The sequence below is a fragment of the Epargyreus clarus genome, unplaced genomic scaffold (genome assembly GCF_041222505.1).
Source record: "Epargyreus clarus isolate Ecla_fem2 unplaced genomic scaffold, WU_Ecla_fem_2.2 ptg000015l, whole genome shotgun sequence".
Taxonomy (NCBI): domain Eukaryota; kingdom Metazoa; phylum Arthropoda; class Insecta; order Lepidoptera; family Hesperiidae; genus Epargyreus; species Epargyreus clarus.
In genome coordinates, this window is record NW_027332223.1 from 13,235,436 (window position 1) to 13,500,376 (window position 264,941).

The following is a 264,941-nucleotide window of genomic DNA, read 5'->3' on the forward strand; positions in this document are numbered from 1 at the left end:
ATCAGTGGTAGACACTGGACAGTAGAGGTTTAATGTTTTGTAGTTCGGCTCCAGAGGGTCGTGTGACATTTGCTTCGCGTGTCTCCCTTTGCAAGGATGTTTTAAGGGAGGCACACTTTTCCGAGGCGTTCAAACTTAGTCTTCACGGGAAGCAATGCATCTGTTGCCATCCTCGAGTATAAAACTAATCTTTGCTGGGATTACTTAATACGGATGTCTATGGGCGGCATTAGCCACTTAGAATCAGGCGGACTGCATGCTTGTTTGCGAATTAATATTATAAAAAAAACGCCACGTGTAGACAAACAGGTAAATACTTAAAATGTACATATATGTCAATAATGTGCAATCATAAATCATTGTCCATGAATGCATAATAATGAATCTAAGTTGAAAACAAACAGTTCACGTGATCTCAAATAGGTTCTACGTAGCAAAATGAAACATTGTATTATAAAATGTTTTTATAGACGTTTCGTTCACATGATTATGTATAATACATTGACCAACCGTGTCATAGAACAAAAAATATTGCTGCTTACGTCGCGCCGAACCGGCCAGAATACGTATCGTTATTAAATTATTATGACGTTTTATTTTGTTTCGATTTGTACAGGATGTGACTAAGATCCGCAATGTGCGAAATGCATATGTAGTAGAAATAATTATCAACTACATTATTTGCAATTAATACTAACATTTTCGTTTTAATCCTATCTACGTTAGCAAGATTGTTTATTTTTAATTTTATTACATAATTTAATAGCCCCATTATGCATTATAATAAACGATTATTAGATGATTGTGAGAACAATGAATCACTTAAGTGATTTTAATGTAACAGCTTCAACCTTATTTAAGGCTTCTATGGCGTCGGTGTCGCCATCTAACGTGAAATACCCGAACTACGTCTTGAATCAATAACCTTTAGTTAACTGCCAGCTAACTAGTGGACTTGGCAGAGGAAAATCACATAACGACATTTCGAGACCTGAATAAAATTCTCATTGAAAGGTTTCATAATCGTAATAATCCCACATAAGGAATAGTGTAATTATAGCAATATAATTACTAGTACAATTAGATTCAATGTGGGACAGAAATACTATTTTTCTAAAGTTAACATCACTTTAATTGCAGTGCTAGTTTTCCATGTTACTGTCTTCATCAATAGATGGCGTAGTGTATCTTGGTGAAACAGTATAAGGCTGTGTCGCTGTTGATTATCGTGAAATTGAACTTGTAGAGTAATCGTTTCTTTGAACTTTTGAACACATAAACTGTAAATTACGATTACGTAAATTTATTGTCCAGTAAGTGTTTGTTATCGTATATTATTGTGAGTGAGAGGTTGTGTTGAGTGCGGCGGCGCGCACGGTCGGTAAAGCAGGCGCCTCGGTCCGGTGGGCGAGCGGGCGACACGCAAGCGCTACAGGTAGGTTAACATTCACGCTCCGTCGCATTTGGTGGTCCTGTGGCCTGTGCGCACTCGACGCGGCCCTACCGCACACACCGATACCGTACGCGAACGACGAAATGCCCGAGGATCTGTGACCGGTGACCGTGTGAGTGATCCAACCGAGTGTCTGTTTGCACCAAGTGATTGTGATATGACGAGGAAGAGCGCAGGCGCCTGATAGTGCCACAGCAGCGGACCTTAACGGTAAATTTGCCTCTGATGTTTACTCTCCGTCAGGTGACTGAAGCCACATCCTAAGAGAATTAGGGCTCGATCCCGTGTTGTACAGTATCAAGCGCATTGTTCCACATTCGTTCGCTATAACGCGAGTTGTCTTCCACGTAGCCCCTTGCGGTGTTTACTCGTGAATTATGACACCGATAGGTGATGCGCTAGTGAGACAGGCAACGAACACCTCATAAGTCAATACGTTGGTACAGTTTTCAAAGAAAGTCATGTGAGTTTTGTGAAGTTACATTCTTGACTTGGCCCGAATTTACCGTTGGAGAAGAAAGTTAGTTAAGAGAACATACATATCTATGTGTTAAATGGAATTGTTAACGTTAATTTACTCAAGATTCTTATTGGAAGAGTAAAATGTCATAACCTGTTTTGCTGAATAACAGTAAGTAATATAAAAAGAGCTGCTATAATTGATTTTCTTGGAATTCTCCAATGTCTTGCCTCAGTTCTTTACATAAATAAGAAAAAGATTAACGTAGGTAAGGTAGGGTACCTTCATAATTAATTTTCAATCATCGTTGTCGGAGTTCTGATGACACTTCTTCGACGTGTGATCAATCATGATAATGAATTCTTGTCATCGCCGCCGATCGCTCATCTAGCTAGAACAATGATATCCCAATTTCCCAATTCCCATAGAAAGTTGTAAACAACGCAGGTCCCAGGCGTCATTGCTTATTCATATTGAAGATTTACGTGTTGAGCATCAATAAGAATTACACTGATATCGTAATTCGAATAAATCATGAAGCATTGCTTTTTGCTCTTAGGTGTATAAGTAGTTGAGTCTGGATTTCGTAGTTATATTCGACTTGTTTTCGCAATCGTGTAATATTTAGGTTGAATCAAATAATTTGGGGCTACTAAGATTGTTTTGTAATTTCAAATTATAACTAACGAATTAGGCTCCATATTTGTCACATAACAACCCACTCCATTTTCCTTCATACAGATCAGAAATTCTTTGGTTACTTCGTAACTTTTTACCTAAAAACAACAGCAAACAAAACTAAATACACACAGTCATTGCAACACTTTTAACCGACTTAACGTCTATGTTTTAAAAGTTAAAATTATGCTATCATGTATAATATAGCTGCAAAATGGAACGCATTAAGCAAACATCCCTGTCAATGCTCTGCCCTACTGTTTCGGTCTGATGAATATTGAGTATCATCTCGATTACATGTTGCCATCTGGTTATTCGCAACGATATTTTTTAAATAGTGCCACGACGTCCATGAAAGTCGTTTTTAAGTTGTTACTTATATCAATAAATTTCCTCAACGAAAGAATTAATTCTTGTTATTTGATAAAGATTATTCATATTTTTACACGTATGAAACTTATAGAAAGTAAATTAAATGAGACTGCAAAAAATATTGATCGAAAGCAACCTAAGATAAGTATGCACTCGTGTTCAATGTAGATAAATAGGCAAAAAGGTAGACCTGCCGCGATGGCAAGCATATAGGTTTTTGTCATGTAATTGATATTTGCATATTAAGTAAATTTATTGTATCTTTGCTTGCAAACTGATTTTCACCAAAGATTATAAGTATTAGGTACATATAAACTTCCGTCCAAGAAGTAAGTATCGTATTCTGTATAAATGCTATTTATGGGGTAAAAATAACCTATTACTGAACTTTAATGTAATGTATTTTTCCTCATATATTTTTGGATAACCATCCTACGATTGCTTCAGTAAAACGACAGACAAGTTTCACAAAACGTTTTAATAGTTTAGTATCGTGCAAATAACAATTGACTTGCAACACGACAGTTACAGACAGTCTCTTTTTTATTTATTTCTAGAAATTCTTTAAATCGGACACTTTGTTTGGAATGGCTATATTTTCTGCATAAAATTTAAAAAATCCCCGCACGACCATCGTCACGATCTTTCGTCACGGCGTTGATTTTAGTCCCATACAAAAGACATCAACGAGGACGACACGATAATCGTGAACCCAGCCAAATATGTGCACTTTTATATTTTTTTTGTATTATTTATTGCATGCAGTCGTGATGACAAGTGGAAAGTGCAGTTCGTGCAAAGTCGTTGCTAATTCCAAAAGTCTTGCTTGAAGTTGTGCTACTGACATAAGTAGGTATATTAGAGCCATTCTTTTAAATAAATGTGCGTCGTAAAAAAAAGATTAACCCAAAAGCGAGGTGGCGTCAGAATTTTACCATCTTTTAAAAAAGAAACCATGCTTTAGCCGTACCATAATGGTGTGACTTGCGGAAGGTTCGAATGCAGACCAGGCAAACATTTAAACATTTTATTTAGGTTTTGCTGTTGGTCGGAGTATTTATAAGATTGTGTGTCTGTCGCAACTATATCAGGGAGCCAAGTATTTTTACATTATGAGTACCTAAAGTGAACGTTGCTTACTGTTTATTTTTGCCCGTTATCAATAATTAATCTATCCAATGTTTAACATTCAAAATACGGATATTACACACAAAAAGTGGAGTTGGCTGATTGGCGAATTAAGGTATCGACCTTAATTCGCAAATCAGCCAAGTCCACTTTTTGTCAAAATGTTTGTTTATTTATTTTGATTTCGTTCAACGCCATTTACTATCAAAATAAAAAAAACATTTTGACATTAAGTGGAGTTGGCTGATTTGCGAATTAAGGTATCGACATATTCTTTACTCTAAATATTGCGAAATTTCATCATTGGTATGTAAAAAGTGGATTGTTAAAAAATTATGTAAGTAAATATTGCTATACCAATAATATATGTACTTTTTCCTATATCATTCTCGTGTGAAAGATCTTAACCACAACCGCGACAATTAAGAAAGCCTGTAGTCGGCTTTTAATACGGTTAGTACTTAGGTCTACCTGTTCCGATCCGATCGGTATCAACTGCAAGTTCATTTATCAAGTTACACTAAGGTTAATGCGATATGCGGTTGTAACAGCCTAGACTTTGCATTCTGCGGGTTGTAATTTATTGACCTTTATACTGATACCGGCTTGCGAGCTTGGTTTGTACAGTTAAATGAATAATGTACAACATTACTTATAGTAATAAGTTCCGAGACACAATTTTGAAAACAATTAGTTTTGGTATATTCGTGTCCTGGTACTATGTCTACACGTGTCTTTCCCGCGAATATTAGTTTTCACAAAGTAATTGCAACAAAGAAAACCTATTTGAAACTCAAGAGTGTCACCTCAAATTCGTTGTGATTGCGATCATAGATACGTTTTTCTTCTCAGATCTAAGTTAGAAGGCCCCGAAAAAGCCTGCAATAGTATCCTTTTTAAACGGCTAATTAGAATACTTAATAGAGTAATTAAGTATTTGGCAAAAATGGGCGACCATCAAAAGGTTGCAGTTTAAAATAACAATACAAGCATTATGGTGTGAGGAATATGATATCGAAAATGTTTTAAAATCCTATATTTCACTGAATTTGTCGGCAATTCATTACACACTTTATTTTCTTAAACGTTTTTGTGCATTTTACGAGGTAAATAAAGTATGATTGGCATACTTTGACCTATGCTTGGCACAGAGTTCAGCTCAAGGATATTTTAAACTTGATTATGCTAAAGGAAAAGGTAATGATGATAATATTATTTATTGATTACCTTGAGTATTCAGTATTCAATAACCTATCACTCTGTTATTGTTACTAGGTACTAAACAAGCCAGCTATTACCAGATAGGTTACAAGTTATTTATGTAACTAATGGGCAATGGCTTATATCGACCATTTTACTTCACTGACTTCACAGTTATTTATTATTAAGCTGTAAGTTTTTATACTAAGACCATGATAATGTTATGTGGTCATTACCTATAAAGCCAGCTAGAGGTACTAATACAAATAGGGCAGCACTAATTTGTTCGTTACATAAAAAATAGTAAAGGATAAGTGTAATTAAAAAGTTACTAGTACACATTTAGAAAAAAAGTACAAGTAATACCTCATGATATAAACTGTTGATATTATAAGAAGTATTTAATAAAACTTGTTGAACTTCAAAAAACTTTCTCGTATAAGTGGAACTGTCAGCCTAAACTAGAGTCAACACGAAGTTAATGCTATGGGGCCTTAAAACCAGTTATCATTGCACCTGTCGGTTGAGTAAAATATACTTTTTCCTTTTATTATTTGTCTGATACGGAGAATGATTCAGAAGTAAGAATAATTATTTTTTTACAAGGATTATAAAGGTGAATATGGACTTTCCTGAGCCGTTCTGCCCGCGCGCAATTCTGGGTATGCTTTTTGTTTTACTACCAATACCTCAATTATTTTCGCAGTGAATATAAGTGAACTTGTCATTATTGAGTTATCTATTTGTTCTTTAGTAAAATTCTTCTGCTATTTTCGTATACCACACTCACAAGATGTTAGCTATGTTTCGCGATTCATGTTATGAGATTTGAATTGTCATACACATTTCCTTATTTCATTTTTAAGATGTATTTCAGATCTTAAGATTTGATGATATGTTAATAGTATTTATATTTACACAAAAAGTAAGATATTTAAAACATTAACCACGTAACACAACATTTAACATACATTTAAATCGAATATTAAATAATCCAAACTTACGAGTACCTATCCATTCTATTAAATGCAATTGAACATTGTCAAAGACGCTTTTTATCATCACTATGTATTCATAATTCAAACATTACTAAGAATTATTGAATGAATGGAAGTCAATGAGAATCATGGAATTCTTCGGTTCAATTTTATGGTATTCAACTTTCACTGGAAGAGGGTCGCATCCGCACGCGAGGTCAGATATGCATTAATCGTAGCTTCGACGTCGTTCGATACCTACGTGACTTGAAAGTGACAAGTTCACGAACAGCTGTTCAGACTTCAGATTGATAAGAAACAACCTTTGTATGTCATATTTTTTTAAGATTGTTAGAATGGGTTGTATAATCTTTAGCGCTATATTTGGTAATTTTTTCAACATACTAAAATGGCAGATGACATGTAACATAGCCATTAGTGGCATATAACATGGTAACTAATATAAGTGTTAACTGGGTTTCCGTATAATGCATTGTGGACTGGAGACATGTATGACCAACCCTAAAAAGAATAGCAATTCTGACTGAAAATAAATACATATACTAGTTGTTAGGTACAGTTTTCTAGTTAAGTTATGTAGGTAGGCGAAGTCTCTTTCCATTTGTATAAAACATTAATGACATAACTATAATTAAGCATTGCTTCACACGGCAGAGATAGTGGTGGTTTTATGGACAAGGTTAGCTAAGTAAGCTTGCCTTTATGCAATGTTTGTAATAATAGTTAGGTTTAATTTTATTTGCTTTTTAAAACCTAGTCGTGTCTTGAACTGAAGGGCTTCAAAGTAGTAGTTATATCTGAAAGTACGCGTATATTTAACGATGCTTTTAAAATTTCAATTATTCATCACGAACCTTCAAACGAAGACATTCACTTTCGTTTAGTATTTGTGGTTTGTAGCAGGTTTTTATTTCCTATAGGCGTGTGTTCGCCGCAATCTCACCTGATGGTCAGATGATGTCTGAGTCTGGATGTACCATACTGACTAGAACCATCTTTTTGCTAATATTCTAGATTGCATTTATTTTGTCCATTGTAAAAATTTACAAATTATTAGCAAATACCTACCTATATATAAGATTCGCGATTTTATTGTCAAATTAAATCAAAAAGCTTAAAGCTGCATATTCTAATGAAGTTTAGTGTAAATCTTAATTTTTTACTTTTGAGGTTCACCTTCTCAATTTATGAACTCCGCCCAAAAAATCTGCTAGATCGCTAGATGAAGCAAAGATGACTAATACAACATTTGATTTCACTTCCTAAATGCCTTTGTCAACGAACAATAACAAACAAAAAAAGTTACAAAAACGAAACCGAATTTTATATTCAGTGGACTAACAATTCCTGGCAGGTAGGTGACATTTAAAATGCACAGTGCAAGTTAAACATTTTAACGTTTTCGTAAACTTGATATGCTCATATTTGCTTTATCTCTGGCGTCATTTTTCACGTGTCTATGCAGTAACGGGCACTTACATTTAAAACTCATGAATATTATTTTGAAGAGGAAAAGAGTTTTTGCTCCTTATTTAACAGACTTAAAAAATGGAGTTTCTTAAGAAACTAAGGAGACTAAGGAACTCTTCCATTTTTTTCGATTGTATTTTCTTTATTTGGCTATACGATAAATTTCTGCCACTATTGCTAAAGAAAAATATCAGCAAAGTGCATATCAGACCAATGAAAGATTGCATAATGAAGACTAGCACAATGAAGAATTCCGTAAATGACATGAACTTTCATTTTGTCAGTAGCTAAAGAAGTAACTTTTTTAGCATTATCCTGAAGACATTTTCAGACAAAGTGTTTTTAAGTTATGCGTACTTCAAAAATGTTCCTTCCGCAGTTGATAACCGTTTTGGAGACCAATCTAAAGTACTCTTCACGCTTATATCCACATTTTTCATACTCAATTCCATTTACCATCCATGAGCCATATGTTTGGAGTGTCAACCCTTATTTTTTTAACTTTCCTACAAAAGTGTATAGCGTTTTATAACAAACGGATTGAGGAACAAACAGATAAGACAGAAATGTAAGGCTAGCTTTTTTTGCTGTTCAGATACAGCATTAGAAGAGTATATCTATAAGTATTGACTTAAATAACAAACTATTTAAAACAGTTAGTTTGTTGCTTCGCTCAAACAAAAAATGCATGAGTAAGGTTTGTCAGGGTGTACATAGATAAGGGTTCCTTTGTTTTGTTGTCTGACTGAATGTCGTATTACATATTCAGTAATATGACCGCGGTGTTCACGATGAAGCCCCATAAGCGTAAGTAGCGTAGGATCAATACGCAATCATTATATTCACACTTAATAGAAGAGTTCTATTTATATTGTAAGGGGTAATATAATTTTATTCGTTTGCTATTTTAGTTTGTTTTTTCAAAAATATACAAATTGTTATAATAATTATGCACCTAGTTTACGATATTCATTTTTAAGCTATGTTATTCATTTATAAGCTAAATTGTATTATTTAAGGAGATTATGCATTTTACATCGTTATTCAAGGAATATTCTGAATACCTTAAGCAATATAATTATTCTGAGTATTCATTGCTCATTTCCTTTATTCTAGAACCCCAAAATACAAATTACAATGTAGCCAGTGAGTCTTTATAAAGATAGTTTTATGTCTCAGTCTCGTGTCATGTTAAACAAGATAAGGCTGATTCATGTAAAAGAATACAATATGTTATCTGGCGTCATCAATTTCTGAGGCTCTGTTGACACAACCTAGCCGTACACATTTGCGGCATAAACGAGTTTTTTACATAGTATTGTAGAGTATAGCAAGCAATTATTTTTTTTACATGATTGCGAAATTTTGTTAATAATTAAAAACTTGTAACATTTATCATAATTTTTCATTTACCATATTTTGAAGTGGTACCCATGTGTTAAATTTACCTTTATTTCGATCAAAAGATTTTCATGTTTGTTTGCCTACCACCACATCCTTGAAAACAAAGCATCTTAAATAACTGTTCACTTAGCAATTTTATTGTAAAAAAAACTGCTTACTAAGCAATTACTCATTTTTCTTTTAGAAAATATATTTTACTAATGGCAGCTGAGCTGACCCTGTTTCATCACTAATCACTAGTTTCAAAGATTTCATACGAGTAGCATGCGACATGCGTACACGTGGCAATCAAGTTGCGTATGATGAACTTTCTATACATATAAATATTATTATTATGATGATTTTCTTGTACTTGGCTTTCAAGCCCCTACTTATGTTGATCAATAAGCTATTTAGGTTTACAATTTTTATGGTTACATTGGTCTGACGTCAGAGGCATCTTTTAGTTAATACAAATAAGACAGCTTGCCTTTTTGAGGCAGTTAAAAGATGCGTTGCTGCTCTTAAAGATTGTATTAAAAATCTTACTACTATTCCACACCTTTCAAACCAAAAAAGCAGTTTGACTTCGCGGTTAAAAGGTAAAGAAAAGTACCTATTTCGGTGGTGTCACTGAAGTTGATGCACAAAGAGTTCTACCACTACCAAGCGGATAACTTTCAGTAATAGAATTGATGTACAATTACAGTACTTTCTGCTATATGCCTATTTGTCGGGCGAAGCTAAAAACGTGTGTAAACACATAACAACTTTTACTTAGCGTACTATTGTTAAGAAGAAATTATGTACGGTGCATGTATATGGCTGTATTATCTTCGCAATGTGTAAACATAGTATTCACTTAACACTTGGACGTGTTGACTATTTACAAGATAATGTATTTACCAATTTGTAGTCAGGTCTAAGCTAGGTATACAACTATACAACCTACGAAAGAATACAAAAGATTTTCAGATTGTTTTAGATCTATTTTACGTAAAATATTTGTACATATCTATGAAAAATATTGTTAATTAAAATAAGCACACAACTCACAAACACAAATGTTTATCACACTTAAGCTTATGTTTGTGTTTCTAAACAAGTTTTGTAAGGAAAAATGCATTTGAAAAATAAATATTTTATCGTCAATGGTCGCTGTATTGTAAATTAATCATCTAAAGTTATAATATGTACAGTAGGTACTTACAACTAAAATAGTCCTTAGAATCCTGGATTTTTATGTAGTACTTTGTAGAAAGTCTAATACGAAATATGTATTTAAAAAATAAGAACCGGTCCACAAGTCGATACCCATAATAATATATCACACATAGTAAGTACCAATAACATTTACAGCTTGTTCGGAAAGTGCAAATTTTACTTTGTTATGTTTAACTTTCATTTGCAATCTTGTGTTACTTGCTCTTTGTTTTCACACTGAATCAATATTCAAGATGAAACCCCAGATCAGTAAACTTAGAAAGCTTTGTTATGTATCTTTATCCGAAATTAGAAAGTAGATTACTTAATAATGCGAAACGCAACAGTTTTAAAATGTATAACTAAGTAAACAACACACGTAATACTCGTACATCCTAAGTAGATACAAATAAATTTTGATTGGACTAAAAATTATTCTGTCTCGTACTGTGATCCAATCATCATATATACGATTATTAGTTTCTTTGGCAGTAACTTAGTAACTTATATTTCAATTTTTTAAGTGTAGAAACTGATGAAGTGGGCGTATATTACGTAGCCCATTCTATAGGTGTTATTTACTTCATATGAAGCAACAGTTGAAACAGCAATAATTTGTTTTTTTCTTTCCTAAACGCAGGATTAGATATGTGTGTTGTACATCGATATGTGTTCAAAATGTCAATCACTTATACATTGTAACTGTGTAATTATTTATTTTAAGAAATAAAATTAAAGGCCAAAAACTAGTCAGCTTTTACCTATTATTAATATGACCAATAAAAACGATATTCTTATCGATTGGACAATATATCTATGATATGACCAAAGAGTGACATTGCATGAAACTTTTTGTTGACAAGTCATACATCACTCGCTTGGGCAATCCCATTTCCTGCAAGCTGGCATGCAGGAAGTATCCATCCTCGTCCATCGATTACATGTGTTGTAAATGTTGTAATGGACTTTTCCCGCAATGTTGTTATGTTGCAATGGTAGTATCACTCATGAGTTGCCAATCATATAATTGCAACGATCTTGATTACGAAACTTACTAGAAAATGTAGAAAAGCGTTTAGTATTACGGCAAGTTCTAGGAACGCTCAATTATCTATTATATGGAGCGGCATGAATTTTAATTGAATTTGCGATTAAGTTCAACACGAATTGTTCAAACGTTCTTTGTATAACATGTGTGTAGGTAATTTTAAGCTTAAGTTAGCAGTTTTTGTATTCATTTAAAATGCTCGTGACCGATCATGTCTCTATGGTTACGTAATCAATCGCATACCCGTAACTCTGTAAAGAATTGCAGAAAATACAATCATTTATTTTCTTACCTTGTAGGTGAGTGAATGATCTTACGTAAAATACCTATAAATACGATTGACGTCAGCAATTCGAATAGAATAGAAAATTTTAATGCGACATAAATTCCTTTTAAATACTTAAAGTAGGTGGTAGAGCAGGTGAATATTTTATATTTATAACACAATCAATACTGCTTTGAACAAGAATTTAGCACCTATTTAATGTTATTAAATTAATGTTAGTTATTAATTAAACTTTACCCAGAAATAAATAAAATTATTTTATTTCATTAATTTATTAATCTAGGAACTTGAAAATTTAACTGAAATGTAGAGCTATTCGTGTTTAAAAAATAATTAAGTACAAAAACGAAAACTCCATTTTTTGTTTGAATATCTTGCTTATTTCTATCTGTTTAAGTTAATCTTACAAAAGGATTTCTCAATTTTCACGGAACTTTCAGACTACGGTGTTAAGATAAATACATAACTTTCATTCATGAACTGCAAAAAGTATACGTAGATGGTATTAAGTTATCGAACTATAAATATGCCAAAATAACCGCGTTAGGTGGTGTCAGTGCTGTGACATAGGAAGCAGGTCCTCGCGTCACCGAGCACCCCGGTCACCCGTGACCGGCAGGTGGCGCGCAGGTCACGGCTCCGTGCGTGAGTAAACAGTACTCGCATTATGCTAATTATTGTATACGAAACGATACGACACCGTCCGGGCTTGACACAGCTGTAGGAAACGGACGTACGTTTTGTTGTCGTGTCGTGATATTGAATGGGTATCTATTTCTATACGTGTATCAATAATGACAGCAACTGAAGAATAACGCGGTTTTTATTGATGTAATGATGTATATTAGTGATGTTTGTATGAGGACTGGTAGGACAGGTAGTATTTAAACGGTTAGGTACTATATCATTTTAATATTTATCCCATTAGAATATATCACCTAGTTTGTGTAAGAAGAAGAAGTAGGTATTTAGATAAAATGTTATAATAAAAGTTTTAAAAGTATACTGTTTATAAAATATGTATTTAATAAAAACACTTAGATTTGCTCGATTTTTTTGACATAAATGTACTTTTATATTTTGTACTAGTATAGTTATTCAATAAAACGTTAAGAAGGCTTTATTCAAGTATACCCCTTTTTATGACGAATACATCAACAATTTATAAGGCTTCATTTATGCCTTGGCACACATCAAAAAGATTACCGGCTAGACATTACCATGTCAACCTCAATGCAATCTAACATTTCTAAACGCTAGATAACGAGATAAGTAACGGTGTAACGAAACAATTTCTAATACAAAGTACTTACAAGCTTCTACCTGCGGGTCTCCTTTCCGTTACATAGCGGCTATACGAGTTTGTGCGACAAATATGGACCGCATGTACTTACCTACTGTTTTGTACAAAGATTGTAATGTATAATCATGTCTAGATACCGCCTCACACAACAAATAAGACTCAGAAAATCATTTTTTATATCGCTACCACTTTATGTTGTCGTATAAGTAATTCTATGAAGATGTAAAAGCCAATACTAAATAAAAAAAAGATAAATTCTATGTATAGATTGAATTCTTTCTTTGAAGAAGCATCTGTAGAGTTCTTCGCTGCGTGTTGAAACACATAGAAATTCTGCTGCTGCTGTGCTGTTTTTCTTTAAGAACTGAAACTGTACGAGGATTACTCACTTATGACACAGGACGTCCTGTAATCCTCCTAGGTAAATGACATAGATACGTAATAATATAAAAGTCTTCAATTGTTCTAGTTTTTTTTTATCAAAGTCATGCGTATTACTATTACAAATTGATGTGTAGATATGATCTACACATCAATAGGAGGATTACAGGACGTCCTGTGTCATAAGTGAGTAATCCTCGTACAGTTTCAGTTCTTAAAGAAAAACAGCACAGCAGCAGCAGAATTTCTATGTGTTTCAACACGCAGCGAAGAACTCTACAGATGCTTCTTCAAAGAAAGAATTCAATCTATACATAGAATTTATCTTTTTTTTTATTTAGTATTGGCTTTTACATCTTCATAGAATTACTTATACGACAACATAAAGTGGTAGCGATATAAAAAATGATTTTCTGAGTCTTATTTGTTGTGTGAGGCGGTATCTAGACGCAATAATAGTAATACGCATACGTAAATAATAATAGTAATACGCATACGTAAATAATAATAGTAATACGCATACGTAAATAAATAGTAAGTACCCCACCCAGAGATGAACGACCTTTAGATAAAAGAGTTTCCGGTGCGTTTAGTTTCGTCCTCTATCATAACGTTAGAAATACTTTTAATCAAACGCTCTATGGTAGAGCCGGTGAGGTCTACGGTGCAAGTCTTATTTCACAGATTTCAATGAATGCCCTCTACCTTAATTAGCGATGATAAAATTGTAATCTGTACATAAAGCAGGCTGCTGAACGATTTGATTTTGTAATAAAATGAAACTTAACCTCCGTTGACCCAAGAACGGGGACATAAATTCACCGTGATTCTTTCCTACACGAGCCATATACCATAAGAAGGCATTTAGATGCGTGTGTAAGTCACGATTTATAGTGATTAGGGCAAGCACCAAGAAACTTTTTACTCGTCATGGGTCGTTTATTTAGTGCGTGAATATACGTTATTATGTAAAGTGTGTGCAAGACATGACAATAAAATTGCCTGAATAGCGTTATATTTACACTTTTACTCTACGGCTCATAAACAATATACAAGCCCTTAGGATTTCACTGTTATTTTAGACCAATTATTGTTACCTACTGACATGTGCTTTATTTTTTCACTTATTTATTTAAAATGTTATATCAAAATTTAAATCTTACATATTTGATTTTTTTTATAAGTCTTATATATCTATCAGCGGACAAGATTCGAAAATTTCAAGTAAAATTGAGTTTAATTAGTGCATGGAATGGAATGTAGCTATGGAATGTACTAACTGCTAGCTGAGCACCTGGTCCTGCAAGATCTTTGATAGTAAGCTCAGTATTCGCCGATCGAAATCATTAATCAAATATTTGCCTTGCTTTTGAAACAATTATAGTTGCGACAAAATTCGAATTAGGATCTATCTATAAACAAAAGGGTCTGTACAAGTTGTGCTCTATAACTGTCTGGAAGCAGAACGTTCGTAGTTTTGTTTTAAGAGTTCAGGAATTTGCTGCGCTAGGCTAAAAACCAAAATAAGATTTTACAGCCAAACGCTAAAACGTAATCACATTTTTTTAACTTTTTAACACGCTTTTTATTTATATCATGAACATGTAAGGTTACCTTCCTCGTAAGTGGCAATGCGTCTGTAATTGAATTCAGGTGGAACCACTGTGCCATATGGAGTTGCCACTAATATCTCGTGATGCCGTCCACTTAATCTTATAATCTTATATCTTAATTTAATCTGTTAATGTTATAAAAATATGTTTACGTTAAAAACGATTAACAAACAGATCACTGTCGACGAATCAGAAATATATAAATCGATGTACAGAGGCTTCGTAGACTACCTCAGCTATATTTTTCAGTCCACCAAGAAGCTTTTGTCCAATTTGTTGCGTAGTACTTGTTAACACGACGTAATAAAAGCAATGAAGCAAGGAGCACGTAAAGTGACTTCCATTTGTGCAAAATGCGCTTCAAGCTTGCATTGTTATTCAAACATTGGAATTAGTGGTCGCATTGTTGGGAGCAAGCCTTGTTTGTGCTGTTCCAGAAACCAAACAATTGAACATTAACACCTGCATTCGGTTTTAAGCGAAGTACACTGCTAGGGTTGCTACTTCAAGTTTTGCTTTACAGTAAATTTACTTTTGTGTTTAGAAATTTGTTAAGAGAATAAAAGTAACGTTCAAGTATATTTAGTTTGTTAGTGGTTCGTAATGTGTACATTCGTCTTTTCCAATATAAGTAGTTAATATTAGCTGTTCTAACTACGGTACATATTTTGATTGTTTATTCTTAATTAGACTCAAAACATTAAAAGTTAAAGTTAAAGTCAATAAAAATATAAGCGCATACAGTGTATTGTACATAATAAAAATAGTCTAATACTTTCATTAAATAAATATAGGCAGCCCTAATAAGAAACCCTTTATGAGTTTTGCGTAGGTAGATTCCCTTCCCTTTTGTAAACAGAGCGAAGGGTTAAAACAAACAATACTGGATAAAAAGATAAAAAATACACGAAGTCGTGTCGAAAGGTAAACAATGAAAAAATATTTTTAATACGTTATCCTGTCATACATTGCATTAGACCGGATAATCTTTTTTGAAAACAGTGTTGGATTTTGTTATTTTTTATATTTATGCATCGATAATAATTAAGAAAATATTCAAATAATAACCAAAGTAATATTAGGATATGGACAATAAGAATCGTTGGTGTTGACGTAACGAGTTTCAGTAATATTCAGCATAATATATTAAAAGTGTTAGAAATAAATATCATTCTATGTGCAGCCAGTTACTAAAATAATTCCCTCTAAGGCACTATTAAATAACGAAGTGCATACATAACTTGTCAATGCTAGATTTAAGAATAGTAATTTATTAAAGTGTGACGTAACTTGTCCGTTATCTCATAACGGATTTGAATAAAACGTATTAAAGTTACTTAGAAAAGGTGAAACATTGAAAATGTGAAAGGACTCTACAAATTAACGAATATATTGTATAATACTTGCGTAATTACATATGTGTTTATTATGCGACAACTTCTACCACAACGGTAATAAAATTTTAATTTCATAATGCAATAAATAACATAATATTCAAGTTTCACTGCGATAATTAAATGCGAATTTGACCTTTTTCTTCTTATGTTGGAGTATATTGTCACACTTCAAACATTATAAACTTAATTATACAACGAAGTAATTAGGTAAAGAGTTTATTGATGTTAAGTATACGGGGTGGATAAAGAGAACATTTGTGGACCTTTGACTTATCTAAAATTCCGTAGACAGAACAGTACGCTATCAAGTTTGAATAGTATGATAGATGGATTCTTAAGTATTCTTTGATCTTTAACACCTCTCAATCGCTGTGATATTATGCATAGCCTTTGTCTTAATAAACAACAATACAATCCCTCGGGGCTGTTAACAAAGTTTCAATAAAGTCTTACAAAGAACTCGTTACAGAACAATGAAGAGCATTACAATAGAAGATTGTATCACGAGGAAGCGAAACATTTTTAGGGCGAGGGCGCTATTTCGTCGCTCGATGAAAAATAAATATTTTGAATTGACTTGCCAAAGGCCTTCCCTTAAACCCTTTAAGACGAACAATAGATAACGACCTCATTTTATGTATTCATCGCATTATTTTATATTACCTTTATAATATTTTTGATGCGATAATGGTATAGATCATCATCATCGTCAAACCATTAATGTCCTACTTCTGGTAAGAGTAGGGGTCTCCTTTTCAGGGTGATAAGGGTTTTGAACAAAGTTCACCGTAGTGGCTAAGTACGGAATGGTATACTTCTTAGTTTTCTCGCACCATATTAAAAAGAACTATACATGACGAGATATAAAACTTTACTCAAATTATAAACTGTTGCCTTTCATTTATCGTTGAAAGGAATTTACTGTCAATTAATTATACGAAATAATGATAAATTTGGTAGAGTTTGTAGAGTCATGCGCGGGTGCTTGTTGTATTATTACAAGTTTATTAGAATTTATGTCATATCTTCACACGGATTAAGTCAAATGTATGATTGCCAGTATTTTTTTCTGTATTAGCAGTGCCCAACTGTCCACCGCAATTAATACACACATAAAAAGGTACACAGACACATTAAAAGGTACCACGTAATTGTAAATGAAATTATGTTCACACATAGTCACGTCATATTATTCAGTAGGACTACCATGAGTTTACAAAAGTATTACTCGCTAGCGACTGCGTAAAATAAATGTATGAAAAATTGTACAGCGCCTCTGGTGGTCACTCGTAGAACTAAAATCCGTAGTGACGTAACTCGATACGTAAAAAACCTATCGAAATCAAATCGCTAGTGAATGTCATTATGATCTATTGCCATACAAATTCGGTCCCATGAGTCATGAATTTGACAGACGTTGTCAAGAAATACCGTAACGATAGTAGTTATGTTATTCACTAGCAAAATGACAATAGTTTTCTATTTACCATTTCTATAGTGGCGTTTCTATGCCAACTCATGGTAATGCTACAGGTTATTATGGGGTACTGTGGGGTACACGTTAAGTAAGTAGGTAATTTGTCTGATTATTAAATAATGAAAATAACCTAATCCGCGACAACACGGGCGCACAACATAGTAATCTCTACTTTCTGAGTATATTCTCTATGAAAACAAATTTTAAAGCTTTATATTCTTATATTCGAAGTTATTTTTTAATTTTAAATATACGTAGGTAGATGATAATCACTGTGTAAAAATCCGGAAACTTACTAAGATTCTGAAGGTTATAATTTACTTGTGTAGTGTTGAATTTGTATTAATTTGTATCTATCTACCTACGCGTAAGTAGAGTTAAATCTGTGACGTGTTTTGTACCAAATAAATACAAAACATAATTATTATTAACTATGGAATACAATCGTATATAAATGTATGTACTTAATTATTTATTTATTATAGTAAAGATGTGTTGTATACTTTTTGTGTCTTTATACTTTTCATGACCTGGCATTCCCTTTATATTTACGTCTAATTCCGAACGACCTATTCTTGATTAGTAATGATGAATATTTCGTAATGAACCGTGTGGCATAATAGTTTCTTTAGCAGTCGTACAAGTAGAGAATAGTAGGTTCAATCCCTGTTCTGTAGAGCCCATTTTATACATCGTTGAATATTTATTTAATTAAAATGTGCATGTTCGAGCTCATAAGGGCATCGTTTTGTTGCAGAGCGGGCCGGTGACCACATGTCGGCGTCATCATGGTGATCGTTACCAGAGTGAGTAATGTTGCCTTTACCAATAACCGGAACCTATTTCAAGAATATGTAATTACAACAATATGTATACAAATGAATATGTATTACAAATTACAATAATATTAGTCGAGCATAACTTTATAATATGTAGGTAACTTGTAAACTTAAATATTTTGATAAAAAATATTTTCACAATACACCTATATTCTAATTACTTACATAACTATTTTTTTCTTATTAAATGGAATTTAAAACACATGATTTGGAATACAATTACATTTGAAAAATCAACCTATTTAAAAACGATTCCCAAATTAGTGGTAGAGATATTAAGTATAGTCCTATAATAAATACCTCCCCAACTGAAATAAACTTCAATGTGAAATTATATCGACACTGTACTTTCTAAGCATATTTCAACACGATAAATACGTCACAATAAAGTACACGAAGGGTATCTCGCTTTCAATCTTGTTAAGGCACGTCCTCCAGATCGCGCCGCGCTTCGCGATTGCACAAATAAATAGGCATGTAAGTACTTACAAGTTCAAAGTTCAAGGCTTCTTCGGCTTACCTTGTTCGCCTTATTCAATGAAAAGTATGACGATGCACATATATTTACGAATATAATTACTGCTTACATTGTGCCAGCTGTAATAGAATTCGAAAATTAAAAAAGCAATTTTTCAAATTTTTGATTTAAAACACTTCTAATGGTAAAAAGAAGCTTCTAAGAATGTACTTTGTGAGAAACAAGTCAAAATTTATGTAGTACGTATATTCGATTTGAATTTAGAACAAAATAGTTTATTTTTAATTCCATCCATTTATGCATGTTGTGCCTTCTATTTATTTCTTTTATTAAAAAATATGTTATTTAATTTTGTATCAAAAAGTAAAATTATTTATTTACACTTGTATATATTATGATGTTTCCTTGTTTCATTAATGTAAACAAATTAGCATATGAATTTAAATGTATGTTTATTTGGAGCTTATTAATAAAATCATCGCTCTGAATTGGCTGGCATACCTAGTTAGGTACGGCACATAATCACATTCATTTTTTTTAATTAACTTTTTAAATCGAGCTCAAATTGGAAGGTAAAGTAGAGCGAATTACCACCCAAAGCGGTACATACTAGGCGGGTTCCGATCATTGCGTTTGGCAACACATTCCGTCAGTCTGTCTCAGATCTAGCTCTGTGCCTGAGGGCGTTCACCTTACCCGTATTTACACGTAGCCGTAATACTGTTGGTAGAATTAATATAAATTAATTTTAGAAAGGAAGGATTTTAATTAACAAGACAGGTAGACTATAATCATGTTTTTTTACGTTTTATTAGGAAATGCTTAGCTGTGCCCACGACTTCGTTTTCCTGTGCTCATTTAAAATTTTGCGTAGGTTTACTTAATATTTGATTGGAATTCAAACCAATATTAAATGCATAATCTTTTTTTCGCTATCAAATGGGTAATTTCTGGCCATGTCCATAAAGTGTTTTCGCCATCCGCATATATAGGTAATCAATTTATTTGGCACACAGTATTAAGTCATGTAAATAGATAATTGTAATATCAATTAATATTATAAAAAATATTTTATCGGATCCTAACTATTATTCTTTTAATGAGAGTTTATTATATTATTTATCGCAACATGACGAATTTTAATGTTTTTGCCTTTGTATGTAAACTTGGTTTGGCGGCATTACAAATTGTTAAATGTCAATATCTGCGACCATAAACTAAATAGGAATACAGCCCAAACGAGAGCGAAAGTGACCACACCCGCACAATGGACTCGTTGTCTTAAGGCCGCGTGGGAAGATATCTAGCTGCGATTAGGTTTCACAATAAAACCTGATATTGAAATCGTATAGCATTAAGCCTTCATTGAAAAATTATGGTTACGAAAATATATAAATGGTCTTACAAGGCTGAGTGAGTTAATTAGCCTGTACCTGCCATTATTGTTACGCCAACGAAAAAAAAGTGTCAATGTGATAACGGCGAATTTGGCGGGAAATATAATTATTAAATTTACTAAAAGTCTAAAAGCAGTCGAAGATAAGCAGTAGGTAAGGAGAAATTCTTTATTTACCTGTAATCTGCAGCATCGTTGCTCAAATATGTCAATGGAATTCAAATGTTAGACTCCGTTTTAAAATTCGTACGAGTTCTCGGAATGCCTACCTAGAATCACGTCACTACTCGTATGTCGAAATTTATATACAGTATAAATATTTATGGTCGGTGCAAGTATCAATTTGGATCTGATTCTGATCGGAGCTATTTCTTTAACTTTTTTAATTATTTAAAGTACCTTAGTGTGATTTGCCGATTAGTCACATATAGGTTATACATGATTTGCCGATAAGTCACATATAGCCTATATGTGAAAAATCGGCAAATCACACTAACTAAATAACCCATTTAAGATAATGCGAAACTAACTTTTACGGTGTCACGGGAAATGGTGAGGAATTTGTATGGAGTAACTTTAGGGTAGGTACATCATAGCAATAATTGCTACCATTATAATTTCGTGCATCCGTCTGTCCGGCCGTCGTTAATCTTATGTCATAGGTAAAAAACTGGAGTCTTAGAGAATTGCTAAATTTGAAGGTTAGACATCTTGTTTCTATTACATAAAATGTGTTTTCCCTGTCACATTGTGTCCTAACTTGGTAATTTGTGGCACACGTTTTGCACTGCATCATTTGTGTTTAGCGCACTGTTTTATTTGAACATCGTGCATTATCGCTAGTTACGAACAGTTCCTACCGTGACGACTATGTTAATATAGTATGCAAATAGGAACATACGTGTTATTCACTTTGCTTTACATTATGCAATACATCTGTTGAATTATGTTCTAGATTCCTAGATCTGCGGGAATTTTTCACCAAATAAACTCGTAGTACTTAGCAATGCATGGTATTATACCTATATTAGGAGTGCACTCGGCACTGGCCGGCCCGGGTATCGTTTAAAGATATACTTAAATAGTTAGTGGAAAAAAAGTTAAATTTTTGGAGATCGTATTTTACGAATGTATTTTTCTATTAGATATAGGTACGTTTTACGATTATTAATTTCGTATGGAATGTGTGTACCTAAATAGGGGATGTTTTGTTTTAATATAAAATGTTTACTGCAGAAGCAATATAATACCTATTTCGGCAGGTGCTAATAAAACACTTTCTAGAGTAAAGGTTCATAAGGCTTAAACGTAGTGATTAAACATTCTCTTTGAATATGCTTAGAAAGCTCGCTGATTGTATGGTCGGCACTTTGGTGACAAGCTGGAACGACCGGTAACGAAAGTTTGACGTTAAATTCGATCGAGCATTTGACAACCACACATGCATTTTAATAATCGTCAACCCACTTTTCGGTTACTTAGCATGTAACATAACAATTCAAGATAGGTATATAAAAAATGTAGGTATGTGTAGAATAATAAATATATAAATGAATAGATTAGTTAAAATATATAAAAAAAATCGATTTAAATAAAACACGAACATTTATACAGGGTGTCCCGTAAGTACCACAACAAAATTAGGGAGAACATAGGTTAGGGTCTGACCTCTCAGAGAAAAAAAAATTTAGCAAAAGTTTCACCGTTTTGTGCACTATCAACTGTTTTATATTTTTTTAAAAATTCAGCCCTTTTCATCTTCTTTCGTCGAGAATTATTCACGTTAAGCTTCAAAGAATTCGCTTTGGTCGGCGCAAACTAACGTTACGTCAATGCGTTGGAATCCTTCTCATAAAAGCTGTAAAGTTCTATGCCTATGGACTGAACCAGAGTCATAAAATTACTAAACTAATAGTATCTAAAAGGATTGCAAGAGCTTAAAGTAACCGCAGACGATAAGTTAGTTTTTAACAGCCTTATTAATAGCATGAAAAAGGAGCAGGTTCTGAGGTAATCGTTTGTTGAGTATGTTCACGCAAATTAATTTTATTGATTATTATCATGATATTTTTTTATGAAATAAATAATAATTTTGTGAATGAAAAGCAAGAAAAAATGTTAATAATATTCCCACTTTGTAAGCGGTGATAAGTAAAGAGGTACGATTATTTAAAAAAAACGTGTTTTTTTACGTGGTGGTACTGTAGAGTTTAGTAGCATTGGACATACATATAATTATATTATTTATCTTTCCGCATATCGTTTCAAACCGTGAATCTCATTAACATGCAAGTAGGCGATGTTATGGTGCTAATTGAATACACACACACAAATGGCAAATGGTACAATTGTTTACTTTCACCAAACTACAATATATAACTTTAGACAGCTAAAATATAATATAAATTGTAGGCCACATCTTTATGATCTATTTCTATCATGAATTTGTTTCTTATTGAGTAGAATGATGTTGAGTGGCTACTGGCTCAATTGCATATGACACGACGATCAGATCCTCAGGCAACACACCTGCGATCGGTTTCAGATAGAGCCTGATTGATATGTTATTGTTGTTGTCACAGTTGTCATGCCAAGTACGTTTGCTACTCTAGTTTTACATAAATTTTATTATTAATTACCGCCCCCTGAGGATGATAAACAGACGATTCAATAGGTTTTAGTATTTGTAAAGTGGCCCCAAGTAACAATATAGTATCAAGTATGTTCTGTAGAACTTGCCCTGATTGTTCTTTCTGTACCCCAGGCAATAACAAGTTCAAACAATTCGGCGTTCTTCAGACCTACTTCGTCATTAAAATGATATTAGGAAATCAATTTACATACTTGTAGTGTTAATAAATCACAGTATTGAATGAATGAAGATAATAATAGCGAAATTAAATCAGTGATCGACCTCGGGAAGAAGCGGTCATGTGTCAGTGATAATGCTATCAATAACCAATATTCACGTTTGGAAACGCTATTTCACGTATTTCTATGTATTATTAATAAAAAATACTAAAGGTTAAACATGCAAAAAGTGTTTTGATATGACTTCAGTTAATAATATTTTTGAGGTAAGTTAAAAGTTATTTCAAAAGTCTAAAATTGTTAATAAAGACCTTTGTATCGGCGTTTGCTTAGTGATCTTCTCTGGCAATAGTAAGGTAATAATTATAGGTTCGTTTTATTATAAATAAGAGACGATTCGTATATAATTAATTCTAACAATATCGTCATCATTGTCTATTAATGAGATGTGCTTATTTTTTTAATATCAGTTCCCACAATGACACTCGCATGATAATTATATCTTATTTAATAGCTGCCTAATCTGCTACTCTGCGCAGATAGTAGGTACTTAAGTTATAATAGGAGCTTAAATCAATAAAATATTAGAAAGGTTAAATGCGACATTTATCTTTATAATATGTACAGACATGGCAGTCATGGCACGTACTTTCACGGAGATTGAGATAAGGATACAGCCGAATACTCGCCGGATATTGATGACAAGCTTGAATAATAAAATCTACTTTCTATTATTAAATTTGTAGGTAGTGCTATTGTCTGCGTTAATTCGGTATAGCTCGTAGATATATTTGATCGTTCAATAATTGTCTCTATTACTTTATTGTAAGTGTAACTAAATGAATTGCTTATTGCCTTAATAATAATCAACCTTGTACATGTCAACTCTGATATTAAATTAAGTAAAAATATGAATCTGTATATTTACTTTATATGACGACGATATTTTAGCAAATAAAGGTTTGACGATGAATTTGATATATACTTACTTACATTGCACTTTAGGTAATATGACGTTTTGTTAATCAAAGATTAAGCTACTGTCACTAAAATAATGATAACCTTTAATAATTTTTTATTGCATGCTTTTGTATTAAATACTATTTACTTATTGCAAGACTAGTAATGATTACCCATACTAATTATACTATTACCCATACCTGCACAACAATTTATTTGCATAAGATCCAATTGATAACATTTCAAACCATGATTCCAGGGCGATTACATATGGATCGAGCCGGTGTCCGGGCGGGAGTTCGACGTGGCGATCGGCGCGCGCGTGCTGGCGGCCGAGGGGCGGCGCATCCGCGTGCGCGACGACGACGGCCAGGAGCAATGGCTGCCGCCCGAGCGCCGCATCAAGGCCATGCACGCCACCTCCGTGCACGGCGTCGAGGACATGATCTCCCTCGGCGACCTCCATGAGGCCGGCATCCTGAGGAACCTCCTGATTCGGTACAATGAGAACCTCATCTATGTAAGTGTTTGAAGTTACAGCTTCTTGCTGATAAACCCTTGTATAAACGTATGTCTAAAATTGAGAGTGAAGTTTTACCGTTATACTGTTTATTTATTATACATTAAGGGGCATTTCACGCCAAGCGGACAGGAAAAAAAAGTGAGGTTCTGAATTTTGTTCATATTGGCGTCAATCCTTCGTTCATAACGTTCATAAAGATCATTTTAATACGAATACAGAGGCACATTTTCATGCAACAGCTCATGATAAGAGACCTGTCATGACCTTGGAGCATACCTCAAACGTTTGGCGACTCGTGCTAGATACCTCCAAGTAGATTAATTATCCAATGCGTTTGTACGAATAGGCAAAGTCATCTTTAAAACAAACAGCGATATACTACTTTTTCAAAGATGACATTTAACATGAAATGATTTTTTGCAAATCGGATTTGATTCCGCAATCACCATTTCAAGAACCAAAAACTGGCATGCTTTTGTTCCAACAACCGAAGGCCAGCTTATAAAAATAACTAGTTCTAGTATAGATTCTCATTGTAAAGTATTTAACGTTATAAAATAAGATCTATTATACTATTAGGAGTATTATTTCAATATTCTGCTGACAACAAACCAGTACGTTACCTCACGCTCAGTGCGACATGCATGTACATTAGTTTACCTATCTCCCTAACTACTGGAGATCCCACGATAAAACTTCTAGTGTAGTTTTAATATACTTTTGGCTGTATTTTAGTACAAAAAAATTAAAAAAAAAATGGTCGAAGTTTTTGAAAAAATATTTTGAAAATTTCACTTCCGGTTTTGGACGTGTATTTTTATTTATTTTTCAAAATAGATTTATCTATTAAAAAGTTCAATCAATTTTCTATACAAACCGCTAAATCAAATACTTTATTTATTTATTTTAATGTACGAAATAAATCTTTAAAAAAATCATGATTTCAATTTTCACCATTTTTTAGAAGCTCATAACTCGACAAATAATCACTATATAAAAATAATATTATATGTTCACATTCCTATCCACTAAGACTATAATTGACGCCAATATGAACAAAATTCAGAACCTCACTTTTTTTTTCCTGTCCGCTTGGCGTGAAATGCCCCTTAAGTTTTATCCTCTGAAGCAATAACCGATAGGGAAGGAAAAGTCCTCAATTAACGAGTAGGTACTTCTAGGCAAGCAGAATACAGTCAGAGATCGCCCTTCGACTAGCCGGATCGATGGCCTGAAAAAAACAGTGTTAAAATTTTATTGAGTAGCAAATAGTGTAATTATTACGCTATTTGTATTTATGTTATGTATCTTAGAGAAAGTTGTTACATAAAGGTAAATATCAATCACGATGTATCCACAAAGAGGGTGTTATAGAAAGTAGACCAAAATATTCATTGAAATCATCTTTACTAACTTCCTTATTTGTGTTTGAAGAATACGTATTGAGGATTTGGTCCACATAAATATATTTTCTAAATTATAGCAATAAATACGATATTTACTATGCAAAACTCATTTCGCAGAGTAACGACCTAAACTATCTATGTTAATTTATGTTAAGACCCAAGATTGTTAGCTTCCTCGTATGCTAATAAAAATGTATCTTTGCTTTCAGACTTATACGGGTTCTATACTTGTGGCGGTGAACCCTTACCAAATTCTACCGATCTACACAGCAGACCAAATCAAGTTATACAAAGAACGCAAAATTGGAGAACTGCCGCCCCATATATTCGCGATAGGTGACAATGCGTACGCGCATATGCGTCGGTACGGTCAAGACCAGTGTATAGTGATTAGTGGAGAGTCGGGTGCGGGAAAAACAGAGTCCACAAAACTGATTTTGCAGTATCTTGCGGCTATAAGTGGAAAACATTCATGGATAGAACAGCAGGTTAGTATTCAGTGTAAAAAGAAACCGATAATTGTTCAAGCTTATGATATTATCCGTACATAAGTAATATTCATGAAAATATTTTCTCAAAATATCTTATGTGCATTCCAATTACCAAACGTATTGTTTTCAATTTACAGATCTTAGAAGCAAATCCAATTCTGGAAGCCTTTGGTAATGCAAAAACGGTTAGAAACGATAACTCTTCACGATTTGGCAAATACATCGACATCCACTTTAATAGTGGAGGAGTTATTGAGGGCGCTAAAATAGAACAATATTTATTAGAAAAATCTAGAATAGTTTCGCAGGGGGCAGAGGAGAGGAATTATCACGTATTCTACTGCTTATTGGCTGGCTTATCCAAAGAAGAGAAGAAGAAATTGGAATTAGGAGAACCGTCGGAATACAGATATTTATCTGGGGTATGCTTTATTTCATATTTCTAACAAAGATTTACATATAATGCTATCAGACTTCCCTCCAAAGGCACTAAGGAAAAATATATATAGTATTTTGGATCAAAGTTTTCATATCGCAATACTGTGAAGCGATTGTATATAAAACATACTTTCTATCTAAAAATCAGACTTATCGTACCTATCGTTTTCCAGGGTGGCAGTTTTACATGTGAGGGCAGGGACGACGCTGCCGAATTTGCTGATATCCGATCGGCCATGAAAGTTCTCTTGTTCACTGAACCAGAAATTTGGGAAATACTTAAGTTACTAGCAGCTGTACTACATTGTGGAAATATTAAATATGAAGCAACGGTTGTTGACAATTTAGATGCTACAGAAATTATAGAACAAGCTAACGTGCGAAGAGTGGCCACTTTATTAGGTGTACCAATGCAGTCGCTCATTGATGCGCTCACAAGAAAAACGTTATTTGCTCACGGAGAAACAGTAGTGTCGACTCTTAGTAAAACTCAGTCAGTTGATATAAGGGACGCTTTTGTTAAAGGTATTTACGGCAGACTTTTCGTTACGATCGTCAGGAAGATTAATGCGGCAATATATAAACCAAAGTCAACAATGCGGACAGCCATTGGTGTACTCGACATATTTGGATTTGAGAATTTCGATCAAAATAGCTTTGAACAATTCTGTATTAATTTCGCCAATGAAAATCTACAACAGTTCTTTGTAAGACATATATTCAAATTGGAACAAGAGGAGTACAATCACGAAGGCATAAATTGGCAACATATCGAATTCGTAGATAATCAAGATGCACTGGATCTAATCGCACTCAAACAACTTAATATTATGGCGTTAATAGACGAAGAATCGAAATTCCCCAAAGGCACAGATCAAACTATGTTAGCTAAGCTGCACAAAACTCACGGTCTTCACAGAAACTACCTCAAACCAAAGTCAGATATTAATACTAGTTTCGGTTTAAATCATTTTGCTGGAATCGTGTTTTACGATACACGAGGATTCCTCGAGAAAAATCGAGACACATTCAGTGCCGACTTATTACAATTAATACATGTATCGACGAACAAATTCTTGCAACACATCTTCCAAGACGACATCATTATGGGATCGGAAACACGCAAACGAGCTCCGACGCTCTCAACACAGTTCAAGAAGTCATTAGATTTGCTAATGAGAACGTTAGGAACATGTCAGCCATTCTTCATTCGATGCATTAAACCAAATGAATTCAAGAAACCGATGATGTTCGACCGCGGCCTCTGTTGCAGACAACTCAGATACTCTGGAATGATGGAGACCATAAGAATCCGGAGGGCCGGATATCCAATCAGGCACAGTTTTAAGGAATTCGTCGAAAGATATAGGTTTTTAATATCCGGCGTTCCGCCAGCCCACAAGACCGACTGTCGGGCGGCGACTGCGAAAATATGTGCAACAGTCCTCGGTAAATCAGATTACCAGCTAGGTCATACCAAAGTGTTTTTGAAGGATGCCCACGACTTGTTCTTGGAACAAGAGAGAGATAGAGTGTTGACGAGGAAAATATTAATCCTGCAGCGATCAATACGTGGGTGGGTGTATCGCAGAAGATTTTTGAAGATGAGAGCGGCAGCCGTTCTCATCCAGCGGCACTGGCGAGGGAAGCTGCAGAGAATCCGGTATAACAAGATGAAGGTGGGATACGCGAGGTTGCAAGCTTTGATTCGAGCACGAGTGCTGGCGCATCGCTTCAGGCATTTACGAGGGCACATCGTTTCGTTACAAGTACGTGGTATTAATTTTTTTTAGTAACAGATTTAAGGATATATTATAAAACTGGCAACAGTAATTAAATGTTAATTGCCATCGGATCACGCGTGTGGAACGCCTGCTATTAGTTACAGACCGATTTGTATGCTTGCAATAATAAATCAGGTGAAGAAATAGTACAAAGTAACTTTTTACTATTGAAGGTTTTCCGCTGTTTAACGGCTTGAACCGTGCGTGTATATTTCGAGTTAGAACGAGTAATTTAACGTCGATTCAATATAATATATTTTTTATAATACCAATGAGCCAATGAGCAAGCAGGCCACAATATAGTAACTAGTTATTTTCGCTTATGTATATTCGTAATCAACCTGGGATAGGATTGAAGTCGTCTTCCCTGTGGTCAGGTTATAGATGAATTCTCATGCTCTGAGGATTAAGTTGAAATGCCTCATTTAGGTCCATACATTTAATACGTGCTTTAAACCAGGACATAATTTAATAGCGATTGATGCCGTTTTAGATAGTCCATTGTTTCACCCGTAAATTGAAAACAGCGACGTTAATAACGATGATATCGTCACAACTCTGTTTCCAGGCAGCAGCCCGAGGCTACCTGGTGCGCCGGTCGTACGGGCACAAGATGTGGGCGATCGTGAAGATCCAGAGCCACGTGCGGCGGCTGATCGCGCTGCGGCGCTTCCGGCGCATGCGGCAGGACGCGCGCGCGCACAGCGAGGCGCTGCGCCTGCGCCGCCAGGAGGAGCAGCGCCTGCAGCACCAGGGCAACTCGCGCGCCAAGGAGATCGCCGAGCAGAACTACCGGGTGAGTGCGACACGAGGCGCTGCGTCTGCGCCGCCAGGAGGAGCAGCGCCTGCAGCACCAGGGCAACTCGCGCGCCAAGGAGATCGCCGAGCAGAACTACCGGGTGAGTGCGACACGAGGCGCTGCGTCTGCGCCGCCAGGAGGAGCAGCGCCTGCAGCACCAGGGCAAATCGCGCGCCAAGGAGATCGCCGAGCAGAACTACCGGGTGAGTGCGACACGAGGCGCTGCGTCTGCGCCGCCAGGAGGAGCAGCGCCTGCAGCACCAGGGCAACTCGCGCGCCAAGGAGATCGCCGAGCAGAACTACCGGGTGAGTGCGACACGAGGCGCTGCGTCTGCGCCGCCAGGAGGAGCAGCGCCTGCAGCACCAGGGCAACTCGCGCGCCAAGGAGATCGCCGAGCAGAACTACCGGGTGAGTGCGACACGAGGCGCTGCGTCTGCGCCGCCAGGAGGAGCAGCGCCTGCAGCACCAGGGCAACTCGCGCGCCAAGGAGATCGCCGAGCAGAACTACCGGGTGAGTGCGACACGAGGCGCTGCGTCTGCGCCGCCAGGAGGAGCAGCGCCTGCAGCACCAGGGCAACTCGCGCGCCAAGGAGATCGCCGAGCAGAACTACCGGGTGAGTGCGACACGAGGCGCTGCGTCTGCGCCGCCAGGAGGAGCAGCGCCTGCAGCACCAGGGCAACTCGCGCGCCAAGGAGATCGCCGAGCAGAACTACCGGGTGAGTGCGACACGAGGCGCTGCGTCTGCGCCGCCAGGAGGAGCAGCGCCTGCAGCACCAGGGCAACTCGCGCGCCAAGGAGATCGCCGAGCAGAACTACCGGGTGAGTGCGACACGAGGCGCTGCGTCTGCGCCGCCAGGAGGAGCAGCGCCTGCAGCACCAGGGCAACTCGCGCGCCAAGGAGATCGCCGAGCAGAACTACCGGGTGAGTGCGACACGAGGCGCTGCGTCTGCGCCGCCAGGAGGAGCAGCGCCTGCAGCACCAGGGCAACTCGCGCGCCAAGGAGATCGCCGAGCAGAACTACCGGGTGAGTGCGACACGAGGCGCTGCGTCTGCGCCGCCAGGAGGAGCAGCGCCTGCAGCACCAGGGCAACTCGCGCGCCAAGGAGATCGCCGAGCAGAACTACCGGGTGAGTGCGACACGAGGCGCTGCGTCTGCGCCGCCAGGAGGAGCAGCGCCTGCAGCACCAGGGCAACTCGCGCGCCAAGGAGATCGCCGAGCAGAACTACCGGGTGAGTGCGACACGAGGCGCTGCGTCTGCGCCGCCAGGAGGAGCAGCGCCTGCAGCACCAGGGCAACTCGCGCGCCAAGGAGATCGCCGAGCAGAACTACCGGGTGAGTGCGACACGAGGCGCTGCGTCTGCGCCGCCAGGAGGAGCAGCGCCTGCAGCACCAGGGCAACTCGCGCGCCAAGGAGATCGCCGAGCAGAACTACCGGGTGAGTGCGACACGAGGCGCTGCGTCTGCGCCGCCAGGAGGAGCAGCGCCTGCAGCACCAGGGCAACTCGCGCGCCAAGGAGATCGCCGAGCAGAACTACCGGGTGAGTGCGACACGAGGCGCTGCGTCTGCGCCGCCAGGAGGAGCAGCGCCTGCAGCACCAGGGCAACTCGCGCGCCAAGGAGATCGCCGAGCAGAACTACCGGGTGAGTGCGACACGAGGCGCTGCGTCTGCGCCGCCAGGAGGAGCAGCGCCTGCAGCACCAGGGCAACTCGCGCGCCAAGGAGATCGCCGAGCAGAACTACCGGGTGAGTGCGACACGAGGCGCTGCGTCTGCGCCGCCAGGAGGAGCAGCGCCTGCAGCACCAGGGCAACTCGCGCGCCAAGGAGATCGCCGAGCAGAACTACCGGGTGAGTGCGACACGAGGCGCTGCGTCTGCGCCGCCAGGAGGAGCAGCGCCTGCAGCACCATGGCAACTCGCGCGCCAAGGAGATCGCCGAGCAGAACTACCGGGTGAGTGCGACACGAGGCGCTGCGTCTGCGCCGCCAGGAGGAGCAGCGCCTGCAGCACCAGGGCAACTCGCGCGCCAAGGAGATCGCCGAGCAGAACTACCGGGTGAGTGCGACACGAGGCGCTGCGTCTGCGCCGCCAGGAGGAGCAGCGCCTGCAGCACCAGGGCAACTCGCGCGCCAAGGAGATCGCCGAGCAGAACTACCGGGTGAGTGCGACACGAGGCGCTGCGTCTGCGCCGCCAGGAGGAGCAGCGCCTGCAGCACCAGGGCAACTCGCGCGCCAAGGAGATCGCCGAGCAGAACTACCGGGTGAGTGCGACACGAGGCGCTGCGTCTGCGCCGCCAGGAGGAGCAGCGCCTGCAGCACCAGGGCAACTCGCGCGCCAAGGAGATCGCCGAGCAGAACTACCGGGTGAGTGCGACACGAGGCGCTGCGTCTGCGCCGCCAGGAGGAGCAGCGCCTGCAGCACCAGGGCAACTCGCGCGCCAAGGAGATCGCCGAGCAGAACTACCGGGTGAGTGCGACATGAGGCGCTGCGTCTGCGCCGCCAGGAGGAGCAGCGCCTGCAGCACCAGGGCAACTCGCGCGCCAAGGAGATCGCCGAGCAGAACTACCGGGTGAGTGCGACACGAGGCGACATGAAACTACGAGTGGGCAATGTGGGTTAAGAAGGTCGCCGAGCTGAACTACAGTTTTGAAGAGTTCCTAAAATGTTAATAATTATACAGGGTGATTTTTTCAAATGGGCCATGGTCCATAAAATTTTGCGAAAATTGCTTAGAGGAGTCACGAGGCCGATTTTGATATAAATTAAATCTGCATCATTACTTTTTTAAAAAACTTTTTTCCTAGCCAGTCGAACAAGTTCATTTTTGAAAAACACCACACCCTATGTCCATCGGATCGTGTCGCTTTTAACGGTCAAATTCTCGGAAGAAATCATAAATGATAAACTAAAAGAAAAAGGTCATATCTAAGAAAATACATTTTATATTCATAAATTCTTATTCTAAGCCTTAACTACCTTATTTTTCGTTACTATGTCTGAAAATACGGTAGTGCAGTAGATTAACAACTACGTTCTCGCTATTTTTTTTTAATAACAATTTACAACTGATTACTAAATAAAGCATTCCTTCTTGTTATTTACATTTATTTTCATTTCTTTTCTAAGTTTAATTTGATTTGTAATATCTCTTTGCCAGAATTACTTCCCCGCATTACTTCTCAGGATTTGATCTTTATAGGCGACACTATTCGTTGATGGAATACAGGGCGTTTTATCTTTAATTTAAAATGTATTTATTCGATTCCCGGCTAGGGAAATAGATTTAAAAAATGTAATAATGCAGTTTCAGTTTTTATCAAAACCGGCCTCGTACCTCCTGTCAATATTTTACGCTATTTCTTAGTTTCGAATTTGCCCATGAAGGCCTATTTGAAAAATTCACCCTGTAAGAGTACCTATATTGTCTTTCATTATTCTGTACGAATTACGAACAATTCTTAAATCAATATCTTGGGGTGTAAATATTAACCTGTGTTGAAGAAAAGTGTGTAAATATGGTAAAAAGTGTGCTAACAAATAAAAAATTATGTCCTTTAAAGGACCAAATATCACTAATAATAGACCAAATATCGCAGCCTATCATGTAAGGGCTATCATTAACAAACATGTGTTTAAGCATAACTGATTATTATTAACGTAACTTCTAACTTCATTGAGTTGACGATCCGAATGCATTTTAATTTTTCCATTATCTTCCGCGTAAAACAATAAAATCATTTGTCAACATGAATCTACGTACGTCGACCTACTTGATAATTATCTTACTATGTAATTACCTGCCGCACCGCTAATAAACTCTGGAAAAATCATAGTCGCACGTGTGTTCTAGCTAGTGTACAAAGTTTACTTAGTGCATATTTATACGACCTATTCTATGATATAATGTAAATAGTAAGTATAAACTTTTTATACTTCTTTGTATGTACACTTCATTATTCTTAGTTCTAATTTTAACGATCTCTATCGTACGATGACTTCATACCTGTTTTAGTATGCCTAATATGTATAGATTAATAAACAATAGATATTTGATCATTAAGCATGGGCACTCTAGATATCCTAAAACAGATATACAAAACTAATATTTTCTATAAATATCTATTGTTTTGTATGTACGTAGATGTTAATCATGTAATCCGTTTATCTCAGTAATGGTAATGTTTACATTCTTTGACGTCATGACACGTTTTTATTTGTTATAAATGTACATTTCAGTTTTTGCACATTTTAATGGTTTTTTGATGTATTTATCTGTTTATTTATCACTCGTGTTTTTGCATACCTGTTACCAAGTTATCGGGTATAGTTATTATCTAACACTATAGTAGTCAAAGGTAGCAGAACTATTTTTGATTTCACTATCACAATTGATAGCGTTGTCAATAGTCCATTTGCTACTTATTTTTATTCAATTTTATAGAAAAAGACGGGGACAGACAATTTAGTTAGTTAATTTCTTCTACGCGCGAGATCAAATTACCGTAATATTCGATTTTAACTTTGACTTACAGTACATTTGATATTTTTGGGGTAAAAGTAATAATATTGCTTTCTTTAATGATTTCTGCTACAATTTCGAATCAGCGATTCTATTCAATCATACAGAAGACAAAATATAATATTAAACAACATAGTACGAGGCGTTAAAAAGTATAAGACAGACAGACATTTAAATTTATTTACAAAGTTACAAGTTTCACATCTTGAATTTATTTTGATGTCGTATTTTGATCTGTATAACAAAGTAATACTAGCGTCAATGAAAAATCAACGCAAAAATAATAAAGCATATCGGTAGGTATCACGATACCTATATTGTTATCTGATACATAATTCGAGATATCGGTCGTGATTGAGCAGATAGTGTTGAGATTGCGGTAATTATACAAACATAAAAACGCCGAATATTATCTACTCAGATAATCTATAGGTCGAAACTGTTGGAGATTATTTTAATTTATTGATTTAGGGAAGCACTCCAGTCATGTGTCAGGCCGTTTCTGGTACGTTTGAACTAAATGGTCGTGAGTAAATGCTGCTCAGAATGGTCGTGGGTCACTTTAAATTGTTTGAAGGTAACTAGAAAATTTCTTTTTTTATCGTCATTATAAAAATATATAGGTAAACCGATAGATATTTTGTATAACGATAAAAACCGACGTAATGCTCTTCTTTACATATTTATTAGGATTAATAAACTGTAATAAAAATATTCTCATTTTAAAGCGTAAAATATATACAATAAAAAACCTTTTGCGCACCGATGTTCAAAGCGGAATCGAATTTAATACTTAACTATATTTTTACCGATTATTTTATAGAACGTAATATTTAGAGCATAAGTTTAAAATCGGGTACGTTATTATATCATAAGTGTTAGATTCAATCAAGCAAAAAGGACCGCGTTACGCAACAACAGGTGCATGTTACCTAGAATTGGATAATGCCCAACCCAGTTCCTCCAGTAACTTGAGCCGGCCTGAAATCATACCAACTTCAACACTTGACATAATCGCTCGTGCTACTGACCGAAGCATGCTAAATTAATAAAGTAAAAGTTCTAGTGAAAATGTGGTGTAACTGTGTAAACAGTAATTTTGCCGTCGCTACACGTAACGTTAGTATCTTACCAATGTCCGTAAGAGGTAATAACAAAACTAGTCTAGAATAGTACTTATATCCAGCGTAATGATTAGTATTCCACCTGCTAACTTTCCCTATTTAGCAATGCATGCCCATTGCATGTCAACTTTTCCTTTCGCACGCAAAATTCCAGACACGGTTTTGTTGATTACATACTTGTAATTTTGTCTTTATTATTTATCTTTCAAAGTCACGAATCTTAACTTATTGCACATTTTTATTCAAGTCATAATTACGTCAATTATTATCAGAATTTTGTATCAATCGATTATCGTAATAATGTTATTTTTTTTGTAATGAAACTCTTACAAGATACTATAAAATTATATTGTCCATTAGTAAAGTACTAAAGTTCTAAGCTAGAGTTACTGAATTAAAATAAACATTGTCCTTTGTTTTTTATATAAACAAAAAGATTGACAATTAAAGTACTAATAACAAACAGAAACGTAATAACAAACATATTTTAGATGTCAGTCGACAGCAACTGGTAGGCCGGGCGGTACAAAATGTATTGATTTATTATTGCCTAAAAGATCATTACGAGTAATAAAAAATATTGTGTCGTTACGTATCATTAAACACTGTAATTATAAGTAAAACATTGGTTCACACGAATTGCTACATTAGAAATCTAATAGATTTGCCTATTCATTCACCTATTTTAAAGGTCTCTTTCATTGTTTGTACTAGGAGCGCATGTATGAACTGGAAAGGCGCGACGCAGAACTAGCTCTCGAAGAGAAGCGGCAACTGGAAGCCAAGAGAACTCTGCTGCAAGAGGCGGCGCGGAAGCAAGACGAGCCCGTGGACGACAGTAAACTAGTAGAAGCCATGTTCGACTTCTTACCAGATTCTAGTAGCGAGGCTCCCGCCCCAAAAGACACCTCTGTGTTCAGCGACTTGCCACAGCAACGAGCGGATCAGCAAGAGGTAAGAAATTGCACGTATTATGCTGATAATGGTATTATACGAAGGAATTATGATAAAAAGTACATAAGACTGATCACTAAATATGCATAAAATCCCTTATTATTCGATGATAACTTAATATTTCATGCTATCTTACGAAACTAATTAAAATATTTTCGAATTACAGATGGTTACTCCCATGCAAACAACATCAGAAGATGAAGAAGATCTTTCAGAATTTAAATTCCAAAAGTTTGCTGCAACATACTTCCAGGGCAATGTCACCCATCAGTATTCAAGAAAACCCCTAAAACATCCCCTCTTACCGCTACATACTCAAGGTGATCAATTGGTAAGTATCACAAAAAATCGTGAAGATTCTAGACGAAGATATTCATAACACAATAACCAATTTATTTTATATTTGTTTGTTCTTGAATGGTCTCACGTCATCATTTGCTGATAATATAACAATGCACAAAAAGATAATCATCACAAATAGATAAAATCTTGCGATTTTTTGTTCTGATAATAACAATTACATTTTTAGGCGGCACAAGCATTGTGGATTACTATTCTGCGATTCACTGGGGATCTTCCGGAACCGCGGTATCATACCATGGACAGAGACAACACGTCAGTTATGTCCAAAGTTACTGCAACATTAGGCAGGAACTTCATAAGGTCCAAGGAGTTCCAAGAAGCACAAATGATGGGCGTCGACCCTGATGCTTATCTAAACAAACAAAAGCCAAGGTCGATCAGACATAAGCTCGTCTCTTTGACATTAAAGAGAAAAAACAAACTCGGTGAAGATGTTCGAAGAAAACTTCAGGTAAGGATATTTAAAAATTAACTTAAAATACTTTTGAAGATTATAAGAAAACTTCTTTTATAATAATGAACTAATGCATTATTTTCCAGGACGAAGAATATACAGCAGATAGCTACCAATCGTGGCTAGAGTCGCGGCCAACGTCGAATTTGGAAAAACTCCATTTCATCATCGGTCACGGCATTTTGCGTGCTGAACTAAGAGACGAAATATATTGTCAAATCTGCAAACAATTAACTAACAATCCATCCAAATCGTCCCACGCTCGAGGATGGATTTTACTTTCGTTGTGTGTCGGATGCTTTGCTCCGAGTGAGAAGTTTGTAAATTACCTAAGAGCCTTTATTCGAGAAGGCCCTCCCGGTTATGCACCTTACTGCGAAGATCGCTTGAAGAGGACATTTAATAATGGAACTAGAAATCAACCACCGTCATGGTTAGAGCTTCAAGCGACAAAATCAAAAAAGCCAATTATGTTACCTATTACATTTATGGATGGAAATACAAAAACATTATTAGCGGATTCGGCGACGACAGCGAGAGAACTGTGCAATCAGTTATCAGATAAAATTGGTTTACGGGATCAATTTGGATTTTCTCTGTACATAGCTTTGTTCGATAAAGTCAGTTCCCTCGGTAGTGGAGGAGATCACGTAATGGATGCTATATCGCAATGTGAACAATATGCCAAAGAACAAGGAGCCCAGGAGAGAAATGCACCGTGGAGATTATTCTTTAGAAAAGAAATATTTGCACCTTGGCACGATCCGACTGAAGACCAAGTGGCAACAAACCTCATATACCAGCAAGTGGTAAGGGGTGTGAAATTTGGTGAATATAGGTGTGATAAAGAAGAGGACTTAGCCATGATTGCTGCTCAACAATATTATATCGAGTACGGACAAGATATGAACACGGAACGCCTGTACACGCTGCTGCCCAATTACATACCCGATTATTGCTTGACGGGCGTCGAAAAAGCCGTTGATCGATGGGGCGCACTCGTCGTAACAGCTTACAAAAAGAGTTATTACGTGAAAGAAAAAGTTCCTGCATATCGAGTTAAAGAGGATGTAGTGAGTTACGCGAAATTCAAGTGGCCTCTACTGTTTTCTCGATTTTATGAAGCATATAGAAATTCCGGACCAAACTTGCCCAAAAACGATGTGATTATCGCGGTTAATTGGACTGGTGTCTATGTGGTAGATGATCAAGAACAAGTGCTCTTGGAGTTGTCGTTTCCCGAAATCACTACCGTCTCGAGTCAAAAAACCAATAAAGTGTTCACGCAAACATTCAGTTTGTCAACCGTTCGAGGTGAAGAGTTCACATTCCAGAGTCCAAATGCAGAGGATATTCGAGACCTAGTAGTTTATTTTTTGGAGGGGTTGAAGAAACGGTCCAAGTTTGTCATCGCTCTGCAAGACTATAAAGCTCCAGGCGAAGGCTCGAGCTTTTTAACTTTCCAAAAGGGAGATCTGATTATTTTAGAAGAGGACAGTACTGGTGAATCTGTGTTAAATAACGGTTGGTGTATTGGTCGCTGTGAAAGGACTGTGGAAAGAGGCGATTTCCCAGCCGAAACAGTTTACGTACTACCAGCGTTAACTAAACCGCCGCCCGACATCTTAGCTTTGTTCTGTCAAGAAGGCGCCCAGCATGGCCGGCGACCGCCCACGAATACTTTCAATGGAACAGAGCCAAGAGACAAACCACACAATTTATTAGAATACGCGATGGATCATTTTAGATTACCTCCAAAACGGACAGTTTCAAAAGCACTAACGTTATCGACGGCTAAGAGGGGAGGGGCTGAAGAACTATGGCGACATTCCAGAGAACCCATTAAACAGCCACTGTTGAAGAAACTTCAGGCCAAGGAAGAATTGGCAGAGGAGGCCTGTTTTGCATTCACTGCCATCCTAAAATATATGGGCGATCTTCCTTCAAAACGTCCGCGTATAGGCAACGAATATACAGACCATATTTTCGATGGTCCTTTAAAGCACGAAATATTAAGAGATGAAATATACTGCCAAATAATGAAGCAACTGACTGACAATAGGAATAGAATGTCAGAGGAGAGAGGTTGGGAGTTGATGTGGCTGGCCACGGGACTCTTCGCGTGCAGTCAGGGGCTTCTTAGAGAGTTAACTTTATTCCTTAGGACTAGGAGATATCCAATTGCTCAAGATTCACTCCAAAGACTTCAAAAGACTTTAAGAAACGGCCAACGAAAATATCCACCGCACCAGGTGGAGGTAGAAGCCATTCAGCATAAGACGACGCAAATATTCCACAAGGTTTACTTCCCCGACGACACGGACGAGGCGTTCGAGGTGGACTCGTCGACGCGAGCGAAGGACTTTTGTCAAAATATAGCACAGAGACTGAATCTCAGATCTAGTGAAGGTTTTAGTTTGTTTGTAAAGATAGCTGATAAGGTCATATCTGTGCCAGAAGGGGATTTCTTTTTCGACTTCGTGCGGCACCTTACGGATTGGATCAAGAAAGCGCGGCCCACGCGCGACGGCATCACTCCGCAGTTCACTTATCAGGTCAGTAAATGATAATGCCATTTATTATCGTTGAGTTGCGTATTGATTTAATACGTTATGAAGAATATCTGCGAATTATTCAAATTTTAATAAGATATGCTGGATTATTGTATTCTAAGTAATTTCAATGTAATCTAACAAGTTTATCTAAATCCTGGTTGTTAATTACGTAATTAACAAATAAACGTTGAGTTTTTGAGAGATAATTACGTACGTCACATTTTTTGATTTGTGCTGTAGATTAAAACTTGTTTCACTAAAAACACAAATTGTCATATATTCATTCGGTCATATGGATATTTTTTAAATAATTATCTGACGCAGGCAATTTGTACACTACGTCTAGGTAATTAATATGTCGTAGAGTGTTTTGTCATCTGTTTTGTAGGATGGGTTACTTTTGTTATGATGTTACAAATGACCACAGACGAACACTAAACTTAGCTACGTCTCTAAAATTATAAAAATATATACCGGTGATATACTTATGACATTTAGTTAGATTTACTTAGTTTTAAAAAATGAAAGAAAATGACTGAAGTGACAATATTATCCTTGAACAATATTATTTCTTCGGCCATTTCGCAGAAAATGTTCATATTAAAATACCTATAAGTTTTGCTTAGCAACTTAATTATTGAACGTGTAAGGCATCTAGATTAGATAATAAAATGTCATTATATTATTATTACAAATATATTATTTGAAACATTATTTGCAGTATTGTAATTAGGTTAAAGTTCTAAATAACACCTTCAACTTGCAAACTTTTATAGTGAAAGTTTTTTTATAATTTTAGGGCAAGACTGCATAGTCCTAACAACTTTTTAAAGAACTCCGTAAGGGGTTAAGTTTTCTTAGGATATTTTATTTCACTGTTAAATTAATTCTAATATGCACATCATTTTGAAAAATCGGAATCATAAGTACATGATAGAATTTCATTTTTTATTTATGAATTTGTGTACACAGATACATAAAATAAATTTAACATTAGCACAAAAATAGTACCTTCAAATACTAGGTACTTATGTCAAACTGAAATTTATTCCAGCCATCCCTGTTGGTCGGAATGAGATATAACTACAGAGGCAAATCTAGGATTATTTATACGTTTATTACATGCATCAAACTCGGCAGTGAGACTGTAGTTAATGATGATATTACTTGCATGAAGGTGGTGGAAATTATTTCGAAGGTGGTAGAACTCACCGCCACACCTATTTCTGCCTCATAACAGCAGTGTTAAACACTGTTGTGTACTGGTTTGAAGGGTATGGTATGGGACACATACTTTTCCGAGGCGTTCCAGTTAGTCCTCAAGGGCGCATCTGTGGGCGACCTCAGATAGGAATATCTAATCCTATCTGAGGTTGGTTACAGATGTCTATGGGCGGCAGTCACCTACCATCAGGTGGTTTGCATGCTCGTCTGCTACTCCAATATAATAAAAAAATGAAAACGGTGTACCCGCAGGTGTTCTTCATGAAGAAGCTGTGGACGAACACGGTGCCGGGCAAGGACCGCGCGGCGGACGTGATCTTCCACTTCCACCAGGAGCTGCCGAAGCTGCTGCGCGGCTACCACCGCTGCGGCCGCGAGGAGGCCGCGCGCCTCGCCGCGCTCGCCTACCGCGCGCGCTTCGGCGACAACAAGCAGGAGCTGCAGGCCATACCGTGAGTATACGAGACTTATCTAGTCAAATCAGTCTTTCCAAAAAGAAATTGGCATTAAGGTCAATGATGAAATCGAAATTAATGTTAAAGTTGAAATTGAAAGTGACATAAAAGTCTCAGTCGTATTCGAAAGTATTAGTACAGTCGAAGTTAATATTGAAATTTACATCGAAGTCAAAATTGACGTCGAAGTCACAATTGACAGCGCAGTGAAAGAAGTGAAAGTTGAAATTAATGTCAAAGTGTATTTTGAAATTGAAATTAACATGAAAGTCTAAGTTAAAATCGAATTCGAAATAACCGTCAAAGTCGAAGTTCAAATTGAAATTGACATTAAAGTCGAAGTAAAATCGATGTTCAAGTGAAAGTTGGGGTCGAAATTAAGGCCAAAGTAGAATTCTAAGACGAAGTACCAAAATAACCGAAATAGAACACAAATTGATACCCAAATTGAAATTGAAGTCGAAATTCAAAATTGAAGCTGAGAATAAAACTCCGACTGCAACAAGACAGATTAAGACTAAAGCGGTGATAAACTTAGTCTAAGTTTCATATTTCAATTGTAATGGCAAGGATGCACTGCTATTTAATGGTTCAGAAATAATTTCACATCATAGGAATTTACCATATTAAAAAAGTGACCATACTTAGTTACAAAAAATATTCTTGGAAAATGATAATTTCGTTACTATTTTTAAATTTCAAAAATATCTTTCCACTTGCCGTAGTCTTACCTATTACTATTTTAGCATTTTTTATCATTTTCAAACTATTTTAAAATCACATATCTTCTAATTACACAAATATAAATACCAATTATAAAACAATCAATAATACTATGTATTATCAAACTAACGTTTTTTAATTGGATAAGATATCGGCATCTTCTATGTGTTATGTATTTATAACTAATAATAAATTATCGAACTTATCAAGCATTAGTTTACCAGAGTAATTATTGCAGATACATTTGAAGTAGCTGATGAGCGCATCGAAATTATTGCAAAAAATCCATTTGACGACAAATAGTCATTGTTTCTCGTGAAAATTTGTAATCAACGCCAAATAATGTCGTTCCGTTATTTCTTTCAAAGATTACATCAGTATTAAGCATTGTTGTTACTTATAAAAATAAATGTGGATTAGGTGCCGCAGTCGTACCAAGAGACAGCTAAATATCTACGTATCTAAAGACTCAATTAGAATTTTGAAGAAATATTAGCGTGTACGAACGCAGTGACATGTGATTTATTTTTATTAAGATTACAATAAAATAAATAAAACAATCAATATTGTTGTCGGCAAAGTAGTATATTGCTCTGTATTATTCATAAGTAATAAAAACGATCAGGCTCTATCAATTCTACACCAAGAGTAATGTATGTGGCCATCCAACTTTGAAGATAGAGCATCTATCGTCAGTCAATATTTGATCAACACTGAGTGCGTGGCGTACGATCCTTAGGCAAATGCTCCGCGAGCTGGTGCCGGCGGACCTGGTGAAGCTGCAGAGCGCGGCGGAGTGGAAGCGCGGCGTGGTGGCCGCCTACAACCAGGACGCCGGCGTCACGCCCGAGGACGCCAAGATCACCTTCCTCAAGCTGGTCTACCGCTGGCCCACCTTCGGCTCCGCCTTCTTCGAGGTCAAGCAGACCACCGAGCCCAACTACCCCGAGCTGCTGCTCATCGCCATCAACAAGCACGGTGTTAGCTTGATCCATCCGCAAACTAAGGTAACTTGTTAATACGTTTTATACTTTACTTATATGTTATTAGGTATAGTCCGCGTCAAACTTCAAGTTCGCTCTGAAGTTAATGCGCGCAGGTGTCAGTCAGAGAGCCAATCCGGTCGAACACAACTACAAGCATATGTCCCGTAGCAACGTAAGGGCACACTAACGCAGCTATGTCCCCGCTGGCGAGAGCGGGCAGCGGAGGGTACCGGGGGATCCTTCGCTGTCTTCGTCCCGCTAATATCTACAATTTTCTCTTGTGACGCGACTCGTTTCTATATTCGGAGCGGACTAGCAGTTTGGCGCGGACTCTACCAAAAATTGGCCATAAACTATTCATGAAAATAACTGTAATAAAAGACCCGATTGGTGATTTTCTGAAGGCAATAATAAAATTCAGCAGCTTTTCTAGAATTTAAAATATACATCTGGGTGAAATAATAAATTCGTTTTATACGACCTTTTAAACTACTTAAAATCAAATCTTAATCTTTAAAAATTAAATGCAACCTCACCTCTTGAGTAGATAAAATTTCCTTACAGGTATTTTATCTTATTATTTAAAATAATGAAATGAAATGAAATATATTTATTTTGTATAGGCCAACGCACTTACAAATTGTCAGTTACAATATTTTCTTAAACTACTACCGGATCGGAACGCGATCTCATTATTAATTTATAATTAATAATTGAAGTCATTAATAATTAACAATGCATCGTGATGGCAACCGTTGTGACAATGTAATTTCGAATCACAACACATTGTAAAACTGAGTACTGAAAGCGTCCTTTACCATTCCAGGACATTCTGGTCACGCACCCATTCACACGGATCTCAAACTGGTCTTCCGGCAACACATACTTCCACATGACCATTGGCAACTTAGTCCGAGGGTCCAAGCTACTCTGCGAGACCTCCCTCGGCTACAAGATGGACGACCTGCTGACGTCATACATCTCCCTCATGCTCACCAACATGAACAAGCAGCGGTCGATGCGAGTCAAATGAGTAAGACCTTTTGGGGCGTTGGATTATGAACTGTGAATGTCGGCGATCGGTCTATGCCGCCTATTCTCGATGGTAAATTAAATTATATTTTGTTTATGGTTAAGTAAGTTGCATGACGAGCATGTACATGAATGAACTGGCTAAGTAGCACATAACTATTTATGGGTCAAATCGAGCCTTTAGTGTAGGGACACTATAATTTGCAAATTTAATAGGACTATCTCGAAGGTCTACGATTTAGAAGTTCAAGCAACGTGTACTCAAAGGACACCACAGACAATAAGCAGTAATGAATCATAATAAATGTCTTGTACTTTATTTAACACAGTTTTCAGGCAGAATATATTATCTCGTAAGTAATTAACGACTCCAACTTTGCCATACTATCGTATCAGAAATAAGTCGTCATCGAATGATGTAAGACAGCCAAATTGATGATAAAAAATGCACAACTTTTTACGAAGATTTATAAAATTATTTTTCATTTATCATAGTGAATAGGCAGCATAGATAGAAAATATGCGATTGTGCAGATATCGCGCAAACGTAAATACAATGATCGTTCGTCACATAGAAATAAGATTATTCGATTAGCGGAATCATTCCGTCTATACAGGCGTCATTAATAGGGTTGCCAGCCTTGGAACAGATTCAGGGCATTTATGATCAAGGTGTGGGACTGAGAAAAGTAAGGATTCGAAAGAGTTGATAATATAGGTACATTTATTTTGGATAAAGAAGACTCCATTCATCTCTGCTTCAGAAATTAAATCCAAAAGAAAAACGCAAAATAACACATCAACTTGTGTGATTCAAACGAGAATATAATACACATTTTTTCACAAGAAACTTCTACCCACATTAGAAATATTTATTGAAATAAATAAAAAAATATATAGGAAGTTTTCATGTTCTGCACATTACATAAAATAGAGATTAGTTTTGTCTGCTATTGTCCAGCTATTAAACGTTTAAATACTGTACCATAAATTTCAGCGGGACGGTTGGCAACCCTAGTCATAAGGTGCTTTTATTTACTAGCGCAACGAGTGTCGCAAAGCAAAACTAATCAATGATAATCTAAACTTATCAATGCTTATGAATATTTACGTCATAGCGTCATGTACAATATTTACATCACACTTACTGTTGTTTAACACATGTAATTAAGTGGAACAAAACAGACCAATAAAAAATAATTAAAACGGTTGTCGCACTCTCCGTCCACGAAAATTAAAGAATAAATTTATATCAAATGTGTATTTAATAAATACAATAACTATTTTTGTAAACGTAAGTCAAAAATTCAAATTATTAAGTACAATATTTCGTTGATGATTTTATGAAAGAATAATCTCCTAATTTGAGTTTGTTGTTTTGCATTACGGTTGGAGTATTATAATTTATGTGCATGCGTTATATTAAGAATGAGTCTATAAAATCATAAATTTAATGTGTTTTGCTTCTATTGAAATATAATTAATATAGCTTCGTTTGTATGGGAAGCTTTAGCACATAACTGGTTGCGTGATGGAATTAGAAAGATCTGTTATTGAAACTATTTATATTATATTAAGATACCGTTATTTTATACGTAGATTAAACAGTTTTGAACTAATAGCTACTTATTATTAAGTGCCTTATAACTTATATCCAGACCATTATATTATATCGACGAATAAAATGTATTGATACGCTCAACTACGAGAATTGTAAATCTTTTACTCAATATATTTTTAATGGAATGGTTTTCGAATGGGGAGAGTTTTATTGTATGATAATATTATAATTAATCAATAATATTATTAATTATCTAACTTACGACTTGAGCAGTTTCTATAAGTCGTCGCTAAGATTAAGTTTATATCTATAAAACAACTTATACCTTGTTACATTAAAACTAATAAGTACTAATAAAGTTCGAGTCACAGAGAAGTAAAATTATATTAAATTAGAATTCTATCCGGTAAAATATTAATATTTTCACCGGCTATAGTTTTCTTAACTCCCTTCGTTTTATTAATAGTATGCAGTATCGATATACTATCAATATAGTGGTCATACGATTAACATTTCCATTACCTAGTGTTAAGATAACACGTGCAAGTAGCGTAATAAAAGATGAATATTTTTATATCGTAGATATATTAACAATAAACTTAAAGCTGTTTTTGTATGTATCTGAACACCTGCATAAGTAACTGCAATGTATTTATTTGTACGAGCTAAGTTATGTATAAATTATCGATGTAATGCCATGATTTCGGAGACAATTTTCTTTTGTTTTATCGCTTTAAAGTCAAAAGTGCATTTGTGAGTGGTTGTAAACATGAGTCACAATGATTATGTGTGGTTTTATTTGTAAACCTTTCCCTAACCTACACACATTATTTCATACATTACTTTTGTTTGTTGTCACACATTATTTCATACATTACCATGAATCTTCAAACCCCGAGATTAATGAAAGGTGCTTCGATTTCCTTGTGCTTGTTGAAATTCTGTACCAAGTCCGAACAATAGCACTGGATCTTCCCTCGTCATTTAGACAAACATAGAGCGGACCATTGAACTGCTTTTAAAATATACCGCATTCGAATGTGCTAAAATTATTGTAGATTCGTGATATCTCGCTATAGCTACGGTGACAACGAATTTACGACACACCCATCGTCGTGGTTAAAGAAACACACTATTGAACACATTCGTACCTATATCTCTATATTTTTCTATTAGTAACACGGAGATGTGGAAGATGAGATATAGTTTCGGGGAGCTACAAATAGAATACCTGTGTCGCTTATGGCCTCCTGAAATTATCAGTTATGATATGTTTTCCCCAAATGTTACTATATGAAACTTTGCAATAGTTAAGGCCAGTCGATCTCTCACTAAAATTAAATAAGCTTAAATAATTTGATTCGGATGCAATAACTAAATACCAATACAGTCATTGTCAAATATCATACCTATGAAATAAGTTAATAAGTCAACATTTAATTCAAGTTTTTTTAATAAACCTTTTTATTTCTTCCTCCCAAATTATTACAACAAAGATATTTTACAATAGACGAAGTATTTAAGCTAAACGACATGTTTATAATCCGTTACACAAATGATAATTAATTTTAATGCCTAAGAAGCCAAAATTGTAACGTTAAATTTGACTAAAAATTGCGGCCCACATTCGAACAATTAAGGTAAAAGCGGGCTGTTACAAAAACAGTTAATTAGAACAAACAAAAAATATATATCCGTAATAAAGTCGTGAGAGACTCCCACGGCAGCTCGCTTCATTCTTACATCGCGAGGAATAATGATGCCTCTATTGTAGCGTACAGCAGGAAGTCATTTATCTAACATCAAGAATATGAGTGTTTAGAGCAATTTCGATTCTGATTTCGCGTTTTAAAACGAGCAATTTTGGATGACACGAAATGACCACTACGTCGCCACGAAATGTCAACCAACTCTATGATTAAGCACCATTGAATCGTAGCTTTGTCTAGATGGTTCCACGACATACTAAATTGCACAAATTGCAGACCAAAATCAACAGATCCGAAATAAATTTGTGAAAATATAACTCATTCACAAAGTATTAATAAGCAAATCATAAAATTATCTTGTTTATTAAAAATCTAATTAAACATCAGCTAACTGAACGACATTTTAAGTACTTAATTATAGAATGAATGTATAATAAAAAAGAATAATTTGCAACCTTTCTTTAGCTAGACAATGGTTGCATAGCTGCAGGCAATCAGGGCGTCGTTAAAGAAATTATCATTCTTTTAATTCTAAGAAGAAAATTATATCGGCGCCTTGTAAAACCAAATTATACCCAATAGATACAACAATTGAATTGTAAAATAAATTAATGGATTGTATTATAAAATTAATGGATTTTTTGTATTTTGTATTATAGAGTCATTGCTTATTAAGATCCGCAACACTTATTTAGAAACAACACTGTTGTATAAATAATGGTACCTCGGCAAAATAAATGCATGCAAAAATATGAAGTCATTCAATGAGGTTAGTAGTTAGGAGTACCTTGTCCTACATGATCAAAACGCATACGCAACCTGGGGTCCGGATTTTACTCAGAAGACGGGCAGCAGCATCTGCTACGAAATCACTATGTACTGTATCCAACATGTAAAAGTTCAGCTCAGTGACTTTGGCAAAACCTTCTTATATGACGATTTTTTTTTTCTAACTAAAGATACGTTTGTCTAGTCACTGTATAATTTGCGTCACACATGCCTCCTAAGGCGCAATTACGAATACAACAATGATCTCTTATTCAAGTCTAGAGGAAATAATTTTAATCGCTTCGTAGGATGTTAATCTCGACGGTAAAATCACTTCCACTAGCGGATGGACAAAGTGATCTTTATTATTATAATTAATATAAAAACATCCTTATTCTGAATTGCGCGGAAACTACTAAACGTATATGATTCATTAAAATCAAATGTTCAAACCTTTTAAAATACGAAGGGAAATAATGCGGTGAACAGTCGAATATTAGGACATCCAAGAACTCGATATAAAAAAGGTAAAGGTATAGGCGTCCATCAAGAAGTCCATATGCCTGCTACCATTAGATTAGAATTTATGCAGATTTATTTATTAGATTATTTCTAATTTTTAGATTAGAATTTATGTCACTACTGAATCTCCATCTAAATTAGTAAATTAATATTGCACGACATTGGCAAGTAAGTGAGTTGCAAGACAGTGTTTTTTCCTTCACATTGAAAATTGCATTTGGTATTAAACAACTTCAAATTAGCGTGTTGTGCGATTTTAGATAAAATTAACTAAATCCGCATAGCACCACCCCGAAGACATTATTTTCTCTGAAATTACCTGAATACATCTTGTCAAAAGAAATAGGAAACTTCAGTTTCTACTCTATCCCTTCTCTGGCGGACCAGAAACGAATCCGCATCAAGTGAATGGCACAACATCGTTACTAGAAGAAACAACAAACACCAAATATTACAGTACCGACAGCTCAAACCCAGTTCTCAGTTCCCACGGCCAAAGATGACATGTTGGAAAACACGGGCACCGCTGAACTTTTCTCACACTCTGCATATCTCGGCCCCATATATCAAGTTGGCGCAGAATACAAAAAGCATAGACAATGATTCAATTGTGTGCACATTGCTTTCTCACAGTCCTCGCTTAGATATAATCGGTATATGCTTAATTAGTGCGGGTAAATGACCAGAGCTGCTTCCGGGTATCTGTCACCAAAATTGATGCTTCTACGTGATAGGTATGAAGTCCACCTGGTGCTAAGTGGTCATCAGATGATGGAAGAGTTCTACCTAATATGGACAAAATACGTTTTAGTAATATTGAAGTAATGACCAAAGGACCATTCAGTCTATCCAATGGTAAGAGGGCATTCCCAACCTTATACATTTGTTGTCAACCACAAAAAGGATTGGTGGTTTACCTGATGTCGACGAGAAATATGTTGCTTCATCTGAACATAAAGTTGGAACGCATCGTACTTATAAGCAGCTCTACCTTTACACACACTCCTAATCAGAACACAGTAGCGCTTAACCCTGTTGTTTATAGCTAAGTTGGACCAAAAAGCCTTAGACAACTGTAGCTACAAGGTCTACGAACCAGAAATATACCTACGTGATGTTACCATCATCGCAATTCAATAACTAATTTTAAGGTCTTTCAACATTGTAAAAGTGTTGGGAATTTTCATATCCTGCCGTAATTCCCCTAATTATCGACCAGGATATAGCAGATCCTCCATTTCTATGTTAATTGAACTTTTTGCATTTTATGAATGAATGGTTATTACGTTCAAATGATCACGTCATAGTTTCTTTTAGACGTCACCGATTTGAAGTTAATGGCGACAGTCACGCTAGTGTAGGTACTGATAATAGTTCAGATTGCAAATTTATGCATTGTTTGTTGGTAATTAATATTTATAGGGATTAAAGATGCAATGGTATCACTTTACATCTGGGTAATTATAAAAATATCTAGCTATTGTTATAAATGAACATCGAAATAAAGTGTTCACAGTAAACAGATATGGAACAAATTAGGATGATAGTCCCGATTAATAGCAGTAAACGACACATATTAAGTGGACGCTACTCACTATGAATTGTTAACCATGCTGAAACAGAAATAAGATTATTTTTAACGTTAGACACAGATATTGCCCAAATTCTAGGGACAGGTACAAATTCGAAAATGTTGGTGAGGAAGATGAAAGCTCAGAGAACTTCCCTTAAAAAACTTTGTATATATCATAACTAGGCTGCTTAATTATGCAATATCGAGCACGATTAAGAATTGTGACTTTCAGGCTTCGGAAGGTACGTCAAGGCATCGATCCCGGTTATAAACATTTCTTAGACGTTATTGGAGGTGCTAAAAACATCTGACATGACCTGGATATCGATACACACCCTCCGCCGATTCGCATTGGATCACTATAGGGCATAGGGCCATATGCTTCAGGATTCCCCAATTATGCGGAGACACGTGGCTAACAATAAGATCGTCAAAGCCGTACGGAAAAACACAAATGAACCAAAGATTAAACCTCCGCCATTACTTTACATCGAAAAGCACCATAATAATAGCATATTCATGATTGCCACCTCATCATTATAACGTCACATTGGAAACAGACATTTTATTCGCAATTACACTTTTTCAACAATCAAAGGATGAATGAAACAGGATATGGAAAATCCTAGTCCATATAACATTTAAACTATTATGTCACGTTTTTGCAGTGTTGCATGTTTTATTGCTATTACGATATAATTAGGTCTCTTCTCTCTATGTCGTCAAGCGGCGTCATTTATTGCATAAAAGCAAATTATAGACTATAAATCTACTTACGGCTTGTAATGACGACACATTTGTATCGAGTTCCATTCATTTACTGGGTTTTCACTTCAATTACGTGTGTAGGTATATCATTTGCAGATTTAGTTTGAAATATACAATGCACCATTTCATGACTAAATAATGAGTGGGATGGAAGATGAAAGATTACGGTCTTTGAAAGCAGTTTTGGTTACAAACTTAAATCTTTATATGTTTCTATATATGAGAGGCTAAATATTAAATTTCCTTTTTATGTGACTAAATTTCAAAATGATCATCCTAATTTACTCCTCGAACTGCTTAACTTCCTTGCATTTTTTGAAATATAAAACAAAATTTAAGGATGGTTTCGATATTTGGAAAAAGAAGTGTTCTCAAACTTACATAAGATACATCCGTATATAGAGTGGAACATAGCTACAGAAAAAATAAAATCAATTGGTACATGTTTATGCTATATTAAGAGTTATGAACCAGCGAAGCAAATCTCACACGTCTCAGTAACCATCCATGAAAAAGAAACTCAATGTATGCATAAAAAGCGTACTGATACACTTAAGTTCATTTTCCCATAAAGATAAGGCTCTACATTAGAAAATAGTTAATAGCAGTCGAAGCATTTGCATTTAAATTTTCTAAATCATGTAGCGAATTGTTTGTTCACATGTCATAAATATAACATTTATAAACCAAATCTCGGCTGAAACAATGGCTGATGGCTATAAAGTTGTGATAATTACGCGAGGTGAGGGCAGCGGCGCGGAACGGTATGTAGGGGAAGACGCTCGTTATTATCATGTGAAGACTTTTTGAAGACGTTCCCACACTCAGCATTGATTCCCCGATTAACTCTGATTCATAATCAGCTAATTACACTTGACCCACCAGTTTTTAATTTAATTAAAGCGCGCCTCGAATGGCGTAGCTGAAAAACATGAAACTGTGGGAGACTTTTTTTAATGTTCGCTTTGATAGTGTTGCTAGGAAGTTTGTTTTATTGTCTGTAAGTAGCATATTGCCTGTGGCTCCGTCCGGCGCCGGCAGTTGGAATGGCTTGACTAACAAAATACAAAGTTACCTAAGTAACGCCTTATGAAAATCTATATTTACCTTGTGTCAGATATTTTATGTGTGTTAAGCTAAATGTAATGCAAAATATATTTGAATAGTGTCAGTACTTGGCTTTACGTTGACTATTTGTTTTCTTACAAAAAAAATGTAAAGACATGTACTTAAAAATAGATGTTCGTGTTAGAAAAGTGTGAGGGCAATTAATTGGGAAGATCTTTGTGAATAAAAATCATAGTTATCTAAATTCAGTTTTATTAAAATATTCATGTTTTAGAATGACTGCTCCAGCATGAGCTTTCGTTGTACAAATGTATATACACCGTAAAAATGAATATACAGCAGTCCCTTCTCAAATATGACCATTTTCATGTAGAAATACCAAATGTAGAACGATAAAAATGCACGAGTAAGGTTCTCCAACCAATATATCTTATTATTCATATAAATTGACGTCCGTTCTAATTTTAATACTAGTCCTCTTAATACTGTAGCTACCATATTCATCGGCAATTCCGTAAAATCATTTTGTAATTCTGCTACAAAAATATTAATTTTTTGTACTTCTTATTACACTTCCCACATGGAATGTTCGAAAATCACACTTTATAAATATACATCAAATCGTATTTCCAAATTAAAAACCTTGTACAAAAATTAGATTCGCGTAAAATAAATAGAATTTCAATTGTTTGTTTATCTAAAATTATATAATATAGTGTACTATGGACTAAGTCTAGCTACTTATCTAAATTGTTCATTAAATCTCGGCAAATATACATACGTACAGAGATAACAGTAGGTATCGAGCTACACAACGTCACGACACGTCGAAATAAGCTCGCGTGCACTGATTTCTTCACTATACCGTTTATTTTTTGGTTAAATTATGTTTCGAATCAATTACGTACCGAATAGACAACCTTCCGCATTGTATGTAGTTGAAAATCATTAATATAATTAAGTTGTACCACTCTATTCTAGAACAAATATAACATTGTCAAGAACGGACATTGATACTTGGCAGAAAGATGTTACAATTTACATTTAACTGATGTGTTACCCTAAACAGGGCTTTGATTAGACACTTTAGCTTAGAGCTCTAATTGAACGTTGAAATATTATATCGGCGTACGGGGAATTGCCTGAAGAACACCAGTGTTAGCCAATCTGAATTCGTGTCGTAACGTTTCTACAACACATACTTTTATTATAACAAAAACCGATTCAAAATGAATACATACAAATAATACAATTTAAGAAAAAACGGCAACGTAATCTCAAATAATTCTCAATATTACCAAATATTTCGAGAATAGTTTACAAATTGTTTGTTTACACACCACTTACTGATACCAGGCTTATTTAACTTACGATCCTAATGTATTGCATTATTTCACTATTACACGATGACTCGTCATGGATTAACGCTATTTGGCCCCAAAGAAACAAATATTAGAGCAGAGAGAGATCTATTTGCGATACAAATTAAGTTACAATTAATTTTTGAATGGGTGTACTAAATGCCAGCTTAGGAACAATATTCCTGATTGGTGAAATCATTACTTCATTTATTAGGATATTCTTAAAAGTGTATACAGGAATAGGCACCGATTAAATGTATAATTTTAATTTTAGGTTTAATTGCTTTCGAGTAAATAATAAAACAGGTGTGTAAGACGCAGGTCAAACAGAAGCGACGATAGGCGAACGAGACATTGATGCAGCGTAAAATATATGCAAGACGCTGGCGTGCGTTACATGGACTTTGTATGTTTTCCGTCAATTCGTTAATACATTTTTACGTTGGTAAAAGGTCCTTGCCCGACGGCTCTTCTGTCTGACACTTGCCTTTGGCAATAATTATAGTTGTACATATAAATATGTTATTTTATCCTGTAATTTATATGTATATAAAGCTTAAAAATTAAATAGTGTATGGGATATCAGTTCTTTACTTATTACTTTACAGTGTAAAAACTGTTATCATTGCATGTGCTATAATCTATTTAATAGCATTTTGGTGTCATAATCTCCTGAATAAACGTAATTATATCGATAATTATTATTTTAGGCACAAAACTCACAAGTTTCCAAAATAAATTCACGTTTCGCTTTGCGAATATGCAAGTTTTCACCAACATAGTGCTATTTTCACGATTTTTGTGCGCGTGTGGCACTAGACCGTTGTAAAAAATATAGTCTGCTTATTATAATATAGTCCTAATATTCGTATCATCATATTTTCGACAAGACGTCCTAAAAATACGCGTAAGTTAATTTGAGGGTAGAAATAGACCAAAGGTTTTAAAAGCCCGCGGGAGCAAATCATATTTTGAACAAGACTGCGACTGTATTTATTTATACATCACTCATGGTTCATGTCTCATTGAAATGTCTTTAAGTATACATCTATCTGAAAAATTGTAGTTCATTTAAAGAGTGAATCATTTTAATCGCTCCAACACCGCTAAGATAATCTCAGACTTATATGCAACAAAAAAACTCAAGGGTGGCCACTTATAAAAGGACTAGGTTACAACAAGCAGACGCGAGGCACAATCGAATCTACTTAAATGTCCAAATCACTCACCGATGGTTCGCTCGGCTCACACTCCGCACGCTCGCCACTACGGACGTCGCCCGCTCACGGGTAACACTTTCCGTACATCATAGTTCATCTTTGGATTTTCGTGTCTACAATATACCTAGATACAAGACATCGGTAAAACGTAATTTTATACGTCTAGACAACTAGCTTACAATGTACACGTACGCTCTCTATGCCTTATAATACGGATATCACAAACAACTCTGTACGTATGGGCGATTCATCACTAATTGTAGTGTGAATACGATTTCAATCTAGACGTATAAAACATGTTCGGTACTGCAGCCCGAGAAGCCTGCACTCGCGGACTATCACTACAGGTCGGAAGTCTGCAGTCGCGAACTCTTACTGCAGGTCAGCCCGCAGTCACAAACTCTCACTGCAGGTCAGCTTGCAATCGCGAACTTTTACTGCAGATCAGCCTGCAGCCGCGAACTCTCACTACATGTCAACCTGCAGTCGCGAACTCTGACTACAGGTCAACTTGCAGCCGTAAACTCCCACTGCAGGTCAGCCCGCAGCCTTGACCCATCACTGCAGGTGAGCCTGCAGCCGTGAGCTCCGACTGCGGGCCGACCTGCAGCGGCGGGCTACTGCAGCGCGTCGGGCAGGCGGTGCGCGTCGTGCCAGGGCGCGGGCTCGGGCCGCATGACGTCATCCACGGGGGCGCAGGCCGGCCGCGGGCCCGGCTCCGGCGTGTACGTGAACGTCAGCCCCGTCGCGTATATGATGCCGTCGTTGCGCACCAGCGATACCGGCACCTGAAGTGTACAAGCTGCGTGTTACTGGCGATACTCCTTGGATATTGCACGTTACCAAAGTATAGTCCGCGTAAAACTGCTAGTCCGCTCTGAATATAGAAATGACTCGCGTCGCCATTGCAAATTGTGTAACTACATCCGCTCGCAACAACTTCAGAGCGGATTAGCACTTAGACGCGGACTATACTAAAGTTACTTCAACTTAACATTAAGTAAAGTTACTTTAATGTAGCATTTTAGCAGTTCTGACAATGTTTGCATGTTTGTTGCGTTTTTGTAAACAGTTATCGGTAAAAAATGTTTACTGTTTAGGAATTATGAAATGAACGAAATAAAAGTCGGTTAAAAATAAGTTTTTGTATAAACTGAGAAAGTTTTTCTTTGTTTAGCGTACGTGTTTAACAAAAAAAACAATTAAAAAGACCGGATGTATCAATGTGTACATACATGCAAGAGTAAAACTATTGTAGAACTAAAAAATACCACTGATGATTGTACTAATGATTAGTAGGTACATATGTATAGTATCAAAAATTATAAGATATGCAAAAAAACATTTAAAATTCCTTTTCTGCCAAATTTGCGACATTTACTAGCTAACTTTATCGTGTCAGTGTTGTTAAAATTCGCTCTTATCGATCATAATTTTCTAAAACGCATCAAAGGATACCTAATTTTAAAAACAGAACCAAAATCGACAAACCAATACAACATGATGATATTAATGGAAGTAATGACCTTCTTCGTCATAATAGAAATTCATTCAAAACAAGATCAATAATGAAACAAGTATTGCAATAGAAACACGATTTGGCAATATTTACATCTGACATTATACCGAGCTTGTACGACTGTTTATAAAAGATTCGACTAATTCCCACACATTTTAGAATCAACATCAGCGAGATCGTCATATAATGTATTAGGGTGATCGTCCACCTCGATTTTTTGCGGCGATTCAGTAGCGCGTTCAATTAACGTGCGACTATTTCGGGCGACATCAAGTAGGGCGGGATTGAAGCGACAATATTTCGACTGTATAACGGCAGTTTCTGCAATTCTATCGCTTCAAAAAGTCGCCTAGGCCTCCTTTATACAAGACTAAGTACGTATTTTGAATGATTACAAATATACATGCCATGTCAGCGGCTATTTAACAAAAATGCCATTTTGCGACACGAAAACAAATACATCATTTTCGATATAAATTAAAACATAATACGTTACCTGAGTAGGCTGCCGAACCCACAGCCACTGCCCCCTGAACTGTGATATGTCCGGCACGACGCACAGCATGGACTCCGCACACCGGTACATGGTCTCGGCCTCCACGTCGCCGAACCACACCTGGAGCGAGGGCGTGAAGTTGTCCCCGGCGAGCTCCAACATCGCCACGTCGCCACCCCCGTTCAAGTTCAGCGAGTGGACTAAAGGCACTGGTGTTACTGGTGACCTGCTGACAAGACTGGAGTAGAAGAACGCTTCGTGGTTTTTTTTAGACTAGTGGCTGACAAGACCGGACTACATTTAGAAGATTTTAGACCAATCACATCATATTCTAGAGATTCTCGTCATCATCATACAATAGTAGATTTTCCGTCATTAGACCTTCGAATTTCGATTGAATTTATTCTAATTTGCATTAGTATGTTCTGGTCTGAAGTGACAACGTGTCCTAGCTTTGTTCCGATTAGTCAACCTAACTAAGTAAAACTCTTATCCTATTTAGTGTTGGCAATAGATGTCCTTGGGTGCTGTGATTACTCGAAGTTGATTAGTAAATCTGCAAACGAGCGATTAGGAAATGTTTTATTTCACAAAGTTGGAACACAGAGCTCGTCTTGAAGTCGGCGTATGACAAACGATAATACGTTAGTTGTGTCCTATTTCCATTTATATTAACTTGTAAGGTAACTTAAAGAACTATATAGAGTTTAAGCAAAACGATACTAAAATAAAATCTTTGTAACAACATAACAAATCAGTAATAAAAACTAAGGTGACCTCAATTTACAATAAAATTCGAATTAAATCATCATAATATAAAAATCTGAGAGTCACAGGCAAAAATGACTTCCATTGTTAAACACAACTTTATTTGTACAAGTAAGGGAGGCCAGAAGTATAATAAATATCTTTGCTTCTTTTTAAAAGTGGTAGAACCACTATAATTCGAGGGGGATGTAGCGCGGTGAAGCAATCGCGTTTCGGTGAAAGGGTTTAGATTAGATGTATGCTGCCTTACATGAGGCGACTATTATACTCCTCAAGAATGGTAACGCATCTGTGATAGGTTTTAGATGGAACCAGTGTTCTATATGGAGTTGGTTACAGATGTCCATGGGCGGCAGTGACCAGTTACCAATTTTATTAAAAAATCTGCTCCCATGCGTATTAGAGGAAGAGACAAACAGTAATTCATCTTTATTTATTTGTATTGCTATACCTAAGCAATTACGGTCTTGAATCGGTCGCACGCACTGCGTTATGTCATTACGTGTCATTACGCACTTAACTGCCGAGTTCCCTGGGCCCTGTCGCCGACTGTGATTCGGTGAGAAAACAAAACTATACATTGACTATGAGTATGTTATAGTCGGCGAGAAAAAACTATCGTTGAAATTAAGTAATTAATATTAAAAGTGCCTGTAAACACAGTAAATGTTTCGTAAGCTGTGCTTATTTACTCAATACGGCGCAGAAAACATATTTAAAATACTTGTTTTTGTCGGTGTACTTTGGTATTTTGGAAAGAACTGAACCGATTTGAATTGGATTTTCAATTTAAATACGATTGTATTATGATAAGGCTTCGCGTTGAACTGGTAATATATATTTTCTGAAAACCCTAATCAAAGACTTAAGAAATGTTACATTTAATCAGCAAGATGGAATTTCATACCCACCGGTCTCTCATATGCCGCTTCTGCGTTTGCAATATGGGGGTAGGTAGGGAATTAGGGATTATTCGGGTCTCGAGGGTACCCTCTTTGCCCGGGCAAATTCTCAAGGGGATGAATACCCCCCGGATTTTTAATATTTAATCGCTAAGGCGTTTAAGTTGCGTTTCCACCAGAGATGTACGAGGTTGCTAAGCTATGGATGTGTGTCGAGACCACCAATAGAATTGCTTCATTTTCATTTGTTTAGCTTAGCTTAGCTCATGTCTGGAGGAATACGATGTAGAGATTGAAGTTCTGGATGCGAGCTAAGGATCGCAGTGTAACTATGTATTTTTATAGCACATTTCTTAGTTTAATTACGTAGCTGAGCTCGACCTCGCTCATTTCTGGTTGAAAGGCACGATTATCCCCTTTAGGATTGGCTACTAAAGTCCACGGGCGGCAGTAACAACTTAATATTAGGTGGACTGTACGTTTGTTTTCCGTTTCTTACACAAACAACCGCGCCGTCGGGATCTTGCTGAGAAATTGAAACGTTTTTTCTGCTTATTTTATTGATGACAAAGTCTTACAACAATTTTATTTGTGAAAAAAAAAAACATCTTTAACCTAGTAATTTTAGGAAATGGGCCTTTTTTGTGATTCTTTAAATAGTAGTAGCTACAACGTTAAACATTTCTTTATCTATCCTTGATAACTTCTTTGAATAAGTTATGTGCTTGTAATAGAGACTTCGCTACCTTGAAGTTGTGACGAGTTTGTTAGAAGGCAACGTGTAGATATCATGTCTAATATGACAGGTTTTAATATATATTTTTCGGGAAAACTTCTATGCAGCGAATTGTTATGAAATGGAGTTTTAATGTTTGAAAATAAAAATAAAATAGAACATTATTCCAAAGTTTAATCATTGACACTTTTACATCCTCAATTTTCTTTTTAACCGACTTTAAAAAAGGAGGTTCTGTATTCGACCGCTATCTATTAATTACGTAAATATATTTATGTAATGTAACTTTGTATGTCCGCAATTTTTTAAATATAGTCCATAGTTCTAAAAATACGTATTATTTTGGCTATAGCTCGTTCTCAGATTTCGCTACAGATAGATTTTAATAGAATTCACATTCCTCAATGGAACCACTTGCGATATCGGTGTACAAACTGGACTGCAATGTGCACATGCATTAACATTTATGTAAAATTAGTGACTTGTTGGATATTGTCCAAGAAAACTCTTGTTCAAATCAGAGTGGTCGAATTGATTAATTTTAATGAACAATGTTTGGTTTCTCTAATAACGCATGTATCAAATATAAATTAATGTAATAAACGTAATAAATGTGATTAAATAATCAATTATCTATTGCTTGTTTAAACATTTAGCTATTGCTTGTTTAAATAAAGAAAAAAGTGCTGTAACTAATAGCTGCTGAAAAAAGTCTGTTAAATAGAAATGTCAAATTAAATAGGAGGCTAAAATGGCTGCCTAAATTACTGCTTAGTCTCATTATTTTGTAAACAATGTCAAAACTAAATCAAAGACAAATTAGATTTTAGGTTTTACGGAATACAAGATGGGCTAACTTCTGACTTTGGAAACATATAGAGCTTTTGTGTAAAGTGGAAAAACAATGTAGAGTCAGGGAGTCACATAAAAAAATCTACTCATAATAAATTTTAGTTACCTGACAGGTCCCATCCCTTCATAGAACTGGTATTCAGCCTTATCTGTTGATATAATGGTCCAGCATGCTCCATCATTTATCATCTCCTTATTCGGTTCCTTGGGGCACGGAGTGGCTTGGAATTGGATGATCCTCTCTTGTGACAGACACAAATACATTCTCTCTGTGTCCTTCATATAGAAAGCACATTTGTGTAGTTGCGACACTGGGTCATCTGCTTCTAGTAGTGCCATTTGTTTGTCAACCTAAACAAGATAATGTTGCAAATGAACAATAATCAAATAATGAAATTGTTAAATATTACATAAGGGTAGTAAAAAAAATCATTTAATAAGATAATGTAATTCAATTTAGTTAATTACTTAGAATTAAATTTTTTAGTGGGTAACTAATTTTGGATTAGTGCTTCATTACCTACGGTCATACTACTACTTATAAACATTATTAGTAGTAACCTATCCAATTGCTGAGTATCAAAGATCGAAAGACAATTTCTAATAGGCAAAAATTGTCAAATTTTGATCTTTGGTAGACGAAATGGAGGATGTATTGGCATTAGAGATTATGATTTGAGTATCTGGCATTATAGGCATCTGGCAGTATACCAGTGTATCTGATGTTTTTGTTATTGTACTTTCTTGGTCATCTCTATCCTTTCTACTTTCCTGGTCTATCTGTTATACATAAAAATTGCTTTACATTAAATTAATTCCATTATAAAAATTGGTAAGTGGTAGGCATATAATCAACAACAAAGATAGTTTTTATAAGAAAGCTGAAAATAAGCATACATCTGATGATAAGTGGTCACTACCGCAATCATAGATGTGTCAGTTTATTTACTAATTTTTTATTGCCTTAATTACTTTTAATTTAATTATGAGACGGTAAACATCCTTGTGCCCAAAATGTCCTTCATTTCACTGAATGTGAAGTATAAATCTTTATCAAATGAACAAGAAATATAAACAAAAATACATAGACAATTGTAATTAATTATAAGAGATTATTTACTAATAATTAATTTGATTTACGGCACAACAACAATGGACTTTTGGTTTTTATCATTATTATTATAACTTGTAAGTTATTGATTGAGTTTATATATAGAAATATACCTTTCGGATGATGAGACGTGGCAATGCCATCCCGGTGACAGAACATACCAGCTTCACTGTGGACCCATAATGAACATATCCATCTCTCACTGCAAACTCCTCAGACTCACTCTCATTATCATCCAGCAAGTGGATTGTGAATGCTCCCCACTGCGTCGAGGAGGCATGGAAGTTACCATTCTCCACATGAAGATACCTTGTTGAAACGGTCTGCGACCTCAGTCTATTGAATAATGCTACTTTAGTACCACTCGCTATGCACAAATCTGCATTCTTTAGTGACTGTTTCTTTTTCGAGGGCTTTGATATTACTTTTATTCTTTTACTATTAAATATGCCAATGTCATGCCCATTTCCATAAAACATTTTAACTGAGAGCATGAAGTGTTTCCGCTTGTCTGAATCTGATATGTACAAGGTCTTGGCGGCACAGTACTGCTTGCCGTTGTTCAGGTCCAGCTGCTGCATGTCCTGGTCGGAGTTGCCGATGCCGATGAAGGCGCACAGCTGCGCCGCCTGCTCGGTCTCGCCCTCGCGCAGCATGCGCTCGCGCCGCAGCCGCCACCCGTCGCCGAACAAGTATATACAGGGCGGCGGGCAGAAGAATCGCTTTTCGTTGCCGTACGACTTCTGAGCGACTTTCGCGTGCAGGATGACGACGACCATGTCGGAGCGGTCGCGCAGGTACCGCTCCATGGCCTCGCGTGTGAGGCGACGCTCCTCGGGCCGGTAGGCACCGGCACCGGGGCCCGCGGCGCTGGCATAGCGCGGGTACAGCGCGCCGTGTTGCGGCGGCGGCGACGGCGGGCCCTGCGCCATGCCTCCAGCGCCCGCGCCGTACTGATGCGGCATGCTCGCCACGGCTCGCTCTCACCTCGCCTGCCACTTCATTATGTATCGATTTATAAATTGCCCGCATATGGCGACGTTCCCATGCTCCTATCTGCGGCGGGCGCCCGGTCTGCCTTCGAGCGACATCGTGCGAGGGGGATCCTTGTCACCAGTGGCGTCCCCTGTTATCACCCCTATGTTGACACTTTGTAAGATTGTTTTTGCGATGCACTTTCTTGGAAATCAAGGGTGGCTTTTGTTTCTCGATCGATACACTTCTGTATTATTCACGACACCATAAATAAATAATTACGATGGGAACTGTAACACACATTTCATTCAAAAACACCTGTTCGACGATAGAATTTTCAGACAGTCTAGCCAACATTCCCAGGCTCGTTGTTTATTATTTACGACCGATAAACGCCTCTTATCACGTAATAAACATTGGACGAACACTATTTGTAATATATTTGATATAGAAAACTGATAAAAAATTGTGTTTATTCGAGTTTATAAACGACAACGCTAGAAATACGAACTGTCAAGACGACCCATAGACACGGAGCGATGTGCAAGCGTGTTGTCGATTACACGCGCGCGAATAAAATCGAGTGATGCGATACGATACGAGGTCGGCCGACTACAGCGCGCCGACTGACAGACAGACAGCCGGTCATAGGATGTGGGGTTACGCACGGGGCGTGAGAAAATAAAGTGTGGGAAAGAGTGGGCGTCGCGGCGTAGTAAAACATTTGATATTGTATGTACTGAACCGAACACTTACGTACGAATGCGCCAGTAGCTGCCGGCATTTCGTACTGTTGTTGTGTGCGTGATAAATAACGTCGAGTTCACAGAGCGAAATGGTTGCGATGTGTGAGGAAGAGACCGACGATTGACCGGAGATCTCGTGGGAAACGACCTTTATTATGTACACTGATATATACATTACTTAAAACAAAAAATCTGTTCTGGAATTTAATCGCACGCGATGGGAGTCACTGGACTGTGGAGGCTGATCGAGCCCGCAGGCAAGCCGGTGCCCGTCGAGTCTTTGGAGAACAAAGTCTTGGCCGTCGGTAGGCTAATGTTTCGTTTGACAACATCTTCAATGTTTTTCTTATTATAGTAACAATATTATTGATGTTTTAAACCTTTGCAGATATTTCAATATGGTTGCATCAGGTTGTAAAAGGGTACCAGGATGCAAAAGGTGCTCCTCTGCCAAATGCTCATCTCATGGGGTTGTTTCAACGGCTCTGCAAATTACTCTATTTCAGAATAAAACCAGTTTTTGTTTTTGATGGTGGGTTTCCTGAATTAAAAAGGGAAACTATTGTAAGTTACTTAGTTCTTAGTAAAAGTAGGTATGGTAATAGTAAATACATATTTACTATTACCATACCTACTTTTTATTAATATCATTACAACATCAATATTTACATTAATATCATTACATCATTATTAGGCAAAACGTCAAGACAACAAAACCAAATACAACTCGGAATCAGAGAGGTTGAGACGAGAAATAGCTCTGTTGCTCGGCAAAAAGACTGCTATAGGATCTTTACTGGGTAACCAAATATCTCCCAAGAAGAACAAAAATACAACACAACCGCAAACTGATGATATTTTCAAACTACCGTCATTACCAGAAAAGGAGCAAGAAAGTGAATCTGAGTATGTATTTTAAATTAAGTAAAAGAAAAAATAGGAAACTAGCAAATTCTATCAGCTTTCTTATTATAATGCCGATGAATTATGTGAGACATTGATGCTCTATATTCTTATACATACAAATTAAAAAAATCTAAGTTTTATGATAATTTTCAGATCTGAGGAAGAGGCAGATTCAAGTGCTTCCACAGTTGATTTGCATTCAGTAGATATTGAATCAGATAACTTCAAAAATATGCCAGTAAAAGAAAAATATGATTTACTGGTAGAACTTAAAGAAACAAGGAAAATGAATTCTTGGGGTAAACTTCACACATTGCCAAAGAAGAGTGATAATTTTTCAGATTTTCAGGTAAGTACTAATATTTGGAGACATGTTTCGTATTGTTTTGGCAAAAACAATGCTAAGTATGGATGTTCTAATTTATTTTTTGTTATAATTTAGATGCAGAGGTTACTTAAAAGAAGAAAAGTGCAAGAATGTCTTGAGGAAACAGAAAAAGAAATGGGTGATATTGGGATGTCTCTTAATGATCTTGAATCATTACTTAATGAAGAAGGTATTGACACGAAAATTGAAAACTTACCCACGCGCCGCATTGCGTCCAATAATACTACACGGTATCTACTAATAAGTAATGTACAGCAAGCCTTAGCTGATGCTAAAAAGAGGGAAGAAGCTAAATCATTAAAAGAAAGTGAAGCTAATACTGAACAAGTTCATGATATAAAAGATGAATCAGAAGATGACCTAAAAAAGGCAATACAAATGTCCTTAGAATGTGATAGTGAATCGAACAACACAGAAAAAGAAGTAATTAAAAAAGATGAATTAGAAGCAGATCTAGAAAAAGCTATTAAGATGTCTTTAGAATGTGTTGAAGAACCGAATACTAGTGCTTGTACTTCTAAAACTGATGATTCATGGACTTCATACAAATCTGATTCAGATTACTCAGATGTTGGTAGTGACTCTGAAGATTGTGATGGATTTGAGCAGCCAGATTATTCTACCGCTAAAGCTTATATTATGCAATTTAGTGACTTTACACACAAAACAATTGATGATATGGTTACTTCTAAGAATAAAGGTAGTAAGTGTAAAACAAAATTTCCAAAGATTGATGAAATTATCGAAGAAATTAATCATGAGAAGTCCGTTATTGTTGATAAAGTTGATGTGTCTTCAGAGGAGGACGAACAGTCGCAAAATGTCAATGATATGAATTCATCAATTTCTAAACCAGTTGAGATAAAAGTAGAAGATAACAACAGTAGTGAGTCTGATGTAGACAAGTATATAAACACTAATGTTGATATGGACATGACACAATCTTCAGTAGTTTGCATTGAAAAACCTGCCAATGACGTAATTACTCTGGATACAAGTTCAGACGACATTGTGGTGGAGTCTGGAAAACTAAAGCCTGTTTCTAATATTTCTGACCAGTCAGAATCTAGTAGTGATGAGTTTGAGGAAGTATCAGATTCAGAAGTAAAACCAACAAAACCTGTCGTACAACTAACACTTACTGTACCAGATAGTATAGAAGATGACATATTTGCTGATGTTTTTGAAAAGAGAGATACTAATTTAAATATATGTAGCAAAATTAAGAATGTTGATGCTTCGAAAGTGACTACTACTATCGAACCAAAACCTGTTGAGGTGAAAACTAATAAGATAAACAAGGGTAGTGAGAATGTACAAAAAGAGACGAAGATTTTGGAAATAACACCAGAAACTAAGAGTATTGAAGAAAACATAAATGATGAAGCAAAACAATCTTCTACAAAATACAATACAGATATAGCTAAAAACAATTCTGTGGATCAAACCCCAATAAGTAAAGAGACTGATAAGTCTGAAGAACCTCCTAAAGAGCCAATATCAACCGACACATTAAGATCAATGGTAGCTGACATTGAAACTGAAGAAGCCAATTTACTTCAAGAGAAAGGGAGAATGGAACGCATTGGCCGAAATATTACAGAACAAATGACGAGAGATGCACAAGAATTACTTCAACTTTTCGGAATTCCTTACATAGTAGCCCCAATGGAGGCAGAAGCTCAATGTGCATTTCTTGAGAGTGTTAATCTAACAGATGGCACCATAACCGATGATAGTGATATTTGGCTTTTTGGTGGCAAAACTGTCTACAAGAATTTCTTCAACCAGAAAAAACATGTTTTGCAGTTTTTAAGCGAGAGGATCGAGAAATCTTTTAGTAAGTGTCTCCACATACTTACATAAGTGTTGCACCAAACCAATTTGATATGTTTGGTGCAAGGTTTTAAAACATAGGTGTAAGTTAATAAATACTTTCACAGCATTAGCATGCATGGCAAATGCGTTACGTTCCAACGCACTCACAATATCCTAATTATGCAGATCATAAAAAACTCATTTCTATGCATATTTTATTGCAGATTTGTCTAGGGAGCAACTTATATTGCTCGCCTTACTAGTTGGAAGTGATTATACCACAGGAGTTGCTGGAGTAGGACCTGTAACAGCTATGGAGATTTTAGCTTCGTTCCCATTTAATAAAAGGCTGTTACTTAAGGAGGACTCTAAACATGGACAATATGAAAAGATCATTACTGGATTGCAAGAGTTCAAAACTTGGGTCAGAGCGGGAAAGAGGACAGACAATATAACTCTGAAGAAAAAATTGCGAAATGTTACGTTGGGTGACGACTTTCCCAGTGTTCGAGTAAGTGTTTATGCCAATATGTTAAATTACTTCCAATAGATTTGATATTACTTCATTGTATACTAATGGACTGATTGGTTTTGTTGTTTGGCTTTCTCAATTTTTACCATTCTAGATGATTTTTTGCTTTACAGTAAGTAATCATGATAATTTCTAAGTTTCTATTTTTTCTTAGGTTGTTCAAGCATACTTGGATCCTAACGTTGAAAAAAGTGAAGATAAATTTACGTGGGGTAAGATAGACATAACTATTTTACGCGATTACGCAAAAGCCAAATTTGGTTGGTCACAGAATAAATTGGATGTAATAGTGCAGCCAGTTTTGAAAAGGATGCTCGAAAACAAAACTCAAAAAACTGTTTACGACTATTTCAAGAAAAAAATCGAATTCCAATCTTTGGAGGATCAGATGAGTAAACGAGTAAAAGCAGCTGTTCAAAAAATGGATCCTGAAGGGAGAAATTTAGAAATGAATCCAGAAGGCGATACTGGCCAGGCAGAAGAGCCTAAATTAAAAGCTGGGCAGAAGAGAAAAGGCAGAGGCAAGAAAACAGATAGTACTGCAGGAACCAGTATATCAGGAGTTAGCAAAGGCAAGAAGAAAAAGATTGTTGCTGTTGAAAATGTGTCTACCACAACAGAAGGGGCTATCGAAATCAATGTTCCAAAAACTGATAGATATCAGGAAATCATTCCTCAAAGGCAGAAAGATATGCAAAATATTCTAGAGAATAAACTTAAAGCTATTGAAATATTCAGAAAAACAACAATCGATCGAAAAAGGAAACCATTTAAAAAGAAGGCAATTCTCCCAAAAGATAAAGCGGAACTTTCAGAAAGTAGTGATAGTAATTGAAGATTTTTATTTATTATTCTGTGTATGTACTTATCCCGATTTATTCTATATTCGAATATATGCATGAAGGCAGGCACCAGGATTTTTAAATTTATTGTGTATATTTGAATTTTATTGTATTATTTATAAAGCATGCTTTTTAAATAATATTATATTATTAACTACTGTCAATGTTGCCTTATACAGGGTATTATCACAGTCTGTTGGACTGTGATAAATAGCTAGAGATTACTTGAATGTAAATTTCATGTAAAAATGTCTAAATCGGGTTCATTGTTTGTATTTTTAAATTTATAAATTATTTTTACACCTGATCGATGGCTGTGTTATAGGTTTGTGGCGAATAAAAAGCAATTATAAAATAGTTAATTTATTGTTTACAATCAACTGTTCCAGTAAACGAAGCATAGTTTAAAACATCTTAAAACTAAAGTACAAATAAACTTGCAGAAGGTCACTCAAGTGAATGTGTGATAAAAATGCCTCAATGACATAATTTTGTACTGATTATAGAGAAATTTACAGAGACCAAGATTCAAATTAGGTTTACATCACAGTATCTGTGATGGTGGCTATTATCAAGGTTCAACACGTAGCATCTATATTGCACTTTGCAGTTATATTAGTGCGAAGTTTATGCACGTGTGGGGTAGTGAGCGACTAGCAATTCAATCTCACAGTGTTCCCAGTTCATTTCCCAAATTAATATCCGCACTACACAATATTTTTAACTAAAGATTTCTGATTTTAGGGTCGACTGTCTTATATTGAAAACGAAAATAGTAAATATTCTGGAGTCTGGCAACATTTTGGAAAAGTAAAAAATCATAGCTTTCTTCTATGAAAACAAATAGCAGAAAGATAACATACAAGTTATTCTAAACTAATTACAATTACTGTAAAAAATATTACAATACATGCCTAATGATGCAATACAATAATACTTTGATAGTCGATAATATTATCTGTTCAGATTCAGAATAAGTATACAATATTGCTTCTCGTCATTTTAAATAATTCATATATATATATAATAGATAATTAGGAGGAAATACATAATAACATGCCCTTAAAGGCAAGAGCTTTCACCTATACACATATTAATTTAATGTTAGTCCTGTGATTTTCTTCTTGACAAGATTAATCAATACATTAATTATAGCCGTTTAAACACAATTCATACAACTTACAGCATATACTTTGTTATAAAGGGGGATGGTAAATGCACATTTAAAATAATCTACAAGGATCTGTCTTAGTCGAAAATTGATGTTAAAGTGTCATGTACATTCGGAAATTCTATACCTATCTATTATACAGTTCATCAAACGCTCAGGTCATTGAATTAAAACATTTACCACATGCATTCTTGCATGTAAGGACCTGAATTACTTTAAAGTGAGACAAACATTCAAACAACTTTTTCCATTTACTTAAAACATCGACATAGAAACATACAAAACCCACTTCACAACGAGAAGTAAATTTAAATTTCGTTAGTAACCTCTATAAATATATCCAATTATTAAGTGATTATTAATATTTTACTTGAAGTGTGGTTAAGTACTACCTACTCTAACAAAACATATTTTTTGTATACATCATATTTTTAAAATAACTCGTAAATTAGTTCTAATTTATTGTGCAGGGTCTGTAATGCCGCCTCATGGTTACGCAATAAATATATTTTAATGTTAGTTTCAATCTTATTTACAGATAGTAAAATCATAAATATAGACTATAATAAAGGCAAATAAATGAATATCTAAAAACACGCTCGTGTGACTATCAAATATTTAGGATATAAAGTTTATACATTAATCACATTGGGTACGGCAGTATTACTTGTCCTTTCGTCGTCACTGGGAATATGGCTTCCCTTGATCATTTAAGAAAAATGATTTCTGCTTTCTGATTAGGATGAATTAAAAATATGCTTACATTTTGAGGATGTGATTTTATCATTACAATAAACAAGGTTATGTATACTATTTTAATTTACTAAAATTATTATTAAAAAAAACAGTTTCCTTTCCTAAGATATAATAAAAATTTGAAATAACAATTCAAGGTATCCAGCTTGCAAATATTGATACTTTCTAGGGCTAAAAATCTCGAACTGTTATTAAACTTACTATACACTGAAAATCTTGATCAATATGAGCCAACAACAACAGCACGACGACACCACTGCCGCACCGCCAACGCACTGTCCCTTATCTAAACCGCACTAACTAATCGACCTTCACCACGCTGTAGATCTTCCTGACGAACCAGAAGCAGGCCATGAAGCCGATGGTGCCGGTGAGTAGGAAGAACAGGAATACCATGATGAAGGTGTAACCGAAGTATAGGAAGGTTGACGCGGCGTCCTCGATGTTCAGTTTGGTGACGAAGTAGTGGCAGCAGTACACGAACAGGTAGCCGGCGGTGGAGCCCGCGCTGAGGAACGCTCGCCACCACCAGTGGTAGTCCTCCGCGCACAGGTGGAAGTAGCAAAGCAGGATCGTCGTCTCCGAGCACGTGATCACAAGGATCACGAACACCAGGAACAGGAAACCGAACATATAGTACATCTGTAACAATGGCAATGTTGATTTTAATTCAGCATAGGAAAAGGTTTTGAAGTCAGAATTCTCTGTAGTTGGACTGTTCATATACTTTATTGTAGCCCAGTAGTTATGTGTTTTTGACTAATTAGTTTTAACTTATACCCAAAGTAAGAAGCAAGAGACAGCCACTATTTCTATATAATTCAAAATATTTAAATGTACAATCATAGCAAAATATTGAATCAAGTCTCGATATTTGAGTCCTCATAAATAATTGTTATTACCAGTCATCAAATAGATGAAAGACCAAACATACATTGAGCTTGACCTGCCTTATCATTAGTTATACGTCAACACAATAGAGATACAAGCCGAAGTTTAACAATATTATTGTTTAATCCATACCTGACTGGACCACAGAGAGTTAAGGATGAAGAACAGCTGAATGAAGATGCATCCGAAGGGCAGAACGCCGCCCATCACGATGCCGGGCAGCGGCTGCGTGTAGAGCGACTGCTCAGGGATCTGCCGCGGGATCTGGTTCGTGCGCACCGGGTGGTCGAGGATCTGGGAACGGTTGAACATATTCGTTAATAAGTGCGTTAATGGCTGGAAGAGCATATCCCTCCAATATGCTATAGGACTGACGTACAATGTAAATAGTTCTATCTTCACTTCTACAGTGTTTGTATCCGGCTTCTGTTTCCCGATAAATATAATCTAGGAGTCTTCAAATCAAGGCTACTTCTAGGCAAGCGTGGCACATCTTAGGCCTTAATCAATTAATAACATAAAAATATTTCTCATTTATTTCTATTGTACGTATTTGCTTTGATTTGAAATAAGTTTTAATAAGGTAGAGATATGAACATAGATGTATTTAACTTGGGACTCAGAAGTAGCAACGTATCTGTGGCCTATGCCAGATATATCCTGTTTGGGATTCTTTGACAGTAATGACCACTAACGCTGTGACCTGCATGTGAGTTTTATGCTTCCAAAGTTCCAATACATGAACTAAATGATACAGGTGCAAAAGTAATGTTAGACACATCACTTCTGTTAATCTAGCTGTCACGTAGACAAGTACTTTTCGGTGCGCTTTTCGATGGAAAAACAAGATGGACGATTCAGTAGTTTGGTGTATGTATTGAATTTTAAAAATCTATTAGTAATAATAAGGCGACTGACCCTCTTCCTGAAGCCGAAGTAAGCGCCGATGAAGGTGAGCGGCACGGAGACGCCGAACCACAGCGCCAGCAGCGCCACCAGCGTCGAGAACGGCACCGTCGCCGAGGACCCCTTGCCCCACAGCACCAGGTTCATTATGAAGAACAGCGAGAACACCACACTGAGGGGAAATTGAATTTTTTAAATTAGATACTAAAAAATCCTTTTTCGTAAATCATATGGCACTTTAGCTACTACCACTTCGACACACAGTAAAAATCAGTTCTGCGTTTCGGTGGATGACAACTGTCCTCAGAAGTAGCAACTAATATGTGATTTCGAAGCTAACCACAAACCTTGAAGGCTGTATCTAAAGAAGTAGAACCTGTTTTATAGTTAGTATATGGCGAATTTCAGATGTCCGTGGTCGGCAGTGACAAATTCCAATTATATTATCATCATGTGAATTGCAAGATATTTTGTTACTCTAATCTTATAAAACAAAAAGTGTGCAATTTAACAATAAGTCACAATAGTACAGCATACAGTAAATATATTTTTATTTTTAGGCTTAAATGTATCAAAACCTTTTTATTTATGTAGCATATACTCGTAATACTAATGTATTTGTCTTGTCATTTATCTAATCTGAATCAACCATCACATTTTTGTGAAGGCCATTGATTTGTCTGATATAAAATATATTGTGTAAATGTAAACTTAAGCATAGTAATATCATTCCATAAATCGTTGGAGTAATATGATGCACAGTTTTCTATGAGGTTCCCCAAGTTATGAGAGAGACATGTGTCCAGAATTGTTAATTAGTTCCTAGAAATTCCTCATGAACATATAGCTTATGGAATGGTTATGGAAATCAATCAGCTCGGTTACATCTGAGACTATTTTATCGTTTATTAAAATTGTTTAACGTCACTTTGTCCATCATAAACCCTACTGTACTGGGAAATAAACCAGTGACGTCACAACTTACGTCGCCACTTTGTAGATCACAAACATTGCCGCGCTACTAACCCCGGGCACAGCATGGAGGTGAGCAGGATGTTGCTCTTCCAGCGGCGTCCGCCGAAGCTCTTGTAGACGCGCGCGGAGACGTACCCGGCGGCGGCGCCGAGCAGCACCCACGCGACCAGCGCGCACGTCATCAGCGCGCCGCGGTTCGCCGGCGACAGGAAGCCCAGGCACGCGAACGCCAGCGTCACTAGCGTCATGCCGAACACCTGCACGCAATACAAATTATACATATGTAAATAAATAAGCAAGTAATCATGTCACCGCTGCTCTTCGTGGACAACATAACCATTCCATAACATATTTAAAGCGCTTGTCCTTAAAAACCTTAACAACTTGTGAAAAATTAAACAATGAGTACAGGATGAAGATGATGTTTCTGAAGGAAACATGACTTCTAATAATATTTCAAACAAACAATGATATTGCATTGTCATCTGATCTATATATGCATGCAAAATTTCAGCTCAGTCTGATACCAAGCCGTAGGTCAAATTTAACTTGTAAGATTGTAAGCTTGTTGAAATCACAAACCGCTAACAAAGTAAATCAAGGCATGCAAGAATCAAAAATATAAATATTTGGTTATAACTTATTTTAACAAATAGAAACAAAATTAGAAAAATAATAATACGAAAGCGTTACCTGAGCTCCTGAACCAAGGAACACAGCCAGCAGCATTCCGCGGCGCGGCGGCCGGAATACATCGCCGTGCACAAGCTTCCAACCAAATTCTTCCTAGAATATTGTAAGTAACAATATAATAATAGTTTTTTATACAATCAATATAAAACCCATAAAGCGATACAACAGTGAACAAGATTTATTTATATTTATGTGAAATTTAATAAGGTTTTCAAGTAGGTCAATTATTTTGCTTGCTGGTTTTGAATACATACATCATATCTAAAAAAGTACCTGAGCATCCTCCCCGCATTCCATTTGATTGTATCTAGCGATATCCTTATGTAGGGTGCGTAGCAGAATCATAGCGACCATGCCACTGAGGAATAACACAATCACGAGGGAGTTCAGTATGGAGAACCACTGGATGTTGGTCTGTGGCATGGACTCAAGGATGTAGTCCCATCTGGAGGACCACTTGATGGTGTTGTTCTTCCTGAAGGTGACGCTGTATGTGTACACAACAGACAACGACTCATCCTTGCCGAGGGTATTGCGGATCTCGAGCGGCGTGCGGTTGCTACAGTCTGGGTTCTTGGGGTTTGTGTGCTTGATGCTGGCTGGTTTCACCTGCAATGTTGATATGGTGTTATGTTTCCATGATTATGGAACTATTAGGACTAAGGACACTAGTCTACTAAAAATTATTGGAAGGACTTGGGTTAAAAATTAATGAAAGTTGCTGAGAGGCTGAAAAGTTCTTACTTGAACTTTTTTTTATGTAATTTAAAAAAAGAAGGTCTAAAATAATATTTGTTAAGAACTAAAAGGACTAAACATTTCAAAAACAGCGCACGTCACCGATAGGTCTGAACCACCCCAAATTTTACATCAAACAAACTATCAAAATACAATCAACGATTCCGGGATAGAATTTGAATTACAAATGCTAGAATTTCATATATAGATTTACTTAATTGCGCGTAGCTAACATATATGTTGTATGCCTATTTATTTCTATTTCTTATCAATAAACAATTCAAATTAGAAGGGGCATAAAAATTTGATTTATTGTGATTTAATAGCTGACATTTTTCAAGCTTATCATATATTATAGCTAACTAGAAAAAAAGCAAAGTCCATTTTGTAAATCCAAGCTGAAAAGGGAGTATGGAATAATTTTTCAAAGATAAAGTAGTTATTACCAGTTAAGCAGTCATAAGTTATCATAAGAAATGAAGGCTATGTATTTTTAGATTATATTTTAATATCCTTTCCACAACAACAATTGATAAACTGTATTTGTAGTCACAATATATGCAGTACAATTGTTGCATTATGCACTTCATTCAAAAATAATAATATCATCATTTCTTACTTAAGTAATTGATAATTTTATAAATGAATATAAAACAATGTACAGTATTATTGCAAGAAAAAAGGATATAGGCAGTGTAGTGAAAGAACCTCAAAGTATTAGTATTAAGTAGACTATAGTAAGGCACACATACTTATCAGAAGTATATTAATTGACGGCAGTAGCCGCCTATCTTAAGGTTTGCATGCTTATTTGTTGCTTCTATGTTATAAAAAATAAATTATAGTGTAGAGGTAGCAGTTTACATTACCTTAGCAGAAATGATCCGCCCACCATTGTCGCCGAAGCCCACGCCCCACTCCTCTTCCCCACCGCTGTGATATGTGATCTCGATGTCCACATGGTTGAACAGGTAGTAGGTGTTCACTTGACTCGGGGTAGTGTCCACAATGGGTGTGCAAGTGTCCTGGACATGACAATAACATAAATAATAATAATAATAGTATAGAATACTTGTAATTGCTTCCAACTAAGTTGAAAGTTTTTTTATAAAATAACAATTGATCACTTAATATCACATTCTCACATATTTATATGTTCTTTCCAATGATTACAGTGAGTTAAAATTCTTCTTTGGCAGAAATCATTGAACTTTAATTGGAAAAAGTCACTCAATCAATGAAATCATTGAACTTCAATTAGAAAAAGTCACCCAATCAATAAAAATAAATATTGTTTTCATTTGTAAGATGCTCTTTGTATTGATTACAAATGGTCATATGCACAGTTAGCATAGGGTCAATGCATGCATTCTATACCAATTGGCATACTAAATGTTTGCCCTGAGAGATTTGGTACACTTGACATACTGAACTGTAAGAAAAAAAATTAGTAGTAGTTCATTTCTATTAGTCACATAACTAGAGTACATTATAATATTTTGTATATGCACTGTGCAATGTTTGAGTATCTTTTTTCTTAAAATTTTTACAACACATTGTTATCCTTATTTCCTGGGCCAAATAGCAAATTCTATTCAAACCTATTCTTTACTTGTTTTTAGAGAACAGCTCATACACACGGCCTGAAACTTTCTCAGTACCTACTTTATGCCAATATAACATGGGTTTTGAAAAATAAAATTAGGTAGGATCCCTATTATCTGACTGTTTGTCATCATGTTATAAATTAAAACATTTACATAATTGGTTGACCTTGGGTTGTGGTGATGACTTATTATCCGCATCAGTACATACTCATTTTCCTATTTCATAAGGAATGAAAAACACATAACTAATTTATTTTAGTTATACCCTCATTAATTTGATCTCCAACCGGATGAGGATAACATGACATATCATTAACTTTTATTCAACTACAAACCACTACAGAAAATTAGTAAAAAACTTGTCTCTTAATTACTTACCAAATCTTTTCGCACTTGGCAACCCATTGGGAATCCGGTGCTGCAGTAGATCTTCCCACCTTCGTTGACCAGGTAACACCATGTGACCGGCATGTTGTCAATGATCCAGTGGTGCTGATAGTATAACGCCATTCCCATTTTCAAAAGATTCAACTTCCTGATCGACTCGGGATCCGAACCTTTGTACTCTTTGGTACACACAGCTCTACATTCTATGTTCTCTAGGAAGTTCACTTTATATGGACTCGGTCGGATTCGTTCCCCAAACACAACCTGTCCCAGGTTTTCTACAGGTGACTCTATGTCCTCGGAGAGGCAGAAATCAAAGTGGTAGTATTCAAATGGTATCACTGACTCTTCTGTATTGAGCCTATTGACATATAAGGGTATTTCATTCTGAAAATAAAACAGATTATGTGCATTAAAATAAAAAAATACTCAAGTTATTGATTCAAATTACATTTTAATATATTCATGTTACACATGTTTTTGACATAGACAAATTAGTACAGGTTCACTATCTATAATAACTTGATGAGGTCATTTATATGCAAACTTATAAATGTTATTCGAAATTGCATCACTATTGAAGATGTCTTTGGACACCATTTTTGTGAAATATACTAAGAAGCAATACAATAAATAAACAACTAAATTGTACCATATATAATACAATATACCGTACCATTTTAGTAACTTTTAACTATTTTATCAATGTCCTTATCGATAGCACACGTCGGTTAGTTAGATGTTAATTATTTCCATAGTTTGGTTCGGTTGCTAGGCGCATTTTACGCACTTTACTAGTATACTATTGTTTAGTAGAAAGTACTTACTTTACAGAATTTTCCATTATCTTCACCGGCTCGACAATAGTTCACTGGAGCTAGACCGGGTAAATAAAACGCTGTAATAGGCGTCAAAAGTACCAATGCGCAAACTACACTCGCCACTCCAGACATGATGTGGTTCTTTTTTTCTACCAACAGTTCAAACGACGAGTATCATAAGTCACATTGAAGCATCAATAGCTTCCACATAATCAAACACCAACAACGAATACTACACCAGATTCGCAAAATTGTCCGGTTTTCAATAAATTATCACCAATCTTCCTCGTCGCAGTTTATTGGGATCGGAAACGTCACCATACTTCACAGATAAAATATATTTTTAAACAGAAGACAATAAACAACAGATAAAAAATACAAAGACAATATATTATAATAATAAGTAAATATTTATAATTTTTAAATTCTTTTCATTATAGAATGTATTAAACTTTTTTATAAGTAGTCCTTACTTTACAAATTTTTCAAGTTTTAACCCATAATACTTCGGTGTATGATTGTGGTATGATTGAGTATTCGGTTATGTCCCTAAAATCCACATTCGAGATATCAATTTAGAATGTCTTGATTTCTTATTTTAAATTTCCGTTATAAACTTATTTCAAGTAGATATTTGTGTCAACATAGATCATTATTATTTAAATTTTCATAATAAAGCTTCACACGACACTTATGAAATATTGTAATATACCTAGAAAAGTTGTACTGTAAATTCGCCATTCTAAAAGGCTTGGGCTCGAATATCGATCTATGAAATTGTACAAAAAAATAAATAAATTATCGTTGAAGTTGAAATTTGTTACGACATCGCTATACGAGAGACTGGTATGAAACATGCGTGGGATGGTATGTAAAAACATTGAGACGGCGCAAATATGTTGTGGTTATCTTCTTTTTTTTTTCTAAGCCAGTTCTATATTCTCGCGAGAATCTCCGCGAGAACGCGAGAAAAACGTTTCGTATAGGTTCCACATTCTCGTTTCTCGTGCTTTTCTCGCGTTCTCACGAGACTGTGGAGCGGGCTTTACAATTATATATTGTGTAGTCTGTGGAAAATCTCGAGAGGCGCAAATTTCAAGTCTTCCCAGGAATGCACAATGCAAATTTTGCCTGGGGCGCGTAACTTAGGGGAGCTCATGATCCATAAGATCCACTACGACTACGACTTTGCTCTCTCTGCTAGTTCTGCTACCAGCTTGTAGGTAATTCTTAGAGGAGGACCGTATCCAATAAGTAGTGAGGCATTAATGGGATGATAATAATATCAAATTAAAAATACAAGATAAATGTGTAATTTTATTAGGTATTTACATATTAGGTAGGTATTTACACGAACAATTATGTAATATGCATTATCCTAATAAGGTACATAGCCAGTGCAGTACATAATAACGAGAATTTGTTGGCAATCGGCATGACTAAAGTGGTGGCAGCTGACGGCGCCTTAGTGAGTTTTTTTCCACGTCGACTAGGGCTCCGGTGTCGGCGCCGAGCGCCACCCCGCGGGTGAAGGCCGAGATCAGGCCCAGCGCGGCGGCGGGCTGGTCGGCTGGCACCATGTGGCCCGCACCTCGGACCATGACTTCTGTGAGGTTGCCAGCGATTTTGTAATAGCTGTAATAAAACAAAATTGAATTAGGCAAAATATATAAGCTTTAGATGATCTGATAAGCTACTGCGTTCGGTTTGTGGTAAAGTAGGGACTTATGCTTTTCATTATTACGCATTCCTACTTACGTCCGCTATCAATCTATCGTGCAAAGTATGAAAATGGGTAACATTACCTATTCTCACGGACTATACATGTTGCAAATTGCCCACCAGAAAAACTTTTTATAAGTAAAAAGTAAGAAAATAAAATATTTAGTCAAATAACATTTCTTTTCGTAAATATTTTATATTTATTTACCCCGCAAGATGTCCGTTGTGGTACCAAGGCCGCCGCTTCGTGGTCTTGTATTCCATTGAGCCAGAGAAGGAGAGCGCGTCGTACGTGTTCACCGAAGGATGGTACGCCACGATGATGTCCAAATGACCACTGAAAACATTAATTTCGGGTACTTGTTACACTCGTGCTTTCTAGCGCGATATAAAATGTAGTCTCTATCGTTAAAGTGAATCGAAAACACTTTTTTTACATACATATGTAAAAAAAGTGTTTTTGCAAATATCTTAGTAAATAGAAACGCCTATTACTAATAAATAATAATTCAATATTAACCAATTTTCACCTACGTTAATTCCCTGGTTTCAATGGGTAGGTACGTTAAGGTATCCAATGTTTTGTCATTGGATAAACGCCTGTAAAATGCTGTCTTCCCTAAATATGTGTTGGATCAGCACTACGGAATAGATTAATGTCTAGAAATGAGACTCGTGCTCCAATACCCAACTCACTTATATAGCATAACCCTGTAGTTCTCAAGCAGCTCCTCTAACATTTGCTTGCCGCTGCCCATGAAGTCAGGCACCAGCTTCCGGTACACCACGCCTATCGACGTGAAGTTGGTGTTGCCCACGTGCAACGCTCGCCTGACTTCATCCCGCTGGATGTAGTCTAGGTAGGCACCGTCCAAGCTAATGTCGTCTTGTAAAAAGTTGTACAAGTTCCGAAGACGCGATTCTGAGAGGAACAGTTGGAGCAAGTAGTTGTAGTACTGAAAGAGAAAATGAAGAAAACATTAACATCTTAACTGATTTTATTTTTGGACCTTTTGGTTTGGTATCAAATCAAGGGCCACCTTTACGACACGATGTGATAGGTCTGTATAATTAGTCTCTGTAGTCCTGGGACTACAATAGTGCTACGGTATCACCTGCCTGTCGTAAGAGGCGACTAAAAGGGGTTTTCGGGGTTGCAGGTGGCAAGAATGGGAGCTCCAACCGTCCAGCAAGCAACCCCGGGAAGGACGGCGGTATATTTGGTCGCGTAGCGTCGTAAATACCAGTTGTGCGGGAGGAGCGTAAATTCCTCCCCAAGGCAGAGCCTGACATGGTTAAGTTTTTATTTGTAGTGTAAAAAATCAGCTGCACAAACAATGTAGAGATCCATTTTTAAAATTGTATTTTAAATAAGTTCGTTTAATATAATAACTTACGGCATATGCCTTCAGCATTTCTCCGTTGTTGATGAACTGTGTCACAGCCGTCTCTATCTGGTTCATAGCATACGCAACCTTGTCGTCCACCAAGCCTACCTCTTTGGCAAAGTAGCTGTACTTTTGCAAAGTCAGGGGGTCGATAAAACCGTTGCCTATTGCTAAACCCTGTGGAACAAAAATATAATGGAAATCAATTTGAGATATTCGTTTAGATTACATTTTAAAGGGAAAGCTTAATCTTTATTATTTCTACAAAAACAGTTACAATATTTTGATATACATAGCGCTATGTTATCGCTGCTCCCGTATATCAGTAAGATTATAATATGTATTTGCATTTTAAGCAAGAAAACCATTTGTTGCTGACTTAAAAATAAAAATACGGCGAACTTTGGCAAACAAGCATCTTAATTATATGACGCTAGAGACCGAAATACCGAGAGTTTATCTTTATAATTATCTTGCCTGCAACAAAGTAGGTATTAAAATATCGACCTGTAAATTGATTGGCTGGTCCTCCTGCCTGTGCCATAGGATCTGAACTCCTAACGAGGGAATATGTTTGCCGGCGTAGGACTCTCCTGCTATCGTCAATGGCGCCTTTCGTAGTTCTGGGAATATCGTTAAGAACTGTTGCAAAGCCGCGTACAGGTTCTCACCAATCTGCCGAAAACAATCAGATTATACTTAAAACTGGAAATAACTTCTTTTTTATAACACCTAATGGTAAGACCCCAGTTGTCGGCCACAGATGCGCCGTTACCCCTGAGGACTAAGCTGGAACGCCTCGGAAAAGTATTTCAAATATGTCATAGGTATTACTTTCTACCTTTAGGTAATAAGTGGAAAGCCTAATGTTTCAATGCAAATACAAAAGTGGTAAAAGACTGTTCAAAAGTGTTATAGATTGATGGAAAGGTGAAATACTCAAGAAGTAATAGAACGTACTATATTTTAGAGTCTTACCGTCGTTTGATTAGTGGCAAAACCACGATCATCATCAGTAAAACTGAACCCGGTGCCCACAGGATTATCAATGAAAAGGAGAGAATGATTCTTGCCCCACGAGTATCTGATTTCTGAAAAGATAAATTACCACATATGACGGCACGCAACAGTCAGTAATGAGGAATCCCAAGGTTATGAATTTAGATATTGTATATATGTATGTTCATTTCATAACGTTCTCTACATAGCCAACTCTATTTTTTAATAAGTAATCCTTCTAAGTATACCTTCTAAATTGTTATTCTCTGTAACAACAAAAGGTCCTATTTCTGTAAAGAGGCCGTACAGTGAAGATGCGCCGGGGCCTCCTTGCAGCCAAATGATCCAGGGCGTTTGTTCCACCGACTGTCCCTTCACTGGGAAGTACCAGAACCACAGATTCGCATTATACTCCTTGTTCACCTAAAACAAATAAAAGTATATTTAAAAAGTTAATTAAAAACAAGCTTTTTAGTAAAGTCGTTTTGTGTTCCGGGAAATCGTTTTTTTTGATACCCATGAAAGGGGATGCAAAAAAATAATTGATCCCCAGGTCACTCAGGGTTAAAACTCCAAAAATTTTATAATTTAAATTTAAAAAAATAGGTTTACTGTAAAAAAATAGCTTTTTTACACGTAGGTATACGAAGTAAGAAACTAGCTTAAATAAAATATTGTTATAATATATTTGCCATATAAATTATGCAAATGCAAAAGTGATCGCAAAATATTTAACAAGATATGACCATGTTACATTAAAATTGCATTTGAAAGTAGATGAATAATAAATTTAGTATAGCCGCCGTTCTCTTAGCTCATATATTTGCGTCACATGAAGACGAATATCTGTAAAGACTGGATTTGGACTACTTATTTCACAATGCGAACTTAGGAAGGAAATAGGCTCTATGTACAAAATAAGCAAACGTGCAAGTCTCTAATTTGTAACTAATGCGCCGTCATTTGCATTCTTAATGCTTTATGAATCAAATTAATAATTAATGCGTGAGTTCTCGTTAAAGTCTCTAGTGCCTATTCAGATGTCCTACAACTACACAATATGCAGAGATAAAGCAGTGTTTATAAACAGTGTGGCTGCAGCGTCCTGTAGCCATGGCCGGCAATTCTTCCGCAGTGTCCCTTGTTATTTAGTTGTGGTTATTATGTGGTCAGTACCGTCCACACTGTTAATTTTGACAGCAAATCGCGTTTGTGGTATGCGTGAATAGGCACTAACAGATTTAAACATGTGTGGTCTCTAGCTCCATATACTCCATTTAGTCATACTGGTCTTGCATAAAACTATGTGAGTTATGGGGTTTCTTTCGCCACTCCTTGGCAATGGTAGTAGGTCATTGAATTTAAAAAGAATTATGAAAAGAATCTACTTACCGTCAGATACCCAGCGTAACTTTCCATATCCGGCAGCATGTAATCGAGGTCAACGAACGCAGCCTTCCTGGCATCTTCCAGCCGATTCTCCTCGATGAAAGGAGTGAGGAGTAGTGGCTCTCCAGCGTCATGTGCGAATCTGGCTTTACCCGAGGTGTAGGTGCGCTCCATGAATGACACGATGGGCTCCGGAGCTTCCCCTGGCGGCAGTTCAGGGAGGGAATGCCTGTCGGAGCTTAGGACTTGGTGGCCGCATCTAGACACATTGGGTAATCGCATACGAAGTTAAAGTAACAAATATATATTGTTATAAATATAGAATAGGAGAGTGCTATCTAACAGTGAAACCAGAAAACAGCAGCGCTTAACACCGCTGTTACTATACAATAAAAAAAAGCGTGTTAAAAGGTGTAGCGCTGATGCGCTGGAACTAATATAACTTTTACTAAAGTGTTTATAAATAAACATAATTATGTCTATGTGAGTATATGAGATGCTTGATGACTTAAATATACCACTACGTTACAGGTAGAAATTTTGTTACATTTAAATTTGACAATTTCCATGAGTTGCAGTTCCCGCCACGTGATACTTTTACGATAAGAAAAATTAACTAAGTAGGTACTAAGTAGGGCCCATATGCATGATTTGCTACATATTGAAATCAATTAGAATAAGGTAAATACATCAATACATTACAAAACGAAAGCTCAGTAAAGCGGCCAAGAAACCGTGGGAATATGTCGACGAGTATGGGAAACGACGAAAATTTACATTTTACGCGTACACTCGCGTAGTAAAGCCGTTAGTCAAGAGATCTACACGTTTATACTTAACTCGTCTACGTGTAAGTTTAAATTGATTACATAGACGCTTTATGTGTTAAGTTTATGATTTATTTACTATTTCAGGTAAAATGAAGTATGTTTGTTTGCAAAGTTAAAGTTTAAACGTAGACAATAATAATTCAATTAATTATTCAGGTAATTTCAATATTTAGAAATGTAATAAAATATTAATTATTATGTGTAAACTGAACATAATCATAAGTAGTGGAAATTAAGAATGTAAAATAATAATAATAATTACATATAATTAAATGTAAAATTAATTATATGTAACTTATGCAATTACACTATGTACTTAATCTGTAATATGTTTACTTGCGTTGTATGACAAATCCGTAAGAAAAATATTATTCCCTCGGTTTTTTCCTTAGGTCACAAAAATATGTCTGTGTATTGTGAATATCTTACAAAATTATAGAATTTATTTATTACTTGGCATATACCATATTATCATAATTATCTATTAATTAGATTAAAATAAATGGTCACCTGATACTGCTATATTTTTGATTGTTGATTGTTGTTGATGTGTTGCTATATTTTTGATTAATAAGCTGATTTTTTTCTGGGTTTATAGGATGCAAAGATTGACTATTGATCTAATTTAATAAAAAAATACATTTAAAAATCATTTCCAATGATTTACGACTAAGGTACTTCTAAACCCGTGATTGGACGGATAAATGTACGAAATAAAAATAGCTCAATAAATTTATATTGGAATTCATACTTCTCTTACTGTTAATGCGATGATTCAGTTTAAAAAAAAATACACTAGTTTATGAGATAAATAATAAAGGATTGTAAATATAAAGTTAATGTATTTAGAACGTAATTATGGTAACAAAGCAAAACTCTACTAAATGCTAACAACTAATTTTATTTTAAGGGCCTAAAATAATAACTATATACACACTCTATCTTTATATTCTTTGTGTACTTACCATTGATTATTCATAATTACTCCCAGCAAAAGATAAAATAAGTCACTTAATTTGTGCCTATGAACTTACAGAACTATACATAGTTGTATTATGTATTAGAAGAAAACTTTAAATATCATACAAAGGTTTCTTAAACATTCAAATTTGAAAAAACATAAATAAAATGTGACCATGACATCAAATTTAAAAAATACGCAATAAACTAAAAACACAACAACAAACTTCGAATCGATGTTTGGTCTGATTACAAAAAGATGTTCCTAGACAAAAAGCTAATGGAATGCGGTTCGGACTCACGTTAATAGGAAGGTCCACAGCAAAAACATGGTGCTACCCGATGTGAGGAGATAACGTAGCGGAGGGTCCAGCGGCCGGGGTCCCACAACGCGGAATGGGACCGAGGTACTAGTGGCAGGAACCTTGTATACCCCGGCGTCTCTCTGTACTTGAACTTCGATTTATCTCGATCTTATGTACAGCGTGTTCGCCCGAACTTGTTTAAGCTTTATTTAATTAAATGTGCGGGCTTTTATAAATGTTTCTATGAGCTACAATAAAATATAAAGGTTGCGGGTATAGAATGTGTTTTATTTTTATGGTGTATTTTTAGTTCGTTGTTACATTTGGTGAATTTAGTTTGTTAAATATAATGTAACATATTTAGGTAGGTACATATCTAATAGAAGTGGAAATATTAGTAGTTTAGTTATTTTATATTTTTTAAATAATAATTTAGAGTAGATAATGACGTAAACTTGTTAAAAATAGTAGTCCAGTAATAAAATAGTTGTATAAAGGTAAATATTTTTGTCGTTTTACATTTTTACTAACTAGAAATTAGTTCAAATTTTATAAATTTCAAATAAGTCTTAAAAAGCTTCATTTGTAATTGTGAAATAGGACTTAACTTTAGGCATTAAAACATTTTTTATAAAATAATTCTTATTTAACTTACTATTTTTAGCATTTATCTAGCCAATCAGTTCCGCTTGTTAGTATCGGAACACGCTGTATAGAGGCCGCGAACAGGTACGGGGTACCAATGACCTGTTTAGCATAAACCCGCTCCCACGCTCCCGACTCCGCGATAGATTCTTGCACGCTCTCAAATGTGATTTGCTCTATATTTAGGATGTTAGTACTAAAACAAACATTGATGCGTTACACATGATACGTGAACGAGATCGCTAATGGCGTATTATGATGCTCACGTTACAACTCGGATCGTAATTACAATTTCCCACGGTTCGGGATTTTTTCTGACCACTAGCTTTACATACAAACGATCTTTCCGAGATAGCGTAGATTTGCTAGATTAGTTCTCGATGCTGATCAGAAAATATGTAGGTAAACTAAAATTTTATCAGGAATTTAAATAAAGTAACTATTACTCATTATTGTTAATTTTTATGGTATAAAATATAGAGACATCTATAATCCACTCCCGATGGGAGTAGAGGTCCTGAGGTCGGCCATAGATGCTTACCACAGAATGTTAAGTTACATGAGTACATGTAGTGTAAGCGTATTTTCTTAAAATACTCTTCAAACCAGAACACAGCAGCTCTAAACAATATCGTTATTAAGCAACAATAGAAGTGGTGGTGCCTCAGTCTTGAACCACGAACGATATTGAACCGACGAACCAACTATCTATATCGCGTTATAGAATATCTATCGCGTTATAGAGAATCTTTCTATATTTATTGAAAATGCAAGTTCAAAAGTGCCATAACTAATGCGACCACGCGTCCCTTATTGAACGGGACCGTTCCTTTCATTTCTTTGTCCCAGTGTCCGCTAAAAATACTTTTTGCCAAACCGCGATGGTAATAATTAAGCTCATATTAATCGTGACAAAAGTAAACACCAGCTGGATTAAAACTATTTTTGTCCTCTATAAAAATAACTGAACATTATTTTGCCAAAGATCTCGCCAGTTGATCATGGAGGGGTGGGAGAGAGTTCAGCTGTTGTATGATGTTTGCATTTCTAGGAGAGGCCCTTTTAGTTACGCTAAACGGAAGAAATCCAATGCATAAAATCATTTTTTAATCTCTGGCACTTGGTAGTTAAAATAAATTTTTTTCGTCATAAAGTATTCATAAAGTAAATTCAAGATTTCTATCCGATTCCGAATTTTGGGCATTGGAGATCGGACATTGAATTTCATTAATGAACCGGTCCTACTAATTGCCATAAATGACCATGTCCCGTTTTGTGCCAAAATACAAATGGTTACGCTAACTATAACCAGTCTCCTTATACCTCTAGACTATTAGAGATTATGCACAGAGAGTGAAGTTATCGTAATATAACTTGACTGGCAAGTTTAAGCAAAAGTACAGAAAGTATACGAGAGATAATACGCACGCATTTATTCATTGTATCAAGCCTTCTATTTTATACACAGTCCACAGAGACAACTGTCTCTGTGGACTGTATATAATATACAAGTGGGGTAGTCCAACATTTTTTGTAAATTTTTGAGGGTAATTAAATTTCTGATGAAGTTCTGGGGGTAAGAAGCTTAAAGTGCAACTCTGTTTACCAGAACGCTTTTTATTTTAACCGTAACCAGAACGTTTTTTTTATTCTGTGAGGTATGCTCAAAATATTGAAAATAAAGTATTCAATTTTATGAAATAAACGAGCCTAGATTATATGTATACTTTAGGCAGCTGCCTCACCCTATTCAGTAGTATACAATTACTCATGCAACATAAATGTATGTAACATAGAATTACTTGTGGTACGAGTATTTGTGGAATTATGGAATGAGATCATTAAAAATATACTATCCAAGTGGCAATTATTTTGCAATACATTTTTGTAAAACAATAAACAAGACGCAATTAAATGATAATTGTTATTATTCGGAATAATTCATTTTTTCAATTATATTAAAGTTACTTACTATCACTCGTTAGTGATCATTGTTAATCATTTTTGTCTACTAAAGTTCCAAATTCTAAATATTTGCCTTAAAACCTTAATAGTCAAATTTAGGACTGTAGCAAGCAAAAATTGGTTAACATTGAATATTAGTAGCAAGCACAAGTTACTTTCTCAGTGTTAAATAATGTTGTAGATCAGCGTTTCCCAGCCTTTTTCAATCCACAGACCCCCTTAATAAAATAAACACCGAAAAAAACGCAATCCCAAATATCATTTTTTTACAGGAGATCCAAAACATTTTTTTTTATAGATTAATAATAGTGTTATAAATCATAGGATGCATTTTATTTTAATTTTTTTAAATACCGTGTGCTTAGATCACATTTTTCTAATAAAACTGGTTTGCTGATTTTTCGTTTTGCGGCCCTTTTGCATTTAATGAGCGATTTATGTATGGTCCCGAGATGACACCGCGTACCCCCATACATATACTCGCGGTCCTCCAGGGATCCGCGGACCACAGGTTGGAAAACACGGTTGTAGGTGGTTGTAGTTTAGGTGCCTTAGGTAGTCATTGTTAATGGTGCGAATATCATTATGATTTAATGAGTTTTTTGCTAAAGGAGTATTCCACTGGATAATGGTTAAGAAACAAACAGTGATAGCCTAGTGGTTAAGAAACCTGGTCTCTTCATCAAGGTGTCCGAGGTTCAAATCCCAGGCACGCATCTCTGATTTTTCAAAATTATGTGCGTATTACAAATTAATTATCACTTGCTAAAACGATGAAGAAGAGCGTCGTGAGAAAGCCTGCATACCTGAAAATCTTAACAAAAAGTTTTCAAAGGTATGTGAACCAATTCGTAATTGGCCAGCCCGGTGGACTATGGCCAGGTCCTTCTCATTCTGAGAAGAGACCCGTGCCCAGCAGTGGGAGTGTAATGGGTTGATGATGAAGCTGTTTTATTGATAAAAAAATAATGAAAACATGGTGGTACGGAACTCTCCATATGCAAGTTTGATTCGCACTTGGTCGGTTATGATACATAATTAAGTACGTACCTATAGATTTTAAATGAGTTTAAATGTTTTTTTTTATTGATAACTGTTATCCATAGCGATAAATATAGTCATTAAAACAAATACTTATATTTAATAAACACTAATCGGATACGCAATCAATTAGTTAACTACGTACTTAATAATAATATATAAGTATATTAAAATTGTAACTAGCATTGCAGTGTACATTTTTATTTTCTAACATTCACTGGTACGTATTTAGATACACTTTACTATTTGTATATATTATGTACCTTATTTTTTTTTTCTCGAGAGGGAAACCTTCAAAAGGTACCCGACGACGTGGGAGCGACGCCGGGTTATGTGGGATTTTTACCGCACTAAAACCCCCCCGGTGGCCGTCCTCAACGCTTGTTGGAGAACTCCGGGATCTCCGACGGAACACAACCGAAGCCCTCCAAGCGCGATGCCCCGATCGGGCTGTACCCTGGGGGAGCAGTTTTTGCTCCTCCCACACCATGTAGTGTTTACGACGGTATGCGACCACACATACCGCCGTCCTTCCCGGGGTCGCTAGCTGGACGGTTCGAGCTCCTACTCTTGCCGCCCGCAACCCCGGAAGCCCCCTTTTAGTCGCCTCCTACGACAGGCAGGGGATACCGTAGCCCTGTGTAATACATAGAATAATTTTTGTTCAACATACAACATTTGTGTCTTTCCTTAACTATCTATCTGAAAATGCTGTGTGAAATATTTGGAGCTCGGTTATTGATTTTACCCAGTGGTTCTACTAAGTACAGCGCGGGCTATAGTGTAGAGTGAGAAGACGAGAGAAGGGCGGTAAAAAGTCATATATAAGAAACCATTATTAGCGAAAAATAAAAAATCCTGGTGCCGTTTGTGTGTAAATATTGTTTTATTTAATTTACAATTGAAATACAATTTATATAGAGCATAAGCTAAAGGGCGCTCTACTGTGACCAAGAGCTAGTGCTGAATAACTAAAACATGAACGCACGTACTTGGTACTTACGATTAGTAATTCAGTTTGTGAGTATGAAATTATTTTTCCAGATAATATATCAAAAGTGTCGTAAATCACCCCACTATGATTTGGACGCTGATTTTCCTTTAGTAAGTATTATTATATATTCTTAATTGGCAAGTTAAAAACAAAACTCGTCTGCGTCTCATTCTGCGATGTCATGTGCATATATTATTGGAGTTGATATTAATAAAACTAAAACGAGGACTCGAGGATACATGTACAGCTACATTCATGCAAAAGCATGAGTTCCTACCGCATCCTTAAATCCCTAGGTTATTACAAAAATAATTGAATGACGCCTTTTTGGATATTCAAATACGAAAAATATCTGTTTGTAATAATAGACGGTATATGTTAACCAATGTTTCACATTACAGTTTTACGCATTACGTGGCGAGCTTTGATGAATTCTCGATTCCAATTGAAAGACAAGAACTATGGCCGCTAATCCATAGGTCGTACGACACGCGGCTGTCCGTTGTCCCAGATGACGTGGACGTCGGAGAACCTTTAATACTGACGCCATATATACAAACTAAAAGAATTAAGGAAGCGAGGCAAGCAGCCCGCGTAAACGACTCTGTTCTGCTGCCGGGAATCGAAAGCTACTCCGGATATCTAACGGTAACAAGGTTTTGTAAAGTATTGGGAACTTTATAGGTGGTAGAGCTTTTTACACTCCGTCGGCAACACAAGAAACAGCCAAGTCAATATTACGTACCATGAAACAGCGACTGTGCTGCTGTGTCCACTTCGAAATGCAAACTTTATGATAATATGAAGCATCTAGGGAATAAAAGTAAGGGCAGGTAGGACAAGTAAGGTAGTTTAAGAGACATATACTTTTCCGAGGGGTTCCAGCTTAGTCCTCAGGGGTAGCGGCGCATCTGAGGCCGACCTCAGGTCGCCGCAGGAATATCTAATCGTACCTGGGGTTGATTAAATTTGTGCATCGGCGCCAATAGCCACTATAATCAGATGGACTGCATGCTCATCTGCTATACCTATATTAAAAAAAGGAAAACTATTTTACCCTCATCTATGCTTACATAAAACTATGCTTATAAAATTAAATTCTAATGTTTAAATTTAATCAAGTATCTATTTTAAATCGAATTTTAGCGTGAGTTTAGTATTATAAGAGTTGTTTCATAAACAATTTCTTCCAGGTGAATGAAACATACAATGGGAACTTATGGTTCTGGTATTTCCCTGCCTCGAATAGGGGTATGAAACAAGCTCCGTTGATAATTTGGCTCCAAGGAGGTCCGGGAGTGTCCTCCCTGTTCGGGCTGTTCAATGAAGTCGGCCCTTTTTACGTAGTTGATAACCAAACTTTAAAAGGTAACTTCATGTTTAGGATTATAATCATTTAGTTAATTGAGTAGGTTCCGCGACATACTATTTAAGTGCGTAGTAATGAAAGATTTTATCAGCTTGAGATTATCCAATGTTATGCCTAACAAAGATTTTGAGTTGTTTCTGCTGAATTTGTAAGTGCTTTCATTGTAAGCGATTGTGTTTTAGGGTGTTATAAAGCAGAAATTATCAAGTAGTTTTTTAAGACTAAGTTAAATATAATTACTTTGTAATACCGGCTTGTTTTCCTTCTTGCTTTCAATACAATTTTTGATTTAAGTAGTAGGTCTGGTGCACTCAAAAAATTCACATAATATTTGTCTGTTGCTCAGTTCTAATATTAAGTTTTAACCCAATAGAAAATAAATATACTTGGGGTAAGAAACACTCTCTTCTCTTCATCGACAATCCTGTTGGAGCCGGTTTCAGTTTTACCGACAGGGAGGGTTACACCAAGACACAAGACACGGTAAGTATTTAGTTTTTTATTAATTAATTAATATCATTTAATTAGTGTGTGTCAATTAGTATATTTTTTTATGCGAAACTGTTCTATTTGGCAATAAATAAATAAACAAAATTCAATTAAATATTGTTTAAATTGTACTATCACGGTAAGTACTTAGTTTGTTTTATTGTATTTTTTTAAATTATATCTTTTACCAAAGTGAAGAGTTCTATATGCATGACAATGAAGTAGTAGGTAACCTACTCTCTTGAAAGGTATATTACCAACATCTGCAGGTCCTTCTTGTTATAATATTATGCAGGTACAGGTTCTACATGCAAGTAGCGAATGGAAGAAAGGATTATGAGAATTTGCATTTTTTTATTTAAAAAAAGTAGCTAATTAAAACTGAATTCCATTTACGGCCCCGCTAAATACAGACTTTATACCAGGCAGTATTCGGTGGGTTTTTTAATCAGTATGACAGCGCACATTACAATGATTTTGTTTCTGTCGATAAAATGTTTAATGGGCGACTCGTACAAAAAACATCGGCTGTTTTCGAATCTGTATGGTGCGCTTTTCACGACTTCTGGGCAAGAATCTTAAGAACTTCCGCCAGTGGCGGATTTACCAGCAGGCTGAGTAGGCTTCAGCCTAGGGCGGCATATTTTTTGGGGCGGCAAATTTGGGGACCCAATCGTTCCTGCCTTAAACGTGTCATGAACTGACATGACGAGCAAAAAAACACGGAAACCGTGTCACGAGCGGGCGTGAGGAGCAAAACAAAAAAAAAAACAGGAACCATGTCAACGGGAAACATGACAATTGTAGAAGCAGGGGCGGCAAAAACTGTACAGCCTACACCTTTTTTTTTTAAATCCGCCACTGACCTCCGCAACTACAAGAGTTCCTACTTATACGGAAGTTATAGTTTATACTTACTTATATTACATGTAAGTACATATGTGCAAAATGAATTAATATTTCAGATCGGTCAAAATTTATACAGCGCGTTACAGCAGTTTCTGACGATTTTTCCGGAATTACGTACAGTGCCGATATTCATTGGAGGAGAGTCGTACGCTGGCAAGCATATCCCGTCATTAGCCATTCAGATAAAGTGGCACAAGGGCCAAGATGAACCGATTAACCTTCAGGTAAGATCTGCGTCAAAACTATATAATGTTTGATATGTTATTATTTGTAGGTAAAATCTAGCTAACCGAATGAACCACAAGTACAGAGGCCTTTAGGTACAGGTGTCTAAATGATGTAATTTCGCAATGCCTATAGGCGGGCAGTAGCCTCTTACCATCAGCTGGACTGCATGCAAAAAATTTGATATTATTATTGTTTGTAAGTAAAACCGAGCTAACTGAATGAGCCAAAAGTACAGAGGCCTTTACTGATGTCTAAATGATGTACTTTCGCAATGCCTATAGGCGGGCAGTAGTCTTTAGCTGTTACCATCACTTACCATTAGCTGGACTGCATGCCACTTCAAAGTAACATTAGACGGCGAGTCTATCACTTTTTATCTGCACAAACTTACAGTAAGTTTGACGTAAACTTTTCTGAATTAAATGTTTTTACAGGGTTTGATGATTGGGAACGGTTTCATAGACCCGATAACTCTTCAGCGGTACAGCGACTTCTTACGTGAAGTTGGCTTAGTGGATGACAAGACAGCAAAGTTAATTAAAACATTAGAAGAGAACGTTACACAGACTATTAAGGATAAGAAAATGCTGGAGGCATTTGATGTTAGTAATTTATTACAAATAAACAAATAATAGATAGAGTCCGCGCCAAACTCCTAGTCCGCTCTGAATGTCGAAACGAGTCGCGACGCAACAGCAAATTGTAGACTTTATCGAGACGAAGACAACGCGGGACCCACCCGGCACCCTCCGCTGCCCACTCTCGCGTACATAGCTGGGTTAGTGTACCCTTACTGTTGCCACGGAGTATATACTTTTAGTTGTGTTTGACCGCATTGGCTCTGACTACACCTGCGCGCAACATATTCAGAGCTAGCTAAAAGTTTGCCGCGAACTATGCTCACACAACAATATTGATAAAAATATTTTTGTATCTACGTATGTACTCGTATTATGTACCTGATCCTTAATCATCATCATGAAATGATAATTCAAAATTGAGTCAATTTAATACCAAATCATTATAATTTATATTGTTAAATAGCTACAGTAGTATGTTTGCTTTGATAATGGCAGAGGCAGACATTCGCATATATAACGTGCCTAAATAGTTATATAAAGTGCGTTTAAAATGTCATCTAAAAGTGACTCTTATTTTTTATCTCATAGAAAGGGATTAAAATTAATATTAAATCTCTCACACACAATATTATGACACTCGCCCTAAAATATGATCTTATCTATTTTGCATCCATATATGTAATATAATATGAGCTATATTGCAAGAAATTTTAAATGCAGGAGTACGCAAATATGTTACAAACATTCTCTATGGCGGCACATCTTTCGAATATATACAATTTTTTGAAAGATGATGTTAGCACCTGGGAGAAGTACTCGGAGTTCGTTGAGAGACCTGCTGTGAGACGCGCGTTACATGTCGGCAACACCACGTTGTCTCCACCTGGACCAGTTTACTACCACCTGTTATCAGATTTGATGAATAGCGCGAAGCCCTGGCTGGAAGAACTTCTCGACCACTACCGAGTTCTTGTTTACAGGTATGTTTATATCATCTTCGACCCTTTACTGTCCCACTGTTTAGGCAATAGTCCACTGAATTGTTAGATTTCTATAACTTTAAGGTTGATTTTTTTTAAGATCTCTCAGGCACGCAAGTGTTCTTACGAAGTTTATCTTCAACGTTAAATCAACTGACCCACCGGTCCAAGTTGCTATCTTAGAATTACAATCTTAAATTTATACCTTGGCGAATACCATATACTCGTAGATGGTTAAAAACATACGATGTGGTTTAGCCACTAACATGTATCCTTCCTCCACCTATTCGCAATGGTGGATGCTTGTTTGCTTATGAATGTCATATACCTACTTCAATTAATACTTTACCTTATTTACCGGAATTCCAGTGGCCATCTAGACTGCATTATACCGTACCACGCATCGGTGAATACATACAAGTCGTTGAAGTTTTCTGGAGCAGTCGAGTATATGAATGCTGAGCGGTTTCCATGGCACCACGATGGCACTCATGCTGGGTAAGTAGTGATGCACATTAAACGCACTTGGAATCTTCCTACACATTTCGTGATACTATGTTCAATACACATAATTATTCCGTTATAGCGCGTGATTTAAAAATTATGTATGTAGTAATATTATGTTTGAAGTTTTAAATACCTATCTTACGGAAATATTAAAATTAAATAAACAAGTGACCCAAGAGCTGGAGCTTACCTCGGTCAACAAATAAGTTTGGCAATACAACGAGGTAATGCTGCTAGTGTCTTGGGTACACTACCGCGGGGCAGCGATCTGGCTCATTTATTTTATTTATTATAGTTTTAGTTATTTTTTGATTATATATGATTTTTGATATATTTTTATTTCCATTTGTTTTAAATTTAGTTAAAGTTATTATAATATTGTAATAAGGTTTAAATATTGCAAAATAAAGTTTATCTATTAATTGAAAAAAAAAAATAAACAATAATTGAATAGAATATTTTGCTCTTACAGGCTTTTACTAGAAGATGTTGAATACTTTTAAATATTATTTTTATCTAAACGTTACCTTCAAACATCGGTTTTCTTAGTCAACACTCGATATAACTGATACTTGTTTAGGTAAAGTAAACTGATCACTTTTATTAAAGTGAGGTCTATCTTTAGAAATGAAAAGCCATCTACACTAAGCTCAAGTAATAAACAGATGTACTTCAAAGACTATAGACGCATTTTTCTTATTTTTTTATTCCAGTGCAAGGAATCCAAGTAGACTTATTAATCTAAATAAGATGATGGTGAACTCAGTTGCGGTCTGGACGACTTAAACTCGCATTACGCCACCATAAAGACAGTTAATTATAGTACTTTAGCAAAGGGTGACGTCCCGCCGGGCTGGGTGATCAAGCCCGGGGAGAGGCCGGGTTCCGACAGTGTCAGTTCGGACCTTGTAGAGAAAACATCGATAGCGTGATTCATATTATTAGCAGCGCCATCTCCTGACGAGTACTGGGAAGTCGCCACAGTACAGACCGACCTTCATGTTATGTCACAGAAGTAGTCTTGTGTAGTTCGCGAACGAACTAGTTCGGAAGAGCGCTCCCACAGATGAACTACTCGAACTAGATCCCCGATTTCCTGCTCTATAGTTCGTTAGCTCCTAACTAAACTAGTGAAAAAATGGCGTTAACCGAACTAATGTCGTAATATTTTATGAATATTTTATAAGAATCAATAGGTATATCCTGTTTTTAGCGCTCAAACATTTTAATTCATGCATTTCTTTATCTTGTCATATAATCTACAAATGACTCAAAAAAGGCAGATCTTTCGCTCTTTTAGTTCATCTGTTCTTCAGTTCCCAAGTCCCAACTGTTCGGTAAGCAGCTGGGAACAAACGATCTAAAAGAGCGAACTAGTTCGTTTAGGAGCCACGGACTAGATCGAGCGAACCCAATCGCGAATTATTACGTCCATGACTACAAGAGTTTGTTAAAAAAGTTACGTTTAAGTTGGTTTATCGCCAGGTATGTGAAGACCGGTGGTCTCCTGACGGAGGTGATGGTGCGCGGCGCGGGGCACGCGGTGCCGGCCGACCAGCCCGCGCCGGCGCTCGGCCTTATCTCCGCCTTCATACAGAACATACCCATCAACAACACCAGGACTCCGGTCTAATTTTTATAATCTTTCACTTAATAACCCGCTTAAGACAATAATATCTTGAGCATTTGTTAGATGCAGTTGTGTAAGAGGTATAATTTTGTAGATTTCAATGTTGAATAGCTAAATAAATTTTTCGTTAAGTACTTATCTTACTTATGTAATTCATTTTTTCTAAAGCAAGCGATGTTATTCTGTAATTTAAGATATTATTCATTACGTATTTTTAATTTAATTTTTAATCATAAGTATATTATATATTTCGTGTGAAAAAAAATAAATGCAAATGCAAATTAATAAGAATTATTTAATTTAATGTGCAAAACAAATAAAGCGTCCGTAAACATACCGAGGAGCATAACGCTTTTAATTTACGTGACGATTTTAACACTACAATTTCTACCGTAAGTCACTTTTGGAAACTTTACTTCAAACACTATAAGAAATAAACACAATAGTTACAGTTCAATATATTTTTATTTTGTTTAGGAAAATGCATTACAAAATGTATTATTATCGTATTATACATGTATGTACAAATTGTACAATTCCTTCACTTTTAGTGGTACAATATTGTTGCTTAAGTACTTATAACTTTACAATATTTAACACAATTACAATATATCACAACAGATCCACTCTTAGTATGTTTATATTTTATAAAATAGGTTAATATGATAATCAGTTACATCTAACAGTTTTAATAGTATCAATATAGTGCTTGGATGGTGGTAGAACCACACTCAGACTCCAGTGGTACCACCAATCCATCTATTTCTAATTACAACAGTATTAAATGCTTCTGTGTTCCCGCCCTTCATCCCTTCGCCCCTTAATGGACACTTAAACAAAGTGTCTTATCTTAGTCCATAGGAGGTACCTAGGATTGATTATACATGTCCATGGCCACTTACTCGGTAGACTGACTGCTTGTTAGTTAAGTACTAATAATATAAAAAAATATTTGAAATACTTAACTTATTTTTAATACTCTTCCAACAGTCATAGTATAAAGTAAGTACAATTCTTAGCAATTATTCAAAATCAAACTTAAAATCCGTTTCGAAAAGTAAATGCTTAATCGCTCACAGTTCTTATTAGTGATCGAAGCTCACAGACTATAAAATATAGCAATCTGTGCGGAGCTAGGTAACGGCGTCTTAACATATGCCAAACAGTCTAATTAAAGCAAGGCTGTAATTTATAATTATTTCTTATATCAGCCGTTTGAACGGGCTAATCCTTATTAGTAACAATAAATCAATCTTAACCAATATTTTGCCTACCAAAGTTTGAAAGACAATTATTGCCTACAATAGCTTTGTTTCGACCCTTAGGCAAATTGGTTAAGATTTAGTATAACTAATAGGCGTTGAAAGTTTCAATCGTATTTCCATCTTGAACACCTAAGCTACATTGAAGATGTCTTCCCTGAGAGGTATGAAGAGAGCATCATTCTTCCTTTTCCACGTGAGGAACCACAACACCAGGGTTATTACGCACAGAACCAGTAGCACATTCATGAAGATGCTGACGATCAGGCCAGCGTTACTGGTTTCTTCCGCTTCTAGATCTCTGTACTCCGGGAGGTCTTCAGCACTCAGTTGGTAGTTAGGGGGACTTTGCAATTGCAGCCCCTGGATAAAGTATAAGACGAGTTGTTTCACCTCAGCCGGCTTGTCGATCGGTGCGATATGACCTGCGTCTCGGATCAACACCTCTGTTAGGCCACCCCCAGATTTTACGTACCTGCAAAAGATTTTTTTTTAATTAACCAAATACCTGTACATGATTCTATACCAAATACGATTGATGAAAATGATAATCATTAACATTTTTTAAACGATCCCAAAAATGAGTGGAATTCAATCCGTGATGATTATGGTGAGAATACTCGGAGCGTGGATGAAGTGGCGAACTAAGGTCATCGGAGGCCCGGGGCGGAAGTTGAATGGAGGCCTCCAGTGTAAAAGTTAATATGATTTTACAAAATTACAAATAAGTCATAGACTTAGTCCCCGACAAATGTGTGATTCCGGCGACTTTTTTACCCGACTGCCAAGGAAGGGTTATGTTCTTCGCGCGTATCTTGTATGTTTGTCTTTCTTTATTTGATCCGATCTTACAAACGGCTGGATAAATTTCGACAGTTAAGGTGTCAATATATTCGTCTCAATGACCCGAGTGTCCTTAGATAGGTGTTAGAGAAAAGAATTTTTGGCGCGAAATAGTAACACATTTAAAAAAAAAGTTAACCGAACCTATCGAGTGGGGTATCAAATGAAAGTAAATTAAACGTAGATTATAAAAACATATTTGTATATATATAAAACAGCAAGATGACTGACTGACTGACTAATTAAATGACTTTTTCATTTTTCAGAAATCAACGTACAGGCAAAACCGCTCATGTTAGAGTTTTAAAATTTTGCACATGGGTTCGCTATATAGGGTAAATAAGTATTAAGAAAGGCCTTTTGGAAATTCCACCCCTAAGAGGGTAAAATAGGGAAAATCAGTTTTTTTGAAATCCTTTAATTTTAAAGCAACTACTATAAAATTTAGTATTTGGCTTTCTGGGTAGGAACAAAGACACACCTATCTATCCCCTTCCGAAAAATCAACCCCGTAGAGGGTAAAATAAGGGTTAAAAGTTCATTTGAACAACCGTCAATCTTGAAGCAAACACTATAAAATGTTGTATCAGGCTTGTTGGATAAAAATAATGAAATTCTACCCCTAACGAGGTAATATAATCACCGGATAAATCTTTTATAGATCGTAAATGGTGGTTTTTTTGCGAAATAGTAAGACGTTTTAAAAAAAATACCAAACCTATCGAGTAGGGTATCAAAACAAAGGAAATTAAAAGGGTAGATTACACATACATATACATATATATATTACATCGAGATGACTGTCTGACTAAATGAGTAGTGTTGCTGTGCCAGAGATCAACGCTAAGGGAAACCGCTGCACTTTAGAGTGCTGGCATTTTACTCATAGGTTATTTATATAGCGTAAATGAGCACTACGAGGATAGGATAATATTGTTTTAACATCTTTTGATTTTGAAGCAGATACCTACTATGAAACTTTGTATTTAGCTTTTTGCATAAAAATAATGAAACGCCTATTTCACCGTTTTTGGTAATTCTAAATCAGCCTGTTTAGTGCAGTCGGGTTTTTGATTTTTTAATTAAATTACTTGTTCGCTGTTTTATACACATTTCACCGATTGTTTGGTTCGGACGACCTTTTCTAGCTATCCTGCAAGTATTTATAATGACACCTTTATGTAGAATGTACATGTAATAGTGGATATCTGCAGTAAGGCTGAAGTGTTCGTGGTATGACTCCTGTAGTTGATAGAATCATGGGTATTGTTTGGACTGTGTTTATTTTTCATTGTGATTCCATAGAATTACTCTATCGCCGTTAGACATCTCACCGCCTTGTAATTGACGGAAGCCATTAAATGGCTTAAACGGCTGACAATTTTGTCAGCCATTTAATAGCTGTCATGGTGTAATTTACGCGGAACAATGCCGATATGCCCAGTTAAGTGGTACAAAAACACGAAATCGATGAAAAAAGTGCGGAGAAATATCGTTTCATTCGTAAATGGACTAAAAACTACATTTTTTTTATATTTTTGAAACACGAAAATAGATGACAGTGACAATTTGTTGTCAAAACTGGTTACATTTCTTGTTAGGAGTGAGTAATCTTTACTAATCTATGGCGTCACATTGATGTTTTAGATTAGTAAAGATTATATACATATACGAGCTTTTGCCTGCGGCTTTGCTCGCGTTACGAAGTAATATTTTGATCCCCTATTTTATCCCCTTGGGGGTAGAATTGATCAAAATCTTTTCTTAGCGGATGCCTACGACATAACATCTACCTGCATGCCAAATTTCAACCCGATCCGTCCAGTGGTTTGGGCTGTGCGTTGATAGATCACTATGTCAGTCAGTCACCTTTGAGTTATATACAGGGTGAATTTTTCAAACGGGCCTTCAGAGCCAAATCCGAAACTATAAGGATTAGCGAAAAATACTGAAAGGAGTTACGAGGCCGATTTTGATAAAAACTAAAACTGCGTCATTAGTTTTTTAAAATATCTTTTTCCTTAGACGGGAATCGAACGAGTTCATTTTGAAAAAAAATACACCCTCTGTATTATTCCACCATCTGATAGTGTCGCTTATAAGGATCAAATTCTGGGAAGTAATGTTATGTAACAAATTAAAGGAAAAGGAAAATTTTGAAGAAAATGCTTATTTTTCCATACATTGCCATACTAATCCTTAAGGATTATACATAACAAATGATTTATGTATAATTCTTTAGAATTACATAAGTCATACCATTGAAGAATTTGTCGGTTAATCAACTAATTATTCGATGTTATAACCGTGACATACGGCTTAGTCTGAGAAAGTAATAGTTTGGCAAATAAATTACCGCCGTTTTTAGCATTTATTTTTTAATAACAATAGATAAGTGATTAAATAATATTTTTTTATTGTTTAAACAGTAAATATTATTTTCTATATCTCTTTGTTCAGTTATCACTCGGATTTGACTCGAAAAAGACATTCTAGCAAATTGTCAGTTTTACATCTTTATTAAACGAAACTCCGCCCATAGCAAGTTAAATCTATTATAATGGTCCTAAAAGTAACCTTATCTAAATCGGACGTAAAAATATGAATTCTTGAAGAACAAAACGTCCATTTCGAATGATTTGAAGCATTGAGCCAAAAAAAATGTTAATACGCGAAATGTTTAAATTGATGAATGGCGGGAACTTAACTGCCAAATTAATATGAAAAAATATGTATTTTCTTAAAATTGAGGCTTTTCCTTTAGTTTGTCATTTATCATTACTTCCCAGATTTTGATCCTTATAAGCAACACTATCCGATAGTGGAATAATATAGAGGGTGTATTTTTTTTCAAAATGAACTCGTTCGATTCCCGGCTAGGGAAAAAGTTATTTTAAAAAAGTAATGATGCAGTTTTAATTTTTATCAAAATCGGCCTCGTAACTTCTTTCAGCATTTTTCGCTAATCCTTATAGTTTCGGATTTGGCCCTGAAGGCCCGTTTGAAAAATTCACCCTGTATATTTAGATTATTACTAGCTGACCCTGCAAACTTTGTATCGCCTCAAAATTTATTTATCAAATATATTTCATATAAAATGCCTATGTTACTCGTGGATAATGTAGCTTTCGAATGGTGAAAGAATTTCTAAAATCGGTGCAGTAGTTTATGAGCCTATTCATTACAATCAAACAAACAAACAAAGTTTTCCTCTTTATAATATTAGTATAGATAGATATATCGTACCCGAGCAGCCTGTGTTGCTGCCACCAGGGCGTGCGCGGCGCGGCGAGGAAGGCGCTGCGGCCGCGCCAGCGCCACGCGCGCCGCCGCAGCGCCGCGCTGCCCACGCACGGCGCCATCATGTCCAGCTGACCACTGGAATAATGACAACGTAATGTCACAAAAGTGTAAAGCCCGCTCCACATTCTCGCAAGAATCTCGCGAGAACGCGAGAAAACCCCGATTCGTATTTTTTTTATTTTATTATATGGAGTAGCAAATGAGCATGCAGTCCACCTGATGGTAAGTAGCTCCTGCCGCCCATGGACATCGGTAATCAATCCCAGATAAAATTAGATATTCCTACCTGAGGTCGGCCACAGATGCGCCGCTACCCCTGAGGACTAAGCTGGAACGCCTCGGTAAAGTCTGTCTCCCTTACCACACCCTTCAGACCGGAACACAGCAGCGCCTAACACTGCTGTTATTAGGTAGAAATAGGTGTGGCGGTGTTGCGCCGGAATCAAACCACAAAGGGTTCTACCACCTTTAAATTGGTAATTGGTAAATTGGTAATACCTCGTATTGGCTCCACATTCTCGTTTCTCGTGCTTTTATCGCGTTGTCGCGAGATTTTCGCGAGAATGTGGAGCGGGCTTATGAGAGAATGTCCGTGTAGAGAATTTTAAAAGATGCAATTTGTATATAATTAAAAAAAATATTTAATGATTATAAGAGTTCTATACACCATCAACCCATTAATATAAACTTATATATATACGTTATTCACGCCTATAATTGGCACTCATGCGAGATTTATTATTATGAATACTACTATAGTATACTACTAAGTGCTATATAATGTATTGTATGTATTGCTGTTGGGATGTAAATAAATAAATATATTAATGTCCCAGGTCTCCTCTCAGAATGAGAACGATTAGGCTATGGCCCACCACGCTGGCCAAATCCAAATTGATTCACATACCCTTTGAAAACATTCCTTTTAAGATTTTTCAGATACGCAGTTTTCCACACGATGTTTTCCTTCACCATTTAAGCAAGCAATAATTTTTAATACGCACATAACTTTGAAAAATCAGAGGTCTCGGATTTGAACCTCGGACCCATCAATCAATTCAAGAGATAGATTTTTTTTACGACTAAGCTATCGCTGCTTAATAATAAGTACACACTTAATAATAAACATACTTAATTAATAAATATTTCACATACCAGTAAATTAATATCCTGTAATGATCCAGTAACGTCTCAATCTTCGGAGTGACCTTCGCCAAGAAGTCTGGAGCAAGACTCTTATGAATACTTGCATTGGAGAACGTGAACCCTAGGTCACCCACGTGAATGGCCTCTCTAATTTCAGGTTTAGTAATATACTCTACGAATAATTCGAGATCATTTACGTCATCTTTTAATGCGTTGTACATGTTGTTCTGATAACTTATGTCTGCTAATTTGTCGAGTAATTTATTGCGAAGCTGAAAACATAAAACAATTGAATTAGTATACTTCAGAGGGTTATGTTTTTCACACATGTGCATAAATGTGGTAGAATCCTTTGTGGTTCGACTCCGGCGGCAACACCGCCACACCTATTTCTGCCTCATAACAGCAGTGTTAAGCGCTGCTGTGTTCTGGTTTAAAGGGTGTGGTAAGGGAGATATACTTATCCGAGGCGTTCCAGCTTAGTCCTAAGAGTAGCGGCGCATCTGTGGCCGACCTCAGTAGGAATATCTAATCTTATCTGGGGTTAGTTACAAATGTCCATAGGCGGCAGTAGTCACTTACCATCAGGTGGACTGCATGCTTGTCTGCTACTCCTATATTATAATAAAAAACAGTCAGTATAAATATTATAAAATGCATGTACTTATACAGATGTACATTGTTTTTATTTAAAAGTATAAATTTTAAATAATAAGAAATATTACGTAACAAACTGTTTACCTAATGTAACTGTTTGGACTCAACCTGTTTCAACCACAAAGGGTTCTACCACCTTTTTTGTACAATAAAATTAAAAGCTTACATCAACCGCCAGTTCACTTTGTCCATTGTGTATTGCCGCGTTATACTCGTCCTGTAAGGGCTTGGCCGCTAGCACGCCCTGCTGGTCGATGATGCCCCACTGGTAAAACACTGAGGTGTAATCCATTATGGCCTCGCGTTCTAAGGCTGGGTTGCCGAGAATTAACCCCTGCGAAATATTGATAATAAAATAAAGTAAGTTAAGAAGAAAGAATCTATGGGTATGCAGTTCTTACTACATACTACGAAATTAGAATTGTCACACCGCGCCCTGAGATTTAATATCAAATGGCATGATTTAAATCTCAGGGCCAAATTTGCCCCGCTACGGTCTACAGACCATGGTGTTTGTTCTAATTACTCTCGTTTTGAGAGGAGTCCCGTGCCCAGCTGTATGACGTAAATGTGTATGAGAAGTGCATCAATGATGCTATAAGCAGATAAACTCCAAAACTTCACTACATCCTACTTTTTTTAAGGTAGCTTGGAAACTGGTCCAATTGCAACAGTTGGGTGGTAGTTTGTTGGTTTCAGTCTGTGTCATGTTTTCAAACTGTCCATAACTCCTCTCATTAGTTCTAGCAAACTTTCAATAACCGGAAGTAACGGTTTAATGTGGTCTCCGAACCATGTAATAAACTGGTATAAATATTATATCAACCACGACCATTAATAGACCATCAGGATAATCGGCGCCATCATTACTATTATAATAGTCAATAATGACTATTATAAGAGTAACTATAAACTTAACTCAATACCAGTAAACAAAGCTAAACATACTTAATCATACCAATCCATTATTCTGTTCCGTTTGCTTCAGTAGACTGAGTAAGCATAACAATAAGTGCTCAAGTCTTTTTGTCTGTCTCAAATATTCGCAACAAAGAGAGACAAAACATAAGGCGCCATTTTGTCAATTTAGACATTTAATTTTACGTTACTGACACTATAGTTCTGATACAATCCGCTAAGGGCGCTGATTGGAATTTGTATGGGCAAATGCGTAAACAAATACCAAAACAGTCATATTTGTCAAAACGTAAAAACTCATGGTAAGGGTACAGAACGCCTTACATGTAGCATTGTAAAATCAAAATTTGATGAAAACGAGGTCAAATATGAATGCGTATTATAAATAGCATATTCGTAGGACTATGACTATATTTCTTGCAGACTAACTTCATCCTGAATGAGTAAAGAATAACTTCGGAATAAAGTTTCAAAGCATAAACATAACATTTTTTCCTTCGCCCGTGTTATGCTAAGGGAAGGAGCGAAAACCTAATCTAACCCCCACCCCAATAAACGCCCTTGGCTACAGCTATAAAAATGTACTTACTTGCAAGTTATATTCATTGGGGTCAGCTTCATAAATCTTCGTGGCCAAGGCAGGGACGTACCGGCCCGCGTAAGAGCTGCCCGCTATGTATAGTGGTGCTTTCTTTAGCTCCGGAAATATCTTCAGGAATTGTTGTATGGTGCTGAACAGGTGGTTTGCGTACTAGAAAACAAATAAGGTTTCTTGATTTTTATAAGGTTGAAGTAGAAAACGAGCATGCAAATTACAGTCTACTTGATGGTATAGTCCGCGCCAAACTGCTAGTCCGCTCTGAAGTTGTTGCTAGCAGTCATACTATTTGCAAAGGCGACACGATTCATTTCATATTCAAAGTGGACTATAAGTAGTTACTACTGCCAATGGACATTTGCAAGCAACTCCATACAGAGCAGGTCTTTATTTGAAGCACATGCTATTCTTGAGAACTAAGATGGTTCCCTCATTTGTAAGTCGCCACACCTTTCCACCGTAAAAACTATTATAACCTGGAAATACTTAGATGTGGCAGTAGTAGTAGAACCTTCCCGGTCGAACCATACTACTTCTTATCTTTCTACTCGTATGTGTACCTTTGTCCTTCAGTAGCAAAATACTACTACATTGGTTTACTCTAAGAATAGTTTGAAGATTCTGCAGTGACGTAGCTACCCTTGATAACACAGAAGATCCGATGATAAGGAAAATAGGAAATTCATTTACTCAAGAAAACAGGTGGAAAAATATATGAACAGGTAAATAAAATAAACACGAACCTTTTATTGTTTTCTATTCCGACAATTTTGAAAGTATTACCTATAACAAATTAAAAGTATGCCTGTGTGTATATCGAATTTATTTCGAATTTGAAAACACCTATATTGTAAGTACTCTTAAAATCGCAAATAAAAAAAAACATGTAAAAAAATGTAATACAAAAAGCATTGAGTTACACGAGAACCCTTGACAACATTTTAAACGCTACATCAAACTGTTCTGAACTCTAGCGGCTTAAGGGAGGGGGGGGAGAAGGGGCGACCCGCCCCGGACCTACGATCTTAGGGCCCTCCAAACACATTTCGCCAAAAAAGGTCGCCAGAACCCCAAACAATCTATGAAATGTGTATCCGTCAGCGAAAAAAAGGCACCGAATCACTGGCAAACTTTTTACAGGGAGGGCCTACATTCTACTTTCCGCCCCGGGCCTCCGACGACCTTAGTCCGCCACTGGTTCTGAATAACAATTATAAAAATAAAGTCGAAAAATCCGGCTCGGTTCTGTTAAAAAAGGTACTAGCAAAAAATGTAGTCCATTTGCATGCTTTACAATGTTGTGTAGGACTGAAGTATTTTCCTTGTTCATGAGTATCGACTGACTAATCACCGCGAAGACCTTGGTTCGCATTTATTGCATTTCGCTTAAAAAATCTTGTGTAATGTATACATCTGTAGGAACAAATAAATTCAATTGAAATGTCTATTAGTTTCTCACGTCATTGACCAGGCTTTTTCCTCGTATTATTATTGTACCTATCTATAAATAATGTTGCACAAGAAGGTATTTCCATTACAACAATATTCAGAAGATAGGGAATAACTTTAGTATTATCGCAAAATTATAAAAGATTTGATCAAATACACAATATGTTACATGTCATCCCATACCGTACCATGTTACCTTCGACCTACAAAAATAGAATACCGGAAGCATTTAGTTATACTTATGGCGCCCATGAACAATATATTGACATCATTATGTTTGAACCATAATTGGTAATCTGTATAAATGTTTTTCATATATATTTAAATATAAGTTTTTTTTTTATATTATGGAGGAGCTCGTCTGTTACTCTTATATTAAGGAATAGCAGACGAGCTATTCAACCACTACTTTTTATTGGAAAGGTAGCAACTGTGTTTGAAGGCCCTCCCCCAAAACCGGAGCCCCGGGGCGGTCCCTACCGCTTAGCCCGCTAGTGACATAGACTAAGAGATTTTAATTCTTCATAAAAAGAGTAAGTGATCTCACCGTTTCCATATCACGCGGTAAGCCATCCATATCGTCAGTGAAACTAAAACCAGCTCCCACGGGGTTGTCGATGAACACCATCGAGTACTCACTACACCATGTGGTGTTGCGATCTGAAATATTAATAATCATAGTTTACAAACTAAACATAGTTTAAAAGCCGCGCTAAAATCGCACAACGAAAATTGTTAATCCTGATTCCTGACGATCCTGATGAGGTGCATGGGATAAAATTATTAAAATCATGTATTGTCATTGATTCTTGGCAATTGTTCAAAATTTTAAATTTATCGGACTGCTCAAAGTGAGTAAAAATCGAATCCAAAGATTCCGTTACATACATACATACAGGTCAAGCTAATAAAATCGTGGTAAAAATAGATTAAGTAGATACTAAAACTTCTGCATGTAAGGAATAAAATATTAATCTACATCGTCCTAACCTCATATTTATAAAAAAAAATGATAGGATGGTACGTATAGTGCTATGAATTTAGGCTTTTCGCGCTTCGGGGGTCAGGATTCAAATCTTAGATACATTTGCTATTTCGAAGTTATGTGCGTATTAAAATTAATTATAGCGTTAATTTGCTTGTGCACGGTAAAGGAAAACATAAGGAAATAAATATGCCTCAGTAGATCATTTTGTAAAAAAAATCTTGAAGATATGAGGTCCATCAATCCGCACTTAGCCAGAGTGTTAGTGGCCTTATTTGTCCGTCGTTTATTTTTTAATGTCACAACAGGAAAACTTCGTCAAAATAACAGCAACTTTTCAAATCAATTTTCTTCGCAATACATGCTGCATTTAGATACTATTTTTTATGACATGAACGCAACCGAATTAGTGCAATCGATTAACAGAAGTGTTTGTTGCGGCAATTAATATTTACCAAAAATGATACTTACTGTATATAATGTATTTGATGAGAACAAACATCACAAAATGAAGGTAATTTAATGTAAAATAATCAGTTACTTGACGTATCCTATCTAGTTGTATAAAAAAGTTAACCTTATCAAAAATCTTTATACTTATAATTAGGTTTCGAAACGTGGCATATGGAAATATAATGACTTAATCAACGTGAGTCACTTGTTTTGCATGCTTAAAAACCCGCGCACGGAGCTGAATGCGAAAGGGTCCTCTGCAAGTCGTGGAACATAATTTTCCTCTAAGATTTTATTTATCAAAATCGGCAAATCCAAGATTGGACTTCAGTCCATCCATGACATTATAGCAAAAGTTTAGAGTAATAGGAGGACTCTTTTTCACCGACTTTGGACTTATTTCTGACATTACCCAGTTTTTATGGAGCCGTTTTTTCGCTGACTTTTCAACGACAAACACATGAATTTAAAATATCAATTGGAATCGAGGGCTACTTGACTGCATTAAGATCCACCTTTATAAATGTGAAAGGTGATGCTGCACAGGGAAAATATTTGTATTGGAATGTTAATTACTTTATTTCACTTACATTTCAATTCACCGTTGTTATATTCGAAAGGCCCCATCTCGTCGAAGAGGCCTACCATGCTCGTGGCTCCCGGACCACCTTGCAGCCAAATGATCCATGGCGTATCTTTAACCACCTTTTCAGGTACGGGGAAGTACCAGAAAAATACGTTCGAGTTGTACTTTTTGTCCACTGTAAAGAATCCTGAGTAGCTGGTCACATTTAGGAACAATTTCGAGTCCACCAGGGACAGATTCCTTGCTTCTTCCACTCTGTTGTCGTTGATATATGGCGTGAGGATCAGTGCTGGATTCAGAGTCACCACGGGGGCAATAACCCCTACTACGCTAAAAAATTTCAAGGTTTACAATGTGGTTTGTATGGCGCGCCCCAGCCACTACAAGTATTTCTGCAATTACTAATCTATCATCAACAACCCCTTACTGTCCCACTGCTGGGCACGGGTCTCCTCTCAGAATGAGAAGGATTAGGCCATAGTCCACCGTGCTGGCCAAGTGCGTATTGGTAGACTTCACATACCTTTAAGATTTTTTTATATAAATCTCTCAGGTATGCAGGTTTCCTCACGATGTTTTCCTTCACCGTTTAAGCAAGAGATAATTAATTTCTAATCTATGCTGTAATAGTATTGTTTGCAGTCATTTTCTGATTTTAAGGATGGTACAAGTAAGGCAAAATAACGAATATTTGTGAAGCTTTTTCTCAAAAGTAAAGAAAGAACGAGTAAGTAATACGTGGTTAAATCTTGATGTATTTGGCTTTGAATATCGATTGCTTATTAGATTATGAGTTAAGTTTTGCATTACGAAATACGGCGTTAAACTAACCACTCTACATACCTATATTGCGTTTATTGGGACGGTAGAAGGTACGTATAAACTTACTTTTTGGTTTTTATTTTCAAATGTTCTATTTAATCTTATTAAAAGCTTTGTGTACATTTACGAATGCTCAATACATTAATTCAGGTAATGACATTATAATGGTAAAAACATGTATAAACATCCAAAACATAAAAAATAAAAGCGCTATAAGTACTCAAATAGGTACTTCATTTATTTTCTTTAATTGGCGTATAGGTACAATTAAGACTGGTACTTTTATTTTTGTGTCGGACATTCATACTTAAAATAAACCGCTCGAGCCTCGGCTTTAATTAAATCCAACAAGCATTTTAACTCTAACTCACAATAGTGCAAAAAAGTGACCGTTTGTCTAAAGCAAGCGTGTTTTACTTTAAAATTTGTAAATTGGTTTGTCTAAATCGAGCGTGTTTTACTTTAAAATCTGTAAATAACTTAGTCTAACTTGAGCGTGTTTTACTTTAAAATTTGTAAATAACTTAGTCTAAATTGAGCGTGTTTTACTTTAAAATAGTCTAAATCGAGCGTGTTTTACTTTAATATTTGTAAATTGGTTGTAATTGTTGGTACTTATTTTGTACTAAGTATTGTGTTTTTAATTTTACCAAAAAAATCGTTTTACCGTGAATGCTGTAAACATAGATTAGTAAAGATACTTCTCCGCCTTGAAATTAAATGAAGCCACAAATGGCTTATTAGTAAGTTCTTTTTTTGAATTCTTGACAAATAAAAACATTGTTAGAGAAAATTGACGAATAAATAACTAATACTGCGTAATTTACATAATAAATAAATAATGATTTCAAATATTTTAGGGCCATTTTAGCACGGAGACGTGGCAAAACTTTCTTACGCAACTATTTCAATTTTCAAAACTGGGTACATTTTCTTGTTAGGTGTGAGTAATCTTTACTAATCTATGGCTGTAAATTTAATTTTTCGTCTTCGTTGTTTTGTTAATGTTTGACATTAGTACATAGATTATGCGTTAGTAAAACAGTAAAAATATGATATTTAAAAGATACGTTATATTTTACTTAATTGAATATGTACTGTAAAGTATTCAAAATCCCATCATATTTCTTACATAAGGTATCTTAGTATTTTTTACCCAACTTACGCGATTTCGCTGCCTTTTTGCATTAGCGTTAAGTCACGATTTTTCTAAGAATTAAGCATTATTACAGTGGAAAAATACATGTTCTGACCTCATTATTCATAACAAATAATGGAATTACCTATACAATTACAAATAATATAAACTATACACCTGTATACATATATATGAACTAATAATTTTATTGTTTGTTTCTTAGATATATATCTATCTGCCTACAAAGTAAATATACTAATCTATGAGTAAATAGAGTCAATAGTCGAAAACGTATAACAGAACATGACAGTGTTATGTTACGATAACGCTAACTTTCATCATTTATTTACTTTCTCTTGTTTGCTAAAGAATCATAAATCACAATGCTTGTATTATAGGTGTACAATATATGTTTAATAACATTATTTTAAAGGCCACAAAGGCTTTACAAAAAATGTAAAGGGAGCAATAACGGAATTTAACATAAATTATAATTATAAAAATGAAATATCATATTTCTAGCTGGATTGTTAAGTTGTTAAACATAATAAAATAAATGTTATTCACACATAACTTGCCTAGATTAATGTATGTGGAATAATGTTAATGAAAGTAGCAGATGCAATTTATTATCTTATTGCAAAATAATTATGACAGAATAATTAAATCACAAATAATTATTTTGCAATGTTTCATAACTACAAATTCCATTTTCAAAAAGCTATCACTCTACTACGATTATCTGAATTGATTCAATGATTAGATATAAATTACAATCAATATGATAGTGTTGAGTAATTTATTTATCATGATAACAAAATAAATAAAACTTACCTTAAAAATACGAACAGTCCCTTGTCCTTAGTCATTTTTAAATATTTATTTTATATATTATTTCAGTCACTAGGTACTCAAAAAGTATATATCATAATGTAGAGAATTTGAACTTTATTATTTTACATGTTTTAACTGAAAGAAAATTATAAAATGAACAGACTACTGCGAATTATAAAAGTGGTATTTAAACATTTAAAATTTATTGCTATTTAAAAAATGCGGTGATTACATTATGCATCGTAAGTCAGTAATAACAATAATAATAACCGCAAATAGTAGAGCAAAGATTTTTCAGACAGATTACATAGGAAACTAAAATAGAAATATCAAAATAAGTTTGTCTGTCGTTGTGTGGCATTTCCAGATTCGTGTTGCCCGTTCCACATTCAAAATTATACCACTAGAGTTCTTGATAAAAAATAACAGACGAATACCAATCTAAATTACTGATGCTCTAAGAATTAGGTATCATCTATTCCCAATTGCGATAAAAATAGGGACAATTAACGAAAAGAAAAGATAATTTTTTCAAAAAACACATTGAATTGGTTTGTTTGATGTCAAATGTTACAATTTTTAGATAAATGAACAGTATCTACACAAGTTATATTCAGGAACGAAACAAGCAATAAAATTACCATTTCAGTAGAAAAATCTAAAGCAGTAGCACTGGCAACACTGCTCAATATTAAATCAATGGTCATGGTCTCATGGAATAATGATAACGAAGGTCATCAACTCATCAAAGCTGGCTGAGCTTACGTACCTTTTACCTACGAATATTGTGACTTCAGTGTCCTACAAACATATGATGTTAATTACGTCACCTACATTAATGTCATTTGTTTGATATTATAGCCCCTAATGTTTGGTATTATAGCCCTACCTAAGATCAGCCACATTTTTTCTATAAGATTGGTGTAGCAAATAAAATTTACAGTCCATCTGACGATAAGTGGATGGGTACTGCCGCCCCTGGGACATTTGTGACCAACTCCATATAGAAAGAGCTCTGCTTGAAGTGGATCACAGATATATTTTCACATGTGTCCTGAATATGACTGATCAATAGAATAACTAGGACTGCTATCATGTATATTAGGTAAGTATTTTCAATTAAACAATCATATATGTAAGCTTTTATTAAAACATTGTAATACCACGTAGGTTCAAATGAACATACAACCTATGGCTCTAGTAGGTCTCATATTTTTTTATTACAACGGCATTTAGACGACTAGTATAACTGTACAAATTAAAAACATTCAAAGCTTACAGCAGAGCAAAAAAGACAGATTATTTTTATAGATATCTAACTTATACATATTATAATATAATTATTTAGATTTATTACAAAACATTATTAATAGTGCTAGTCTTTCAAGTGGTATATAAGTAGTATACACACAGATTTACATAAGCTATTTTATTGTTCATTAGTTTCTCTTTTATGACACTTATTTTATTATTTAATAACATCATCAATTTTCGCGACTTTTCTCTTCCCTAGTTCAATATCAGTGAAAATATGTTGAAGGACGAAGTAATAAACAACAGTAAAATTACAGCAATTGTATGTAATTATCGTCATTTGCACGAATATGACGTCATCGGTGCGTGGTTCCCTTGCAAATTTATTGGGTGGTAGGGTGACTGCATATTCTACAAATAGATGGCGGAGTTGTTAGCGACGAACTGTCGTAAGAAGGATCCCTCGAGCAGCGGCGCGGGCTGCGAGAGCGGCATGCCGTGTGTCCAGCGCGTGATCAGCTCCTGCGCGGCTGCCGGCGCGTCCACCGGCACCATGTGGCCCGCTCCACGTACTACCACCTCCGTTAACCCACCGCCGCTCTTGTTGTACCTACATACGAGAAGTTTTGTTAAAGAACAAACGAGCCTGCACTTGAAGGTGATTAGTAGATGCCAGCAATGGTAATCTGCGATCAATCCTTAGGTTGAAGACCTAGATAAGATCAGCCACAGATTCATTACTATCTAAATCGATTAACACCCGTTAATAATATTCAATTTTAACTAATTTATTGTCAGAATTTTTAAATTTATCAATTATTTTATTGAATTTCGAACTGGTATAGGCACAAATTGGTTAAAATTGACTATTACTAAAGAGCTTTACCATCGCCTCTTGTAATTAATGCCTTCAACACCGCCACGGTAATCTTTCATTTACCGTGGCGGTGCTGAAGGCAGTTAACTTACAGATTGTCGTATCACTTTCAATACAATTTAATATATTATTAAAAAAGCGGTCCGTGTACAGGATATTTCTTTAACGTCTAATTAATGAAAAAAATATGTAATTAGTCAAAAAAGTGTGTTTATAACATTACCCAGCCAATTTGTTGTTGAATAAGAAAGGGTATCTCGTCGCTTCGAGGAACTGCTCCGTTCCGTTCCACTTCCACGTGCGGTAGTTCTCGGAAGTGTACACGCATGGCAACATCTGGTCTAGTTGCCCACTGAAATGTTAAAAAAACGATGTATTATTGTTTTAATGAACAAGTGATTCAAATAATTAATGATTTGATATGTGTCATCATCAATTCTTCACAGTCCTGCTTCGAGTCCTGCGATCCTGTCCACCAGGAGAATTAAGGCTTTGCACCACGCTGGCCAAGTACGTGATGGTAGACTTTAGCAAAAAATGCAATCTTATTTAATATTTTTTAGGTGTTGAGTTAAAGGCTCCTTAAGATATTTCCTCTGTCGTAAATAAAGAAAATGAGTCTCTATACAGCTAAACCCGATTTAAACAAGGCAGTCGTCCAACTTGGGATCTTTCACAAATAAATTGATGACCCTGGAACCTATGTTGGATCGCCTGAAGTTATGACAGCTTTTCGACATAATTGGAAAAATCAAGCAAAAGAAATAAAAATAAATTGATACTTTACCAGTAAGCAAGCACTCGATAATCTTCTAACAATTTCTCGAAAATCGGTTTAGAACTACTCAAGAAATCTGGAGCCATTTCCATATTAGTAGTCAAGTTGACTACCGCAAATCTGATCGAGCCGACGTGTATAGCCTTTTTGATTTCAGGTTTCTTTAGGAAAGGTGAGTAACGACCGAACGGCATTTCGTCCTTCAGGAAGTTATATGCCTGCTTCTGATGCGTTAAGAATAATAGCGCGGTAATCAGGCTCATCCATTTCTACAAAAAAAAAACAGGTTTAAAAAATCGACGGAAGATGTTATTGTTTATATTCAATCAAAAAAAACATTGTTATTTTAAAATCAGTTAAATATGTGACAGCTGACCTTAAACTGCCTTTAAGTCTTAAATGAATAAAAATATCTAACGCAATATCTCTTCGTTTTTCTATAAGATGGCGAACTATAATCATTAAATATGTGTTAACGATTTGAAAAGGTCAAATCGTACCAAGAGCCAATGAATCTGCTTCCTTTTTGGGCAACTTACGTTTTTAGCGCCCACGCTGTTGTTGTTGGCTATGTCATTCTGGAACGCCTTGAGCAGAGGATCAAGAGCTTCGATTTGTTTCTTCTCGAGAAGGCCGAAGTATAAAAATGGCTGTGTTACTTGTGAGATCATAGCCGGGTCCACGTATCCATTGCCAAGAAGTACACCCTGTATAACAACGATTTTATAATATTATTTCATTTTCTATTCCTCGTAGCTCCACTCTCAAAAATTCTTTCAAAGATGAAAGATATTTTCCTTTTTCACAATAATATTTTCAAGGGGCGTCAGTAATATTTAACAAATTTAATAACAGAAAATGTTTGCATTAAGAAATTATTTGGTTACTTCACATGAAACAATAAATTAAAATGGGAATGATCTATTAACTGATTTATGATTTATTTATCTTCTCTTGTAGTTTAATTTAATGTTCCTTAAAATATAATTTAACCTGTAAATTGATATCTTGTCCTGGGTTGTTTTTGTGTTTGTGTATTTCCATTGCGAGAGCTGGCACATATTTGCCGGCGTATGACTCGCCACCCACGAAGAGCGGCGCAACTCTTAGCTCTGGAAACACTTGGATGAATTGCTTAACCGTGCTGTACAGATGCTTCGAATACTGAAATTGTGAATGATATGTATTTATATGAATACTGTCTTATTTCCAAATTGCAGATTTAAAATCAATTTGTAAAGTATACAACAAGATCGTAATCGGTTTTGGACGATAACTTTCCATAAGTGATCTATCTGTGATTTTCCATGAATGGAGCGATTTCAAAAATATTTGACAAAGAAGTTGGTTATTAAGTCGTGCCAATCCACAAAGGGGCCACCTGATAAGTCGCACAATGGACCCAAGTTTCTGGTTCTGATTTTCCATGATTCGTTCCATTCCTCCACTTGGCAAAAGATATCCGCCCAGCAGGTCTGCCTCAATTTGATAATAAATAATAGTGAATAAGAAAATTATTTCATACCGTAGCCATATCCTTAACAAATCCGTCAGCATGATCAGTAAAGCTGAAACCAGATCCTATAGGATTGTCGATGAATAAAAGGGAATGATTTTGCAGCCATGTGTACGGATTCGCTAGAAATAATAAATTATTTTTATTAAAATAACCAATAAACGAAATACATTCTTATCGTAGGTACTATATTTTGTAAGTTAAAAGCTTTAGCACGATTAGTGGATTAGGTATCCTTTTTCTTAAAAAAGAGACAAACACTTTGGGTTTTGTGTTTTGAGACTGTGCAAATAAGTGTTTAGAGATTAATTTACATTTCATAAGTACATGCAGTTTAAGCTTACGTTTTAAAGAGTCGGCACTTCCTTTAAAAGGTCCAATTTCGTCGAAAAGGCCAGTAAGACTAGATGCACCAGGTCCACCTTGAAGCCAAATGATCCACGGTGTTTCGTTAACTGGCTTATTTATCACGGGGAAATACCAGAAAAACACATTTGAATTGTACGTTTTATTTACTGTGAAAAATCCTGAATAACTTTCAAATCCCAAAAACAGTGATCTGTCAACTCTAGACGCATTTCTCGCTTCTTCGATGAGGCCCTTTTCTAACAGAGGCGTTAATATCAGCGCTTCACCATTATCATCATTGCTTTGAGTATTTGTATCAATTCTAATAATAATATTAGCATCACTTTCACTAATTTTATTATCTGCGTCTAATTTAATTACTTTCTTTAATAAATCTTCAAGGTTACTACTCGTCTTTGTTGGTAAATCTATGTGGATATATGAATTATCGGCTACATGATGTTTGCTTATAACATTTATAGATGGATCTCGCAAATTATCTTCTGTTACAGCAACTTTTCCATGACAACTGAAAGAGAAATGTTATGGGGATACACATAAGACATTTTATTTAGTAACTTACGATGCACCAAAATTTTTTAATGGAAATATGAATATTTCAGTATACACCAAAATCTCACTACATTTCCAAACTCATTAAACTTACTCACTTTGCTACAAATAAAGCTACCACTAATATCACAGTCCGAGTCATTATGTTTTACTAAATAACTTTAGTTAAATCAATGAGTGGAAGCTTTCAGTGTAGACGTTAATTGCATAGTAGAAAACGTATCTCGTGTTTGAGTGATTGTGAACTGTGGATAACTTATTTCGTGTAACTCTATCTTTTCGTTATCAGCGTGAACTGTTTGATCCCGGCTTGTCTTGTTTATCGGTTACGTTATTGGGAATTTAATACAAATTAATTCAAACGCCACGCTTGATTATGAAATGTTCATTTTAAAATGTAAGTATTATTGCGTTTGATTTTACTAATATGGTATTAAAAATACTGTCTTTAACGCTTTTTATATGCTCTTCCTGGGCACTAGCTTCTTCCCTAGCTTAAGGAAGACTGAGGCTATTTTTAAAAATAATCTAGTAGAAAACTATAGACGCAGTGCAACTGACGGGAAGCGGTCACTGCCGCACGTGGACATGACTTAACCAACTTCATAGAGAGAGGAAGAGAGAAGAGGTTGCACCTAAAGCGCGCTTTACTAAAAACTGTTTAAAATTTCTTAGGTACCTACTCCGATCCACTCTTATATTGCTTAGTCCATCATGGTAGGTACACGAACGCATATTAGTGAAAGAACCCTACCTAATTGATTAGCGACATGTTGTTTATAACCACCAAAAAACCTTTAATAAAATTTAGTGAATGATTTCCATCGATAACAGCCTGGACTGACCGTAGGTACAACAATATTTATCGAAACACGGAACCCCGCATGAAACTTGCCCCTTGCGGTCACCCATCTAACTCTCGATAGCACCCGATGTTGCTTAACTTTGTAAAAAGTTGCGGTCTACACAACGTGACCATGTGTTGTAACTATGGGATGTTATTTTTAGTTAGTTTAAATAAGCGTAGGTACATACTCACTGTAACTATGATTTTTTTATAACATAGAGACTGTCCACTTGATTGAGACTCCATTGTCATCCATGAATATGCTACTCATGTAATAGTTTAAAAGTAGCAAACAGACTTTTACCCCATCTCACGCTGAATTATGATACATAGGTACATATATGAACCTACATTGATTTTGAGTAGGTGACGAATTTATAGAAATTATTAACCTACTTACTTGCAAACCTAACCTAACCTAACCTAACCCACATGCTTCTTCATATATCAAATATTTTCAAATCTAAATTATGTACATATTTATTGTGGATTTTTTTTTAATACCTATAAATGAATTTCTTTGCAACTGATTCTATTGACATTTTTTTTTTATAATTGTATTTTTTTTTTTTGATAACTTGCATGCTACCGTATTGTTAGCAGAATAAGAGGACCTAAATGTTGTAACAGCTGATTATGTACCTATTCTACGCAAATAAATTATTCTATTCTATTCTACACCAAAAACGTGGTTTTCAAACAGAAATAACGTTTGTGAAATTTGTTGGATGATAATTTTATCAAAGGACCTTGTCAGTCTTGCGATTAATGATGTCAACTAATAAAAATATTCGTAACAAGGTCTGTTTGATAGGAGCTTATATTAATAATAAGATAATTATAGTGTAAGTAGCGTTTGTTCCTGTAGTCCCGGGACTAGAATAGGGCTACGGTATCTCCTGCCTGTCGTAAGAGGCGACTAAAAGGGATTTCCGGGGTTGCGGGCGGGAAGAGTGGGAGCTCGAACCTTCCAGCAAGCGACCCCAAGGAGGACGACGGTATGTGTTGCATATCGTCGTAAACACCATATGGTGTGAGAGTAGCGAAAATTGCTCCCCCAGGGCCGAGCCCGATCGGGGTATCGCGCTTAGAGGATACCCGGTTATGTTCCATCGGACAGCCCGGAGTTCGCCAACAAACGTCGGGTACCTTTTGGAGGTTTCCCCCTCGTAAACAAAAAAAAGTGTTAAACGCTTAAAACCTCGTTAAGAGCTAGTCGTATAGGTTAGGTACATTAATTTTTAGGTAATAAATAATCCTAACTAATATTTTATATGCTAAAGTGAGTTCGTATGTTTGCTTGCTAAGCTTGCACGCCTTAGACTTAGACTCCAATAATTATACTTTCTGATAGTAGATTATGCAGTAGTCACTATCCTCGGTAGTATAGTGGTAAGTATCCCCGCCTGTCACGCGGGAGACCGGGGTTCGATTCCCCGCCGGGGAGGATTTTTTATTAAACAAGAATTATTTATGTTCTAATTTACCACATTCAGTATTATACTTTACCTAATAATAGTGTCCAAGACAAATAATTAACTTTATAGTCAAATAAAACCGCTTAAAAAGGTACTCTTAAATATTTATTCTATTTATTAATACATCTCTAATATGGCTCATAATATCAGTCAGTCTTGTCATTTCACAGGCAATGGTCTGTAAGGAATCTTTTATGCTTCTAGAGTTGTCCAACTTCTGTCTCTCTAGTTGCAGAAACTTTGTTGCATCATCGTCGTTATCTGAAACAAAATGGGATATACATAAATTAAGATTTTGTTTTTCTTATAATATGGGAGTAGCAGAAGAGCATGCAGTCCACCTTAAGGCCACTGCCGCTCATGGACATCTGTAATCAACCCCAGATAGGATTAGATATTCCTACCTGGAGTCGGCCACAGGTGCGACGCTACCCCTGAGGACTAAGCTGGAACGCCTCGGAAAAGTGTCATACTTTTGACCTCGGAACAGTACGTCTTCCTTATCACACCCTTCAAACCATAACACAGCAGCGCTCAACACTGCTGTTGTGAGGCAAAAATAGGAGTGGCGGTGGTGCCGCCGGAGTCGTACCACAAAGAGTTCTACCACTTTCTAGCTCGAAGATATCTAAAGGCAACTTTATGGGAGCTCCGTAAAGTTGCCTTTTAACTGAAACTAACGGATATCCAAAATAAACCGATAAATAAAATATCCAAAACGGTAACCGAATCCGATATGAGTTTCGAATAATTTCGAATCCATATCCAGATCCGAAACATATTCATAACATCCTTAGTTTCTCCTGGAATCTACGCAGATTCCGGTAATAATAGCAACCTCCCCGAGCTCCTGAATAACGTGTCTTTGGTATTTCCTAAAATTTCACTTAATTTCATTGTTAACTAAATTTGCCATCTTCCGCCTTGTACTTTCAATCCCACGTAGTCTGCGCGCTATGTTAGACGCAGTTATGGTGTGTCTTTTCATGTAACACTTTTATAATTTTGTAACAAAATCCGTTTAATGATTCATACTGATTGAAAGCAATTTAAAACAAATATTAAGAAGTATTTGAAATTTTCTTTAAAACTGCACCAATTTCGAGAGTTGTATACTATTGTAACTGTATGTAAAACTGAGAAATAATTATAGATTAATCAATTCACCAATCCAGGTATGTTCCACTTAGTACTTCCAGAATTATTCCAAACATACATGAGATAGAATTAACCCTGATTTATTGGTACCAATATACATTTGGAAATGATTTGGCCTAATCCTTCTCATTATGAGAGACCCGTGCCCAGCCCCCCGTGTACTAACCGGAGTCACATGCATTTCCTGCGCTGACTCTGGGTTTCCGTTCAGTTGGGCTGCTCAGCTCTCCATGACTATCTGCATCGATCATGTCTGAGCCCTGTCTTGATGAATGCCGTCGCTTCCTAGACCTGGTTTGCCTTGGTTCCGCCACTGAAAAATAAGAGAATAAACTGTGAGTAAAATATTATGACTAGAAACACACTAACCCTATAGCTCTGATCTCTGTAATATCACAAACAGGATCAGTCCTATCTGAAGATGAACATAGAAAAATAACACCAATATTTTAACACCTCATATACTTGTCTCATACAACATATTTTTTCTTTTTTATTTCGACTTTAGGTTAAATAAATATCACAAAGGTTTTTGTATATTTATAGCAACATATAAAATGGTTCCAACCAGTAGCATTCCAATTAATATATGTGTCTCACATACCTGGATACTGGTTGAACGATGCATCATCATTATGGTTATCGTCATTTGGCTCTTCCAAAGTGCCCTGTAACAAAAAAATGTATAAAATTTACAATCACTTGTTATACCAAACTTGCGCTCATGAAATAGACAACTCTCTTCTTTTATTTTAAGAACTCTTGATCTGAAATTATTTTTGCCAAAAAAAAACCAGTAATCTATAATATAGTAAGCATTTTATTACTGAAATTTAGATTCCATCCACAGAATCCACTTTATTATCAAATGTTTAGCAAATCAGTTTTTCATAAAATTCCAAAAAAGTATAAAATCTTAAATCAAACAGCATATAATTGAATGTTACAATAATTTCTCATGTCATATATCCCTACCTCTTCTCCCAAAGGATCACACTTAATCACCACCCCCTCGACAGCATTTTCTCCAATAATGCCAAGGATGCTCTCCTCCATAGGAGACAGATGGGTGATGCCATCAGGTGGTGGTTTGTTGGACTCCCTCGCAGCTTTCAGCTCCAAGGCCCGGCGCCGCACTCTGTACTTCCAGTCACACCAATACTGAAATTATTACTGTATGATAGGATGTTTTTGAGTTAATTATATTTTAAACAGCTTCGAGACCACATTTTGAATATATAAATCCCTATAATAAAATTACATTGCTGATATTGTGGACAGACAAAGATGAATATACATACTGTTCATCATTAGATTTCTGGTTGGTTCGATGTCTGGTTGGGTGAAAATAGAAACCTGAATTTGAACCCTTTGAACACTTAGTTTGAGCGTTATAATAACTGCTCAATTAGAAAGTCATCAAATTTTGAAATCTTTGTGAGAACTGTTATGAATTGTGGCTAATGAAAAAAAAATCCAGTTGTTAATATTATTATTACAGTGCCTGTTCTTTTTTTTATATATTATTAATAACCATACCTACTATTGTATATTATTTACCTTAGACCAACCTTTTCCATCCTTGACTGCACCATCTTTGCACGTATTCAATTCTTTGGCGCATAAATTCCATAACTTCAGAGTATGCAATTTCCCGCGCCGGCCGCGAGTTAGCCCTTTCGCTAATTCTTGGTGTTCTTTTAAAAACTCCAGAAGCGCATTCATTTGATCAATAGAAACCTGACGTCGTTTTAACTCTGAAAAATAGTAGAAAGAAAGAAAAAAATATATACTAATGAATTTTAAATATGTATGTCATATAAAATCGTTTCACGAGTCATTGTACGACTTATTTTAATAACGAAAAAAAATACAAACCTGTATCCATTCCAGAATTATTCCTAAATATGAACTAAAGATATAATACTGCTTAGGACAACGATCAAGATATTTATTAAAATAACACTAACATTAACGTTTCTTGGTGTTGGTGATTTATTGTTCTGTTCGATTTATCGCCGCTTATTTTATCCGTTATCGAAAATCAAAACCTCAGTAAATAATTTATATCAACTATCTTGACATGTGTCACAACTCACTACTGTCATAATCAGATGTCGGAATCGTGACAGTTAATTGGATTCCAGTATTTAGGCTGGAATTATAAAATTAAGAAAAATATAATTTAAGAAATTAATTGGTTATTTAATTAACTTATTGAAGTGTCGGATTTTAAATATGTGATGTATTTTTTATTAATAATATTTCTCTTTGTGGTTATCATTGTACACTAGTTGATTTAAGCGGAAAAGCTCGTATAGCGGAGCTTATTAAGCTTAAATTACAAGGTCAGGAAAATGCGCGCGCAATACATGACTGACTGAAAATGTTATTCTCGGATGATAATCATGTAAAGGATAATAGTTTTACTTCTGTGAATATAATATTTATTAATTTACTTTTAACGATTTCCTTAATAACATTTGGGCTAAGGAATAGCATATTCAATGTAGATGAAAAGGTTATCTAGATGAAGGTTTCTTGTTAAAACAGCGCTGTTTTCGCTAAGTTGTCTGGCACAAGCGAATCAAATCTAATCACAGCGTAGATCAATATTGAGTATCACAACAAATATTTACATCCCAGTCAATAATTTACTATACTGATAAAATGAGTGGTTTCTCGAACACTGCTAAGTACTAACTGAAAGGGACATTTCCAATTGCTCGTGTTATACTCCTTCAAGGGGAATGTATGGAAAGTGTGAAAATCAATCGCAGTGACTACTTGTGATTATTAAAAAATATAGAATACAAATAGTAAAAATAATCTCATACATAAGTGAAGATGGTAATCATTAAGCTGTTAAAAGGGGTGAGTTATATTACATTTTTCTTAAATTGGAGTATAAAAAAGAATAATATATACTTAACAGTTAATTTTAATAAAATAATAGTGTTACACATGTGTGCCTCACTGCCTAAGCGTTAATATAATATTTTTGCGTAAGTATAGAATATTTTCTTCCACGCGTTTGCAATACATACTTAATTTTATTTAAAAACGCTTTCGTAACTATTATCTTCAACCCATTAATATCTCATAGATACTATAATAAATGCTGTGTTACTATAATCGACTCTTACAAGCCGACTCCATGCAGCATATTTTAATTTCAAATGTGACCCAGATGATTAAAATATTTCAGCGGAGTCCTGGAAAAATGGCTTCTCGCAAAGAACTAAGTCGTAGCGCTAGGACTATTATCGCTAATATTAGAATATATTTCTAAATATTTATGTTACTTTAAAATTACGGAATAGATTGTATATGCAAAAAAATTATTAATAGGCAGAAATAGAGGCCCAATTTTATATTCTCGCTCACTCATTGAGATGCTGATGGTGATGTTACGAATATTAAATAAACATTTTATTCAATATTAAATAATGTTTATTCTATAACCTACACTGGAGTGTGTAGTTTTCTAAGTTAATATAATGAAATAGTACTTATATCTACTTCTTATTATTACATTTGTATCAAAATCGGTCATATAAAGTTTGTTTCCAATTAAAGTTGATATGTGTGTGAAAATGTGTTGTTACCATTAAAAGTTGATATACAACTATATGTAATAGTAGGTATATAAGTGACTATCTGGGTTACTGGAAATAAAATAAAAGAAACCGTAATTTTAAAAGCCGATTAACACATTAAAACATAATAACGACTTATTATCAAGTAGATTTCCTCATGTTTTCTTTTAAATTGGACGATAATTAAATATTGGCAATACGCGCATGACTACGAAAAATCAGAAGTGTTTTGAATTTTAAAGAGGACCTCCAACATGGAAGGCCGTAATTCATATAACTGTCATTGATTTCAACCTTCTATGTTGCGACCCACGTTGTCAAAAGTTAAGTAAAAAGTTTTGCGATTCCTTCGCTATAAAATTATAAGTAATTACTACTGATTTTTCCAACTAGATATGCAAAACCAAATTCTAAAATATAAGAAAAATGTATAATTATTTACAAAAAAAAATATATTTTTCTAGGTCGAACGTTTTTGTTTAAAAAACACATTCTGTATTGTTGGGCAATTTGTTAATTTTGTAGCATATAAATATCCAGCATTCCAAATATCACGTGTACCTACTTAAAATGCACTTGTTTTGGGGTCTAAAGTTACGGCTGTCTATAGAAGGCTATATTAAAGCCTTCTATAGACAGCGACCCTTTTAATAACAAAAGGGACTGAATAAGCGTCTAATCTAATAACGCTTCCTGAGTACTCAGTAGCTCGTATTGGCATTCGGACTAGTGGCGACCTACGCTTTGCAGAATCTAAAAAGTACAACACTTTGCAAACGGTTAACTGTGGTTAATACCATTAAGGGATGATTTTCTTAGGGTCCCGTGCCCAAAGGGTAAAAACGGAATCCTAATACTAAGACTTCGCTGTCTGTTCACTTGGCAAATTATTAAATTAAAATTAAAATGTTTCTTAGTGTTCATGATACATTCGTGAATGAAATTTATAACCTAACCTAACCTACCTATAACTCCTGTGCTAAGTGTGAAACTGTAGATCCACCTGTTGAAGCAAATCAATCGGTCAACGTTACACTTTTATTATGTAAGTAAGTACCTAGATAGATAATTATGTTCCTTTTTGTTAGATTTATAAAATAAAAAAAATAGTTGTTATAATAATAATGGTGTACTATGATGTATTCTATGATTCAAATGGTACGATACATTTTTTGATAGAACTTCTATTACAATACAAGTTCCAGTAGAGCAATTTGGGACTCTATTTTTAACCTTCGATGAACTTGGATCAATAAATTTACGGTAGCCGGTGGCTTTAGTGATTAGCAAAACCATTTGTAGGCACAATTAGTATTATGGCATTCACGATATGGGTGAGTCCAATACAACGGAAATACTTTTTAGCCAAAAAAAATCTACATAATATAAATAGCGTTACATCCAAAAAAGTAAGGTTTTAACTATAAGATTTTATTTAAAAACATAAACCTAATCCTACGTTAATTGTATCGCAATTTTTATTATAATGTCTGTGACCAAAGAAAATTATTAATTACGTTTATCTAAAGACCGCCTCGATTTTTAAGTGAATTGGCTATAGAGTCGAGTTTATTTTTTCTTCGCCGTCAGTCAAGTCGTGCCCACTGGACAGTGCGGGAAACACCTTCTTGGTAATCGCGCGCGCTTTGGATTTTCCGCCCGCGAACTGGCCGAAAATAAAAACAAAAAAATGATTTTAAAAAATACAAACGTTCTTTTACGAAAAAGTTTTTGTTTGAATTAAAATGGAATTGGAAGTAACCGCTGATGTGGTAAGTGCCATTATATTTTTTTCAGGGATAATTAATATTATTTAATATCCTGCGTATATGTCTAATTATAACTGTGTATATGTAAAGAAAGTAAATTAAATATTGAAATGACAGGAGGAGTTTCAATTAATATAATTATTATCATAACTGCAAATTAGCACATTAATTTAAATATCATAAGCAGTTTTCTCTGCTAAAGATATAAAATAAAGGGAATTACCGAAGGGAATGCATATTAAAGTGGATTTTTCATGCGAGAAAAATATTTTAAGTCCAAGCTATATTTTCAAAATATTTTTTGCCGTATGATCATAGAAAGCCTTAGTAATTATTTATGTATGTGATGTGCTCCGTAGAAGAGTTTTCCAAGTCGTGGCATTGTATCCTTTAGACTTTATCATTATATTCCACAAAAATATACTTGTCTCAAGTGTAAGTTTGTCATATTGGTTCATTACATGTTAATAGCTCTTAGAAAATTTATGAATTTAAATTTTATGTAAATCGGTGCTTATTATTAACTTAGATTATTTACTCAATTACATATTACATATGAAAAACGATAGATAAATAATAAAATATGTAAATAAAAGGCCTATAGAAAAATAACATCGATTACACAGTGTATATTCAGATTCCTGTGTTAAGTATGAATTCGAACACCTCGTTCTAGCGTCACATTTTCTTGAAGGCAGAACATTGGTCCTTCACGTTACTAGGTACAACCTAGACATAGGCAAGCTAATATAGGGAAGACATAGGTGTGGCGGTGAACCGGTAGCAGCCGCCGTAACCGAACCCCGAAACTTCGCCTAAATTAACTGCGTAGTATTTGCAGGATCTACGCATCTACGAGTAAGTACCTATATACCTATGTTTCAGTGTGACATCACAGTAGTAGTGGTTATTAGCTAGGTTTAAATCGCTATCATACATTTACACCTAAAAATATACATTAGGCACTACTAATAAATACCCTGACACGAACTATTTTAAATAAAATGAGATTATTTACATATGGAGAGCTCTAGTCTACTTTTTGATAAGTATAATCTATTTATCATCTTGGCTGGCAACTCCAATTGCTAGGCCAAAGAAGTGATTAAAAACCCAAACGCTACATTTCTTAATTTGGAGTAGGTAATTTAGTGTTTACTAATTATTATTTAATCTGTGGTATTAAGTCTACCTGTAATTAAGCTCCTTTGTCTCCAACTGCGCGGTACGGCTCTCTGGCACGCGATTTTAGCACTAATAGGAACTGAATTACAGCACTAGGCTAATTCTGGTATAGTTTAGTGTATTTCCTTCCAAAATAAAGAGTTTGGCGAAACTCTAATACGTTACTAGGACATAATATTTATGTAATATGTTCAATAAATAGGCCTCAAATTTGACAGCCTAACCCATAAACTTACCTTAATTCGAAGGTAACAAGGTAAACAATTTTAAAGATGTACCTATTATTAAGGTAATATTACTTTAATAATAGGTACATCTTCTTCATCATTCTTAATTTGATATTATGTCATGAAGGCATACCATAATTCCATTAACTGTTTAATTTTATTAATGCCATAGACAATATAAAATGATTTGGCAAATACCTACTAATATGTACTAATTGTTGGTGCCTGGCTTCTTCCAAGTATGGTGTACGCCCCGCCTATAAAGATAATTAATTAATTACTTAACATCGAATAACACAGACGACAAAAAAAGTGAGAGCTTAATAGATAGATTGTTACATCCTGTACTGTTATAAGACATTATCGCATAATATATATATATTGTGATATTTTTATGGATATTATGATATGATATTGTGTTTAACAAAGATTATACACGAACATGTAAATTAACAACATAATATGTTTATTTCTTGTTAACGGATTAAGGTGCCTTTACTGTCGCGCGTGTTTACACCCGCATATGCGTCTCTCACGCACTCACTCGCTGCAGTCTCTTGGCTCCCGTGTGCGTGTGCATATGATATGACATGAAAGAAGAGGCATGCGTGGGATGCGTGCGGATGTAAGCACGCGACAGGAAAATCGCCCCATAGAAGAACGATGTAAGAGGTAAATTAGAAATGGCGCCATTCTTCGCCATTGTTCGCGTCTTTTTAACATAAAAGTTTCCGTGTACCCCTAAATAATAATATAAGGAGGACTAACAATTAAATCGCTCGTAGGCAAACTATTCCAAAGTAAGCCATTGTTTACAAACCAAGTCGGAGATAGATTTTTAATTCGAACAAGAGGAAATTGCGTTTGCAATCATTTACTGTAGAAGGGTGCTTGCTTAGATTGAGAGGCACTTAAGCTGCCTTAAATCTTGTACTGCAATGGAAAACACCTAAGTAAATAAATTTCGAAACCGAGCCTAATTGGAATAACAAAGATAGGATTTTATTTTAATTTTGGGATAATTTTGGGATTCTGTCGTTATGAATAAATTTATCAAATAGGTACTTATATTTTCAAAATAATGTAATTCTGGAATTACATGAAAGCTTCAGTGGCTTAAAAATATTCCACTTTCATTGCAATTGCAACGTTAGTATACTTTAGGTAAATTGTTGGAGCGAATTACCAAAACTACCGTTCTTAAACATATTAAGCTTGAAGAATATCCTGAATATCTTTTCCTTATATTATACAAGATAATATGACGTTATGCTTATAGCGATTTTTTTCTTAAGAAGGCTGTTAAATGTGTAACCAAATTATTAGGTAGAATTTTCCCAAATTGTTATTCGTATTCAAATCAATCAATCAAGATACCGGCTCTTAACAGAGTATGCAGGTACCACGATGCTCACAAGGACAAACCGCCATTAACCTCTGGTGCTCTGTGATTTGAATACCAAAACAAGAACGTTAAGTGCTTTCCTTTTGAGGTCTGCTAACAATTTATTACGTATGACTGAGCAATAAATTGATCGGAAAGAAAATGTTTACGGCGTACTATTCAATATTCGTAACTAATTTCATTCTGTAAAACCATAGGCAAAGTTTTACTTCTAAAATAAAAAATTAAAGACGAAATTACACTTGCGTTGCGAGTAAATTGGCGGGAAATCATGAGAAATGATGCACTTCCTGCTCTACCTGATGTGCATGTAAGTTTAATAACATAAATGTAGGGAACATTTTAAAGATTGGGATACCATGTACCTCCTAAGGAGTTCATAGTATCTCGATGATTTTAAATATAAAATGGACCTCATAAGGTACTGTATAGTAGGAAATACCGTATAATAGTTACGAATAATACACTACTTTTTTATATTTCGAATATTCTCGGATCGTCTCTGGTAGAAAATATTCAAACCGTCCTGTCAATAAAATTACATTTTGTTTTGTGCAATATTCACCTTTAAGATTAAAGTAGGTACATTTAAGTCGGTCTAAAGATTTCATAATAAATGATCACTTATGAAAATACCTAATATATATTACAACGTTATTATCGCAATAATTTATAAGTTATGATAAATGATCATTCTATTAGACGTATCCTAATATCCTATAGGTTCTACGACCAGCGACGAGATTTATGGCCTTTTTATAGGACTCATAAATATATAAACGATGCCCGCTCCTTATGTTTCCCTATCGTATTCTGAATTATGACCTAAAAGTACTAACATATACTTACTATGAATCTTTTATTTTCGTAACAATATCTTATATATACGAGTATTATTGCTACTATTAGTGCCTACTGGTGGTAGGTTACCATACCTACATATTTTATGTACTTAATACACATGATGTGAAATGGCTGTTTTAGATAAATCTGCCATAAATACCTACTTTGAGGGCCACCTAGGACTTTTAGGTAAATACTTCATGGAAATGTTCTCTACAGAACAGCAGTGTTAAGCACTGATAATGGTCATAAATGGTGTTATTTTTCGACAGTAACTTATATTCCTTCTCTTCCAGCACACCGTCCACCCGACGGTATCGAAGCCCATCACCACATCTTCGGGCACAAAAAAGACTTATGGCTCTTGGTGTACACCGGAATCGACTCCTGCGCATACTGGGTTAAATTTATTATTCTTTGTTTTCGTTTTTGAAAATAATTTATGAATTCATTGAGATTTTGCTTATTATGATTATAAAATACCTACTCTGTATTTTGGGCGAAATAAATCTTTAATTTTGTTATTTTTTACAGGCTTGGAAAAACGAATTCGAACATCGAATCTAAAATTAAAATTAAAGAAGATATTGAAACGCGAGACAAAGGGTATAAAGGAAATCATAATTACTTACTTATATTTTCAAATATAGGTACCTGTTTTAAAAATATATGCATGTTTTAGGACAATAATAGCATATCAAAGGGTGCAGCTCTTCGCGTACAGTCCGCAACCTTCGCACAAACGTCTGAATGAGGAGAAGGAACCCATTACCGAGCTTAAAGATTTGAAAAGCCCCAAGTCTAGGGAGAATTCTGTGAAAAAGTAAGTATAGCAGTGAAGTCTCTATGAAAAGTACAATTGTTAGCCTTGTGTGGGAGTTGGTGCTCGGTGTCCGGATAACGAAACCCAGTACATAACTCTGATGCTTCAAATTTACTAAAAATAAATTAAGAATTAATGATTATTTACTTTAACGTTGAAGCAAAACATTGTGAGAAAACTAATATCACGATCTACCTCAGACTTAAAAAAAGTTCTCAAAGGTGTGTGAATTCTAACAGTACGTGGAAACCTAGCCTATTACATTAAAATATAATAATTTGTATCTTGATTATTTTTTACTGAATGAAATTTGAAGTCGAAATATTTTATCACTTATCAATTAAGGGTTCCTGATGACAAGGAAAAGGACCCCCCGGAAATAGAAACTCCGCAGAGCCCTGTACCGTCGTCCCCTCTGAGGGACAAAAAATGCAAGGGCCTGAGGCTGCCGACCTTCTGCGACCCTTTCGTTCCTATCGATCCTCAAGGTACGACAGGTTTTCATTCTAAACATTATTCATTATACAAGAAACAAGTCAATTTAATTTTATTTCAATAATGCCTAATAAAAAACAAGATAATATTCTGTACCCTTACCAGGAGTTTTTAAGTTTCGACAAATATGACTGTTTTGGTATTTGTTTACGTATTGGCCCATAGGATTTCCTAGTTCTGACTCGATCCGCTAGGAGTGCTGATTGGAATTTGTATGGGCAAATACGTAAACAAATACCAAAACAGTTATATCGAAAGGTAAAAACTCCTGGTAAGGGTACTGGTACTGGATAATACCTACCAAGTAAGGTTTCCATCGATTTTATAGGGATAATGACTTTTCAATTGATAGCCACTTTATTTTCTTAATAGAGGGTGTCAGCTGGGTGCCAATTGTAACTCTGATGTAGCTGTCTCGTTGAGACAGTTTTAGGTTGAGACGTCATGTAGGTTGAAAATTTTTGTATTTTAATTAAAAGGAATTAAATTATCCTTAATTAATTAATCCTAATTAAAATATCCTTTCTCCATCACAGTAATCGTTGATTACATTAATTATACTAATCGCGGTCCACGGTCCTGGTCATGGTGTCAGAAACTCACCTGGAAAGCTGGCTACACATGAGCTATCTGCTATAACATGTGTCTATTTGTGGCGTTGATAAAAATATGAATTGATATTATTAACCGTTGATGTGCGAGTGGCGCACATACACAAAGACGAATATACAAACATGTACACCCAAAATAGAAATGTAAATCCATAATTTAGACATCGAAGCCTCATCCATTTCCTTGTCGAAATCGTCAGTAGTGTCATCATTACTGACGATTTAGACCATTTGGAGTTTAATAACTTCCCCAGGTCGCGTATACATCACCTGGTTGTTCCTGGTGACGTTCTGCTACAGCTACAACTCGTGGTGCATCGCGCTCCGAGCCACGTTCCCCTACCAGACGCCAGAGAACACGCCGCTATGGATGGTGGCTGACTACCTCTGTGATATCGTGTATATCCTCGATGTGGCGCTCGTGAAGCCGAGGCTCATGTTCCTGCATGAAGGGTTCTGGGTCGATGATCCGAAGGAAACGAGGCGGAATTACAGGAAGAAGCTTCAATATAAGGTAACATGGAAAACACTACCTGCCTTTCCTAGATATGAGCAAATCCATAGAAAAATTAAATAAATAAATAATAAGAAATAGATTTTTTTCGCTAAATAAATCAATCATATGGGTATGATAATGTAGAGACTTACGCAAATAATTTTCTATTATGCATTAGACATTGAATAAAAATTAAAATTTATATGTAGTTAGAAGTTACATTTTGTTCGCAATTCATGTTTAAGTACATTGAAATTTTGTGAATTTTAAAAAATATTTTGTGATTTATTGTTTCAGTTTGACATCATATCCCTTACTCCATTGGACTTTCTGTATCTCTACTTCGGCCCTCAAGCGGTGATCCTCCGCTTCCCTCGTATTTTGAAACTGCAGACGTTTTGGGAGTTCCATCAGGCTATGGATCGAGTGCTATCTTCCCCGTATGCGGTGCGTTGATTTTATGACTAAAGTGCTATTCCTTGATAAACTACTTTGATAAAACATTACTTAGCAATAAGATTTGATTAGGCTCATCATACAATTAATCCTTAAATAATGATATAAATATCTCTAAATCATTCCTTTCATACATTCCTTTATGACAAAAGCAGATCCCTCCTCCTCCACTACGTTGGGTGATGATGTTCGGTTATTTGTTATTTTAAATTTTTAATATGGCAAATAGGGATTTTTTTCCAAAACAAGATTCAAAGGTTTGTAGAGTTATGTAGTTGACAATCTTAATTCCATTCGTTCTAGGTTCGAATTGGCAAGACGCTTTTCTACATCTTCTACCTGATCCATCTGAATGCATGTGCTTATTACGCCATGAGCAAGTACATCGGATTGGGTACCAATGGATGGGTGTATGACAACCAGGGGAATGCCTATATCCGTTGCTTTTACTTTGCCACCAAAACTGCTACTTCTATTGGTAAGTATTATGCGTATATTTCATTTTCATATAAGGTTCCTACAATTGATATAAATTTTAGGTACCTTCCTAAATACTATTACTGTATCATCGTTATCTAAGGGAAAGGTTTTTAGATGCAATATGATATGTTTGTTCACACCATTCATCCGAAACTTATTTACTTATGTTGTGTAATTATTCAGCTCTACAACTACTAATCTAATCAAAATGGTATAAAGACTAGAATGGTATCAGAATCTGAATGGTATTTCAATATTGATTCCGTAAGGTGATAACTGTATTGCAGTGATCGACAATAGAATAAAACTGAACACTTTACAATTAAAACTAAATAATGAAAAAAAACTGAAAATACTACTAATCGAATTAAATGTATTCCTTCACGTAGGTAAGAACCCGAAGCCGGAGAACCCGGCGGAGTACCTGTATATGACGGCGGCGTGGCTGATGGGCGTGTTCGTGTTCGCGCTGCTCATCGGGCAGATCCGGGACATCTTCGCCACCGCCACCAGGGTCCGGGTGAGGTCCCAGCACTATCGTAGAGATTTTGGAAAAGGATCCAAAAATCGATACATCTTGATCACTAACATAGGCTTTTCGACAGAGTTCCAAGAAAAACTCGATGAAAATGATTTAACGTTTTTCAAAATGGATACCAAAACGCCCTTTTAAAACTTAGCTATGCGCTAAATCACGTTTAGCCAAAGTCAACATAGTCAACGTTTAGTTAATACCAACCAAAAAGAACACTTCGTGATTCCACTGCGGCATCTTACTATATTGACGCTGCTAGGTTCTATTATATAGACTAGAATAGGGCTACGGTATCCCCTGCCTGTCGTAAGAGGCGACTAAAAGGTGGCTCCCGGTGTTGCGGGCGGGAAGAGTGGGAGCTCGAACCGTCCAGCAAGCGACCCCGGGAAGGACGAAGGTATGTGTGGTCGCATACCGTCGTAATCACCAGATGTTGTGGGAGGAGCGAACGCTCCCCTAGGGCAGAGCCCGATCCGGGCATCGCGCTTGGAGGACTCCGGTTGTGTTCCGTCGGAGATCCCGGAGTTCTCCAACAAGCGTTGAGGACGGCCACCGGGGGGGTTTTAGTGCGGTAAAAATCCCACATAACCCGGCGTCGCTCCCACGTCCTCGGACGCTCCTCGTCCTCGCACTACGTTTTGAAGGTTTCCCCCTCGAAAAGAAAAAAAAATAAGGTTCTATTATAGTGTCAAAAGTAGAATAAGGCAGAGATATCAATATACACCTTTTTTAATGTAGTCCTGGGTAGTCCTAGCATATATTTAGGTCATACAAGTTATTTTAAAAAATTTAAAGTGTCTATCTATTACCATTCAGGAGATAGAGCCCTGTGACAGACGGACAGCAGAGGCTTAGTAATAGGGATCCGTTTGTACCCTTTGGGTACGGAATCCTGAAAAGCATAAGTATCGATCTTCTGACTTAATTTTACTGTATTTACTACTGTAGTTTTTCCGTTTCACGTATGATTAGCTTCAATCTAAAAAAGAGACAATATTTATTGAACTTGGTGTACCAACCCCAGGCGGAGTACAAGAAGACCCTGGACGGGTCGTCCCGCTACCTGCGGCGGCTCAACATGCCGGTACACCTGCAGAGGCGGGTCACCTCCTGGTTCAACTACACCTGGAGCCAGCAGCGATGCTTCGGTGAGTTGCATCAGCTGCTTACATTTGCTGTCAACAAATCATACAGTACACTTGCCGTATTATTGAGCATGAGTCTTTACCCAAAATAAGGAAATGTAAGTCCGTAGATAGTGGTGGTAGTAGAAGATGGTAGAACCCTTTGTGGTTCGACTCCGGCGGCACCACCGCCGCACCTATTTCTACCTAATAACAGCAGTGTTAGGCGCTGCTGTGTTCCGGTTTGAAGGGTGTGGTAAGGGAGACGGACTTTTCTGAGGCGTTCCAGCTTAGTCCTCAGGGGTAGCGGCGCATCTGTGGCCGACCTCAGTTAGGAATATACAGGGTGAATTTTTAAAACGGGCCTTCAGGGCCAAATTCGAAACTATAAGGATTAGCGAAAAATGCTGAAAGGAGTTACGAGGCCGATTTTGATAAAAACTAAAACTGCATCATTAGTTTTTTAAAATATCTTTTTCCCTAGCCGGCAATCGAACGAGTTCATTTTGAAAAAAATTACAACCTCTATATTATTCCACCATCTAATAGTGTCGCTTATAAGGATCAAATTCTGGGAAGTAATGTTATGTGACAAATTAAAGGAAAAGGATTTTTTTTAAGAAAATACATATTTTTCCATACATTTCCATACTAATCCTTAAGGATTATACATAACAAATGATTTACGTGTAATTCTTTAGAAACATACGTAAGTCATACCATTGAAGAATTTGTTGGTTAATCAACTAATTATTCGATGTTATAACCGTGACATACGGCTTAGTATGAGTAAGTAATAGTTTGGCAAGTAAATTACCCCCGTTTTTAGGATTTATTTTTTAATAAAAAAAGATAAGTGATTAAATAGTAAATTGTTATTGTTTGTTGTTTATAACTAAGTTTCAACAGTAAATATGATTTTCTATATCTCTTTGTTTATACTCTCACTCGGATTTTACTCGAAAAAGACATTCTCGCAAATTGTCAATTTTACATCTGTATTAAACGAAACTCCGCCCATAGCAAGTTAAATCTATTATAATGGTCCTAAAAGTAACCTTAACTAAGTCTGACATAAAAATATAAATTCTTGAAGAACAAAACGTTCATTTCGAATGATTTGAAACATTGCGCCAAAAAATTGTTAATAAGCGAAATGTTTAAATTGATGAATGGCGGGAACTTAACTGCCAAATTAATATAAAGAAATATGTATTTTCTTAAAATTGAGGCTTTTCCTTTAGTTTGTCATTTATGATTACTTCCCAGATTTTGATCCTTATAAGCAACACTATCAGATAGTGGAATAATATAGAGGGTGTATTTTTTTTCAAAATGAACTCGTTCGATTCCCGGCTAGGGAAAAAGTTATTTTAAAAAAGTAATGATGCAGTTTTAGTTTTTATCAAAATCGGCCTCGTAACTAGTTTCAGCATTTTTCGCTAATCCTTATAGTTTCGGATTTGGCCCTGAAGGCCCGTTTTAAAAATTCACCCTGTATATTCCTATCTGGGGTTGATTACAGATGTCCATGGGCGGCAGTAGCCACTTACCATCAGGTGGACTGCATGCTCGTCTGCTAATCCTATATTATAAAAAAAAACGATAAACAATTACTGGCTTGCTCGATAAGTTCCTTTGCTCAAAACCAAAAATCTTAATGTTAAACTTGGACTAAAAATGCCTTTGGGAACATGGAGTCATGTGCATGTAGATAGCTTACTTACTTTATTTTGTATCGCCATTCCTTTGAAAAATCATTGAAAAGAATTTATTTTCTTCAATTGCCCTTACAGATGAATCCAGGATTTTGAATTCGTTGCCTTACAACATGAAACGTGATGTGGCCCTCGAAGTACATATGTCCACACTGAGCAAGGTATTTTGTTTAGAAACTTTTAAATAACTATAATATAATAATTTGATACGTAAGTATGTAAGATGGCCCGGCGAACTTCATATCACTTAAAATGATTAGATTCTTACTTTTTGTAAGCGAATATCTGCACCCCGTGGTTTGGCCCACGTTTGAAAATATCTACAAATTGTGACATTCACTCTTATAATAATTTCCACAGCGTTTACCAAAATTGGTACCTCCCACCCGATAAACGTCGTCAATTTATTCAGTCCTTATTTTATTCATCATTCTTCAAAAAAAAATTAATAGTTATTCTGCGAATCCAGGAAAAGTATTATTCTCGCAAGTGATACAACATTTATTCATTGACCAGGTGCAACTGTTCCGAGACTGCTCCGAATCTCTTCTCCGGGACCTGGTGCTCCAGCTGCGGCCAGTTTCCTTCCTGCCCGGGGACGTGGTGGTGCGCCGCGGGGACGTTGGTCACCAGATGTACATCATCAAGAACGGAGAATGTTATGTAAGTACATAGAGATGCTATCATATAAGTAATATGGTGCAAGATAATAGAATACGGTTGGAGTAGGAAAAAAGCATAGTAGTAGTAGTAGCATTTAATATAATATAGGAGTAGCAGACGAGCATGCAGTCCACCTGATGGTAAGTGGCTTCTGCCGCCCATGGACAATCGTAATCAACCCCAGTGAGGATTAGATATTTCTGAGGTCGGCCACAGATCCGCCGCTACTCCTGAGGACTAAGCTGGAACGGCTCGGAAAAGTATGTTTCCGTTACTACAGCTTTCAAACCAGAACACAGCAGCACATAACACTGTTGTTATTAGGAAGAAATAGGTATGGCGGTGGTGCTGCTGGAGTCGAGCCACAAAGGGTTCTATCACCTTCAGCATATCGTATATACAGGGTGAATCTCCATAAAGTGCACATATTGAAACAGGTAAAATTAAACCGCATTTTGTCGACAAAAAAAATAAAAAAAATAATAAAAAAAATTTTTTTTAGGTTTTACGACCTTTTGAAGTTTTTTTTTGGAATTGTGCACCTAAAGTAAATAAATCGCTATAACTTTTGAACTAAAAGAGTTATCATGTTCAAACAAAAATTACAATGAATGCCAATTATAGGCCGTACTGATCCATGAAAAAAATAAAACCAAAAAAATCATCTTCCCAGGAAAAAAATGTCAGATTAGTGCAAAAAAGCACTTTTTTAGGTAAAATTTTCAGTAATCATCAATTTCCTCAAAATAATCTAGGCAATTTATTTTTTATTATTATTTAATGCAATTCTACGTCGTATTAGCTTTCAAACACTAAAAAAACCACGCCTCTAACTCAAGTATAAAGTTTGTTAGGAACGTTTCAAAAAAGAAACTCATGACGCGACCTGATAACCCTCTTAGTTTAAAAGTTATAGCGATTTATTAACTTCAGGTGCACAATTCCCAAAAAAAAATTCAAAAGGTCGTAAAACCCAAAAAAAATTTTTTTTAATTTTTTTTATATTTTTTTTGTCGACAAAATGCGGTTTAATTTTACCTGTTTCAATATGTGCACTTTATGGAGATTCACCCTGTATATAGCTAACATACAAGTAAGTACGTAAGGACACTGGTAAAATATGTTTTAATGAGGAAGAAACCACTGCCACAAATATTTCTAGCGTGAAGCAGTTCTGCGTTTTGGTAATAGGGTGTGCAAAAAATAGAATTTGTTTTTCAAAAATCAAATTCGATTGTCTCAAACTATCAGCGGGTGTCTCCAATACCCTTGATAAATCCGATAACCAGTCGTTTAACTAACTCTCAATATTCTATACGATTTTCTTCGATTCGATACGAAATAAATACATTAAATATCTTACTTCTAGGTAATGTCTCAAGACGACAAAGAAGTTCTAGCGACGCTACGAGAAGGCTCCGTTTTCGGGGAGATCAGTCTCCTGGGCATAGATGGACTTCGGCGACGAACTGCTACTGTCCGGTAAGTTAACACTTGGGTACAAAACAAATACAGGTCTGTGGTTTACATAATGAAAATGTAAAATTGATGTCTGTGCCAGTCTGCTTGGCAAATAACTTCGCTTACTCCAGTAAGGGTATGTTAACTTTGTAAGCAACTTAAATAATTGCCCCAAAGGCATATGTGAATGTTTTGCACTTGTAAGTACGTGTATTATTCCAAATAAGTTAAATTCCATCTATTTAACAAAACAGTTCTTCTTTCATTATATTTCTCTTCTTTAATGCATTGATTCTTTTTCTTTTTCTCTACAAATTAATGACGATCTTTAATACCATCGAGTTGAAAACAATATTTTGAAATGCGATTTTTATCGAATTTTGATTAATAAGCTATGAATTATCAGATCCCGTGGCTACTCAAGCCTGTTCGCTCTCTCCAAGAACGATCTTGACGCAGCGCTCAAACACCACAAGGAAGCTGAAAAGATCTTACGATTGAGAGCTGATCAGATCATCCGCGAGAACGCCGCGAGGCAGACCAAGCAGAGAATAGCAGAGCACATTGCTAAGAAGAACCAAGAAGATGCTGCTTCTAGAAGGAAGTACAGTCCCGCTAGCATCGATGGCCACCCTGAGGGTCGGAGACACAGGTCCGCGAGTGGACAGTCCAGGAAGAAACTACCGGCTTTGACTGAAAATCCGGTGAGTGGCAAATTGAACAGTTATATTGGCAATTTCACATAAACACAAATTCTATGAATCATAACGATAAAAAATACTACCAAATAAAAGCCGTCCGAGCAGCCCAGACGCAGGCGGCCAACTGAAAATCAGAGCCAAGACGCAGTTTACCTGCACGTGGCACATGCCGAGATTGTCCCTTTTCGTGGTCGTTGCAACACATATTATTGTAATAATTGATTGTTCATTTTATTGTCCTTTTGTAGTTGTTTATTTTTATTTTTTTCTTTTGTTTTATGTTATTTTTATTTTTTGTCTCTCTCTCTATTATAGTATTTCATTTGTGTTGCAATTATCCGAATAAGTGTTTCTCTCTTTCTTTCTTTCAATTATTAGTAGTAGTCAAGAAATCCATATGCCTGAAAGTTTTATTAATAAAACTTCTCCAAGATGATGTGTAACAATTGGCCTGTAGGACTATGGTCTAAGCTCTTCTCATTTTAAGATGAGACCCTTGCCCAGCAGTGGGAAATATACACTTAGGTCAATCGATTCAGGATTGGTTTTCACACAAATATGTAATGATGCGTATATATAATATTATACCTTAATATGATATTTCTAATACTTGTTCCATTTTGAACACTCGTGAATTTAGTCCTATATAGGAAGAAAAAATTCTTAGTCTATCCCTAAATGGCATTTAAGTATGGGCCTGATGACAGTATTAAAAAATCGAAGAATAAATGATTTACTTAAAAACAATATTTTGAAAGCATTCTCATAAATAGCCCAGTTTTAATAAAAACTTTAGGATTTATTATATTTTCAATAAAAATAAAAGTATAAAATACTGCAGTCGGCCATCTTGTCTAAAACACTAATGGGGCGAAATGACGTCATTTTTTTGGCGTGTCACCGTATTGCTTGAACTTTTCTATGGGATATCGAAGCGTGACGTCACTCGCGGACGCCATGACACCCGTGAGCGTTTTTACGCTTAATTCAAAATTTGTTTTAAAAATGCTAATATTTCCGTTAATACTGAATTTATTGCCGAAATAATACGATTTTTGGAATCAGTAGACATGTACCTACATTATAGAAGGCGAGTTCAAAATTTGTTATCATGCCCATTGTTGCTCGAGTAATGATTGTATTGTGTACATTAATTCAAAAGTACCGATAAATTAATGTTTGTATTATACAGGCAACAGAATGCAGCACGTCTGCCGTACCGGGCCCCACTCCGCTGCCGAGGATCATATTCTCTGCCGACTAACACATTTACGATGACCAATATATCGTACAAAACATCACAGTGGTATTATTATAATCATAATTAATGTCGCCCCTTGATCGAAAAAATTTAACACCCATACATCTTATATGGGAAAATCACCATTGCGTTCTAATGACTGCCTTTTGTGTTCCACTGATTAATTATTCATTCTGCACATCTGCATTATAGTACCAAAACAATGATAGAGTGTTCTCTTCACGTATCATCGCGATACGTGAAGAGAACACTCTAAAGAACTTACGACAAGGCGACCTACTACGTTTCATTAAAGATTCTATAAAGTTTCGAAAGTTTAAAATGGGATTTTGAAGGTGGTAGAACGCTTTGTGGTTCGATTCCGGCGGCATCACCGCCACACCTATTTCTGCCTTATAACAGCAGTGTTAGGCGCTGCTGTGTTCCGGTTTGAAGGGTGTGGTAAGAGAGACAGACTTTTCCGAGGCGTTCCAGCTTAGTCCTCAGGGGTAGCGGCGCATCTGTGGCTGACCTCAGGTAGGAATATCTAATCCTGTCTAGGGATGATTACAGATGTCCATGGGCGGCAGTAGCCACTTACCATCAGGTGGACTGCATGCTCGTCTGCTACTCCTATATTATAAAAAAAATACCAACATAAGATAAAAATAATAATCTATATACTACTAATAAAAATATGATACTAATTTAATTAAAAATTAACTAATATTAAAAAATAAATTAAACTTATAAGATAAAGATATCGTCCAAAACTCCAACTTGTGGCATAGTGCCCAGAACGCTGGCAGCGTTGCCTCGCTGTATAGCGAGGCTAATTTTTTGGGCAAAATAGCTGCTAGCCCTCTGGTCACCCGAAGCGAGGATAAGCCGATGGGACAACTCTTTCATGAAAAATTTCATGTCAGCCGACCACGGACCCAACGTCTCAATTGCAAGCGCCGCAAACTCATAATCTTTTATAATAGTAGCATATTTGCGGCGCTTGAGAAACTGAGCGCGGTCGGCTGCTGCCCCAACACTACTGCAGGTGTCATGTATGTAGGTTGGGGCTAGAGTGTCCACGCATGTAACATCCCACACCAGGGCGCGACCCAATTTCCACGGCACAAGAGTCGCACCATCAGGTCTCTTGCCGTCGTCTCTGCACAAACCACTCGGTTCTAATGAGGCTGGAACGGAGACGGTGACAAGAGCTCTGCGGATTAAGTCGTTTAATGTGCCGTGTCTATATAAACGGCCAGCGCTCCTGGCGCAGGACAGACCATGTCGGCCTTTCTTATCCACGCTTCGGCCACATGGGCAATGATGAGGTTCGCAAATCTTGGCACCAAGCCGGAGACCCACTGAAATTCTCAGTGTCGAATCATCCAGAATGGTGCCAAGATTTCGGGAGGGAAGTGCGTGCAACCAGTGGCCTGAGTCTTCTCCGGAAACAGCCAAAAGTCTTGCTCGCTCCGTATCGTCTGCACAATGTTCAAGGAGACAGGCAAACGTGGATGAAATACCTGGCAAGTCCCAAGCTTTTTGTTGAGAAACATCATCCACGGGAATACTTTCCAAAGGAAATGCGACCCCCCAAGCCTCCACGGCCTCACCCAAGCTCGCCACCCGAACATCAGCTAGGCTTATGTTTAAAATTTCGCTGATGAGGGATAACGAGCTGTGAGTGGAAGCCAAAAAAGCCGGCAGGGCCACACTTGCTGTGGATCGTATTCCTAACCCTCCAAATTTAATTGGAAGGCAAGCCTGTCGCCAAGATCCATCATCTAAATTCAAATTTAAAATTTTCGTGACGCACTGTTTTAAAGCATTATCTATAAAATTTGTAACTGAAGGGAATTTCCAAACAGGACAACAACGGAGCAAGTAAAGAAATTTGGGTGTAAAAAGGCAGAGGCGAAGAATGTAGATAGCCAAGTGAGGTTTTATTTCAAAAAGACGTCCGGATGATTTGTTAAAAAGTTCTAATTTAGAATTTATTACAGACGTTACTGCATCCGATAAAAATGCATTTCTCAAAGGTTATAATTCAATTAATCATTAGTTTAGGTATTGAATGTTGTCTCAGTAGCATGTTTGTTGCGGCCAAATTAAATTAAATATACGATTAGTGTTTTAATGGTACAGCTTTTAAGTTACTGTACTTCGTTGTTCGTAGGTTTTGCTTTATAATTGATGCCAAAATTATTAGGAGTAGGTCTACATTAAGAATAAGATTTTTTTTTTGGAAAGAAATCTCGTAATTTCTAATATTATTATGCACTTTCATAAAATTATCTTCGCACCTCTACTATAACGTTTTGCAAATTATATAACGTAAGTACTTAGCTATTTACTAATTAACTTTGTGTATCGATTGGTATTGTTAGACAAATTCTATGTGATAATTATTTCTGTATGTAATACAGTAGAATAGTACTATTTTGTCTATGTACCTATTGAAATATTTGATGTCTGAATAAAGTTTTAAATGTGAATCTTGTTTTATTTCACAAGTATTTAACCAATAAAACTACTAGTAGGTAAGTATTTGTATTAAGTATAAAATTTCCTTTATTATATGGACATAATTTTAAGTATCTTCAAGTTATTATCAATCCATTACCGTCCCACTGTTAGGCACGGGTCTCCTCTCATAATGAGAAGGATTAGGCCATAGTCCACCGCGCTGGCCAAGTGCGTATTGGTAGACTTCACATACCTTTGACATAATTTTTTTTTATAAATCTCTCAGGTATGCAGGTTTCCTCACGATGTTTTCCTTCGCCGTTTAGCAAGTGATAATTAATTTCTAATACGTACATAACTTCGAAAAATTAGAGGTGCGTGCCTGGGATTTGAACCTCGGATCCCTCGATCGAGAGGCCGAGTTTCTTAACCACTAGGCTATCACTGCTATCTTCAAGTGCCTATGTCAAACTTGCAAGGGCTTTGTGGGAAGGAATTTTATGGGTTTCGCGAAGTGAGCCTTAAAAAGATACCTTTGTTAAAGTTAAGTTTAAAAAGAAAAACAAGATACATAATGTCCTCAATTCCTATTAAAACTTGAGTAATGAACCGAAAATTAGGTTTTCAAATTAAACCATAATGATCGGGTACCTTCGAATATTTCATCGCTCATAATAGCCCCGCGACAGTTATTAGGGAGTCTCCCCGATCCCTAATACATTAATTATTGTTATGTCAACATTGCGTGCATCGGATTGGAGATTAAAGCTAATTTAATTGATCTACACGTTACACTACTGTCGCCTTTAGACTTATTAGGGGTAAGGATCATTTTGTTTTATAGCAAAGCAAAAGTTTACCATGAAACGATTGCAGTACGTACGACAGCAAAACTGATGGTTTTTGTGACATAATTGTATTTTTTATAGACAATTTTTCACGATACATTATAATATTTTTAATACAATAATAGTATTTGCCTACTAAAGTTTGAGATAGTTTTATTTAAAAAAGGTTTTAAACATCCCCAAAAAAGGTACAGGCGATCACAACTAAATCCATAAGAACATACATAAATCGTAGCTCTCTTTCTGATGTAATTGCGTAAAAATACCACTCCTAATCCTATACTAGGAATTTCTGTTATGATTTCCGTACCGAAACACACATAAACAAGTACCTAGAATAAGAGTTCTATTTAGAATATGTATTATGAAATGTATTTACATTTCATTCTTTTGTCGAGGGGTCGAGAGGGTCGAGAGGGTCGAAAGGTCTACGCCGTAGGGGCCCAACCCTCTACAGCATAGAAGATTTTGAACCTGAAAAAATACGCGATAGAAGCTGGGGACGATGTTACCATGTAAATCGCAGTTACAAAAACAATTAACCCGGGAAATAAAACTTTGGCGGAACCCAAATGACCGTAATTGCAAACAATATCGTCACGTAACTTTATATTGGAAAAGTGCGTGACATTATTCATTAGAAGAACAAAGCAAGTGACGTAGTCGTAACGTAGCGAAAGTAAACGAAACTGTAATTCACGAGTTTTTATGAATACTTAATTAAATTTTTAAACTCTGTTATTTGCATTTTGTCTTCAACAAAATCATATTTTCGATCAAAACTACATTTAAATACCAATTCGCTATCTATGTATCTAATATTTCTATTAGTACATAAATAAACTGAAAACATTTGCTACATAAGGATTAAATAAGTACAGACCTATTAAGTTAAAAAAATACCAAACTGCTTAATATATTTATGAATTAAAATTAAACAAATGGTAATATATTTTGGTAATGTAATACATCGCAAATATGGTTTTACAGAAAAAATATCTCATTGTCCCTATTTGTTAAATTCCACTATTTGATTTTGAAAAGTAAATTCATATTAAGAATCTTCGAAAAGCGAGAATTCTTTATGAGTCTCTACCCCACGCGATATTAAGCAACCCTTTGGTAACCCGACCTCATCCACTAGTTGCTTGAATCAGTCTGAAATTAACCCTCATCGGGGCGCATCCTATTTTAGTGTAATCAGTTACGGCTGTAAAAATATTAAGTGGAGTGATTGCTTAAAAATTAAAAGTTGTTAAACTTGTAAGTGAGTTCATAGTAATTTGTAAACAAAGGATTGTTTAAATTGCAAGTAAGTAAATTTGTACGTAATAAATGAGGACTATGAATTAACGAAATAATTGAATAACTTTGGTAGTTTTCAATTTTATCTACATTATTCGCAAAGGTTCTTATAATACTAATATTTTTTTTATTACTGACTAATCAAATACCTATCTTTATTGTAATTGACTTAACGTAAAGAATTAACGTAATTATGCATATTATTTACTTTTTAGGATCATTAAAATCGTAAATAGCATTGTAATAAAGTAGCACTAGTACTTCGCAATCACCGTTCGATAATGCTAAAATGGTAATGTACAACGTAAGTAGGCACTACCTGCGGACTACTTCTGTCTACGGATACGTATCTCCAAATCTTTCGTGATCGTTATCTTCAGTAAAGCCATCTGATATTGCTTTTGTATGAACGCTCGTGGATATGGACGGAGGTCGTAAACTGGTTTATCGCCAAAATATGACCGATAATTTCATTATTTTTGTGGTCGTAAGTCACGGTAGGGCATCGCGTGCTCTCCCGCGGCATTTCGTCAAACACATCACTCACCCCGTATCTGATGCTATATTCAATCATCGTTATTATGATTTAGAAGGCTCTAACATTAACCCGTATACTTAGTAAGTAAACTGCTACTACTTCTACAAAAATACAATACACGGCTTTCTTGTCCCTCTCATTGTCCGAAATTATTCATGTCATTAACATCTTCTCTGCAATACGTACCGGTAATGTAATGTACTGTAACTGTACTGTAATGTGGAACCGAATTTTACAGAGTAAGGGAAATTACGAAAATTAGTTTAATTATTCGTCCATTCTTCACTTCATTACTTACTTTGATATTTTTAATTACATTAATGATTCAAGAGTATTAGGTTAAAAACACAGACCTGTGTTTGTTTTGTACCCAAAGGTCTGTGGTTAAAATTTTTGTGTTGTTTACAATTTAGTACGTAACTAAATCGTACATAACTTTTGTCTTTAATAGTTGTCGAAAAAATATAATATTGTCCAGGTGATTAGCTACATTAGTATTAATTACTTTATCTGAACAGCACACAATTTCTGTTCAAGCTACATGGGGTGTAGGAATAATATACCTAAATCATTTTATCATTTCACACAAGTACCTCGGGTTATAACTATTACTACTCAATAAATATAAACACATACAGTATAAGTCTATAAGGATTAATTAGATAAGGTAACATGTAATTTAATGTATCTAATGTACAGTGCGTAAAATTTACACCTTTGTTCGCCATATAAATCCATAGTAGATTTTATATGTATGTAGATAGGTATTACCTACTGAGTCCACATAACATGTACTTATATACCTTCACATGGATAGTGGATGAGGTGTAGTTGTTTAGAGCGTGATAAATTGATTGGTAATTGTTGACTTCCTCCTACAAAGGTCGTGGTTACAAAAGCGATTATACGCGTATACATAGGGTACACTTTACGCAACTTGGCTCCCAACATATAAATAAACTCTAACAAAATAACTCAGCTATTAAGTAGATACTTAAGTAACCTATCTTCTTTTTGTTTACGAGGGGGAAACCTTAAAAAAAAACCCGGTGCCGTAGGAGCGACGCAGGGTTATGTGGGATTCTTACCGCACTAAAACACTCCCGGTAACCGTCCTCGGTGCTGTGTAGAATCCGGGATCTCCAAAGGAATGCATCCGAAGTCCTCTTAGCATGATACCCCGCCCGGGCTCCGCCCAGATGTCCATGAAGCTCACCACTCCTTCGTTCTTCCCGGGGTCGCTAGCCGGGCGGTTAGAGCTCCCAATTTTGCCGCCCGAAACCCCGAAAGCTCCCTTTTAGTCACCTCTTACGACAGGCAGAAGATACCGTAGCCCTATTCTGGTCCCGAAACTACCGGGACAGATACTTAAGTACGTAATTATTATTTTTTTCTAAACTACAGTTTTAGTAATATTCTTATTCAAACTAAGTATTGCAGAATATATAAAGAAAACATACAAGTTCTTTTTTTATATTAAAGTGTAATAATAACAAGCATAAAATTTAGGCATAATTCCAAACCTCAAAACATGAAAAATGTAGTTCTCTATTTCTACTTGAAACACGGAATCCTAAATATTATAAGAAACTTTTTCACTGAAGGCATTTCTTCGGTTATTGGACAAGTCTACCTAATCCGAACTTGTCGAGCAATGCACCAAGTTTTCTGCATTATGATAAAAAATATGCAGGCATTTTTCATAGCAGAATCGGTTGGTTGCATGAATAATTTGGACGATAATGAGCTTGTACCGATGCCGAGCCACGACCGCCTGACGATCGACCCTGATATTATTTTTTATGACCTAACTTTACTAATTTAATCTTTAATGCTTAGATATCTAAAATCATGAATAAAGTAAGTAATATTTGGTAGAACTGCTACACCGCCTACACCTATTTTTGCAATGTTAAGCGCTGTTGTTTTGTAGTTTAAAGGGTGTGGTAAAGGAGAGAAACTTATTACTACTAAGTCTTCAGGATTAGCAACGCATGGATGGTTGATGTATGGACTCCCAATTCTATCTGGGGTTAAAAAAACGCCCATGAGCAGCAGTAGCTACTAACCACGGACTGCATGTTCGTTTGTTATTTCTTTCTAATAAAAATACAACTCGCTTTTGCAAACCGTTAAATTTTGATGTATACCTGTAGTTAGACTATGTTTTATTTTTTACAGTTAAAATTTATCAACTTGCGTGTCATATTTTATGTATTTTAACGAATAAGTAGCAAAGACGAATGTAAGTATCTTATTTAAAATAAATTTCTGATCATAGCATAAGATATAAAAGCGTTGACAAGTTACCGAGATTGTATTATGATAAAGGCCAAAACGAAAATTGAGATTCCTCACGGAAACCGCTTCGCTCTAATAGCGTAGTTAAAATTATCAGATCATAAGTACAAATGGAGGGCAAAAATAGAGAGATTTATGGCAATGTTTGAAACAAAAATACAAAGAATACGCGTCATGTTAAGCGGCATTAATTAGAAGCCAGTTTAGCGTCGATATTAATATTGAATAGGGAATGCTAAAAAATCTTCACAATAATAATACACTAACATCGTTTTAGCTTACTAAAACTATACGAGACCTAATTTTAAACAAAATGTAAATATAGCAAATCTGATATATCTATTCATACGTTGACAACCACAAGTTTGATTAAAATCAAGTTTTGTATGTAACCACGCACTACGCGTACTAAATAAACAAAAATATATTGTAGCATATGTAGGTAATATATCCATTCTTACATTGAAAATCGCAAGTGTGTTTTAGAAATAACATTTTAAGTATGTAACTAAGCATTATCTGCACACTAAATAAACTAAACTATATTGGTTGGTGCTGTCTACATATTTTGATTCTAAGTTGCAATAGGACCTTGCTTCTGCGATTACACCATCTATCACGAGCCTCGGTTTGGCAAGGAACGGTACCAAATATTTACCAAATCCATCACTAAATGGAATGAATACGAAAATTCGCATTCTACCTGAATTGGATTGCCATGAATCAAATTTATTTGAACCGTAATCGTTGCTCTTGGGTTTTTATAGCTGTTTTACATAAGCTTTCAATATACAGAATTGATGACGAAAAATGTGTCTACTTAAAATAAAATATGTATGGCTTAGGATATCATGTAAATGGTTTTCGAGGAAAACGATTAAAAGGTTGTGGTTATAGGTAGGTATAACATCTATATTATTCTTAGTTATATTTTCATGTTATAACATAATAACTATATTAAAATTATATTTAAAGACATGTAGGTACCAAACCAATCAGATAATAATATTATATAACGAGTATAAACTTAAAACATTTTACTAACAGTAGTGTTTCAGTTAGCTCTATGATCCTAAGATCGATTTCAGATAGGAATTCAATTCCATTAGAATTGACTACAAATTTTATCGGTTACAATCATCATTTAAAATCAGCAATTTGTATGTGATTTTCCTACTTATATAACTTTACAACATACAACTGCAGAGGTCTCCATGCAAAAATAGGTACCATGGGTCGTGGCAAGGAACAGGACCCACCGACCAGCAATCCAGGGGAGGCGAAGAAACACCGGGACGAAGCCTCAGGCCACATCAAGAACGGCAACTATGACAGAGCACTGGTTTCTCTTGTTAAGGTACGTTAAATTCTATTCTCTATGCTGAGTTATACACATATTATGATGCATAAATTTTTTGACAAAAACAAATTTTCATAGTGAGTCAGAAAGTTGCAACTAAAAAATCCTTCATATAAAAAAAAATCTAGAGTATTTTTGTAAAACACATATTTATTTCTTTTATAAAAAAGACATAAGTAAGTAACTTACTATTTACGTAAAAAATAAATAAATATGTCTTGTAAGTATTTATACATAAAAATTGACGCTTTCTTCATTACGTAGCGATCAATTAAATTGTATATTTCAAGTAACTACCTTAATATTTCCTTAATATAACCATCAACATTTTTTATGTTTTTTGCTTGCTATATTTCGGTCGGATTTTGTTGTGAAATGTTTATTAGGGTAACTATTTTAATTTAACATATTCTGATAATCTGAAATGACCGCTGAATTTGATTTAAATATTTACCCTAAATATTATCCTGTATGTTTATTTAATAAGTTTTAAAAGGATCGGTGTCGGGGAAACTTAAAGAATTTGAATTTTACCACCATACAAAATTATCATAACATAAAGTGGAAGCGTGTGCTCCTTTAGCACTTCCGTTAAGTACTAGTGTGAGCGGGGTAGTAAGAGGGTGCGAAAACATATCCAGTCTCCATGACGACCACAGCCAGGGCGTCAATATCGGCGCCACTTCACACACCTCACATGTTACATAACAATACGGCATTTGCCAACTGCTCCTAAGTAAATTGTAACAAAAATCATGGACAGCGACGAGGAAACCGCTAAGGCTCAAGTGAGATCCATCCTCGGTATCACAAAAGATGCTGAGTTCCTTCAAAGCTTCGTCAGAGTAGGCGTTGGGGACGATGACGACGAGCTACCGGTCCCGAAGGCCACCTTTAGCAAGCGCCTTCCACCATCAGCAGAAAAAGGCAATGAGTCATTCACAGAGGAAGACAAGCTCTCAGCGACGGGAAGAAAGGAATCCGTTAAGCCGCAGAAGAAGAGGTTCAGACGAAAGCAGAAAAGAGAAAAACGCCGACGAGAAGAAGAACTCTACACAGACAAGGACCGAGCGGCAGCTGTAGTGATGGGCTCCAAAGATATAAAACTATCTCTGAATATGAAAGACAAGGCAGAGATGAGCAACGCTCTGCAAATACCAGCTGAAGCAGATGCTGGGACACTCCTGGCGCTGGCACGCGCTGAAATGATGAGGGAACGGTACCGAACAGCTCTGACCTTTGTCGATAAGGTATGCTTCCGTAATATCTTCCAGCATTCTTAATAACCACTTGTTCTTTTAAATGTGTTAAATAATACATATTTTATAAAATGAATGGTCAGACTGTTCTCCACCATTGTGCATTAAATACGCTCCAAGCCAACCCTGTATTTGAAAAAGGGTTGCAATGTTGCCATGTGAGCTAATAATAGGAGCAATCTTTGCGCATGTCTTTTTTCTTGAAGTTTCACTTATTTGCTTGCAGGCCATCGAGTTGGCACCAGAGGAGAAGGCCGCCTACGTCGCGCGTAGCAGGTGCTACTTGCTGCTTGGAGAGCCCCGGTCAGCTCTAGCAGACGCCGAGACAGCCCTCAAGTTGGACCCTAAGCACGCGAAGGCTCTGCTTTCAAAGGCTGAAGCGTTATATTACTGTGGAGAGTTTGAGCTCAGTTTGGTCCATTATCATCGAGGTCTGCGCGCCCGGCCTGATCTGAGTGAATTTAGACTTGGCGTACAAAAAGCACAGGTAGGTAATACGTGCATATATGTATTTATGCCTATTTGAATATATAACATTTAAATGTCTGTCTGTATAGTAAAAATATTTGTGAAGATCATATATTATGCATATCTGGGGAACGATAGTTATAAACTCATATCTTTGTGGCCGTCTCATGTTCGAGAGAAAATTTTAGGGAAAGCAAATTAAATGAATTAGTTGTAGGGATTCACTTAATAACAATAATTAGGTGAAGTGATGTGAAGGCTCTATGTAGGTAGGTCTTCGATCACTACTCGTAAGTTCCTATTAGTGATCGGAGAGGTAGGTACTCGGATATCATTGAAAAATATTTTTAACTTTTTGTATTCTTTGATTAACAGGAAGCTATCGAAAACACCATCGGATCTGTAAAACAAGTAAAGAAAAGCGTAAAGAGATCGTCATCGAAGTCATCCAAACCTGTCTTAGGCCAGCTGATGTCTGATAAGTTATATCTTGAGAATCTTCTCAAAAACCCGGACCTGGCGATAGCTGACAAGAAGAACGACGTGGTCACCAAGCAAGCTGAGGAAGCTATTAGGTTCTTGGAGAATAGAGAAGAATTTTGGCGCCAGCAACAAACAGCGAAGCGAAATTAGTGCTACGAAGTAATTTGCAACATACGATGTTTTGGTCTTCTATTTACCAAACAATTTATTTGTAATTTAGGAGTTTAATCATTTAAAGAAATATTATGCAATTAGTGTAGTGCAGTACCTATCTAATTATGATAATAATTTAAACTGCTTGTTATCATATAGTTACTACTTAGTCCTCCTAATATGATTATAATAAACAAAAATATATTAAGTACCTATATAGAATAATAAGCAAATATAACATATACCTATAGGTGCATACCGTGTGGAGGTCAATAAAATTATTTTTCGATCTAATGTAGGTATTAATTATCGCCAAACGGCCATTTCCTACGTTTACAATCCTATATTATGTTTGTATGTATGAATGCTCTTTATGTCTCTTTTAGCTAACGATATTATAAGTATATGAGTGTTATATAACTTATTTCAATAAAATATGTAATTCACAATGGCGTGGTTTTGTTTATTTATCTCGCTCACACACTATAATTATATCACTTTGCTCTTTGGGTGTTCTCTCTAAAGCCCTCCTACCCACCCATTAGGAGGGCAGTAGAAGTTCCTTTCACGGTCACTTATATACACACGCATCTAATCGAAGTCACTATGGCAACATCCTCTTTCTCTTTGGAGGATGTATACAGTGTGAAACAGAGGATTTCTATGACATAGATAAAAGTTAAACAAGCTTCTATGCAATCGCCTTATCGGTTCTGGGTAGCTTTCAAAGATGTAGACTTATCGTAGAATGTCTACAGCTGTACGGCTACGTCGTAGTATTATCTGAAAACACCCATTCATGCGTGTTAATCAGTCTATACTTTTTTTTTTTTTTATCCTATAACCTAACGATTAGGCAGACGTGCTACCTGATGGAAAGTAGTCAACGCCGCCTATGGACATTTGCAACACCAGAGGAGTCGCCAATGCATCGCCGGCTTTGTATGAGCTCTTTTTGCACCTTTTTGCACCTTTTTTGAAGAACTTATTATTATTATACTTAGATGAATATAGGTACATGTTAAGTATTATATTCAACTGTATACATAAGGTCTCTATCAAGGTTACTGAGCAATTTCACGGACGCTGTGTTGAATGCAAGTGTAAATTGTATGATTTAAAATATACCTAATATCACCTACTAGTTTTTACCAGCGGCTTTCTTCTCACAAAATATAAGTTGTTTATCAAAAAAAAAAAAACAGAATGTATGTATTGCGTTTTAGTTACAACAGTTATAACAGTATGAAAGTTTTATTTTAGTAATGACTATTAACACGGGAAGTGCTCCTAGATCATCAAAAACTAAAAGTACAATTTAGAAATTAAGTAAATAAGTAGATCACACTGAATATTATTTGTATAAATCGGAATACCAATATATATTCCAATATCTTTTGGCGTGCGTCTACGACTGTGTCCAGAATTATCTCAACCTACCTTAAAACTACCAAAATCCAAATTAGCCTGTCCATACTAGTTCGTACCAGACAAACTGACGGACATAATATTAAAATGTACGTACACTAGATACATATTTATAATATTATAATGGGAGCGACTGTTGGAAGTCACCGGATATGTTGTCTTTGTTACGTGAAGTCCGTATAAATGTGTTGATGGCGATTGAAATATCATAGTGTGAAATAATATTTCTACAGAACAACAAGTTTATATGAGCGAAAGTAAAAAGAAGACGAAAGAAAATAGAAGATGGATGAAAAGAAATTTGCGATAGCGCTTACAGTGCTTTTGTTTTGGACAACAACTGTAAGTTAAAAGCATTTTGCACCTATTGTTCAAAGTATAATTTAATCTACACGTATTTAACGTTAATTATAACAAAACAATATTCAAGATAATTGATTATACAGGCTTTACTTTGCGGAAATCCATGCTATTAAGTTAAGACTAAAACCGTTTTAGAACGAAACACGTGTGGTGGTATGTATGGTGTTGCATATTTTTAATTTTTTGCATCTGCATGCATACTTTGTGGGAGGGAGGGTGGTACATGGTTTAAAATATATACCATCATACATATTTGTATCGGATTGTTGCGAAGTAGTTTTAATCTTAACTTAATAATATTCAATATGATGGCAAATAGCACTAAATGATAATTAATACTTAATACACATTATAAATACATTTTAATGTAATATTTCAATTATTTTAGGTCTACGGAGATGACGATGATGAAGCAATAATGGCTTGTGTGGAGCTTATGAAACCCGCGGTACGTTCTAATTATTAACACGCTTTTATTAGCTTGGTTGTATGTAGGTATGTATGTATGTACGTAACAGTAACGGAATCTTTGAACCCGATTTAACCCTATCCACTTTGAACATTCAGTTTAATTCAAAATTTTGAAGAAATATCAAAAACCGATGACAATACACGATTTTAATAATTTTGTACCATTGTCCTTATCAACATCCTCAGGATTTACGATTTTCGAGGCGAGAGAAAGCGCCTTAGGGACAGTTCAGGCAAAGTTACTAAATTGATTTTTAGTTTTGACAAATAATAATGTTACTTCCCTATAACTCAAATGTACTGAAACATATCTATAATGGCATCTTTTAGAATGATTTTTAGGATTCCGTACTCAAAGGGTAAAACGAAACCCTCCGCTGTCTGTTCGTGAGTAACAGGGCTTTATCTCTTAAACCGTAATAGATAGTCACTTGATTTTTTTACAGACGATGCATAATGATGGTCGCTATAACAACAAATACCAAAAATTAATAAAATAAATATAGTTCAAAAAACTAAAAAACACGCTTTTATGATAAACTCAACTAAAAAGTAGAAAATAATTTTCAATCTAAGAATCAATTAAGGAACAGTAAATAGTATAATTGTGGAAAAAGTGTGGGGTGCTTTTCAAAACTTGATAAGTGGAGCTTTTTTTACTTTTAGTTGAGTTTATCATAAAAGCGTGTTTTTTAGTTTTTAGAACTATATTTTTTATAAATATGCAGAGTTCATTTTTAATGTACAAAATAAATATCAACGATGGAACTATGGATACCTACTAGTAACGGATGGTATTTTCGGTTTCCATTAGGTTCTGTTGTAAAGGTATAAGACCTCTAGAAATAAGACCTATCATAAACTTAATTCATGTTCTCAGTATGCAGATGAGATGTGCTGTGAAAGCATGAAGAGCATTGACAAGTTTGACGACGACATGAAGGAATGTAAAACAAAAGGATCCTCAGAAGGATCTACGGTAAATTGTACTTTTTTTTTGTTGACGAGGGGGAATCCTTCAAAACGTACCCGACGCTATGGGAATGACGCCGGGCCCGTCGCTATGTGGGATTTTTACCGCACTAAATTTTTACCCCCCCCGGTAGCCGTCCACAGCGTTTGGTGGAGAACTCAGGGATCTCCAACGGAACACAACCGGAGTCCTCCTAACGCGATGCCCTTCTATCGGGCTCTGCCCTGGGGGGAGCTATTTACGCTCCTCTCACATCCCCTGGTGATTACAGCGATATGCGACCACACAAACCGCTGTCCTTCCCGGGGTCGCTTGCTGGACGGTTTGAGCTCCTGCTCTTGCCCCCCCCGGACGGTAAATTGTACCTACTTAGTTTTCTATCTAATACATGTTATACGGTATATATCTCGAAGCAATACGCATTATTATAATTTAACTATGACTGGCTTTAACACTGAAAGAAAACACTGTGAAGTAAACTAAGAAACGAAAGAATTCTTCAAAAAAATGTTTTCAAATGTGCGTGAAGTCTACCAATTCGCACTTAGCTTGGCTTAGCGTAGACTAGCGATGGCTAGCCTAAGAGCTTCTCTTACCCGTGCCCAGCATTTGGATACTAATTGATATCACGTTGACAGGACCCATATAAATTCTATTCAAATCAAATCATTTATTTGCAAGAACATAGTATTTTACGAGGATCTTAAATTTATAACAAGTACCTTATGTTCTACCACATTGAACGTGCAAAATTTATGTATCTTGTTCATTATTACACGGCAAAGTCAAATATAATATGTCATACAGGAATAGTGCGTATTGCCTTAGGTATTTTACATAGATTAGTAGTATTTAATTAAATAATATAGAAACTTTGCAGAAGATACTTTCTTTAAATATATTTGTTTTGCCGGACACAGCTTTTAATTCATAATTTAGTCGGGGTCGTGTGTGATACCTAAAAAGTTTCGGGTTGCTTTTTATAAATATTGCGCATTCTAAAATGTATAGACATGGCACAGTTAGTATGTGTAACATTTCAAAATGTGGCTTATTCATAGGTACTATAAAAGTCGTAAGATAGCTACCAACCACCACACTTGTTTACTTTAAAAATGTTAAGCGCTGCTGTTATGTTAAGAAAAGTACCTATAGTTAGGGATTTTTTTATACCCACTTTAATTATTGATTAATAAATAGTCCCCAAGACTAGTAACGCAGCTATTACCTACTAACAGTGATGTTACATTGATTACTTTACGACTGTTATTAATTACCACAAAAAATATATAACTTAACATTTTAGTGTGCAGATTTTGAATGCTTCTTGAACAAGCAAGGTATCATGGACGGCAGCAAGATAATCGATGACAAAGCTAAATCATTTTTGGACGGAATCGCTAAAGAGTATCCTAAAGAGAAGAATATTATAGAGGTCCTGAAGGACGAATGCCTCGACGGGCAGTACGATCAGTACCCACCCGAAGACGGCTGCATAGCTCTCAAGTTCTATGTCTGTATTTACACTAACGTTATGGTGGTAAGTAATTATGTACAAACAGTTATAAAATTAGAAGTTTTAACAGTTTTATTAACAAAAATAAAGAATATCAATATAGACATATTCGAGGATATGAACTTTTTAATCTATGTACGTCTCATTCTTTGATAAGCTGTACAACCGAAAGCTTCGGATATTTTAACATACAAGGTGTTGTAGGAGGTGACATATTAAAAAAAATCTCTTAATAATTCTCTACTTCTCTTTTATGAGCACTACCACGAAATTTAGTTTCTATGAACTTTATTTTTCAGGAATGTAATTCTTGGAAAGACACAAAAGTCTGCAAAGAAGCAGCTGACTTCGCCAAGAAATGCAAGGAAGCGAAGTGAAAGTCTATTTTACAGTTGTGTACCATAGATAAAAAATCATAAGGCAAGGAACATGACAGATCAAAATTAAAAGCATAACAAGCATATCCCGCTTTTCATTTCTCTTTGAGAACTAATCTATTGTAACTGGCAAGTTGAGGAGCTGTATTTTTTATCTGTGAGCGGTGAGGCATAGCGGTGAGGAGAGGCGCGGTGCGCTTTTGAATTTGATGTTTTGTTGTTTTCTTATATTCTCTTACAGTGTAAAACAAAAGGAAGTAATAAAGAACTTTGTCTGGATTAATAATTGTTTATATTATATTCAGAAGTGGTATAAAGTGCTCACAATGAAGAGAGTAAAGATATAAAAAGGATATTATGCCAGATGAGAGAAAATAAATTATTCCAACTAATGACGGAACATTAAAGTCGTAATTTGTAAGCACCATTATTGATGATGGTGATGATGAGGATGATCGTAGATGATGATGGCGATGATGATGGCAATTTATGAGAAGTACCGGCTGATGAGAAATAGAAGGCCCAGTAGGTGAAGTCGTACCTGAGTAAATGCTTTCGGCGCAATTTATAACATGCTTCAAGTGGGACTCTGTAAGTCATTTTTCTGATAAAATGAGCAGCAAGAGGAGCAGCATTCATTAACCAGATAAGTATGACGTGTGTTAACAGCTGTTAATACACTTGGGGTAAGGCTTTGATATGCTGGTGAGAAGTTTTATTTTACATTGAATAAGGGAGCTGACTGCTTGCATACGATAATTATTATTAATTAGTAGCTTACGAATTTTGAAGTAGAATGCAGCAGGCGTTACATTGGAGGTTCTTCTGAGGTTACAGATGTCCGGCCTACGGTGACTAACTTCTATAAGCTAACTTGTCAGTCTTATCTAGATTTGTTATGACAAAAATAGTTGTGTTACTACATGTGTGTACTATGTGTGTTGTGTACTGATGTATGCCTTGAATTGTTTACTTACACAAGTTTAATAGTCTTTTTTATAAGATGTTAGTTGCAGTATTTAAAATAAAACTTGTTGTTAACAATTAATGATGCTTGTTGTAATGTTATAAAGCCCAGGTCGCTAACTAATATTATGAGGATGGGCAACTGTGAAAGTCTTTTATACTGTAGTTGTGTTTATTTCTCTACAGGAGCTTCATACACGGACGTGTGACTTGTAACAGTTATAACATATCAAGATGACCATGATGTGGAGTATAGTCAGACGCTTAAGACTTGTGTTATACCGTTGGCAACAAAGACTGGGTTGTAGAAGAGGAAATGGAAGTAGTGATGGTGCTGTTGGTAGCACTCTTTGAGCGGTTCCTGAACAACACCACATTATGCATGTTTAACGCAAGTTAAGTTTTCTAGAATTTTGTATGGATCTGGTAAATAATCTTCTTTATGATGTATGAGCGTGGAGCAGCAGCATATTCTCTATTAATTTAGAAATTTGAGAGAGACATGATACATTACTGAGACATCTCCAACAAAATATTATAATTCAATCTGAGGTTAAAGGTTAAAGAGACAGTCATAGGTACTTAATATGACTACTTACATTTTGAGTTTTAAGAAATTATTATTTTACACAAATAACTTCATTAATATTATAGAGTGCGAAGTCAGAGACATAAGTAGTGGTAGCCTATTGGTTTGAGATTCGGGTTCTCAATCTGTTATGAGGTGTGAGGTTCAATCCCAGATACAGACCTTTGACTTTTTAAACTTATGGGCGTTTTAGAGTTTATTTGCCTTCTATTAACAGTTAAGGAGTAAATTAAATTGATACTACATATAAAGGACCCTTGAGATTATTAGTTTTACACATATACAAGTGTACTTTATGGTCGCTCACTGAGAATAAATCATAGTGTTAGAGTTATAGTGGTTAAGTATTATTGTGTGCCTAATGCAGGGTAAGCTTTTTAATAATTGAGGAGTACCGGTTAAGCATTTATGTTATGAGTAGCGCTTATTCAACATTATTGATATAAACTTTTCTGATTGAGCATGGTGGGTTACAGTTGCAGGAGAGCTTGATTACTAAAGAGGAGAGCTAGATTACTAGAGAGGAGAGCTAGATTACTAAAGTCATAATGGTTTAATAGGAAAATATTGTTTGTGGACTATTGTACTGTTTCGTTATGGATATAAGTCAACCAATTTGTTTCTGTGTTATTCGATGTGACTTTTCACCTATTTTGCCACCCACAAAAAGGAAATGTCTTTGTGTGTTCTTAATATTCCTAAGTATGAATGTAGGCTATGAACATAGAAAGTTCTACAGTGGATACCTCCTATAAGTACGCTCACAATTAATTTAGAGAAATGTCTAAAGGAAATATTTATGAACAATTTGATAATTATATCGAGTACACGAATGCAGCGAGTAGTGGTACTTCAAATAATAAACTCTGTTATTTAGCTTATAGCTCTTTCGTTCCATGATTGCTGGTTAAGTGTTAGTGGTTGAGTTAGGCTGGTTAAATATAGCGAGAGAATATTGACGAGATATAGAAATAACTGTGTCACGAGTACCTAAACGATATTATTATTTTATTAATTTTGGAATTAAACAGATTTGTACAGGTATTAGATATCAGAGCTAAATAACTTAAGTTATCTCTGTTGGTATTCTGCATGAACAAGAGGAACTGTTGGTCTATTGAGAAGCACACCATTCTCGATCCTCGTTTCCGTAAATGCGGTGGTGAGATGAGCTGAGTGAGATGAGTATTGTTAGTGCGAAAATGTGATGAGACGCTGAAGTAGTGTTAGTTGTCATATAAAGAAAATATCCTTGTTGCTGCAAACCCTATGTTACTTATCAGAGTTGTAAACATAAGATGAGCCATTATAGCCGACATCGTATGAAATATTTTAATTTATTTGGGGTGTTCAATGAACCATATTTAATCTTATAGATTTTGATGGATTCGGTTTAAGTTTTAAAAAGTATTTTGTTAATTCATTGAAGAAAGCAAATTTAATTTAGTTTTCTTGTGGTGGGAATTCTAATACACATAGTCTAAAATAGCATTTTTGTAGTCAAGATACCCTTATAGTAGCCAGATAAGGAACACACTTGCTCTCTGAGATTTCTTATTACAGATATCTTTGGCAAATAAAGATTGGGGTGTCGCCTGCCAGATGAAGTGATGCGCTGGGAGTCGAGTAGAGAATCGATGTGAACAACCTTAACTCAAGCAGGTAGCGCCCTGAGGAGAGTCCTGAGTGGTTGAAAAGTGAATTAATACGGACTAAAGAAAGACGGAGAATAAGATACTTCACTCGAGTACGAATGAGAGGTCAGAACGCGTCGGAGAAGAGGATACTGACATGCTTGAAAAGTTTTTGTGGCCAAGGACAGTGGAGCCTAGATTGAGTGGTACCTATGCACACTGGGTAGAGAAATAATTTGCGTGGTCAAAGGCTATTTGAAAATATGTAATTCATCAGAAGTAGATCTATCATATGGAAATGGATGGAACTATTACCAGAGCAAAGAGATGAGAAGTAGTAACAGAGGTGAGGTGAGGTGAGGTGAGGCGTCAATTGCGGCGCAATTGTTCCAGGATGGCCGACTGTAACTGGCAAGTTGAGGAGCTGTATTTTTTATCTGTGAGCGGTGAGGCATAGCGGTGAGGAGAGGCGCGGTGCGCTTTTGAATTTGATGTTTTGTTGTTTTCTTATATTCTCTTACAGTGTAAAACAAAAGGAAGTAATAAAGAACTTTGTCTGGATTAATAATTGTTTATATTATACTATGTTTGTGAAATAACATTTTTCAGAATATTAAAATTGTAACTAAGTTAATTGTCATTTAGATTCGGCTTTCTTGCCAAATCTTAGTAATATAATTAGGTCTATGCGAATAGTAGATTTAATGCCAAGAAATCTGTATAGAATACGACAAAAAAAATCAAAGTACCGTTTTTTTATAGTACAAACAGCCAGTGATCACGCAGTCCATCTGATAATAATTAACCGCTCCAGTCTCCACCCATTAATCTCAGATAGGACATAAATGAGTTTCTATCTCAAGACTCTCAAGACTAAGTTGAAATGCCTCACATAAGTATGTGAGGCATTTCACTTGTATTATCACACCCATCAAACTTGAACACGTGCGGCGCCGTTACCTGCGGAGTTGAACCGCCAAGGATTTTGCCATCAATTGTTCTATACAAATATTTATTATATATACTGTAAGTGGGTTTTAATATTATTGTCAATATTGTTTTTGAACACATAAACTTATCTAACTGCACTCATATTTGGTAATTAAATAAAACAAGGTTATATTAAAAGAAATAACATTTTACTTGTTCTTACAGCTTCGATCGCCACGTCTATGTACAGCTTGTAGGACATGCACATCATTCTTATGCCATTCGCAAGCTATAAACTATGCTACAAATAAAAATAGTCCTTCGTCTCTATCAGAGAAAAATCACTACTACACTCTGTTTTATTTACAATATTTACATCTACTACAAATAATTCAAAAACACTTATTTCATAGGCTTCATTTCATGATTGGCTCAAAATTTCGAATCGTTGTCTATAACATTTGGATACGAAACTCCGCTAGGAGGCCGGTAGTATATTTCACCACGCTGAGTCTGCGCATCATTTACGTACTAGAAAAGGACCAAAGGTGGGACCTACATTGATCAAAGGGGAGTAGGGATCTTTGATTCGGTTACCTTCGATAACATGGGGGCGGGAAGGTCCGAATGGTGATTACGTCCGCAAAATAAATATAATTTTACTAGATTCTAATCTAGCAAGCTAACAAAATAAGATACAAATTTTAGTAGACACGCTAGTTGGGAAATAGTGAAATTGTGCTTACATAATACTTCAATGACGGCGTAATACCTGACTGAGGAAAGAGCAAATAAACTAAGAGAATAGTTTAAATGATAAGTTACAACATTTGTATTCAACTGTTCAGTGTAGTCGGTGTCGGCGTGGACCTACCCGCGGACGTCACGCATACAAGTGATATATTACAGAGGAACACACTATCAAACTGCTGACTCTCTCAGAAGTAAAGATATTCGTATGAATCGACATGAAACTACTCTCACGAATCTTGAGCTTGAGACCTAGTTGTTAGTGGCGTATTCAATTAAATAATCCTACACTTCTTGCTGTTCCTTTTTAAACTTTACAAAACGAAGATATCTCTTTATATCTGCTTGTTTCAACTGCATAAAAAATAAGTCTAAAAAACTGATACCACTGCTAAAATTGTAAAAGTTACTTATATCATCTTAAGTATGACTTAAGTGTTATATGCGGAGAAACATAGTTTCTTTCACATATAACATGCACATTAACTTCAATCTCTAGATTCGCGACTTCTACACTACTTAATCCTGGAATACCTTTACACACTCACGACTCAGGTTTTACCATCAGTAAAATTATCTTAGTTTTTTAATGTCAACTTAAAATAGGACGAACATTGAGTCGACACATAAAACATTTCTCGACAAAACACAAAACTGACTCATGAACGACATTAAAAAGATGTCAATTGCCTATAAATAATACTGTGTACTTAAATCATTGTATTTATTCATACATCATATTCGAGATATCTTCTAAAACAACATTATATTCGCTAAAAATCGCAGAGACATCATAATAAAAATAAATAGCCTAATTTCAGTGAAAATAGAAAATATTGTATCTGTAAATCTTTCAGTTTTAAATACAGTGCATCGCATTTATACAGCAAACTAGAAATAGTGATTGGACTTAATTTATAATTGCTTGAATCCTATATAATATTTACAAATTTATCTGTTAACCTATATATATTTATGTCTAAGGATAAAATAGGAGAACACCTGTGGTAACGACAGGTTAATTTGTATTCATGTTGAAGTTTAAAATTGTTATTGTTATTTCATACAAAACAACTTCAATAAACTAAAAGTGTAACTAGAGAACACGTAATAGTTGACATAACTGAGATTAAAATCATTCTTGACCTCTTGGCTTTTTGACTTTTGCCATTCTCATGTTTTTTCCAGCATCAAATAATTCATGATGTGCAGGTCTGAAGTACACGAGATATTACAAAGCATGTTAGCTTGTTACTAAGCAATCATTACACAGTTTCTATCCATCAAAGGAGATATGATGGCTGGTATCCATTTAAAACAGTTCATGTGGTCATCTTACTTAGTGACAGATTTAGTTTGCTTTTTACTACATTATTTGAGTAACAAACTCCAAATCATAAACAATAAAACTGGTCAAATGCAAGTCAAAATAATGACGGCTTTAACTAAATCTTGTATCTAAATTATCATATAGGGTTAATTTAAAAGAAAACCTTATGCAATGAGGCTCTTAAAACATCAAACACTATTATCAAAACGACATCTAGACATATATTAGATTGTCATGCTTACACACATGACACGAAAAACAGCTTACATGAGAGGAAAGGTATATTTTGTTTCTATGAAACTATTGGAAGAGAGTGGCACTCATATGGACCAGATCATGTGGCCACTGTGTGACAGGAAAAGGGCCCCTACTGTATACTATGGATTTGCCTTATAATGTAACAAATGCGACTCTTGTCCTAAGTAGAAAAATAAATGATCAATACATTATTTAATGAATATCAATAAATTCATTTAATGATGAAATTGTTTCCTATGCGTATTAAAAATATTGTCATATTCGATAAACCAATGAATTTAAGACATTTATAACACTATAATGAACCTTCTGTAGAGGTCTAAATATTGATCTAAAGATTCCGGGTTCTATCCATGGCTAGGCAAACATTTAAATAAGGACTTTGGATTTGTGTTCTCCGTTCCAAACCTCTATGAGTGTTCCAAAATGGCTATTTTACTACTGACATTGACTCTTTTAATAAAAGTTTCTATTTCCATAATATATAAATCAAATATAGTCACTATATTGTATCCTACTCATCACGAGTTCACATATTCCTATACAAAACACTTGTGTCACATCAAAAAGACTTTCACAATTTCACTTCATTTCACAATCACTATACATTGTTAAAACACGCCACACTTCATTCTGTTTGACTTCACATCTCTTTGACTTGTAATACCCACATTGCTTTAACTTTACTAAATGTTGCCACTATAACCACACTATCCTTATTCTTGAATGGTCACATACTGGCCTTTAGCACTTCACTAGTTGTCATGACGTCAGCCACACTTTCAAATAGTGTTCTCTCTGTCCATAGACAAATACACACAGTATCTTCAAGTGAACAGCTCAGCTCGTCGAAGCCAATTATTATTCTCAGTGTTCTTTCCATCCACATAGGTTACACTAATCAATTTCAAGGACGTCCATTATGGGCGCCCCGAGCGGCCGCTAGTCTGCCTCCTCGGGCGGGCGGCGGTACACCGGCCCGAACTTCGCCATGTACTTGCGCACGAACATCTTCGCCTTCGATCGCACCGAGTCTGTCACCACCAGCTCTTCGACAGTGCGGCAGTGTTTCAACTCTTTCAGCATCACGAAATGTGTTAACTGGAAAGAAAATATTTTGTTTTTACTACTGAAATTATGAAAAGACATGACAAACATAACTCTATAATTCACAAATCATTATAACTTCACAGATTAAAATGTATTTTTTTAATTTTATATTATAAAATATAATACAATATCAATTGAGCTCTTAATGTCCTTTTCTCATCCTTCTCATCATCTTTTCCCGTATCATATTGTCTTATTAGGCGCAAATTCTTAATATTTCAAAAGTAGGGGAGAGAATCCCTGACACAAAATGAAAATACCATTTACTTCTCTCTGCTTAAATTTTATTTAAAAGTAAAAAGTAATCATTATAAATACTTTCGTCAACTTCATTACGAAATGAATTTTGTTGTAATAACTCCAACTCAAATCTACACAAATTCTTAGTATACAAGAGCACCGACCTTCCTCGCCAAATGTTTGAAATCCGCCGTGGACGTAATCCTTCCGGCGGGCGCGTCCGAGTGCCTGTAAGGGTTGAGGTGTTGCACCATGACGCGGGCCATGCTGCAGCGGAACTGCTCCTTAATTCTGCGCGCCGCTTCCTCAGGGTCCACGGGTACCGCGGGTACGGGCGCCACCACGGGCACGGGCGAGGGCGCAGCGACCGCGAGCGAGGGCGAAGCCACCGCGGGCGGCGGCGACTCCATCTGCGGGGATGTTGCTGCCGCCAGCGCGGACTTCTCGCTCGCGTCGTCCGAATCGTCCGTATCGCTATCTGACTCGTCGAGTTCTACCAGCTGTAAATTAAAATGTTAACCTAAATATGGGTTTGAACAACGTTACAAACATGTCTTATCTCTCAAGCTATAACTGGCCACACAGACATTTTTTTTTTATTATGGTGAGCGGTTTCTGACATAAAACATACAAACAGTCACGCGTTATTGACTTGGCATAACAATAATAAAAATACGAATATCTGTAATGAATCTATTCCTCTATTAAGCCTCCTAGGTCTCTATTGTACTGTGGAATATGACGTCATTGAACAAAATAAGGCCATTTTTTCGTGTTAACTGTAAAACTAGACAGTAGCATTTCACGCGGTAATTTCTTAACGATGTCAGTTCAGGCTCAATATCCTGAACTGACATCATTAAGATACAGTGGAATCAGTTGGAATTATAAACAGCACGCAAACCTTGAGATCTCTATTAGTGAGCTCCTTGCCGCGGCGGTGGCGCGCCGCAGCCAGCAGCCTCACTTTCTGCAGCAGCTTCTCCCGCCGCCGCCGCAGTTTCTCCTTGGTCTGTTTGTATCGCTTTATTTCCAACCTGCCAGCTAGCTTGTCCTCTTCGGTACGTGGCTGCATAAAAAGTAAACGAATAAAATGCGATATGAAACGGTGGCGCCGCCCCGTGGCGTAATCAAGAAACGTTGTTTCAATATAAAAACTTACGTAGATATATCGCCGTTTTTGTGCAGGCTGCTTCCATTGAAAGATAGAAAGTTATTTAAAATATGCATTTCCGCCTCGCAAAAATTTTGCCTATATAATTGCCCTGACATATTTTACTGATTGAATAACTGTGATATAATATGTAAGCCCTAAACTTTTTTGGCTGTAAAATAATCTCAATACATTTGATGTAAACTATTCGCCCGACAAAGATGACGAATGTAGTGGACATTACGGCTGGATCATACACTCAATTAGGAATCGCATCGTGAGTCGTGACACGTTGCGACATCATGCCGTTGTACAGTCGTAAAGTCACGACGCCGTAAAAATTCTTGATGCAATCCTGTGGTATTTTTTTGTGATTTCTGTAACTACTACAACAACTAAATTTAAGTTTCTCCAAACCATGAATTTCATCACGATTTTCATGACGTCATGATTTTTTAACCGACTTTTTAATTTTCAAATTCCATAGCATTTAAAAAAACAATGTCCATCTTTACATGCGGGCGGAAAGCTAGTATGTAGCACGAACCATTGCCATATAATATAAATGCAATACTTCAATATAAACTACCTAGCATTATCTATACTCTGCATTATAATTAAAAAAAAGCGTAATAAAATAGAGACACTTACACTAATAGGTCTCTCTGAGACAAGACCTGGTCTTCGTTTGCGTGGCCTCACGGTCAGCAAGGCGTGATCGGGTATTAAACCATTATGCGGTTCATCTTTTATCACTGTCAACAGAAATATTTTACCAATACAGTTAACATACATTGAAATAGTAAAGTCCGTGACAAAGTTCCGGTACGCTCTAAAGTTGTTGCACGCTGGAGTAGTCAGAGAGCCAATGCGGTCGAACACAACCACAAGCATATACTCCGTAGCGACGTAAGGGCACACTAACGCAGCTATGTACCCGCAGGCTGTCTTTGTCCCGCTAATATCTACAATTTGCTGTTGCGAAGCGACTCATTTCTATATTCAGAACGGACTAGAAGTTTGCCGCGGACTCTACATCTATAATCATATATTTCAATCGGAGAACATATTACCTTCGTATATTCCATTGACTCCTTCAACAAGTTTCCCTTTCGCTTGGCGTCGGATAACAGCAGTGTCCAGTGCACTCATCGGTTGCTCTGTCTCATCCTCTGAAGAACTGTCTCCTAAAAACAAAAGAATAGTTACAAACATATTTTACGGAAAATTGATCTTTCCCTATTCTATTTTTAAAAATGGTGTGTGATGTCGTAGATTTGAATGTGGTAGAACCCTTTGTGATTCAACTCTGGCGGCACCACCGCCACACCTATTTCTGCCTAATAACAATAGTCAAGCGCTGCTGTGTTCTGGTTTGAAGGGTATGGTATGGAGACATACTTTTCCGAGGCATTCTAGCTTAGTCCACAGAGATACTGACGCATCTGTAGCTGAGCTCAAGTATGAAACTAATCTTATCTGGAGTCGATTACAGATATCACAAGCTACATACCATCAGGTGGACTGCATTGTCGTCTGTTACTCCGATATTATTAAAAACGCCCTCTGAGGGCATCGCATATTGCCTATATTTTCTTGTAAGTTGTGTGTATTTTGCAAAAAGTAAATAAATAAAAATAGTTATGCATAGCGTGGGACGGGGTGTACCGGGGTGCGGCGGGGTGGGCGGGGTCCAGCGCGGCTGCCGCAGCTTCACGTGGTAGTGGTGGTGGTGTATAGTGTGGGGCGGGGTGTACCGGGTTGCGGCGGGGTGGGCGGGGTCCAGCGCGGCTGCCGCAGCTTCACGTGGTAGTGGTGGTGGTGTATAGTGTGGGGCGGGGTGTACCGGGTTGCGGCGGGGTGGGCGGGGTCCAGCGCGGCTGCCGCAGCTTCACGTGGTAGTGGTGGTGGTGTATAGTGTGGGGCGGGGTGTACCGGGTTGCGGCGGGGTGGGCGGGGTCCAGCGCGGCTGCCGCAGCTTCACGTGGTAGTGGTGGTGGTGGTGTATAGTGTGGGGCGGGGTGTACCGGGTTGCGGCGGGGTGGGCGGGGTCCAGCGCGGCTGCCGCAGCTTCACGTGGTAGTGGTGGTGGTGGTGTATAGTGTGGGGCGGGGTGTACCGGGTTGCGGCGGGGTGGGCGGGGTCCAGCGCGGCTGCCGCAGCTTCACGTGGTAGTGGTGGTGGTGGTGTATAGTGTGGGGCGGGGTGTACCGGGTTGCGGCGGGGTGGGCGGGGTCCAGCGCGGCTGCCGCAGCTTCACGTGGTAGTGGTGGTGGTGGTGTATAGTGTGGGGCGGGGTGTACCGGGTTGCGGCGGGGTGGGCGGGGTCCAGCGCGGCTGCCGCAGCTTCACGTGGTAGTGGTGGTGGTGGTGTATAGTGTGGGGCGGGGTGTACCGGGTTGCGGCGGGGTGGGCGGGGTCCAGCGCGGCTGCCGCAGCTTCACGTGGTAGTGGTGGTGGTGGTGTATAGTGTGGGGCGGGGTGTACCGGGTTGCGGCGGGGTGGGCGGGGTCCAGCGCGGCTGCCGCAGCTTCACGTGGTAGTGGTGGTGGTGGTGTATAGTGTGGGGCGGGGTGTACCGGGTTGCGGCGGGGTGGGCGGGGTCCAGCGCGGCTGCCGCAGCTTCACGTGGTAGTGGTGGTGGTGGTGTATAGTGTGGGGCGGGGTGTACCGGGTTGCGGCGGGGTGGGCGGGGTCCAGCGCGGCTGCCGCAGCTTCACGTGGTAGTGGTGGTGGTGGTGTATAGTGTGGGGCGGGGTGTACCGGGTTGCGGCGGGGTGGGCGGGGTCCAGCGCGGCTGCCGCAGCTTCACGTGGTAGTGGTGGTGGTGTATAGTGTGGGGCGGGGTGTACCGGGTTGCGGCGGGGTGGGCGGGGTCCAGCGCGGCTGCCGCAGCTTCACGTGGTAGTGGTGGTGGTGGTGTATAGTGTGGGGCGGGGTGTACCGGGTTGCGGCGGGGTGGGCGGGGTCCAGCGCGGCTGCCGCAGCTTCACGTGGTAGTGGTGGTGGTGGTGTATAGTGTGGGGCGGGGTGTACCGGGTTGCGGCGGGGTGGGCGGGGTCCAGCGCGGCTGCCGCAGCTTCACGTGGTAGTGGTGGTGGTGGTGTATAGTGTGGGGCGGGGTGTACCGGGTTGCGGCGGGGTGGGCGGGGTCCAGCGCGGCTGCCGCAGCTTCACGTGGTAGTGGTGGTGGTGTATAGTGTGGGGCGGGGTGTACCGGGTTGCGGCGGGGTGGGCGGGGTCCAGCGCGGCTGCCGCAGCTTCACGTGGTAGTGGTGGTGGTGGTGTATAGTGTGGGGCGGGGTGTACCGGGTTGCGGCGGGGTGGGCGGGGTCCAGCGCGGCTGCCGCAGCTTCACGTGGTAGTGGTGGTGGTGGTGTATAGTGTGGGGCGGGGTGTACCGGGTTGCGGCGGGGTGGGCGGGGTCCAGCGCGGCTGCCGCAGCTTCACGTGGTAGTAGTAGGTGCGGCCGCGCGCGTCCTGCGCCGAGCGCCACTGCGACGGCAGCACCACCTCCTCGGGGCTCTCGTCCAGCGTCAGGTCGTGGCACGGATCCACGTTTTGTATCTATCAAAGATTACTTAGCTCAGCTCACCTTCTTTTATACATTTTGATGACACAGTTAAACCAAATAAAATCAAAAATATTTTATTCCAAATAGATTCTTTACAGAATATATCTACCGCAAGTTCACAAGGTATTGAGATATGAAAAATAAGGGGTGAAAGAAACAATTGAACTCAGCTTATTTATAACCTAAATTTTAAGTGACTATATAGGTCGCTATTATATCTGTTATTATATGTTTGCGAGAGTCAAGGGCTTTCTAATATAAAGTAAATTTTGACGAAAAGACACTCCCACTAATTTAGTAATTGACTGTAAAACACGCGAACTTATTAACAATGTAAATCTAAAGTCAGATATTTCTCAACTCCATATATTTTTATCTAATATAATACAGATATCTGTAAGTGTGTACGTACGTGTGCAGATTGGTCGAGCGAGCGCGGCAGAGCGGGCGGCGGCTGCGAGTACGGGGCGCCCATCGCGCCGAACACGTAGCCGCCCATCCCGAACCCGCCCATGCTCAGCATGCTGTTACAATACGAGAGTATTGTAAAGTATATTGATACGTAAATCATTTTAGATTCAGTGTATTCAGTTTAAAATAACTGGTATTGGAGCAGATATTGGCCAGTATGCAGTGAGTATATTATTTTAAGATTTTTTTACTATTATTACTATTATATTTTTATAAAACGAACTTCTAGGACCAATTCAAAAAAATAATTTTATTACGTTATTCATCATGTATTAATACGTATGTATTTTTAATTCACGAAGAAAAATAAGTAAGAACGAAGCAAGGTTTATTTTCTATAGTGCAGTATACTGTTATATTATATTGTAAAAATCACGTACTTATGCTGAGGCATGCAAAATTGTTGCGCTCCGGGGAAAGGCGGACAGAATCCGGGGGGTCCCTGATATTCCCCATTCGGTCCAATCCACTCCGGCGGTATGTCCTGCATCACGCCCGGCATCATGCCGGGGACCATGCCCGGCATCATGTTGTTGGTACCAGGCGCCATCATGTTGGGCGCGGACATCATGTTTGGCGCCAGCATGTTGGGACCGCCCATCATATTGGGGGCGCCGCTCATCATGTTCTGACCGTTGTTCATCATGTTCGGCCCACCGCTTATCATACCCGGTGGGAACATCTTAGAAAAAAAATGAAAAATGAAAGACGGGAATAATATATCTCAATTTAATATTAAAATATACAAAAAATGAAACGATTCTGGGATAGAAATGCCTACCAGTAACATAAGTGCATAAGTATCAGACTACCTCCTGGATTTAAGGTAGATAGATTTCGGATGTTTTACATGCAACATTTACTATTCACATCTACGTGCAACAATATTATGTATCCCCCCGGCACCCTCCGCTGCCCACTCTCGCCCACGGGTACATAGTTGCGTTAGTGTGCCCTTACTGTTGGTACGGTGTATATGCTTTGTTCGACTCCACTGGCTCGCTGACTACACCTGCGTGCAATAACTTCAGAGCGGAATAGCACTTTGGCGCGGGCTATATCAATGATACGCAACTGCATTAAATTAAATTAAAAAAAAAAAAAACAAATACGTCATCACCTGCGCGAACCCCTCCTGCGACCAGTACGGCGCGCCGCGACTAGGACGCCGCGGCCGCCGCCTCCAAGAACGCGTATTACACATGATAAGCACTGCACTAAATTAAAAAAAAATAAAATAAAAAAAAAAACAAAACCAGTGTCGTCACCTGCGCGAACCCCTCCTGCGACCAGTAGGGCGCGCGCGGCCACGCGGGCTGGTCGCGCGCGCGCCGCGACTCGTCCGCCGCGGCCGCCGCCTCCGCGAACGCGCGCCGCCGCTCCTCCTTGCTCATCGGGGGCACCGCCGCCAGCACGCGCTCGCTCAACCTGAGCAACACAACAACCGAATTAGTAATTTATTACGAATCATCCAGAAGTCGAAATTCAACCATAGATTTAATAATAACCATAAATTTTTCTTTTTATTTTTTTGGATAACACAAAGTATTTGTTACTAGCTACCAAACAAAAAAATACTAATAAAGTAAGTTCACTACTTCGAGCAACTGTGTAAAACTGCTTTTATTTTACGACGTGTGATAAAATATTAATGTGGACCATGCCATCATGCTTCTCCAAAGTAAAAAAGCCATTTCTTAAAGGTATATTCAGATACTCTACAAATTTTTAATGCAAGTTATTCATAAATAATTGAATGTAAGTTATAACCGAAAATAAGAGTAATCTATTCAGCTCACCTGATACTTCTTCTTCCTTCTGGGCTGCTTCTTCTTTTCCGTCTATCCCTATCGTCTCTATCCCTCTCCCGTTCCCTCTCTCGCTCGCGGTCTCTATACCTATCTCTCTCCCTCTCGCGCTCCCTGTCTCTCTCCTTCTCCCTCTCCCGTTCGCGCTCTCTTTCCCTTTCCCTCTCGCGTTCCCGCTCTCTATCTCTGTCCCTTTCCCTCTCTCTGTCCCTCTCCCGGTGTTCGCGTTCTTCTCGCCTGTCTCGCTCCTCCCGCCTCTCTCTGTCTCTGTCTCTCGTGCCGCTGGAGTCGGCGGCTCTACGCTCCACATTCGCTTGCCGTTCGTGCTCCTTCATTTGTTGTATTCGCTCCTTTTTGGGGATTTTAAATACCTCCTACAAATGTATAAGAAGTCAATCAAAGGCACATTTACACACGTATAATATAGTCAAAGTCAAAGTATAAAATCATAATACAAATTCTAACCTTTAAACTCGACCATCTTTCCAATAATTGGTTTGAGAGATCTTTGATTTTCTCCAACATGGCAAGGTTTTCTTTATTCTTCTCTGCAATGGCCGCCGTATCTTGTGGCGTTCTATTCGGCAAGTCTATGGGCAAACCTGAAACAGATATTAATGTGTAAATTACAGCTATGATCTCTTACATTCCAGTTTAATCTTCTGTGATCCGATGTATTCCACTATGAGAATCATATCCTACATCAAAATCTGCAGTTGCATACATGAGATTATATGCAAATTTTTGTTCTTAAACTTAAGCAAATGTCTGCCCTTAAACTAAGGCGTTAACTTCTATTTCATAATAATATGATGAGCAATCAAGAAGCTTTGCTGTAGTGATGATAATTTAGATTTTCTTTTATCCTGACACCAAGATTTGTATAGCACTATGTGAGCTGTAAACTTTTGACTGAAGCAACAACAGTTAACATTTTACAATGTTCCAGATATAGTCACATACCAGTAGACTCATCAATAAACACGGGCGGTTCGGCGGGCGGCACGTCGCTGCAGCTGAGCCAGCGCTCCACGATCGTGAAGAAGCGGCTCTCCTGCACCATCGTCTTGTTGGGGATCGGCAGCCGGTCCACCGTCTGGAGCATTTCTAGCCTGCAACAATAATTTACGTATTGATTGGCGGAGAAATGACGCACCATGTACACGTAGGTTTGTATTTAATTCGATAGTGGCCTTATACAACATCTGCTGGAACAAGGAAACTGGGAGGGTTATATAAGACACTACAGCACATAATAGTTATAAATAAATGACACTTTCTACACTAAAAATCCCAAACTAGGATTATATTAATAGTCTCCTCCCTCATCCCCAGTGTGCGTGAACCACATGACGACTCCCGCATTTTTATAGGACGCTTGGATACGTAAGGAAGCTCTTAAATGAGCCTATGCGCGGCGCGTCTTTACGCGGACCACCGTGTACGATTACCCACTCGTTACGCAAGAAAGTTCCAGAACGTACTTGAAGTCAAGAGGCGCGTCGGTGCACCACGGCGCCAGCAGCCTCAAGCCGCGATAGTCGAGGAACAGCCGGCGACACGGTAAATCCGCGTCACACAGCAATCGCAGTAGTACGGTCTGCGCGCGGCACGTCTTCGCGACTACCCACTCGTTACGTAAGAAAATTCCAGAACGTACTTGAAGTCAAGCGGCGGGTTGGTACACCACGGCGCCAGCAGCCTCAAGCCGCGATCGTCGAGGAACAGCCGGCGACACGGCAGGTTCGCGTCGCGCAACAGACGCAGTAGCGCGGTCTGTACTCGGACCAACGTACTTGTCTACGCACTCGTTACGTAAGAAAGTTCCAGAACGTACTTGAAGTCAAGCGGCGCGTCGGTGCACCACGGCGCCAGCAGCCTCAAGCCGCGATAGTCGAGGAACAGTCGGCGACACGGCAGGTCCGCGTCGCGCAACAGTCGCAGCAGTGCGGTCTGCGCGCGGCGCGTCTTCGCGCGGACCACCGTACGCGACAGCCGCAGCGTGTGGCTCTGGTTCTTGATGCCCGTACGGTTGAGCACCTCCAGGTCCTCTTCGATCTACAAATGAAAATATCTTGAAATCGATTCAAATTAAATAAATAAATATTAATACATTATCGTTTTTTTTTCATTTCAGTGGTTTTTCCAATTTTATTAGAGTCAGTCACGAGCTTGAACAACAGCTGCACATTAAATGTATAACACATTTATGTGTGTAATTACAATATAGTAATTTTTTTAGCTTCAAATCCACCCTAAATTATCTTAATCTACCTCGAAGTGGATAACCATTGATACACATCCAAAATGGAGTAATGGAGGGTATGAGTGTCATCAAACCAACGAAAATGCTTAAACTTCTTGATCGAACGACATTAATTCATTAATTAAATCATTTTATTGATAGAAAATTTAACTCTGAACTAAGTACAAAATTATTATAAAACCAAGTTACTAAAGCTATAAATAACTCACATCCGCATCTTGAACCAGGTCTGGTGCTTGTGGCTTGTATTTCCTCTGCTTCCTGGGTTTCCGGACGATGGACGGTTGCTCCACCGACGCGTCAGTCACTCTCGACTCTTCAGACGACTCCGTCGCGCCAGACTTGGAGGTAGACACGTCTTCCTCCTCCTGATGCAAACAAAAATAATGAGAACACGCACCTACCAAACAAAAATACTGATATGAAAGAACAAGACATGTGGTTGTATCACTACCACAATTTGTATTTCGTCTTGTGACAGCAGCATGCGCAATTTACTAGGACGCAACTATGCAACTATAGGATGCAAATATGAGATAGCATCCAAAACTACAGCCTTATAGAGGTGCTATCATCTTTCATATCACCATAACTAAATCATTTAGTCTTATAATACCAGCTTGCAATGAGTACAATTATTATTTTACCTCGTAGTAATTGCACGTCGTAACAAAAAAGTATACAGGCGGCATAAACGTGAACATTTGGTTCAGTAGTGCCATTATTCCCCCATCGCAGTCGTAACTACACTGGACAATATGATACACACGAAAAAATTATGCCCGATCGAGAACAACGACAAAAGATCTGTTTAAAATAAATAAAAAAGGTATTTGCGTGTCCACTCATGCAATGCAAGCTTGTTTTGTACTGCCATGAATTATTCCAATGATTTCAATGTTTTTCAACAGAAATTACATTGAGACCGATGTGATCTGATAAATTATGCATCCGCGATGTATGTCTACGACGAACGGTCGATATTGTGTCAGGGAAAATGTACTTCACAACAAATAACATACACGTCTTTCGTTTGAAATAAGTATGCAAATCACCTGTCAATTTATCATTACGGACATAGAAAATAGTAGACACGAGCTAAAAAAAATATTGCATCATTTCGACGCTGGGAATCGAACCCGGGAGCTTTCGTTTTGCAGATCAATATGGTGACCACTACAGCACAGTACAGTCATGTAAATCTACAATATGTACCTAATTTTTATACCTGTTCCATAAATAAGACACATCTCAACTACATTTTATAATTTTCTATTTCCTCTATTTTATATCACATTAATCTCAACAACATTTTATATTACTCCCACTACCTCCCCATTACTCCTTTGCCTAGCGCTATACTATCCCTTGTTTTGTATTCAACCTCAACAACATTCTACAATTATCTCTCTTTGTATCATATAAATCTAAACAACATTACAGTGTTTCCTACCTCCTCAAAATCATCATCATCCGAATCCGGTTCAGCACCGATCCAACCGCGGCAGTTGTCCGCGCCGCAGTAGCACCGCTGCGCCACCTTACTGCGTGCATACAACCGTTACACACTCAATTATCACCAACACTACCTGGAACCGGTCACAGAACCCTGTGCCTATATAGTGTAAATATATATAAAAATAATTAATGTTATATGTAAAAACATTGAGACAGTAATTAAACAAGTAAAAAAAATCAGAATGTTTATGCTACGTGCAATCAAAGATACACTCAGATATACAAAGAAAGCAGAGACACACATAGTACAGACAAAAATTCTACAAAGTCTTAATTAAAAAAAATAAAACAATATAAAAAATAAACAAAGAACAATTTGCGGTCTTTTCCCTTTGGGGAGGATTTTAAATCATAATTTCAAAAAACAAAATCATAAACCAAAAACATAACTAAATAATAACTCACCCAAACCTCTGAAACTGGTAGTCGAACGTGATCTCTTCCCCGTGGGCGATGTCTCGTTTGCTGAAGAACCCTATCCTGAGCTCTCCGTTCACCGTCCACTTCTGTGTCTCCGCGTTCGGTTCGCACGAGTGGTTGATGAAGCGCGATATGTTGCCCTTGACGGTCGCGTCGATCACCGTGTCGCCCTTCAACGACATGAAGTAGTGGTGGAGGTTGTTGTCGTCGGAGTACGCCTGTGCCCGCTTGTAGAACTGCTCGTAGTCTAACACTTCCCCGACGTACTCCATTAGGAATTCACCTCTGCGAAAAATATTATATGTATTTACTAGCTGACCCGGCAAATGTTGTGTTGCCATATAAATAAAAAAATGTTAAGGGTGAACAACCCTTATCATTTAGGGGTATGAAAAATAGATAGTACCTACTAAATATGCATATAAAATTTGGTGAAAATCAGTAAAGCCATTTCGGAGGAGTACGGTAACTAACATTGTGACACGAGAATTTTATATATAACGTGTTTCCTACGCAATTCATTCGAAAATACGTTATATGTATTTGTGTAATAAATACCCACTCGGAATTAAATAGGAACTTTTTTTGTTTTCAAAACTACTACAACGCACCTAATTTTAAGTCTTATTCTACCTAATATCGATCACAGATGTGTAGCTGTCAGTGAGAACTAAGTTGGAAGACCTATGTTTAGTATTTTTCTGTCTAAAGTCTATCATATATGGGCAACTTATTTCTGCCTTACGTATGGTAACTAATTAAGCAGAAACAAGTGTGAACGTAGTGTCGCCGCATTGGCATCAAAATCTATCAGCTTTAAACTTTAAATTTCACATTATCTCTATGAATTAGTAAACAAAGTTGCATCAGAATCGTTACACTGACAATTCATAAAGACATCTCTGTTGATTTGGCAATTAAAGATGTGTTGCCTATTTTATCAAGTGTCCTCGGTAGCAGTACGAGTGGGCGTGCCGCGTTAGTAGTGACTCGACAGATTTTAGACTTTATTGTTAAGAAGCATAGAGCTATCAAGGAACTTCAAGGCTCGCACTCATCACTATCATTATTATGTTGGTGTAATATGAGGTTATGAGATGGTATAATGTATACTTATTTCGTTACTAAGACTTTGTACTAATAATATCTACTACTACATGCTAGGAACTTAAATCTTTACATGATTAGATTAACTATAAATTCAGTAGCAAGTTGCTAATAGCGCTGAAAATATACAAAACGTTTTTCCTGCCTTAAATGTTGTTATCTACAAATTAATTACTTTATTTATAACTAATTAATATTAGTTTATGTGCTACATTTCGCGTAGCAATCTTCTCTACAGTTGAAAAACATAGCAACTATGAAAAAAATGAAGCAAATATTTCAAGCAACATGTGTTATTAGTGCATTTGCAAATGCTCATTTATGATCATTATTGTAACTTAATACTTGTGTTATACAGTATGATTATTGAAATAAGATATGTTATATTGAAAACTCCATAAATAATTAAATTCAAGGTTGAAAGCAAATGCTTGGCAAATGATATTTGATGCTAAAAGGAGAACCAAATAGGATAGACATATTATTTCCAAATATTTACTAAAAATAGGGACTATATTACACTATATCGCAATGCAAAATATACAATTCATAAAATTTGTTTCAATTAAGTACAAATTATTGTTAAATATGATTGGAAATGAAAAAGTCAAATAGGATAGATATAAATGATAAGATTACTTATAAAACCAAGTGCTATTTAGGACTGTCAAAATCATGTACAACTACATTCTTACCACTTTATAACATCAAAAAAATAAATTTAAGACCAAGATTTTTGAGTCCCAGCTTTAAAACTCCAAATGCAATATGGCATAGCATGTTAATGATTCAATTTAACAATGTGCTAGTAGAAAATATCTCTTAACTTACGATGGTATATCCTCAGAGGCTTCCACTCCACATCCCTTTTTATCAGCATAGAATACTCTTAAGGGTCCATTCTCCATCTTCTGAAATCTTCTGTTGGTACACCTCTCCCCTACTGGACATCTGGAGTTACTGAAAATACACAATACATTTGTATTTCTAAGTTAATTAATTTAGTTTTTAGTAAATTATGTACCTATTATTTCCATGTTTGTTCTTCAATATACAAATATAGTAGTAAATACACAATGTACCAGAAGTTTTTAGCTTTACATAGTACCTCTAATAGGCTGACAAATCCCTCATTGAAAGTTTAGTAATGTACTCAGAAGCACATGTATACAATAAAATACTATGTTGAAATTACAGAAAGATGCAGTTTGTTTTATTTGCAGAAATAAATAAATTAAATAATAATTTGTTTAACATTTAAGTTAATACTTTTAATATTTAATTTGAATCTTTAGATCATAGAAAAATCATTGAATGTTTTGAAAATATTATCAAATATGTAAACATTCTAACAAAGTTATTTAGCAAACTAAAATCTTACTAACTCTGGTTTTTAAGTAAACCTCATAGCTATGTTGCAAATCATGTCTTTCCAAAGAAAACATACAAAGCTGTTAAAAGTAAAACAAAGTAGTAGTTCAATAAGCAACTTACCATTCTATCATAAGTAATCTATTGAGACAATCTTCCCCGCAGGCCAGTTCCCCACGTTCTAACTCTTCTTTGGTCATAAAACAGTCACATATCATCTTCTTAGTCTCCTTGCTAATCATTCGTTCACACAAATACTCATTTTCATCCAGATGCTCATACTGATTCATTCTTTCTTCAATTATCCTATCGTACGCCTCTTTGCTCAAAGGAACCGTGGGCTGTTCCTCTTTCAGTGCTTCTTCTAACGGAGGTAGCCGCTGTGGCAAGTTTGGACTAGCTAATGGAGAAATAGCTGGGGAGTTTGCCCCCATTTCTAACTCACTAGACCTACGCCAGCGAGACTTTACCTTCACAGGCATCTCAGAAGGCACAGGGAAGGGTAAGGTACTTGTTGAAGTATTCAATTCTGTAGGTTTCTCCTGACTATCTGAACTCAATTCTTCCAATTTCAACTTTGTCTGTGTTATTAATGCTTTTTTCAATGGTGTTTTGACTAAACCATAACCTTTTGTCTTTTGTTTCATATTACTAATAGTTTTTATACGATTAGACCTTCGCACTACAGTTGGAGATGACTCAGATGAATCATTTGAGTTGTTCTGATTTTGTTCTGTAATTCTAGAGGAATTACTGTCATCTGAAAGAGTTGAACTTGGTGTTATGCTCGGATCAGGCCTACATAGATCTATATACGGGATATCTGGAGTGGTACAGGATGGTGTCCTTGCATAACTTATATCAGAAAAGTCCATAGATGAACTCCCTTGAGTATCAATTGGTGTTGATAGGTTGAGTTTAGCAAAATGGCTCTGGAAATCAGTATCCTGTTTTTTATTATCTGCATCCTCAATTGTAATATTTGGGTCAGCGTGCATTTGGTCCTTTGGACTCTCTATGTTTATATTATAATAAAGCTCCTGATTATCGTCCTCCACTATTTGTACAACAGTTATCACTTCATCATCACCATATGCAAACTGGTCTTCTAATGGAATGTCTGGGTTCTGATTTTCCATCTCCTTCTCTTGCACTGTATTTTCTTGCTGCTCCTTTTCTTCGGACAATTTTTCCTCAGGTACTGTGTGTTTAGATGTAGAACTAGAGTTGGTTTCTGTTGTGTCATTACACTGGAGTTCTAGCTCTGTCTTAATAGGAATATCCGGCATTGGTTCCAATGTTGGTGCAGGTGATATATCTCTGGAACTAGTTTGCAATGTGTTTGTAACAACACTTAATGGACTTGGACAAGCTGCGCTGTTAGAGTCAGAGGGGGTGTCCAAGGCAGCATTTGAGTCAGACTCGGAACTGGCACATGGATCAACAACCCTTATTTCTATGCTGCTATTGGTTTCACTATCACTACCCACTTCATACTTTTTAGTAAATGTTTCATCGTTGTTAAATAAGCAGCGGTACTTGCCGAACTTCTTGTGTAGCGCTACGGTTGGCGTGAGGCTGAGACCAGGTTTTGCGTTCTGATTATCGGAGCTTTGGTTCGCAGGCGGAGTTTCACATGGGGTCTGATTATCACTTGTAGCGTTAAGATCTTCTACAGCTACATCTGCGTCTTTATCGGCGGTCGCAGATTCAGCGTTCGGTGGCTCGAGAGGCACAGAGGACTCGCCCTCGACCGCAGCGTTCTGGCTGTCAGTCTGTTTCCCGCGTCGCGTGGAACGGCGCGATGGAACTTTGCTTGTTGGTTTTCTTCTCTTTGCCATTGTAGTTTAACACAGTAACAAACAACCTGAAAAAATTATACCTCAGTGACAATTGTTGTACGAAACATGCTTGGGCTCGCAATGACCTCCTTCTATCATAATATATCATCTGTCATTGTTACAAAGTTGTATATTAGCGTCCGTAAATAAATGGGCGACTTAATTATCTGTCGAGTGTGGTATAACGTAAACGGATCTGCTGGTGAAGTGCTAAATACTGGAAATATATTTTACGGAGTGAGAGTTTACGTAGCGTAGCCACCGGTTCGATGCACACAAAAAATATTTTCGCACTCGTATGTAAATCTTCGTACATACCATTACTTTCTGGTAGGTTGTTTATGCTTTTTATTTATTTTAAAACTATAAATAATACAAAACTCTGTCACAAATAAATCAAATGTGTTGTAAGCGAAGCTACTTCATTTTTCTCTAGTCCATTACTTTACTTTTAATAATGGCATCCATCCATCATACATAAGCATAGAGTAAAACTGAAAAATATGCAATATTATTTGATGAATGTTTAAAGAATATATAATTCTGGTATAAAAAAATTATAAAGGTTTTTTCATAAGTAAATGTTTAATTTTAATATTTAAGTAATAAAAACTCATAAGCAAAGACCGCAGCGGAATACTGGCAACACTACTACTTCTGTGCCTAAACCCACCATTACGAATTTACGAACCATGCCCAACATAAGCCAACATTACCATCGCCAGCATATTATAATACCAGAATTTTGCAGTATTGTTTCTTATTCACAGCGTGCAATCTAGTTTATACAACCATAGACAATAAAATACATTTCGTTTAAATGACGTCAATTTGTCATTGTCAATTGTCAAATCAATCTAAAGAACTTGAAAGAAGCTAAATATTAAATCTTGAAAGAAAAGCCGCATTGTATTATCTAAAAATTAAGGATTTGTGAGTAAATAAAAACAGTAGAGAAATGACTGAAGCACAGGAGGTAATTCATTGCTTTTGTATGGTTATAATACTTTTTAATCTTGAACATGTTCCACTTGCCGAAAGGACACGTCACACATAGGTTCAGTGTTTTTTAACGAACTCTTATTATTTCTACGTTATATAAAGCTAAACCACGTATATGTGGGTCTTTAGGCTGAAAATTGCTGCGACTTATTTAGAGTTGTATTTCTTTAACGTATATTTTATTTCACTTCTATGCACTGAAAGCGCGGTCACACTATTACATTGTATAATAAAAAAAAGCTTAAGTTCAAAATAAAATCCTACTGAAAATTTATTTTTTAAATACAATTAAAATTATATATAATACATATAGTCTAACAAGAAAATTACAGGTTGAAAACCATCATAAATGGTTAGCATACCTTGTGTATGGTCCTCTTGTTCTATGTGACTCCTTGTGCGTACTGTGTGCTACACAAGGAGTCTAGAAATATATCACAATAATCCGTAAGATTTTACCATGTAGTAAGCAAACCTTTTATTTATTAAAAAAATTAGGATTACATCTAATTTCATCTATTTTTTACTTCAATTAAACTATCTTACTTGTTGATATATATTGGATAGGTTAAGCCATTATAATAAATTAATCATTTTCTAACTTAATTTCCTATAGCTGAACTTTAAATAATAGTAAATACAGGTGTACAGGTTCTGATTTGAGTTTTAATTTTTCCAGGTTGTCAAGATCAACAAGTGGGATGGTGCTGCCGCCAAAAATGCTATTGATGATGCTATCAGAGAGGCAAGTATTATAATGTATCAGATTATTTATTCATTATAATTATTTTAAACAGGCTATAAAATAATGCAATTCTTTTATTTTTTGACTGTTAGTAAAAGTTCTATTGTATTACATTTATCTTAAAAATAAATGTTTTTTTTCTCCTAAACCATATACCATAATATGACAAAAAAATTGAATCTTAATTGGCCACACTTAATTAAATTTCTTCAAAAAGTTAGTTATTATTTTTTTATTAATTTGAATATAATTTTCTGTAATAAGCATATTATTTGATACATATTGTCACTGGAATGGCTAAAAGTCTAACATGCAATGTGGCCCTATTGCATATATATTATTTCCATCTTATATTTTATTGAAACATTGTGTACTCAAACATTAAGTATGCAAACATCTTTTTGTAGGTTTTGACTGGAGACTTGAAGTGCAAAGAGTCCTTTGCACTCATTGATGGCCGACTTTTCCTGTGTGCCCTTGCTGTCGGAGTTGCCCTGTATGCTCTACTCTGGGATTACTTATACCCATTTCCACAATCAAGGTAAATATTCAAAAAAATATTTTGATTATTGAAATATGCTTCACCCATCTAACAATATTGCACAAAAACTCTTTCACCTATAAAATTCTATTGTTGATATTTTATAATCTCACTCTATTTCTTTTTTAATATTTCATAGTTAGTAAAAAGATATCATACCTGCATTACATTACATTCTTTAATAAAAAATCGAAGTTGTAATAATTTCTTCCTGATAATTTCTGTAGTTACCCTCTCAAATCATAGAAATCTTAGTATGAAAGGGCAGGGTCCATTTTTTGAGGAGACTAATAATTTAAGTTCTTATATGTGACACAAATAATAACATGAAAAATTTACAATTTCTCATTTAATATGTATCTCAATAATATTTTTTTTTATATTTTACTTTCAGACTGGTTCTCATAATCTGTGTTTCTTCATACTTCATCCTGATGAGTATTTTGACATTGTACACAACATTTAAGGAAAAGGGCATTTTTGTTGTTGCCAAAGAAAAAGTTGGAAATAACCAGAGAGTGTGGGAAGCAAGCTCCTACGTAAAGAAGTAAGTGATTTATTAATGCTAGAGGCCTGGCCATATAGATGGCGTATTCTAGCGACGCACTAGGGCGTCTGCGCTAGAAGTAAATATTGACTGCTGAGTCGTATTGTACTGTATTACAAGTAAGCGGTCACACAGAGCGCGTACGCGCGTATAGTCCGCGTAAAAGTCCGCTTTGAATATAGAAACGAGTCGCGTCGCAATAGCAAATTGTAGATATTAGTGGAACGCAGACAGCGTGGGACCCCTCCCGGCACCCTGCTACCCGCTCTCTCCCACCGGCATATTGCTTGTAATTATGCCAACCACTTTAGGGCGGACTAGCAGTTTGACACGGACTATTCTCGTACACGAGTGCGTAATTTTCCCTTATATTGACGGTAGTATGCAAATTTGTAAAAAAAATACAAAGCTCGGCGCCAAGAACGCCTAACGTCGCGACAGACGTATCCATATGCGCTCTGTGTTACCGCTTAGTAGTAACTCAGTACAACCAGTGGCGGCGTAAGACCTAAATTATGTGGGCAAAATACATTTTGCAAACAGTGGCGGACTAAGCTCGTAAGCGGTCCGTGGCGGAAGGTGATTTTATTATACAAAATTACAGATATTCGCCGAGAAATACGTATTTCAGTGATAGGTACATTCTGGCGATTTTTTCTTTTTTTGTTGACCGCTAGAGGCGCGAGTCCCGCTGGATCACGTGTCCGTGGGTGGCCCACGTCGCCCACGCCTTACGCGGCCACTGAGTGCAACGCAAGTCTACACTAGAGCGCAGCGTCATAATTCACTTCTAGAGTTAACGTCTAGCGCGTGCTGTTTGATCCGGCTAAAGCTTTAAATTTTAACCACATTTTTTGATTTCCGTCTCCTATAGTTATTTTATATGTATTTGTTTTTAAGATTAAAGAAGATATCATGACAAAATCAACATATTCGTGAATTTTCTATGATGTTCTCACAGTTGTATTAAGTACTAATCCATAATTATGTGATTATTGGAGTATGTCTGATTTTACTCATTCTATACTGCGAACTATATATATTCTATTGTGAGAACTATATGTATTGTACGGTGTACCTAAGGTACATACAAATTAGAACTTATGGTTTGCCTTTTGTTCAATTTGTCAGTGTCCCTAAAATGTATGATTTAGTCTTTTAGTTCTAACAATTTGTTCTAATAGTGAGAAAACATTTTCGTATTGTTGATAAAAACATATAAGTAAACATTTTTGTCACAGACACGACGACAAATACAACTTGGTTTTGGTGATGCGCGACTCCACCGGCAAGAACCGCGAAGCCTCCATCAACAAGTCCTTCGCCAACTTCATCGACACCAACGGAACAGTTGTCCAGAATCTCGTACTTAACGAAGTCTCCAAGCTCTACAACTCGCTATCCTCTGAGAAGAAGGAAAAGTAATCTGTGTGTCTCTCTCTCTCACAAAGTTTTTTAGACTTAACATACTTAAGTGTAATTTCACAATAAAGTGGAGAAGTATCTGATTGAGTTGTTTTGTTTTATTCTGTGTGTATTTCATACCTTTATCTTTTACTTGGCCAGAATAGAGCGAGTGTTAGTTTCAGGTAGCTATGCTTTTTTCATAGTATTGGCAGTTCTAAAGTCTTTGAGTAAGCTACATTTGGTGATTTTAGTAAATACTTTTTACCAGCCCGCATTATAAGTATCATTACCAAATGCCTGCATTTCGCTTTTCTAAATGTGATTGTAATATTCTCTTCATGTAACATGTGAGTGCCATACAATCATACATAATAATACTTGGGTAATAATACATACATCACGACCACAGCAATTACCCACTCTACACTTGGCGTGAAGCTGCAGAAATTGATCAGTAGATGGCGTTATGTACCACTGTTTTGGTCTGAAGCTAGCTACGATCGTTATGAGTCAGCCGGAGGCAAGACGACAGCCCGAATCGAACGGGCACAGCTGCGTCTCATCATAGATAATGTACTGATTTTTACTGTCAAATCAGTCTGTCTGTAGGTGGGCCAGGCGCGGCAGGCGTATAATGCTTTGTACCGCGTTACTACGAACGATTAGCTAGCGACCAATATAGACAACGTTAGTGATAAATTATTAACTTTGTAACATAAAATGATGTGATAAACATTTTAGTGTCTCCCCTACACAAACGTCAACACCTGAATCTTGTTTTGGCAAAAATATTCTGGTACAGCCAGTGCCCTTGCGTACTAAAATTAGTTTTAATTTATATAATATTTAAATAAATGTGTTCGTAGTCAGTGCATCTGTGGTTTATTAAATAAAAGGTAAGAAGTATTGTATAACTTGAAGCACCTCATTCTTCATTCATCTAAATCGAGAGACATAAGAATAACTTCTAAAGATATTTATTTTAACATTTTCATTTCTTAATTTATTAAAGGCTACGCAATTAACATTTTTATTGTTCCATATTTATATAGATATTTTAAATAAAAACGATGTAAATATTTTGTAACATAAATAGTGGTTCGAAGGACCAAAAAGGTCAAGGCCAAAACATTACTGCAAAATAAGTTTCGGTTACATTATTTTAAAGAAAATATTGTCTTTACTTATGTTATTGCGCCACAAAAATCGTCTTTTTAAACGGGAAACCAACTGGTTTAAGCGCATATCGGGGCAGAGTTATGACATCACCGTCCCGGCGCCGCGTTTGAAGGTCGTAGTTAAATGTTAACTTTACATTTTAACTTGTGTAACTATTGTTCTATTTTACCTGTCCAGCACATAAAACCGTCGGTTTGTTTATAAATCGTGTCATGGTATGACAATTGCTAGATCAATCGTTTTAATTGAAAATAATAAGGTGCGCAGTCCCAATCACCTGACGCGCTCGTTGCCACTATAATAACCGTACGACAACCATTATCTCGCAAGCTCAGGCTATTTTGGTTTTGGCTACAGCCGGCATGGCATAGCATTATACTATGTGTGCTGCATACATACGTACACGATGTAAGTAGGTAATGGCGATGCCGCTCTGAATCGTTAAGAACATTTTTGACATACTTTATTCGCAAATACAGAAGATTTACGATATGTTGATGGTGAAGATTATGTGTTCTGTTTGCTGATTTACATACCTCGGTGTGTAAACTGACAAGTAGACAATTAATTGTTACGATAATTAATGACGCTTTCGATAAAACGAAATATGTTCTAGGAAGACGATTATAACTGATCCGCGAATAACTTTTCTACTACTTACACTAATATCTATAAAGAAGTAATAGTAATAGTGACTGACCAACAGATAACAGTTTAACACACATGTTAAATATGTGCGTCTAGAAGAATGTAATTAATTTCATGTCTAATATTTAATGAAAATTTGTTTTAAACAGAATTTTTGAAAACCTTTGGACTGAAAAGACAAAACTTAAATGAAAGCTTGTAAAAACATAAAATCGCCCCCTTTTGGCAAATTAAGTTAGCTCTATTTCATCAAAATTTCATGATCTTGTACTTAAATTAAAATATGCATTACTTAGGTATTTAAAATCTTGAGTGCGTGCAAGAGAAGAAGTAGACTATGTGCGCGTCAACGCCTAAATTAAAATACTACTTTGTATTGTATGTATATTCTCTTAACAATTACTTTGGTAGAGTCGATGTCGGATCGTTAATTATTAATATTTCCTTTATATAAATAGTCTCTTCCGTCTGTTAGATAATGCAAGATGATATTTAAGTCCATACTTAAGTACTCTTTTATGAGAGGCCTGTTGCGCTACTAATTCTTAATCTTAGTGGGTAAGTATATGTTATACCTACTTATATGCGTTTTTCTAAGAGATATACTTAAATAATGTAAAATTTTCGGTATTTCTCCCCATACAATTCAATGCAGTATAATTCCCTTATGTAGAGTTGTCTTCGATACCTTCTTATAGTATCTCCTTATGTAATACTTTATGTAACGCGCCTATGTGTAAAATTCCGCTCGATCTACAGTCATGCAACCTTGACATTGTGCCGATTTCACAACAGTTATAATTTTCTTTTAAATGAGCGTAAGCACTGTACCAACAGTGAATGATGTTACCCACTGAATTAGTGACTAAACTGCCAGAATTCAAACCAAATACAAACACAAGGAACATGGGAAAATCCACAGACCTGTGGAAAAACACACGCAAGAGATGGTCTTATCACTAGAAGCGATCTTTTGTAGAGCATTTCAAATCATTGTAAGGAGGCGGAATGCACATTTATAGAACGTTTATGCAAATTCAAATCTGCACGAATAAGTCTCGCACAAACTAAAAACATACATGTAGGTACCTCTATCGTTTGATATCCAAGATGTGGTATAGGATAGGTACACCGTACACGTATCACTTATCTTGTTAAATCGCTGCGCAAGAATATAAATCATCATTTAAAATAGGTAGTCTTTAAATATCAGTCAATAAGAAACATCATATGCAAACCTAAATTAAAAACAAATAACTTTCATAGTTTTGAAGTTTTGGTAAAATTAAAATGAGTAGGTACAATTAACTTTTTCTTTTTTTTTTGTTTACGAGGGGGAAACCTTCAAAAGGTACCCGGTGTCGTGGGAGCGACGTAGAGTTATGTGGGATTCTTACCGCACTAAAACCCCCCCGGTGGCCGTCCTCGGCGCTGCGTAGAGGGTTCCGGGATCTCCAAAGGAACGCAACCGGAGCCCTCTTAGCGCGTTGCCCCGTCGGGCTCCGCCCAGGTGAGCTTGGCGCTCGCCACACCGTCTGGTGCGTACGATGGTATGCGACCACTCATACCGCCGTCCTTCCCGGGGCCGCTGGCTGGGCGGTTCGAGCTCCCACTCTTGCCACCCACAACCCCAGAAGCCCCCTTTTAGTCGCCTCTTGTGACAGGCAGGAGATACCGTAGTCCTATTCTACTCCCGGAACTACAGGGACGCCGCGCCGATGGGCGTTATATACGCCCGCGGAGACTCCTCCTCCGTGCGGGTTCAGCGCGCTCCTTAGCTCGCTCGGCGTCTTCCTTTGCGGACATTACTATGTCGCAGAAGGTGATCATGCCCTCCCAGGCTTCGCTGCGCTGAACCATCGCTCCAACAATGGCCGCTGGAGAGAGGTCCGGTCCCACTGGTACAATCAACAATACTGGTACAATCAACTGTCGTTTGTTTAATCATGGGATACTTCTATGACAAAGCTTATTTGGTTCTAGGTCTTAAAAGGCAATCGATGATGATCAAGATCTGTGAACATGTCTGGCGCAAATAATTCCGGGTGCAATCCCCTAGACCAGGTGTAGACAACCCGCGGCCCGCAACTCCTTGTGAACCGCAGAATCTATATCTAGAATATAGCAATGTACCTATTTAATGTACCTTTATTGTAATAATACATATTTTTTGCCCGCGTTCCTCTCACATACATTTTACAGATACTGGTCTTGACGACGTTTTGTTTCTCGCCAAATGATGGTCGCTTTCACTTTAATTACCTACTTGATGGCCCTTGTTGCCAAAAATGTTGTCGACCTCTGCTCAAAAGTGTTCTAATCCTGGAAGTTTAAATTTACTTGTTACTATGTGCATCCATAGCATCCATTAAGTAGGTACTTCACTCTCAAAGTGTTGTCATTATCATTAGCATTCCTTCTCTTATGAATGAGAATTATCTATGGAATATAGATACTAGCAAAAAGCGCAGCTTTATAAGGGCTCGCGTATCGTGAATGGTATATTCAGTTTAAGATCCTATATCAAGGATCATGTGGTCACTTATTAATTAACAATAAATTATTAAATCTACCTTTCGTCAGAAGACCTATGAAGAGCAAAGCTACCTTTGATCCAGAACCAGAACCACTTTAAATGCTTGTAGTGGATAACTTATACTAGATCCATTTTTTGGGATTGTAATTTTTTTGCGATTTATCCTTGGTATCTTTTTACTCTTGAATTTAAACTCCGCCATACTTATAAAATTATTGCGTCTGATTTGCAAAAAATATTTTTTAAGTATATAAGCTATTGTGGATGTCTGAAACGCAGTACATTATAAGTTAATCTGGGGTCTGTTACCAATCAACAAGATGGTGAATGACCTTTATTATTCTCTTCATGTCGATTTGGGTCATTTATCAGTGAATGTTGAATTCACCACGACTTCTTTAATTTACTGAAGCTCCGAGGGATACATTCCGTAAAGCTGCGAATGAGCTACTAATTAATTCTATTAAATAACATTTTTATCAATTGTTAAATTAACTATTAAATTAATGAATTAAATTAATGAATTATGTGTGTGGCCTGCTCAATTAGTTTTGTATTTTCTTTTATGTTTCTACCTAACATAACCAATTCTATACAATACAGGAACGAATTTCCGTAAAACACAATGTGATAGTCGCTAAATTGTAAATTTGTCACTGGGCTTTTTGTCACAAACAAAGTATTTTTTGACGATGGAAATGAAATTTGCGGATGGATTCTAAACGGGTAGTATTTAAACGAGTGACTGCAAAGAAAAGTTTTGATTGACAAAAATAATGAATTTTGGTTATAGTATTACTAAGGGAGCAACTGGCTGCGAGTGACGAGAAATCAACAGAACAGCAACTTACAAACATTAATTTGAGCGTCCTAATATTTTTCTAAGTGTAAACATTACGTCCTGCGTTTTATTCAATATTTAGCAAATGTTTTTTTTTTAATACTGAGCAGCATTTTATTTTAAATGAAGTGTTTCGAATACAAAAATCACTTTGAAAAATACTATAATAAGTAGAATATTGTGTGCTCATGTCATTAATAAAGGTAATGGGCCCACCCGCTCGCTGGGCGCTGTCGCGCCCTGCTCGCTTCGTTTTATATTGTCTTATATGTTCCAACCTAACCTAACCAATTCAATTACAAAAAACTAATCTATCCTAATACTAAAGTTGCCTCTCTATATTTCCAGTCGCTCACTTAGTAATGTAGTCGCGCAAGTTATTAAAACAGTATGTCGTTATCAGTCGCTAAGTTTTTTTTATTTGATCGTTTTATAATTTCCCACTGTAAACAAAAACTTAGATTAATCGGATATGTGGAGTTTTTGAAACTGCACTGCGTCAAAACATTTATAATATCCAACGAATATTATAAAGGCGAAAGTTTGTGAGTATGGATGGATGTTTGTGCCTTATATTAATCGGATTTGAATGAAACTTTACAGTATTACAGTCTATAAGAACACCAGTATAACCTGGAGAATACAATTCATAAAGATATGGCTATACTATACTTAGTTGTCAGAGCTATATTGATGTACCTACCATACGATGATACGTAAATTTTATATGAATGGATTAATAGTAATTAATTAGATACATTTTCGGTACGCATATTGTAAATAGATTAACTTTTTCTTTGACACTAAATAAATCGGACGGATAGTTTAAATTAAGGTGGTAGAACCCTATGTGGTTCGACTCCGGTGGCACCACCGCCACACCTAGTTCTGCCTCATAACAGCAGCGCTGTGTTCTGGTTCGAAAAGTGTGGTAAGTGAAACATAGTTTTTCGAGGCGTTCCAGCTTAGTCCAGTTTAGCCCAGGGGTAACGGCGCATCTGTGGCCGACCTCAGGTAGGAATATGTAATCCTATGTGGGTTTGATTGCAGATGTCCATGGACGGCTGTAGCCACTTACTACAGGTGGACTGCATGCTCGTCTGCTACTCATATATTATTAAAAAAAAACTTATCGGAGACGTTCCAGTTTAGTCCTCAGGAGAGCGGCGCTTCTGTGGCCGACCTCTGTTAATTACAAATGTCCATGGGCGGCAGTAGCCACTTACCATCATATGGACTGTATGCTCGTCGGCTACTCCTATATTATAAAACAAAGAAAAACTTGAAACAAAACGCTTTTAAAATACACCGGTGAAACCTCGGTGAAACGCTGCCACGTGAGCATTTTCATATTTTTGATTGACATAATTATGTCATAAATGTCTGCATTCATCATGACGTTTTTTTTATTCTGCCATTATTTAAACAAAAATAATCCAAGTCATACAGCCATCAATGTTACACTAAATTTAAATTTGATAAAAAAGTGTTTTTTTTTGTGTACAAAACCTTATTTCAATCGTGTTGGTCCAATCTAGACATGACCTTAAGTAACTATGTTAAGTTTCAAATTTATAAGCCCTGTAGTTTTTTCAAAAAAGGGATGGAAAGCTTGCAAGATTTTCGAATTATAGAGGACTCGCTTCGCTCGCCCTAATTATTAATTTACTACATATCTGGAATTCTTCATAGTTGGGAATTTTAGGGAATGTTGGGAATCTTAAGTCACGCAATGCCGCAAAGGTGATCATGAGGTCCACATAATTCCCTAATTGTAGGTTAAGACCAAGCGCAGTACATAAAAAAAATTGCAGTCAGCCATAGCTTTTAAAAAATCCAGACTTACGTTTTAGTTTTCACACTTTGTAATACCGCGTATCCAATTGAGATTTCAATCAGCGACGCTAGCGCGATGCCAAGTAGTCCAAGTTTGTAGTGTTGTGTAGTACAGTATATCTGTACCCTAGACATGTACCTATACGATACTCGTGACATAAGCGCGGCTTACACCTTCGCACTGTACAACTAGGTCAGGGGTTACAATGTTCAACGTTTAAATGTACCTCAAATATAATATCGCTCTTGACACAAACTTTTTGTACGTATATTTTGTAAGAACGAAATGCTACTACCTGAGTACCTTTGGTACTTTTATAATGAGGTACGGCACATTATTGTATTATATAGAAAGGGTAGAAGGGGTAAAACGTATGTCGGCTGTATAGTCCGCGCTGAATCGCGTCGCCATAGAAAATTGTATGACTACACCTGCTTGGAACAACTTCAGAGCGGACCAGCAATTTGGCGCGGACTATACTTAATTACATAATTATACAGAAAAATATTTTTTGTAAAACATGAAGCCAAAACTGGCAAAATTTATTTATTACGTTATTCAAAGGCAAAATTATTATCGAACTCTATATAGAGACATTTCGTCATAAATGATACACTACATAAATATTTTATACAAACGTTCATCCTAGAATTGTTTGAGTTCTTAATAACAAATGTACCTAATTATTTATGTTACTTATTATGGTAAGACATAATTATATAATGATTATAATAAATTTTAAAGGTGACGCGTACCTATAGTGTAACGTACGAACAGGAAAACACTTCCCTTAAATGGAATGTAAATGAAATTCACGCCGACTGCCAGCCGCCTCATCAAAGTTTCATCAGTCCTTATCAATCACGAACAACTCATTACACCGAGTCATGTTTTACAAGTTGACTAGGTACTACTAATGTTCGTCTTCAAAGATAATGAAGTACTTTCTCCAAGAACCGATTTGGTCTGAAAGCCGTGGCAACATAAGAGCGGAGGCCTCTAACTTGTTTCTGAATAAAAAGAACCATATTATTTTTTCGACAATTCTTACAAAAAAATATTCCTTACTAAAGAACTTATTTCTTCAAAGAATGTAGTTAAAAGTGCTTTGTCCGTGAAAATACAAAAAGTACTGTTTGAAAAAAGACGTATAATTTTCGGGATATTAGCCCCTTCTGCAAAAACCTGGGCTCAAAATCCCTATTTCCCTAAACTCAATAATCAAATTCCCCTTAAATCAAAGTAAGGTACGTGAAGTACACCATTGTGCACTTGGCCAGCGCGACAGATTATCGCCTAATCCTTCTCATTCTGTGTTGTCCCTCTCTATTTTCATTTTGACTGGTGCCTAGCAGTGGGACAGTAACAGGATTGATGATAATGAATGTTGATAGTTAACATCATGAAAACAGGCTTCGACATTAAATCATAAACATGAATGACTAAAATAAAAAAATGCCTTACGAGGTACGAAAGACTGTTCCATTTTGTATTTAAATTTGGGCCAACGCACGAAACGTAACTGACCTAGGTAAACCACGTAAATATCACATTTGAGTGGAATATAAAAAGGTACCTAATAACAGCAGTGTTAGGCGCTGCTGTGTTCCGGTTTGAAGTGTGTGGTAAGGGAGAGAGACTTTTCCGAGGCGTTCCAGCTTAGTCCTCAGGGGTAGCGGCGCATCTGTGGCCGACCTTAGGTAGGAATATCTAATCCTATCTGGGGTTGATTACAGATGTCCATGGGCGGCAGTAGCCACTTACCATCAGGTGGACTGCATGCTCGTCTGCTACTACTATATTATAAAAAAAAAAAACCTACTTATATGTTAATACGAAACACGTGTGACATATACAAGAAATGAATGACCTTTGTTATCAGTGCTCCACACGGCATAGGCAACTCGGAAGTAATATACCGTTATCTTTACTTATCACAGACCCAGATTACATTGATAAAGATAGCTAGTATATTAATGATATTGATAGCAATTGATGATAATTATTATCAAAATCGGCGACGTTTCGTCATCTAGCAGACGAAATTTCACACGTCTCGAAGATTTAGATAAACATATATCTATAATGACTATGTTTGTTCGTTTATTGTGCAATAATTATGATGTTAAAAGAATATTCTTAACAGGAGTCAAGAAGGAAAGGAATAAAGTCTTTGGTTAATAATAGTAACCCAGCCGGTGAAGCGTTTTCTTACGATTTATATTCTCAGCCATTCATTTATCTATGTAAATATTTCGCTTCTATACTACTACCTCTACTACTAGTATGTATATACTATACGTCATGCATAGCTAGCATCAATTAGGTAGGTACCTATTGATATTGTAAAAGTTATGACATGAGAAACCACAGACCTGTATTTGTATCGTACCCAAACAAACAGGTCCGTGTGAAAAACCTATGAGTTAATATTGTGCAAATTTGACGAGATTAAGATAAGTAGACATTTTATGAAATGTTACCAAGTATTGCAATATGCCTGATTATTTCATGACTAACGAGTGTGCGTTACCACTATCTACCTTTAAGATATAAATCGAATGATACGACAGATGGCTACATGGATACCAGGTATTCCTTCGCCTATAGCCACACAACACTAGAAAAAGTAGCCAACACATCTCTGACTTTACTACGAGTTTAACGAGTTACTCGGTGGATAAAGTCGCTTCTCCCACTCTCATTAACGAGTTTTTCGTATTGAAAGTAATCATCGCATAGAGGCCTAATTATAGAAAGTGCTCATTGTGCAACCGCTGGGAACTGTTAAAACAACAATACCTACCTATTTTCAATGAAACAGTACTCTCTTAATCTCTCAACGCAGCAATCATGTATTATTGAGAAGGCGAGTTCAAAAGTATGTAGATATCGGTATCTACTCTTTTATCCAAATAGATTTTTAAAATAGTAGACATAAATTTTGCTCAGAAATGGCGGGGCAAAAGTAAAATTCAAGAGTCTGGGATCACGGGAACTGAATAGAAAGTAAGTAGGCACTTGTAGATGTCAGTGCTTTACTAATGAGCGCCCAGGGTATGACTTGAATTTGTACGATTTTTGGGACCTAGGTACACTAATTATGTGGCACATAAACCCATGTATTAGTTTTATGGAAGCACCATATTTCTTTATGTGTCACGAATGTGCCTTTATGGACTACGGCCAGCGCTGCAGTTGTAGTTGCACTGCTTTTGTTAATGAGAATACATGACATCTTTATTACACGAACGACACGTGCACTACAATTTAGTCAGTTATACAAAGTATACAGTAGTTTCGTACCCTGTGTACATACATAGCACATACATACATATAAGTACATAGTAACCGATCTACAAAGTTAAGTGACATTGAGCGCATTCGGTAGTCAGGTGGGTGATCGTTGGCCAAGTTTCAGATTTTCCCGAGCTTACGTTTTTCTAAGAGCACGTCGATTCGTATTGTTATATAGGAAAAGGAATAGGAATAGGAATATAGGAAAGCGTTTTTTAAACGTTGTAGAAGTATTGAGAATTGTTTACAATCATGATGTCGGTGGTTACTAATATATCTGCCTCCAACAATTATCCGGAATAAGCTCTTATATATTTTATGAAACTTCAGAGAAAATCAAATGATCTATAGATTTTTTTATGTATATCGTTGCATTCTTAAATTTGAAAATTACAATCGTAAATGAATGAAGTTTAGGAATAGCAATACTACGAGTAGGTATTAGTCATACTCTACGCGCGTAGTGTTGAAAACAGTTTTTAATGCATTTCAACGGCTTTTGTTGCAATGTGTTGAAATCTTGCCAGTGACCTAGGCGGGAAAAAATAAAAAGAGTTACATACAAAACAATATTTACGAATATTGATAATAAATAGGAAGTTGCCTATCTTTTTGTCAACTTTCGTTTAATCGACGACTTAGATATAGGTATACAATACTTAAGTAGGTAAGCAATAAGTAAAGAAAATACGAATATTTGTCTTCATGCGTGATGTAGTGGTAATCATATAAGTGAGCCACACAGGAAGTCTGAATTTGATTTCTTGGCCAGGCAAAATCTAAACGAAACATGCAATTTTTTCTTAGACTGATCGGAGATCTTAGTGAAATGGTCTGAATGTAGAGAAGGTAAAGATATTACTAACTACGAAAGTTGTCTTTTGCACTTTATTGTGTTATCAAATATAGTTACTTATTTTATACTCACTTTATACTTACAAATATTACGAGTTAAAAAAATAACTAAGTAGCGTTTGGACGATAATATGCAGCTGAAACTCGATGACCTAACCTTAAATGTTATCGACTTTACAAAATAAGAACTGACGTCATGACTCGCTTGTTAAAAAGTATTGGACCGTCATGATTCTACGTACTAATTTGGCGTTTCCTTATTCTTATACTAAAAATGTACCTGTAGGTGTTAAATACACATGAATGATACAGGTAATCGTTGTGATCATCATTCATTAGAACCTCGACTATAATTTGCCTCTGTGAACGACTTGTACCTACCTCTATAGTAGGTACATGTTCTACGGTAGGAGTACCGACATTGACCCAGATAAGACTAGTTTTGCGCTGCCTTATATACGGAAGTCTTTGTAAAATGTTATATAACGGTTCCATTTATTTACTATTGTTATTTATTATCTATAATTCTAGATTTACATAATTTATAAATATTACTTAATTAATAACATTTCATTATAGTATACCTATAATAATATACAAATATAAGTAGGTAGATACATTATTTTTGAGTCCCAAAAATCAAAGATGTGTACCGTGAATATGCAACTGAATACACTGATTGTTATTATCTATCATAAACAAATAACAATTGTTATTATCTACGATATTTTATGAGTATCTAAGCATAGAATTTTATGTAAGTAGGTACTTATAGGAATAAGGATAAATAAATTGTCAAATTCGTCCATTATCGCACAAATGTTACCTAAATGAGTCAAGAGCTCAAATGGTTAAGTGCTATAAATATTATTGTGCCTCATAATTTATTACTTATGTCTTGTATTTAAAATAGGTGACGTAACTTAGGAATTTTAAAATATTCGTGTCTGCACCTATTACTTTAGGTTTCGCTACAACAGGTTGCTATTAGATGTATTCTATTAAATTGATTGAATAAGGTCGAAGTTTTTAAAGATAGAGTTCGTAATTAAGCAATAGACCACATACAAAAAGTAAATAGGTGCTATACATAGATATATTACTGATGGTGCTATACAATACATAATACATTGTAAATATAAAAATGCACACAATCAGACGTTTTACTTATAAATAATCATTTTATTGAAGACTCTTCATAAACGGCATGAACAATATACTTGTATGAGTAACTAAAGTACGTATCATATTTCATTACATACACTGCTAGCTGTTGTTATTTTACTGTAGTTATTATAAAACTTTTTTATTATACATAGATATTTAAATAGTTTTTAACTTTAAATATTTAAAACTTTTTTTTTTCAAATTTTAAGTAGGTAAGAAATTACAATTACAAAAGAGTCGATTAATTTAATGACCATAGATCGACTTACACGTTCATTCAATTCAGTTATCAAATTATCTAATTAAATGTATGTTCTTCCCCAGATATGTCTCGGAGAAGATTAGTAGTCTGCGGAGCTGGAGTCGCCAGCGCGGCGTTGGCGGCGTGGAGCTTATCTGCGGACGACAAACCCGGAGTACGTACCTACCTACATTTTATATACATAGCTAAGGTAGCAAAAAAGCATGCATGCATATAAAAATAAACACAAGCAAAGCAGTAGTAAATAAAATGAAGATTATGAAAAATCTCAAGTGAGAGTATAGGGGATGATAGAGTGGCGTAACCATATACATAAAATGGCAAATTCATTGCATGGGGCTTTAAGACATTTTCGCTTACGAAATACGTACTTCAGTGATTGTTTGGTCCTGGCGACCATTTGTTTTTCGTGCATTTGAAGTGAATTTATTTTTCGCTAATCTATAGGTACACGTTTTTCGTAACTTTTAAGCTCGCAGCCTCTCGGGCCAGAGACCATGGCAGGGCAGGAGTCTGTGGAATTTTGCCAGTCCTGCCAACGTGTAGTTTCGCCACTGATGATAGATAAAAGTAAAGTCGCAATAAAAGTGTCCTGTATGTGTGCCTAACGTGTGTCCCTTTAGGTACTTTATGTAATGTCATATTTCAAGGAAGTAGAGTTAATCAATTTACTTACACATATCTCTATCTATTCCACTCATAACATTTATCTAGTAAGTAATTCTTATATGTCGCTGGGTGCATGGAAGAGTAAATATGTATTACTTAACATTCCTCGCCAGTGGTTTATGCTATAAAATAGGTACTTAATATAAATGATCAGCTGATACACACAATTATAGTAACATTATAGATAACAAATATATGTAAATATTTTATAAAAAAAACAAGTCTGCAAAATATGTTGAACAGGTTATGTCGTAATTGAAGTTTCCATTTGACGATATTTTCGTTTGTAGATTTTTTTTTAATATCCTAAATATCTCCAAAAGCAGTGATAGCCTAGTGGTTAAGGAACACGGCCTCTCGATCGAGGGATCCGAGGTTCAAATCCCAGGCACGCACCTCTGATTTTCAAATTTATGTGCGTATTAGATATTAATTATCACTTGCTTAAACGGTGAAGGAAAATATCGTGATGAAACCTGCATACCTGAGAGATTTATAAAAAAATCTTAAAGGTGTGTAAAGTCTACCAATACGCACTTGGCCAGCGCGGTGGACTATGGCCTAATCCTTCTCATTCTGAGAGGAGACCCGTGCCCAGCAGTGGGACAGTAATGGGTTGATGATGATGATGATGATGATGAAATATCTCCATACTGATTGGCTTACATTATAGCGAGTACTTACCTAAAATGCATTATTCAACAGTCTTACGTCTAGCTATATAGGTAATCGTATTGTATAAACAACCCTAAGTAGGTAATAGGTTTGTAAATTGTAGAGTTTAAAGTAGATAATTAATGCTGGTAATAAGTTAACTATCAGATATTAGACTCTACTTATTTCATTTTCTGCATAAACGTATTAAGTAGAGTTGATCACATAATGAAGAATTTAAAGACAGTATAACTTCGCTACCCTGCTTTAGAACTTCTCTTGTAGGTACATAAAGAAAAGTCTTTGTTACACAATAAGAACAAAACGTATTCGTACCACGTTCCCTTTTGTTGGCAGTGACAATGGATTCAGATATTTGCTCTAATACTGAGCTATTAATACTTAAGTTATGCGTTTTATCTGCAACTTTGTGCATGATCGCATATGCTTTGAAGGTCAAAACAAATATTTCATGTACATCTGATGTATTCCAACTTTAACAATGCCTCAGCGATTCTATACGAGTCACAGGGGGCCTACCACCATCTTTTAAAAACCATCATAGTTCAGGAAAGTTTTATTTCCTGCTTAAAACAGTAAAATATTCCGTCATAAAAAGTTGAACAAACTTAAGCCCTTATTAATTTTTCGCTTTTCCATTGCATAAAATCAGCTGAAATTGTCATATTTTGCTTAAAAAATTAAATTTACTGCAAAAAAGTAAAAGTATGATTAAAATAATATTGTTTCAAGAGATAGTAGTAACCCCCCAGGTAGCTCCAAGACCCTGTCTGAACTTGATTGCTGATGTCCACGGGATAGGTATAGTCCGCGTCAAACTTCTAGTCCGCTCTAAAGTTGTTGCCCGCAAGTATAGTCAGAGAGCCAATGGGGTCGAACTCGGTCGAGGGGCTGAGAGCATTTTGGCGCGGACTCTACTTATCATAATTACTTCTATATGGTAAAAAGCTTTTTTCTAGTAAAGAAAAAAAGATCGCTTGTAGACGCGTTGTCATTGAAAGGGTAATCGAACCCAATACTCTTAATATAGACGACAAGATACAAAACTATGCCAAGTATTGAACGATAGCTAGACTAACGTTAAGCAAGCCATTAATAATCTCATTTGATGATGGGAGACATATTGGCAACAAAGTCTGTGTGGTATTTAGATTTAATTTACGACTTCTAACATGTTATTAGCATTCCTATCAGAAATGAATTTAAATCAAGATGAATTATACTTACCTACCTTATAATTTCTAAGATATATTGTCTGAAAACTATATCATATGGATATTTATTATAAGCCCTGTAAACTGCTAGCCAAGCTCCTGTCAGCAAAGCCTAATAAGTAGGGAGAATAACACAAATATATAATTATAGTGTGAATTGTTGCATGTACGGGTTACATCGCATAAAAAACTTAAATAAGGGTTGTCCCATCTGCCGGTGCACCTGGCGGATTTTTTTACCCGACCGAATCGACAAAATTTAATGACTGTTACGAATTATTATCGCCACTTATGTAGATTGTAGGTGCTGAATAATATAAAAACACTTTTTATTACTTTCTATATTGACAGTCCCACTCTGTAATATCAACTGTTAAAATGACTACTGGGGCACACGGATTTATACGACCAATAGTAGGGGCTAGGCTTATAGGAATAAAATCCACAGTGTCACTTGGTGGCTAGAAGTTTTGAAGTCAATCGAAATTTTTGATAAGCTTTAATTAATTTTACCAATGAAACCATAGTATGTGTAATGATTTATCATTTGTAACTCTAAATTTTGTCACATCAGAATAAAAAAATATATTTTTATCCTGATGCTACAACATCTTCTAGAGCTATACAAGCGTGAGACATTGCAGTTTAGAAGATAACAGGGATTACAAAGGGGTTAACAGATTAATTTTATCTAATCGCTTTTAATGATGACCATACGATTATGCACTAGAGTATAATTTAATTGTATGTTTAATCCATTAGTATGAGTATTATTTAAGTATAGTTAATAAATAGATTGCGTTGTGTTGAATTATGTAGATAAACATATAAGCAGCTTTTGTTAATGAGGACTAGTAATTAATATTATAAATATAAATATTTACATTATATATAGTATTATGACGCTTGATTCTGTACTGGAAGAGCAAATTGAATTGAAGAGAAAATGTGAATAAATAAAAAGTAACACAAGCAACCGTAGATATTGTTGAATAACGCAAAGGAGACGCCATGTAGACACACAAATCAGACAGAACATCTATTACATACTGATATTTATATTATTAATGAAGATACCTAATTCTTCCACAGCAATGGTACAATGCGGCAACAGTTTCCGCGAAATCGGAGCGGAAGAAGCGGCCTCTGCCGTCGCGCGCGGACCAAGTGAAGAACCTGCAGGCCGGCCACACCTACGACATACTCATCATCGGCGGCGGTGCTACTGGCTCGGGATGCGCCCTCGACGCCACTACGAGAGGTCAGTAAACCAGCGATGTATATAATACAAAACCCTGGGAATTGGCATAGGCTTAGCCGTTCTAAAGCTTGTTGCTTCCCCTTTTCTCTTTGGCTAAATTTGTCTGGTCAAATCCTAAGTGAAATGATCAACGACAAAGTCTATCCTGGACAAAGTTTGGCTACGTTCTTGTCTTTACAAAATTGAATTAGAAGATCTCCATTATCATTCATAGAAAAATAATATCAGAGTATCTGACACGGTTGTTTGAACAAAAGTCTAATTGTATATAAAGTTTTAACGGCGTATATTTGCGTTGACGTAAAAATAGCGAATAATAATGTTAAGTTAAAAAGACTTTACTAGTTTTGGCAAGTACTCTTACATCCAACAACCTTTACTATTCGTTTATACACTCATATATAATATGTTTATAGGGACTCTAATAGTCTCCCTTATCCTTTACTTTCCCCAGGCTTGAGAACAGCCATGGTAGAAGCGGACGACTTCGCAAGCGGTACATCTAGTCGGAGTACCAAGCTGATCCACGGTGGCGTCCGATACCTTCAGAAGGCGATCTTCCATCTCGATTACGATCAGTACAAAATGGTGAAGGAGGCCTTGCACGAGCGGGCCAATATGCTGGAAGTGGCGCCTCATCTCACGAGGGCTCTGCCTATTTTGCTACCGGTTTATAAGTAAGAACTTAAGGTTTTGTATTGTAACCTAGAACATAAGCTTTGTGAAGAGATAAATAAAGATATATAAAGATATATCTGTTGACTTGTATAGTATAATGACTTATAATTATAATATATAGTAGCGTAGTGTAGACTCTGTTAACGATCTGCGAATGATCACAACTGACATGAAGATACTTACTTTTTGATAAATTGTAAATTTTTGTATAGTAGTGGTAAGCGTTAATTCTCTACCATTAATTTATTGCTTATGCTGTTTACAGATGGTGGCAAGTCCCATACTACTGGTTCGGTATAAAGATGTACGATCTGGTCGCTGGTGACAGAAACGTGAAGAGCTCATATTACTTGTCTAAGAAAAACACTTTGGAATTGTTCCCCATGTTGAAATCTGACAATCTTTGTGGAGGCATCGTGTACTATGATGGTGAGAAGTAAAGCATCTTTTTTATTTAAATATTTAAACAGTTACGGTATCAAAAGAGCATGCAGCCCATCTGATGATTAGTAATCACTAGGCGTGTAAAAAAACCTGTGATAGCTGGGTGGTTGAAACTCATAATCTCAATCAAGGGCTCCAAGGTTCAAATTCCAAGCGCGTGCTTTTAGTTTTTAAAATTTTCTTCGTATTCGAAGTTGATTATCATTTGATTTTAAGGTAAAGAAAAATATCGTGCGTGAGGAAATCTTATAGACCTTTGAGAGAGAAAATAGACGTGGCTGCGGTGCTGCGACGTAGCTCAAAAAAACATTGTGTATAAATGGAAGAATACTTTTGCGTACCGTTTTATAGCAAGTTTTTATTTTATTTTATAGGGCAGCAAGACGACGCGCGAATGAATCTGGCCATAGCTTTAACTGCGGCAAGACATGGCGCTACCATTGCGAACCATGTCAGCGTCACTAAACTGTATAAGAACGCTGGAAAACTTAACGGAGCTCGATTAAGGGCAAGTACTACAACACTATAGAATTTTACAATAAAGGGAATCCCAACCTGGTGTGCTGTTACCATAGCCTATGGGCATGTTCAATATTAAAGGAATCGCCAGTTCATCGCTGGATTTGAATGCAAGCTAATTTTGCATCATTTTGAAGAGCAACGGGTTATAGCTTTCAATGAGGGAACATCTAATTATCTCACTTATTCAATTATGTTTGCATGCTTTTATAAATGAGAATGACATTTTATAGCACAATACTGTCAAACCATCATATGATTGTCGCGAGCACAATGAAACAAGTATGATGATAAGTAGAGATTATCAGACCCCAAATATTCATTTTATTCATTGAATATTCCAGGATGAGCTCACCGGCAAGGAATGGGACATCAAAGCGAAATGCATCATCAACGCCACTGGACCCTTCACGGACACTATCAGGAAGATGGATGACCAGAACGTCAAGGAAATCTGCTGTCCCTCTTCTGGTGTACACATCGTGTTGCCTGGATACTACAGGTATACTATCATTATAATAATATCGCCGATTGCATTCGTCATTACGACGATATGATATGATATGATAATGTTATGATGACAATCAATATCGAGCTCACCATCGTTCTAATATTCATCACAGCCACATTATTTATCCTTAATATTATTGCCGTGTTCAATAATGCTTTCGCGGTCTTTGGTATATTTTATTATTTTGTTGCCATACACTTTAATAAATGTTAAGTACTTGACACTAACGCTTTATGGGTTCAAAATCACTTGACATAAATTATTTATTTATTTAACTTACCTAACGTGTATCTTTTTGATATTTCTTCCATTCATTCTTCATCTTTTATTTCTAGTCCACGCATTTCAAGACTGTTTAAAACAGTGCTTGATCTTTTGAATCTGTTTTTTTCTATTAATTATTTTTTTTTCCTTCTACCTCCAGTCCTGAGCACATGGGTCTGCTGGATCCAGCCACGTCTGATGGGCGTGTGATCTTCTTCTTGCCGTGGCTGAAGGGCACCATCGCGGGCACCACCGACCTGCCATGCCAGGTCACGCACAACCCCAAGCCCACTGAGGACGAGATCCTGTTCATCCTCACCGAAGTCAAGAACTACCTCAATCCTGACGTTGAAGGTTTTGATTTTATCTTCTTGAATAATGTTGCTATTAGATAAATATTTTATATAAAAAGATCCTGTTGATTAATTTTATGTCAGATATAAATATAATTTCTAAGCTCAAGTATATCTTTAAAATTTGTGTTTTTCTGAGACTCATAAAATCGGGCGTGAAGTTCAATAACTTATGAATAACTGGTTAACTTGACTCAATATTGCCAATACTTTTACACTAGGGTCATGGACTTTATAGAAAGTTACGGGAAATTATTTTGTGAAAGTTCCTTGGCCACTTGCATTCAAGAGATTCAATAAAGACACATGCATATCGTTATATTATCGTCTATTGCTCTTATTTTTCGTACTAAAAATTGATTATGAGTAGAAGAATGAATGATTGAATTAATGGATCTCTTATTTACCTGAGGAATGGATACAAAAAAATAAAGCCTCTCCTATTTTTATGCATAATTTATACGAGTACAACCGTCTTTTCCAGTGCGTCGAGGTGACGTAAGGCCTTTCCTATTTTTATGCATAATTTGTATGACCCTCTCTTCCAGTGCGTCGTGGTGACGTATTATCCGCATGGTCAGGCATCCGCCCGCTGGTCTCGGATCCGAACAAGCCGGACACGCAGTCGCTGGCGCGCAACCACATCGTGCACGTGTCGCCCTCCGGCCTCGTCACCATCGCGGGCGGCAAGTGGACCACATACCGCGCGATGGCCATGGAGACTATCGACGCTGCTATCGAGAGTGAGTTGATTTGAGGTTGTACGACAATCTAGTCTTTCTATGTTTGGATAGATTTTGAATGCACGAATTTGTAAGATGCGACGGAAGTGCAACATCATAAACAAACTGTCAAAATAACGCGCGAAACGTCATAGATAAATAATAACCGATGTTCTACAAATTAACGCGCGAAACGTCACAGATAATTAATAATCGACTTTATACAAAATAATACACGAAACACCACAGATAAGTAATAATAATATCGTTACAATGCGTCGTACTTACTACTTAGTTCTGAAATTTCAGTTGCTAGTTGCACTAGCAGGTAGATCCTATGCCTACGTACAAAAGTAAATTAAAAAATAGTTATTTTAATATTTGAATATTACATTACTTATTGTTAATGAAATAATGTTTCAATTATTCCAGGTGCAAATCTCAAGCCTCTATTCAAGGAGTGCCAGACTGATGGGTTCTTGATTGAGGGTGCTCACGGCTGGACTCCAACCATGTACATTAGATTGGTACAAGATTTCGGATTGGAAATGGAGGTATATCACGTCATTTCAATAATTATTTTAATATCTAAATTATATAAATATAAATAAAATTATAAATACGATTTCAGGTAGCGCAACATTTGGCTAAGTCGTATGGCGACAGAGCGTTCGCAGTAGCGAAGATGGCGTCCATGACTGGCAAGAGGTGGCCCATTATCGGCAATAAGGTTCACCCCGAGTTCCCCTACATCGATGCTGAAATCAGGTATTTTATCCCTTGTACCATGTCTTATACCTAATAACAGATAGATGATAGTATGATACCTTATAACTATTATTATACCTGGACAATCTTTCCGAGAAAAATATATTAATAACTTAAATATTTTTAAGCTCTCTTATATCATTGTAAACTTAACAGGCTTATCGGCATCCTCCTTGAAATACATTCGTTATTATTAAAATTATTGTTAAGATTAACACCAAAAAAAAAACTTTAAAATATAACACTAACGTTATAACGACAAAATTAACTTTATAACATCAAACGTTAATTATAACGTTAGAAACAACGAGAGTACGATAAAATAATAAATATATAATATGCTCGGGTAGGTATGGTGTTCGTGAGTACGCGTGCACAGCGGTGGATATGATCGCTCGGCGTCTCCGCCTGGCCTTCCTCAACGTGCAGGCCGCTATAGAAGCGCTGCCCACCATTGTCGATATCATGGCTGAAGAGCTGAAGTGGAGTGATGCTGAGAAGAAGGTATCTGTTTATAACTCAAAGCTTACTCTACAAAAGAAATAAGTTGTAGAATGTTCAATGTTTCAATGATTGAAATATAGGCTTATGTGTCTATGAATTCAATGATCATGTGCTTTAATGGTGTGACAAACGTATAATATGTTACGAACATAACATGCCTGAAGGATTCAAATTCTCTTCTTAACGGATAATATTCCACTGCTCTTATCCATTTTATTAAGGCTGGGCCACATGCTTCACGCTCTGAGATTTCGGCTTGACCTGCTTCGAGTTTGAAATATAGGCTATTACTAAATTAAGGTAAAGTCAAAGTAAAGGTAAAGTCTTTTGATGGGATGTTAGCAATTGTCATTTTATTATTACAAAGATTTGCATTGGAAGGTATTGCATACTTATAAAAAATAATCTCCTTTAAATAAAATTCTCGTGTCACAATGTTAGTTATCATATTCTTCCGAAACGGCTTTACCGATTTTCACCAAATTTTATATGCATATTCAGTAGGTCTGAGCATAGGCTACTACACGGCAACACAACGTTTGCCGGGTCAGCTAGTGTCTATATAAACGAATCAATGTTACAGAAACAAATAAAGGTGGCAGGCGAGTTCCTCTCAACTGAGATGGGTCAATTGGTGAACCGCGCGTCCCGCGACAAGATCCCGATCAACCTCAGCAAGGACGAGATCCAGACCTACATCAAGCGCTTCCAGATCATCGATGCGGACCGCAAGGGATACGTGTCCATCAACGATATTAGGAGGAGTCTTAAGGTAATACTGATACTTTTTTGTAAGTACTGTGTTATTATAGTAAAGCACATGTCTACTCTACTTATCTTAGTAATGGAATACTCGCAATTCTTTAAACTTTATATGTCACAAGCTCTTTGTAAAAAGAAGTGTCAATTACTTTTCTATTTAGTCCGTCGGGCAAAGCTGTGTTTTATTTGAAAATGGTTAGAGATGTCTTTAAATGGCTGTGATAAGAAAATTAAGTGGCCTGCATTTACATGAATATAAAATATGCAATACGAGAGCTTAAGTGAATCTAAAGTTGGTAGCGTATTAATTTTATAAATACTAAAAAAAAAAAATAACGTATACATGCAGGATTTTTTTAATACTTAAAGAAATGAATGTGTTTTTTTCAGCTAAGCTACTATTCTTCATTACTTATAGCTTAAACTCCGGACACAACGACGACTTCCAGTGGATAATCTTTTGAGCTTTTCTAAGTCTCTGCCAGCTAGTTAAGCTCGCAGTTCCGAATTCTTAAACCTCTTTACAGACATTACAGTGGTTTTAAAGTTCCAGCTTATAAACCTCTCATCCTTTTAATCTTTGTAATCGTATATCGTAGCAGAGCAGGTAGTCTCACCTAATGATTTAGCGTAGTGAGCAACTCTTGTTCACAAATTTTACTTTTAATATTTATAGGAAAGATTAAAAATTAAAGTAACTGCTGCAATATCTAAAGAGTAATAATATTAATGATGTTATAGAGCATGGGTATGAAAGTGACGGACACTGAAATGAGCTCAATTCTCTCAGAAATCGACGTCAATTACCACGGACGGATGGAGTTGCAGGATTACCTTCAGGTAGACAGCGGAGACTAGGAGCTGGTTATCCAAAGGGCTATCTGGTGTTTATGTGCTATTGTGACGTCATTGTTCGGTATAAATGGTCTATTGTCTCCGTTAACAGAATTATGCAACGGGTCGAAAAAGTAGTACTTTTGAAACATGTAAGTGTACTTGTTCGATCTTAGCTTTTAAACCCCCTGTTGCATAATTTTGAAACTAGGACAGATAATGTATGGAAAATTTGTATTTTTATAACATGTAATAATAAACATACATTATAAAATAATCTGAAGAGTATATTATACTGCCAGAACCATAGTTCAATCAATACTTACATCTTTGGTAAAATAATAATTCGAATAATTGTAAATTGCTGACGTTGGACAAAATACAAATGTTCCATACAGCACCCAGCTTGCCAATTCATGTCGGTGCTTAGTGGTGACCGTTGAAGCTTTTCCACAGAACTACGGCGAGGAGGTCACCGGAGAACAGTTGCACGAAATATTGAAAGAGATCGACACTAATATGAACGGGCAGGTCGAACTCGACGAGTACTTGCAGGTCCATATCACGATACTCGATTGACCTAATTTTGAACTAAAGTCAACATAATTGATTTACTATGATTTAAACACCTTTTTAAAGTAACAAGCATGTTTGTTGTTATATTCGTTGAAATAACGTTATTTTTAAAATAACGTTAAGTAACCTTATTTTGAAGTAACGTTATTTTTTATGTTATTTTCCTATTCTTTTATGGTTACGGTATTCTATTTTATATTTAATTTGCATGATAAATTACATTTATAACAGCTAACTTCGCATGTTCTTTGGAGTCGGTTACAATCTGTCTAAAAGCTAAAGGGAAATGGTTAAAACACTTATCATTTGGTGCATTGGATTGACAGCCTTCTATTATAATAGAGCACTGTTTTTAATACGCATGCTAACAACTATAATTCTTAATAATAATTGTATTTGTTTATAATGAGGAATTGCATTATTAATAAAATTTGCTGACGCAGTGGATTACTAACGAAATTACAAAATAATACATTCACTGCTACATAGAGCCTAATCATTAATTTAACCCAAGTAACAAGTAAGAAACAATTGCTTTTAACTGTTAGGTTAGTATGCATATATGAGGTATGCATACTCTAATAAAATTTGTAAATTAATGCAGAACTCGAATTTGAACATTTTTTTTTATTTCCGCTTCGGCTTCTTTAAAGCAATTATAAAATTCGATTTAGCTAAATTTCTTTCTTATATTTGATTTTTAATTTATACATTTAAAATCATTTGACCATAAGTTCTCAAATTGCCGCGTAAAGATAGAACGTTATAGTAGTCATATTTAATTAGCTGCAAGCTGCAATAAACTTTAATTCACTCGCGTATGTCAATGACCCCAATCTTGTTTATGTTATCGCGAACCAGATGATGTCGGCTATCAAGTCGGGTCACGTGGCCTACTCCCGTTTCGCGCGCATGGCCGAGATGGAGGAGGAGCACCACGAGCGCGAGGCCCTCAAGAAGCAGATCACGGTGGAAAGGAGCGGTGGTGGTCTGTAACCGCAACCGCTTGGAAGGTGAGATTGTTAAGCTATAAGATGGCGCCACACGTATCCTGAATCACGCTTTCGATGTTTTGTAAACATGTGTAAAAATATTACGTAAAAAAACGGCTAAATTTAGTGGTAGATTTGACTTGTGTAATACAGTAGTCACCATTCCGTCTTGGCGCACAGAGGACTCCAGTGTCGATCCTCAGTTAGCCGAATATCTACATCTACATTTGTATTTTTTTATAATATAGGTAGGAGCAGGAAACGAACATACAATCCACCTGATGGTAAATGGCTACTGCCGCCCATGGACATCTGTAATCAACACCAGATAGAATAAGTTATTTCTACCTGAAGTCGGCCACAGATGCACCACCCCGAGGACTAAGTTGGAACGCCTCGAATAAGTATATCTCCCTTACCACACCCTTCAAACCATAGCACAGTAAATCGTAAAACTGCTGTTTTTAGGCAGAAAGAATTGTGGCGGTGGTGCGTGCAGAGTCGAATTACAGAGGGTTCTACCACCTTCACCAGCTGTATAGGTACGAGTTCATGACACCCGAGGATTCAAACCCAGGACTTTTTATTGCTATACCTATAGAATATATTTAGTATTATCACTTATCCAACTTTTGTGTTCTTATTACAGGTGCCTATATCGAGTTCACCGCAAGTATCGTCACAATGTAGATCTAACCCATCCTTAAAATGTCCCACAAGTATTATTTATCAATTAGAGTATAAAATAGTCACATAAATATAATTTATTGCAAAGTCCATTGTTATACCTACCTGTTGTCTGTTCTACTTAGTTTTAAAGAACACATATGCTAAAATCCACACATAAAAACATATGTACCTACTTATTTATATAGTTAAAAAGTCACAAGTTATGAGATTATTTTGTAAGCATAAAATGTATTTGCAATTTGCATGTTTTGTCCCATTATAATAACGAAATTGTTATTACGTTTCCCATTAGAATTATTTCATGTGATAAAAGTTTTATTATGTTTATTGTCTACTTACTTTATGTAAGTTATTGAAACTAGTGTGTTAAGTTAAAATTTGAAATTATTTCTTTACGAATTTTAAGCTTGAACATGTGATTTTTCGTAAACGATTTTGATATTGTTTTAACGTTGTCTTTTATGAACGTTTGTATATTAAATTTATCTATCAACTTATTTACCACAACTACAAAACAAACATACGAAACCCGCTACGCATCGCGTAGATAAGTTTATATCGTTTCCTTTTTGGAATGTGTTTCTTGTGCAATAAATTATTTTAAATTCATCATGGCGTTTTATTTTTACATGATAAATTTTAAATCGTGATATAGGTACCTCCATAGATAAGTATAGATATCTCACCGCCTTATAATTGAAGGAAGCCATTAAATGGCTTAAACGGCTGACAAATGTGTCAGCCATTTAATGGCTGTCATAGTGTAATTAACGCGGAACAATGCCGACATGTGCAGTTAAGTGCAAAAACACGAAAATCGAAGAAAAAGTGCGGAGAAATATCGTTTCATTCGTAAATGATCTTAAAACTATATTTTTTAAATATTTTTCAAACACGAAAATAGATGACAGTGACAATTTCAATTGTCAAAACAGGTTAGATTTTCCTGTTAGGAGTGAATAATATTTACTAATCTATATAAACCTCTCAAAGAAATTATTCGTGGGTACACCGTACACACGAATACCACAGTATAAGGATATATCCTTATATATCGAATACGTAGTAGTACACCGGGTATGGAGTGGAAAAATATCAGTTATAAATCGTTCTGTCTAATATAGCAACCGTCAATCAAACCGAGATGGTGTTTATATGAAGTAGGGTGAAGGTCGAAGATCTTGACAAGGTCCATTCTTTAGCCTTATGTTAATTTTTTTATGTTAATCTTTATCTTCATGATAAAACATAATTATTTAACACTGTAGTAAAATTATTATTAATGTATTATTGTATACATTTTAAAATGTTGAAGTTACTAGTTTAGAAATTCACAAGTAAAAATTAGTTTTATCTTTTACCCCCATTTTGTTAATTAAGTAATCATAGACAATAAAGAAAATGAATGAATGATTTACTATATTTTTATAAATATTTATACAAAAAAAGCAGCGAATAAACAATAAAATTTAACAAAAATAGAAGATTATCAACGCAACACACATGTCGTACGGCCATCATATCATTTGTTCGTATCGTAAGTCTTTAAGTTCAAAAATGCCTGTAAGATGGCGCTGCTTCGTCATTCCGGAAGCCAATCTTTCAGTATACACTGCTTGATACATGCTCTTGCAGAAAATTATGTTCTCATGCCTTGAACATTTCCTTGAATGGTTGGCTTTTATCGCTAGATGTCACTTTATATAGTTTAATTTATTTGATTATAGTGACATCTAGTGTCAAGTTATGATAGTATTACAACCACATTCGAATGTTATTTTATTGAAAGTAATTGAAATAGTGAATAGCAATATATCTATAATGCCATGGCATTTTCAATAATTTATTTTTACTGGTCTTTTTTGGAAATAATGACGAAATTTAAAATTTCATTCTTAAACGATTCATCTGTAAAAAAGCAGCGCTCGAAGTGGCAAAACTAGGAAGTTTTTCATTATACACCGTTTTTCACCGATAGAACATTTAGTAAGAACGTTCACTGGAGTGTTGTATTGGCTAAACAAATGAAACGTAGATTTTGCAGAACAGTATTTAGAACTGAACGATGTTTAACAGGTGCGTTGAACTCGTTACAGAATGTATTAATATTGAGTTTTATTCCTCAAATTAAAGTGGAAATGAAATAAATCAAACCTTAAAACAGGTCAAGTACAAGCTCAGATAGTTTGAAATTTTTCCTGAAAAAATATTTTTTATTTAGAATATTCAGTGTAAGGGTTGTTCTCAAACTGTTTCGTACCAATAAGAAGATTTCTTATACATCAATCCGTTCATCTTACTGTATTACTTTACTTGCTACTATTTTTTGTACTTTATAAATTAAAAATTAAAATAAATTTTGAACTTAATTATAATGATTAATAAAAAAAATAGCTTAAAAAATAAAACAACGTCTGTGATCAGTAATAGATACTATATTTCCTTCAATATTATTTAAATATGTTAGTGCACGCTAATTTATTTTTAGATCTGAAATTAAATACTGTTCGTTGGGTTAGTTTGGTTAATTTTTGGATCGATTTACGATATGTCTGCTATGAGTCGAAGTAGCAATAATTGGCGGGTAGAAGTAGAAACAGTTGTAACATTACATGGGTCGCGCGTAGGGCGGCGGTTACGCCCCCGCGGCGACGTCGCGGGCGGGCGGTGGGTGTGCGCGCCTGCCGTGTGCTTATGAATTTTTTAATTCACCTCAAGAGGGTGAACACGTTGACGTCAAGCGTGTCAATGATCTTTGAACTCTTTGTTAAGCCAAATCGGTCGGCGCTCCGTTTTTTATTTTCCTCTCGTGTTTAGAAATGTAATATCAAGGTCAGGAAAGTTGAACGCTCGGGGTAAATATCCTTTGAAGATTATACGAGCGGAAAATAAAATACTACGAATTTGCGAAGTAAAATCAGATACTACAAGTAATGGTTTTTAATTTGTTTACACAATTCAATTTTGTGTATTATAGATATTTTAAAATAAAGTTTTGTTTTTGTATACATATCTGTAATGTAGGCAAAAATATATTTCAGCTTTTACATTCTTATATATATGAACTGTCCGGAAAAGAAGTAATCATTATCATCCTTAGGTACTTCTGTAATAAGCTGTCTAGTTTGAAATAGTGTACATTGTTTTACTAGCATGCATAAAGAAAATCTGTAGTCTTTTTCTATACTGTACCTAATCTTATTCTGACGACCTCCGTGGCAAAGAGGTCACCATACCGATTTGACGCGCAAAGGGTTCCGGATTCGATCCCCGGCCAAACAGATATCTGAACGATGTTCTGGGTCTGGGTGTTGTGTATTCGTCTTAGTGTGTGTCCATGGCACCCACGATACAGGGAATTCTAGTATGTGCTGTGAGTGTAGAAAGCGTTTATATTAGAGCCTTTTAGATGGACATAGGCTCTCTTTGACTATTATTTTTTGACGTTTGAAAAACTCTAATTCTAACGATGCGATAGTAAATCTGTAATGAGCATGATTTCATAAATCCATCCTGATGTCGGCAACAGATGCGTTACTGCCTCTCAAGGAATAATTTGGAACGACCTCAATAAGTACCTATATATTTTTTTACGTAATTGAAACAAAAACACAGCAGTGCTTAATACTGTACATCTATGGGTAGAAGTCGCTGTATCTATGGGTAGGGTTGGTAACACCGATGGGTAAAAGTAGATGTGATGGTGGTGCCTCCGTAGTCGAACTTCACAGTTTACTACCAATTTAAAAGCCACCACTTTAATCAACATTCACGTAGTTAGCAGTAAATAATAAATAAATTATGATTAAAATCGCCTCATAATAATGAAATGTGCAGTATGCCACTATATATTATAGGTATTTTGTGACCATGGGAAGACAAATCGTCATGGTTACAGTTTTTCGTGCCTGCAGAGGTCCGTCAAAGTATGAGGATTATTTGCTCGACTCAGGCAATGAATACACGAGACAAAGGCAAGGGAAGTACAGATATATTCATATAAGGTTAAAACACTCGGAGCTTCCACATGTGCTTAATGGAATAGGATTTTTTGTGATCATGGGAAGACAACAAATGCTCATGGTTAAAATTTTTCATGCCTGCAGAGGTCCGTCGAAGTATGGGGACGATTTGCTTGACTCTGGCAATGAATGCACGAGACACTAGCAAGGGAAGTACCGATGTGTTCATATAAGATATTGAGTGAGAAAAATATCGAGTGGAACAGATTAGCTTATGTAGCTCAATTAATTTATTGCCCCTTTAAAAAAAAATTGGCAGCTGCTCTCGGAAGGAAAAATGAATAGGGAACATAAGATTTTATATGCCATTTTACGTTAACAAATCAAGAAATTTGCGATCGTACGCGTATCTGCGATTGATCTATTCTATCTTGTTCTAGATGGATTATATGCCCTTATGCTATAAGATTTGCAAACAAGATGAGAAGAGAACAACAAGACAATTATACAGATTTTATTTAAAAAAAGCAAACAAATGTACCAACTTCTAAATAAGAAATGGTGTTTGAGTTGTGCCTAGTGATCATACTTTTTTTCAAAGTTACCATACCAATCCTGGAAAGTTAAAGGTGCCACCTTTTGTGCAAGTTTAGAAACGTATTTATATCATTTCTGGATATATCTAAATATCCCACATTTTTATATGGAGTTCCACCCCTATTTTTTAATTTTGTAATTTGTCTTTTCAACTGTCGGTAGTATTTGAATAAGAAGCTTTGATATACCTTCGGCTCACAGAGCGACAGAATATTATGGAAAACAGTCAAGGGAGGTAGAGGGGCGGACTGATGGGACAATTCCGACTAAGTATAGGTAATTCATACCATATGATTAGTGACAAATGGACGCAAAATCAACCGCTATAACCGTTATTGACTATGATATAGGTATGAGAATCAGTTAATTTATAGATTTTATTAACGGCAGTATATGCATTATTAACAATTACTACTAGTTTCTTATTCAACCTATTTACATAAATATAAAATTAATGATTGTTTTGTAACAACACGTATACGTTCCTAGATTTATCCGGTCTTCAATTATTTTATCTTGATGTAGGTCGTAAACAAATAATTTATGAAAATGAAAAGTATATAAATAAAATAACAAGGAATTGAATTTTGACCACTGGTTCCAATGCCACACCACCACTGCTAAATGAGTTATAGGATGGTGATTCAATCAAACATGACTAATGGCGACTTGTCTTGACGTCAATCAACACAACGAACACGCGTTAGACACCCACGTCTATTGATAGATGGGATCGCACGCGCATATCTCGTCGATGTTTATACATCAGGCTCTTGGGTGTCTATGGTGAATGTCATCTTTTTGTCAATGATGCGCTTAATTAGTGAGATTGCATGACTCGAGAGCTAGGGCGTGTCGGGCGGGGGGCGGGTGGCGCGGGCGGTCCGGCCCGCCCACCGTCACTTCCGCTTCCGTCATCACGAGCTGCTGCCTTCCGGCTCATCGCTGACGTCGTCTATCTTGACCTCATTACGGTTTCATGTATTTCCCATGTACCCGTAGCTACATCCCTTCAATTATAATGTTGACTAGATATGTGAATACATTGAAACGCAATTCAACAGATAGTCTTGTCTTATTTTGATGCCGCCAACTTCCTGGCATAATAAATAAAAAGAAACTTGCTACTTATTGCGTACAACTGAGACTGACGCAGTAGCATGACTTTGCTATTCGACGCCAAGAAAACCTTGAAATTAACGTAATTAATACGAGGCACTTTTCTATCTTCGACAAATACAGATATTGAAAATCTTAATAAAAAACCTTGAATACAGCAGACTGCTATTATTACTGAGCAAGATTAAGTACGTAGTATGGCTTACGTAGGTAGGTAATTCGTACCAATAGTACTTCCTACGCTTTCATTGGAGATCAAAATATACACTGAAGGTAGGTATAGAAATTAGCTATGATGCCTATAACTTTTAGTGTTGATCCTTTAAAAAAGGTCAACTCCTAGGAATAACCTAGGAATTGGGATAGCTTATTTATTTAAAAGTTTACTTTCCTTGTGAGACTTGCTAAATAAAGAAAGAAAGAAATAAAGAGATTTGGAAAATTTGTTTTGCGATAATTATTAAACTCACATATAACATTCGTTGTACTTCAAAATCTATATAATAGGTAATACACTGGAGATATGTATGTGTACGTTTCAACCTTGTTTCCCAATAAATAAGTGTTTATACAATGGACAATAATTACGAACACACGACAATTAATTTCAATAACACTGACTAACTATACCGTGCTTACCACGTTTATTAACCACTAAGTTACAATTACAGTGCCAGTCCTTTAAAGTAGTGAATAACTTTCCCTTATGACTTAATGTTGCTGTCAGTGGCAACGTGAAGCAGCCCACCTTGGCACTAAGGAGGAAGCGATTAATCTTGATTACGATCTTTTAGGGATAAAGTGACGCTCAAACTTGTTTCCCGCCAATATTTATCTTGTCGATTCAGACAAATGAGGTGGTGATCGTCACGTTATCGATCTAGAGTAAGGCCATTTTAGACTATATAATTCATCGAAGTATCGCTAATACTACTATGTAAGTAGGGAGATAAACACGCGATTAACGAACAGGAAAGTCAAACAAATAATTTAAGACAATCTTTGAATAGAGTATCAAAGTTGAATAGAGACATCAATAAAGATATAACAGGAAAAAATATGGTAATAAAAAAAACCTTAAAGAAAAATGTAAATTAACAACATAGATAATGAAAAATGGTAAAGATTTAAAAGCCGATGAAATAATATCCATTAGATAATTAGGGAATGTTCGTGCAGTTAACACCAGTGATCAAAAAATTGATTGAAAGATCGAAATTTATTACAAGAAACTTTTTCCCAAATCTTATTGACCCAAGATAGAGGCATTAATCGACCTGAAACAATACAGCGATGATTTCATCGCTACTCACCGACTAATTAAGTAACGCAAACACTATCGCGTCACTCGCTACCGCATGCCGTACTACACAGAGGTACACCCATAATAGAGTCAACGCAAAATTAACAACGTTATACCGGCTGAGATCAATGAAATTATTCTGAACTCTACGCTAAGCCCACAAGGCTTAATTCAAACTGATAACTTAGTAGGACACTGTACGCTTGAAAATGCACGCTGGAGATTATCGTTAGAAAGGAAACTGTATCTTGTGAACACGCAATAGAGTTTAGAGTGGCAGCGTGAAAAATACAGATAATAATTAAGCCGGGGACACACGCTCTCTCGGGGCGGCTGCTCATTCGTGCATAATGGACTTGGGGCGAACGCGGCTGACGCTTGACAAAACGTAGCTCGACTTTCACTCTCGTTTCGAGCAAGTCTGGACCTATTTATAATGCGCTTTGATGACACGTATACATTTTAAGCTAAGAATTAAACAAATGAAATTGCTTAAACGAATGTCTCTGACTGTTTATTATATTTCGATTATAAATGAACCTGTAAATGATATTTATTTTGATTGAATCATTCCGTTTCATAATAGCACCAACCTAAAAATAAATGGAAATATTATGTTTTAATTCCTTCATATTTTTATAACCCATAGTATAAAATCTTGAATAGAATAGTAAAAAAAAATCTATGTAATGCTGAAAGCAGAAACTATCTTGTTTGATAGCTAGTTTATAAAGTACATGAAGAAACTCGATACACCTGAGATAAGAATTTTCTTGTAAGTATATTTTGTTTCGCAGTATTGGAAGGTACGGTCAACCGGTATGAACAATGATCGCTGAGCACAGTAATGCTTATCCTTAATATTTGTTTACAGGCCGCGTCTCGTTAGATGTTGCGGTTGGTACGCCAAGCGGCACGACATGTGTGCATTTTTTGCCCGCCCAAGGAGGCCGCGGGCGCGAGGTTATACACCCATTATTACGTCCTTCCTACTTTCAATTATTATTATCGGGCGGCGGCGCCGCACCCGCGACGGGGAGGAGAAGAGAGGCGCAGCTGCTGCCTACCAATAATCAAGACCTGTCTACGTTAGAGCGAGACAGAGTTACGGCCCGTCAACTAGTGACAGCAACTTTTTGCCGAAAATATACAATTCACACGATACACTGGTATAAGAATAAGTTACATGATAACCTACAAAAGATAAAATATCGCTAAAAATTTATCGCCAAGGCCAATGAAATGTGAAAAAATACAAAAACTGAAATTATCACGAAAGCGATAGGAGGCGGATCTCCGAAGATATCCGAGCATGTTCGGTTCCACTCGTCAGTTCGCTCGCCGCAGTTTGGCGGCCGGTCGTGAGAATGGTGCGTTCAGTACGTGAACAAAGAAAAATAATTGTTTGCAAGTGCAGAGTAGATGATGTCGTCTGAGCCTACGAAAGTGCAGGTGGAATACATTAGCGAAGACAAAATTATCAAGGTAAAGAGTGTGAAGTGAAAGGATACGGTGTTATTGTGTAACAGATTGGACGCCAGCGGGCAGCGGTCTCGTGTGTCGGTCGGCGAAGGGGGAGGGCGGGGCGAGTGCGGCCCCGGCCGTGTGGGGCCCGTCAGGCCACACGCAGGAGGTTGTGACCGCGTCGCGAGCTACTCCCTTGCCGAAATAGCACCAGCGTCCTCCTCCAGTGCATCAACCCACCCATTTCTACTTCAATTGACCATGGCCCACCAAGTGACATAGACAAACAATATATTCATCTAACCTCTACTATAGCTACTTGTATTAAAAACACCTGATGCACTCCAAAGCATGTTCGCCATCACAAGTGACGCCAAAGCCAAAAATATCACCTGTTCTGAGACAATTTTATACCACAATAATCAATGTTGCTATTTTTGCAAACACGCCTGGAATTGGCGTGTCTGATAACGGTGGATGTGGGTAAATTAGTAAGTGCGTAAAACTATACTCACGCGATCCAAGGTGGGTGGATCGAAGGGCGGCGGCGGCCTTGCGTGCGACGACTCCCGGCTCCCGGCACTTGTTAGGAAAAGGCGTGTCGATTCCCAACTACCGCGAAAGCATAAACCATACGGACAGTCGAAACTTTGTTCTGTTTGAACCTAGACGCTAAGTTGTGAAAAGTACACTACTGCAACAAAATGTTTTTTTTTCCAATCTACAATATATGAATTTAACACAATACATTATTTGTTGTATGCTAGTGACATGTACCTACATACCTAAATTTGTTTTAAAGTATTTTTTTTTCATTTAACTTACCTTATTACATTTTTATAAACCACAAATTTATACACATCAAAGTTCATTCTTCTAATTCCAATAAAATCACGTCTATCTCTTAAATTTTTAATACAATCATTATAAATACGAGTCCTGTCACGTGTGTCAATAGGACAATTAAAAAATAAGTCTACATGAAGAACAGATATTTAATCATTGATTGAATGATTTGTCTATTTATAAACCGGATATCGCTCTTTTTCAAAAAAATTCAAACAAAAGTCAAAGTCAAAAAATGTAAACAATTAACACTATAATTGGCTTCTAAAGCAATTGCACTACGAAATATTTAAAATCATTCTAAAATTGAAATTGGAATACTGTATTTAATTAACAAACATGATCCTGGCAGATTCCGAAAATGAGGTGAGTTGAGTGAGTCTACTTTTATGCAGCTAAAAAAAAAAATTCGCTTCTAAACGTATCTTTCGGGATATGTTGTAAAATACAATTTTTATAAGCCGCATGAAGGGCTGGGCGCGACCTTTCCCCTTTTATTCATGCTTTTAATGTCCTTTGTGTTCGATTTGCTCTTGAACTCTCCCCCATTGCTACACATTCTATATAAATATGACTGAAAACTGTTTCTGGTTGTTTGAACTATGGGTCTGTTCCTTCTGGCATTTAATGTAATTTTGAAATAATTTATACTATTAGTTACTATCATTCCTGTAACCTAAGGCATTAATTAAAGTAACAGGTCATCTGCGAGTTAAATGTTTTTTTTTTCTATAAAATTCTGTTTTTTTTTCTTATAAGTATCATACGTATCATATCATAATATGTAATGTAACATTGTATGGACATGCCTAAATTACTAGGGAATATGCAAAGGAAATGATAATAAAGAAGAAATAAAGACTTATAAGCCGTCAATCCTTCTGTTATTTACTTTAATTTAGTGTATGTACATGTTCGTTTCTATATTGCCAATTCAATGTATAACTTTCTAAATTATCAGCATTTTGGAAGGCTTCTATTATAATAATAATCACAGTGCTTTTGAGAACATACACTTTAACTTTATGAAAAAGCACCAATTACTCCATAACGTAATTTATAAAAATGAAAAAGTAAGTTTTGTTTCATAAAATACACTATATCCTTGTATGACAGCACACTGTGCATAAAAAGCTTAATTATGAATAAACGATTAAACCAATTCCACCAAAAACGGGTTCTAAGTGATACATAATGTGAGAATGTATGAGTACTCGTCATGTTAATATATACTGAGAAGGCTAGTGTGATTCATACATTGTCTTAATTTATAAGAATATGTTTTGCTCGAATATAATATATTTTTTTATAATTTAATACACATTTAAAAAAGCAATTTATAAACATTGACATTCATTGAAATAAAATTTTAAGATTAGAAGTAAAAATATAGTTCTTATTTAGTTATTATTTGATAACCTTGCATGGTCTGCCAAGCAAATACAATTCTTAGTAATAACAGGAACCAATGGTATAGATGACAAGTTATTGTAAAATATTTCTCTTCTCTATGTAACATAGCTGAGAGGGGACTGCAATTTTTTCAACTTGCAGTACAAGTTTGGGAACTTAGTTTTAAATGTTGGTACATGATTGAGTCCATTAGTTTAATACAAGAAATATTCCACATATTTAACTATTAATGAAAATTTAACTTTACTTATAATTATTTAATTTTCATGCATATGTATTAAAAGCATTCGCCTATTCCTAAAACTATCTGTGTTGCACACTGTATGTATACAGAATGCACACATTAAAAGAAATCCTATTCTTGTATCTTTTATCTATCTACTCCGATGTTAAATATCTTATTCAGTACACTAAGATTATTATTTTATCATAATGGATAGATGAATTTATGCATTTTCACACGATGAGAGAAACAAAGCGGTCTTTATTATGTGTTTTTTTTTTAATGTAGAATCATAGAAAATTTATCAATCTGGAAATTCTTTTAAGCCCCTCGATACATTCTAGAGACTCTTATAATGCCAGTTACATCAAAGTGAATGTGATTATCTCCATAAAAATCCATGGTCCTGACAATGTGTTTTATGACTATCAATTTGCATTGCAAAGGAGTGCATAATGCAAAGGCTGTTTTCATTGAGATACACAGACTTCAATATGACAACATTGTATGTATGCTTTATTTTATAAGTTTAACTATGATTTATTGTGTTTTAATTTAAATATTTTTTAATACTTGTCCATCTGCCTTTAAGTATTTTATAATACCGTCTGACCACATGATCAAGTGTGTTCTAGTAATTTCGAAGAAAATTAAAATAAGCAAAAGGGTTATCAGAAGATCGCATGATGTTATTATTTTGGCATAGGCACTGATCAATTTAAAAACTTTTCACTTCACAGTTACTATACAACTATCTTTATTATCAAAACAATAAGGTTGGAAATCAATACAGACGCTGAGTAATTTGGTTGCCTGAGGTTATATTATTGATTTTTTATATTTATCTGTTTTAGAACACAATATATGAAGTGAAGCCAATTACAGACATACTTGTAAACTTTAAATAATGGCATGGGCAAAATGACCAGTAAACCAGACCATGCTCATGGACTACTTATGTTTGAAAGATATGTCACTGGGTTAAATCTGTATTATATTAATGTATAATAAAATTAACATGGAATCTCGCGTTGTTGTTTCAGGAAGCTAACGGCACTCAGTCGCCGTTAGCGTTACTGGCTGCCACCTGCAGCCGCCTCGGCGCCGCCAACATGGGGCCCGAACAGCAGCAGGAAAAGGAGCAACAACATTACAGTAAGTGCCCTCTCTTCACTGAAACTAGATCTACTCTAACAGGAGTAGATTTGGTATATGCTGCTATAAGTGACTGCATAGATAGGATTAAGTAAATATACCTCAAATATTTTTGTTCTCAAATTAAAATTATTTGCAAAAAAAATCAAGAGGTATGCTAAGAAAATCACTTGCTATATTTCAGGTCCACAACAACAGCAACAGCAGCAGCAACAAGTCCAACAACAGCAACAGCAGCAACAGGCACAACAGCAGCAGCAGGCACAACAACAGCAGCAAGCACAACAACAAGCGCAGCAACAGCAACAAGCGCAGCAACAGGCACAGCAACAGGCACAACAACAAGCACAACAGCAAGCGCAGCAACAGCAGGTGCAGCAAGCCCAGCTAGTGCAACAACAGGTGCAGAGTGACTCGGCGACGCTCGCGGCAGTCCAGCAACAGCTGCAGCAACACTACCTGCAGCAACAACAGCCTCAGCTCCGAGTCATCAGCACGGCAGTGGTGCAGCAACTCAGAGCCCAGGGATTGTCGGTAAGTGTGTAAAATAATAGTATGATAATAGTACATTGTTACTTGTATTTACAATCCTCATGGCTGGTCGTAGTACTGGTCAGCATAATCTCCAGGACATTAAGGAATTCATATGTAGTATATGACCCAATTACATGACCCAATTTTGACCCAATTACATTCAGTTCCCAAAAATCAATTATGCATATTACAACACAATATGATCATATAACATGCTTGCAAAATGTGTAATGTGTAAAATTTTTCACCATAATAATCCAACTCAATTTCTTATCTATATTTTATTAGATTTTAGGTCTAATTTTATTAAACCCATAAATGAATTGTATTATTGCATCATCTATGTACCTGATGTACTTATTAAGTAATTATAGCACAATGTTTTTTTCCAGGGCAATGAATTATCTGCAGCCATTGTTAATGCAGCAAGCACTGTTCCGAATGGCATACAAGTGCAACAACCTCAGGTAATTTTATTTTGTGTTACCTTATTGGTATTTTGGCGGTCCAATCTGAAGGCCAAAGATTGTATCGGGGTGCGAACATTTAAGTATGACGTCATCAATGCAATTTTATAAACTTCACATAACACACTTACACCGACTAAGAATTATCCATTCTAAATAAATTGATTTCATTTGATTCTCAAGAGTGTATGAGAATGTAAGCATGCAACACATTGAACATCTGTATTACCTATGGACAGAGGTCTTCTTATATTGGACATCAATGTTTTCATAGTAATAGTAATAGAGTGATTTCTATACAAGTTATCTGACAAGATTTACTGAGAGAATCAGTGTGAGACTGTTATTGATCAATGATTTTTTAGACACCAATATTTTCATAGTGGTAGTAGTAGACTGATTTCTTTTCAAGTTATCTTGCAAGCTTTACTGAGAGGAACAATGTGACACTGTTATAGATCAATGATGTTAAACTTCCAGGTGATATCGATGCAGCAGCTCCAGTCGTTATTAGGCGGCGGTGTGGTATCGGGCGGCGAGGGCGCCACCTATCAGAATGCGCCGCAGCAGCTGCTGCAAATACACCCCCAGTTGCTACAGGTAGGTGCTGATACTAACTATATTTGCACATACTATATTTGAATGAGTTACATACTAATTAAAGTAAGGCAGTAATAGCCTAGTGGTTAAGAAACTCGGCCTCTGGTTCGAGGGGTCCGAGATTCAAATCCCAGGCATGCTGATTTTTCGAAATTATGTGCGTATTAGAAATTAATTATCACTTGCTGAAACGGTAAAGGAAAACATCGTGAGGAAACCTGCATACCTGAGAGTATTAAAAAAAATCTCGATGGTATGTGAATTCTACCAATACACACTTGGCCAACGCGGTGGTCTATGGCCTAGTCCTTCTCTTTCTGAGAGGGGACCCGCGCCCAGCAGTGGGACAATAGTGGGTAGATTATGATGACAAAGTAAATATTATAGTGGTCATAGTACTGTTCTGACATGGAAAGGAATTCAGGTTTAATTCTCAGCCAGGCAGACATCGAAACGATTTTCTATTCTGGGTCTAGTTGTTAATGGTTATGCAAGATATTGTATGTACCCAGACTAAAAATAGTTATGTTCTACGCAACTTCAGGATTTGCCATCTGTGTGAATATTTTTACATAATATATTCCTTTTATGAAAGTAATAGAGAATTTGTCCCAAGCCTAATAGTTACTAAGTATATGCAAAAATCATTATAACTATCATCAACCCATCACTGTCCCACTGCTGGGAACGGGTGGAGACCTAAGAGGAGTCTCAGATTGAGAAGGATAAGCCCATAGTCCGCCACTTGCCAAGTGCATATTAGTAGTCTTCACATCGCTTGAAAACCGCCAAATTGTAAAATAATATAATACAATACAATACAAAAATGCTTTATTGTACACCAAAGAATACATGAAAAATATACATAAACATAATGTATGGTACAACAGGCGGTTTTATCACTTAAAAGCGATCTATTCCAGACAACCTTAGAGTTGTTGAAAGAAAACAATATAGATGCAAGAAATACAGGTAGGGGTGTACAAATGTAATACATACCGACTCGAAAATTATCTTTGAACATATCAGCAGCTAGTGTAGAAGGTGAAGAAAGTAGGGGATAGAAATAGTGGTAATACAGAGAATAGGAAAGAACGATAAAGTAAATACATACAAATAATAATTATACATATTTATTAAATGTCCCCAGCAACAAGCGGGCGGGGTGTACGGCGGCTGCCTGGTGGGCGGCGTGGGCGGTGTGGCGCCGATGCAGGGCGTCACGGTGGACGGCCAGGAGGCGCTCTTCATCCCCGCGCAGCACGCTCAGGTGGGCTTCCACTATCCTCAGGTGACAGAACGACAGCGAGACATAGATTTAAAGCGATTTACAATAGTAAGTGATGCAATGTGGTCGGGGAAGTTGCGCGGGTAAAGGCTAGTGTTCACTTTAATGTGCTCATTTAGCTGTTAGTACTTGTTGTTAAACGTAATTATTGGCCCTAAAATATCCGTGTTTTACAACGTGAGTAACCTGTACCTTCTTTTATCTAAACACCTAGGAGTAACATCTTCTATGATGCTCCTAGAGATTGAAGTATACTGCACCACACTCCTTCAAAGTACATTAGTATAGTGCATTATTTTTTTTGAACCCTTTTGTACAAAGAAAGATTGTTACTTAAATAATAATAATTTTACTGTTCTTACAGAATTTCTCCGGCATGGGTCAAGTTAGCCTGGTCAACGGTCAGCTAGTTCGAACGCCCGTATTGCCAGCCGGCTTCCTGCAGAACGTCATGCACCTACCCGCCGGTAAGTGTAAACATATATTACATCTCATATAGCCATAGTTCACCGTTCAGTCACATACGAAGCTTGGGTCCTACTAATTTCACTTTGCTTGGGATTGCTATAGACTTTTCTCTTCATTTGCTTTGTCTCACGATGTAAACATCTTATAGATTTCTTAACTCGAACCCTTAAAAGATTAGATTCTTCAATGATTCACATATTTGCATGTGAGTTTAATAATGCAATATAGTATAGTGGTACTGACAGTAATCAATTTTCACAGTAAATTTGTATGGAAATGAAATAGATACAGCCTATCACATAGCTCGTGTTGAGTGGTTTATTTAAAAATAAGCAAGTATTTGTGTTTTATGTTGTCATTGTCATTTACTAACATTTAACTATTTCTCTATCATTAAATCGCGGCTACATAACGAGCTTAATTTGACTTTATATCAATTATCATACTCTTCTTTTTTTGGTTGTAACAGTATAGTACAAAAATACAATTTGAAGACTGGCTACTTACAATATAATGACATTAGAAATACAAAAAAAAAAGCTTTTGTGTAACTCTATTTTAAAAATAGAATCATCTTTCTGTCAGTTTCCTTAAGCTTGTCTAACACTTGTCACGACTGTGCGACAGGCTGCACGCGTCTCGCCGCTAACTCATACTGTTCTCATACTAATCTATGTTTTTCCGCTCGCCCGCCCACCACAGAGCAGCCAGCCTCCCTCACCATCCCCGGTACTAACCTCACCATCCCCATCTCCGCCCTCGGGAACCAGTCGATGATCATCCCCGGGGCGAACTTGACGCTCCCCGGTGGGATTCAGATCCCCACGAGCCAAGCGATTTCCATCCCTAGTTCGACGAGTGTCCAACTGCCGGTGGCCAGCGTGGCCAACGTTGCCAACGTGACCAACGCCACCGTCCAACTGGCGAGTGGGGGGGAACAAAAGAATGACTCCCCCAAAGAAACGAAGCCACCCGCCAGCTCTCCTGGACAAGGTAAAAAGAAACGTAGTGTGGAGAGAATTTTCGGTCGTTTAGGTGTTTAATGTTTAGTGTGTAGTGTAATCACTGTCATTAAATATTACATTATAATAGTATAATTCGCGTCAAACTTTATGATTGCTCCAAATAAATATGCAGAGTATCTGAAAACTGCATTTGAAAATTGATAAAACCGATATCGAGTATTTGATATTAATTATAAAATAATTTTGTTTTTTTAACGCATAATTAATATAATAATGTATTAATTATACAATAATACATTTGACTATCAATCTAAAAAATACACTATAACTGTAAAAAAATAAATGCGCTTACAACATAGGGTCCTACTTAATGTTAACTACATAATTCCATCATCTATGGTTTTCTAAGCCTCGAAGCTATCCTTGAATGTTCCCTCCATGTATGGGAAGAAATCATATAGCATAATGGTATTCTCTTATAATAATCAGGTAATCTAATGACACTATGAATGAATCTAAACAGAGCACCCTAACACAGTATTATCAGACATACCATAAAGATTGACGCAAGTTATACTATACATAGATATAATTTTGTAATCGCATGTATCACCTAGTGTTATATTTAGTCTTTATTATTTTAACTAGACGTGTGTATATGATTGTAGATGACAATGTTCGAAAATTCTCTCCACACAATCTCCTAATTCTTCTGTTCCCAACAGCTTATTCATTACTTCGCCGTTACTCTTACTTTGCTTGGTGATTTTCATATATGCACTGTCTCATCATTCATCTGGGTCTCTTAATATATATAATGTGAATATTCAGGCATGTTAAGGGTACAGTTTAAAAATTGCTAGGGTTTATATAACTTAATGATGAATTATACATCATTAAATAAATTAAGTTCCCAATGATGTAAAAGAGTAAATAATGAAAGTATAAAAAAGATATTAGTTAAATGATCTTTTTTAATATTTCGATTTCCATTTCTGTGGAAAAATGTGAGACTCAATATATGTTTTTACTGAACTTCGATGGTCCAGATAGTATTGGAGTCTTATCTAAGGTTGGACATATTCTGCTACTGCTGAGGATAATTTTGACCACCTCATATAAATGTCTCACCTGACCTTTCAAACCAGAACATACCAGCATTTCATACTGCTATTATAAGGTAAATCACAGATGTGACATTGGTCCTTCCGATGACGATTACCACCACCGTACTTAACATGATCCTGTTACGTTTGCTTTAATAAATTTTCCATGTAAAATGATGTTGTATAGTAGTACAATACGTGTTGTGTTATCGCAGGCGGTGGCGTGGCGGTCCGCGGCGGCGTGGGCGCAGTGGGCGGCATGGGCATGGTGCCGGTGCAGGTGCCGGTGAGCGTGGCCAACGGGCACACGGTGTACCAGACCGTGCACCTGCCCGTGCACGCGCCGCACCTGCAGATAATCCCGCAGCTGCAGCAGGTACGGTGTGGCGTGGCGCGGCGTGGTGGGGTGTGGTGTGACGTAGAGTGGCGTGGCGCGGCGCGGCATAGCACGGCGTAGCGTGGCGTGGCGAGGCGCGGCGTGGCGTGGCGTGGCGTGGCGTGGCGAGGCGCGGCATTGTGTGGTGTGGCGTGGCGTCGCGTGTTGTAGTGCGAAGTGCCGTAGCGCGTCGTTTGACGTGGCGTGGTGTGGCGTGGCGCGGCGCGGCGCGGCGTGGTGTGGCGATGTTCTCATTAGTGGCAGGCATTTTCGTGCAAAACCCCAGGAGTTGTTTTTCAGTGTCATGGGCGACGGGTGCCAGTAGCCATACCATCAGGTAAATTGTATACTCAGTTGCTATTCCTAAAATCTATTTCCTCATCTTGTATACCAATCGTAATTTGTGACACAATCTACTATGGTATTCTCTAACATATCCATTATAACGTTCCTTAGTTAACATAATGTGCCACATGTACTATCTAATTTCTAATAATTATAATTATTTCACAGATGCAAGCGCAACCTCAGGTGGCTAACGTGTTGACTCCTTCTGGGCAGATACAGCAGATACAAATAGCGTCGCTGGGGAACGTTCAGGTGAGCAGAATGTTAGATGTTCTTGATATCTTATTAAATTGCTTAATAACTCATTAATCACTGACAAATAAAATAACCATAATACGTGTGGTGTTGTGTAACAAAAAGTTGACGTTTTCTGCTCTATATTCAACTTTCTGAAATTTCTGAAATCTTAATGCTGTGCCAACTGTGGATGGTAGCGGTTTTGGGTGCCACGTGAAATTTGTATTGGCTTTTACGTTTCCTTACAAGATAAATAAATCTTGATATACACAACACACAATAAATCTGGATGTATTTGTAATATAAGTCATTACTTGTAAATAAAATAAAATAATATTAGAACTTCAGGATACTCCTTATGCCAAAATGTATTTCACCAATTAGTTTTCTTCTCATAGACGTAGTAAGGAGAATGGCGTTAAAATAGTAAGAACAGCTTTAGATGATCTAAAATTATTATAATAGTATTGTCACTGTTCTGTAGAAGGAACCATTTAAGTCCTCAGGAGTTGTAGCTCGTCTCTGATCGACTTTATGTTCTATAGGGAGTTAGTTACAGATGTCCATAAACGGCAGTAACCACTAATTGTACATCAAGTGGATTGCATATTCGATTGATTCTTCAATTTTATAAGAAAAAAGTGCAATTTTGTTAAATATCCATTGTGAACTCCTAAAGATCAGTCTTCTTGCTACGTGTATGTAAGCTATGTGGTGTCGGGTCGGTTGTCTGTACATGTGGGTTTGGTTTGGGTGCACAGAACGGAGCCGCGCAAGCCGCCGCTAGCGCCACATCCACTCCGACCACAATAACACTGCAGGTAATGTACATTTTATTATATCACAAACATGATTTTACTATCAAACACACATGTGATTTATAGGAGTTGAATTCCATAAGTTCGTGTTTTAAAAAACATCCAATTTTTATTATTTTTATTCTAAAGGTAAGTTTAGTATTATTGGTTTTGGTTTTTCTTGTTTTGGGTAGTGGATATTTTATTTATTATTATATTTTTATTTCATCATTTAATAATATTCAGAAAAAAACGATTACTAGTTTTTGAAAACTACTAGTCCTTTGCAAAATATAATAAAAATCCTATCAATATTGTGTAAAAAAATCTATTTAATAGTTCAAGTTTTTAATATTTTTTTCCATTCTATGTTCAGCGACAAAATCATACAATAATACTTACACTCATTCATTCTTTAGTTCATTCCTGTTATAATGATTTACTCTTTGTTTACAAATATTACTCTTTACTTACGTATTATTATTAATTCCAACAAGATTATATAATTTTCGTACGATATCACATAACCTAACAAATATATTGTCAATTTCGTAAGACTTGTCCTCATAAAGTAATGTTTAAAGTAATTAATATTTTAGAATTGATCAAAATCAAAATCCTTTCTTATGGGTAGAATTGATCAAAATCCTTTCTTAGCGGATGCCTACGTCATAACATGCCTGCCTGCCAAATTTCAGCCCGATCCGTCCAGTGGTTTGGGCTGTGTGTTGATAGATCACTATGTCAGTCAGTCACCTTTGAGTTATATATACACTCCTTTGCAAAAAAAACGGGCGGGTTTGATTTTTTAACATTATTGGTAATAATTTAGTTCTTCAGAGGTTTTAATAGCCAAACTATGTTACTGGCACTTAATAAAGAGTCTGGGTATGAAAAAAAGTTCATTCCAAATTCAAAACTTTTGTTTTTTAAATTATTAATCCCTTTTTCATTTTGTGACACTTTTCGCGGGTTTGCGGTTAAAAGGTTATCAAGCAACTAAAAGTAACTTTTCGTTATTTTTAGTACAACAATTTATGTTTATCGCATAATTCTGCCTTATTGTGACTTAAAACAGATATCTTTGTGTCTATCGTAATGGCAGAAAAAGCAATGAGAGCTAGTAAAATTATAGCGCTGCTGGAAGAGGGGTGTAGCCAATGTTACGTCTCACAGCGGTTAAACGTGAGTCGTTCAACCGTACAAAGAACCTGGACTCGATACCAAGAGACAGGTTCCGTTCAGAGAAGGCAAGGTTCTGGGAGAAAACGTTGCACACAGCCGCGAGACGATCGCTTTTTAGTGACTCAGGCGCTGAGGAACCGCAAATGCAGTTACATAGACCTCAAAAGAAACCTTGAAGAGGTACGAGGAGCACAAGTTAGCCTATGGACTGTGAGGAGAAGACTTTTAGCTGCTGATATACGTAGTCGACGACCAGCGCGGGCCCCCAAGTTACTCCGTGAGCACCGGATTGCGCGGTTGAGGTTCGCTAGAAATTGCCTATCTTGGACACCAGGTAACTGGAGTAGCGTACTCTTCTCCGATGAGGCTCGAATTTGTCTGCATGGTGAGGACCGACGTCGGCGAGTGTTACGAAGACCAGGGGAACGCTATGCCGATGTGTGTTTTGAAGAAATCACCCCTTATGGTGGAGGGTCCGTTATGTTTTGGGCGGGCGTAACTTCCAACTATCGTACCGAGATAGTATTCATAGAAAATGGCTCACTAAATGCGCATAGGTACATAACAGAAATCCTTTCTCAAAATGCACAACCCGCACTGACTGTAATTGGTGAAGATGCCATTTACATGGACGATAATGCTCGGGCCCACCGTTCTGGCGACGTAGATGCTTATATGCAAGAGGTCGGTATTCGTCGTTTGGATTGGCCAGCGCGGAGCCCCGACCTTAACCCCATTGAGCATGTTTGGGACCTCCTAAAAAGGCGAGTACGATCTGTCCAACCACCTCCACAAAACATCAGAGAGCTTAAACGTGTAATCTCGACTGAGTGGGAACACATTCCACAGGACACCATCAAAAGCCTGGTGGGAAGCATGCCAAGACGATTACATGCCGTAATCGCTGCAAGAGGAGGTCATACTCGTTATTAATTTTTATTTTTTAATGTCTCTTTTATTAAAATACCATAAAAATACTCGTAGTCTTAATTTCATTATACCCATAAAAATGTCCATTTTAACACGGCTCTCTGTTTACATTGACTAAAACACCGATACCAGGATAAAAGTGATAAAAAACTAGATTCTCATTGATAATAAGAAATTTCTAGTCATCCAAGCTAATGACATACTAAAAATATAATAATATTTACCCATAGAAAAGCTAAGGTAAAGTGTGTGTGTAAGGTGCCCGTTTTTTTTGCAAAGGAGTTTATTTAGATACAACATAATAACAATAACAATATATTTATATAACATACTAACCCCGCATGTGATACTAACCGCTACCCGGACGGTGTACCGGCAGACTATGAGCCCGGTGCAGGAGGCGCCGCAGCAGCTCACCGTACTGCCCGCGCCTTCCAATGTACGCAACGTTGTTCAGGTAACGTTAGGCGATACACGGGACAAGACGTATACGAATGCAATTTAATATATTGTATACTATGAGAGCTTTAGAACGTATTCTTGTTACCATGAGGCTGGTGAGATTGTTTATTTGAACACGAATTTTTGTACATATGTATTTTTTTCTTAGCATTGTTATGTCATACAGTTTTTATACTCGAGTGCTACCCTGAGGCACAGCTAACAGAGAATAAAGTAAATTACCAGTAGCATAACAAGACTGAATAAGCCAAAAGAAATCGAATAATCAGAAAATTAAATGTTACAAACGCGCTTCTCCGCGCCAATTAGCGTACGATATTTAGTACTGCATCTTATTTACTTTGTTATCTTACATACTTTGTTTGTTATTGCAGTATTTCTTACTTCTACTTATAATAAGAATATAATATTTTATATCTGTATACATATATATTATGACCAAATATTTTATATACATATTTCACACCAACATCCCAGTCTGATTGTAAGTTTAGAAAGGTTTATTTTTGCACAGGTTCCAACGTTGGGCGTGAGTGGGCTCGGCGGCGCAGTGCAGCTGGTCCCGGCAGTGGGGCTGCCTGGCGTCCAGATAGCCCAGCTGCCACAAGCGCAACCACAGCAACAACCCCAACCAGTGATAGGTGAGTTGTAGTTGTTATAAGTTGTCAAAGTCATCCATGCGAAAAAAAACTGGTTTTATCCTTGATACATCAAACTAATTTATTATTTAAAGAGATTATTAATTTTTTTTTCATCTAGGTATTTGTGTTAACTATGGCTATGAAAAAAAAGCGTGTTAAAATACAGAGAGACGTTTGGGTATATGGAGACTGTTATGAAGATGTAAATTATATAAAAAATCTCATCAATTTTTTACTTACACTAACGTTAATGCATGTAAAGTTCACATTCACGCATTATTATTACGGTAAACTAAGAAAGCATCGAAACAAAATTTATTTAATACTAAATAAATAAATATTAATTGGCTGTACGACCATATACAACGTTTGCCTATTTACTTGCGTCAAAAACGCATAAACGTCATTCGTGATCCCTGACGTGTGACGTTAAAGTCGGAATAAGTTTTTGGACTTGAAAACAAACTTGTGAAATGTAACTTTATTTTTACTTTTAAAGTAATTATTTGAATTTATTTTAGTATAGTTATTTCTTAAAATAATGGATGACAAGAAAGATCAAAATGCGCGAAAAGTGAAGTTAAAAGTTAAACGTACGCGGTGTAAAGGGACAGGTATATAATTAAACAAATTTACTTTATAAGTACTGAAATGTTTATAACAATGTGGCGTTTAAATTTCGAATGACACGTCATGTTACGCAACGCTGAACGCGGTCACCGGTCAGTCTTCCAATGGCTGACCAGCGATATTATTTGTAAGTTGGTGATGTACTAGGAGGTACCTATAAACTTTACTGAAATAGGAAGTAGGGACCTCTGTGAAATAAACTGCAAAAAAACGGATTGGGTATTTATTTTAGTTATTACAAATACAATTTTTTACAGGAGAGCCAATACAAAATTTGAAAAACCAGTTTATGTATTTTTTTTTTTTTTTATAGAAAAATAATAGTGTTATACATCATTGGATGCAATTTTTCCAAATTTTTTAAAATATTGTGTGCTTAGATCACATTTTTCTAATAAAACTGGGTTGCTGGTTGATTTTTCGTTTGCGGTCCTTTTGCATTTAATGATCAATTTATGTATGGTCCAGAGATGACACCGCAGACCCCCATACATATACTCAGCGGACCCCGGGGGGTCCGCGGACCACAGGTTGGGAAATGCGGCCTTAGATTATTGTTTTTGATGCATAAAAAGCCTTTTGAGTGAAATACTCCTGTTGTTTTGTTTTCCATGTAAATGTATTTGCAATTTTTTAACATTACACCTTCCATAAGTTGCAACACAATCTTTATTATCACTTATTCTCACAGCTGTGAAATATTTTTATCTACGTCATAAATGTGGCTAACCACGTAATTCATATTTATTCAGTGATAAGAATGCAATTTTAATTTAAGTTATTTAGGGCATAACCATGCATAATTTTATCATTCTTAGCCAATTGTTAAATTTGTTGTTTAAGGCTAGATATTAACAATCTATCTATTTATCAAAAATTGCCAATATATCTGTTGAACATTGAAATTTGAGAATTTTAGGTATGAAGAAATTGTTAAATATTGATATCTGCATGATGTTGAAAGGTAAAACATTCAACAGATTGATTATTATCAATGAACATAAATCATAATATAGAAGAGAACAATTTTAATTAGTAAAATAACCATTCATAGATTGATATAAATATGTTTATGTGACACAATAGTGATATTCTGTTTAATATTTCAGAAACAACAACATTTCAACCAGGCCAGCAGATACAGCAGGATCCCAACGAGCCAGGCAAGTGGCAGGTGGTGACAGTGAGCACGGGCGGTGGCAATGGGAACAGCACTCCCACGACTGAATGTGAGGCGAGCAAAGCGAGGCCGACCAGCCCCAGTGGGAAGAGATTGATGAAGCGGGTGGCTTGCACTTGCCCCAATTGCGATCAGGGAGAGAAGTGAGTAATTTTTGTTATATATGGTTATGAATTTGTTTGTATACATTTGTTTTAGCAACTATTGTAGTATAAAATAAGTAAGAAATTACATTATTAAATGTAAGCTTTCATGATATTTTTTATATATCTTGAAATTTTAAAACATTAAAACTCCAAGTCATGACAATGATTAAAATCATGAAGTGAGAATGGTTTTCTTAATCTCATAGTTATTAAATTCAATAGTTTTTGAAATTGCTTATTTCAAAAGTAAATAATAAATGGGTCTATAATGTTTTTATACAGATAACTATAATGGTGGACTATGACCTAAACTCTTTTTATTCAAGGATGAAATTCATGTCCATTCATCAATGGATTGATGGTTGCTCACATGCCTTTTATTAATACACAATTATTACACAACTTACTACAAGTCAACTTAAAACCAGGTTATAAACATACAACTAGTGTGTACCCATTCTAAGTAGTCCGTCTGTGTGCAGTCGGTTAGTGGATCGCAAGAAGCAGCATGTGTGCCACATAGCGGGCTGCAACAAGGTGTACGGGAAGACGTCGCACCTTCGCGCGCATTTACGGTGGCATTCCGGCGAACGACCATTCCTTTGCAATTGGCTCTTCTGCGGGAAGAGGTAAATTCATTACATATTTACTTACTGCTCTGCATTCATAATCCTTCATCGGTTAATATTCGATTTTAAAGCAGTAATTGTATTACAAGCAGTAATACATATTAGCGAAAATATTGATAGGGCGTTAAATTGTCCTGTGTGCCTAAGTACTTACATATACAATGGTCATCGATTGTATCTATGACGAGTTGTGTGGCGGTGCGCTCACCGGACAGGTATGACACGCAGTGGGTTCCAGGTTCGATCCCTGGCTTACAGATATCTAAATGATGAATTTAGATTTTAGAGTCTTTGGCAATCACAATACAGAAAAATCCTAGTGTGGGGCTGTAAATGTAGACACCATTATTGTATATACTTTTCTGTTAATAATTTTTTGTATAAGACTCATCAACTTTCTTCTTCTTACTTTATCTGAACAAGAATTTTACCAACACTTTAATATATTTTGGTTTTCTTTACAGATTTACGCGATCAGATGAACTGCAACGACACAGGCGGACGCACACGGGGGAGAAACGGTTTGAATGTCCCGAGTGCAGTAAACGATTTATGCGTTCCGACCACCTCGCCAAGCATGTTCGCATACACACAAAAAATAGGATTACGGTGAGTTCAAATTATTTTATATTCATATTCATGGTCATAAAAGTAATCCTCTAAGATTTAGGACTTACGGAGCGTCCTTTAGCTGCTCTCGCTCGCGGACGTAGAACACCAATACTCGTGAGATATGAAAATATTTATAAGAGATGAATTTAATTTTTATGATGAGTTTTATTGTTATTAGCGTACTAGATTGTAGGCAATAAATATCGATCTCTTTCAATCCTAAGGCGACATACCCACGTATAACTGCCGTCGTATGATCTTTGTAACAAAACACTTATTGCGCGTCTGCAAGTCAAGCCGGAATCTAGTCTGTTCAAAAATTTATTGGTTTCTCTACAATTAATAAATCCCCTATAATTTCAGGAGGTAGCGACATCCACGCAGTCAATGTATTCCGACTCGGGTGATGACAGCTGTGATGAGAAAATGATGCTGACCATCGAGACAATTCACACGTCAGCGGACAGTGACGAGAAGCAGCTCGTGATGATCCGGCCCGGGGCCAAGCTGGAGCCCGACCACATCGACAGCTAGGACGAGGACAGCGACAGCTAGTCGCTACAGTTGTGGTTAACTAAGGTTAAAAAGAATGCTACAAAGACTTCAACTAGCCCGACGTAAAGTAAACTTTATCATGTTTACAGTGCAGTAAAACTATGATAGATTTAAGATTTGACCGGGAGTTGCTATTTGATAAGCGATCGAGATTGAATTTAAGAGACTGGATAACACTGGGAAATGTTGATGTGTGGATTGTAAGTAGCATTTTGTATTAACATTTTTTAATACGTCTTATACCTAAGCCTAGGAAATGCTAGAAGTAAAGCTAGCAGTTGCGATCTAAGTTAGATGTACACATAAATTGTGTTTTTGTCTAGTGTCAAAGAAATTAGTTGTTATTGCAAAAACCAGTGAAATTCGTCTTAAGTGTATCTTAACTAAATATTGTTAATTATATTCACATTTAAACAGCTTCACGATAATCAATATTATTATATTAAAGACATGCGAATTCTAAACTTTTAAAAAGCTCACAATATAATTAAAAGTTCACTGCCACAATTTTAAGATGAACAATTTAATATAGAATTGGTGCAATTAGGGCGTTTTCAAATTAGTCGCTGGATCGCGCGATTGTAGTGCTATTATCGCGTGGTTTTCGCGATTCGAGAGACGTGTTGTTAATTCAGTTTCGTGAATGACAACACGTCATTTTATCGTAGCGCGGTTTCAGTTGTTGTGTTGACGCCGCGATTCTTTTATTTATATAGATTTACAAAGCAACGCAGTCGCGCGACACAACTGCATATCTGACGGCGCCCTTAATATTGATATACTTAGTCTTGTCACGATGTTTTAAGTACATTTTAGTGGAATACATTTTAATTCTTATACACTGTAAATAGTGCAATTTGCTTGTATATTATATGATTATATAGCATAGGTGTATGTTTCGATACCGCCTTTATAATAGTTTGTTAGATATAAGTATGTATAAAAACGAGATATAGAAATAATGTGTATTGTAAAGTTTAAAAATAAAGTTGCATAAGGTAATCAAGGCGTCAAAACATTTTTTAATTTATATTCTATATACAATCAGAATATTGAATTAATTTTGTTTTGAATAGTTATAAAGTAAATTGTAAATTGAATGTAAATATTAAGTTGAGTAAATTAATGTCACTTTTGTTTTGTTTTGTCCAAAAATTGTTATGAATTGAGGTTGTGTGAAAATTGAATACAAAAATAATGGCAATTGAAAATTTGAATTTAAAAAATAGCCTCATGTATTGAAAATTGTTTTATTGATATTAAAATTATTTAGTTAGGGCGAATATGCAATGCAACGTTTTATGCAACAATAATAATTATGTTTTTATAATAATTTGTAATTGGTAAATGTTACTATTACTAAATTTGTAAATTAATTTGATCTGTGATCAAAATTTTTTGTAGAAATTTTGTTGGATTGTGATTAGCTGTGTTGTGGTAGTTATTGTGTAATACTTGTTAATAATTTGATTATTATATTTAGTATTGTGTATATTACGTATGAATAATATAATTAATTTAATTTTAATATACATGGAAATGGAAATAATAACTAAATCCCTACATATATGAGAAAGGTGCTTCATTTTTTGATTTGGGCCTAATGAAATGCTTTTTAAAAGATTGTATAATCAATGATATCAATGGTTCTTAATTTCGGGAGAACTATTTGCAAAACCTATAAATTTTATACTAACCATTTATAATATAATAATTCCAATTAAAGGAGTTAATTATTGTCATCTTTTATAAACAGTATTATGATAAATTGTTATCAATAAAATAAGGATGAAGTGCAGGGTTCGATAGTAGAACACTACTATCCACACTTTATCTTAAAACAGCTGTGTTTAAATCATGTTGTCTTATAGCAACAGTGTTTATAGCATATTGTCTTATAGCGCGGCAGTGCTAATAGCAAACTGCTTTATGCTATTTGCCCTTATGTATCCTGTCTGTAGGTGACTATAAATTGACAGGACTCCTCCATTCGAGCATATTTGGGGCTGATTATAATAAAAGTCGATGTTTGATACTGTATAAATAATTATGGTTTAATGTATGAAATAAATAATGCTATCATAATAAAATACGTACAAACCGAATTTTAACTTGATCGCAGCACCTGTGGGTCCAAAACAGGCTTGCTTGGGATTGTAGTGTGTATATAAACTCCCATAATTTGTATTGTACAGAGTATGTAAATAATTTTATTGTTGAAACAGTTGAATAAAATATTTTAATAGTAACAATTGTCTTTTAATGTTGCGTTTTGTTGATTCATCCTATAACCTTTTTATTATGGATATCATTGTATTGTATATTATGTATATTGTGTATGGTATATTATGTATTCCTGGCAAAAGTGTTAGCGTTGCAGCGCCATTCCTTACCCGCCAATTTACCAACTCTGTTGCTGTGTTTCGTCATTGGAATATAACGAGATCTAAAAGTAGGCCTCAATAGGGTGAAGAACTCTACGTGATCAGAGCTCTTGAGGGAGCAGGCTTGCTTGCACCATATTGGGTAGTTTCGGCTTGCACGCATGTGGTTTGCCGGTGATATAGTCACTTGGCGGATAAATTATTATTCATTGGATTCATAGTATTTACGATTTCATCCGGTGAAACAAATTCCAACATTATATTAGGTTTGTGATTAGAAAGCAAACTTCCTCCGCTGTAAAGAAAGTTTTTGCTGGCATTTTCCACCGACGATATATTATTTATCTTACTTATTTTAAAGACAAGTCTACAAATTTATTATACATTAACATGATATTATTGTGAGTATATTTGAAAAGCACTAAATATAACAAACGGTAAGTAGGTGTCTAATTTATGTTGATATTCAAACATTAGATACTTTAATTTGCTCTAGAAAAATATGAAACGCGATCGTGTTAGATAGCTAAGAAATTAACTTGCAAGTAATTAAGTTATCCGTAACGTCAATTATATTCAAAGTTAACTATCAACTGTGTTCTATGGTCGGCGCTCGGTTTATCGCGATGGTAACCGCTCGTATCGTTGCTGTACCGTTGGCGGAACAAAGCTTTATTAAATGAGCATTATAAATGGCGGTGCACGCGTTCGTCTCTGAAGCATAAAACTTGTGATGGGTTAATGAGAAATTAATTACTTTACAGTAAAAATTTAGCTACATTTTGTGAACGGTAAATTGGAGCAGTAATTCTGATGTTGTTTTATTTATTATTTGGGCCAAATTTACATTTTCTTCATAATAATACATTAATGATATAATAAGTTCCTTCGGAGGTAGGTATATCCGATGTGCTACAGGATAGGACTATTCAAAAAAGTGCAGTAAACTTACTCATAAAATAGTAACTTTATTGTAGTCTTGTGGATTCTATAAATCTGCTTTTTTTCTTAGTCAGGAAAGCAAAATACTATATACATAGTTCTAAATGTAGATAGTTTGAAACGAATCTTATTATCCGTGAAAATTGCGAAAATATTAACGTATCGACAAAATATTCGTTTTCTCAGAGGGTAGGTAGTTAGCTTACCTTAACTAAGAGGTGCCTGCGGTCTTTTCAGTTAAGATGTTCTTCGTGATTTTTAATTATTAAGATTGAGTAGGAGATATATTATTATCATGCAATAACAGTTTTAGTTTTTTTATAGTTCCTTACTACGCTAATAAGGTTCTATACGACTTGAAAAATACTTTAGGTAACACATTACTTGAGGTGGCTATTCTATGTAAAAAGCTTTCAAAATTCTGCATGAATAGAAAAAAGGTTTACCTACTTTGTATACACGAGAACGAAACGGTTCTACTTTGCGGTTAAAGCATTATAATTTGGAACTGAATTCAAATCGAACTGAATCTGGAATAGCGCGAGGGTCGACGGCCGCCATTTTCCGTGTCGCTACGCGTCTAATAGCGCCATTACCACGTCCGTGAAATCGTGATGCCGACCGCTGCCCACAAAACGTAATGCTCCATTTTTCTATTTTCCTCGACGCCTCGCTCGGTGATTCTCAAGCTCATCGATTCAGAAAGGCATCATTCATGGCACAAAACACCGCAATAGACTGATCTATTGTTGTTATCGTATCTACCTACTTCCTACTTCGCTTTTTACTTCGTCGTGAAATGCCGTAGGTAACTTATTTATAAAGATTTAGTGCTCCTTTTAATTTATCTTGTTAATTATAATTACATTTTGTATACTCAATATTATGTTTTGTTTGGTATAAGTTAATTAACGGTACAATAACAACATGTGGTTATTAAATTGCAAACTAAGATCTTACTACAAGCACATTCATACACGGCAACGTATCGTTAGCATTTAGATAAGTTTATAAACGAGTAAATACAAGCTGAGCCTGCAAAATTTATTTAACCAATAAATTAAACAGTATGGTGCCAAGATTTAACTGAGATAGTGAGTAAAAGCTACAAAACAAGAAAGCAAGACAACGCTACGCGGTTCGCTGGCTCGCTACGGCGCATAGCCAGGCTTCTAATGAAAGATTGACGATAAATTCTAATTACACCTAACTTGCTGACTAATTACTCGACGGCATACATCGTTATATACTGTAAAATATGATTATGCACGTTCGTTTGTCGTAAGTCAATGACTGGTTATGCACAATTTCATCTAGTATTTACGAGTAGCCGACGGATACAATGTTAGAGTCGGCGCACTCACTCATAGCTCACTAAGCGATGTCATGGTGGTTTAATTGCAATAAGTTTCATTACTGCCTTTAAGTTGTGTAGTTGCGAGACAACCATGCTACTCGTTGGGATGGGTTTCCTTTTACCTTCCTTATAGGTATTTTTACATTTATGTAATATGTATAGGGAATAAAAAACGATATCTCGCTAATATTTTAATTTAAAAGCGAATCTTCAACTGTCTTTACTTACGTAATATAGGTATAATACCAAACATGAAGTTATGAGTTACTCACAAATATAATTATTTTACAAATGAAGGTTAATTAATGCCAAAAACATTTCGTTTCAATTACTTCGATTTAGTTCAAAGTGATAAATAACTGTAGAAAACGGTGATTTACTAAGCTTTAACGTGTCGGTTCATCCAACCTATTCACGAGTCATATTATTATAAAATTACCTCCCATAGAGGCGTGTGTTCTTCATTTAGTAAGGAGCATTCAACTTGGTAATTTTATTATGATGTCATTGGCGGTCTCATTGGCGGTTACTCGCGTAATAACTTATGTATGAGTACTATATTTCGTCGTTAAACTCTATCCATCAGACATGACTCACTAAAATTGATCTTGAATTTTAATTGAATTTTATTTGCTCCCTAACTGTCTGATAGGATATACCTTTTTTATATATTTGAACCTGACGATAAAGCAGCCGTGCTACCTGATGGAAAGTAGTTAACGTCGCCTATGGACATTTGCAACACCAGAGGAGTCGCCAATGCATCGCCGGCTTTGAAGGAGTTCTTTTTGCACCTTTTTTGAAGAGCCCCATGTCATAGCGCTTCGAGAATACCTCAGAAGGAAGTTCATTCCACATCTTGCACGTTCGTGGCAAGAATGTCCGTGCAAACCGAACCGTGGAGGACCGCCACGAGTCCAGTTGGTGTGGATGGAACTTCAGGATATACCTAATTAACTTAACATAGATATTTTAAAGGTATTTGAAATGTAATAAACGTTACTGATAAAGTTTACATCTTATAGGAGGAATGTCGAACTACTACTGAGATACCTATCTACTTGTAAATGAGTTTTCCAGGGTAGCAACATTTCTCTAATCGACTTCAGATACATTTCTGTCGTATTTTGGGTCACTTCTTGCTAAAAATACATTTCACCCACTTAGAGGAACCCTGGATAAAATAAATAAGATACTTTCACATGTATACATGAGACAGTTAATGGAAAAGCCACACAGGGAGGCCCGAATTAATTAAACACGAATAACAAAAAAATATAATCGAGTCGATGTCACTAAAATATATATAATTGAAATAAATGTTGGATTAGTAATTACTTCTCAAGTCGGCGCTCAACATATCTTTATTTCACTGGATCACAACGTAAAAATATGACATTGCTTTAAATTACGCAGTTTAACCCATAATGTCCAATCCACTTTGACTCTATAATTAGCGAACAATAAAAAATATGTATAACGACAGTTTATATCGTTTACGGCGAATGTAAAATTGAATTTTATGGTAGTGAAACTAGTTAAGATATTAAAGTTATTATAATTAAATTAAATGGACGATATCCGTACCGATGATTAAAGTTTCAATTGCACTCGGCTTAAGTATAACTATTTTGATCTAGTTTTGTTCTTAATTTATGGTCGTTATAAACGGGAAGATACGTTATAGAAAATAATTTTATTGACTCACATAACGGATTATTATCATATTTTTGTGACCATTTGCTTAGAATTTAGGCTATGACGTAATTTATTTTTAATTATTTTACAATCACACTGTACATTCAACAATAATACGTGCATAGTTATCGAATAATTCAAATCCAGAAATTTAATATAAATGCGGGCGTGTAGCACAGTTATTGCAATATTTACGGCATTCCTATTGAGAAGTTGATATCTAGAAACGTAGCTAGTTAGTACAAAAGGCCAGCTGAGCGGTTGTTGGGCGCAGGTGGTGGCGTGGTCACCTGCGATGTCATGCACCTTACATTTTCCACGGCGGATGAGCGCGCGCCGGCGCGTGGCGGTCGACGGCTTCTTCACGCGCCGCGCCCTCGTTAAGGCTGTGGTACACTGCCTTTGAGCTTTTAAGAATGTATTTAAATGTAATGTAATCTGATAGGAAACTAACTACAAAAAACTATGTATTATTATTGTTGGATATCGTTTGGACGTTGGTTTTAAAGGAAGAGCTCGTCCTGTGTGATGGCTGTACCGTTTGTATTTATGATATGAAATAGTAGCAACAAACAAATATACAAGGATTTAGTTATCAGCAGTATGCACGTATGCACAACCATAAATGGGACTTTGTTAACGGACTTCTAAAAGGAGGAGGTTCTACGTTCAGGTGTTTTTTTTTGTATTTTAAATTTTTCTCGAGCGTTAACTTTTCTCTTTAGGGTCTTCCTGTTAAACTTGCCAACACGGTCAAGCTTGTGGTATTAAGCCGATTGTAAGTTTATGGTTATTTGCTTGTGCTAACGGATGAATGAATGAAGACTACAGCATTGCTGAGTAAGGTTTATTTCTATCTACAATTCTACACACATAGAGCGGATCTTGCGGGAAGAAAAGGCGATTCTTTATGCGTCATTTATATCTGTCGTAACAAGAATCAAATTGTTCAGAAAAGGTTATTAAACAAGTTTAATAGTTACCTACCTTTGATAGAAATATTTTTACCTAGTTAAATTGCCTTAATCCCTTTATTATATTCAAATAATATTGCAGTCAGTTTCACAAATTCGCAATTAGAAATTTCTTACTTTCTTTATTAAATTTAACTTAATATTGATTTAGGTTACATCACCGTTTTTATTGAAAAGCTTTTAACTTCCATGACTGCCCACATATTTTAGATAGGTAGGTACCAAAATCAAATTGCCTTACTTTAACAAGTATGTGTAAGAAATATAATCTAATCAATTAGGACAAGTAAGTTAAGCCAAGCTTTAAAAGCTTAATCGGTTCTTTTTGGTTTTAAATTTGAATCCGTATGATTTTTTTAGTTGAAAAATTAAAAATCAACTTTGTTGGCTATACTTAATGGGTATGTATGGCTGTAACCTCAGCAGGTTCTTGACATGGGCATAGCTTTGTTTATGAGAGTGGCCTAGTCGAGGTTGGCTAAAAAAATATCTTTCATCTTTAGCTAAGAGGCAGAGAGGTCCGAAATAAATATCCTCTGTAATGGTCGTCGAAAAAAACAAAACAATCCTTCTGTTAGAAGATTTTTTTTCTTTTGACGTGAAAGTAAGTAAACTCTCCCTTGTGTTATTACTATATTCGATTCAGATTGCGGGTAGGTACCATCGCCCCATTATTACATGTACCTACAAATCTTTGATCGGTGTATAACTATCCTTAAAGCATCTTCTTGTTTACCGCGCAACACTGTTACACATATGAATCAGGTTTCAAAATTTATTTCGTTGATAAATCATTACTTTGATAAACATTGTATTCGTATTTTCGTTTTTTTTTTAAAGTACGAATGTTATTTATCAAAGTAAAACAATAATCCGTGAAGTATTAAGGATATGGAGGTTGACGAGGGTATGATAATCAGGTGTATGGGAAACTGGGGACACTTAATCCCCCCTTTTGTTTTTTGACCACTATTTGTTAAATATTGATCCAATTTTAGATATATTGGTACTGAAATACGTGGAATTTCATTGGCTATACTAAGTATAAAAGCTAAAGACATCGGTATATAAATTGTGTAACCAGCCCACGAAAACTTTGTATAGGGAATGATACCATGTGTCCCATATATATGTCTGACTTGATCCCCCCCTCTGGAACACTTGATCCTGAGGGAAATAAGTCTCCTATATTTTCATATGATACCAAAATGAAAAAAAATTGTTAAAATTGATGTATCATTGATTTATTTGCTTAGTAGATAAAGTAGAAACAACAACAACAACATTTCCACTGTTTTGATAAATCACATATACGAGTAACTATGTTTTCAGCCAACATTACTTAATGTTCCTATTATCACAGAATCTTATGGTTGATATTTTTTTCTTGCACCTTCTATTGTTTTATGTACTCTAGGCATATTAAACCCTGAAATTATTCAAAAATAAATATTAGTGGATGCTTGATGCGGGGGGATCATATCTCCTATAAGAAAGTGTACCAAGTGTACCCTACCTATAATGTGGTTATAATAAGATATTGTAAAAAGTCGACTACTATTAACACTATTCTATGAAACAGACGTTTAAAAACATAGATAATAAATAGTTTAAAAGTGCTATTTACCCCAAATAAGTTTACAAACCAATTATTTAATCAAAATGAAAACTTACGAAAAATATTTTTGCGACACGAAACACACAATCATCCGCCATCTGCTTAAGTATTAAATTGGACAAGTGTACCAAGTTTAGAAAGTGATAACGTATCATAGACAACCAATGTTGCCACACTATCATCATATTGTGTTCACAGAAGCTCTGTAAATCCAGTGTACCAAGTCTCCCGTAACGATCAAGTGTCCCCAGTTTCCCCTACCATTTTGGGCTAGTGCAGATTGGTAGATTTCACACACTAAATAAAATTATTGGAAATCTTCAGGTAAGTAGGTTTCTGCAGGATAGTTTTTCACTGACGTAAATGAAAGATAAGTCCCAATGCCTAAAAAATGAAAATATAGAATTACTATCTTTTTGTTACACTTAACGTACCTACAAATTTATCTATGCATGTACGCACAAGTAACTTTCTCACAATTACCTTATCAGTTGAAATTAAGTATGGATGGAGTAACTCTTTGTATTATTAAAAATTTAAAACGAAAAAACAAGTGCTTTAGTGCGTGCAACTATTTATGACTTTACTCGTATTGCGCGATAACTTTATTTAATTAAAAAACTTAAGTATCTCTGATTATACTGCGATCGATTTTTATGGAAAGCTGTATTTCTTGACGGTGGTGTCAATTATGACTGTAAATGGTTGAAATTGTTCTTCCAAAATGGATATAACGTGCTAAGGGTGAGAATTTATAAGCGGTACCCAGTTATAAATGGATATCTTAAGAAAAAGCATAAATGAATGAATTTATGTAGTCAGTTTGAAAGATACGTTATTGGAGATTAATTATTCATCAATTAACAAAGCTACCAGTGGAGATTGGATATCGGGAATTACTTAATTAAGAAGTATATTTAAATTTCTAATGATCTTTTTATTCTGTTCCACAATTAAGAAAAAGCAAAATACGGAGTCATGTGATTTAAATTTATAATGTAATAGAAAATTAAAAGCTAAATATTCTATTACCACCGATATTCATAATTTACCCACATTCTGCCGCCATACCGATGTTCAAGCTAACTCACTTCCGTTAATTGCTGGTAGCTTCATAAAGGTTATAGTTAATTAGAGCTAGAGGGGTGCATAGATAATGTGCGCCTTCTCCGGAACGGGCGATTACAGATAATCGAGTTGGTAGCCACCCTAACAGGTTGCTGGCATTTCATTTGAAATGGCACTGGTGTTTTTGCTATCTCCGATGTGGTCAATGACAACGATCTTTTTGCAATCAACCACATAATAACCTAAGGAAAATTTGAAACCGTATTCCGCTTTCGGACGAGGCTAGTGTTTAAAGCTAGAACAGTAGGTAGTAATAAGCTTTTCTAGCTCAATATAATGGATTGTATTGTTTGATTAGTCCATATCCGACGCCCTATGTATTTGTGCTTTATTATTATTGCACTTCAAATGAGAATACCGCAGCGCTTGACAAAGTAAAAAGCAGAAAGTTATGCGAAATGCTGTTACGAGCAAACTATGAAGTATTTTACCTCATCCTTAAGCTTAAGGTCTTTAAAATAATTTCTACTAAAGGCTCTTGTTCGCACATATTATCATGTTATGTATCTCAGGTCAAGTTATCTTCAATATTGAAGATAGAAATCATGTGATTCTAGGTAAATTTTGAAACTCTTAAATTTTGATTTGATACACTTGCCTTGTGTAATTTATCATAATTCTGACAACATCCTCAACCTCTAGGATTTCACGCAACAGTAAGTTGTAAAATAAGTTACGTCTTCACCTTTATACAATAGCTGGCCAGTAGACGTCACGGTCGGTTGGAAGAGTAATCACAGATATTGAATATTGTCGTGGCGTACTTAGCTAGTTGCATTTTTTGTTTAGTTATACAGGGTGTCCCGTAAGTACCACGACAAACTTGGGGGAGAACATAGGTGAGGGTCTGACCTCTCTGGGAAAAAAAAAAACCTTACTAAAGGTGTCACCGTTTTAGCACTATCGATTGTTTGGTACTTACGGGACACCCTGTATAGGTAGTTTAGTAGACTTGTCATAGTTTTGATTTTTGATATGTATTGAGATTGTGTTTTTTTGGTAAATTGGTAAGTAAATTATTGCCTCCCATAGACATAGTAATTAACTCCATTTAGAAAAGGGGTTTTACCTGAAACCATTCATATCTACGTTGCAACTCGTGAGGACTGAGATGGTTTTATTCAGGCCTATGTTTTTCTATTGTTATTGGAGTAACAAATGTATTTGATTGAGGAGTCTTTTATTGGATAGCTAATTGAAAACTCAGGAGACTATAAGTCGAGAATCTCCTTTATAACGGGTCAAGCTTTTTAATGGAATATAAAGATCAATTCAAACCTCATTTCTTCTATAACCACAGATTGAAAATTCTACTTTTTATAATATTGGAAATAAGTAATCGATGTGATTAATAGAGTAGAGATGAGAGTAATAACAGTTCAACTTATTTTTCATATTTACAATAAATAAACTTTGGAATAGTCTATTCAAACACCAGGTCTGTTTAGTCCAAATAATTTTTCTAGCGCTATTGTAAGAAATAATAATAGAAACGGCATTTTTCGTTGTTCTATATGTATTCAAAGAAATTTTTGAAGACTTCGTAGAAAGTTTAAGATTAAAGTGGAATAGACGTTTCTGTATTTTTATATCCTTTGAATTAAGCTTAGTAGATACTGTGAACTGGATCTAGGCTTAATAATTTAATATCGAATGCTAATTATTATTTTTGGCAATGATTTAACAAATAGGTAATTTTGTTTTTAAATATTTTATTTGCTGTAATGTCTCTTAAGCAAAAGTATTCTCACAAAATATAAATGAATAATACAATGTTGGTTCAGCATTCGTAAATAGTAAAATCATATTTACAGTTTCGTTTCGATACAGGTCTGTGACCCTAACATTTATGTGAAGTTTAAAGTTGGTTTATAGATAAAGGACCGTAGTGGGGTTAATTTAAGGATTTTTCTGTACTTTGTATTAATGTATGATAACTGAATTACCTATACTTACTTGTACAATTGTTTTATGAGATTGCGTGAGAATTAAAGAAAATATTATTTATTTTCAAGTAATAGGCATTTAGAACGTAGAAATATGAGGCGTTAACAAAGGTTTCCTGAGACGGTCTCATTAAATATCCTGTTTGAAATTCCTTTCAAGTGGAACTGGCTCGAAATTTTTCACAGCTCAAGCCTAACCCTCGTCTAATCCGGTATTCAGTAGCCATTCGGTCCGAGCTTCGGTCATCAACCGCGGCCGTCATGGTCGAGCGACCACCAAGCAACTTGCTGCTACCTACCGTACTCTGTTCATGGAATCTTTATTACTTGCTCGAGTTTTTTCACTCGAAATCGAGTTAGAATTAGACTGTTTCTCAGGATAAGACAGATCTATATTATAATAACTATAGCCATTAGGCACTACAATACATATCAAGTAAAATGTAACTAAAATGTAAGTAGTGAGGGACACAATTTCTATCATTCTGGTGTTTAACCCATTCTCACTCAATAAATTTGCATGATTTTTTTAATTATCCAGTAATAACTTAAATTTGTTAGCTAGCAGTGATTTATGAAACTTCCCACGAAGGGTGCAGAATGAGATTGGTGGTTTTTCTTTGGGCTTTTATAGGTAACGTTTATGATGTTTTATGTGTTGAAAATCGTCACTCATCAAGGCCCAAGGAGCACGTAAAGTGTACGCTTGACTAAAACTAACAACTTTTCGTCTGTAATCTATTTTCCATTGCTGTTAACGATCTCTTCATACATTTATGTCTCATGAATACACCATTCTAGTACTCAGTAAAATTAGAGGATTACTATAAAAACAAAAAACACGATGATCTTAAAAATATAGCCACCAATTTAGACGAATCCAATGACACCTCACGTGTGAATATCCGTTAAGTGGTTGGGGATGTAGACGCCCTACAGCCCATATAACTAGACACCAAAGAATGGCACGGTTGAAAATATAACCCTCCGCTGTCGGTTTTTTTTATCAAATTGCCCGGAAACAAAAAATAATGGACACAGTTCACATCCCTATACAAAGTATGACAAGTGCTCAGGCCTCCAGAACTATTTAAGTGTCATTGGGGCAATTTCTAGATGGTATCTCTGCTTTATTATCCGAGTTGCCACGCGATGGTTAATTGTTACATGCTAATGTTATTGGGGTATTGTCCCGGGTGGAGTAATGCATAGATGATTGTTGAATGGCTAGCACAAATCTGGGAGCCTAATAATTTATACTTATATGGAGTAATTAGACATAGAGATGTGTGGTTTGCCTTTTGAATTATGGACCTTTATTATGTGAACATACAGATTAAATAGCTACATGGTAAATGGTAGAAATTAAGGTATATCTAAAGAATAGGATGACTATAAGATTGAAGATGGCTGTTGAAATCTGTGAGGTAAAAACTAAAAAAAAAAGTTATTTATCGAATCTAATTTATCAATCTCTACATAATTCATATTTCGTCAGGTAACCTAGTAAACCGTACTGTTTACTAACAGTAACCGCAAAATAATAATAATAATTATCTATAATCTATAAAAATGACGTAGATTAAAAAGGATGTAAAAATCTTAAGTACAAGTCTATTTGTTAGGAAATTCTGTAAATATATTGGATGTGCTAATATAAAATTAAGGATTGTTTAATTTATTTTTACAATTATAATTTATCTGTGCCTTTAGCAGCCTATCTCTGTATTACAGAAATCAAACTAGGAACCCTTTGCGAAAGACAGCCATGGATGCCGTTGCGCCACATCATGTAACTAGATGACAGTTAAAAAAGTTATAATGCAAAAAAAAAGAAAGTACTAAGTAGTGGCACACTTTCGACATAATGATTACCTAAATAATTATACCTCTAGGCGGCCCTTTGAAAAAAGGCTACTGTAACCGACGACATTACGAACGAATTTCTATTCGCTTAGCCGTTGATGGAGGCAATCTAGCCGATACCGTTGGATTACGGGCGACAGAACATTAGTTTCCCACCCGAAGTTATAGAACCCGACCACAAACAACGAAAAATACGTAGAGCTTAAATTCCTGTAAAATATGTTTTTTGGCTGCAAACGTTGCGTGGTTTCGAACGTAATTTTGCCGACACGAGTTTTCGTGCTTTCGTAAGCGGCGTTTTTGTACGTTTTGGCTATTTCTCCGTCGGTTTGTCCAAAAAAGTGTCCCCGCGGTCTTTAGCCCCGCGGAACCGCTACTCTCCGACAGTTGACGACTTGTGAAATTGGCGCAAAGCAGTACGACATCAATCTAACTTTCACAAGAAATTTTATTACTGTTCATTTGCGTTGCGCGTACTGTAATTGTCTATATTTTTGTAATAAGTATTATAAACTTATAAACTAAGTAATTCTGGGCCTTAAACTAAGTAATTATTTCTTTTAGTAGCGCATAAAAGGTAGCATTAGCTGCCAGGTAATACTGTACATTTATTTACCTACTCCTAATAGTATAAATTACGAATCATAAAATTAAGTTACATTAAAAACGGATTTTTATTTCATTAAGGTGTTTTATAAGGTAGAACATAATAATTTATGATAATTATGTTAATTATGCTTAAATAGTATTGTTATGTAATTTTTTTTAAATATTGTCGATTATACTACTTTCCAGTGATAGTCTAGTGGTTATGAAACTCGGTCTCTCGATCAAGGGGTTCGAGGTTCAAAACCCAGGCACGCACCTCTGATTTTTCAAAGTTATGTGTGTATTAGAAATTAATTATCACTTGATAAACGGTGAAGGAAAACATCGTGAGGAAACCTGCATACCTGAGAGATTTATAAAAAAAAAATCTTAATGGTATGTGAAGTCTACCAATACGCAATTGGCCAGCGCGGTGGACTATGGCCTAATCCTTCTCATTCTGAGAGGAGACCCGTGCCCAGCAGGAGGACAGTAATGGGTTGATGATGATACTACTTTCTATTTGACAGATTAATTTATTGATGTTTATTACTTTAGAATTCTAGTGTTATTTAAAATCGGCTTTTTAATCTATCTTAACAAATAATCTCTTGTAGAATTTATTTTTGACAATAAAATTAATACATTATTAATATTGTACTTTTACTTTCAACGTATCTAAGTATGCGGGTGTATATGTTCTTAATCAAATCAAATCAAATCAAATCAAAATTTTTTATTCAAAATAGGTTCTTTACAGATCACTTTTTGAATGTCAAAGCAACTACCACCACTTCACAAGGTGTTTCGTTATGGAGAAGAAGCGGCGAAAGAAACTCCATAACACACATCTTTTAAAAAAAAATGTTTTTGACAATGTTAACTTAACGTAATGGTACATGTGGAGCTGGAGCTAATTCAGACCACACCGTTTTGTCAGTCAAATAATCACTTACTTTATAGTACGCTTTTTTACATAGCGTTAGTTTAACGACATGTTTAAACTTTTTTTCTGTGAGATTCAAAATGTGGTCGGGTATTTTATTGTAGTAGCGAATACAGTTGCCCACGAAAGATCTAGCCACCTTACATAATCTACGTTTAGGAATTACTAATTTATTTCTATTTCTGGTATTAAAGTTATGGTGGTTACTATTTCTTTCAAACATATCAGTGTGTTTTCTTACATACATAATATTTTCATAAATGTATTGACTATGCACCGTCAATATATTAATAGAGGGAAACAGTTCTCTTAGGGACTCACCACGCCGCAGACTATATATTGACCTTATTGCTCTTTTTTGAATAGTAAATATAGAGTCTATGTCAGCAGCACTGCCCCACAGTAGAATGCCATAAGACATAATGCTGTGAAAGTAACTGAAATAGACAAGTCTGGCAGTGGGTATGTCTGTTAACTGTCTAATTCTTCTGACTGCAAAAGCTGCAGTACTAAGTCTGCTGGACAAAGCAGAGATGTGGGGACCCCACTGGAGTTTAGAATCAATGGTAATCCCCAAGAAAACAGTTTCATTGACGAATTGCAAAGTCTCACCATTTAGAGCGACATTCATCCCCATACTCCTTACATTTGGTAGCATAAATTTAATACATTTAGTTTTATTAGAATTTAAGAGTAGGTTGTTTGCATCAAACCAGTTCTGAATCAAGCAAAGAGTTTCATTAATATCGTTCGTATCCTGTGTTTGTCGTTTTACTCTAAACACCAAGGAAGTGTCATCAGCAAACAAAACAACCTCAGATAAATCCTTTACTACATTTGGCAAATCATTTATATAAACTAAAAATAGAAACGGACCTAGGATGGAGCCCTGAGGTACACCTATTTTAATATTAGAACCTGCTGATAATGCTCCATTTACTTGCACTCGTTGGACTCTATTGTTTAAATAAGAATTTATCAACTTTAGAGAATTTCCCTGAATACCATAATATTGTAATTTTAACAATAAGGTTTTATGATCAACACAATCAAAAGCTTTAGACAAGTCACAAAAAATACCTATAGCATCATGTGCTTGTTCCCAACAATCAAAAATATGTCGCAGCAATTGAACACCAGCATCTGTGGTAGAACGGCCTTTAGTAAAGCCAAATTGCTTTTGATGTAAAAGATTATTTAGTTTAAAATGAAGCAACATTTGCTGTAAGAGGATCTTTTCAAAAATTTTACTTAGAACAGGCAGTACTGAGATGGGTCTATAATTGTTGGGATCTTTAGTATCACCTGCCTTAAACAATGGAATTATTTTGCTATGTTTCATTAAATCAGGGAAACAGCCCTGATCAACACACATATTAAAAATAGTGACTAAGTAGGGAGCTAAAGTTTTAATGATTGATATACAAACTTTTACTGACATTCCCCAAATGTCCTCTGTATTTTTAACAGTTAATTCTTTAAAAGCTTTTAATATGTCATTAATTAAAATATGTCTAAATTTAAATTTAATGTGACACTGACTTAAATTCTCTTTAAGGATGGTCACTGCTTTAATTGGGGATGATTTTAAAAATTTAGTAGTATTAAATGGTATAATTTAGTAGTATTAAATGGTATAGTACTTATGGTATAGTACTTAAGTCTGTACAAGAGGCTTTTTGTAGGTAAATGTGTCTATTTTTTAAGATATTTCATGTGGGCGATTTAAATAATTTACGTAATATTTAGCTACATACTATTTTTGTAGTATCTATATGGTGGCTACGGCATAAAGGTTCTTGTTTACGTTTGTACAGAACCCTAAAAAGGTTATAATAACGCGCTACATGAATGTAGGCGAAACAATACATTTTCTACTCGTGGCGGCAAATTAAAGCGTGCTTATGCTACCCACTGGGCATAAAGCCCTACATCTCGCGGCTGATATGATAATTGAGAACATTCTCTACGGTAACCAAGAAGATTACGTGATCTTTTTTGAAAAATGTTTCACGAAATTTTATAACGGATTATTGTGTTGGTTTCATAAAGCTTTTATTGTTTCTTACACGCTTTATATTAGCTTCACTTGTATGTTTGTCAGTGAGTAACTCCGTTTTTCAGTAGAAAGAGATCAACATACATCCTTATAATTATGACGCTTTGTGGATGCTTAATGTGAACAGCAGTATAAATAAAACAATAACTAATAGTTAAAGAAACTAATTAAGAAAAAAAGGCGTGGGGTGCTTTTGAAAATATCAAAGTGTTGGTCCTTCTGCTCATGTCTGTCAGTAAAATATTTATAACTACCGAGAGTGTCCACCCCACGCTTTTTTACAATTAAATATATCTTTTTTTGTTGTTAATACAATTTTTCATTAAAAAAAATTCCAAGTTTATTTTATATTTTTTAGTTTGATTTCTATAAAAGCGTGTACTTTAGTTTTTTTAAACTATATTTATTTTAACATATTAAGGTTATTTACATGTAAGGTAATTTACATCTACCTACAGACATATAGCGTTTCAAACGCGTGATATAACAGACAAAAAGGGTCAAATTAATCTATACAAAATATATTAACGTAATTTATATTTATAATAATACGACACAAGCCGTGTCTGTCAAAATAGTATACAGAAAATATTATTTTGTTTACCCTTGTCTGACACGTTCAGTACTTTTAATATATACAAGGCAATAAGCTGTATATTAGCTATAATACTTAAACAAGGCATTTCATCTTAGTCTTCAGAGGTAGCAACGCATACATGGTCGAGATTAGGCTGGTGTTGATTACCTACTAATCTATGTGAGGCTGTGACCCTTTGCCATAAGGTAATTTATTTACATGTTCTTTGTAATTAATATTTGTATTAGTAAGTAATTTTGTAAATTGAAATAATAGATTGCTTATAAGTAAAATCAGATTTAATAAACTAATCTAATAAAGTCTCTTCTCGAACCATACTCGTAAGATTATAAAAGGTGAGTCTAATATGAGTTGTCCTAAGGAATTTTATATAACTTGCAATGATAAACGTGTTTATGATATGGTTAGCGACCATGGCAGGCGCATACATCGTTGAGGTGGCGAAACGGAATTCTCCTTACAAATATGGATTCGTTTTGTAATCCGATCGCAGATACCACTGGCTGGAAAATAAAAACACCTTAGGGCATATCCATACCACTAACGTCTACTAGATAAGTGTGAGATAGTTTTTACAACTCTTGCATCAAAGTAGTTTTATACAAGGTGAACATTATTTCTCAGAATTTCATTCTTGTATTTGGTAAGTATCCTTTACCAATTTCACTGGAAAATAACATAGGAGAGTCTTTTTCTTCAAATTGAACTAGAACGATTCCTGTGAAGCCTCCGCAGCGGTGAAAAGAGATCCATGCCCAGCTGTAGACAGTAAAAGTTATAAAGGCGCAGTTCGAATTCCCGTCGTAGTATTTCTCATGAAAACTTTATCTTCTTTTGGATGCTGTAGAAGCTCGCATTTGTTTGGTGACCTTTCAGGTTTCTTGGATTTATTTTGTTAATTATTATTATACATGTTAATTATCTGCCAGCAGCATATCAAGTGTAGACCAATCCTAAGTAAGTCAGCCACGATCTAAGGCGGGCGTCACGCTCGGCTCCGCGTCCCGCACTACAGCCATTAGAGGCGCACGCAGTTGCCCAGGCTAACGACGTCCGTGTGTAGTTTGCCTGTCGAATTCTATATTACTCTTAACTAAAATGTCTTAATTGGTCATTGACTATACTGCTGTAAGTTTCCACTGTACTGTTTGCGCGTGGAAATTTTTCAGTATTTGTTTGTTATAATACTCAAAAAATAATGCTGGTATTTTTAACACGCTTTCATTTTTAAGTTGAATATAGAATTAAGTAATTTGTTACATTTAATATTTACACATTTATTTTGTAAAATAATAGTTAACAACAAACCATATACCATTTGACAAACAATTTACGCTCACAACGTCGTTAGTTTCTCTCGTTATTTAGTCAAGCAATTATGTATCTAATTATTTATATTTAATTGTAAATAATAAATATACTAATGACATAAATACAAACATAACATATTTAAGATATAACGCATTATTTTTGTGTAAAACAAAAATATTTCATATTATTAGGATATTCATTCGAATCACAAGTAATATAATAAAATATTTATTTAAATATCCAACAAGTAAGTAAACTTAAACCGAGCTTAAAGCCTACCTTATCGAGATTTATTGCAGTCAGATCTGATTAAGGCTAACGGCGGGGAAATAAACGGAGGTTTACAAGACAGTTCCATAATCTTGAGTTTATTGCGGAGCAAAGATAAAATTAAGCTTAGTGCATCTGCTCGCGTTTGAGTTGGACTCGATTTTGATTAATATCTCTCAAATGGCGAAGTGAATAAAATGTATTAAGTATTTTTGCCCCTTAAATAATTAATTGTTACGATATATCGATAAAATAGAAATAATAATTGGCCGTACAATATGTAAAAAATGTTTTACATTTAGAACGTGGCAATAGCAAATGTGAATACGACTATTCAGCCAATATTGCTATATCTATACATCAAAAAATATATAAGCATAATTATAAGTTTTAAGTTACAATAAAATTATATTGTAAATATATATACATTTTATATTATACGTACATACATATAATATTAAAGGTACCTAAAATAAACCAAAAAGATTAACTCTTAGGCAACATCAATGAAAATACGAGTACGTACGTATTGCTACGCATTTTAATTCACGCGCACGTACTACTTTGACACATTCGTAGATGGTATTTCAGTAAATCAAATATAATGTGCTCAAAATATTGACTGTTGTCTTGATTCATTCAGTATTAAAAAAGCTAGGTATGTCTATGGCGTGGGTTCAATGCCCTGGATGGCGGGACTGTTCTCGCGTCGAATTGATTCTATGATCGAAACTCGACTCGATTCGGAGCGAATTGGGATAATCTCAATTTAAAAGCACTTCAGATCTTTTCTAAAGAGGTAATGGCAATAATATTTCTAGTTATTGAAATTGAAGTCATCAATCTGTACTTAGTTAACAACTCTGTATGGGAGGTATTATGATGATATGTGAAGTAGGTAGTATTGACTATACCGACTATACCTACGTGCGGCCTGAGTATGGCTACAGCAATTTTCATGTTTAATTAGGGTTGTCATCTTTAATTTGTAATTATTATTATAATAAATTATTCTGAATATTTTTTTACAAATCATTAAAGGCGGCAAGGGTTATTTAGCCTAATAAATGACAGTCAAATTCGCAATATTTTGTGACAAGTTTTTTTTTAAAAACGCATAGTCGCACACTTTTTTCAAGTTAGATGTAGGTATGTGTTTGAAAATTGCACCCCAGGCCGCCAGTATAAGACTCGATAGGCTTGATGACCTAATGGTAGACGTATAGTAAGTAATAATAGTCGTCTGCTCTGGTTATAAAAACCAATATGTTTGCATATTTGAAATTAATGATATGAAGAAAAACAGAAACAAACCAATCTATGTATCTGACAAGATAGATACTAAAACCACATGATCATTTAAAATCTCTTTACTACAATTAATGTCTTATTTCTGGGCAATAAAAACATTATAACATAACAGGAACACCTGTTATTATTTCCTAAGCTGTAATAAAGATATAAACAGCACATAAAGAATTTTAATTTCCTGTACACAATAATGGTGAACGTTGAGTTTTCAACATTTGCCAACTTTCCTGTCATTTTCTGTAACAATTTTTCTCATTTCCTCTTAATAAGAACAATCACTTGACTATTATAACAGTGGAGTGGAGTAACGGTACAGTAATTGATTTTTGTAATATGTCCACACCTTAGAACTTTCGTAGTTGTATGATATTACCATTTTCAGGTGTCAACATTTTTATTTTTCTATTAAGCATTTTTAATTAAAATATTAAAAAGAAGTATTAATACTAATCAAAAATGAAAATTTCTATAATAAGGAGGCTGTCCTTATATAAAACGATATTTGCAAGTTATTTTTGTGTTTGTTTATTGCGTAGTACATTTTAAAAAGGTGAGTTTTAGTTATATGTGACGAGACAAGAAAAGAATTTGGTAAGGATTACTTTCATGAGACGTTCCAGTTTAATCCTCGGACCTACGCGTAGGTATGTATATAAATTCGGTTCTGTATCTTATATATAGCTTCTTTTACCTTTAAATTTTAGACCTGTACCTGTACCTTTAAATATTAGATTTTTCGAAGTTAGCATTATAAAATTTTGCGGCTAACGATTGTACAGTTATCATTACATAACAGAGTATATTATGATATATGGTATATTAACGGTCAGTGAGCGATGTACATTGATGATGTATTGACCACGGGGAATGTCATGCGGCTTGCGCTACACGCTGCTTCAAATAGGAGATAATGAGATCTAGGTTTAGGGTTGCCAGGTGACAAAATTAAAAGAGCAAAATATTCGTTTTGCCAATGAAAATATTTTTTGCAAAAGGAATAAGACGACATGTAGCGTGAAAAGGAAACACAGAGGTGGCTAAAACGCAAGAGAGTGATAAATATCTGAAGGTGGTAGAACCCTTTGTGGTTCGACTCCGGCGGCACCACCGCCACACCTATTTCTATCTAATAACAGCAGTGTTAGGCGTTGCTGTGTTCCGGTTTGAAGGGTGTGGTAAGGGAGACAGACTTTTCCGAGGCGTTCCAGGTTAGTCCTCTGGGGTAGCGGCGCATGTGTGGCTGATCTTAGGTAGGAATATCTAATCCTATCCGGGGTTGATTACAGATGTCCATGGGCGGCTGAAGCCACTTACCATCAGGTGTCCTGCATGCTCGTCTGCTACTCCTATATTATGAAAAAGAACACAATTTGTGTAAAATAACACAATATATCGTCAATTTGTGTCAGAAAACAGACAACTGCTGCTCGACTAACAACTGAAAATTGAAAAATATTAGTTTAACATTTTTAATCCCTTCGTTAAAATAGTTTTCTAAATATTAATAAACGAGAACATTATCATTGTAGTGATAATGAGAGGATAGACACAAAGACAATTTGTGGGGTATTGTACCATAGGTACGGTACTTGGAATACTTAAGTGTATTAAAATTTATTGCAATTTGTAGTACTCGTATTTATTTTAACACGTTGCACGATGTAGATTTGTGGATGACAAGTAAGTGTTTAAATTTAAGTGTTATCTGTGTACGTTTTTGAAGGCTTAAGAGGACATAATAATATGTAATATGATCAAAACCGACCCCTTAACATGTTATTGTTATAAACCTTATGAAATACATTTAATGTAAGTAATGTAACAAAAGTACCTACAATTACATATTCCATAACATTTATTCTGCTCTATTAAGCGATCGTTCAATTTTCTTTTAAGAGCAGTGTGCGGCGCACCGTGATCTATGAACGATGGCGACGTTGGCCATTACCGCTGGTATGTGACCAGTAATGCGTTGTAGCCAAGAATGTGTTGATGGCCACCAATAATAACTGTGGGCTGGTAATATGAGGAATGATGCGAGACATTTGAACACATGTGCGAGTAAATGCCTTCGAAAAGAATGATAGTTTTATTACACTTGACTTTGAAGGTGTTCGGTACATTTCATCTGTAAACCGTTTGAGGGTTTCACGTTTGGTTTTTGTAGGGATTTATTATTTATAAAAGAGTATCATATTTCTTTTTGAACTACATACACGTACATAGATAAGAGTCCTAAGAGTCTATAAATTTTTGATAGAGTTATTATGAAGGTGGTAGAACCCTTTGTGGCCGTGTTCCAGATGCGTTCCAGCTTAGACCTCAGGTAGGAATATCTAATCCTATCTGGGGTTGACTACAGATGTCCATGGGCGGCAGTAGCCACTTACCATCAAGTGGACTGTATGCTCGTCTGCTACTCCTATATAATAAAAAAAAATCAAACCTACATAATATCGAGGTAATTGAAACTTGATTACGTATAGTATAGGTATATGCCTTTTTACTTAGCCCTTAATAACATCTTTGTTCATTTTGAGATATGAATTAACTGACATGTTAAATTAAGAAATTACTCGATAAAAGTAAAATAATATTTATTTTCATAACTACTGTGAATTCAAAGTACTTATATGTATAAAGCGAATATGAAGTTCATAGTTCAATTCAGTGGTTTATTATAATTAATTCGTGATCAATAATGTATGTATTCAACCACAAAATCAAAGGGATTAACATCACGTAAGTATTATGAAGTAAATTTGACATCATCGTCGGATATACGAAAAACATGGTGCTGTTTTTTGTTATACGTTTCTTGAGGTGGTTAAAATCATTCGAGCTTAAATGATGCTTGGATCTAACTAGATAATAATGACATTGTAGATGTAAATAAATCGGGATTACTTTAATAATGATTAATAAGCAAGTAATACTCACCTCAAATGTATAGTGAAATAGTACCTATATGCCAAAAAAATGATAAATTATTAAGAATGTAGAGTCATACAGTTCTTAGAACTACAATTAATTGATAATTGTCGACATCACATAAAATATTTTTAAAGAAATTGAATTATAAAAATCTAAAGTAGACATCCGTGGTACTTTTGAAACTTAAGTGACCAATAATTTGTAAGTAGCTATGTTCTGTGCTGTAAAAGCCTAAAAATATGTTTATTTAGTTTATGTATTGTGGCCCATTTGTGTTCCAAAGGTTAACCATTTCATATTGTGCTGTGTCAAGTGTTATTTGTTTGAGACGTTCAAATTTTGTTACAAATACAGATATAATTGTGACCAACTTAATATTTGTATTTGATAAATATGTTATAGGCTGTAATGACAACTTAACATCAAGTTAAATACATACGTATTTATTACATAAACGAAAGAATGTATGATATACGTGTGACCAAAACGCCAGTTTCATTTGTATATGGGAATGTCGCGGTAAACTTAAAGTTCTCAGGTAAGTGAGGGTAGATATGGTTCATTTAGAGTCGCGAAAGATTAGATAGTTAATCTTTTTTAATTAATCCTCTTTGCTAAGGCAGCTGCTTAGTCCGTGACAAATCAGAATTGGGAACGATTTTTCAGGGAAGAGTCAGTCACCAAAATATCTATCGAGTAGTTTAAGGTTTGAACGTTGAGCGTGTTGTAATTATGTTTTGCGTTAAATAATTAAGTACTTTATAACTTAATTATAAACCGGTGTTGATTAACTGACGACTGGTTATTATTACGAGTAATTTACAAAGGTACTTGGGAATTTCCGGCCCTGCAATTCAAATATTCTTTATGCGTAACCCACTTGTTATAGCGACCACCGCTGTTTTGATATTAAGAGTGTTCCGGATTCGATTTTCGGACAGACAAATATCTACAGGATGAAGTGAAGTAAAGATGATGAGTTTCTGAGTATTTGTGTAGCTACTCATTTTTTTTTTTCATTCATGTGCGACAAATGGGACTATGAGTACAGGGCTCTATGGTATAGAATGTGGTTATTATTGTGTCGTCAATATTAAAAATAGGACTCTAAATTGTTAGTCGTCGCGTAAAATTCTTGTTATTGATAGATTAACATCGTAATTCGGTCGCAGATCCACGCAACATGGTGTATTCCTCACGGAATGAGATTTGTGATTGGCTTACGTGCTCCGAGGGTACCCGGCCACTGTAATTTACTTTCCTATGAATGAAAGTTGGTGGGAAAATCTCTGGGAAGATAACCTAATAGTTGCCAGCTTTAAGGAATTCGTTGGTTTGAAATTGTGGTATATACGAGTATGACAGTGTTCTCATATGTACTTTAAATACAATATGATAAAAATTGTATAAGCTTCATATTATATTATTTCAATAAAAAGTTTTTTGAGTAAATTCATTATTAATTTCATGTATTCTTATAATGATAAATATTTCGTATAATATGACGTATAAACAATTTTAATATAATGTGCTCACCCATTTCCTATCAGTCCTATGACCTATCTCTATTGTGGCTACATTCGACACATACGCAGAATAATTTAGACTTCCGTTAGGAATCGAATCGCACGCATTGTGCTAACTCTGTAAGTATTATAGATTTTTATAATTGTGCTACGTACTTCGTTGATCTTCTCAATATTGTTATTTGTCTTCCTATGTATTTAAGATTAATAAAACCAATCACAGCATGATTTTATAACCTATGTTTATCTAGGTTTAAAATGTTAAAGTAGTGCTTTCTTAGTATTTTAGCTGACACGTACACAGATAATGATGATTTCATATTGCGTTAACTGCTAAGTCAACGGCTATATCGATGAGAGGTAATAGGGATGTCAGTTTGAGATCGATTATAAATCGATTTTCAGACTAAAAAATAACGATCTTCTACCATAGATATCAATTTCAATTGATACCGAGATAAAATATGAAATTAATAAAACGATTTTAAAAATTGTTTTATTTCTTTTCAAAAAATTACGGTTGTTTTTGTATTTAAAGTTACTTAAAAAGGTCACTAATCAGGTAAGTAGCTTTAGGTATACAATATTTCTCAAAAAAATTGGAACCAATTTCTGGTCGTCACGGAAGGCAGGTGACATTCCTGTAATGAATCCTCTAAACCTGTAACCGTCAATATTCTTGTAAATTGATTTTTCAGACTTCAATCAAATCGATTTCAAAATTTCGATTTATTTCCGCAAGAGTTGCCATCCCTACTGTATCTATGAGAGGAAATTCTCCATTAGACGAGGTGTTGGCACCTGGTTAACGCCTGAGCACTGTTATTTGTCGAAAGAATCTCGCCACTTCATACAATACAAGTGTCGACAGATTCCAACAGTGATTGGATAAGCCACCGATTATTGTAGGGCTGACACCTTTTGCAATGGCGAAACTTTTCAGTTGCAATTCTTGCAATGGAAAAACATCTTGGGTGTTGCTTTTATTAGAAATGGATTTCAAAGATTATAGAAAGCGTTGGAAGTAGTACAATCTCTACATCTTTTTGTATGAAGCGAGTAATCAATAATCGTCCTAGTGTAAGCCATATTTAGAATTGGCCTTTAGGTAGGCTTACTTTTAAATGGGTCTGTGAGTGCAACCTTTATATACAACTCAAAGTAGAGGCCTGATGGTTTTAGTGTTTTAGTTAATTCGGCTTTTACTGATTTATTGAACGCGCTTATCAATCACAATAATCATTATATGATAATCTTTGAATCCAACTCGAATCATAAGACTATCTAGAATGTATTAGACAACCCTATTCACAATAAACGATTGTTCATCGTCGGCTGTAGCTGAGTAAATGACATTCTTGTGGTGTTTTTTGGTCAGCGCAAAGCGGAACGGATGGCAGGCATTCCCATCTGGAGCGGGCGTTGGTAAAGAAACTAATGAACTAGCGAAGAATCTGAATGACCACCTCCTTCCGGTAACAGGAATTTTGATTCGGATCCAATGATCGATTAAACTTGTGAATGGTAACATCGGAGGTATTTTTATTGTGGTGTCAATGTGTCGGTCGTGTGTTGATGAAGTTGTGTAGGATATGAACTAGAGAAATGTAAAGAATTTTAATTTGGATGTAATGGTCGAATACGAACGGATGTATTAAATGTAATATTTATAGCATTTTTTATTCTAGCGTCTATTGATATTGAATGGTATGGGTTATTATAAATAAATAATAAAGAATATGATGATAATGATTGAAAAGTCTACGTAAATACTTAGATATTTATCGATTATTATTTACGTTTTATTTTATTATTTACATTATTATACCCATTTATAGATTTTTTCCCATACGAATGATATTAGAAATACGAACGAAAACGTGCAAGCTCGACTTTTGGCTTTATAAAATCGTGAGAGAGATTCCCGTTCCTCAGACTTATTATAAGTAGTTGGGATAACTTTCTACTACCTAATAAGAGTATGACCTGAATCACATTACCACAGTTTTCTGAATATCTTGTTTGGTAAAACCTCGAACACTATATGGAGCACGATGCTCAGTACCCTTATCATAAGTTTTCAAAACATCCCACAATTTTACGTTACGTTTACTCAATCCATTATTCTGTTCCGTTTGCTTCAGTAGACTGCGTAAACGTAACAATAACTAAGTGATCAAGTCTTTTTTCTGCCTCACATGTTGGCAAAAAAAGAGAGACAAAACATAAAGCGCCATTTTGTCAATTTAGACATTTAATGTTACGTTACTGACACTATAGTTCTGATACAATCCGCTAGGGGCGCTGACTGGAAATTGAATAGGCAATACGTAAACAAATACCAAAACAGTAATATTTGTCAAAACGTAAAAACTCATGGTAAGGGTACAGGTCTACACAAGTATGTGCATATCGAGCCAGAGTGCTGTTTTCATCGAATACCAAACACTTATTTCTAGCAAGAAGCAGTTCTTGTGGTTAGGCAGCAAAGTTTAAATGCCCACTGACTTATATGAATATATGGTGATTATTTTAGTCTTCAGGTGTAGCAGTGCATGGGCCGCGGACCACTTACCAACAGGTAGACTACATTCTCGTTTTCTACTTTCTTTCAAAATTATAAAACCATTTTTTACGCTTGTAAGGGTTGATTTTTCAATAATACATATTATATTGGTCGATATATTGATATAAAAATCAGGCTATTTAAATCACGTTACATACAACAAACCACAAAGCACAACAAAGCCGTAGAGCCGAACTTATTATTTTTTTACTCAAACGATTAGAAAGGATGTTACGGTTTTCGTTGTCCTCAAATATTTCGTTGCCAGTTCCCACCGTGGGAAGGCTGCCCTCTTTCAGGGCAATTAATGCCACAACCAGTTTATTTTATTTCATTGTTGACACGGGCGTCGGGTAATGACGTGTTTTGACCTCTCGAAGCTTAGCTTATGTTATGACTACTCATTACTGGGAAAAAACATAATTATCACGTAATATCAAAATGGCGACTGTTTGATGACTGTTGACTGAATGCATTTTGTTGTAGCTACTTACGCGTAGATTAACTTAAGGTAAAGTCTGAACACTGTATACTAATAAATCTACATGTATCTACCTATTTTAGTTTTTTCAATTCTGTTTTTATTCATTCATTACTCATTAGTCACTAGTCGTCAACCGATTACTGTCCTATATCTATGCACGAGTCTCCTCTTTGAGTGAGAGGGATTCAGAGCTTTGACCAAGTGCGCTAGACATCCTATACCCATGACTTTTTAGTTTATTTATTGATTTATTTTATCCACTATCCCTACTTATGCGTTGCATACAATGCCTTGAGTTTGTACTTTATATTACAATCAGATTTATAGGAGCACAAAGATTTATTGGAGCGAGTGAATACATTGTAAGAAAAATACGACCCAGCATTTCATTCACGTCGAAACTAAGAGGTTTAGTGCCTTCCTGATAATCAATTTGGATGTTTTATAGTTGTTCTAAATCAGAACCAAGTCTCATTTCATCGTGAAGTGCATCGACCGCACGATTTTTATCTTTTACGGCAAATTTGACGGTTAAAAGGTTTCGGCACGGATTCGAAATTTAATCCGATTCTAAATTCGAAACGCCATTTTTGTGCTCGTTGCACGACCTGTGAGCTCTTTGTTTCGTGTTAATTGATAAATCATCCCAATTTGTGCATGTCTACATGTTCGTGCGTCCACAAACGGAGACTTGGGCGTCGGATCAGGTGGATTAATGACCCTGTCATCATTCTATTCATTTTTAGGGTTTCGTACTCAAAGGGTAAAAACGGGATACTATTGCTAAGCCGGTACAGTACAGTATCTTAGACAGGGGGCTCGATCTCTGCTACTCTATATACACGAACTAAACCTATTCTGTGTATCAAGTGTAGTTCTACCTAAATATAATAAGTAATTTTTATAATGAATATTTAAGAATTTTAGTATATTATAATAATAAATACACTATAAATAAGTAAAAACATATTTAAATTAGAGTGCGGTGTTAGGTTAATACTTTTCGTAATACTTAACATTTATTTATATATTTTTGATACCTAAAATTTTAGAGAAGTAATAAATAATGATCTCATGTTTCATGGACGATCACATTTTTAGTGTCAAAAAGCCAGATGTTACTCAGAAGTAAAATATCATAAACCCTCAAATACCTACATTACCTACCCGTTTGGTCGAGTACCGAGCTGCATCAGCAATTTATGTTCCGTATTACCAACGTTATATCCTTTGTTTATCCGGTTTTGTTTTAAAATAAATCTTAAGAATTTATTACAACGTAATCGTTGCGAAGTCGCATTACTTCAAATCGGAGGTCATTGCCCGCTACCTACAGCCTTCAAATTACTTAGAAATAAGGCATTCTCGTTTCAAATTCACGGGTACCTCCGTAATTATTCTATAAAAATAATTTAGAATACGTCAAGTTATGAGCATGACGCTGCCTGCCCGGTTTATGAGACTAGGTTGCGTCTCGCGGCTTTGTCCATGTGTTAAGTTTAGAAATTTCGTTACATGTTGCATTACAAATTAGTGGAAATCAATATAGATTAAATCAATAAAATAGTCCTTATTATATTTAAAAACTTATGTATGTAGAGATTATTTTGAGATATTTAGAAGTGGCAGAAACCATTATGTTTATTATTATTAAACTAAATATATCAATAAATGTACCTTATTTAAATACTAATAAACGAATACTTTAAATCGATATCCATGAGGATATTATTGTTAATATGAAATTAAAAAAACAACTCAAGATTAAGGTTTTTATATGAAAAGATTAATGAAAACAGTAATATGTTCAGGATCCAGCGAAATTTAACGTAGAAAGTATATTACAATGATTAATAAATCGTAATTACGCCTACCGCAGCCGCTTCAAACTTGAAAGGTACCGAGCGTGACAAGTAAAAAGTCTGTTTGGTTTTAGATTAATAGGAAAATCTTGCGTACCAGTTTTTTAAATAATTATACGCATAATGAAATGATAAAGTATCTGAAATGAAATGAAATGAAATGAAATATATTTATTTTGTATAGGCCAACGACGGCACTTACAAATTGTCAGGTACAATATTTTTCTTAAACTACTACCGGATCGGAACGCGACCTCTACTGAGAAGATCCGGTAAGAAACTCAGCGGGTTTGTCTTTTTTGGAGTTTACTCCTTAAGAAACGATTTGAGTTATAAGGCCCGGTACGGAAATTTTATGAGGAGTAAAATCAAGTGTAACACGAAAAGTTGAGGCGTAACGTAGAAAGAGACAAACATATATATCCACACTGTTCGAATTCGGAGAGAGGTGAGGGGGCTGAGGGGTTGTTACTAACCACACTTGAATAAAAAACACACTTATATGTTCCACTGAATATATATTAATAAATTTACAAGGGGCCTCTTATA

The 264,941-nt window shown here is 36.1% G+C and overlaps 16 protein-coding genes and 1 non-coding gene across 30 annotated transcripts; 10 read left to right on the plus strand and 7 right to left on the minus strand.

Moving 5' to 3' along the window:
* Positions 1–1,445: 1,445 nt before the first annotated feature.
* On the plus strand, positions 1,446–46,514 carry ck (unconventional myosin-VIIa ck). The gene is made up of 14 exons (XM_073080947.1): positions 1,446–1,663; positions 18,608–18,656; positions 24,594–24,854; positions 26,473–26,751; positions 26,892–27,176; positions 27,366–28,961; positions 29,545–29,772; positions 36,136–36,375; positions 36,542–36,706; positions 36,905–37,189; positions 37,279–39,747; positions 41,224–41,423; positions 42,889–43,156; positions 43,962–46,514. The coding sequence occupies exons 2-14, from the start codon at positions 18,639–18,641 to the stop codon at positions 44,166–44,168; spliced, it is 6,501 nt and encodes a 2,166-aa protein (XP_072937048.1). The 5' UTR covers positions 1,446–1,663; positions 18,608–18,638; the 3' UTR covers positions 44,169–46,514.
* A 5,857-nt stretch (positions 46,515–52,371) lies between these two features.
* On the minus strand, positions 52,372–62,691 carry Su(H) (recombining binding protein suppressor of hairless). 2 transcript variants are annotated; one of them, XM_073080950.1, is made up of 4 exons: positions 61,215–62,691; positions 60,097–60,341; positions 56,733–56,961; positions 52,372–55,505 (listed from the first exon to the last, which is right to left on the minus strand). In XM_073080950.1, the coding sequence occupies exons 1-4, from the start codon at positions 62,064–62,066 to the stop codon at positions 55,335–55,337; spliced, it is 1,497 nt and encodes a 498-aa protein (XP_072937051.1). In that variant the 5' UTR covers positions 62,067–62,691; the 3' UTR covers positions 52,372–55,334. The 2 variants fall into 2 exon arrangements, with proteins under 2 accessions (XP_072937051.1, XP_072937052.1); XM_073080951.1 differs by having other exon boundaries at positions 56,733–56,958; positions 61,215–62,686.
* A 30-nt stretch (positions 62,692–62,721) lies between these two features.
* Positions 62,722–67,780, plus strand: mus201 (rad2 superfamily protein mus201). Its single transcript, XM_073080948.1, has 7 exons — positions 62,722–63,127; positions 63,211–63,386; positions 63,517–63,728; positions 63,882–64,077; positions 64,171–65,956; positions 66,159–66,445; positions 66,621–67,780. Exons 1-7 carry the CDS (start codon positions 63,040–63,042, stop codon positions 67,299–67,301), a joined length of 3,426 nt encoding a protein of 1,141 aa, XP_072937049.1. The 5' UTR covers positions 62,722–63,039; the 3' UTR covers positions 67,302–67,780.
* Positions 67,781–76,591, minus strand: TM9SF2 (transmembrane 9 superfamily protein member 2). The gene is made up of 9 exons (XM_073080949.1): positions 76,260–76,591; positions 75,424–75,819; positions 74,308–74,463; positions 72,974–73,309; positions 72,701–72,793; positions 72,059–72,264; positions 71,045–71,204; positions 70,259–70,420; positions 67,781–69,877 (listed from the first exon to the last, which is right to left on the minus strand). The coding sequence occupies exons 1-9, from the start codon at positions 76,383–76,385 to the stop codon at positions 69,536–69,538; spliced, it is 1,977 nt and encodes a 658-aa protein (XP_072937050.1). The 5' UTR covers positions 76,386–76,591; the 3' UTR covers positions 67,781–69,535.
* Positions 76,592–77,557: 966 nt separating this feature from the next.
* LOC140748208 (venom serine carboxypeptidase) lies at positions 77,558–84,000 on the minus strand. Its single transcript, XM_073080964.1, has 9 exons — positions 83,844–84,000; positions 81,755–82,010; positions 80,611–80,785; positions 80,342–80,454; positions 79,871–80,038; positions 79,373–79,540; positions 78,672–78,931; positions 78,184–78,312; positions 77,558–77,888 (listed from the first exon to the last, which is right to left on the minus strand). Exons 1-9 carry the CDS (start codon positions 83,870–83,872, stop codon positions 77,693–77,695), a joined length of 1,494 nt encoding a protein of 497 aa, XP_072937065.1. The 5' UTR covers positions 83,873–84,000; the 3' UTR covers positions 77,558–77,692.
* Positions 84,001–87,618: 3,618 nt separating this feature from the next.
* On the plus strand, positions 87,619–95,484 carry LOC140748209 (venom serine carboxypeptidase-like). Of its 3 annotated transcripts, none has more exons than XM_073080965.1 (10): positions 87,619–87,717; positions 88,542–88,601; positions 88,893–89,139; positions 89,685–89,859; positions 90,234–90,343; positions 91,315–91,482; positions 91,921–92,088; positions 92,788–93,047; positions 93,417–93,545; positions 95,040–95,484. In XM_073080965.1, the coding sequence occupies exons 2-10, from the start codon at positions 88,576–88,578 to the stop codon at positions 95,185–95,187; spliced, it is 1,431 nt and encodes a 476-aa protein (XP_072937066.1). In that variant the 5' UTR covers positions 87,619–87,717; positions 88,542–88,575; the 3' UTR covers positions 95,188–95,484. The 3 variants fall into 3 exon arrangements, with proteins under 3 accessions (XP_072937066.1, XP_072937068.1, XP_072937067.1); XM_073080966.1 differs by lacking the exon at positions 87,619–87,717 and adding an exon at positions 88,155–88,371; XM_073080967.1 differs by lacking the exon at positions 88,542–88,601 and having other exon boundaries at positions 87,661–87,717.
* Positions 95,485–95,630: 146 nt separating this feature from the next.
* Positions 95,631–110,555, minus strand: LOC140748206 (venom serine carboxypeptidase). 3 transcript variants are annotated; one of them, XM_073080962.1, is made up of 9 exons: positions 110,449–110,555; positions 110,179–110,313; positions 107,389–107,714; positions 105,908–106,020; positions 103,903–104,064; positions 102,562–102,729; positions 101,748–102,010; positions 100,536–100,667; positions 95,631–96,921 (listed from the first exon to the last, which is right to left on the minus strand). In XM_073080962.1, the coding sequence occupies exons 2-9, from the start codon at positions 110,211–110,213 to the stop codon at positions 96,579–96,581; spliced, it is 1,542 nt and encodes a 513-aa protein (XP_072937063.1). In that variant the 5' UTR covers positions 110,214–110,313; positions 110,449–110,555; the 3' UTR covers positions 95,631–96,578. The 3 variants fall into 3 exon arrangements, with proteins under 3 accessions (XP_072937063.1, XP_072937062.1, XP_072937064.1); XM_073080961.1 differs by having other exon boundaries at positions 110,411–110,553; XM_073080963.1 differs by having other exon boundaries at positions 110,179–110,247; positions 110,411–110,544.
* Positions 110,556–111,627: 1,072 nt separating this feature from the next.
* On the minus strand, positions 111,628–115,759 carry LOC140748205 (venom serine carboxypeptidase). Its single transcript, XM_073080960.1, has 8 exons — positions 115,623–115,759; positions 114,948–115,480; positions 114,613–114,725; positions 114,081–114,251; positions 113,627–113,794; positions 113,097–113,356; positions 112,533–112,661; positions 111,628–112,042 (listed from the first exon to the last, which is right to left on the minus strand). The coding sequence occupies exons 1-8, from the start codon at positions 115,664–115,666 to the stop codon at positions 111,844–111,846; spliced, it is 1,617 nt and encodes a 538-aa protein (XP_072937061.1). The 5' UTR covers positions 115,667–115,759; the 3' UTR covers positions 111,628–111,843.
* A 1,987-nt stretch (positions 115,760–117,746) lies between these two features.
* On the plus strand, positions 117,747–117,818 carry TRNAD-GUC (transfer RNA aspartic acid (anticodon GUC)). The gene has a single exon. It is a non-coding gene; the product is annotated as a tRNA-Asp (tRNA).
* Positions 117,819–117,936: 118 nt separating this feature from the next.
* LOC140748210 (uncharacterized) lies at positions 117,937–121,095 on the minus strand. 2 transcript variants are annotated; one of them, XM_073080970.1, is made up of 6 exons: positions 120,978–121,095; positions 120,568–120,764; positions 119,983–120,168; positions 119,612–119,675; positions 119,174–119,320; positions 117,937–118,110 (listed from the first exon to the last, which is right to left on the minus strand). In XM_073080970.1, exons 2-6 carry the CDS (start codon positions 120,730–120,732, stop codon positions 117,947–117,949), a joined length of 726 nt encoding a protein of 241 aa, XP_072937071.1. In that variant the 5' UTR covers positions 120,733–120,764; positions 120,978–121,095; the 3' UTR covers positions 117,937–117,946. The 2 variants fall into 2 exon arrangements, with proteins under 2 accessions (XP_072937071.1, XP_072937070.1); XM_073080969.1 differs by having other exon boundaries at positions 120,886–121,095.
* Positions 121,096–121,433: 338 nt separating this feature from the next.
* CngB (Cyclic nucleotide-gated ion channel subunit B) lies at positions 121,434–139,061 on the plus strand. 2 transcript variants are annotated; one of them, XM_073080957.1, is made up of 15 exons: positions 121,434–121,881; positions 128,332–128,435; positions 128,570–128,641; positions 128,718–128,858; positions 129,204–129,346; positions 130,219–130,478; positions 130,758–130,907; positions 131,220–131,394; positions 131,786–131,916; positions 132,956–133,079; positions 134,852–134,934; positions 135,290–135,436; positions 136,806–136,918; positions 137,304–137,601; positions 138,791–139,061. In XM_073080957.1, the coding sequence occupies exons 1-15, from the start codon at positions 121,855–121,857 to the stop codon at positions 138,860–138,862; spliced, it is 2,040 nt and encodes a 679-aa protein (XP_072937058.1). In that variant the 5' UTR covers positions 121,434–121,854; the 3' UTR covers positions 138,863–139,061. The 2 variants fall into 2 exon arrangements, with proteins under 2 accessions (XP_072937058.1, XP_072937059.1); XM_073080958.1 differs by lacking the exon at positions 121,434–121,881 and adding an exon at positions 124,205–124,378.
* A 9,239-nt stretch (positions 139,062–148,300) lies between these two features.
* On the plus strand, positions 148,301–150,465 carry LOC140748218 (outer dynein arm-docking complex subunit 4). The gene is made up of 3 exons (XM_073080983.1): positions 148,301–148,909; positions 149,145–149,405; positions 149,762–150,465. Exons 1-3 carry the CDS (start codon positions 148,415–148,417, stop codon positions 150,017–150,019), a joined length of 1,014 nt encoding a protein of 337 aa, XP_072937084.1. The 5' UTR covers positions 148,301–148,414; the 3' UTR covers positions 150,020–150,465.
* A 1,192-nt stretch (positions 150,466–151,657) lies between these two features.
* Positions 151,658–155,234, plus strand: LOC140748386 (uncharacterized). Its single transcript, XM_073081247.1, has 5 exons — positions 151,658–151,792; positions 152,202–152,261; positions 153,165–153,263; positions 154,564–154,797; positions 155,073–155,234. Exons 1-5 carry the CDS (start codon positions 151,736–151,738, stop codon positions 155,148–155,150), a joined length of 528 nt encoding a protein of 175 aa, XP_072937348.1. The 5' UTR covers positions 151,658–151,735; the 3' UTR covers positions 155,151–155,234.
* A 4,222-nt stretch (positions 155,235–159,456) lies between these two features.
* Positions 159,457–178,961, minus strand: Set2 (SET domain containing 2). 2 transcript variants are annotated; one of them, XM_073080971.1, is made up of 19 exons: positions 178,805–178,961; positions 176,769–178,512; positions 176,106–176,234; positions 174,153–174,452; positions 173,683–173,773; positions 172,439–172,597; positions 171,801–172,021; positions 170,927–171,075; positions 170,429–170,565; positions 169,955–170,337; positions 169,424–169,583; positions 168,536–168,837; positions 168,097–168,208; positions 167,512–167,677; positions 165,184–165,297; positions 164,762–164,865; positions 163,862–164,026; positions 163,122–163,457; positions 159,457–162,708 (listed from the first exon to the last, which is right to left on the minus strand). In XM_073080971.1, exons 2-19 carry the CDS (start codon positions 178,484–178,486, stop codon positions 162,550–162,552), a joined length of 4,905 nt encoding a protein of 1,634 aa, XP_072937072.1. In that variant the 5' UTR covers positions 178,487–178,512; positions 178,805–178,961; the 3' UTR covers positions 159,457–162,549. The 2 variants fall into 2 exon arrangements, with proteins under 2 accessions (XP_072937072.1, XP_072937073.1); XM_073080972.1 differs by lacking the exon at positions 178,805–178,961 and having other exon boundaries at positions 176,769–178,794.
* Positions 178,962–179,303: 342 nt separating this feature from the next.
* Positions 179,304–182,833, plus strand: Spase25 (Signal peptidase complex subunit Spase25). The gene is made up of 5 exons (XM_073080973.1): positions 179,304–179,462; positions 180,168–180,233; positions 180,641–180,774; positions 181,169–181,321; positions 182,563–182,833. The coding sequence occupies exons 1-5, from the start codon at positions 179,445–179,447 to the stop codon at positions 182,744–182,746; spliced, it is 555 nt and encodes a 184-aa protein (XP_072937074.1). The 5' UTR covers positions 179,304–179,444; the 3' UTR covers positions 182,747–182,833.
* Positions 182,834–183,236: 403 nt separating this feature from the next.
* On the plus strand, positions 183,237–208,395 carry Gpo1 (glycerophosphate oxidase 1). Its single transcript, XM_073080982.1, has 16 exons — positions 183,237–183,624; positions 195,413–195,504; positions 199,001–199,169; positions 199,624–199,846; positions 200,113–200,276; positions 200,666–200,799; positions 201,155–201,312; positions 201,746–201,939; positions 202,487–202,681; positions 203,093–203,214; positions 203,292–203,428; positions 203,779–203,932; positions 204,516–204,704; positions 205,985–206,083; positions 206,966–207,117; positions 207,746–208,395. Exons 2-15 carry the CDS (start codon positions 195,415–195,417, stop codon positions 207,098–207,100), a joined length of 2,163 nt encoding a protein of 720 aa, XP_072937083.1. The 5' UTR covers positions 183,237–183,624; positions 195,413–195,414; the 3' UTR covers positions 207,101–207,117; positions 207,746–208,395.
* Positions 208,396–216,017: 7,622 nt separating this feature from the next.
* LOC140748215 (uncharacterized) lies at positions 216,018–236,276 on the plus strand. Of its 6 annotated transcripts, none has more exons than XM_073080975.1 (17): positions 216,018–216,252; positions 219,757–219,868; positions 220,053–220,402; positions 220,795–220,869; positions 221,350–221,469; positions 222,620–222,739; positions 223,122–223,224; positions 223,928–224,218; positions 225,512–225,672; positions 226,186–226,272; positions 227,019–227,078; positions 229,549–229,626; positions 230,146–230,272; positions 232,012–232,225; positions 232,711–232,857; positions 233,322–233,466; positions 233,833–236,276. In XM_073080975.1, the coding sequence occupies exons 1-17, from the start codon at positions 216,190–216,192 to the stop codon at positions 234,001–234,003; spliced, it is 2,424 nt and encodes an 807-aa protein (XP_072937076.1). In that variant the 5' UTR covers positions 216,018–216,189; the 3' UTR covers positions 234,004–236,276. The 6 variants fall into 6 exon arrangements, with proteins under 6 accessions (XP_072937076.1, XP_072937077.1, XP_072937079.1 ...); XM_073080976.1 differs by having other exon boundaries at positions 216,019–216,252; positions 229,549–229,608; XM_073080977.1 differs by lacking the exon at positions 216,018–216,252 and adding an exon at positions 217,299–217,443.
* Positions 236,277–264,941: the final 28,665 nt, after the last annotated feature.

What these genes read in the sequence shown, in the direction of transcription:
- ck (XM_073080947.1), top strand. An exon ending in TCGCCGAGCAGAACTACCGG is followed by an intron (nt 29,773 to 36,135) that starts GTGAGTGCGACA and finishes TGTTTGTACTAG; the next exon opens with GAGCGCATGTATGAACTGGA. An exon ending in TGATCCATCCGCAAACTAAG is followed by an intron (nt 43,157 to 43,961) that starts GTAACTTGTTAA and finishes TTACCATTCCAG; the next exon opens with GACATTCTGGTCACGCACCC.
- mus201 (XM_073080948.1), top strand. Translation starts at nt 63,040, where the DNA reads ATGGGAGTCACTGGACTGTGGAGGCTGATCGAGCCCGCAGGCAAGCCG. An exon ending in GAGCAAGAAAGTGAATCTGA is followed by an intron (nt 63,729 to 63,881) that starts GTATGTATTTTA and finishes GATAATTTTCAG; the next exon opens with ATCTGAGGAAGAGGCAGATT. An exon ending in GAGGATCGAGAAATCTTTTA is followed by an intron (nt 65,957 to 66,158) that starts GTAAGTGTCTCC and finishes ATTTTATTGCAG; the next exon opens with ATTTGTCTAGGGAGCAACTT.
- TM9SF2 (XM_073080949.1), bottom strand. Translation starts at nt 76,385, where the DNA reads ATGTCTGGAGTGGCGAGTGTAGTTTGCGCATTGGTACTTTTGACGCCT. An exon ending in AATGCGGGGAGGATGCTCAG is followed by an intron (nt 72,794 to 72,973) that starts GTACTTTTTTAG and finishes ACAATATTCTAG; the next exon opens with GAAGAATTTGGTTGGAAGCT. An exon ending in ACCTCCATGCTGTGCCCGGG is followed by an intron (nt 71,205 to 72,058) that starts GTTAGTAGCGCG and finishes ATTTCCCCTCAG; the next exon opens with TGTGGTGTTCTCGCTGTTCT.
- LOC140748208 (XM_073080964.1), bottom strand. Translation starts at nt 83,872, where the DNA reads ATGTTTTTGCTGTGGACCTTCCTATTAAC. An exon ending in AGAGAATAACAATTTAGAAG is followed by an intron (nt 80,455 to 80,610) that starts GTATACTTAGAA and finishes TTATCTTTTCAG; the next exon opens with AAATCAGATACTCGTGGGGC. An exon ending in AAATGCTGAAGGCATATGCC is followed by an intron (nt 78,932 to 79,372) that starts GTAAGTTATTAT and finishes TTTCTCTTTCAG; the next exon opens with TACTACAACTACTTGCTCCA.
- LOC140748209 (XM_073080965.1), top strand. Translation starts at nt 88,576, where the DNA reads ATGATTTGGACGCTGATTTTCCTTTA. An exon ending in TGATAACCAAACTTTAAAAG is followed by an intron (nt 89,860 to 90,233) that starts GTAACTTCATGT and finishes TTAACCCAATAG; the next exon opens with AAAATAAATATACTTGGGGT. An exon ending in ACACCAAGACACAAGACACG is followed by an intron (nt 90,344 to 91,314) that starts GTAAGTATTTAG and finishes TTAATATTTCAG; the next exon opens with ATCGGTCAAAATTTATACAG.
- LOC140748206 (XM_073080962.1), bottom strand. Translation starts at nt 110,213, where the DNA reads ATGACTAAGGACAAGGGACTGTTCGTATTTTTAAG. An exon ending in CCAATGAATATAACTTGCAA is followed by an intron (nt 102,730 to 103,902) that starts GTAAGTACATTT and finishes AATATTTCGCAG; the next exon opens with GGGTTAATTCTCGGCAACCC. An exon ending in AAAGTGAACTGGCGGTTGAT is followed by an intron (nt 102,011 to 102,561) that starts GTAAGCTTTTAA and finishes TTATGTTTTCAG; the next exon opens with CTTCGCAATAAATTACTCGA.
- LOC140748205 (XM_073080960.1), bottom strand. Translation starts at nt 115,666, where the DNA reads ATGACTCGGACTGTGATATTAGTGGTAGCTTTATTTGTAGCAAA. An exon ending in GTAGCTTTATTTGTAGCAAA is followed by an intron (nt 115,481 to 115,622) that starts GTGAGTAAGTTT and finishes TTTCTCTTTCAG; the next exon opens with TTGTCATGGAAAAGTTGCTG. An exon ending in AAGTGCCGACTCTTTAAAAC is followed by an intron (nt 114,726 to 114,947) that starts GTAAGCTTAAAC and finishes TATTATTTCTAG; the next exon opens with CGAATCCGTACACATGGCTG.
- LOC140748210 (XM_073080969.1), bottom strand. An exon ending in ATGGAAAAGGTTGGTCTAAG is followed by an intron (nt 120,169 to 120,567) that starts GTAAATAATATA and finishes TAATAATTTCAG; the next exon opens with TATTGGTGTGACTGGAAGTA. An exon ending in GTGATCCTTTGGGAGAAGAG is followed by an intron (nt 119,676 to 119,982) that starts GTAGGGATATAT and finishes TTTTTGTTACAG; the next exon opens with GGCACTTTGGAAGAGCCAAA.
- CngB (XM_073080957.1), top strand. Translation starts at nt 121,855, where the DNA reads ATGGTAATCATTAAGCTGTTAAAAGGG. An exon ending in CCACCGCCACCAGGGTCCGG is followed by an intron (nt 131,917 to 132,955) that starts GTGAGGTCCCAG and finishes TACCAACCCCAG; the next exon opens with GCGGAGTACAAGAAGACCCT. An exon ending in CGGCTTTGACTGAAAATCCG is followed by an intron (nt 137,602 to 138,790) that starts GTGAGTGGCAAA and finishes TGTATTATACAG; the next exon opens with GCAACAGAATGCAGCACGTC.
- LOC140748218 (XM_073080983.1), top strand. Translation starts at nt 148,415, where the DNA reads ATGGACAGCGACGAGGAAACCGCTAAGGCTCAAGTGAGATCCATCCTC. An exon ending in CTCTGACCTTTGTCGATAAG is followed by an intron (nt 148,910 to 149,144) that starts GTATGCTTCCGT and finishes ATTTGCTTGCAG; the next exon opens with GCCATCGAGTTGGCACCAGA. An exon ending in TTGGCGTACAAAAAGCACAG is followed by an intron (nt 149,406 to 149,761) that starts GTAGGTAATACG and finishes TTTGATTAACAG; the next exon opens with GAAGCTATCGAAAACACCAT.
- LOC140748386 (XM_073081247.1), top strand. Translation starts at nt 151,736, where the DNA reads ATGGATGAAAAGAAATTTGCGATAGCGCTTACAGTGCTTTTGTTTTGG. An exon ending in TTTTGTTTTGGACAACAACT is followed by an intron (nt 151,793 to 152,201) that starts GTAAGTTAAAAG and finishes CAATTATTTTAG; the next exon opens with GTCTACGGAGATGACGATGA. An exon ending in TGGAGCTTATGAAACCCGCG is followed by an intron (nt 152,262 to 153,164) that starts GTACGTTCTAAT and finishes TCATGTTCTCAG; the next exon opens with TATGCAGATGAGATGTGCTG.
- Set2 (XM_073080971.1), bottom strand. Translation starts at nt 178,486, where the DNA reads ATGGCAAAGAGAAGAAAACCAACAAGCAAAGTTCCATCGCGCCGTTCC. An exon ending in AAAGATGGTCGAGTTTAAAG is followed by an intron (nt 170,338 to 170,428) that starts GTTAGAATTTGT and finishes ATACATTTGTAG; the next exon opens with GAGGTATTTAAAATCCCCAA. An exon ending in CGCAGGAGGGGTTCGCGCAG is followed by an intron (nt 168,838 to 169,423) that starts GTGACGACACTG and finishes TTTTTTTCTAAG; the next exon opens with ATGTTCCCACCGGGTATGAT.
- Spase25 (XM_073080973.1), top strand. An exon ending in TACCCATTTCCACAATCAAG is followed by an intron (nt 180,775 to 181,168) that starts GTAAATATTCAA and finishes TTTTACTTTCAG; the next exon opens with ACTGGTTCTCATAATCTGTG. An exon ending in GCAAGCTCCTACGTAAAGAA is followed by an intron (nt 181,322 to 182,562) that starts GTAAGTGATTTA and finishes TTTTTGTCACAG; the next exon opens with ACACGACGACAAATACAACT.
- Gpo1 (XM_073080982.1), top strand. Translation starts at nt 195,415, where the DNA reads ATGTCTCGGAGAAGATTAGTAGTCTGCGGAGCTGGAGTCGCCAGCGCG. An exon ending in GGAGTGATGCTGAGAAGAAG is followed by an intron (nt 203,933 to 204,515) that starts GTATCTGTTTAT and finishes TCAATGTTACAG; the next exon opens with AAACAAATAAAGGTGGCAGG. An exon ending in AACTCGACGAGTACTTGCAG is followed by an intron (nt 206,084 to 206,965) that starts GTCCATATCACG and finishes ATCGCGAACCAG; the next exon opens with ATGATGTCGGCTATCAAGTC.
- LOC140748215 (XM_073080975.1), top strand. Translation starts at nt 216,190, where the DNA reads ATGATGTCGTCTGAGCCTACGAAAGTGCAGGTGGAATACATTAGCGAA. An exon ending in CGACCACAATAACACTGCAG is followed by an intron (nt 227,079 to 229,548) that starts GTAATGTACATT and finishes GTGTACCGGCAG; the next exon opens with ACTATGAGCCCGGTGCAGGA. An exon ending in ATGTACGCAACGTTGTTCAG is followed by an intron (nt 229,627 to 230,145) that starts GTAACGTTAGGC and finishes ATTTTTGCACAG; the next exon opens with GTTCCAACGTTGGGCGTGAG.